At 44.5% G+C, this 256,497-nt stretch overlaps 1 protein-coding gene across 1 annotated transcript; it reads right to left on the bottom strand.

Moving 5' to 3' along the window:
- Positions 1-27,335: 27,335 nt before the first annotated feature.
- Positions 27,336-240,340, bottom strand: LOC126101591 (carboxypeptidase N subunit 2). The gene is made up of 10 exons (XM_049912270.1): positions 240,247-240,340; positions 229,008-229,158; positions 200,690-200,761; positions 180,988-181,059; positions 174,298-174,369; positions 144,505-144,698; positions 121,310-121,503; positions 86,470-86,729; positions 57,925-58,050; positions 27,336-30,116 (listed from the first exon to the last, which is right to left on the bottom strand). Exons 2-10 carry the CDS (start codon positions 229,061-229,063, stop codon positions 29,954-29,956), a joined length of 1,209 nt encoding a protein of 402 aa, XP_049768227.1. The 5' UTR covers positions 229,064-229,158; positions 240,247-240,340; the 3' UTR covers positions 27,336-29,953.
- Positions 240,341-256,497: the final 16,157 nt, after the last annotated feature.

Raw genomic sequence — 256,497 nt, 5'->3', positions numbered from 1 at the left:
CTTCCAAACTTTACAGAAGCTCTTCTGTCCCCGCAGTATCCTTTCTTTCAGGAGTGGTAGTTCTGCAAGGTTCGCAGAAGAGCTTCTGTAAAGTTTGGAAGGTAGGAGACGAGATACTGGCAGAAGTAAAGCTGTGAGTAACTGGGGTGAGTCGTGCTTCGGTAGCTCAGATGGTAGAGCACTTGCCCGCGAAAGGCAAAGGTCCCGAGTTCGAGTCTCGGTCGGGCACACAGTTTTAATCTGCCAGAAAGTTTCATATCAGCGCACACTCCGCTGCAGAGTGAAAATCTCATTCTGGAAACATCCCCCAGGCTGTGGCTAAGCCATGTCTCCGCAATATCCTTTCTTTCAGGAGTGCTAGTTCTGCGAGGTTCGCAGGAGAGCTTCTGTAAAGTTTGCAAGGTAGGAGACGAGATACTGGCAGAAGTAAAGCTGTGAGGACCGGGCGTGAGTCGTGCTTCGGTAGCTCAGATGGTAGAGCACTTGCCCGCGAAAGGCAAAGGTCCCGAGTTCGAGTCTCGGTCGGGCACACAGTTTTAATCTGCCAGAAAGTTTCATATCAGCGCACACTCCGCTGCAGAGTGAAAATCTCATTCTGGAAACATCCCCCAGGCTGTGGCTAAGCCATGTCTCCGCAATATCCTTTCTTTCAGGAGTGCTAGTTCTGCGAGGTTCGCAGGAGAGCTTCTGTAAAGTTTGGAAGGTAGGAGACGAGATACTGGCAGAAGTAAAGCTGTGAGGACCGGGCGTGAGTCGTGCTTCGGTAGCTCAGATGGTAGAGCACTTGCCCGTGAAAGGCAAAGGTCCCGAGTTCGAGTCTCGGTCGGGCACACAGTTTTAATCTGCCAGGAAGTTTCAAACGTAAAATCGACCGTCGTCTTTCGTGAATCCACCTCTAGCGTAGGCAGCGGCGCGAGGCCAGTTTCTGCGCGGACGTCAACGACAAAAACGACAGTAGAGTGGACGCGGCCTGCAGCTGTGTCGTGGCTGACATACCATTGGGTGCGACTGCTCGGGCGGCGACGACAGCTGAGCAGAAGACGGCGAACGCGAACAGGGCCCGTGGCTGCGCCATGTCTGCAGAGAAGCGGCTGGTCTGGACACTCTGGAGTCTTAATCACCGCTCCAGGGGCGCACTGGAGCGAAAGCCGCAGCTGGCGCCCTTATATCGGCCCGTCTCGACGCCGCGTCCTTCCCCGGGTCAGTCTCAAGCAGGCTACGTCAGCCTCTCTTCTACGAACCGGCGTGGATTAAGCTGACAAAGAAAGCTACAGGAAACTTCATCAGGCCCTCTGTTAGTATCTGGTAGCAACGACAGTTGACAGCGATAAGTGAAAAGGATTGATTAGGCTGCTGTGTTGGTGACAAGGCAAGGCGCTCAAATCGGTCATCAGCACACTTCCTTGTCAGATTTTTTTGCACCAACCCAATGCGCGCAAAATCGGTCATTAGCCACACTTCCTAGTCAGATTTCTTGCAATCGGCCATCCAAATGCTCTTGTGGAAGGAAGCTACAAAAAACTTCCTCAAGATTAAAAGGTTCCATCTGGTAACGAAGAAAACTGACGTGGATGACTGACAGGGCTTGCTGCTGGGATTTTGACAGGGCAAGATGGAAAGACTTGTGGAAGCTTGTCAGTCATTCTTCGAATCACACATCTAGATACCCTCGTGGAAGTGTCAACGGCGTTACGTAATTGGTTCGGCAACGTCTGGAAAAGTTAGATAAAACATGACGCGATGAACTTACTGCACAGGAAAGACTCAGACAGTCTGGAGCAAAGGGGACAGCGGTGATGTGGGTATGGGGCCACAAAGCAACTTACGTAGGAGAGCGTGCAAACGCTGCCAAGGAAGAGTGCAACACTTACATTGAAACGAGTTTCATTAAAGAGTTTCAGCACCCTGGATGCTAAAAAATAAGGGAACTGGTTCACTTTAAGTTGCAACAGAGGAAAAACCACAGTGGATACGACGAAACGATGAACCAACACGAAAAGGAAATATTAACTTGGGTCTTACGTCTTATTTTTATCATTTTGCTCCTTCATACACATTTTTAAAATGTTTCTAATATTATTATTCCAAGCCTAAAGCTTCTGAATCAGGAAAAAACCCTCCTGCTGGACCCACGATTGTCAGTGCGACTCTGCTGCCACGTCAAAGCAAGACGCAACAGTGGGTCGGTCAAGACAGAAATGCACAGAACGTCTGGTTGTTACGTCTTTATCGTAATGGAATTTTAAGCTCTGCAGAAAATAATAACGAACTGAAGAGGGTCCGACTTTTTGCAAAGAAGCTGTTTTTGTTTTGTTTAATTCCCAAAAGAGCTGTCATATAAAGCAAAATGAAGTCATCAATCCGTACTCTGCAACCGAACGTTATTCAACACTAACAAGGAGAGATTCTCAATTGTGGGATCGTCTTTTTGAAACCGTCTATAAGGGATGCAGGTTAAGGTCCAAGGTATCACATTCATCCTAGTCGGGCATCGTTTTGCGAATAATCGACGAAAAAAATATTTCGGAATTTCGCATGTTTCTCTATAGCTTCTAAATTAGCAATGTTACTTAGAATGTTGCAGTAGCGTAACGGTTATTGTGCAGTCTTCACGCGCTAACGGGATTGTGCCTTTTAATCTCATTAGGTGCTTCGAAATTTTTTTATTTTTAAATCTTTATTCAGATTTCTTTGATCGTTATTTTTATTAGTTAACTGGTTCAAAAGTATTTATTTTTATCTCTACTCCTTTGTCATGTCAATTTAATCAGCATATTAACTGTTTCAATTTCTCTCATTCCTTCTTCCTATCATTCTTTCTCCACTTGGAATGTTACGCATGTGAGTTTCATTATTTTTGTTTATCTTTCATAATATTAAACATTTCAAAATGCCGACTTATAATTTGTTATTTGTCATAATATTTAAATATTTGAAAACGTCGATTTATCGGTTACAAAAAAAGACGAAATAACCTATTCATTATCGACTGTGCGGTGGTGTCAAATTGTATGTTTCGTTACAAGACGTACGTTTTTTCTATGGCAGCCGTCACATAAACATTTAAAACTTCAATTCTTATTGCGTTATGCACAAAATAATGCAGATTAATATTTAAACGAAAGAAGATATTATAAGTAAAACGAGGAATAAAAATAATGAATGCAATAACATGGATAAGAATATGAAATAATAAAAGGGATGAAATAAAATCGAAATCAATAAATAACAATAATTAAATTTATGTACACAAAGATTTCAAGTGGAAAAAGAACGATAGAAGAAAAAATGAGATCTGATGAAACAGTTAACACGCTGATTAAAATGACGTAACGAGGGAACAGAAGTAAAAAAATTACTTTTAATCTATGTAACTGAATAAAATAACGATTAATGTCATTTCAATAATGATTAAAAATGAAAAATGTGTGTTTGTGTGTGTGTGTGTGTGTGTGAGAGAGAGAGAGAGAGAGAGAGAGAGAGAGAGAGAGGGAGAGAATTAATTACGATTTTTTTTTTTTGTGGATTACACGCACCAGGGTGAATTGGTGCAGAGGCGCTGGGGGGGGGGGGGGGGGGAGGACAGAGAGTGGGGGTGAACCTTAACCTACGTCACCGTATAAATTGTTTTAAAAAGTCAATCCCACAGCTTGTACCTGTAAGCAAACAATCACAGAGCACGCACAAAAACACGTGCGCTCACACACACACACATTTATAATTTATACAAAATGAAGACACGTGGGAATAAATTCAAGTTTTGCGGTCGCACAGTTCTACACAAAACGGTGAAACAAACGACAGAAACGTAAATTCTCCACTGAAACGTGTGTCTAAGCCACAGCAACAGAACAAGATGCAGAATTCGTCGACGAGCAGAAGAAAACTTAAGTTAAAAAGCTGTTAAAAATAAGCAACACAATTTATAAATAACAAACCACAGCAAAAAGTTCTCCCTTCGAAAGCCTCACAAGACTTTGACGATGTCCACGCGTTATTTTAAATATAAAAGCAACAACACAGACATAGTGCAGGCAAATATAAAAGGCGTACAGCTCTGGACAGGTCAAATACAGCAATGCTAAGCGTAAATAAGCGGCGTAATACGCCACTATTTTCGTGCCGTAACAACATGTGTCACAGATGACATGACGTATTAATTTAGATTCGTGACTGATTTCTATGGGCATATGCAGGGCACATGTAACTTAAAAAAAGGTTAAGTACATACGTAACCTAAGCAACAACGAAATCTCTTGTCAACATATTCCTAACGTATCTCAAATTCGTATGTATATGTTTTGAAAACAATACAAGAAGAAACCCACTGAGGATGCTACATCTGTGGTAAACATGTTCGGGTGTTAAACAAAAAAAAGTGTCCTTGCGAAAAGGTGGACTCTTTTTAATTAATTATTATTGTGTTCTTAATAATATCAACCACTGTCTAAAATGTCGAGATTTCATTCGTATGATGGAGGAAACTTCATATAGAACACAGGCCAAAATTTTCGTGTTACACTCCTAAATGTTAATTTCTGGTAGTAATATTACTACCTGCAATAATTTGTTAAGTTACTATCAGACATTTGTTCTACGAAAAAAGAGAAACCGCCACAAGTGTGCAGCAGGTTTAGTGCGCGGACCAAGGAGAGTTTCTGTTGCTGATGAGCGGTGAGTCACTCAGCGACTATCCTTTTGGTGACGCGTCACTAAAAGAAAAGGAAACACCTATTTCGTTCACACTTCTGTGACTATACACCACGAATAATTGTGAACGCATACTTTTTATTGAATCATGTATGAAGGCTTCCACTCGGCCGAACGTGGGAAGAACGATTGTTCTGTGCCGCAGCGCAGACTGTTACACATGTGCCTTATTTTGTCTTCACGATCCCTGAGGGAAAGACATGCAGGGAGCTGAAGAATGTTTCTTCCTGGACATATAGTATTCTCGAGGTTTTCTAAGCCGATCATCATAACAGGTACAGTATCCTTCTTGTGATGTCTCTCACTACACAAATAGACCTGTGACCATTTATGTCGCCATTCTCTGTATACAGTCAAAGTTCCCTGTTATACGAGGTGCATTCAAGTTCTAAGGCCTCCGATTTTTTTTCTAATTAACTACTCACCTGAAATCGATGAAACTGGCGTTACTTCTCGACGTAATCGCCCTGTAGACGTAAACATTTTTCACAACGCTGACGCCATGATTCCATGGCAGCGGCGAAGGCTTCTTTAGGAGTCTGTTTTGACCACTGGAAAATCGCTGAGGCAATAGCAGCACGGCTGGTGAATGTGCGGCCACGGAGAGTGTCTTTCATTGCTGGAAAAAGCCAAAAGTCACTAGGAGCCAGGTCAGGTGAGTAGGGAGCTTGAGGAATCACTTCAAAGTCGTTATCACGAAGAAACTGTTGCGTAACGTTAGCTCGATGTGCGGGTGCGTTGTCTTGGTGAAACAGCACACACGCAGCCCTTCCCGGACGTTTTTGTTGCAGTGCAGGAAGGAATTTGTTCTTCAAAACATTTTCGTAGGATGCACCTGTTACCGTAGTGCCCTTTGCAACGCAATGGGTAAGGATTACGCCCTCGCTATCCCAGAGCATGGACACCATCATTTTTTCAGCACTGGCGGTTACCCGAAATTTTTTTGGTGGCTGTGAATCTGTGTGCTTCCATTGAGCTGACTGGCGCTTTGTTTCTGGATTGAAAATTGGCATCCACGTCTCATCCATTGTCAACCGACGAAAAGAAAGTCCCATTCATGCTGTCGTTGCGCGTCAACATTGCTCGGCGACATGCCACACGGGCAGCCGTGTGGTCGTCCGTCAGCATTCGTGGCACCCACCTGGATGACACTTTTCGCATTTTCAGGTCGTCATGCAGGATTGTCTGCACAGAACCCACAGAAATGCCAACTCTGGAGGCGATCTGTTCAACAGTCATTCCGCGATCCCCCAAAACAATTCTCTCCACTTTCTCGATCGTGTCGTCAGACCGGCTTGTGCGAGCCCGAGGTTGTTTCGGTTTGTTGTCACACGATGTTCTGCCTTCATTAAACTGTCGCACCCACGAACGCACTTTCGACACATCCATAACTCCATCACCACATGTCTCCTTCAACTGTCGATGAATTTCAATTGGTTTCACACCACGCAAATTCAGAAAACGAATGATTGCACACTGTTCAAGTAAGGAAAACGTCGCCATTTTAAGTATTTAAAACAGTTCTCATTCTCGCCGCTGGCAGTAAAATTCCATCTGCCATACGATGCTGCCATCTCTGGGACGTATTGACAATGAATGCGGCCTCATTTTAAAACAATGCGCATGTTTCTATCTCTTTCCAGTGCAGAGAAAAAAAAATCGGAGGCCTTAGAACATGAATGCACCTCGTAAGTCATTGTATGGACCCCACTGGAGCAGTACTGAAGTACCGACTCTGCAAGAGTTGTGCATACTGGTGTGCCGCAGTTAATTCACTTGGCACGGTTGGGTAAAAGTGAGACTCCAGTTAGTTCCACCACTCACCATAAATGCCGCCCATCACCGGCCTCTATAATGCAAATTCAAACTGTTTTGTAGACAAGCTGCAGATTTTCCATATCTTATGAAATATAAATGAATCGTAGTTTGCTATTTTTTAACCTACAAATACGTGTGCATGATCGTTCCACCCCATATGTCTACAATCCGCAACCAGATAGTTACGGTTGCGTTAGCCAACTCCTTGAGATCCTTCTAATAAACACGCCGCCGCGTAACCGGCGGATTCAGCTGCGGTCAGCACTATTTAAGGGCAGCAGAGGTGGGTGTCGGCATTCGGTTCGACCGATTGGGCGTTCGGTCGCTGCCATCTCATCGTCATCAGTGAGTCTGTCCTTGAGGACTGACTGGTGGAGGGCGCTGCCCACTGCTGCACCGGCGACCCCCGGCGTCGTCACGAGCCGCCGTGTCTGCCGGGGGCGACCTGGGCCGGGCCTCGTGCCGCTGCCCTCCTACCGCCTGCACGGCCGCTGACCGTGCGCGGCGTCGCGTTCCCCGGACTGCGTGCATCAGCACGCCTCCCCCACATGAGTGGTGGGGCTGAGCTGCTGGCAAATGTATCGGAAGAACAAACAATAAAGAGGAAGATTGCTAAAAACAGCCACCTTCTTCTACTCAGCCACATCCTACAACCCCGACCACGTCACCCGCTCCGGTCACCCTGTTACAAATGGTGTCAGTCGGGCAACCTGCTCACCACACACTCCTGTAACAATTGGTGACAGTAGTGGTCTTCTCCCTGGATTTGGAGGAAATTGTGGCTGGTAATGAACGGGGATATGTGGCAGCTGAGAAGAGCAAGAATGGATCAGCAACTCCTGCAACATGACAAGTAAGTGCCAATTTTTCGTTTGGTGTTTTGTCTGAACCTGTAGCATAATCTGTCTTCCCTTCCTGTTCTTCTTTCTGGGCTTACTGTAGTCTCGATTCGATAGCTGGTAGTGATGGAGCGGTCTGTGTCAGCCGAGGTGGCTATTCATCAGCTAATTGAACGAGTGTCAGAATGAGAGATAGAGCTTGCTCGGTCTAAAGAAGCGAGCAAAGAAATAACCCCATAATGACCAATGAATACACGTTTATCATCTGCATTTCTTCTTGGTGTAGCAATTTTAATGGCCAGTAGTGTACTTACGTGTATCTATTGTAATATTCAATTATCTGAAAGTTCCAATGTATCCATTAAAAAACGAAAGTCCAAATAATCTATTTATACAGTCAGTGTGACAGTGTGAAACATGTAGTTTTTGTTTCCAGATGTGCAATTTTTTTGAATGGAATTCGTCATACGACATTTGAAACACAACCTAATACCTAAAGCACTACAGACAAAACAATGCAGTTCAAGATTTAAGTGAAAGAATGGTTTATAATTAAAACGAATTTCAAGTAAAATGAGAAATGGACACAAAGAACGCAATAATGTGGACGAAAAAATAGGCTGATAAAACAATAGAAATTAAATGTAAATTAATACATAAATTTAATTAAAAACACATAAACAAAGATTTCAAGTGGAAAAGAATGGTAGGAAGAAAATGAGAGCAAATGAAGAAGTTGATTTTATGATTAAAATTATATGACAAAGGAATGAAAATTATTTGTGAATCAACTAATTTATTAAAAATTCGATAAATATTCAAAAATAAAAAATAACATACTGCACCGGATGTGCCTCGTGATAACAGCGCCAGCGCGCCTTATCAGTCCCGATTGCGCAACCGGAAGCACTTGATTTTCCAGCAACACGGGCCTAGTAATATTAGGGCCCGTGTCGCCGCGCGGCTGCCTCGCTCAGCGGCCAAGTCCGCTTCAAGGTCACTCGCCTTATGCGGCTACGTACATTAACTGCACACAGCCAGAACCTCCTGCATGTGAGTCTATCCTTTGCACTACACCACGCAACCAGACCGTGTAGGACAACTTCTTTAACGTTATTGCCATCACGCAAAATTCCGATTTTCTTTTTTTCGTCAGTTACTCGCAAACGAGGACCCGCCATGGTGAATGGCTGCAGGTGTGTTACCTGGGATCTCAACCTGTGTCACCACCGTCTGCTTGATATCAAAAAGTCGATCCCACCGCTGGGGACCTCTGCCTGTTAGCTACAAAACTGTTCACTCCAGGTATTTCAAAATTGTACCCGAACAATTAAATCAGTTATTCCAAAAGTAATCTTTAGGTTTACATAGTATCTATTATTATAAAGTGGAGATTCATTAAGCTTCTTTTCATTCCCACAACAAAGACCGGTACTCAATCAATGTACCAAAGTGTTATATGATTTGAAATCTTTTATGAGTGTCTGTTAGGAAGTGAAAAGTAAGTATTTTATTCATAGTTCGTATTTACACAGTAATCATGTCGCTGAAAATATTGGTGGGCGTCGTTGACAGGCGACCCTAATTTTATTTACCATAATTTGTCGCACTCGTTCACGTAACACATCACCTGACAAAAAGTGAGAGAAGAAAATGAGATGAAGTTTCACTAGTTGAGAGGGAATATGATGTTATTTCAGTGATTACAAAACCGAATCAAATTTACTAAGAACCCTCTACGTCGGGCAACCGCAGCTAAAGAACTTGCACATAATGTGAAGACAAACAATTTAGAATCAGAGATATTAAACTGAATCGAAATCCGCAATAGCTGTTTATTGTGTTTATCCTTGTATGACGACCGGTTTCAACCCTGGAGGCTTATCTTCGGATCATATAAAACTAATACTCCATGTACCACGACTTCCAATGTGCAAGTGCGCAAAAGAACATGTCACTCCTCTGTGAAATGATGAATGAAATTTCAGATGGGAATCCGATCCGAACCGTGCGTGACCAGTAAAACATCTCCAGAACTCTGTCAAAAGACGAGCTCGGGTGGCACATGTATGAAACCGTTCGTCGTACGGGGATAAATGAAATAAACAGCTATTGCGGCTTTGGACTTTCACTCAGTTTAATATATGAGGGCAGTTCAATAAGTAATGCAACACATTTTTTTTCTCAGCCAATTTTGGTTGAAAAAACCGGAAATTTCTTGTGGAATATTTTCAAACATTCCCGCTTCGTCTCGTATAGTTTCATTGACTTCCGACAGGTGGCAGCGCTGTACAGAGCTGTTAAAATGGCGTCTGTAAAGGATGTACGTTGCAAACAACGGGCAGTGATCGAGTTTCTTTTGGCGGAAAACCAGGACATCTCAGATATTCATAGGCGCTTGCAGAATGTCTACGGTGATCTGGCAGTGGACAAAAGCACGGTGAGTCGTTGGGCAAAGCGTGTGTCATCATCGCCGCAAGGACCGAGCGAGGTGGCGCAGTGGTTAGCACATTGGACTCGCATTCGGGAGGACGACGGTTCAATCCCGTCTCCGGCCATCCTGATTTAGGTTTTCCGTGATTTCTCTAAATCGCTTCAGGCAAATGCCGGGATGGATCCTTTGAAAGGGCACGGCCGATTTCCTTCCCCATCCTTCCCTCACCCGAGCTTGCGCTCCGTCCCTAATGACCTCGGTGTCGACGGGACGTTAAACACTAATCTCCTCCCCCCCCCTCCCAATCGCCGCAAGGTCAAGCAAGACTGTCTGATCTCCCGCGTGCGGGCCGGCCGTGCACAGCTGTGACTCCTGCAATGGCGGAGCGTGCGAACACACTCGTTCGAGATGATCGACGGATCACCATCAAACAACTCAGTGCTCAACTTGACATCTCTGTTGGTAGTGCTGTCACAATTGTTCACCAGTTGGGATATTCAAAGGTTTGTTCCCGCTGGGACCCTCGTTGTCTAACCGAACACCATAAAGAGCAAAGGAGAACCATCTGTGCGGAATTGCTTGCTCGTCATGTGGCTGAGGGTGACAATTTCTTGTCAAAGATTGTTACAGGCGATGAAACATGTTTGGCCCAATGAAGGACGCAATCCGTGGGAGGCACTACGCGGATGATCAAGAAGTTATTGATGCAGTACGACGTTGGCTCCGACATCGACCAGTGGAATGGTACCGTGCAGGCATACAGGCCCTCATTTCAAGGTGGCGTAAGGCCGTAGCATTGAATGGAGATTACGTTGAAAAATAGTGTTGTGTAGCTAAAAGATTGGGGAATAACCTGGTGTATTTCAATGCTGAATAAAACAACCCCTGTTTCAGAAAAAAAATGTGTTGCATTACTTATTGAACTGCCCTCGTAGACTATCTTACCATCTCTGTTTCTAGGGTTTGATTTTCCTTCACTTTATGTAAAAACTCACAAAGGACTTGGCAGGACGAGCCCACTTATCAGTACGGCATTACACCCCCTCTGGCAGGGATGCGAGCACTGATTCGGTAGGGATGGGTGTCATTAACTGACCCTCGATAACCCAGACAGGCACTGGCTCTTGCATAGAGTTGACGTTCGAACAAGTTCAACACATTTTGTATTGGGGACAGAGCTGGGGCTCTGCCTGGTCACGGAAGTATCTCAACATCATGCGTACAGGTCACAGAAGCCAGTGCCACGTATTCATCACCCACAACCTATTGTAAAATAGCAGCACGATACTGTTAAACGAGAGGAAATGCATAAGGGTGCATGACATCCTTTATGTGCCACTGTGCTATCAGAGTTCCGTCAGCCATTACCAGTCATTACCCGATGTCATACCCGACGGCTCCTCACATCATGACGCCAGAAGTAACGTCGCTGTGGCTCCAAGACACTGCAACTTTTATGTCATCTCGTTGTCTCTGTGCGCTTGTACCAACAGAGCAAGGAGAGAATGTTGTTTGGTGGCCAGTATCCTCTTTGTATAACAAAAACTGCACGTATATGCAGGGCTATTACAAATGATTGAAGCGATTTCATAAATTCACTGTAGCTCATTTCATTGACATATGGTCACGACACACTACAGATACGTAGAAAAACTCATAAAGTTTTGTTCGGCTGAAGCCGCACTTCAGGTTTCTGCCGCCAGAGCGCTCGAGAGCGCATGAGACAAAATGGCGACAGGAGCCGAGAAAGCGTATGTCGTGCTTGAAATGCACTCACATCAGTCAGTCATAACAGTGCAACGACACTCCAGGACGAAGTTCAACAAAGATCTACCAACTGCTAACTCCATTCGGCGATGGTATGCGCAGATTAAAGCTTCTGGATACCTCTGTAAGGGGAAATCAACGGGTCGGCCTGCAGTGAGCGAAGAAACGGTTGAACGCGTGCGGACAAGTTTCACGCGTAGCCCGCGGAAGTCGACGAATAAAGCAAGCAGGGAGCTAAACGTACCACAGCCGACGGTTTGGAAAATCTTACGGAAAAGGCTAAAGCAGAAGCCTTACCGTTTACAATTGCTACAAGCCCTGACACCCGATGACAAAGACAAACGCTTTGAATTTTCACCGCGGTTGCAACAGCTCGTGTAATAGGATGCGTTCAGTGCGAAACTTGTTTTCAGTGATGGAGCAACATTGTTTCTTAATGGTGAAGTGAACAGACACAATGTGCGAATCTGTGCGGTAGGGAATCCTCACGCAATCGTGCAGCAAATTCGCAATTCACCAAAAGTTAATGTGTTTTGTGCAATCTCACGGTTTAAAGTTTACGGCCCCTTTTTCTTCTGCGAAAAAAACGTTACAGGACACGTGTATCAGGACATGCTGGAAAATTGGCTCATGCTACAACTGGAGACAGGATGTTGCTCCACCGCACTTCCATCACGATGTTCGGCATTGCTTAAACAGGAGATTGGAAAACCGATGGATCGGTCGTGGTGGAGATCACGATCAGCAACTCGTGTCATGCCCTCCACCCTCTCCCAACTTAACCCCGTGCGATTTCTTTCCGTGGGGTTATGTGAAAGATTCAGTGTTTAAACTCCTCTACCAAGAAACGCGCCAGAACTGCGAGCTCGCATCAACGATGCTTTCGAACTCATTGATGGGGACATGCTGCGCCGAGTGTGGGAGGAACTTGATTATCGGCTTGATGTCTGCCGAATCACTAAAGGGGCACATATCGAACATTTGTGAATGCCTAAAAAAACTTTTTGAGTTTTTGTATGTGTGTGCAAAGCATTGTGAAAATATCTCAAATAATAAAGTTATTCTAGGGCTGTGAAATCGCTTCAATCATTTGTAATAACCCTGTATATATGAGCTGGGTTCTTTATTCATAAGAATAGAAAATTACTTAACTCTAGACAGTCGTTGTGGTACAAGGTCTCTGTAATAGTCCACGTTAGCCTCACTGCTGGAGAAGTACAAGTCCGCTATGTATACTATTTTGATGGCTAGGTGCTGCCTGTCTCTGAGGTAGTGGCAGAGCTAACTGCCACTGCGATTTCCGCTGGGCTGCGACTGATGGCAGACTGGAACTCACATGTTGTGACAGACTGCGACAACCTGACCATCAGGTCTGCGGCGGTGATCTAAGTAGTGGCGGCCGAGAGGGTGTTGGCGGCGCGTTTCCTGCGAGTCTGTTTTTGGCCTCTGTCTAGCTTCTTGCAACCCCTTTGCCACCTGGTGTGCTGGCGCCAGCTTATGCCAGCACAGGAAGAATAGGACCTCTCCCCACGTCGCTACCATTCTTGTAAAGGTGGTCGTCCGAGGTAGTGCACAACCGCAATTCATCACTGAACACAATGGGATGCCGCACAGCAGCAGTCCTTGCTCTCCGGTCACAGCACCATTCCGAATGCAGCTATTTGTGATGCAGCGTTTATGGCAACCTACACGCAGGGCAGTAATTACCTAGGCCAGCTAATGTCCGACTAATTGTGTGGGATGACACAGAGTGTTCCAGGGGCTACATAATTCATTCTCGAATGGCGGGTGCAGAAGTGAATGTGTTATGACGTGCTTGGTGAACAATAGGCTGATCCTCACTCTCAGATTCCCACGCACTCCCACAAATGGCTGCTGACACATCCAAGTTCCCCACAAAACTCGATATCTACCACGTGACCAGAGAAGACTCACAATAAGGCCCCTTTCAAAATCTGTCGGCTGTTGGTAACACTGTCTCACACGAGAACGCGACGTCTCCTGGTGACAGACTGCGACAACCTGACCCTCAGGTCTGCGGCGGTGATCTAAATAGTGGCGGCCGAGAGGGCGTTGGCGGCGCGTTTCCTGCGAGTCTGTTTTTGGCCTCTGTCTAGCTTCTTGCAACCCCTTTGCCACCTGTTGTGCTGGCGCCAGCTTATGCCAGCACAGGAAGAATAGGACCTCTCCCCACGTCGCTACCATTCTTGTAAAGGTGGTCATCCGAGGTAGTGCACAACCGCAATTCGTCACTGAACACAATGGGATGCTGCACAGCAGCAGTCCTTGCTCTCCGGTCACAGCACCATTCCGAATGCAGCTATTTGTGATGCAGCGTTTATGGCAACCTACACGCAGGGCAGTAATTACCTAGGCCAGCTAATGTCCGACTAATTGTGTGGGATGACACAGAATGTTCCAGGGGCTACATAATTCATTCTCGAATGGCAGGTGCAGAAGTGAATGTGTTATGACGCGCTTGGTGAACAATAGGCTGATCCTCACTCTCAGATTCCCACGCACTCCCACAAATGGCTGCTGACACATCCAAGTTCCCCACAAAACTCGATACCCACCACGTGACCAGAGAAGACTCACAATAAGGCCCCTTTCAAAATCTGTCGGCTGTTGGTAACACTGTCTCACACGAGAACGCGACGTCTCCTTATCCTTCACAATGATCTCTCAACACATAATGCTGTTCACGCCACTTACATACCTGAACAGTGTAAGGTGTCAGGAAAATCCAACACCTTCCATGAAAACCCTGACATGATAAGCAAATCCAGTAGTATGTCACATAGCTCCCAATAAATCGTGACATTAAATTAACCAAAGAAATACGAGTAACAAGTGAGCAAATGGAATACCACAGACTAACACAAGAATGCCTAAATGCATGTCATACCTTCCCACCGTGAGACAGACACAGTTCCGAGGGGAGAAACGAGAGCAGAACCGTGTTAAGCTGGAAGGCCCTACGATAAGGGACGGACACCCACGTCGCCAGCTAACCGCTAGGACCACACCCCAGCCGCAAGTTTTAGCATGAGACTTTTTCGCGTCTCTGTTACGTCAGGACCACCCCCAGCCCATGTTAAAAGCTAGAGCCCTCCAGAAGAACAATATAGATCTTACGATAACACCAAAAGGACCACACCAGCTGCAAGTTTTAGCGTGAGACTTTTTCGCGTCTCTGTTACGTTGCAAACTTTAAAAACATTGCCCCACCATGAAAAGTATAACGTTTCTAATTGGATGGACAGAATTTTTGTAGGTTAACGTTGAGACCCTGATTGGTCAGATGAAAACACAGCCAGATAATTTTTTTCTAAACCAACTTCGGTAAATTGTAGTAAGGAGAAGTTAGGGGAGAGTTGCTTCCGAGACGGTGAGGTGAGCGGAGCTGTGCTGCCCGCCGCCCCCTGACAAAAGCCGACAAGGTAATGAACGCACGCGATGCCGCATAACACCGCATAAAGCTTCACTCAGAACTGCAGAAGTCTCATCTGTTACACCCCCTTTTTGCGTAATACTAGTGTCGATCATCAATTAAAGCTCATGGTGTTCACATTTGCCACTTGAAGTAAAAATCTGAAACGCGATGATTTTTCTGTTATATACGTAGTTATTGAGAAGCCACATCAGCCACTGTAATTTACGACAAGTTAGATAAGTAACTAAAGATAATTGAGGGTCACTGTAGACCATTTTGATAGTTTTCTCTTTTGTGAAACTTAATTTAAACCTAGATTATAGATGTGATATGCCATAGGTCATCCTTCGATCCATTGTAGAACTTGGAAACCCATTCAGGGAATATTCGTTCACATTTTTGTTGAACGCAGTTGGTTTTTACCATCCTGTATTAAAACATTTCCTTTTATCAATAGTACAATTTATAAACGATGTTTTGTGAGTAGAATAAAATTTCCAATTGTAAACTTAACTGCTTTTTCGACGTTATTTTACCAACTAACTAAAAATAGGAAAGCCTTGAACCCATTCCACTAAATTTAGTTAGTATTAAGATTCTTTTACAGGGAGTGCAGTGGAGCTGACGCTGAAATCATTAAGTATTTGGTTATATCATCGCTAGTCTCACTGAATTCTTCTGAACTCTACATGTCATGTGTGGTCTGGCGTCTCCTTACCAGCAACAGGTCCCCGGTTCAAACTAGTCAATTCCCTAAAAAAACACGCTCAGAGCGTCGTTGCGCGAAAGTGGTAGGGAGACACGATATAGAACAAACAGACACCACGCAGAATGTTTAGAACAGGCCTGGTAGAAACACTAAAAGTGAGCGTTCATTCAGATGGCCATTCTACCTGGCTTAGAGAACTGAAACTCTAACAACTTACATACCTGCCGATGGTGTGTACGTATAAGAAGTTCATATGTTTCAAATGGCTCTGAGCACTGTGGGACTTTACATCTGAGGTCGTCAGTCCCCTAGAACTTAGAACTACTTAAACTAACCTGAGGACAATACACACATCCATGCCCGAGGCAGGATTCGAACCTGCGACCGTAGCGGTCGCGCAGTTCCAGACTGAAGCGCCTATAACAGCTCGGCCACAACAGTTGGCGTGTAAGAAGTTACACTGGTCCTTGACCATGTCTTCCAGCTGTTTCATGTTCTTTTTTTTAACAGTTTACACGACATAAGCATACTGCACTAAGCTTGTCGTATCACCTTGGGACCTTCATAACTATTGCTATAACACTGTTTGTTTGCTTTTAATGCTGCACTATGTGATCAAAAGTATACGGACACCCTCAAAACCATACTTTTGTCATGTTTTCTGTATTGTGCTGCCACCTACTGCCAGGTACTCCATGTCAGTGACCTCAGTAGTCATTACGCATCATGAGAGAGCAGAACGGGGCACTTCGCGGAACTCACGGACTTTGAACGAGGCCAGGTGATTGGGTGTCACTTGAGTCATACGTCTGCACGCGAGATTTTCACACTCCTAAAACATCCCTAGGTCCACTGTTTCTGATGTAATAGTGAAATGGAAACGTGAAGGGGCACAACAGCACAAAAGCGTACAGGCTGACCTCTTTGCTGACTGAGGGACTGCTGACAGTTGAAGACGGTTGTTATGTGTGATAGGCAAGCGTCTACCCAGACCATCACACAGGAATTCCAAACTGCATCAGGATCCACTGCAAGTACTATGACAGGCGGGAGGTGACCAAACTTGGATATCATGGCCGAGTGGCTGCTCACAAGCCACACATCACGCCGGTATATGCCGAACGTCACCTTGCTTGGTCTAAGAAACACAAAAATCGGACGATTGTACAGTGGAAAAACATTATGTGGAGTAACGAATTACGGTACACAAAATGGCGATGCGATGGTAGTGTGTGGGTATGGTGAAAACCTGGAGGACCTTGTAACGCCGGAAATGCATATCCTCCTATTTCCATCTATTGTGCTATTATTTTCTTTCCTTGCTTTGTTACCTCAAGATATGTTTTCTGTCTCAAGATATGTTTTCTGTCTCTTTGTATATTGTAATTGTTTTACTATTTGTATATTTATATATTTATGTCGATGTATAATTGGTTTGTTTCGTAAATATTATTTGTATTTTTACGCTGGGTCTTGCCTAGGGAAAACTGCTATCGAACGATTACGTCGATAGGTCGTGTGACGAATCAAAGTGTGTAGGATCTTTGGTAGTGTTAACTCTGCCGCGTGGAGCGCGGGCTGAGCAGAAGGAGTGTGGCGGGAGTAGCGAGTGGAGCAGGTGTGTTGTGTGACGCTCCCGCGAGTTGCCGCGCTTTCGGGGTTTGGCAGCATGTAATTGCGCTCGACTTGCGATGATAGTTTCTGACATGGTGTCGCGGACGGGAAACATTAACTAGCGCACATCAAGAGCCCGTTTCGTCTGGTGACCGTGTCGAGAAGAAGGCGCGCCAACATCCAGCTTCTGCAACAGCGACGGCTGACAATGAGTGACTGTCGCCACCTCCTCGACCGACGGCTTCAAACCTTCAATCAACCGACAAGGAAGACTGGACGCACGTAAAGTTTTAGAACTGTATGGCAGACCTCAGCTTTTCAAACTGTTCCATTTTCGTCACTATAATTACAGCAACTTAGCATGAACGTTTGTTGCTCATTGTCCCAATTGCATTACCAAGCAGAGTCCCTTCCTTTTCCGAAATGAACCCGAGTGTCGTTGAAATTCAAACGCCAGCATTAAAGTAATATAGCTAACTCGTTTTCACTGCTTTAATTTCAAAATTCGGTTAAAGTATTTATAGCTGGCTACCATGTTTTAGCTTACCTGTGACTGCAGCTCAGCTTGGTACGTACTAAATTTTACTATTGTTAATTGTTCGGAATCATTTAATTCAAGTTCAAAGTTAAATCTCTTATTTCTAAATTGCGTAGATTCAAGTAGCTTTTGAAATGATTGTTGAGGTAGTCCAAGACTAACCGTATTTTACTGAATTTCGATGTGCTTCAGAAAGAAAGCTCACTATTAACTTCAGTCACTAAATTAACTTTCGATTTTCCGGTTTTATTAATTCTTTTGCTAAATTAAGTCGGGGTGTAGCGAAATTTATTACTTCTGACAAACTTTCAGTTTTCACACTACACGTGTCAACCTTCAGTTGCCTCGCTTCTAGTGATAATTATATGTGTAATAACCTTTCTTTTTCAGTTACTACAGTAATTGTCCTTAGGACTGGCGACCGTGATTTCCCCAAATCTCAAATACCTAATTACCGCTAGTTAATTGTTAACGTAACGGCTGCACATTTACTTTCTTTATTAACTTTACCCCTTTTCAAAATTAATTTCCACCAGTTTCATTAGCACATTTCCTTTCATTTAGATGTAACCCTTTCCTCCCTCTTTACCGACAGGTTAACTTCGGTGACGATTGCTTTTCCAAAACTCCGATTAGGTACACGCGGTTTCATTTTTCACTGTCATTAAGGTCGGTAAGTGAGGGGGAGGTTACAACCTCATCTGTCAGCGTGTGTAGTGTCAAGAGTAAAATTTGGAGGGGGTGGTGTTATGGTGTAGTCATGTTTTTCATGTAGGGGGCTTTCACCCCTTGTTGCTTTCCATGGCACTATCACACCACAGGCCTACATTGATGTTTTAAGCATCTCCTTGCTGCCCACTGTTAAAGAGCAATTCGGGTATGGCGATTTTATCTTTCGACACTATCGAGCGCCTGTTGATAATTCACGGCCTGTAGCAGAGTGGTTACACGACAATAACATCCCTGTAATGGACTGACCTGTACAGAGTCCTGACCTGAATCCTATAGGACACCTTTGGGATGTTTTGGAACGCCGACTTCGTGCCAGGCCTCACCGGCCAACATCGATCCCTCTTCTCAGTGCAGCACTCCGTAAAGAATGGGCTCCATTCCCAAAGAAACCTTCCAGCAGCTCATTTAACGTATGCCAAGATGGCTGTCTGGACCGGAAAATGACTCAGCCTGCACTAGGCTGCTGGAGAGAGGAAGGAGTACATTTCATTTATTTTGGAACAATTCATTTAGGAATGGATTTTAGATAGTACAGTTATCACATTGATACAAAAAACGTGCTCTGACATGCTTTTGGTCACGCCACAAAGCTCACAGATCTGTAAACTACTCGTAAATTACTGAAATAACGCTCTGCAGACATGCGACCAACTCCTAAATTACAGAAATAATTTCAGCACACAGCACACAGACATGCAAACTCTTCCTAAATAATGCAGCACACTGATGTGCAGACACGAAATCAACTCGTACACCGTCAAGATAACGCACAGCACAGCCCACAGTCCTGCTCACAAAATAATGCAACGGACACGCAAACAACGTACGCAGACCCTGCCGTCCACCCCCTGACCACTGGACCACACAGGGCGCTATTGCACACGCTCCTAGAAGTCGGGATGCAACACCAGCCCCCACAGCCACTAGCCATGCACAGGTGCCCTTTTTGGGGCCCTCAAGAATGAGGCGGCGGCATCCCTTTCGTACTTGACAGCTGAGAAATTCCTCTCGAAATACGTGATCACCTGGGCACCATTGCTGACGCGACTGGACAGGAGCAAAGACCTATATGCAGAGCACAGACGATCCTAGGACGCAAGCACGTCGACGCCGCCACAAACCACAGTCGGATGCAAGCCAGCGCAAGTCATTGCTCTCACGCTGCTGCTGCCTACAGCGAGCAGGTGGAAGTTGGGCCTATCTTTGGGTATACAGTTAGAGTTCTTCGAGTGTGATACTGATGTCACAGAACTCCAAGGCACACTCACGCCGGTCCCATACGTGATACGCCTGTGGGCAGCATGTGTGTTTACCATTGCAGATGCGATACCTGTGGATACTGACATCACAGGGTCCATTGTTCCTAGCGATCCTAACAAGACATGCGCACGTACGCAGTGTGGCTGATGCATCAATCAAATCGTTCGTCCTGCTGTCAATATACGTCTCAGAAACGTTAAATGTACTCACTGCTCAAAGCCTATGCATGCTGACGAAAACACCATTAATCATAAAAGCATTCTTGTTGTTTGGCAAGAGAGCACTCTCTAAGCACAGATGGGGGGAAATCATAACAATTATGCAAACAGAATTCGAAGCACTGTCTTACAGATAGAGAAAAAAATGGGCGAAATTTTCGGTATCCTACAGCTACAGGTCTGGAGATGTCATAATGTCACAGTGGCGGATGAGTGATGGCACCCCGCCAAAGATGGATGGTCTGCTTCAACTTGTCTTTGAACACTTGCTTTCTCAGAACTTTCCGTACATACCTTGCCTCCATCCTGTTCGAATCAGTTTGTAGACGCTCTTACCTCCCGGCTCAAAGGATGTCTTATGAATGAACAGAGCATTATCATTGTATTTTGTACAGATCACCATATTGCACCGGCAATTAAACCCTGCAAAGTGGCCTACAGATCGTCAAATATGGAAAGACTCTTACTCAATTACACTGCTGTCTGCTCTCCCACTGAGGACAGGGGCTTGAATATTAGAGCGTGAAACAGATCCATAACCCAACAATATATCACCGTGTACCATGCCGATGAAGTAAACATACAATTCGTTTCCTGCGCCATACAAAAACATCCCTTTTACATCATTCGTACATATACCGCAAAGACAGACAGCACCGTATACACTCCTTGCAGCACTAGATATTTCCCTGCGAGGTCGGCGTTCATCCACCCCTGATGTCTTACATACATTCTTACAATACACAAAACGCGACAGTAGTTACGCAAATGTTTTCACACGGTAACAGGTACTACAAAGAGTACATTTTAGCAGAAGCTAATGAAAATTTCTGTGTCTTCCATTAAATGCGAGAGTACGAAAAACTGATGATAGGAAAAATAATGTAGAATAAGAGCAATTTACTTCAGCATTTAAATCGGACAGTTCACACACGGATTCGTAAGTAGGAAAAATAGACACGAATCCACAGACAACCATGTCATGAAACCAGTTTCTATTTCATCTGAAACAAAAGCAAATATGGAATCATTTACCCCACCAACCATTGCGGATGAGAGCAAAAATTAAGCAGAATATGAACAACATATTTACGCTGTAATTCGAAGAGTAGAATATGCAGAAGATGGTAATAATCAGAACATAATTTCCACTTAATAATAGCCTTACGGTCGAAATTGCAGTATTGGGTTATACAAATAAATACACTTAACCACCAGACTACCAGATCCAACCATAAAGTATAAACGAAAAATATTATCGTCTCGTAATAGTACGTATTTACGCGCTGTGTGTCTCGTATTTAAAGTTCACTGCCACGTCACTGGGAGCGCTACTATCGTTACCTGTTTTCGTGTCGTGACACGGGCGTTGCACTTATGATATTTTGATGTCCTGTGGTTCGCGCCGAACGATAGAGAGGAAGCTTTTTGTGTTGTGGGTCGCAAATAGAACTTGTAATCTTCACGTACGGTTGCAATTGGTGTATTTCTTTCCACTACGTGGAGGAAAACGTCTACATGTCAAGCTTCTATTCTCTTCTTGTCTAAGCTATTTATCGTCCACTTTTCACTTCCATACATGGCTACAGAAACGAGTTCCTGACACTTAAATCTATACTCGATGTTAACAAATTTCTCTTCTTCAGAAACGCTTTCCTTGCCATTGCCAGTCTACGTTTTATATCCTCTCTACTTCGACCATCATCAGTTATTTTGCTCCCCAAATAGCAAAACTCCTTTACTACTTTAAGTGTCTCATTTCCTAACCTGATTCCCTCAGCATCACCCGACTTAATTCGACTACATTCCATTATCATCGTTTTCCTTTTGTTGATGTTCATCTTATACCCTCCTTTCAAGACACTGTCCAGTCCGTTCAACTGCTCTTCCAAGTCCATTGCTGTCTCTGACAGAATTACAATGTCATCGGCGAACCTCAAAGTTTTTATTTCTTCTCCGTGGATTTTAATACCTACTCCGAACTTTTCTTTTGTTTCCATTATTGCTTGCTCAATATAGAGGTTGAATAACATCGGGGATAGGCTACAACCCTGTCTCACTCCCTTCCCAACCACTGCTTCCCTTTCATACCCCTCGACTCTTATAACTGCCATCTGCTTTCTGTACAAATTGTAAATAGCCTGTCGCTCCCTGTATTTTACCACTGCCACCTTCAGAATTTGAAAGAGAGTATTCCAATCAACATTGTCAAAAGGTTTCTTTAAGTCTACAAATGCTAGAAACGTAGGTTTGCCTTTCCTAAATCTTCCTTCTAAGATAAGTCGTAGGGTCAGTATTGCCTCACGTGTTCCAACATTTCTACGGAATCCAAACTGATCTTCCCTGAGGTCGGCTTCTATCAGTTTTTCCATTCGTCTGTAAAGAATTCGCGTTAGTATTTTGCAGCTGTGACTTATTAAACTGACAGTTCGGTAATTTTCACATCTGTCAACACCTGCTTTCTTTGGGATTGGAATTATTATATTCTTCTTGAAGTCTGAGGGTATTTCGCCTGTCTCATACATCTTGCTGACCAGATGGTAGAGTTTTGTCAGGACTGGCTCTCCCAAAGCTGTCAGTAGTTCTAATGGAATGTTGTCTACTCCGGGGGCCTTGTTTCGACTCAGGTCTTTCAGTGCTTTGTCAAACCCTTCACGCAATATCATATCTCCCATTTCATCTTCATCTACATCCTCTTCCATTTCCATAATATTGTCCTCAAGTACATCGCCCTTGTACAGACCCTCTATATACTCCTTCCACCTTTCTGCTTTCCCTTCTTTGCTTAGAACTGGGTTTCCATCAAAGCTCTTGATATTCATGCAAGTGGTTCTCCTTTCTCCAAAGGTCTCTTTAATTTTCCTGTAGGCATTATCTATCTTACTCCTAGTGAGATAAGCCTCTTCATCCTTACATTTGTCCTCTAGCCATCCCTGCTTAGCCATTTTGCTCTTCCTGTCGATCTCATTTTTGAGACGTTTGTATTCCTTTTTGCCTGCTTCATTTACTGCATTTTTATATTTTCTCGTTTCATCAATTAAATTCAGTATTTCTTCTGTTACCCAAGGGTTTCTACTAGCCCTCGTCTTTTTACCTATTTGATCCTCTGGTGTCTTCACTATTTCATCCCTCGAAGCTACCCATTCTTCTACTACTGTATTTCTTTCCCCCACACCTGTCAATTGTTTCCTTTTGCTCTCCCTGAAACTCTGTACAATCTCTGGTTCTTTCAGCTTATCCAGGTCCCATCTCCTTAAATTCCCACCTTTTTGCAGTTTCTTTCCTATTTGGTATGGGTACCAAACATATTAGCAATATTCAAGAATGGGTAGTACAGTGTTTTGTAGGCAGTCTCCTTTGAAGGCTAATTGCTTTTTCCCAGTGTCCTATCAATGAACTGCTTTACCTATGACTCAGCCTATGTGATCATACAACTTCAAACAAAATGTTGGACTCAGGTGCTTGTGTAACTGGGTTTATTCCATGAGTCTATTACAATACCAACAGTTCAGTGGGAAGAAGCTGCTTATGATTAAATTTTGGTAAAGTCAGTCAGTGAATTTCCTGTACATAATAGCTAGATAACCCACATTAATCATCGTACACAGTTCAGAAAATAAATTTACGTTCGAGATGGTATTAGGAATATGTTCACGCTAAGTCTGATAGTAAGCAAATCTCACTTACTAGTATGTAACTGATCCACAAATCCTCCGTCATCAATTTTATTTTTCTCAGAGTAACACGTTGTGAGCAACGGTAGTATTTGACATTCTGCATGTTTCATGTAAATGTTCATGTGTGTGTGTGTGTGTGTGTGTGTGTGTGTGTGTGTGTGTGCATGTGATGTAAATGTTGTGTGTTCTGAGATTGTTTCCTGAACCACAGCGATGTATTGAATTTTAGGGCGATTTGTTTTGAGATCTGAGGAACATCAAAGTCACATATCTCTGGGGAATGATCTGGTCCCAAACATTTTAGTAGCTGATGTAATTCCATCAAATCAAGCACAATGGACGCCTTTTAAACTTGTTTAAGCTACTGATATATACCTCCGAAGAAAATCCTTCCAGGAATCCCAGACAGTCGGACTGTACGAATCATCTGTGTTAATCACCTAGTAACAGAGGCCGTGCCATGGAATACAAGAGACTATATTTTTTAAATTATCACCTGGGCACATATAATAATTACGCAGATGTACCTATGCACTCACTGTACATACTTACTTTGACATTAGTATACTATGCACTAAAACATGAAAGACTTTGAAATGTGTAACAGATGGTGATTTAAACATTGTACTTACAATTTCTGATGACAGTTTTTCCAAAGAGCTAAGAGAAAGTAGTAGCTGGTAGCATTATTGTAGTAAGACTTCCATTATGTGTTTCTTGCTCAGTGCTTACGAGTATCACCAAAGCTTAACTTAGCGACTACGTTATAGGAGCAATGTTGGTAGCAGTAGTAGTAGTACTAGTAGTATTAATAGTAGTGGTGGTTGTTGTTGTTGTTGTTGTTGTTCTTGTTGTGGTGGTTGTCTTCAGTCCGAGGACTAGACTGATGCAGGTCTCCATCCTACTCCATACCGACTACCTCAAGCTTACAATTCAGTGGTCTAGGAAAGGTGTTAGGGATTTTGAGAGTCATGTGCTGGATGCAGTGTGATTTTAAAATTCTTTATATTTGAGCGAAGCTTAGAAACTGTTTCAAGTTATATTAACATCTGATACTGGTAGCTATAGAAAATAACGTATCATTCCATAACAAGGCTTAGGCAAGAAAATCTTGTACCAGGTGTCAAACTTCCAACAGTTTGACAGAATATGACAGTTTTATAAAGCGAACTCTAAATCTCCATAAAACAGTGATACTTCCTTTGTACACAGCAAGCGCAAGGGAAAACCACATGGAACTTTCTTTTGTCTGACTATTACTGTATGAATTCTTACGACATACACTCATGGTAGAATGTTAGTCAATGTTACACTTACTCATTGTTTGGAAAACATTGGTTTTCACAAACCAAAAGTTAGATTTCTTTCTCATCACATTAGTCTATTTGCTCCGATGAGATCCTGATTGCAGTGTTAAACTTGTAATATAAAGTATAATGAGGTAAAAGCTCGAAGATGCTTTGCGCTGGCTCTCCGGTAAAATTTGGACTAAGTAAATGTCATTTTATATATCATGCCAGAGATATCTCACAAATGGGTTTATAGCTTCATTTGCAACGATACAGAAGATAAGAAAATACCTTTTAACCATGATCGAAAAATAATATTTATGTCTACTAGATTTAAGTGAAGATGAGACGGAAATATGCAGATTCATCACAATCCTGCAAAACTGCGTCCGCCTGTCTTGTTGATTATTTGATTCACATTGTTAACTTACTGTGGCGCCCCTATTGTTAACTTGCTGGGGCAAGCGGATATACTAGACCATTATCACGTTGCTGGTCACCCTTCTGTTTTAAGAAAGGTTGAAAGCTTCTTGCCAGTGGATACTGAGGCGTTTGATTGCTCTGACCAGTTGAGATGAGAACAGAATCGCTGAGAATGTACCGGTAACTCGACATTGCTTTGATTCCCCTCTATCTGCAACATGTTTCTAGTGCTGAAACAGAATTCGGCTCCTTTGGGTATCATGAAATGCCACAATCCTTCTGTTACCTGAACTCTGGAGACTTCGTTCAGTTACCGTGTTACGCTGTTAAACCACACGACATTCAATTACCGAAGTGTGCAGTAGTGTCTTCAAGTGGGTTCCTTGCTTTGCAATGAAGTACACATAAAACAAACGAAAAGTACCGTTTCACTGGTTACAATTTGTGTTCTTTTCTCTGCTAACAACTACGAATGAATACGACCGAGAACTGAACCAACATTTACTTACTACGATTATAGGTATATGTAGCTGGTCCAATACATGACACATGCTGAAAGATGCATCACAACAGCTCAGGTGCTAAGGGGTGCGAAAGACGCGTTAGGTATGTTCTTGAGGTATTTTCTGCAGGATATTCGTTCCCAAAACCAGCCGTGGTAACTGTCGCAGGGACAGTCGTGGACGCGACAGAAAGGCACGTCGAAAAAGGACAGTTTCTGTCATTGTTGTGGAGCAGACGTGGATATGTGCGAGGATCACGTGGCTAGCTGTTTTTTTATTCGAGTACACTGCCATTGGGGCTTTGAAGGAAGGATACGAATTTTTAATCGTCAGCTTGCTGAGATGGTCTTCGCTAGGCTGACCAGACAAACCAGTTTTGCCGGGACAGTCCCCGTTTTCACATAAAACTCCCGAATATACCATTCGGGACGCATAATTGAAACTGTTTTTAATCGGGAAACACAATGCGTGCAACAATATTTTTCATTTAATGAAATATTTGTGAAAAACAAGTTTCCTAGAAGTACTAGAACTTAAAGAAATATATATTTTCACAGCATATAGGCCTACTACATTTGGTCTAACTCGTCTTATGCCACGGGAGAGAGTAAGAGATATGTTGAAAAGAAAAGCACGTATCGTCTACTCCCACCTCTAGCTTGTCGACCTTCCGCTCTAAATGGCCCTCAAAACGAGTAAAAACAAAACCAAACGAGGTATAAAGGAGCATCACTTTAAACCATTTCTCCAGACGGGACTGCAGCTATATGGAAGATAATTTTCTGAACAATGTGAGCGATGCGGCGAACGTTACCAATACTTATTGAATATTGTTTGTCATGCACGCACCTTTGCCCTAACAGTCTGAAATTTTAAATTTTAATATGAAATGCATAATTTCCACCTGATTACTGACTGATAATATTACTTAGTTTTTAGAACTAACAAATTGTTCTTAAATACTTAGTAAGTGAGAAAATATTGCAGAAAATATTTCCGGGCTATTACAGTCAAAAGTATGTATTGATCTTTTTTTTTATTTCTGAAGAAAATAAATTTATTTATGTGTAGTATACGCATATTTTCCTTCCCAATTCACAAAATGAAGATACATTCTTGCCACGGGTTTTTCAGCTGCTTCATCGTAATAAGCCTGCTATCGATTTCAAACTATCATAACTGACAAGAAGGGTGAGCGTAAGTGTGGTAACGAGCTGAGGTATAAGCACAACCGTCTCTGCTTTTTCTCTCTGAAATCCGGTCAGCCTAGTCTTCCCACTGGGGTAATTGGTAGTCATTAGCGTCGCGTCACTTACAATCAGCAGCAGCTCATCGCTGCCGCCTTCCACCCTTTATGTCACGGGACGAAGTACAACCAAAATGGTGTGGACTGGTGGCAGGTCGCCTTGTGAGATTCACAGGGACATATGCTCTGATCGCGCAGCAGGTGGTCAACACGACTGTGGAACTACGGTAGATGACTGGCAGACTGCCTCTGATATTGCCACTGGTCTTGGGAAAAGTATACTACAGATCCGTTAGCTGTCTTATAAGTTAGCTACCAGTTTGCGGTGAAGGACTCTAGCATCATGCTTGGGAGGTGGATGGGATTCAGTCTAGCAGCTTGAAGGAACTCCATGGATCTTCATTTCATCGTCCTAGTCGCTTGTTATTGAATGATAATATGATTACTTTAATTCATGTAGTAAGTTTGTTCACGTTCTCGTTGATTACATTCTTCTCGGGCATCTTGATTCATACTTGGAATGGTAATTGTGTTGGCACCTTCTTAAAATTTTTGAGGACACCACTTTCCTTTGTAGAGAAATGTTGCTCTGAATGTTTTGCCTTTGCTCCACGATCTTGGTGAACTACATGGTTAATAACAGGGACTGAGCCCTACTGTAGCTATTTGCAGACTTACATGATCTCTTGTGGGAGTTCTCTCTTTGTTTTGCATAAATAATTATGATACTGTCGTCCAATTTGTGAAATTTTCCGCTCTCTCTTGATGCATGTTACGGATATATTGGCAATTGTATAATTCAGGGTTTCCCATAAGAAAGCTATGGACATAGATAAACTCTATGTTTTGTGAAACTAGTGTGTTCTTCACCTTTCATCAGTATTATCCGTTCACGCCTTTGGTGATGGTGTGCCGTATTATCTACAGTTCGTGGGCCAGTTCTTTACACATGCTGTGGTGCGGACGGAAAACCGTACCGCAAGAGAAGTTTAGAGCACAATGGTCCACTTACCGGCCCCAAGGCATGTGGTGAATGGCACAGCCGACCTGCAAACTGCCCCACACGTTGTGTAAACGAGTGCCAAGACTCCGGTAGCGACTGGTCAACGGAGAATAGTCTCAACCGAATGTGCACACCACTATTGCTAATGCAGGTGAATAGTTATACGCAATCTGATGAAGGAAAAATGTGTATGAAGACGATGAAACGGTAGCAGAGCACACAGTCTTAAGCAGTGATCAGTCGTGTACATGTATCAATGTTCCATGTGGAGCAATTGTCTTAAAAATGGGTTAAACACGTTATACCACATGTGCCTTTTACGACAAGCATTGGAAATAACAAATGCTGCCAACAGTAAATCCTGCATCAAACTCTTATGACTGCATTGCAATAAGGCAAAGCCACACCATATACTACACACGATATAGAAGCCTTTCCATTGCACAACACATAATGCTCTTCTCACTATCTTGGTATAAAATTTCTTGCTGAGTGGATCATTTGCGTCTTCCAGGAAGCTATGGACATAGATAGAAATGAACTGCAGAAACAGATCGAAACGACTTGGCAGACCGATTTTAGTCATTAATCAAACGCCTCTCTGACCTAAATTGCTGACATAAAGAAGGTATCATATTCAGCCTGAAACGGCACTGCAAACTTTCACCCTTTGCACTGCTTTTTCTCTTTCTACTGTAGATTTTAGGTCTGGTAACGTGATTCCCGTTGTTGTTGTTTGTTTGTATGTGTGTGTGTGTGCGTGTGTGTGTGTGGGGGGGAGTGTTATTTAGGACGTTCTTAATTTTGATATCTGTACTTCACGTTTTAATAATTTCCTTTTTATCTACACTCGTCTCACAAAATTTTAGTACTGACGCTAAAGAGCTTGCTGTCGCGCGACCAAACTGACATATTCATCAAACAAAACTCAGCAAACCGCCGTATGTCTGCAGAAGGTGCTATTTTGTTTAAACGAGCAGATCCTGCATCTCATTAATGCGATCTTCACTCCCCTATGCACACCACATGTAGAGAACTAGTTACATTGATGCACGCATAACGGTTTTTGTGGAGTGTTTACTTCGAAGACTTGAGTCATCAAATCTTCGATGTGTGCACAACAAAGAATCCACGGAATCGAGGTACTGATGGCTCCGATTATGCATGCATCGATGTATCTGATTCTCTATACATGGAGTGCTAATGAGATGCCGAAACTGGTCATGTAAATAAAATAACAACTTCTGAAAACATGCGGCTGTTTAGTGATTTTTTTTTTTTTTTTTGTAATATCTAGCCGCCAGCTGTCCCGTATCTGCTGCGTTGAATCGACGGGGACACTGACATGTCATCATCATCATCATCACCAAAATTCCAGTCTTAGTCTGATTCTTTATCAATATCAGTCAGATTTCTTATCTGTGATTTCTTTTTCTGGCACTTTTTTGAGGATGTTCAAGAATATAACAGACGACTTTGTAGATCAGTAGGAGCTGAGAGGACCCAAGTGCTGTGCGGCCGCCTGGACCACCAAGAGATGGACGGAAAGCCTGCTTCGTGGTACTGTCAGGTGGCTGGGACGCACAGAATGAGGCGCCCCACACACGCTGGCTGATGGCTCCACCGAGCGATGAGGAGGTGCCGTGTGCGGTGCTTTACGGAGATCCACTCCTGACGTCATCGGGCGATGGTGACGTAACGTGTGAGCAGCTCCTCGGAGGCCCGCTGGTGGCGCCATCAGGCGACGGGAATGCGAGGCGTTAGGCGGACCATGGACGCCCACTGGCCATCACACAGTTCCTCGAAGCCCAGCTCGTGCATATTGCGACCGCCCAGGTCCCCAGGCCCACGACAAGTTGGCCAAGCGTCCCACACCTGGGATGAGTGATCACGCAGCCACCTGCCACACACAGAAACGAGATTTGTGAGATTCATTTACACACTTGAGAGAGTATGTACACTGCCGGGAAAAAAAATGAGGACACCTGGAAAGATAACGTCGATTATAATCAGATGACAGCATATGCCATATGGGGGATAGTAAACGTACTGATAATGGTTTGATAGTAGGTGTACCGATAATGGTTTCAATGTCATCCGCCAACATATAGCTTAGTGACATAGGTAACATAGCGCCATCTGTGCTCACAGCTACAAGGCTAAGTGTGAGGCAAACGTGTGAAGCAACCAGACAGCCACACAACAGAGACACACTTGTGCTTCCTACAGGCAACTCAGCGAGATTGTAAGGGCTCAAATGGTGGCCTTCCGAGTGGCGAAAGTGTCCTGTTGGACAACTGCCACACAAGGTGCACGTACTGCGTCAGTTCTGCAATGATGCCGCTGTCAGCAGCCACGTGAGGGTCTGGATGTCCAAAGAGCACTGGCGCTCGCCAGTATCGTCCTATTTTAAGGGCGGCAGTCGCAGGTCGTTCAGCTTGTAAGTAGCCTGTTTACATGTTTGTATGTTGGCAGCGCTACAGACTGCATTAATGTCACTGGCAGCGCTCTGCGCCCTCGCTAAAAGACTCTGTGGCTGGAAGGACTTGCAGTTAGCAGTTAATAGTTAGCAGTGTCGGAGGTGGGCAATTAGCGAGCGGACGGTTTGGGCGTGTGTCCGCCATGGAGATTTAGTATTGCTTGGACATGGACTGTAAAATCATGATTGATGTATTTGCTAATGTTTGGACACTGGAATTATTGATGATTATATAATTTTTGGAACTGGATGTCACATGAATAAGGTAAAATCTGCTCTGCAACAAAATCTTTCCTATGCTAACCTCATGCCTATTAGTAGTTAAAACAACAGCTGATTCCTCAAACTGGGGGGCTATCAAGTACGGGGTCCCACAGGGTTCGGTCTTAGGGCCTTTACTGTTCTTGATGTACATTAATGACTTACCATTCCAATTTGATGAAGATGCAAAGTTAGTTCTTTTTTCTGATGATACAAGTATAGTAATAACATCCAAAAACCAAGAACTAAGTGATGTAATTGTTAATGATGTTTTTCACAAAATTATTAAGTGGTTATCAGCAAACGGACTCTATTTAAATTTTGATAAAACACAGTATATACAGTTCCATACAGTAAATGGCACAACTCCAGTAATAAATATAGACTTTGAACAGAAGTCTGTAGCTTAGGTAGAATTTTCAAAATTTCTAGGTGTGTCCATTGATGAGAGGTTAAACTGGAAGCAAAACATTGATGGTCTGCTGAAACGTCTGAGTTCAGCTACGTATGCTATTAGGGTTACTGCAAATTTCGTCGATAAGAATCTCAGTAAATTAGCTCACTATGCCCACTTTCATTCACTGCTTTCGTATGGCATCATATTCTGGGGTAATTCATCGTTGATTAGAAAAGTATTCATCGCTCAAACACGTGTAATCAGAATAATTGCTGGAGCCCACCCACGGTCATCCTGCAGACATCTATTTAAGGATCTAGGGATCCTCACAGTAACCTCACAGTATATATATTCACTTATGAAATAGTCCAACCCAGTTCAAAAGTAATAGCAGAGTGCATAGCTACAACACCAGGAGAAAGGATGATCTTCACTATGCAGGGTTAAATCTGACTTTGGCACAGAAAGGGGTAAATTATGCTGCCACAAAAGTCTTTGGTCACCTACCAAACAGCATCAAAAGTCTGACAGATAGTCAACCAACATCATCATCATCATCATCATCATCATTTAAGACTGATTATGCCTTTCAGCGTTCAGTCTGGAGCATAGCCCCCCTTATACAGTTCCTCCATGATCCCCTATTCAGTGCTAACATTGGTGCCTCTTCTGATGTTAAACCTATTACTTCAAAATCATTCTTCACCGAATCCAGGTACCTTCTCCTCGGTCTGCCCCGACTCCTCCTACCCTCTACTGCTGAATCCATGAGTCTCTTGGGTAACCTTGCTTCTCCCATGCGTGTAACATGACCCCACCATCTAAGCCTGTTCGCCCTGACTGCTACATCTATAGAGTTCATTCCCAGTTTTTCTTTGATTTCCTCATTGTGGACACCCTCCTGCCATTGTTCCCATCTACTAGTACCTGCAATCATCCTAGCTACTTTCATATCCGTAACCTCAACCTTGTTGATAAGGTAACCTGAATCCACCCAGCTTTCGCTCCCATACAACAAAGTTGGTCGAAAGATTGAACGGTGCACAGATAACTTAGTCTTGGTACTGACTTCCTTCTTGCAGAAGAGAGTAGATCGTAGCTGAGCGCTCACTGCATTAGCTTTGCTACACCTCGCTTCCAGTTCTTTCACTATGTTGCCATCCTGTGAGAATATGCATACTAAGTACTTGAAACCGTCCACCTGTTCTAACTTCGTTCCTCCTATTTGGCACTCAATCCGTTTATATTTCTTTCCCACTGACATTACTTTCGTTTTGGAGATGCTAATCTTCATACCATAGTCCTTACATTTCTGATCTAGCTCTGAAATATTACTTTGCAAACTTTCAATTTAAAAAGAAATGAAAAGAATTTCTAGATGACAACTCCTTCTACTCATTGGCTGAATTTTTAGATTTAAATTAAGGTAGGGGGAAAAAACAAAAAAAAAACAACTTAAACATTAGTGTCATGCAATATTTTGTGTAATGTAATATCTTGTACAGACATCTTTTATTAACCTGACACGTTCCACATCATTACGAAGTGTCTTATTCATGACCTATGGAACAAGTATTAATCTAATCTATACTAGTTAGAACCTTTTTATTTAGCTGGCTGTAGTTGCTGCTTGCTGTAGTTCATGTAATGAAGATTTTCTGTGAGGTAAGTGACTTACGGAATGTGTGGGTTATTGTTACGATTTATTCTAATTCAGGGCCAGTCTTTTGTGTTAATTATTTGCAGTCAGATTGCGTTGCGCTTGTATATTGTGGGCAATAAATGAATAGAATAAGTTTGAGTCGTATTTGTCACGGAATATTCTGTAGGTCAGTGTCGTAATGGTAAAAACAAGTAAAGAGACAGTACGTTCAGTTGCACTCAGCAGTTTAAGAAGGTTCAGTTGCATTCAGCAGTTTCAGAAGCGAAACAAAGAAGTTTCGCCTGTCGACCCTTAGCCGAGGATACTTCAATGGAATCTTCTGAATTTCTTGTAGTTTGAATAATTAGTTCATGATCAGAAATTAGTTATTCTTTACTGTTAGCGCGTAGTTGTATATCGCATTTCCTTTGTAGTACTATGTTGTTCTACTATACTGTAATGAGCAAAGCAGTTGTGGCACGCACGTGGATTTGCACTAAGTATTTCGTAGTCGCGTTTGCAACTAATTGATTATTTTCAGTGATATTTTAGTGTGTCTTCCTGTTTTTTGCTTTTCAAATTGTGTTTTTTCTGTGTTGTCGTGTGAAATACTATGGTAATCATGGCGTGTGAAAAGCGTAACACTAGCCTGGAAAGCAAATTGAGAAATGACAGTGAAGACGAGAGCAGCGTGTTAGCACCACCCTGTAATGAATTGACAAACGTCCAAGCCTTTGTGCATAAAACTGTCATAGACTTCTCTTCTGATGAATGATTAGGACTGAGGATAATTTTGCTTTACTGACCAACGGTATATTACTATTTGTGTGCATCTGATCTATTTGATATCATTAATATAAAAAATTTTAACGTCTTAGTATTGACCATTGCGTAAAACACTTTGTAAATTTTTTTGAGTGGAGCCGGAGGTCTATGTAAGTAGCCTGTTTATACACTCCTGGAAATGGAAAAAAGAACACATTGACACCGGTGTGTCAGACCCACCATACTTGCTACGGACACTGCGAGAGGGCTGTACAAGCAATGATCACACGCACGGCACAGCGGACACACCACGAACCGCGGTGTTGGCCGTCGAATGGCGCTAGCTGCGCAGCATTTGTGCACCGCCGCCGTCAGTGTCAGCCAGTTTGCCGTGGCATACGGAGCTCCATCGCAGTCTTTAACACTGGTAGCATGCCGCGACAGCGTGGACGTGAACCGTATGTGCAGTTGACGGACTTTGAGCGAGGGCGTATAGTGGGCATGCGGGAGGCCGGGTGGACGTACCGCCGAATTGCTCAACACGTGGGGCGTGAGGTCTCCACAGTACATCGATGTTGTCGCCAGTGGTCGGCGGAAGGTGCACGTGCCTGTCGACCTGGGACCGGACCGCAGCGACGCACGGATGCACGCCAAGACCGTAGGATCCTACGCAGTGCCGTAGGGGACCGCACCGCCACTTCCCAGCAAATTAGGGACACTGTTGCTCCTGGGGTATCGGCGAGGACCATTCGCAACCGTCTCCATGAAGCTGGGCTACGGTCCCGCACACCGTTAGGCCGTCTTCCGCTCACGCCCCAACATCGTGCAGCCCGCCTCCAGTGGTGTCGCGACAGGCGTGAATGGAGGGACGAATGGAGACGTGTCGTCTTCAGCGATGAGAGTCGCTTCTGCCTCGGTGCCAATGATGGTCGTATGCGTGTTTGGCGCCGTGCAGGTGAGCGCCACAATCAGGACTGCATACGACCGAGGCACACAGGGCCAACACCCGGCATCATGGTGTGGGGAGCGATCTCCTACACTGGCCGTACACCACTGGTGATCGTCGAGGGGACACTGAATAGTGCACGGTACATCCAAACCGTCATCGAACCCATCGTTCTACCATTCCTAGACCGGCAAGGGAACTTGCTGTTCCAACAGGACAATGCACGTCCGCATGTATCCCGTGCCACCCAACGTGCTCTAGAAGGTGTAAGTCAACTACCCTGGCCAGCAAGATCTCCGGATCTGTCCCCCATTGAGCATGTTTGGGACTGGATGAAGCGTCGTCTCACGCGGTCTGCACGTCCAGCACGAACGCTGGTCCAACTGAGGCGCCAGGTGGAAATGGCATGGCAAGCCGTTCCACAGGACTACATCCAGCATCTCTACGATCGTCTCCATGGGAGAATAGCAGCCTGCATTGCTGCGAAAGGTGGATATACACTGTACTAGTGCCGACATTGTGCATGCTCTGTTGCCTGTGTCTATGTGCCTGTGGTTCTGTCAGTGTGATCATGTGATGTATCTGACCCCAGGAATGTGTCAATAAAGTTTCCCCTTCCTGGGACAATGAATTCATGGTGTTCTTATTTCAATTTCCAGGAGTGTACATGAACAGGTCGGGTAGGCATGGAATAACGTATCCCAGGATAGTATTCGCCGTCTCTGTCCTGAATGTCATGGTCAGTGCCCACATTGCCGCCTGTGGAGGCTACATAACGTTGAAATATGGTGTTTCGGTATGGGTTGATACATGGTACCTCTGAAGCGCTTGTGCTGTTGATCTATAAATGTAATGGTTCAAATGGCTCTGAGCACTATGGGACTTAACATCTATGGTCATCAGTCCCCTAGAACTTAGAACTACTTAAACCTAACTAACCTAAGGACAGCACACAACACCCAGCCATCACGAGGCAGAGAAAATCCCTGACCCCGCCGGGAATCGAACCCGGGAACCCGGGCGTGGGAAGCGAGAACGCTACCGCACGACCACGAGATGCGGGCTATAAATGCAATCATTTCATGTTCTTTGTGGTCTTTGTTTTCGAAATATAACACTGTAACTACCATTCCCTATATCTAGAGTGTCATTCGTTTCTGTAACTGTTGCCGACTTACTTGTCTTTAATTGTTAATTCTGTGACTATATGTGCTGATGTACCGTAAGTCCTGTGTGTGTGTGTGTGTGTGTACCTGTTTATTTTTTAATTATTGTTTTTTTGCTATTTTTTACTGTTTACTATATTTATCCTTCTTTTTTATTTTTCGTTTATATACTTGCGAGAGAAATGGAATTTATGATCATCTATTGAGATTATTGTCTATTATATGATAAGTCAGTGTAAACAGTAAGTGGTTAGTCATATTCACTTGATCATTCAGTAGCAGCTAATTTTCAGATTTTGTTTTGTGTATATGGTAATTTTATAGTAAGTTTAGGATATGTGTGTTTATTCCAACTATTTTCATGTCGTCCTCTTTTGTATCAGGCTTTATGATGTGTCCTACTTTCGCCCACATGTCTTTAACAATTAGATATCTGCTTGAAACTACATCTGGATTTTTTATTTACGTAGGAAAAGTCTCGAATAACAACTTTGAAGAGCTCATTCACTTGCAAATGATCAATGCCTCAGCGTAGAACTGATGTCGCACTTAATAATTCCTACTTGCAATAATAGCTTTAAAGCACTTCGGAAGATTTTTCTGCACCCTACCATTTTACTGGAGAAATGCGTTCCAAAACGTGTTTTCAATGTACAGTGTGGTTCCAATACAATAATCATCATAAAGCTTGTTAGCTTGAAGGTGTAATTTCGTCAATGTACACACAGAATTTTCTGTTGATGTTGCAATAATATTCAGCACCAATTCCAGATATTTCAGTTTCAGTATGTGTAGATGTCAGCTTGTGCACGATTAGTGAGACTAAAACAAATAGTCTTCTATCATGATTCTTTCATTGGCCTGGACTGGGTAACTGGTAAATTGGAAAGAGTCAGAGAGGTCGTTTGAGTTTTTTAGCGAGGATTTGAGGGCAGATGCACCTGCAACACTGTTGTCTGTTTCTAATACAACTACTCCATATCACCAACATCCTTTTTGCGTTATTTTATCTCACGAAGTTTGCTTTTTCTACAAACTGTGGCCACTGTTTCATGATACTTTTACTGTCGCAGTTGTAACCCGGGCAAGAAAGGGTAGAAAGAATGAAAACCTGAAAGGACTATTGAAGCCGGGTGTCGGGAATGATACATAATAGCGGCAACTTTTCTACTGACTTTGGAACGTTGGTGTATTTGTTAAGTTACTTGCTGTAAGGTACGTAATCATTAACTGTTTCATTGATACCATGTCGAGATTAAGTAATTTCATACAGTAAATTTTACAAAATTGTACATAACATATATAAATGAGCATTTATTAGCGACATGAAAACTGAATTATTTCAAAAATCAGTGTTGTCTAGTAAAATAAACTGAGATGACAAACGTCATGGCACAGGGGTATAGACACATACAGATGGCGATGGTACTGCGTACACAAGACGTACTCTGGCGGAGCTGTCGTTTGTACTCAGATGGTTCGTGTGAAAAGGTGTCCAACGTCATTTGCGGGCGCACGGCGAGAACTGACAGACTCTGAACGCGGAATGGTAGTTGGAACTGGACGTATGAGATATTCCATTTCGGAAATCGTTAGAGATTCAATATTCCGAGATCGACAGTGCCAAAAAGAATGCCAACAATGCCAAATATCAGGCATTACCTATCACCACGGACAACGCAGTGGCCGACGGCTTTCACGTAACAAGCAGCGGCGTTTGCGTAGGATTGTCAGTGCTAACAGACAAGCAACACTACCTGCAATAACAGCAGAAGTCAATGTGGGACGTAGACGAACTTATTCGTCGGGCCAAGGCGGCGAAATTTCGCGTTGATGGGCCACGGCAGGAGACTAACGATGCGGATGTCTTGGTATCAACACGACGTCGCCTGCAGTGCCTCTTGTGGGCTCGTGGTCGTGTCGTTGGAACCTGGACGACTGGCCTGCTCAGATGAGTCTCGATTTCAGTTAATAAGAACTGGAGGTGGGGTTCTTCTGCGGCGCAAACCCCACGAAGCCACGGACCCAAGTTGTCAACAAGGCACTGTGCAAACTGGTGGTGGCCGTGCAAGCTGGTGATGGCTGGATAATGGTGTAGCCTTATTTTACGTGGAACAGACTGGATCATCTGGTCCAGATGAATCGGTCATTGACTGTAAATGGTTATGCTCGGTTACTTGGAGACCAGACCACTTTCAGCCATTCACGCACTACACGTTCCCAAACAACGATGGAATTTTTACGGGCGATGCGACTGGTTTGAGGAACACTCTGGACAATTCGAGCGAATGACTTGGCCACCCAGATCGCCCTACACGAAGTCCCATCAATTATTTGTGGAATACATTGGCGAGGTCAGTTCGTGCACGAAATCCTGCACCGTCAACACTTTCGCAATTATGGAGGGCTATCGATGCAGCACGGCTCGATATTTTGTCCAGGGGACGACCAGTGCCTTGTTGAGTGCACGCCGCGTCGGACTGCTACACTATGCGGTGCAAAAGGAGATCCGACACGACATTAGAAGGTATCCTACGACTTTTATCACCTCATTGTATGATATTATTGACACACGCGATTATTTCCATTCATTTTGGTTCGAACGGGTTCATTCGCTTTTGTTTCAATTTTTATTTTACTATTAAAGATTCCCCCCCCCCCCCCATGAACCATGGACCTTGCCATTGGTGGGGAGGCTTGCGTGCCTCAGCGATACAGATAGCCGTACCGTAGGTACAACCACAACGGAGGGGTATCTGTTGAGAGGCCAGACAAACGTGTGGTTCCTCAAGAGGGGCAGCAGCCTTTTCAGTAGTTGCAAGGGCAACAGTCTGGATGATTGACTGATCTGGCCTTGTAACAATAACCAAAACGGCCTTGCTGTGCTGGTACTGCGAACGGCTGAAAGCAAGGGGAAACTACGGCCGTAATTTTTCCCGAGGGCATGCAGCTTTACTGTATGATTAAATGATGATGACGTCCTCTTGGGTAAAATATTCCGGAGGTAAAATAGTCCCCCATTCGGATCTCCGGGCGGGGACTACTCAAGAGGATGTCGTTATCAGGAGAAAGAAAACTGGCGTTCTACGGATCGGAGCGTGGAATGTCAGATCCCTTAATCGGGCAGGTAGGTTAGAAAATTTAAAAAGGGAAATGGATAGGTTAAAGTTCGATATAGTGGGAATTAGTGAAGTTCGGTGGCAGGAGGAACAAGACTTCTGGTCAGGTGACTACAGGGTTATAAACACGAAGTCAAATAGGGGTAATGCAGGAGTAGGTTTAATAATGAATAGGAAAATAGGAATGCGGGTAAGCTACTACAAACAGCATAGTGAACGCATTATTGTGGCCAAGATAGATACGAAGCCCACGCCTACTACAGTAGTACAAGTTTATATGCCAACTAGCTCTGCAGATGACGAAGAAATTGAAGAAATGTATGATGAAATAAAAGAAATTATTCAGATAGTGAAGGGAGACGAAAATTTAATAGTCATGGGTGACTGGAATTCGAGTGTAGGAAAAGGGAGAGAAGGAAACGTAGTAGGTGAATATGGATTAGGGCTAAGAAATGAAAGAGGAAGCCGCCTGGTAGAATTTTGCACAGAGCACAACTTAATCATAGCTAACACTTGGTTTAAGAATCATGATAGAAGGCTGTATACATGGAAGAACCCTGGAGATACTAAAAGGTATCAGATAGATTATATAATGGTAAGACAGAGATTTAGGAACCAGGTTTTAAATTGTAAGACATTTCCAGGGGCAGATGTGGACTCTGACCACAATCTATTGGTTATGACCTGTAGATTAAAACTGAAGAAACTGCAAAAAGGTGGGAATTTAAGGAGATGGGACCTGGATAAACTGAAAGAACCAGAGGTTGTACAGAGTTTCAGGGAGAGCATAAGGGAACAATTGACAGGAATGGGGGAAAGAAATACAGTAGAAGAAGAATGGGTAGCTTTGAGGGATGAAGTAGTGAAGGCAGCAGAGGATCAAGTAGGTAAAAAGACGAGGGCTAGTAGAAATCCTTGGATAACAGAAGAAATATTGAATTTAATTGATGAAAGGAGAAAATATAAAAATGCAGAAAATGAAGCAGGCAGAAAGGAATACAAACGTCTCAATAATGAGATCCACAGGAAGTGCAAAATGGCTAAGCAGGGATGGCTAGAGGACAAATGTAAGGATGTAGAGGCTTATCTCACTAGGGGTATGATAGATACTGCCTACAGGAAAATTAAAGAGACCTTTGGAGATAAGAGAACCACTTGTATGAACATCAAGAGCTCAGATGGAAACCCAGTTCTAAGCAAAGAAGGGAAAGCAGAAAGGTGGAAGGAGTATATAGAGGGTCTATACAAGGGCGATGCACTTGAGGACAATATTATGGAAATGGAAGAGGAGGTAGATGAAGATGAAATGGGAGATACCATACTGCGTGAAGAGTTTGACAGAGCACTGAAAGACCTGAGTCGAAACAAGGCCCCCGGAGTAGACAACATTCCATTGGAACTACTGACGGCCTTGGGAGAGCCAGTCCTGACAAAACTCTACCATCTGGTGAGCAAGATGTATGAAACAGGCGAAATACCTTCAGACTTCAAGAAGAATATAATAATTCCAATCCCAAAGAAAGCAGGTGTTGACAGATGTGAAAATTACCGAACAATCAGTTTAATAAGCCACAGCTGCAAAATACTAACACGAATTCTTTACAGACGAATGGAAAAACTAGTAGATGCCGACCTCGGGGAAGATCAGTTTGGATTCCGTAGAAATACTGGAACACGTGAGGCAATACTGACCTTACGACTTATCTTAGAAGAAAGATAAAGGAAAGGCAAACCTACGTTTCTAGCATTTGTAGACTTAGAGAAAGCTTTTGACAATGTTGATTGGAATACTCTCTTTCAAATTCTGAAGGTGGCAGTGGTAAAATACAGGGAGCGAAATGCTATTTACAATTTGTACAGAAACCAGATGGCAGTTATAAGGGTCGAGGGGCAGGAAAGGGAAGCAATGGTTGGGAAGGGAGTAAGACAGGGTTGTAGCCTCTCCCAGATGTTATTCAATCTGTATATTGAGCAAGCAGTAAATGAAACAAAAGAAAAATTCGGAGTAGGTATTAAAATCCATGGAGAAGAAATAAAAACGTTGAGGTTCGCCGATGACATTGTAATTCTGTCAGAGACAGCAAAGGACTTGGAAGAGCAGTTGAACGGAATGGATGGTATCTTGAAGGGCGGATATAAGATGAACATCAACAAAAGCAAAACGAGGATAATGGAATGTAGTCGAATTAAGTCGGGTGATGCTGAGGGAATTAGATTAGGAAATGAGACACTTAAAATAGTAAAGGAGTTTTGCTATTTGGGGAGCAAAATAACTGATGATGGTCGAAGTAGAGAGGATATAAAATGTAGACTGGCAATGGCAAGGAAAGCGTTTCTGAAGAAGAGAAATTTGTTAACATCGAGTATAGATTTAAGTGTCAGGAAGTCATTTCTGAAAGTATTTGTATGGAGCGTAGCCATGTATGGAAGTGAAACATGGACGATAAATAGTTTGGACAAGAAGAGAATAGAAGCTTTCGAAATGTGGTGCTACAGAAGAATGCTGAAAATTATATGGGTAGATCACATAACTAATGAGGAAGTATTGAATAAGATAGGGGAGAAGAGAAGTTTGTGGCGCAACTTGACCAGAAGAAGGGATCGGTTGGTAGGACATGTTCTGAGGCATCAAGGGATCACCAATTTAGTATTGGAGGGCAGCGTGGAGGGTAAAAATCGTAGGGGGAGACCAAGAGATGAATACACTAAGCAGATTCAGAAGGATGTAGGTTGCAGTAGGTACTGGGAGATGAAGAAACTTGCACAGGATAGAGTAGCATGGAGAGCTGCATCAAACCAGTCTCAGGACTGAAGACCACAACAACAACATTAAAGGTTCCTGTAGTCATGTCCTAGTTCATGAGCCACGGGCAACGTATGACTGGCCAAGTAAGTGGTCCCGAAAGTCGGGATACCAGTTACTTTGGAATACGGCTGGGCATCTCGGACATATTCTGAGTCGTGGTCACCTTTGTGCTCATACGGCAAAGACTACCAAATCCACCGGTTAGTCCCTCAGCCGTTAGGGGTAAAACCCAATGGGACTCGGGGCAAGTAAGGCTAGCAACCTGCTTCCCTGGTACTCTAAATATGATGCTGGCAATAATCAGAGCAAAATGCCTCGGACCTTTGGAGGTGACGGAGTCCCACCTCTAACTGACAAACCAGGGACTCCTAAGATACGACTTGGCAAACAAATGGTAATGAGATGGGGAGCTATTAATATCAATGGGGGCTACTCTGGGAAGAAGGTAGAGCTGGCAGAGGCTGCAAGTAAGATGGGGCTGGACGTTTTAGCTGTTAGTGACATTCTGGTAAGGGGTGAGAAAGAAGAGGAAGTGGGAGAATACAAGGTCTACCTGTCAGGAGTCAAAGCAGGAATAGCACAATGGGGTGTAGGGCTTTACATCAGGAAAGAAATGGAACCCAGCGTAGTTGCAATAAGGTATGTAAACGAACGACTGATGTGGATAGATTTGACAGTGTCTAGCAAGAAAATTAGGATTGTGTCAGTATATTCGCATTGTGAAGGGACAGATCAAGGTAAGATGGATAGTTTTTATGAGGCACTCAGTGATGTAGTTGTTAGAGTAAAGGACAAGGACAGTGTTCTGCTCATGGGTGATTTTAACGCCAGGATTGGAAATCGAACAGAAGGGTATGAAAAGGTTATGGGTAAATTTGGAGAGGATATGGAGGCCAACAGGAATGGGAAACAACTCTTGGATTTCTGTGCCAGTATGGGCTTAGTAATCACAAACTCCTTTTTTAAACATAAGAACATTCACCGGTATACTTGGGAGGCCAGGGGAACCAGATCTGTCATTGACTATATAATAACAGATCAGGAATTCAGGAAGGCTGTGAGGAACACACGTGTATTCAGGAGATTCTTTGATGACACTGATCATTATTTAATCTGCAGTGAAATTGGGATTGTGAGGCCGAAAGTGCAGGATGTCAGGTCCATATGTAGGAGGATAAGAGTGGAGAAACTTCAGGATAAGGAAATCAGGCACAAGTACATAATAGCGATCTCAGAAAGGTACCAGTTAGTTGAATGTAGTCAATTACAGTCATTGGAAAAGGAATGGACAAGGTACAGGGACACAGTACTAGAAGTGGCTAAAGAATGTCTTGGAACAGTAGTGTGTAAAAGTAGGATGAAGCAAACAGCTTGGTGGAATGATACAGTCAAGGCAGCCTGTAAAAGGAAAAAGAAGGCGTATCAAAAATGGCTACATACCAGAACCCAGGTAGACAGAGAAAGTTATGTTGAAGAAAGAAACAAAGCCAAACAGATAATTGCAGCATCGAAGAAGAAATCGTGGGAAGACTTTGGAAACAGGTTGGAGACTATGGGTCAAGCTGCTGGAAAACCATTCTGGAGTGTAATTAGCAGTCTTCGAAAGGGAGGTAAGAAGGAAATGACAAGTATTTTGGACAGGTCAGGAAAACTGCTGGTGAATCCTGTGGATGCCTTGGGAAGATGGAGGGAATATTTTGAAGAGTTGCTCAATGTAGGTGAAAATGCGATCAGTAATGTTTCAGATTTCGAGGTAGAATGGGATAGGAATGATGATGGAAATAGGATCACATTTGAGGAAGTGGAAAAAATGGTCAATAGATTGCAGTGCAATAAAGCGGCTGGGGTGGATGAAATTAAGTCGGAACTCATCAAATACAGTGGAATGTCAGGTCTTAAATGGCTACACAGGATAATTGAAATGGCCTGGGGGTCGGGACAGGTTCCATCAGACTGGACAAAAGCAGTAATCACACCAATCTTTAAACATGGAAACAGAAAAGATTGTAACAACTACAGAGGTATCTCAGTCCTGAGACTGGTTTGATGCAGCTCTCCATGCTACTCTATCCTGTGCAAGCTTCTTCATCTGCCAGTACCCACTGCAACCTACATCCTTCTGAATCTGTTTAGTGTATTCATATCTTGGTCTCCCTCTACGATTTTTACCCTCCACGCTGCCCTCCAATACTAAATTGGTGATCCCTTGATGCCTCAGAATATGCCCTACCAACCGATCCCTTCTTCTAGTCAAGTGGTGCCACAAACTTCTCTTCTCCCCCATTCTATTCAGTACCTCCTCATTAGTTATGTGATCTACCCATCTAATCTTCAGCATTCTTCTGTAGCACCACATTTCGAAAGCTTCTATTCTCTTCTTGTCCAAACTAGTTATCGTCCATGTTTCACTTCCATACATGGCTACGCTCCATACAAATACTTTCAGAAACGACTCCCTGACACTTAAATCTTAAATCTAATTCCCTCAGCATCACCCGACTTAATTCGACTACATTCCATTATCCTCGTTTTTCTTTTGTTGATGTTCGTCTTATATCCTCCTTTCATGACACTGACCTTTCCGTTCAACTGCTCTTCCAAGTCCTTTGCTGTCTCTGACAGAATTACAATGTCATCGGCGAACCTCAAAGTTTTTATTTCTTCTCCATGTATGTTAATACCTACTCCGAATTTTTCTTTTGTTTCCTTCACTGCAGAAAAGATTGTAACAACTACAGAGGTACATCTTTAATCAGCGTTGTGGGTAAAATCTTCTCAGGTATTGTTGAAAGGAAAGTGCGAGTATTAGTTGAGGACCAACTGGATGAAAATCAGTGTGGGTTTAGGCCTCTGAGAGGTTTTCAGGACCAGATCTTTAGCTTACGGCAAATAATGGAGAAGTGTTATGAGTGGAACAGGGAATTGTATCTATGTTTTATAGATCTAGAAAAGGCATATGACCGGGTTCCTAGGAGGAAGTTATTGTCTGTTCTACAAGATTATGGAATAGGAGGCAAACTTTTGCAAGCAATTAAAGGTCTTTACATGGATAGTCAGGCAGCAGTTCGAGTTGATGGTAAATTGAGTTCATGGTTCAGAGTAGTTTCAGGGGTAAGACAAGGCTGCAACCTGTCTCCACTGTTGTTCATATTATTTATGGATCATATGTTGAAAACAATAGACTGGCTGGGTGAGATTAAGATATGTGAACACAAAATAAGCAGTCTTGCATATGCGGATGACTTAGTTGTGATGGCAGATTCGATTGAAAGTTTGCAAAGTAATATTTCAGAGCTAGATCAGAAATGTAAGGACTATGGTATGAAGATTAGCATCTCCAAAACGAAAGTAATGTCAGTGGGAAAGAAATATAAACGGATTGAGTGCCAAATAGGAGGAACGAAGTTAGAACAGGTGGACGGTTTCAAGTACTTAGTATGCATATTCTCACAGGATGGCAACATAGTGAAAGAACTGGAAGCGAGGTGTAGCAAAGCTAATGCAGTGAGCGCTCAGCTACGATCTACTCTCTTCTGCAAGAAGGAAGTCAGTACCAAGACTAAGTTATCTGTGCACCGTTCAATCTTTCGACCAACTTTGTTGTATGGGAGCGAAAGCTGGGTGGATTCAGGTTACCTTATCAACAAGGTTGAGGTTACGGATATGAAAGTAGCTAGGATGATTGCAGGTACTAGTAGATGGGAACAATGGCAGGAGGGTGTCCACAATGAGGAAATCAAAGAAAAACTGGGAATGAACTCTATAGATGTAGCAGTCAGGGCGAACAGGCTTAGATGGTGGGGTCATGTTACACGCATGGGAGAAGCAAGGTTACCCAAGAGACTCATGGATTCAGCAGTAGAGGGTAGGAGGAGTCGGGGCAGACCGAGGAGAAGGTACCTGGATTCGGTTAAGAATGATTTTGAAGTAATAGGTTTAACATCAGAAGAGGCACCAATGTTAGCACTGAATAGGGGATCATGGAGGAACTGTATAAGGGGGGCTATGCTCCAGACTGAACGCTGAAAGGCATAATCAGTCTTAAATGATGATGATGATGATGATTAAAGGTACCATTCGGTTTCGTAGTGTTGTTCATCGTATTTTTAACCATGATCTTCGCTGCATTCTGTATTTTCCAGTTTCTTCGGTTTCTTTGTTCGTCATGATTTCGGCTAATTTCATTCGCTCTCGTTCCCTTGTACTTTCTATTCTTCCTAGTTTGATACTTATGCTGTTTCATTGTAAAATATTACACAAAAGATTTAAATTGTACCTCTTGTTTACAGCAGATATATAATAGCATGATTAAAAAGCATAGCGTAACTTCACCGGTAGGGTCTATGGATGACGAATTGTGTGGTTCCGGAAACGTTTTAATTATTTAGTCGGTTCCACGTAGGTTGTGAACTACGCTGAATAAGAAACCAGCCATATAGTTTATATTATTGTAACAAGCTTTTCTAAGTGGTTCTTGTGGTTAAGTAAATCATTTTAAATTTTCATTTATTTAATACATTTTTCTAAAGAATCCATTACTGCGTTCCTCAACACATAATAAACCCCATTCCTAAAACATAACCTACGTGTTTAAGAAAGTACAACAATAATTGTGGAATGGACATTATGGACAGACCGTCGGTTGTAACAGCGACTAATACATCTTAGATACATACTGACAGAAAAAAATCGAGAAACCAAAAAATAATAAATGCACAGTAACGAAATTTCGATAATATATTTGTTTAGGTAACATGTTTCAATAATTAATATTGCAAGATGACAGGTTAGTTGCAAGCGTGAGATAAGTCGTTGCAAATGTCAGATGCTAGTACATAAACAACCGATGTAGCCGCCAGAATGTTGAATACAAGCATGCAATGGGCATGCTTTGTGTTTTACAGGTGCCGGATGTCAATTTGTGCAATGAAATTTCATGCCTGTTGCTCTTGGTCGGTCAATGTAGGGACAGTTCACGCTGGTTGTGGATGACAGTGGAGTTGTCGTCTCATACGTGCTCGATCTAGTGATCGAGCGTGCCTAGGCGACATGTCGATACTCTGTGGGGCATGTTGGACTACAATAGCGGTATGTCGGCGAGCGTTATCCTGTTGGAAAACACCGCCTAGTGTGCTTTTCATAAATAGCATGACAGGTCGAATCACCAGATTGACGTACAAATTTACAGTCAGGGTGCGTGGGATAACGACGAGAATGCTCCTGTTGTCGCATGAAATCGCGCTCCAGATCATAACTCCAGGTGTAGGTGCAGAGTGTCCAGCACACAGACAGGTTGAGTCCAGGACCTCAAATGACCTCCTTTTAGGCCAAACATACGGCCATCACTGGCACCGAGGTAGACCCGGATTTTATCAGAAAGCACAACCTACTCCCACGCTGCCCTCCGATGTGCTCTTGCTTGACGCCACTGAAGTCCCAAATGGCGGTGGTTTGGAGTCAGTGGAATTTACGCTGCACAGCTCGGAGCGATCCCCTTGAAGCGACCGATTTGTAACGGTTCGTTGTGTCACTGTGGTGCCGGCTGCTGCTAAAATTTGTAATGCAGATGCAGTACGGCGCTGCAGAGCCATACACGCCGAACACAACGGTTTCTCCCTCTCGGTACTGCCACGTGGCCGTCCGGAGCCCTGTCTTCTGTTTGCCATACATTCTCGTGAACACAGCTGCCAGCAGTCAAGTACAGCGGCTACATTACTGCCAAGTCTGTCTGCAACATTGCACAAGCAACATCGAGCTTCTTGTGGTCCTTTTACAAGACCTCGTTAAAACTCAGCGAGGTGTTGATAACGGCGCCTTCGTCGCCTTAAAGGCGTTCATGACTGACGTCAACTTGCCGCGTGAAGTCTCAGACGTAACTAACGGTTTTTTTTTCCTTTATTGATTTTCAATCCCCCCTGAAGGGGGCGGGCTGGCAGCAGCTTAATACGCTGCTCTACAGCCTACAGACTTTTTTAAAAACGGAAGAAGAAAAGAAACAAGAAAAACAGGCGATAAAACGGTGACTTAAAGTGTAAAATGGCGGGAAAATGCGGAAAGTTAAAACAGAATGCAAAGGGGTTGGCAATGTTAATAAAATACACAGGAATCAGACAAGTAACATAGTAGACACACAGTTAAAAATACATGGCGACAGTCTGGTTTCTGTTCGCAAGAGATAAAAAAAATCACACCCAGCGACAGTATGATGGCCGTTCGCAACACTTCCCAAAAGTCATACAACACGGAACACTCGCTGTAAAACACTCACTGTAAAACACTGCACGAAGATGGCGGCACAAAGATGACACTCCCGAGCCAAGGGCAGACGGGGTGAGGGGGACCTGGAGGAGGGGGAAAAACAAGGAGGGAGGAGAGGAAAAAACGAAAAAGGGGAGGGGGGAACCAACGAGGGAGAGGACTCATAAGGGGGAGAGGGGCAGGGCAGACGCGAGAGGGAATGGGAAAAGGCAGAGAAGGGAAATGCAAAAGGACTCGGGGGAGAGAAGGGGGCAGAGAGAGGGGAGGTGGGGAAAAAAGAGGATGGAAGGGGGGCAAAGGGAGCCCGGGAAAAGGACAGAGGAAAGGAGGGGGAGGATCAGAATTGATAGGAGGGATAAATGGAGGGAGAGAGGGCATCATCTGGGAGGGGGAGTTGATGGAAGCCACCTTGGGAAAGGAGATGAAGGATGTAGAGATGGAAGGTAGGGGGGGACACAACAGTGAAGACATGGCAGGGAGTGGGGATGGGAGAGGAGAGTAGCAACCAGGAGGTGAGGGGGATCAAGGTGGCGGGAGGTGTGGAGGATGCAGATATGTTCGAGGAATAGGAGCAGATGGGGGAAAGGGATGAGGTCATAGGGGATCCGCGTGGGGGACGGGAGGCGTATACGGAAGACAAGGAGGAGGAGTGATGCTCAAGGATCTGGAGGGACTTATAGAAGTTGGGGGGGGGGCAGATATCCAGGCTGGACTGGCATAACAGAGGATGGGACGGATTAAGGATTTGTAGGTGTGGAGGGTGGTAGAGGGGTGCAAGCCCCACGTCCGGCCAGAGAGGAGTTTGAGGAGTCGGAGGCGGTTTTGGGCTTTGGATTGGATGGAGCGTAGATGAGGGATCCAGGTGAGGTGACGGTCAATGGCGAGGCCAAGGTAGGTGAGGGTGGGGCGCAACTAACGCTCCTGACGGCGTGTATTTAAAGCAAACCTCATCTCCATCCTCCTAGTGGCGCTACTAGCGCCGCTCTTATAGGAATGGCGCCAAATCTGAAGAGACGTCATCTTTCAGATGTAGAAACACGCCTACCAACTTCCGTTTATGTCTCGCAACTCCTCCTTTGTGTTGTGATTCTTTTCCGTCAGTGTAGGTTCTAGTATGTAGCCCGAATATTTAATTTATTATTTTGCATACTGTCTACCAGTTTTGGTACAGGACATTTATGCGATAATTATTTGATACGTCTACTTGCGATACGTGCTTGACGACTGCATCTCAGGGCTTAGCCTGGCGATGGCACTGTGTGTCGAAACCGGTAGACCGAGGGCAAAATAATAAATAAAATATTGGGACTATAGACTAAAATATATTATTTCTGAAATGTAACTGGTAAATTTATTGTGGCCGCAGCTCGTGGTCTCGCGCTAGCGTTCTCGCTTCCCGAGCGCGGGGTCCCGGGTTCGATTCCCGGTGGGGTCAGGGATTGTCACCTGCCTCGAGATGACTGGGTGTTGTTGTGTCGTCTTTAATCATCATCATTCATCACCATTACGGTCAGAGGAAGGCAATGGCAAACCACCTCCACTAGGACCTTGCCTAGTACGGCGGTGCGGGTCTCCCGCATCGTTCCCCTACACTCCGTCAAGGAGTATGGGACTTCATCATCTTCATCATCAGATTTTTTTGTTGGATGGCTTGGCTACGGATGTTTTCGCAAGGAACTCAAAGTCGTTCTTAAACATTATGTGTGAGCACAAATATCGCAATGTGCCATTTTGTTGCTTTTTATTGGTGGATAACGCAATCAGCCGCAGGTGCTTTTAAACTGCTTTATGCCAATTGCATAAACGGTTTAGGGTACCATGTCCTCATTCGGATGGTTGGCATTTCAATTGCAATTGTGAAAAAGTATTTGCACTGCTTCTCGCTATGCGGCTCGGGTACAGGGAGCACTACTGCGTCCTAGACAAGTGGTCCAGCAAAGATAGAAAAAGCAACTACACTCCTGGAAATGGAAAAAAGAACACATTGACACCGGTGTGTCAGACCCACCATACTTGCTCCGGACACTGCGAGAGGGCTGTACAAGCAATGATCAGACGCACGGCACAGCGGACACACCAGGAACCGCGGTGTTGGCCGTCGAATGGCGCTAGCTGCGCAGCATTTGTGCAATGCCGCCGTCAGTGTCAGCCAGTTTGCCGTGGCATACGGAGCTCCATCGCAGTCTTTAACACTGATAGCATGCCGCGACAGCGTGGACGTGAACCGTATGTGCAGTTGACGGACTTTGAGCGAGGGCGTATAGTGGGCATGCGGGAGGCCGGGTGGACGTACCGCCGAATTGCTCAACACGTGGGGCGTGAAGTCTCCACAGTACATCGATGTTGTCGCCAGTGGTCGGCGGAAGGTGCACGTGCCCGTCGACCTGAGACCGGACCGCAGCGACGCACGGATGCACGCCAAGACCGTAGGATCCTACGCAGTGCTGTAGGGGACCGCACCGCCACTTCCCAGCAAATTAGGGACACTGTTGCTCCTGGGGTATCGGCGAGAACCATTCGCAACCGTCTCCATGAAGCTGGGCTACGGTCCCGCACACCGTTAGGCCGTCTTCCGCTCACGCCCCAACATCGTGCAGCCCGCCTCCAGTGGTGTCGCGACAGGCGTGAATGGAGGGACGAATGGAGACGTGTCGTCTTCAGCGATGAGAGTCGCTTCTGCCTCGGTGCCAATGATGGTCGTATGCGTGTTTGGCGCCGTGCAGGTGAGCGCCACAATCAGGACTGCATACGACCGAGGCACACAGGGCCAACACCCGGCATCATGGTGTGGGGAGCGATCTCCTACACTGGCCGTACACCACTGGTGATCGTCGAGGGGACACTGAATAGTGCACGGTACATCCAAACCGTCATCGAACCCATCGTTCTACCATTCCTAGACCGGCAAGGGAACTTGCTGTTCCAACAGGACAATGCACGTCCGCATGTATCCCGTGCCACCCAACGTGCTCTACAAGGTGTAAGTCAACTACCCTGGCCAGCAAGATCTCCGGATCTGTCCCCCATTGAGCATGTTTGGGACTGGATGAAGCGTCGTCTCACGCGGTCTGCACGTCCAGCACGAACGCTGGTCCAACTGAGGCGCCAGGTGGAAATGGCATGGCAAGCCGTTCCACAGGACTACATCGAGCATCTCTACGATCGTCTCCATGGGAGAATAGCAGCCTGCATTGCTGCAAAAGGTGGATATACACTGTACTAGTGCCGACATTGTGCATGCTCTGTTGCCTGTGTCTATGTGCCTGTGGTTCTGTCAGTGTGATCATGTGATGTATCTGACCCCAGCAATGTGTCAATAAAGTTTCCCCTTCCTGGGACAATGAATTCACGGTGTTCTTATTTCAATTTCCAGGAGTGTATTATGAGAAAAATTACCTCATCGGAAATGAATTATTGCATGGGAAAAGCAACATGGTGAACGCTCCTCTTTCTGACCCCAAAAATGTGTATCTAGCTCCTCAGCATATTAAATTGGACCTCGTAAAAACGTTGTGAAGCCAAAGGACAAGTCTTTACATGAATACGTGAATAACCTCAGACATCACTGTGGGACGTACTACGACGAACGCATCCGTCAGGATAGTGCGGCGAAACTTTTCGTTAATGGGCTGTGACAGCAGACGACCGACGCGCGTGCTTTTGCTAACAGCGCCTCTCCAGGGTTGGTGACCTTGTCATTTGACCCCCACACGACTAGGAAATTTACGGCCTTATCAGATGAGTCTCAATTTCAGTTGGTAAGAGTGTAGCGCCAAGTTGCCAAAAAGGCATCGTGCAAGGTGGTGGTGGCTTCATAGTGGTATGGGCTGTGTTTTCATGGGATGGACAGGGTCTCCTGGTTCAATTGAACGTATCAGTGACTGGCAGTGGTTATGTTCGGCTACTAGAAGACCATCTGGAACCATTCATGGGCTTCATGTTCCGAAACAAGAATTTTTATGAATGACAATGTGCCACGCCGCCAGGCCACAATTCTTCGAGACTAGTTTGAAGAACATTCTCAGTAATTGGAGCGAATCATGTATCCACCCAGAGCGGCTGACATGAAACCCAAAGAACATTTACGGGACATAATCGAGAGGTCATTTCGCGCCCAACTTCCTGCAACGGCAACAGTTCACGATTACCGACGGCACGGTATTTCTGCAGAGGACTTGCAAAGACTTGTCGAGTCCGTCCCAAAGTACAACTGCTGCACTTCGGCGTGCAAAAGGGGGTCCGACACGATATTATGAGGTGTCCCGTGACTTTTGTCGAACTCAGTGTGTAATACAAAGGCCGCCGTGAACATTTACAAAAACCATTACTACATGAAAACTGTGGCTGGCACAAGAATTCTGAAATAGGATCTACACTGAGGAGCGGATTACTATCTAGAATCACTGTATGTTGTTCTCGCAATTAAATTAATGATTTCTTTTGTTAATCAGCCGTTGGCCAAACAAATAAATGGGACAAAAGTTTTCGTCTTTAAACTGCCTGTACGTTCTGGAGTCGAAGTTTCCGTAAGAATCTGTAATTCTCCATATGTAAGTGCCTGAGGCGACAAAAGTCATGAGATAAATGTTGATGGTGTTAGGGCAGCAACCAGCCACAAATTTACTTTGAGTTCCTTTATTCAAAGGAAACCGTTACCGGTTTCGAATCGTTGCGATTCATCATCAGACGGTTTACATGCTTTCTTTCTGACATTTGGTGTGTTTTTATAGATTAATTGTCGTGAAACGTCGGTTTCGAGTGATTGTTTCCATAAAGTTCATCCAATCGATGTAAATGCATTTTCACTGCATCCTCGTTGTTGCACACGTAATAGTTCTCACTGTACACTTTAGATTTGTCGCTGAGATCATTCCAACCACGCACCACATGTTTTGGTACATACAAAGAGTTTACAAACATATGGGTGTCACAGATGCTATGATATATCGTAACATTTGACAATGATGTCCTATGTTTGGAATGGTTCATATATTCTTTTACAAAACTGTAATGTCTTTTACATTAGTACAGAGAGATTGATTCTTTTTTTTATTTTATTTTTTTAAATATCTGTTATTGCTAATTTAATTATAAAGTTTTTTATATATATTTAGAACTGTATAGGTAAAATAGCATGAGAATTATAGTAACATATAAATTTTCTACTTGATCTGCAGATAGGTGTATTAATATTATTTGCTTTGGAGGCTGAAAAGTAATGTTTGGAAATTTTTCAGGAAAGGGGTGTTAGCCAACTCTGTTTGTTCGTTAAGGATATAGTCTGGGGTGCTGTTTTTGTGTGTGTGTATTTCTAATTCTTCTAATATATTCATAGTGGCTCCTTTTTCTGTTAGATGCAAAATCTTTAAGTTGTCCTCAATATTTCCCACTGAATGGTTTTCTTCAGCAATATGGGCTGCAAATGCTGATTTGTTTAAGTTGCCAAGTCTTAGAGCGTCAATATGTTCTTTGTATCTAATTTCAAAACTTCTGCCTGTCTGTCCAATGTAGAATTTTGGGCATGTATCACATTTGAGTTTGTATATTCCTGATTTACGGTAGGGACTCTTGGAGGTGTTTACATCATGGATTACTTTTTGTTGTAATTATTTAAAAAGAAGAAAAATATCAGAATCAGCTTTTCCACAAATAATAAATATACTATTTTACCTATATAGTTCTAAATATATATAAAAAACTTTATAATTGAATTAGCAATAACAGATATTAAAAAAAATCAATCTCTCTGTACTAATGTAAAAGACATTACAGTTTTGTAAAAGAATATATGAACCTTTCCAAACATAGGACATCATTGTCAAATGTTACGATATATCATAGCATCTGTGACACCCATATGTTTGTAAACTCTTTGTATGTACCAAAACATGTGGTGCGTGGTTGGAATGATCTCAGCGACAAATCTAAAGTGTACAGTGAGAACTATTACGTGTGCAACAACGAGGATGCAGTGGAAATGCATTTACATCGATTGGATGAACGTTATGGAAACAATCACTCGAAACCGACGTTTCACGACAATTAATCTATAAAAACACACCAAATGTCAGAAAGAAAGCATGTAAACCGTCTGATGATGAATCGCAACGATTCGAAACCGGTGACGGTTTCCTTTGAATAAAGGAACTCAAAGTAAATTTGTGGCTGGTTGCTGCCCTAACACCATCAACATTTGTCTTCAAAAACAGCCACGGTCTCCAACATGTCATCATATGACAAAATTGAGTCATGAGATACGCCCTGAAACCGTGTCGGACCTCCTTTTGCCCGCCCTAGTGCAGCATCTGGACGTGGGATGGACTCTGCAAGTACCCTGCACAAACATCGAGCCACGCTGTCTCCACAGCAGTCTGTAACAGCGGAAGTGTTGCCGGTGCAGGACTTTGTGCACCAAGTGACCTCTCCATTATGTCCCACAAGTGATGGATGGCAGTCATGTCGAGCGGTCTGGGCGGCCAAATGATTCCCTCTGTCCAGAGTGTACTTCGAACCAGTCACCAACAACTGTGGTCCGCTGATGTGACATTATTGTTTGGGGACTGTCCTACAGCATACGTTCGTCGTTCGTCCCACACTGCTTTTTGCAGTTATTTCTTGCAGTGTTGCTTGTCTGTGAGCACTGACAACTCTGCTGCTCTCGGTCGTTAAGTGAAGACCGTCGGTCACTGCGTTGTCCGTGGTGAGAGGTAACGTGCCTGAAATGTGATGATCTCGGTACACTCTTGACGCGCCTAGTTCCAGCTACCGTTCCATATTCTAAGTCTGTTAGTTTCTTCCGTGCGACCATTATCATTTCTATTTTTCCACATTTATTTATCTATTTATACGTCTAGTTCCGTAGGACCAAATTGACGAGCAAATCTCCGAGGTCCTGGAATTTTTCAGTACAGGAAATTACAAAGTAAAAGTAGTAACAGATAAAATAAAATGTTTTATCAACCCGAAACAAAGTGAAGCCATAAGTTTGAGAAAAGGCAATCAGCAGTATAACATAAGAATCGCCTTAAGTCTTCAAGGAACTTCTCAGTAGAATAGAAGGAGCTACCCATGAGCAAACTCTTCAGTTTCGGTTTGGAAGCGCGTGGATTACTGCTAAGATTTTTGAATTCTTGTGGTAGCTTACTGAAAAAATTTCTCCACAAGAGTTAAGTAAGTGTGAAGCAAATGCAGATTGGATATCTGCCTAGTATTATTAACTGAGTGAAAGCTGCCAATTCTTGGGAATAAGCTGATATTGTTGACAAGAAACGACAGTAAAGAATTTATGTATTGAGAGGACAATGTCAAAATACCCAGACTACTGAACAGGGGTCGACAAGGGGTTCGCGAACTTGCACGACTTACTGCCCGAATTGCCCATTTCTCAGCCAAAAACATCCTTTTAAAATGAGAGGAAATACCCAAAATATAATACCATACGACATAAGCGAATGAAAATAAGCAAAGTAGACTAATTTTCGTCTCGAACGATGACTCATGTCAGATACTGCTCGAATAGTAAAAATGGCAGCATTAAGTCTTTGAACAAGATCGTGAACGTGGACTTCCTACAACAGTTTACTGTCTATCTGAACACCTAGAAATTAAATCTTTTCAGTTTCAGTAATCATATGCCCATTCTGTGAAAGTAAAACGTCGAGTTTTGTTGAATTGTCTGTTAGAAACAGTAAAAACTGAGTCTTACTGTGATTTAGCTTTAGTTTATTTTCTACAAGCCATGAACTTCAGCCATTAACTGTACTATTTGAAACAGAGCCAATGTTGCACACAACATCCTTTACTACGAAGTTAGTGTCATCAGCAAACAGAAATATTTTAGAATTACCCGCAATAAGTATATAAGTAAGGAACATGAACCACCTGTGTATACAAATGACAGCTGTGCCCACGCCCTGCCCTCTTATACCTTCTGTAAGCGATACCGCCTCCATGTGTACAAGTGCATACCGCTATCCCATGACTTCTGTAATCTCAATGTATACTGACAATTGATAGCGTTCTGTGCGTGGTTACAGAAAAACTGTGTTTGAAGTAGCCTATTATATAAAAGCAGCAGCTGAACAGTAGAAGACGTGGATCGGTGGCTTGTTTTCTCATGGTTATCACGTGTGAGGTAATCTAGAAATAATTACTAATGTCAACTGTTTAAAACTAGTCGTAATTGGTCGTTAGTGTACTGAAACGTCCCCTTAGAAAAATTAATGAATTACTGTGCTGATAATCCTCTTACGTTATTTGATTTTCAAACAGCTGAGCAAAACTGAACGTCTACAGACATTTCTCTCTTTACTTATTCAGATCATCAATAAACTGACATACAATATTTTTAGCGCAACGCAATCTGACTTTCAACAATCCCTACAAAAGAATGGCGCTAACTAACAATAACCTATACCTTTCATGAATCACTTATCTCACAAAAATCTTCGTTACTCGAACTACTGCGGTACGGCGAGTGCCAATACTGCCAGCTAAGTAAAAGATTCTAAGTACTGAAGACACTAACTACTGATAGGCATAGTCAGCAAATTAAAGAATTTGATAGAGAACAAACAATGTATTTAGCTTAATAGTGTTCAAAAGTCATTATACATACATATATATATATATATATATATATATATATATATATCAGTTCATGACATCCAGTCTTACAAATTAACTCTCTCTGGCGGACACACGTCCAGATCATCCGCTCTCAAAACTCCGCCATCTCACTCCCCATATCCACCACTGCTGGCGGCTCACCTCCAACTGCCCAACACTACAATAGCAAATTCCAACAATGCAAACCAGCCACAGACTGCACACAGCACAGTCAGTGATTTTCATACAGAGCGCTACGTGGCGTTACCAACATAAAAACGTAAACAGCCTACTTACAATACTTCATCGAAATAAACTTTGAGTGGCTACTCCTGCTTGTTAATGTATAAGATGACTCTTTCCCCATCTTCATGGTGGGGTTTATAGAACACAATGAGGCAATGACGAGTGAAAACATTTTCATGCACTTAACTAACTGCATCCTTCTGGAGTGACGTTTGAAATTTACTGACTTTAGTTTAAATATACAGGGTGATTCAAAAAGAATACCACAACTTTAAAAATGTGTATTTAATGAAAGAAACATAATATAACCTTCTGTTATACATCATTACAAAGAGTATTTAAAAAGGTTTTTTTTCACTCAAAAACAAGTTCAGAGATGTTCAATATGGCCCCCTCCAGACACTCGAGCAATATCAACCCGATACTCCAACTCGTTCCACACTCTCTGTAGCATATCAGGCGTAACAGTTTGGATAGCTGCTGTTATTTCTCGTTTCAAATCATCAATGGTGGCTGGGAGAGGTGGCCGAAACACCATATCCTTAACATACCCCCATAAGAAAAAATCGCAGGGGGTAAGATCAGGGCTTCTTGGACGCCAGTGATGAAGTGCTCTGTCACGGGCTGCCTGGCGGCCGATCCATCGCCTCGGGTAGTTGACGTTTATACCAACGTTTAATACACCACCTATCAGGAGGTTTAACACCATACTTCGTTCGAAATGCACGCTGAACAACTGTCGTCGATTCACCTCTGCCGTACTCAATAACACAAAAAGCTTTCTGTTGAGCGGTCGCCATCTTAGCATCAACTGACGCTGACGCCTAGTCAACAGCGCCTCAAGCGAACAGATGTGCAACTAAATGAAACTTTATAGCTCCCATAATTCGCCGACAGACAGTGCTTAGCTCTGCCTTTTGTCGTTGCAGAGTTTTAAATTCCTAAAGTTGTGGTATTCTTTTTGAATCACCCTGTATTTTTGTAAGGAGGAGAGTTAAGAGAGAGATGGTACTGACGTGGCGAGGTAGAGGGCGGAGCAGTCGCAGTGCCAGGGGTTCTTGGCCAGCTTGATGGCCACCAGGTCCGGCACGACGTCGAGCGCGCCCGCCGGGATGTACTGCAGCTTGTTGCTGTCGATCTGCCTGCAAGCGAACGACGTAGAATTTGACTTACGTGCTCGAAGTGGCACGAGGCTCTACTGAAACCAAGAAAACTGCACAAAGTGACCAACAGATGGCGCTTCATACGACACAAAATCAAAGCGTAACCAAATGGAACTATAAGGTTCCAGAGACAGTTTCAAGCCTCAGTCATCTATGATGTATACATGCACTCTGAAGCGACGAATGAAAATTTGTACCACCGCTGCTCACTTGGCGCAGGCACTGACCACTACGTTGCCCTGACACAGTGGCTTTGCATAGGAGCAAGGCCCGCCCTACTACGTCTCCCTCCTCAGTCCAGATTCCCTCAGCCCACTTGGTATTCCCCCTAAACTGGAACAGCGTTGCAGAGGCTCTCCAGCTATATTGGAATAGCATCGAACGAAATGCGGTGTCATGCCTGAAACCCAGGTATAGGTGCTTTAATCAAGTAACACCTTTTCAAGCCTCAAACATCCACGAAGTACGAAGGCAGTTCAATAAGTAATGCAACACATTTTTTTCTGAAACAGGGGTTGTTTTATTCAGCATTGAAATACACCAGGTTATTCCCCAATCTTTTAGCTACACAACACTATTTTTCAACGTAATCTCCATTCAATGCTACGGCCTTACGCCACCTTGAAATGAGCGCCCGTATGCCTGCACGGTACCATTCCACTGGTCGATGTCGGAGCCAACGTCGTACTGCATCAATAACTTCTTCATCATCCGCGTAGTGCCTCCCACGGATTGCGTCCTTCATTGGGCCAAACATATGGAAATCCGACGGTGCGAGATCGGGGCTGTGGGGTGCATGAGGAAGAACAGTCCACTGAAGTTTTGTGAGCTCCTCTCGGGTGTGAAGACTTGTGTGAGGTCTTGCGTTGTCATGAAGAAGGAAAAGTTCGTTCAGATTTTTGTGCCTACGAACACGCTGAAGTCGTTTCTTCAATTTCTGAAGAGTAGCACAATACACTTCAGAGTTGATCGTTTGACCATGGGGAAGGACATCGAACAGAATAACCCCTTCAACGTCCCAGAAGACTGTAACCGTGACTTTACCGGCTGAGGGTATGGCTTTAAACTTTTTCTTGGTAGGGGGGTGGGTGTGGCGCCACTCCATTGATTGCCGTTTTGTTTCAGATTCGAAGTGATGAACCCATGTTTCATCGCCTGTAACAATCTTTGACAAGAAATTGTCACCCTCAGCCAAATGACGAGCAAGCAATTCCGCACAGATGGTTCTCCTTTGCTCTTTATGGTGTTCGGTTAGACAACGAGGGACCCAGCGGGAACAAACCTTTGAATATCCCAACTGGTGAACAATTGTGACAGCACTACCAACAGAGATGTCAAGTTGAGCACTGAGTTGTTTGATGGTGATCCGTCGATCATCTCGAACGAGTGTGTTCGCACGCTCCGCCATTGCAGGAGTCACAGCTGTGCACGGCCGGCCCGCACGCGGGAGATCAGACAGTCTTGCTTGACCTTGCGGCGATGATGACACACGCTTTGCTCAACGACTCACCGTGCTTTTGTCCACTGCCAGATCACCGTAGACATTCTGCAAGCGCCTATGAATATCTGAGATGCCCTGGTTTTCCCCGGAAAGAAACTCGATCACTGCCCGTTGTTTGCAACGCACATCCGTTACAGACGCCATTTTAACAGCTCCATACAGCGCTGCCACCTGTCGGAAGTCAATGAAACTATACCAGACAAAGCGGGAATGTTTGAAAATATTCCACAAGAAATTTCCGGTTTTTTCAACCAAAATTGGCCGAGAAAAAAAATGTGTTCCATTACTTATTGAACTGCCCTCGTATATATGCAGATTCATCCGAGAAATGAAAATTTGTACCGAGGCTGGAATCTCAAGCCGGGTGTCTACTGACTATAAATCCGTTCAGCATAAGAATAAACCTGATGTAAACATTGCACCTTTGCTGGAACGTCATTGGATTTCCGTTTCACGTGGGACCGCAGCCAAGCTGTCTCGAGTACTGTCAAGTACGGTAACAACGGTACGTTTTCTGCTGTGCGTTACGCGCACATCGACGTAGCGATAATACGGGACAACAGAGTTACCGGCGCATCTAACTTGGACACGACTGGCCGGTCATCTAGCCTGCAGTGACGTGGCCAGGTGGAGTTCAAAAGTAGCAAGACACGAGTAGAGGAGCAATACAGCTTTGAATGTCATTTAATTTTTAAGCAGAATCAAATAATACACTGCAAATCTCCCGCAATACGCTTCCTACACGACTAGACGAAAACCGCAGCACGTTATCGTTTTTAGCTAACGTACTATTGTAATTAAAAACAAGAATGATGAAAATTCCTGACTTAACCACAGGGTAATTTTTCTGAATGAGCTGTGTGTAACGTAAGGATTTCACCGTATAGTTAAATATTGAAGCTACTGAAGGTATTACTTACAGTCAGTCTTCTGGTAATCTCATAGCTCCTTCCTTATCCGAATTCTAGAAAATTCATTTCAGTTCTGGAAGTGTCACCTGCTACCTTGATAACAAGCCTATCAACAACAGAATCCTCGGAGCCAACCAGGCGCAGCATTTCATCCTGTCTTATGACGAGCCGTTCTGCATCCCGCCAGCGTTCGGCAGTGACGTGTGAAAAAGCCGCGTGCGTTAGTTCCAGTACGATTAGCAGCTTTAACAGCCTTTGTTACCTCTCGGGCCAAATCCCGCATCTCGGCTCCAGATCAGTTCTGTTGCGTTCATACTGTAATGGTACAGTAGTAAATGTAAAAATGCAGCATTTGAATGATGCGCTCGATATTGTAAAAATCATAGTTTTTCATGTTTCTACGATACTTATGTACCTCTGTGCTGTAAAACAATGAACAGAGTCCAAATAAAGAGATTTATGTTTTTCATTTTTGCCTTAATAATTAAATTACGTTTTCTTAATTCAAACAACTTTTATGAACAGACTTTCATAAAATATCGATACTTAAGGATTTGTATTTGAAATGGAAACAGGAATTTCGCGTGCAATATGTAGTTAGACACAAGAAGACGAGGATTATTCATAAAAATGATAAGTTTTATAATTACGAGATGTAGGTATTTCAAACTGAACGAGAAAAAACAAACGACACTGGGAAGGTTTGAACCAACGCACTAATTACCTCATTCAGTACATTCCATTTTGCTCCCAACTGCGCTACACGCTTTTTTTTTTTAATCTCATTTTGTTCGTTTCCGTTCGTTGTATCTGCTCTGGGCGGACGTCGAAACACACGCGTTTCAGTTCGTTGTTGATCCATGAACTCAGTTACTTTTATTACAGAGAGCAGCTAGCCCTCTGACCGAACACCCTGAGCTACCGTGCCGAGTACGTTGGACGTGGATATTTATGTCAACTGCAGTATATACAGAGCTTCATAGTCGATTGTCACCGTATATTTATGAAAAACATTAAGAACAGCAGCCTATTTCTCGGCACTTTTTAACCGTGTTCCACGCGCGAGTTTCACTACGGAACAGAAAGTAGCCTCAGCCATTTTCATACTACACATTAACAGCGCAACAACCAGAGCACAACGCTGCAGAGGCTCTAACTGTACACGATTTTTGAAATGAAAACTACGTAGCTAAGGCGCGTTCAAGAAAAACCTTGATGACTATTAATACATTTGAATATCTCAAAGTTTCATTTAACGTAACTTAGTAATAAGATATCTAATACATAAGTAGCGTAACACCACCAGTGTACGTGTGCTGCGGCTTCTGACCACTCATCGCGTTTGTGTTTGTTTACATCAGGTTCATTGTTATGATGAACCGATTATAGGCAGATGCGTTAGCCACTACGCAACCCTGACACAGTGACTTTGCGTAACTGCAAGGACTACAGTAGCATGTGTAAGTAGGCTGTTTAGGTTTTCTTATTGGCAACGTTACGTAGCGCTCTGTATGAAAATCACTGGCTGTTCTGTGTGCAGTCTGTGGCTAGTTTGCATTGTTGTCTGCCATTGTAGTGTTGGGCAGCTGGATGTGAACAGCGCGTAGCGTTGCGCAGTTGGAGGTGAGCCGCCAGCAGTGGTGGATGTGGGGAGAGAAGTGGCGGAGTTTTGAAATTTGTAAGACTGGATGTCATGAACTGCTATGTATATTATGATTTTCCAACACTATTAAGGTACATACATTGTTTGTTCTCTATTAAAATCTTTCATTTGCTAACTATGCCTATCAGTAGTTAGTGCCTTCCGTAGTTTGAATCTTTTATTTAGCTGGCAGTAGTGGCGCTCGCTGTATTGCAGTAGTTTGATTAACCAAGATTTTTGTGAGGCAAGTGATTTGTGAAACGTATAGGTTAATGTTAGTCAGGGCCATTCTTTTGTAGGGATTTTTGAAAGTCAGATTGCGTTGCGCTAAAAATATTGTGTGTCAGTTTAAGGACAGTCATGTATAATTTTTCTAAGGGGACGTTTCATACATGGTGCCGTCCCTACCAAGTGGGCTGAGGCACGAGTGGCAATATGGACTGAGGAATGATGCGTGCTCGGGTAGTCCTTGCAGTTGTGCCAGTGTGGTGTGATGGTTAGCACATCCGCCTAGTGAGCAAGAGGCCCAATCCTTTTCAAAAAAAATTTCGTTCATCAGTTCAGTCTGCGATAGATCATCATAGATGTTTGGGACATGAAAAGGCCTCTATACTATCATCTGTTGAAAGCATCCGTGCCTGGATTTCAGGCAGGATCCTCCATTTCGTTCGATGCCGAGGTGCTATATTCCAATGCAGTTAGAGGGCCTCTGCATTGCCGGTCGGCTTTGGGGAAATACCAAGTGAGCTGAGGCGTGAATGGGAATCTGGACTGCTGGGGTAGGCCATGCGTTTCTACAAAGCCACTGTACCAGGACGGTACCATGGGCTCCCGCTCACTATGCTGACGTGCTCACTGCTACACTGCACAAATTTTCATTCGTCGCTTCAATCTGCACAAATACAATAGCTAGCATGAACAACTGATATCTAGCAAAGACGGTGTGTTTTATAATAAAGGCTCGCTAAGTCAGCCATCGCTTATCAACAATCCCTGTAGCCGAGGGACAAAGTTGTGAACAGCACTGTATGGTTTATCGGTAGGTATGGTGAAAAACTGACGTCGGATGCTGTGTTTTCGTATCCCCAACGAGGTCGTACGACCGCGGTAGACTCGATGCTTCAGGCAGCCACACAACCGATGACCACGCGGGACGGACTGAGGTCTGGGGACCTGCGAGGCCAAGCGTGGCGGGCGTGGGGGCTCAGGACGCGATCCTCACCAAACGATGTGCGCAAGAGGTCTCTCTCGGTTGCAGCAAGGCACGTGTTTCAATTTATTCTTCTCTGCCTACATTATACCGTGAGTTAGTGCATTTTCAAATGTTAGAGAACTTTTCAGTAATTTTGTATCTGCACCTAAAACTGCATCATTATCAAACCTTTCTGAAGTGCTTGGCAGAGGGCACTTTCCAAAGTAGTAGATATTGGGGTTTCTTCCCGATCTAGGCTCGTATGGAGCGCAGAAACAATGACTGTATAAATACCTTTGTGGACGCTGTAATTAATCTAATCTCGCCCTCACGAAACCTACGGGAGAGATACGTAGTAGGATGCAGTACATTATTATAGCTGCCTTTCTCCGCATACGTTCACTATCAAGTGTTAGCCCTACTTTGTACCGTCCCACACACTTGTGCAATATTCTTGGATGGGTGGCACGAGTGATTTGTGATCAACCTCCTTCGAAGACTAATTTCATTTCCCTAGAATTCTATCACCGAACTAAAGTCTGCCTCCTGTTTTACCTACAGCTGAGCCTATGTGATCTTTCCATTTCATATCCTTAGAAAGTACCTAGGAATTTGTATGAGTTGACCGATTTCAACTGTGACTCGTTGTTACTGTAATCACAGAATATTACTTTTGTCGTTTTATGAAATGCTTAGTTTTACGTTTCCGAAAATATGAAGTAAGTTATCTACCTTTGCACCACATTTAAATGTTATCAAGGTCGGACTAAATATAACTGTATCATTTCCGAAAACTCTGAGGATATTATTAATACTGTCCACAAGATAATTAACAAACAGCACGAACAGCTGGGGTCTTACCACACTACCGTGAACCACACCCGAATTTAATTCCATATCTGCCGATGATAAGATTCTACGCCCTCATTTATCAAAAATCCTCATTACAGCCACAAATTTTGCTTCATAAACCATACTATCGTTCTTCTGACAATAAGCTAATAAGTGTTCGATTCTGAGTCAAATGCTTCTCGGAAATCGAGACATACTCCATTGACTTGACTGACTTAGTCCATGGCTTCCATGACGGCAAGCGAGAAAAGTGCGAGTTCTGCTTCAAATGATCTATGTTTTCGGAAACCATGCTGATAGTCGCACGGCAAGCGTGCGACGGTTACGTAAAGTCTGATAAATAAGAATTTTGATGAATTTTAATTCAAGTTATCTGTTCATTTTAGCGATATAGTGAAGTAGTGGTGTAAGGCGTGGTCGCGTGATAAAAGGTGCTTTACTTCGCTCTCACTGAAGGACCTCTCGGTAATTACGCAGCCACTACTTTATGCTCCCAATAGCGGATGCTTTAATTGTATTCATACCTCGCAACTAGGGCCCGGTTTAATATATACAGAAATATTTTCGTTTTAAGTAATTTTCATTCTTTCTGTAGTTTTCTACATAATTCATGACATTTGGAGTCTGAAAATGTAACTTTCATTTCCCATATTTTCCCATATTTCAAAGATTAGTTTATATTTTTCATATTTAAAGTTTAGTCCATATCTTTGTATCAGAATTGCATAAATCAATATTTCCAACGCTACGTTATATGAAGCCGATCTTTTTAAGGCGTAACAGCAGTAAAGAATTCATTAAATAATGCTTCACAACGCGATTCCTGGCCCCGGGATGGACAAGCCGGAAACACAAATCACACCGTGCAAAGCACCCTAAGTCTTTCAGATAGCCTGCAAACCTTTAAGTGTCGCTTCCCACAGGTTATGGGAAGAGGGAACAAAGTAAACGCTATTCCGGACAGTGAAGCATTGAAATCATGTTTTCGGAGTGGGGGGGAGGGGGGGCGGTAGCAGTTTTTGACATGTTGTCCACTGCTGTGAACATACCGTTCCCTACCAGTCATCTCCTGTAGCGAAAATGTCTCACCAAGGTTACGAGCTTTCGTGAAAGCACATTTATAAACACGCTGTTGTCAAGTTTCTTTGTAATAATGAACACGATATTCAATTAAGGCAGCTAAAACGCACATTGTTTCGATGGCAAACGTTGTTGGTAACCTCGACGTCCGTGTAATCTACCAGTCGAAACGGGAGTGCAAGAGCTCACTAAGAAGTTTACAGACGATACGTTATAAACCATCTTCGTCGTAGATAATTACATGATTTCTGTTCCTCCACTTCTTCTATTTAATCATTCGAGTGGAATGCGCAACAGTAAGGCCTTACAATCAAGCGGGCTATTTCATGCCAGCGATGCGAACAGTAAGCCTGCAGCTTTAAACGTTTCCTCGCTGTTATACTCGAGTGTCTCGTTCAACACGCAACGTCTGACGCGCGCCTCCACAAGTAGTAGGCATAACTTCACGTCTGTGTCACTCACTGTTGACAACGACGAGGTTTGCCGCTAAGCGTCATTTCTTGTTTACGCATATACGTTCTTTCAAGCATAAAAATTGCGTATCACAGACTGTGTGCGTGTGGTTTTTTGTATGCACATAAAATGCCGAAGGACAAGGAACGGTTGTATTTCAGAGTGAAAAAATATACTGAAGATTTCCCAAACCAGTCTTTCAGTGCAGATTGTAAAGTACTGTTTTGTAATGCTTGTGAAAAATCCGTGTCGACTGAGCAACGGTTTCTAATATCACAGCACAATTCTACCACAAAACGTAAGTTAAATATTACAAGAAAGAAAGAATTCAAACAACAATTTTTTTCTGATGTAACAGCCAGTGGCTCCCAATGTTCTACTTCCTCGAAATATTTATGTTATGACGTGACGTGTTTGGACATACCTTTACGGACATTAAATAACCCAGTATTTAAAAATTATCCAAGCAAACATATTCCTAAGGAATATACACTTAGAAAAAACTATGTCAACAGCATTTACGAGGATTCTTTGGCGTCGATTCGAGACGTAATTCAGGATAGTCGTATATGGGTCGCAATCGACGAGACTACGGACACGCAAGGTCGGTGCGTTGGCGATGTAGTTATCCAGGTGATGGACTGGTTAATGTAACTGCCTAGTCAGTAGGAGATCCTGGGTTCGGATCCCGGTGCGGCGCACATTTTAACTCGTCGCTCGCCATTCCGCATAAAGTCCCGATGCAGCTGACATATCAGTTACCTCCCTTCTTTTCCTTTCTTCTCCCTTCAACCTTGAATGTACATAATATGTATCGCAGCCGCGGGTTCCACCTGGTGTTTGTTCTTTTGGGCATGTCCCAAATGAACAGATGCCACGCATTCATGCAGTTGATTCCTCGGTGTGCTGTGATTCCACAACCATCAGGGCAGATGCACATTTACATTCGAGCTCCAGCGGGAATCTAAAATTAGCAAGAGCGAAGGACATGAACGGACACTGTGGACAATTACTGGCGATAGGTGAGCATGGGGATCGGCTGAGGACCGTGCCAAGATAGTCCTCGCATTTGCAAGTAACACAGAGTCCGGGTGTCGATGTGATTAGCGCAGCTGCCCAGTAAGCAGGAGATCCCAGGTTCGAATCCGAGCCTGGCACATGTTTTCTCTGCCGGTCCAGATGCAGCTGATATCATCAGTTTCGTATCTTTCTTTCCTCTTTCTCCTCTCCACCTTCAATTTACACAATACTGTCACACTGCCTTGGGCGCTAGCAGTGCAAGACTCCAGGTACTGCCACCAGTGTTTCTCAGGGAATCCTCTCGGTTTTGGCCTCCAAATGAAGACACTGGCTTCACAGCCTGCGGTCAGTGCTGGGTATATGTGAACGTCGTCACGGTCTTCTCACTATGATGACTAACCAGAATGTCGCTTCAGGCTTGTACACGTCTGGACTGCTCGTTGGGTGTTTATCTGTGACCCTGATATTTCATTGGTCTTGTCTGGGATGTTTTGAACAGGGTTTCTCGGTTGTATGAGTTTCGGGCCAAAACGAAAAAGAAAACCGAGTGTCTCTTTATTTCATGTACACAGTGCAGTGCGACAGTTATCATTGTACACGTCTCCATATGTTCCACCAGATCTTCTGCTGTACAGTTTTAATAAAGGGCACAAAAACATATACACAACAGAAGCCAGCGGACCGTCCAGTCATATCCTCGCGCAACGTCTCTTCGTGACTGCAAAAAATACAAGTACCATATCTTTTCCTTTTTTATATACAGAAAGGAAGACTTTGAATGGAATATACACAGATGGAAAGAAAATCGCAACACAAAGAAGGAGTCGTGCGGCATAAACTACACTTTGTAGGCGTGTTTCTACATCTGAAACATCTACGTCTACATCCATACTCCGCAAGCCACCCGACGGTGTGAGGCGGAGGGTACCTTGAGTATCTCTATCGGTTCTCCCTTCTATTCCAGTCTCGTATCGTTCGTGGAAACAAAGATTGTCGGTATGCCTCTGTGTGGGCTCTAATCTCTCTCATTTTATCCTCATGGTCTCTTCACGAGATATACGTAGGAGGGAGCAATATACTGCTTGACTCCTCGGTGAAGGTATGTTCTCGAAACTTCAACAAAAGCCCGTACCGAGCTACTGAGCGTCTCTCCTGCAGAGTCTTCCACAGGAGTTTATCTATCATCTCCGTAACGCTTTCGCGATTACTAAATGATCCTGTAACGAAGCGTGCTGCTCTCCGTTGGATCTTCTCTATGTCTTCCATCAATCCTATCTGGTACGGATCCCACACTGCTGAGCAGTATTCGAGCAGTGGGCGAACAAGTGTAGTGTAACCTACTTCCTTTGTTTTCGGACTGCATTTCATTAGGATTCTTCCAATGAATCTCAGTCTGTCATCTGCTTTACCGACGATTTATGGAATTAACTGCTTCCAGTTGCTGCCCTTCTATATTGTAGCTGAATGATAAAGGATATTTCTTACTATGTATTCGCAGCACATTACACTTGTGTATATTGAGATTCAATTGTCTTTCCCTGCACCGTGCGTCATCAATTCGGTGCAGATCCTCCCGCATTTCAATACAATTTTCCATTGTTACAACCTCTCGATATACCACACCATCATCCGCAAAAAGTCTCAGTGAACTTCCGATGTTACCCACAAGGTCATTTATATATAATGTGAATAGCAACGCTCCTACGACAGTCCCCTGCGGCAACCTGAAATCACTCTTACTTCGGAAGAGTTCTCTCCATTGAGAATGACGTGCTGCGTTCTGTTATCTAGGAACTCTTCAATCCAATCACACAATTGGTCTGATAGTCCATATGCTCCTACTTTGTTCATTAAACGACTGTGTGGAACTGTATCGAACGCCTTGCGGAAGTCAAGAAACACGGCATCTACCTGTGAACCCGTGTCTGTGGCCCTCTGAGTCTCGTGGACGAATAGCGCGAGCTGGGTTTCACACGATCGTCTTTTTCGAAACCCGTGCTGATTCCTACAGAGTAGATTTCTAGTCTCCAGAAAAGTCATTATACTCGAACATAATACGTGTTCCAAAATTCTACAACTAAGATGATGTCTGTTCAAATCTCGCGCGAGTCGTCTAAGAGTGGCGCCGATAGCGCTACCATGAGGATGCAAGTCACGTTTGCTTTGTATACTCGCCGTAGCAGTCGTGGGCGTTAGTCGCCTCTGAGGTTGAACGTGTCGAGCTGATGGTGGCCGAGAAAGCCTTTAAAGCGACGAAGACGCCGTTACCAACACCTCTCTGAGTTTTATCGAAGTCGTGTAATGGGGCTACGAGAAGTTGGACATTCCTTCTGCGAAACTGCAGAAGACTCGGCAGGAATGTAGCCACCGTGCATGACTGCTGGCAGCGGTTGTCACGGGAATGTACGGTGGGCTATGTGGCTCCACCGAGAGGAACACCATCGTGTTGGTCGTGCGGCTATCGCGCATTGTACTGCATCTGCAGCAGCAATGCGCACCACAGTGAGAGAACAAACTCTAACAAACCGGTTACTTCAAGGACAGCTCCGAGCCAGATGTCCTGTAGCGTATATTCCACTGACCCCAAGCCGCCACCACCTGCGACGGCGTCAAGCGAAAGGTCACTGGAGGGCAGGCTGGAGGTCTGTTACGTTCCCTGTCGAGAGCTCGTTCCCCCTCGGTGCCAGTGACGAACGTGCGTTGGTCAGAAGTAGACCAGCTGAGGAGCCGCGCCAAAGCCGCCGATCTGACGTCGATCTGTTGTAGAATTTTAGAACATGTCTTTTGCTCGAGCATCATGTCGTTTTTGGAAACTCAGAATCTACTATGTAGGAATCAACATGGATTCCGGAAACAGCGATCGTGTGAGACCCAACTCGCTTTTTTTGTTCATGAGACCCAGAAAATATTAGATACAGGCTCCCAGGTAGATGCTATTTTTCTTGACTTCGGGAAGGCGTTCGATACAGTTCCGCACTGTCGCCTGATAAACAAAGTAAGAGCCTACGGAATATCAGACCAGCTGTGTGGCTGGATTGAAGAGTTTTTAGCAAACAGAACACAGCATGTTGTTATCAACGGAGAGACGTCTACAGACATTAAAGTAACCTCTGGCGTGCCACAGGGGAGTGTTATGGGACCATTGCTTTTCACAATATATATAAATGACCTAGTAGATAGTGTCGGAAGTTCCATGCGGCTTTTCGCGGATGATGCTGTAGTATACAGAGAAGTTGCAGCATTAGAAAATTGTAGCGAAATGCAGGAAGATCTGCAGCGGATAGGCACTTGGTGCAGGGAGTGGCAACTGACCCTTAACATAGACAAATGTAATGTATTGCGAATACATAGAAAGAAGGATCCTTTATTGTATGATTATATGATAGCGGAACAAACACTGGTAGTAGTTACGTCTGTAAAATATCTGGGAGTATGCGTGCGGAACGATTTGAAGTGGAATGATCATATAAAATTAATTGTTGGTAAGGCGGGTACCAGGTTGAGATTCATTGGGAGAGTCCTTAGAAAATGTGGTCCATCAACAAAGGAGGTGGCTTACAAAACACTCGTTCGACCTATACTTGAGTATTGCTCATCAGTGTGGGATCCGTACCAGATCGGGTTGACGGAGGAGATAGAGAAGATCCAAAGAAGAGCGGCGCGTTTCGTCACAGGGTTATTTGGTAACGCTGCAGACCCTGCAAGAGAGGCGCTCTGCATCGCGGTGTAGCTTGCTCGCCAGGTTTCGAGAGGGTGCGTTTCTGGATGAGGTATCGAATATATGCTTCCCCCTACTTATACCTCCCGAGGAGATCACGAATGTAAAATTAGAGAGATTAGAGCGCGCACAGAGGCTTTCAGACAGTCGTTCTTCCCGCGAACCATACGCGACTGGAACAGGAAAGGGAGGTAATGACAGTGGCACGTAAAGTGCCCTCCGCCAAACACCGTTGGGTGGCTTGCGGAGTATAAATGTAGATGTAGATGTAGATGCACTGCAGCTGCACCTGCAGCTGCGGTCTGGAGTGCCGTTTCGTGTCGAGTTGGAGCACCTCGCGGTTATCCCGTGCACCCTGACTGCAAAATTGTAAGTCAGTCTGGTGAATCGACCAGTTCTGCTGCCATTCGTGTACAGCATTACAGGGGGGCGTTTTCCAACAGGATAACGGCTGTTATAACCCAACATGCTCCGCAAAGTGTCGCAGTTTGCTTCGGCCTGTCTCTAGACGAGCACGTATAGGATATCAACTCCAGCGTCATCCGCAAACAGCATTAACCGTCCCTGTACTGACCGAGCAAGTGCAGTAGGCACTGAACTCGCATACCACAAACTGACATCCGGCACCTGTATACACGTAACACAGTGCAGACAAGACTGCACGCTTGTATTCAACGCTCTGGTGGCTACACCGATTATTAGTGTACCAGCATTTCACATTTGCAATTGCTTATCGTGTGCTTAGATTAACCTGTGATCTTGCAGTGTTAATCACTTACATATCTCACTTAGGCAAATGTATTTCTGAAATTTCATTTCTCTACATTACTTATTTTTTTGTGTTTCGATTTTTTTCGTCAATATATTCGAAAATCATTATTATTAACAAGCTTCGCTAGCTATGAAAGCTTTTAACTGTTGATTTTAAAGTGCCTTACGAGAAAGTTCTGCCTTAGCACTTAATTTTCCATTTCCTCGCTCATAGAATTTCCGTATCTTTTCTGATGTTGTCAAAGAATATTAAGCGAGGTGTTCTGAGAAATATTTGTCCTTTATGAGTTCCGTAAACAGTTGGAGGATTATCCTTCCGTCCGGATAGTGATGGGTGTATCCATACAAACCAAGTAACCTATATTTAATTTTGAATATAATGTCTGGCTCCCCATATAAACTACAGACTTCTGCGTTTTTCGACATTTACCTGTCGTTTTATCTTGGATTCCTCAAAACAACTTTCTCAAAATTTACCTCTCAAAGATTTTTAGTTTCACCTTCTCAAATTTTATTGACGTCTAACTTTCACAGGCGTAAATATTACAGCATTATAATCTTGCTGAGGTTAAAAGCTCCTCTTTATATTTTTTCTGAGTCTGCAAAACACAGTGTGTAAGAAACAGAAACATATAGTGTTTTGCAGAAGGCAGTTTTTAAATACCCAAAAAATGCGAGAACGGATGTAATAAGAATTTCGTAAATGTGAATCTTTGAATTTATTGAGATTAGTCTGATTTTCCGTTATGTCCAACACTGCTGCATATGCCAGCACGTCAAACCTGTGTTCCCGTTTCTCCCCCCCAAGAAGTGGACTGCCGGTTCCTCATTGGGCGCCTCCGCAGGTGACACACCACATGTAGAGAAACTGGGAAACGTTTTCCACGGAGGACCATAACCAGCAGGTGCTGCTATGCAGATATATTTAGACTCTTCAAAATCTACAGGAAGAAAACTTGGAAAACATGTTACCTGGCACTCCTGCTTAGGGGCTGACCATAGAGATAATGATCCAGTCAGGGACTCATTTTATGGTAAATCTTAATTGCTATGGACCTGAAAAACAATGTAACTCGATAAATCAGAAATCTGACAGCCAAGCGAGTTAAGGGTAGCATTTAGGGTACATATGAAATCTGTATAAAGCTACACTGAAGAGCCAAAGAATCTGGTACACATCGCGTATCTCCCCCCCCCCCCCCACCCCGCGAGCAAGCAAGCAGAAGTGCCGCAACACCACGTGACATGAAATCGACTAATGTCTGAAGTAATGCTGGAGGGAACTGACATCATCAATTCTCCAGGGCTGTCCATAAATCCGTAAGAGTATGATGGCATGGATTTCCATTCTGAACAACACGTTGCAACGTATCCCAGATTGTTGTTGTTGTTGTTGTTGTTGTGGTCTTCAGTCCTGAGACTGGTTTGATGCAGCTCTCCATGCTACTCTATCCTGTGCAAGCTTCTTCGTCTCTCAGTACCTACTGCAGCCTACATCCTTCTGAATCTGCTTAGTGTATACATCTCTTGGTCTCCCTCTACGATTTTTACCCTCTACGCTTCCCTCCAATACTAAATTGGTGATCCCTTGATGCCTCAGAACATGTCCTACCAACCGATCCCTTCTTCTAGTCAAGTTGTGCCACAAACTTCTCTTCTCCCCAATCCTATTCAATACCTCCTCATTAGTTATGAGATCTACCCATCTAATCTTCAGCATTCTTCTGTAGCACCACATTTCGAAAGCTTCTATTCTCTTCTTGTCCAAACTAGTTATCGTCCATGTTTCACTTCCATACATGGCTACGCTCTATACAAATACTTTCAGAAACGACTTCCTGACACTTAAATCTATACTCGATGTTAACAAATTTCTCTTCTTCAGAAATGCTTTCCTTGCCATTGCCAGTCTACATTTTATATCCTCTCTACTTCGACCATCATCAGTTATTTTGCTCCCCAAATAGGAAAACTCCTTTACTACTTTAAGTGTCTCATTTCCTAATCTAATTCCCTCGGCATCACCAGACCTAATTGGACAACATTCTATTATCCTCGTTTTGCTTTTGTTGATGTTCATCTTATATCCTCCTTTCAAGACACTATCCATTCCGTTCAACTGCACTTCCAAGTCCTTTGCTGTCTCTGATAGAATTACAATGTCATCGCCGAACCTCAAAGTTTTCATTTCTTCTCCTGGATTTTAATACCTACTCCGAATCTTTCTTTTGTTTCCTTCACTGCACTCTTATAACTGCCATCTGGTTTCTGTACAAATTGTAAACAGCCTTTCGCTCCCTGTATTTTACTCCTGCCACCTTCAGAATTTGAAAGAGAGTATTCCAGTCAACATTGTCAAAAGCTTTCTCTAAGTCTACCAATGCTAGAAACGGAGGTTTGCCTTTCCTTAATCAAACTTCTAAGTTACATCGTAGGATCAGTTTTGCCTCACGTGTTCCAACATTTCTACGGAATCCAAACTGATCTACCCCGAGGTCGGCTTCTACCAGTTTTTTCCATTCGTCTGTAAAGAATTTGTGTTAGTATTTTGCAGCCGTGACTTATTAAACGGATAGTTCGGTAATTTTCACATCTGTCAGCACCTGCTTTCTTTGGGAATAGAATTATTATATTGTTCTTGAAGTGTTAGGGTATTTCGCCTGTCTCATACATCTTGCTCACCAGATGGTAGAGTTTTGTCAGGACTGGCTCTCCTAAGGCCGTCAGTGGTTCTAATGGAATGTTGTCTACTCCCGGGGCCTTGTTTCGACTCACGTCTTTCAGTGCTCTGTCGAACTCTTCACGCAATATCATATCTCCCATTTCATCTTCATCTACATCCTCTTCCATTTCCATAATATTGTCCTCAAGTACGTCGCCCTTGTATAGACCCTCTGTATACTCCTTCCACCTTTCTGCTTTCCCTTCTTTGCTTAGAACTGGGTTTCCATTTGAGCTCTTGATATTCTTACCAGTGGTTCTCTTTTCTCCAAAGGTCTCTTTAATTTTCCTGTAGGCAGTATCTATCTTACCCCTAGTGAGATAAGCCTCTACATCCTTACATTTGTCCTCTAGCCATCCCTGTTTAGCTATTTTGCACTTCCTGTCGATCTCATTTTTGAGACGTTTGTATTCCTTTTTGCCTGCTTCATTTACTACATTTTTATATTTTCTCCTTTCATCAATTAAATTCAATATTTCTTCTGTTACCCAAGGATTTCTACTAGCCGTCGTCTTTTTACCTACTTGATCCTCTGCTGCCTCCACTACTTCATCTCTCAAAGCTACCCATTCTTCTCCTACTGTATTTCTTTTCCCCATTCTTGTCAATTGTTCCCTTATGGTCTCCCTGAAACTTTGTACAACCTCTGGTTCTTTCAGTTTATCCAGGTCCCATGTCCTTAAATTCCCACCTTTTTGCAGCTTCTTCAGTTTTAATCTACAGTTCATAACCAATAGATTGTGGTCAGAGTCCACATCTGCCCCTGGAAATGTCTTACAATTTAAAACCTGGTTCCTAAATCTCTGTCTTACCATTACATAATCTATCTGAAACCTGTCAGTATCTCCAGGCTTCTTCCGTGTATACAACCTTCTTTTATGATTTTGGAACCAAGTGTTAGCTATGATTAAGTTGTGCTCTGTGCAAAATTCTACCACGCGGTTTCCTGTTTCATTTCTTAGCCCCAATCCATATTCACATACTACGTTTCCTACTCTCCCTTTTCCTACTACCGAATTCCAGTCACCCATGACTATTAAATTTTCGTCCCCCTTCACTATCTGAATAATTTCTTTCATCTCATCATACATTTCTTCCATTTCTTCGTCATCTGCAGAGCTAGTTGGCATATAAACTTGTACTACTGTAGTAGGTGTGGGCTTCGTGTCTATCTTGGCCACAATAATGCGTTCACTATGCTGTTTGTAGTAGCTTACACGCACTCCTATTTTGTTATTCATTATTAAACCGACTCCATCATTAGCCCTATTCGATTTTGCATTTATAACCCTGCATTCGCCTGACCAAAAGTCTTGTTTCTCCTGCCAGCGAACTTCACTAATTCCTACTATATCTAACTTTAACCTATCCTTTTCCCTTTTTAATTTTCTAGCCTACCTGCTCGATTAAGGGATCTGACATTCCACGCTCCTATCCGTAGAACGCCAGTTTTTTTTCTCCTGATAACGACGTCCTCCTGAATAGTCCCCGGCCGGAGATCCGAATGGGGGACTATTTTACCTCCGTAATATTTTACCCAAGAGGACGTCATCATCATTTAACCATGCAGTAAAGCTACATGTCCTCGGGAAAAATTACGGCTGTAGTTTCCCCTTGCTTTCAACTATTCGCAGTACCAGCACAGCAATGCCTTTTTGGTTAGTGTTACAAGGCCAGGTCAGTCAATCATTCAGACTGTTGCCCCTGCAACCACTGAAAAGGCTGCTGCCCCTCTTCAGGAACCACACGTTTGTCTGGCCTCTCAACAGATACCCGTCCGTTGTGGTTGCACCTATGGTACGGCTATCTGTATCGCTGAGGCACGCAAGCATCCCCACCAACGGCAAGGTCCGTGGTTCTTGAGGGGGCGTATCCCAGATATGCTCAATAATGTTGGAATTTGGTGGCCATCGGAAGTATTTAAACTGAGAAGAGTGTTCCTGGAGCCACTCTGTAGTAATTCGGGTCTTGTGTGGTGTCGCATTGTGCTGTTGGAAATCCCCAAGTTCGTCGAAATGCACAATAGACATGAATGGATGCAGAGGAACAGACAGGATGCTTACGTATGCTCACCTGTCAGAGTCGTACCTAAACGTATCAGGGGTCCCATATCACTTCAACTGATCACGCGCCACACCTTTACAGAGCCTCCACCCTGCTGACATGCAGGGTCCATGGATTCATGAGGTTGTCTCCATACCCGTAGACGTCCATCCGCTCGATACACTTTGAAACGAGACTCGTCCGACTAGGCAACACGTTTCCAGTCATCAACAGTCCGCTGTCGGTGTTGACGTGCCCGGGTGAGGTGTAATGCTCTGTGTCGTGCAGTCATCTAGGCTACACGAGTGGCCCTTCGGCTCTGAAAGCCCATGTCGATGATGTTTCGCTGAATGGTTCGCACGCTGACACTTTTTGATGTCCCAGCAGTCAAATGTGTAGCAATACGGAACGGTTACACTTCTGTCACACTGAACGATTCTCTTCAGTCGTTGTTGTTCCCATTCTTGCAAGATCTTTTCCCGGCCATAGCCATGTCGGAAATTTTATGTTTTACCGGATTCCTGATATTCACAGTACACTAGTGAAATGGTCGTACGGGGAAATCCCCACTTCATCGCTATCTCTGAGATGCTGTGTCCCATCGCTCGTTCGCCGACTATAAAAACCACCTTCAAACTCACTTAAGTCTTGATAACCTGCTATTGTAGCAACAGTGACAGATCTAACAACTGCGCCAGACACTTGTCTTATAGAGGCATTTCCGACCGCAGCGCCGTATTTTGCCTGTTGTATTTGAATACGCATGCCTATACCAGTTTCTTTGGCGCTTCAGTGTAGTATGATATGAACTGTAACTGACGAAGTCTCCAGGTACACAGTACGTAATTCCGTAAATAATGTTCATATCGTTCCACATTTAGAGTTTTATTGAGCGCAACGAGGCGGTCACATGCTGACTACGAAAAAGATCCCCGGCCCGTGGCACCGCCTACTTCATTCTTCACTTTGGTGTTGCAAAAATTGGACGTTCACCACACCCAAACCCTTAAACCTGATTGTCCCAGGATAGAGCGTGATTCATCACTCCAAATCATTCGTTTCCAGTCACCCAGTGTCCATTGTCGGCGTTTCTTACACCACCTCAGGAATCTCTTAACACTGATTACAGAAACGTGTGGCTTACGAGGAACTGCTCGACCCTTGCAGCCCATTATTCTTAACTCTCTACGCACAGCCAGTGTGTCAGTTGGACTCCCGGTAGCACTTTGGAACTCTCGAGTGATTGCTTCCACTGATTTCATGTCTTTACAATCCCCCTCCCTCCTCCCCGTAGTACTCGACGATCCCTGTCCTTCGGTACACAAGGTCCGCTTGGCCTTGTTTTAGCTGTGCTGGTTCTTTCGCCAACTTCCCAGCCGCGTTGAATCGGGCAGCTTCAGAAGAGTTTAAATGTCCCTCATGGATCTGTTCCTCAAGTGACACCCAGTGACTACTTGACGTTGGAACATAACGAGTTCTGCTGACCGACAAATTCTGCCTTTGCAGTTATACTCGCGGCTGCGCCACTCGTGACATGTAGCGGTCAACTCCGTCGTACAGATGGGTGTCCGGAAAGGCTACTTTTGATCAGATAGTCTATACGGATTTTGCATCTCCTCGGTATAATTTTGTGAGCAATGCCTTAGACCAACTAACAAGGGCCTGTTTTTGAGCTTCGGTCAAATTGTGCGGAATCCTTCGGGAGGAAGTCTTTTTCACCGCTAAATCTTCGTGCAAAATCGGACGTACTGCCCACTTCGATAAGCATCTGTCTCACGGTACGACACATGCAGATGCTCTCTTGTCATGTTACGCACGAAATCGATGCTTTTTTTTAACAACTGATTCTGTTCGATCTCGCGAAAGCCACCTGTGACGGAAGAACGACCACGACGAATGACAACTGCACGTAGTGAGTGACATATTACCCAAAGCTGGGCCAGCTGATCCGTGGCAGTGACACGGAATTAAACATTAACGAAAGTCATAAAAGAGTTAAACGACAAAATTGTTGACATGAAATTTCCATACCTTCAGAACATTGTTTTGTTGAATCGCGCACTACACGCAAACTGTTCGCTCTGTTTCTCCGTTGCCGTTATTGTATCAAACACAGATAATTAATTTTAAAACAGCAATATTATGATAAATATCAATCGTGAAAACTTAAAAGGTAACTCTCGTGGACGAGAGCAGTAACTTTCTTGCTAGTAAATAAACTGTTGGCAATTAAAACTGCAACATCATGAATGCGGCATGCACCGAGCGTCATATTAGTAAGAATTGCGGTACAGAGACGCACACATACATTAAAGCAAAACCATACCAAGTAGGTAGAAGTAACGGCATCTGCATTCTTTACGCACACTCTCGAACACTGAAAATAGTGCATCGAGAGGGAAGAAAGGTACAAAGGCGAACTTTGCAGACAAGCACTGTGAGATCCGATGTGCAAATTATCCAAACTTGGCACCCGTCTGCATGCCCATACACCTTGCAGTGGACGTCTCATACATGTGAGGTCATTTCTCGACTCGAGGAGGGCGTTAGGATGTTCAGGAAGCCAGGTCGACGTGTTAGACGACATTTCTCACAGTTAAGACTCTTTGAGAGTCATCGGCATGAGAACAGCACTCTGGTCGGCACGCCGTGTGTTTCTCCAGGTCGATCACTGGGACTGCTCCAACAATGTTGGGAGAAGGGGACATGAGATGGCATGCACGTGCAACGTGCTGGGTGGAGCGACCAGGAGGGGAGAGGGGCCAGAGGATCGAAGGATCGCGCCGCAAAGTGATCAGGGGTCCTACAGCACGATACAAGCAGATGTGCGGGTCCCAGTTGTTCCACAAACCATTTCCACGTGCCTTGCGAACGTGAATTTGCAGTCCAAGCGCCCTTGTCGTGTGCTGTCTTTAACAACGAGACACCAGCGACTCCACCTACCAGTGGCGCCAAGCCAGATCGAAGTATGCTGCCACAGATTGGCAAGACGTCTGCTTTAGTGATTAATCTCGATTCGTTTTGGGAACGTATGATAACCGTATGCAGGTGTGGAGGCAGTCTGGAGGACGGTACAGTTCCAGCCACGCTGCGAGTTGAAACATCGCCAGCACAGCCGGCGGTAATGGTCTGACGGGCCATGGCCTACGATGAGTGGTCCCCTCTAAACGTGGTACGTGGAACCTTAACGGGCCAGCGTTACATTGACGATATTTGTCAGTCCTATGTGGGACCTTGCCTTCGGGGTCTACCAGCGGCACTTTTGCAGCAAGATAATCGTCGTCGACATACAGCTCGAGTTGTTCAAGCCTTCCTACTTAATGTTCCCACCCCCCGTGGCCGGCTTTCTCCCTGGACTTGTCCCCTGCAGAGCATGTGTGGGACCAGATGGAACGCCGGTTGTCACTCTGTACATGTCTTGAAGGTGTTCAAGATCTGCGGGCCGGTATGCTTCTGACATCTAATCAACTCGATGCCGGACCATGTTGCGGCATGTACTGCAGTAAGAGGTACTCCATGCACTATCGATGGGCCACTGTACTTGTCTACTTGTACTGATTGCATCTGTTTAAATGTCTTTGCCGCGCGGGATTAGCCGAGCGGTCTGAGGCGCTGCAGTCATGGACTGTGCGGCTGGTCCCGGCGGAGGTTCGAGTCCTCCCTCGGGCACAGGTGTGTGTGTTTTTCCTTAGGATACTTTAGGTTAAGTAGCGTGTAAGCTTAGGGACTGATGACCTTAGTAGTTAAGTCCCATAAGAACAAAAATAAATGTCTTTCTTTTAGGGCAAAATGAATCTCTCATCTGTATCATTATGTCCAATAAATTGCATTTCGATCTGATGCTGTCCTCTTGATATAAGGAAAGATTATGTAGCGTGTTTCCCATTTACAACTCGCATTTGAATGATAGCTGTTTATGATAGGATACCGTTATGCCTCGCGTAAGAAGGGGTAACGTCTACTGTGTCTGAATTTGATGGTGGCAGAATCGTAGTAGAGCCAGACTGTGAATCATCGTCTTGCGATATCGCTGCTTCTGTTGGTCGGGATCCGACAGTTGTTATGCGAATGCGGAATCGATGGGTTTGGGAGCGCTATTGTCAGTGCCACGTAGGACCTTGACGGCGTATCGTGGGTAGTTGGCTTCAGAAAATGGTCTTGTATTCAGCAAGACACGCATCCACATGGACAGTGCGGCGCCGTCTTGACAAGCACGGACTGGCAGCATGGTGACCACTGCCGCAATTTTTGCGCCACGATTACTTTTCACAGGAGTGGTCCGACGATTTCTTTTCCGTCGGCACTGGTTGTGCATACAGCATCAAAAAGGATCTATCTGCACGTGGAGTATCCAAGGAGAGCAGACGTTGTCAAATTCCATTCGTCACGGTCATACTGGACCGCCACTTGGTGTGACACTACGGAGTGCCATTGGTTACAACAATTCGAATAGCCGGTAATTTGCACAGCAACGATTACGTTTCTGACGTATTATGGCCCTTCGCCATTGAGCTGTGCCCCGACCTATCTGTAGCACGTTTTTGAGACAAAGATACTGGTGTACGGAACTGGCCATCGAGAGGGCGCGCTTGTGCTGGAAAGGGGCGATTTGACAGTACGGCGCTGGACGAAGCGGAGGGAGATGTACACTGAAGCGGTGCGGTGTTAGACCGTGGCCTTCTGGCTTCCAAGGCTCCTGGGTTCGATAGAAGACGTCGCGGTCACACAAGACGCGGGGCGTGAAGAGTGTAATGCTGGTTGGGACGTCTGGTTGGAACGCAGCCGAGCAGACGGAATGGTCTGGTCTGCTGCAGTAAGATCGGCTGTTGGAAGTGTCACGTGTTGCAATTACGTCTGCTAATGGTGCTTAATCTTCATTTGGGTCCATCTCTTCGAACTCTTGAGCAATAAATAAATTGCAGAAAGTGTACCAACCTTATCATACCTTCGAGATGTCTGAGATGCTACCTTTCAGCACGATAGCGCAAGACAGCATGTTGACACCATGGGATGACGCACCATATGATCATTGTTCACTTCGACTCCATGACAAGCCGTGTTAGAACCCTTGTTGCTGTTGTGAGTTGTCGAGTCTGCACAGGATACTGTGGTCAATGTGCAGTGACCACTTTTCCAACGAAGTGCCAGGCATAAGGTGAGGGTTTGCCCACTTAAGGCCGATTGCCGATGCGCTGCGATAGCAGAATCGTGACCCATGACCTGCAGTTCTTCTCAAACAACTTTACAGAAACTACTTGGCAAAAAATCATTTTTGCGTTACTTATAGCTTCATATGTCACCTTCATGATGATGTGCCCATCATTTCGTTAACGGTCATTGTTACTGAGATATTTCCATTTAAGTAAGACAATGCGCAAAATTCTAAAAAGATTTCAACGGAAATTAGGGGGCGCTACGATTTTGTGTTTGATGCATATTACATAATATGTTGCTGCATATGAAATTCAGACAACGTATTGAATTTTTGTTTGGACTTGGCTGCAGGCCTCTATCTGTCACCAATCTCGAGAGAACTGATCTGATGTAGCACACACATTTGTGACTGTAGATGCCAGCGGCAAGCTGGAATGAAACATGCACAACATTCCTCATATTTCATAAACCATTTCAGACTTCCAAATGACTTTTGACAAATGATAGCACACAAGGAGGAGACTATTTTTCCGTATTGTTATTATGCAAAACTTCATTATCTACCCTGTTATTTCACTCACTACAGACTTGTCCGATGGAAGAATTTAATATGTAATGGCTAACGATAACTGATGAAATGAGAAATTATGCGCATTTTGGAACAGCAAGTGATCAACAAGTGAAGACATTGCACGCTTATTTTAGTACCGAGAATGTGCTTTTTTTATTAGTTATTGATGTTAATTTTAGTGAGTTCCTCACTTGATAAACTTAATTCTCTCGCAGTTGCGTCTACAGAGTTTCTACATCTACATCTACGTAGCTACTCTGTAAGTCGCCGTACGGTGTGTGGTGTAGAGTACCCTGTGCCACTACTTGTCATTCCCTTTCCTGTTCCACTCGCAAATAGAGCCAGGGAAATTCCACTATCTATATTCCTCCCTATGAGCCCTAATTTGTAGTGTCTTATATTTGTGGTCCTTACATGCAATATTCACTCCTGGAAATTGAAATAAGAACACCGTGAATTCATTGTCCCAGGAAGGGGAAACTTTATTGACACATTCCTGGGGTCAGATACATCACATGATCACACTGACAGAACCACAGGCACATAGACACAGGCAACAGAGCATGCACAATGTCGGCACTAGTACAGTGTATATCCACCTGTCGCAGCAATGCAGGCTGCTATTCTCCCATGGAGACGATCGTAGAGATGCTGGATGTAGTCCTGTGGAACAGCTTGCCATGCCATTTCCACCTGGCGCCTCAGTTGGACCAGCGTTCGTGCTGGACGTGCAGACCGCGTGAGACGACGCTTCATCCAGTCCCAAACATGCTCAATGGGGGACAGATCCGGAGATCTTGCTGGCCAGGGTAGTTGACTTACACCTTCTAGAGCACGTTGGGTGGCACGGGATACATGCGGACGTGCATTGTCCTGTTGGAACAGCAAGTTCCCTTGCCGGTCTAGGAATGGTAGAACGATGGGTTCGATGTCGGTTTGGATGTACCGTGCACTATTCAGTGTCCCCTCGACGATCACCAGTGGTGTACGGCCAGTGTAGGAGATCGCTCCCCACACCATAATGCCGGGTGTTGGCCCTGCGTGCCTCGGTCGTATGCAGTCCTGATTGTGGCGCTCACCTGCACGGCGCCAAACACGCATACGACCATCATTGGCACCAAGGCAGAAGCGACTCTCATCGCTGAAGACGACACGTCTCCATTCGTCCCTCCATTCACGCCTGTAGCGACACCACTGGAAGCGGGCTGCACGATTTTGGGGCGTGAGCGGAAGACGGCCTAACGGTGTGCGGGACCGTAGCCCAGCTTCATCGAGACGGTTGCGAATGGTCCTTGCCGATACCCCAGGGGCAACAGTGTCCCTAATTTGCTGGGAAGTGGCGGTGCGGTCCCCTACGGCACTGCGTAGGATCCTACGGTCTTGGCGTGCATCCGTGCGTCGCTGCGGTCCGGTCCCAGGTCGACGGCCACGTGCACCTTCCGCCGGCCACTGGCGACAACATCGATGTACTGTGGAGACCTCACGCCGCACGTGTTGAGCAATTCGGCAGTACGTCCACCCGGCCTCCCGCATGCCCACTATACGCCCTCGCTCAAAGTCCGTCAACTGCACATACGGTTCACGTCCACGCTGTCGCGGCATGCTACCAGTGTTAAAGACTGCGATGGAGCTCCGTATGCCACGGCAAACTGGCTGACACTGACGGCGGCGGTGCACAAATGCTGCGCAGCTAGCGCCATTCGACGGCCAACACCGCGGTTCCTGGTGTGTTCGCTGTGCCGTGCGTGTGATCATTGCTTGTACAGCCCTCTCGCAGTGTCCGGAGCAAGTATGGTGGGTCTGACACACCGGTGTCAATGTGTTCTTTTTTCCATTTCCAGGAGTGTATATCATCCTACTATATTGTGTAAGTACACTGATGGCCATTGAAATTGCTACACCAAGATGAAATGCAGATGATAAATGGGTAAACATTGGACAAATATGTTATACGAGAATTGACATGTGATTACATGTTCACGCAATTTGGGTGCATAGATCCTGAGAAATCAGTACCCAGAAGAACCACCTCTGGCCGTGATAACGGCCTCGATACGCCTGGGCATTGAGTCAAACAGAGCTTGGATGGCGTGTACAGGTACAGCTGCCCATGCAGCTTCAACACAATACCACAGTTCATCAAGAGTAGTGACTGGCGTATTGTGACGAGCCAGTTGCTCGGCCACCATTGACCAGACGTTTTCAGGTGGTGAGAGATCTGGAGAATGTCCTGGCCAGGGCAGCAGTCGAACATTTTCTGTATCCATAAAGGCCCGTACAGGACCTGCAACATGCGGTCGTGCATTATCCTGCTGAAATGTAGGGTTTCGCAGGGATCGAATGAAGGGTATAGCCACGGGTCGTAACACATCTGCGATGTAACTTCCACTGTTCAAAGCGCCGTCAATGCGAACAAGAGGTGACCGAGACGTGTAACCAACGGCACCCCATACCATCACACCGAGTGATACGCCAATATGGCGATGACGAATACACGCTTCCAATGTGCGTTCACTGCGATGTCGCCAAACACGGATGCGACCATCATGATGCTGTGAACAGAACCTGGATTCACCCGAAAAAACGTTTTGCCATTAGTGCTCCCAGGTTCGTCACTGAGTAGACCATGGCAGGCGCTCCTGTCTGTGATGGAGCGTGAAGGGTAACCACAGCCATGGCCTCCTAGCTGATAGTCCACGCTGCTCCAAATGTTGTCGAACTGTTCGTGCAGATGGTTGTTGTCTTGCAAACGTCCCCATCTGTTCACTCAGGGATCGAGACATGGCTGCACGATCCGTTACAGCCATGCGGATAAGATGGCTGCCATCTCGACTGCTAGTGATACGAGGCCGTTGGGATCCAGCACGGCATTCCGTATTACCCTCCTGAACCCACCGATTCCATATTCTGCTAACAGTCATTCGATCTCGATCAGCGCGAGCAGCAATGTCGCGATACGATAAACCGCAATCGCGATAGGCTACAATCCGACCTTTATCAAAGTCGGAAACGTGATGGTACGCATTTCTCCTCCTTACACGAGGCATCACAACAACGTTTCACCAGGCAACGCCGGTCAACTGGCGTTTGTGTACGAGAAATCGGTTGGAAACTTTCCTCATGTCAGTACTTTGTAGGTGTCGCCACCGGCGCTAACCTTGTGTGAATGCTCTGAAAAGCTAATCATTTGCATATCACAGCATCTTCTTCCTGTCGGTTAAATTTCGCGTCTGTAGCACGTCATCTTCGCGGTGTAGCAATTTTAACGGCCAGCAGTGCAGAACGAGTCGAATGCCCCTATTCGACATGCTGTATAAATTAATCTGCCAAATATATGATACTGGAGAGCTGCCTGAGGACTTCATAAAGTGTATTATTGTTCCATTACCAAAGAAAATGCCAGCAAAATCGTGTGCACAATACAGAATCCTCAGCCTAACATCACATGCATCAAAAATTTTGACGACCATCCTCCTCAGAAGAATTGAAGGGAACGTGGAATGCATGCTCACAGAAGACCAGTTTGGCTTTAGAAGAGGGAGAGGTACGCGAGAAGCCATTATGGCCCTAAGGCTCATAATAGAAAAAAGAATGGAAAAAGGAAAGGACACCTACATAGCATTTATTGACCTCGAAAAAGCCTTTGATAAGGTTGAATGGAAAAAGCTATTCCAGATATTGAGGGAAACTGGAGCTAAGTATAAGGACAGGAGAACGATATGGAACATATACAAAGAAGAGGTGGCAATAGTGAGATGTGGGGAACATCAACAACAAGCAAAAATTAAACAGGGTGTGAGACAGGGATGTGCACTGTCCCCTGTCCTCTTTAATATGTACATACAGAAAGCAATGGACGAGGTCAGAGAAAAGTTAGGACAAGCTAATGGAATCAGGATCCAGGGAAAAATAGTTGATATGCTGCGTTTTGCGGATGACATTGCTGTCCTAGCGGAAAATGAGGAAGAATTACAAGTAGTGTTGGAGGAAATGGAAAACACTCTTGCTACACAGTACAACATGAAAATTAATAAGTCAAAAACAAAAATCTTAGTTGCAAGCAAAGAAAATAATCAAGCAATTACGAATATAAGGCTGAATGGAGAGAAGCTGAAAGAAATACAAGACTTTGTCTACTTGGGAAGCAGAATAACATCAGATGGTCGTAGTAGGAAAGATGTAATAAGTAGAATAAATCAGGCAAAGATTGCATTCTATAAAAGGAAAGGACTCCTCACATCAAATATGGTAAGTCTGTCGTTAAGGAAGCGGTTAATAAAGACTTTTGTTGGGAGTGTGCTTCTCTACGGCAGCGAAACCTGGACACTTGGAGAGGACGAAAGAAGAAGGATTGAAGGATTCGAAATGTGGTGTCTGCGAAGGATGTTAAAAATTCCATGGACGGCCAGGATGACAAATGAAGAAGTCCTGCAGAGAGCGGAGGAAGTTCCAGTTCTTTGGAAGACGGTCAAGAAGAGGAGAGATATATGGATGGGACACATTCTGAGACATGAAAGTCTTCTCCACACTATAACGGAAGGCCTTGTGGAGGGCAAAAGGGCAAGAGGCAGACCTAGAAGAAAGTACATAAGCCAGATAATGCAGGACCTAGGATGCAGAAGTTTCACGGAATTGAAGAGGCTGGCCGACAATCGCACTGAATGGAGAGCTGCTGCAAATCAATCTTAGGATTGGCAACTTAAGAAGAAGCAGCCTTAACGGCCGGGCAGGCCAGCAGCGCGGTACAGTTAGGGTTGTGTGTACTGACAGCTTGAGCAGGCTGGGCGAGTGCGCCAGCAGGCGGCCGTCGAAGCCGCGCAGCAGGTTGTTGTTGAGCAGCAGCGTGGTGAGGTTGTGCAGGCCGCGCAGCGCGCCCGCCGACAGCTGCTCCAGCGTGTTGGCGAACAGGAAGAGCTTCTGCAGCGCCGGCAGCTGCGCGAAGGCGCCGTCGGGCAGCCGCGACAGCAGGTTCTGGCCCAGGTGCAGCTCGCGCAGGCACCACAGGCCGCGCAGCTCCTCGCCGCTCAGCTGCAACACCCGCACCCACGCCCACACTCTGCTGACACCGTACAGGAACTTACTGGGCGACAGTTGTCCACCTGTATCAAATAAACGTGGCAGGGGTAAAATACAGGCAGCGAAAGGCTATTTACAAACATGATCGATATGGAGCCGAAGGCTCATTCGTGTACCCTTAATGACTGCACGACACAAAGCTTTACGCCTCGTTTGGACCCGTCACCAACGACAATGGACTGTTCATGATTGGAAACGTGTTTCCTGGTCGGACGAGTCTTGCTTCAAATTGTGTCGAGCGGATGGACATTTACGGGTATGGAGGCAACCTCAACAATCCGTGGCCCCTGCACGTCAGCAGGGGACAGTTCAAGCTAGTGGAGGGTCTGTAATGTTGGGGGGCGTGTGCAGTTGGAGTGATACGGGATCCCTGATACATCTAGATGAGCCAAAGGCTCATTTGTGTACCCTTAATGACTGCACGACACAAAGCTTTACGTCTCGTTTGGACCCGTCACCAACGACAATGGACTGTTCATGATTGGAAACGTGTTTCCTGGTTGGACGAGTCTTGCTTCAAATTGTGTCGAGCGGATGGACATTTACGGGTATGGAGGCAACCTCAACAATCCATGGCCCCTGCACGTCAGCTGGGGACAGTTCAAGCTAGTGGAGGGTCTGTAATGTTGAGGGGCGTGTGCAGTTGGAGTGATACGGGACCCCTGATACATGTAGATGAGCCGAAGGCTCATTCGTGTACCCTTAATGACTACACGACACAAAGCTTTACGCCTCGTTTGGACCCGTCACCAACGACAATGGACTGTTCATGATTGGAAACGTGTTTCCTGGTTGGCCGAGTCTTGCTTCAAATTGTGTCGAGCGGATGGACATTTACGGGTATGGAGGCAACCTCAACAATCCGTGGCCCCTGCACGTCAGCAGGGGACAGTTCAAGCTGGTGGAGGGTCTGTAATGTTGAGGGGCGTGTGCAGTTGGAGTGATACGGGATCCCTGATACATCTAGATGAGCCAAAGGCTCATTCGTGTACCCTTAATGACTGCACGACACAAAGCTTTACGCCTCGTTTGGACCCGTCACCAACGACAATGGACTGTTCATGATTGGAAACGTGTTTCCTGGTCGGCCGAGTCTTGCTTCAAATTGTGTCGAGCGGATGGACATTTACGGGTATGGAGGCAACCTTAACAATCCATGGCCCCTGCACGTCAGCAGGGGACACTTCAAGCTAGTGGAGGGTCTGTAATGTTGAGGGGCGTGTGCAGTTGGAGTGATACGGGACCCCTGATACATCTAGATGAGCCGAAGGCTCATTCGTGTACCCTTAATGACTGCACGACACAAAGCTTTACGCCTCGTTTGGACCCGTCACCAACGACAATGGACTGTTCATGATTGGAAACGTGTTTCCTGGTCGGACGAGTCTTGCTTCAAATTGTGTCGAGCGGATGGACATTTACGGGTATGGAGGCAACCTCAACAATCCATGGCCCCTGCACGTCAGCAGGGGACAGTTCAAGCTAGTGGAGGGTCTGTAATGTTGAGGGGCGTGTGCAGTTGGAGTGATACGGGACCCCTGATACTTCTAGATCCGACTGTGACAGGTCACACGTACACAAGCATCCTCTCTGATCACCCGCATCCACTCATGTCCATTGTGCTTTCCACGGACTTGGGCAATTCCAGCAGGACAGTGCGACACCCCACACGTCCAGAATTGCTCTAGAGTGGCTCCCGGCAACACTGTTCTGAGTTAACACTTCCGCTAGCCATCAAACTTCCCAGAAATGAACTGTTCAGAAAAGATCTCCGCCCGCTCGTACTCTTACGGATTTATGGACAGCCCTGAATGATTCGTGGTGTGAGTTCCCTCCAGCAATATTTCAGACATTTCAGACATTGCGACACTTCTTAGAGCTCGCGGGGGCTCTACGCGATGTCAGGCAGATGTACCATTTTCTTTCGCTCTTCAATGTCGTTCAGATATTCCCCCTCCATGACTAAACCCTAACATGTTTCCTTGATATTCTTAACCTCTTTCTAGTACTAGTTTTACCTTTCATTTTTTCGCTGCTTGTAAGAGAGTTCCCGGACTCTTTAGGATGTTCGCAGGCACTTATCCATTGTCTTCTCTCAGTCAAGCTGTTAGAGATGTCTAGACAAAACTAGCAGACTTAAGCATCTCTTGAACCTATTGCCTTATTTGGCAAATCTGACCCTTTCAAAGTAATAATTGTCTAGATGTATAGCCGCATCATGTTCTCAAATAAAACAATTGTCACTAGATGGGTAAACGCTATATTTATCCTTTCAGTGACACTTATTTGAGGATATGACCCGGCTGTATACCCAGAATACTTTCATAAGCTGCGGTGTAACCACCTCGTTGTGTGTTTTCAACAAAAAATAATTCAAAGTAAATTCCTTTATGAAATATTAATTTTTTCAATGCTACCTGAAACAAATGTTCTTGAACTTTGGTGGGTGTGTAAGTCAGTTTGTTCAAAATAATAAACGTCGACCAGATCCTATGATCATTGTGTTGCATCGCTGCAGCTGACGCTTCCTGTATGTTTCTTAAGCGAAAATGTACCAGAGAACACTCCGTTCTCAAAAAACGTGAAAAGTCACTTCTGGTGTACAATTTACCAGGGTATTACGTCACAGAGTGCTGCCCAAGATCTTACATCATACTAGACCAGCCAAACGATTTCTCGCTGGTTTTATGTACTCTTGCTAAGAACTGACGTTGTGTTGCCTTCAGTTAATTCACTAATTACAATTACTAAAATTCTTGATGATTACAAAAACTCTTATCATCCAGTGGTAACAATTAAAATGCAAGGGACGTGAGACAAAAACAATTACATATCTCTTATTTTCATGGAAAAATATGTGAAATGAATAAAAGTGCTTATTAATTTTTGTTAATTACTCTGAAACTACATCATCCCAACCATTTTTATCATGTTTCCTGTTTTAAATATGAGTAAATTATTTTTTAGTGGGAACAGAATTTCAATGTGTAATACAGCAGCCATTTAGGTTGCTGCTTTCATTGTTAATCTGGTTTCGTATTATGAATTACAGTAATTACGAGGTAATTAGATGTTGTTATGTTAGCCAATAGCATAGCAACCTGACAGTATGCCGAACAGAGTCGTTACGTGATTCAGCCATTGCAACCACAGTACATTTGGTATCTCTTTTGTTACACGATTGTTCGTAAATGAAAAGCCCTGATTATAATCGAACGAATTGACAATACACGGCCCTACCATGGACGTAATATTAGTAAGTACTTTGACAAGAAGTTGCAGAAAATTACGTTACAGAGCTCAGAAGGCGAAATTACTTATATTGGGCCCAACTAATGACATAACAGTTGATCATGCAGTCCAAATTAGCTTCGAAATTTTATGAAAATTGAGCTGTTACGTTTCAAAGCCTACGCAATTATACTGTGCCCTTAACCAAACACTACCACCGTGTTCTTAACCAAACACCCCCATAGCCATCCACGACACTGCGACCTGCTGAACGGCACGTTGTCGGATTCAGAGTATGAGAAACTTCCAAATTGTGCTTCCACAGAGGATCAATAAATATGGTTGTATTAAAACATAGTATTCCATTCTCTCAGTTAAGGCAAGTGATTTTCAATGAGCATGAATTTCACCAACTGAACTACAGTTTCGTGCAAAAATGAAACAGAACTCGTCTTATAACGTATCACTCGCCTGATAAAAGTTATGTGTCGGCTGTAGCCTAACATTTAGCCACAATTTCCGCGATAGATAAGTTATCCATTATCTGATATAGAAGTCGATTCAAAGTAAAGTATTCGTGTAAACAAATATCTACGCTGCGATACGATGCAGCTGTGTCGTTTGCTGCGCGAATCATCGTCGCTAATCAAAAAAACTTGTCACACCACTTCGATTTGACGATTAAACCTCGAGAGCATAGTCACACACGGCTGCATTTATGGTTTCTAAAATAAAAAGAACTACCATTAACAGCCAGGAACAAAAGCTGAAAAGTTTGTAAGAAAGAAAGAAAACCCTCTAGTTAACATTTCTCTCGTCTAGGATGATTGTACAAAAGTTGCTGTCCAGGAAGAGAAACGAAAAGTGTTATTTATAGACAAGCGTAAAAACGAAAATATTAAGAACTAGCTCGTGATTAAATAAATTATAACTCTCTTTATATCAGAGGCTACCTGGCGAATTGATATGAATTCCTCAGCGTTTAATGTTGTGAGAATTAATTAAAACAAGACTCCGTTGATTTTGCTAGGTTTAATGAGCTGAGAATAGTGTATAGATAGTGGAGGCACAAAGTTCATGGAGAGATTTAAACCGTTTCATTTTAGGATGTACTTAATACGCACCACAGAAAAATACATTGTGGATAAACCATGCAGAAAATGTGGGTTCCTCGGACAATAACTATTAAAATCGTAAGTATTCTTCTGAAGTCAGAACGATCTCTAAATTAATAGTTCCTAACTCGACACCTACCAGGAAGAGACATAAAAGTCTATAACGGAGATTTGTAGATTTACATATGCTTAACGTTTAACCGTAGTCACTAATGTTAAAACGGTCTCGTAAACTGTTGTCTCATTTCTGACACAAAGTAAACAAGAAAATGTATAATACGTTTCTTGAAGATGCTGATTTAAATTGAGGCCAGTCTATGTTCAGAAAAAAGACAACAACAAAACACGAAGGACGAAACAGTCATCAAGGAAAACACTTGCTGAGTTAGAATACCCAGTAAAATTGCTGCACATTTATTAAGATATATGAAACATACATGAGAAATTGTTTACATATTTGAAGTGGTGTTTCGGCATTAAGAATGTTGTATGAAATGCAGCTTTTATGTTGCTTCTAAAAATCTTACAAACAAGAAAAAGCCTTGAGATTCTGAAATAAATTTGGATAATTCGAATTTAAGTGAATAATGTGGATATAGGAAATGGACGCAGAGCACAATCAAAGATCACAAAAAAGAGAGCTGCTTGCTGTGAAGATAGTATATAGCTAATACAGACAAATAAACGGAAGCTGACACAGATTTGAAAGTAGATCACTTGCAGCAGATGCAGTAGTATGCAAACTAAACGATGAAGCTTTCAAATGAAGCGACAAAAATGACGCAGATAAAGTCATAAGAAAAGACAAGTGGAAAGACTATTACAAAAAACTGTTGACGAAGAGAATAAAGGACAATATAACGCAATAGTTGTGGGAAGAAAATCAGGAAGAAACAGATGAAAATAATGTAAATACAACAGAGATGAAGGTGAAAAAAAGTCTTAACTTATTTGTTTATGTTTTCATTATTCTTCTGACTGGTTTGACGTGGCACACCACGACTTCCTCTCCCGTTCCAGCACTTCGGCTGAGAGTACCTCCTACACTCAACGTTCTCAATTATTTTTTGCATCTACTGCAATCTCTGTCTCCCCCTACAGCTTTTACCCCCTACCACACCCTCTAGTACTTCGGGAGTTATTGGCCGATGTATTTAACACACGTCCTGTCATCTTGTGCCTTCTTCTAGTCAATATCTTCCAAATACTCCTTTCCTCAGCCATCCTATACAGAACTTCTTCACTTCCTACCAGTCCTCTTAATATTCAACATCCTTCTGCAACGCTTCATTTCAAACACGCCGATTCTTGTGTGTGTGTGTACTTGTTTTTCTGGGTATTTGCGTGTACATAGCATTGCATGCAGGTGAATCGTGGACTATATTACTATATATATTTTTCCCATGATTCACCTGCATGCAATGCTACGTACGCGTGCGTACATACCCAGAAACGTCTTCCTTAAATTAAGGCCTATGTTTGAAACTAATAGAAGTATTTAACGAAGAATTTCCTCGTTGTCTGTGCTAGTCTGCCTCTTACGTCCTCGCTTTGTCCACCAATAGTAATGAGTAGTATTAAGCAGTTGCAGCACTCTCTGTGCGTTCGATTCCTGCTAAGTTTTCAAGCAACTCGATACCTGAAAAATAAAGTTAGCACCTAAATCCGGACAGAATACTCTTCCACGTGACGTTTTCAGACGACATTCTCGCGTGGCCTACATACATAATCTGTAAACTAAAAGTAACTCGGAGCATGTTTCGGTTGCCACTTAAATAATAACTCGAACGAATTTAATGTTTCCAGAATGTCTGACCACTGATTTAATTTATCATATGTCAGCAACATACTGAGTTAGCCCTGAATATGGCTACTGCATAAATCGAACACTGTGATAGACTTGACACCAGCACTGTCGTGTGAACCAGGGCACGATTGAGCCACTCTCGTGCCGAATTGGCCAACACGTATCTGTCGCCATGTGGAGAATCCGTGCCACGCAAGTCCATCTTCGGTACCACATCACATGGTAGAACATGCTCGTCGCCCTAAACAGCCTTGCTGTTGTGTCGGAACGTCTGACTTCTGTCACGTTCATGCCCTATAGGAGCCTCAACCAGTCTATCACGGCAGGTACTGAGTGCTTAAAATTACTTGATGGGTCACAATTCACACACTGGAACCGAATTCATACACTCGGATCTCTTAGTGTCACGCGCATCATATAGTTTCAAATCCCCGTCCCGCCAACCAATTTAGATTTCTCCCGTGAAGATTAAGGTGAATGTCACGTTAGTACCTGAAAAAAGACATGAGTTCTTTCCTATACTCCTCCCTTTCAACTCAAATATTCGCCCCCACCCTCACCCAAATCCAGAGCATCCTAGCTTGTGATCCGTCTCGAATGTTCTCATTGTCGATAGGGAGTTACGCCCTAACATTTCTTCCTTCCGCGACAATAAAGAGTACATACAGGGTGTTTCAAAAATGACCGGTATATTTGAAACGTCAATAAAAACTAAACGAGCAGCGATAGAAATACACTGTTTACTGCAATATGCTTGAGACAACAGTACATTTTCAGGCGGACAAACTTTCGAAATTACAGTAGTTACAATTTTCAACAACAGATGGCGCTGCAAGTGATGTGAAAGAGATAGAAGACAACGCAGTCTGTGGGTGCGCCATTCTGTACGTCGTCTTTCTGCTGTAAGCATGTGCTGTTCACAACGTGCAAGTGTGCTGTAGACAACATGGTTTATTCCTTAGAAGAGAGGATTTTTCTGGTGTTGGAATTCCACCGCCTAGAACACAGTGTTGTTGCAACAAGACGAAGTTTTCAACGGAGGTTTAATGTAACCAAAGGACCGAAATAAAGGATCTGTTTGAAAAATTTCAACGGACTGGGAACGTGACGGATGAACGTGTTGGAAAGGTAGGGCGACTGCGTACGGCAACCACGCAGGGCAACGCGCAGCTAGTGCAGCAGGTGATCCAACAGCGGCTTCGGGTTTCCGTTCGCCGTGTTGCAGCTGCGGTCCAAATGACGCCAACGTCCACGTATCGTCTCATGCGCCAGAGTTTACACCTCTCTCCATACAAAATTCAAATGCGGCAACCCCTCAGCGCCGCTACCATTGCTGCACGAGAGACATTCGCTAACGATATAGTGCACAGGATTGATGACGGCGATATGCATGTGGGCAGCATTTGGTTTACTGACGAAGCTTATTTTTACCTGGACAGCTTCGTCAATAAACAGAACTGGCGCATATGGGGAACCGAAAAGCCCCATGTTGCAGTCCCATCGTCCCTGCATCCTCAAAAAGTACTGGTCTGGGCCGCCATTTCTTCCAAAGGAATCATTGGCCCATTTTTCAGATCCGAAACGATTACTGCATCACGCTGTCGGGACATTCTTCGTGAATTTGTGGCGGTACAAACTGCCTTAGACGACACTGCGAACACCTCGTGGTTTATGCAAGATGGTGCCCGACCACATCGCACGGCCGACGTCTTTAATTTCCTGAATGAATATTTCGATGATCGTGTGATTGCTTTGGGCTATCCGAAACATACAGGAGGTGGCGTGGATTGGCCTCACTATTCGCCAGACATGAACCCCTGTGACTTCTTTCTGTGGAGACACTTGAAAGACCAGGTGTACCGCCAGAATCCAGAAACAATTGAACAGCTGAAGCAGTACATCTCATCTGCATGTGAAGCCATTCCGCCAGACACGTTGTCAAAGGTTTCGGGTAATTTCATTCAGAGACTACGCCATATTATTGCTACGCATGGTGGATATGTGGACAATATCGTACTATAGAGTTTCCCAGACCGCAGCGCCATCTGTTGTTGAAAATTGTAACTACTGTAATTTCGAAAGTTTGTCTGACTGAAAATGTACTGTTGTCCCAAGCATATTGCAACAAACGGTGTATTTCTATCGCTGCTCGTTTAGTTTTTATTGCCGTTTCAAATATACCGGTCATTTTTGAAACACCCTGTAAGTCGCACTATAGTTTCAACACTTAAGTGCGCCTTTCTGATAGGCAAAACTGAAAGTCGTTTCGATTAGTCAGCGTACCGAAAGCGATAACCACTGTGACTCAGCAAGCAGCGTTGCCACACGCATGCAGATGACAGCTTGTTTCTTCTCTGACACTGTAACGAAAGCGCATGACTCTAACTCCTGCCAGGACAACATTTTTTTCCCTAACTGTTACCATTCTGACCTGTTCAGAATACTTTCCTGTCACGACCTGTTCTTTCTTTGAGGTATAAATGGAACTACGAAGACGAACAGCCAAGGAACATGTTCAGATATCTACAGGCAAGAACTTCAGAAAGAGAACGAAGGGCCTCTTAAGGCGTTATTGAAATGTAGAGGTCAACAAAACAGCTAACATCCATAAGAGATAATCCTCAAGAGTTTTATTTTCAGTTTAGCACAATAGTGAACTCTTTCATAAGTGATCGCGACATAGTTTACGCAACACTGTTCGAAAGAACGTGGGACGATATATTGCGCAGAGTTTATTATACTGCAATTGTGCAGAGGGTGCGAAATATTTCTGGCATCTGTGTAATCACAGTAGTCATTTCAATGCAAGCTAAATGTGAGCCATTAACGAGAAATTTGCTGAGAAATCTGCCGAGAGACTGTGTGAAACATTCTGAACACTTACAGCTAAGTTTTCAGCGCATTTCAGTATAAGGAAGTGCAGTCAGAAAGACGTTTCTCTCCGAAAAATAATGTATAGTTGAGTTATTGACAAAAAGATGTTCTTCAGCGTGATTATTAGTCATTTTCGAAACGTTTTGTGGAAGATAAATTGTGAACTCTCACTTCAAGTGATGACATTTGGTAGTAGAGAACACAGATATCAGGTTGCAATCTGACTTCCACGGACGATAAAATTTCCTCTATCTAAAATATTTAGTCACAAAGAATTAAAATCTAAATAAACTGAAACATGCCCAAGTAAATCGAAATTAATCGTTGGTACAAATCAGAACAACAAATTTGACAATTTAAGTTTTAGACTGTACCCACATTAGTCATAAGAAAAGACAAATGGCAAGACTATTACAGAAAACTGTGGATGATAAGGTTATAGGACAATATAACGCAAATCTTGTGGGAAGAAAAGTAGAAAGAAGCAGACGAAAATAAGTAAATATAATAGAGATGAAAGTGTAAAAAGTATTAACTTATTCTTTTATGTTACAACAGCAGAGTTACAAATATTCCTGGCAGTTCGACGTAATTTTTAAGACAAACCATAATGAACAGTTAGTAGTTGGCGTTTGTAAATCCGCACTTCACATGTAGAATCATTCATAATATACCATGCTAACTGATCCACCACTTGCAAACAAAATTACAATAGGAGAACAGGAAATCAAAATTGTTGATAAATTTAAGTATTTAGGCGAAATAATAACATACAATCTAAATGAGAAGCCATCATGGCAAAATAGAATAAAAAAACTGAACTATGCAAATTACATTACCAAAACTACATACAACAAAAAAAAGCCTATCTATAGATGCAAAATTAAAACACTATAATACAGTTACACAACCAGAAATAACGTATGCAGCTGAAACTATCTTCAAAACAACTAATACAGCAGAAATTGACAGACTACTAAAAATAGAAAGAAGAATAATTAGGACATGTATAAATAAACAGTATAAAATAAATGGACATTGGAGAATAGCATCAAATCAAACAGTATATAAGAAAATAGAACCAGTCATGAGCACAATCAGGAAGAAACGCATCTCATTCTTTGGACATCTGATAAGAACTCCAGAAAACAGAATTAGTAAAAAAATAATACAAAAAATGTGGAATAGCAAGAGCGACATTAAATGGATCACAGAAATTAAGGACGATATAAAAGAACTTCAAATTACAGTAGATGACCTAAAAAACAAGACAGAGAAAATCAGAATACTGCAAGACCCGCAAACCAGACTACAAATGAAAATCAATAAAAGGAGTACAGGAAGAGTTGTCTCAGATGAAGAAAGAAAGAAAATATCTGAAAGAATGAAGAAATATTGGGCAGACAGAAGAGCAAAACACCTTTCATATAAGAATAGCCTCTAATAATTATATTACCTAAATATATTAAGTTATTTTCGAACCAAATTGTATCCATTTGTAACAACTTGTTTAGAACTTTGTATTTTTGACTACAGTGGTCCAATGAAGGCCATAAAATAAATAATAATAATAATACCACGTAAACGAAGTTTACTCTCTGTTCTATTCTTCATGTTTGTTTCTCTGGGTGGAGCTAGTATAAGTGGTCACTGATGTTCTTGGTTAAATGAAACATCAAATTAATTTGAGACATAATGTCAACACAGTCATTTTGAGTTAAACAGATTCTGCAAATTCGAGATTGTTCAAGTGTGAACGTTGTGATGTATTCGTATGAGGCGAGGCCAAGAACACAGCAGAGCAAGCATGTCGCAGGACAAGATATCCCATGCATCTTCACAAGCGTCACTGTACGTGGGCTACACGGTAACTAAACTCTGTTGGGCTGTAAACACAACGAAGAGCCAAAGAAACTGGCATAGGCATGCGTATTCAAATACAGAGATATGTAAAGAGGCAGAACAAGTGTCTGGCGCAGGTGTTACATCAGTTACTGCGGCCACAATGGCAGGTTATCGAGATTTAAGTGAGCTTGAACGTGGTGTTATAGTCGGCGCACGAGCGATGGAACAAAGCATCTCCGAGGTAGCGATGAAGTGGGGACCATCTTGTACGACCATTACACGAGTGTACTGTGAATATCACGAATCCGGTAAGACGTAATATGCCCGACGTCGCTGTGGCAGGAGAAAGATCTTACAAGAACGGGATCAACGACGACTGAAGAGAATCGTTCAATGTGACATAAGTTCAATCGCTCCGCAAATTGCTATAGATCTCAATGCTGGGCCATCAACAACGAAACGTCATCGATATGGGCTTTCGGAGCCGAAGGCCTACTCGTGTACCCTTGATGACTGCACGACACAAAGCTTTACGCCTCGCCTGGGCCCGTCACCAACGCCCCTGGACTGTTGATGACCGGAAACATGTTGCCTGGTCGGACGAGTCTCGTTTCGCATTGTATCGAGCATATGGACGTATACGGGTGTGGAGTCAACCTCATGAATCGATGAACCCTGCATGTCAGCAGGGGACTGTTCAAGCTGGTGGACGCTCTGTAATATTGAGGGGCGTGTGCAGTTGGAGTGATATGGGGCCCCTGATACTTCTAGATACGACTGTGACAGGTGACATGTACTTAAGCATCCTGTCTGATCAGTTGGTTCCATTCATGTACGTTGTGCATTCCGACGGACTTGAACAATTCCAGCAGGACAAACCCAACATGTCCACGATTGCTACAGAGTTGCTCCAGGAACCGTCTTCTGAGTTTAAATACTTCTGCTGGCCATCAGACTTCCCAGACATGAACATTATTGAGCATACCTGGGATGCCCTGCAACGTGCTGTTCATAAAAAATCTCCACCCGCTCGTAATCTTAAGGATTTATGGACAGCCGTGAAGGATTCATGGTGTCAGTTCCCTTCAGCACTACTTCAGACATAGTCGAGTGGATGCTACGTCGTGTTGCGGCACTTCTGCGTGCTCGCTGGGACCCTACACGATATTAGGCAGGTGTACCAGTTTCTTTGGGTCTTCGGTGTATAATAACAGAATACTTAAACGGCAAGGAGCTACTCTTTTGTATTACTTCTCTACATAATCAACGATCAGATTTTAGCGTTTATTATTCCGGAAAGGGTTGACTAGTTTCCTCTGCTTCAAATTCTACCACCTGAGACTGCAGCCAATCTGTGACAGCGTCTTCAAGTCCTTTGTCAGAGTCAAAGCGTTGGGAGCCAAGCCATTTTTTTTTCATGAGCATGAAGAGGCGGAAATGTTTAGGAGTGAAATCTGGGCTGTAGGACAGACGTAACAGCGCGTGTGTTTTGCCAGTAGAGTGTGGCCGAACTTTGTTTCGCAAAAGCATGACTCAGCTAGCAGAGAGTTGCTTTTTATGAACCATTTCACTCACATTCCTTTATGCCTGACAGTATGCTTCAGAACTGATTCTTGTTCCGCATTCCATAAAATTAAGAAATAAAATTGCAGTAGAGTAAAAAAAAAAAATTAGTAGCGTTAACGTTTATGGCTTCTAGAGTTTGTCACGACTTTTTGTTTGTTTTTTGGGCTGTTAGGTTTGACCCCACACGATTGACTGTTTTGTCTGCACGTTAGCATTAGGGACTCAAATCTCATCATCGGTCACGATTTTAGATGAAGGTTCAGACAAGCAGTCATCCGTTGAGGATTGTAAAAGGCGTTTTAGAACCCAACGCGCAAAGAATATAAGATTGCCTCCGATTGATGAGTGACTGAAGACACTTTTCAAACAATAGTTTCATTAACAAAACGAAAATGTCCTTGGATGAATATCGAGATAGCTACATATAACAGAAATATCACTCCAGTCTTGTTCCTGTGATGTGCCTACAGGACGAATCCCAGAGCCGTGGTGGGCAGTTCGTGGTCTACATCTACATCTACATTTATACTCTGCAAGCCACCCAACGGTGTGTGGCGGAGGGCACTTTACGTGCCACTGTCATTACCTCCCTTTCCTGTTCCAGCCGCGTATGGTTCGCTGGAAGAACGACTGCCGGAAAGCCTCCGTGCGCGCTCGAATCTCTAATTTTACATTCGTGATCTCCTCGGGAGGTATAAGTAGGGGGAAGCAATATATTCGATACCTCATCCAGAAACGCGGCCGGCCGGTGTGGCTGTGCAGTTCTAGGCGCTTCAGTCTGGAACCGAGCGACCGCTACGGTCGCAGATTCGAATCCTGCCTCGGGCATGGATGTGTGTGATGTCCATAGGTTAGTTAGGTTTAAGTAGTTGTAAGTTCTAGGGGACTGATGACTTCAGCAGTTAAGTTCCATAGTGCTCAGAGCCATTTGAACCAGAAACGCAGCCTTTCGAAACCTGGACAGCAAGCTACACCGCGATGCAGAGCGCCTCTCTTGCAGAGTCTGCCACTTGAGTTTGCTAAACGTCTCCGTAACGCTATCACGCTTACCAAATAATCCTGTGACGAAACGCGCCGCTCTTCTTTGGATCTTCTCTATCTCCTCTGTCAACCCGACCTGGTACGGATCCCACACTGATGATGAATACTCAAGTATAGGTCGGACTAGTGTTTTGTAAGCCACCTCCTTTGTTGATGGACTACATTTTCTAAGGACTCTCCCAATGAATCTCAACGTGGTTCAAAAAATGGTTCAAATGGCTCTGAGCAGTAAGGGACTTAACATCTGAGGTCATGAGTCCCCTAGAACTTAGAACTACTTAAACCTAACTAACCTAAGGACATCACACACATCCATGTCCGAGGCAGGATTCGAACCTGCGATCGTAGCGGTCGCGCGGTTCCAGACTGAAGCGCCTAGAACCGCTCGGCCACTTCGGCCGGCAATGTCAACGTGGCACCCGCCTTACCAACAATTAATTTTATATGATCGTTCCACTTCACTTGGTTCACACGCATACTCCTAGATATTTTACAGAAGTAACTGCTACCAGTGATTGTTCCGCTGTCATATAATCATTCAATGAAGGATCCTTCTTTCTGTATATTCGCAATACATTACATTTGTCTATGTTAAGGGCCAGTTGCCACTCCCTGCACCAGGTGCCTATCCGCTGCAAATCTTCCTGCATTCCGCTGGAGTTTTCTAATGCTGCAACTCCTCTGTATACTACAGCATCATCCGCGAAAAGCCGCATGGAACTTCCGACACTATCTACTAGGTTATTTATATATATTGTGAAAATCAATGGTCCCATAACACTCCCCTGTGGCACGCCACAGGTTACTTTAACCTCTGTGGACGTCTCTCCATTGAGAACAACGTGCTGTGTTCTGTTTGCTAAAAAGTCTTCAATCCAGCCACACAGCTGGTCTGATATTCCGTAGGCTCTTACTTTGTTTATGAGGCGACAGTGCGCAACTGTATCAAACGCCTTCCGGAAGTCTAGTGGCTACCACTGCTGTCTCTCGATCGCGGGGTCCCGGGTTCGATTCCTGGCCAGGTTGGGGATTTTCTCTGCCCGGGGTCTGGGTGTTTGTGTTCTCCTCATCATTTCATCATCATCATCATTTGTGTCAGTGGTTAGATTTGGCTGTGAAAAAAAGTTTGACTGTGTAACAACTGGGACTTTGTAAGGGCGCTGAAGACCGCGCAGTTGAGCGCCCCACTAACCAAACATCATCATCATCATCCTCATCATCATCGCAGAGTCGTGGTAGGCGCCAGCGTGATGACCTGGCACGCTATTGGGCCGGTACCGCCGGCGTGGGACGTCTGACGCACTGCTGGTGAAGACCACTATGAGCAGGACTGCATCGCCCGGCGTGCAGCGCTGAGACGAAACCACTGGTGGCGCCGAACTGCAGCGCTGGAGAAGAACTGCTGGTGCGGCCGGACGGAACCGCCCGTACTGCCAACTTGAGCCGTACAGCGTAGCTGAATCAGCCGCGGTGTTTCCTCTGAAGGTTTCCTGTGTCCCTCGCCTGGTGTAGTGTCAACCCTAGTGGGTTTCGCCTGAAATTCGCTCGGTAAGTTGCGTCCAGGTGCATCTCGGGTTTAGTTTGTCTTCATTTTTGCACGTTCCATTGGACGTCGTCCTCTTCTGACTTAGAACGGTCCGGCGGTGACCTCAACAGTCGGACGTCGACGGATATCCTCGTGCGCTGCGAGGGCACTTCAGCTGGCTCAGAAAGATATTTCCAGCAAAATACTAAAAGCTTGTTCTCAACAGATAAGTAAGATTCTCAGCCACCTGTGTAATAGCTCTGTGGAACCGGGCATTTTCCCTGATAGACTGAAATATGCTATTGTTATACCTTTGCATAAAAAAGGGGATAGATCTGATGTCAACAATTACCGTCCAATCTCCCTTCTAACAGCTTTATCCAAAATTTTTGAGAAAGTAATGTATTCAAGAGTAGCTTCACATATCTGTAACAATGAAGTACTAACAAAATGTCAGTTTGGTTTCCAGAAAGATTTTTCAACAGAAAATGCCATATATGCTTTCACCAATCAAATTTTGAATGATCTGAATAACCGAACACCACCCATTGGGATTTTTTGTGATCTCTCAAAGGCTTTTGATTGTGTAAATCATGAAATTCTGCTAGACAAGCTCAAGTATTGTGGCATGAGTGGGACAGTGCACAAATGGTTTAATTCGTACCTAACTGGAAGAGTGCAGAAAGTTGAAATAAGCAGTTCTCATAATATGCAAAGATCAGCGCATTCCTTAAACTGGGGAACTATCAATAATGTGGTTCCACAAGGGTCGGTCTTGGGTCCTTTGTTGTTCTTAATATATATTAATGACTTGCCATTCTATATTCATGAAGAGGCAAAGTTAGTTCTCTTTGCTGATGATACAAGTATAATAATCACGTCCGCAACTCGTGGTCGTGCGGTAGCGTTCTCACTTCCCACGCCCGGGTTCCCGGGTTCGATTCCCGGCGGGGTCAGGGATTTTCTCTGCCTCGTGATGACTGGGTGTTGTGTGATGTCCTTAGGTTAGTTAGGTTTAAGTAGTTCTAAGTTCTAGGGGACTGATGACCGTATATGTTAAGTCCCAAAGTGCTCAGAGTCATTTTTTATGGTAATCACACCTCACAAACAAGAATTAACTGACATCTCGTGGAAATCGGGTTTTCTGCCGGATATCAGCGTCTTCCAAACACGATATTTCGACGTCATTACTTGAAGTCTTCATCAGGTGTGACCTGAGAATTAACTGATGAAATTGTCAATAACGTCTTTCAGAAAATTACTGAGTGGTTCCTTGTAAACGGACTCTCACTGAATTTTGATAAGACACAGTACATACAGTTCGGTACAGTAAATGGTATGACGCCATTAATAAATATAGACCTTAATCAGAAGCATATAGCTAAGGTAGAATATTCCAAATTTTTAGGTGTGGCCATTGATGAGAGATTAAATTGGAAGAAACACATTGATGATCTGCTGAAACGTCTGAGTTCAGCTACTTATGCAATACGGGTCATTGCAAATTTTGGTGATAAACATCTTAGTAAATTAGCTTACTATGCCTGTTTTCACTCATTGCTTGCGTATGGCATCATATTTTGGGGTAATTCATCACTGAAGAATAAAGTATTTATTGCACAAAAGCGTGTAATCAGAATAATAGCTGGAGTCCACCCAAGATCATCCTGCAGACATTTATTTAAGGATCTAGGGATATTCACAGTAGCTTCACAGTATATATACGCTCTTATGAAATTTGTTATTAACAACCAAACCCAATTCAAAAGTAATAGCAGTGTGCATAACTACAATACTGGGAGAAAGGATGATCTTCACTATTCAAGATTAAATCTAACTTTGGCACAGAAAGGGGTGAATTATACTGCCACTGAAGTCTTTGGTCACTTACCAAACAGTATCAAAAGTCTGACAGATAACCAACAAGTATTTAAGAAGAAATTAAAAGAATTTCTGAATGACAACTTCTTCTACTCCATAGAGGAATTTTTAGATATAAATTAAGAAAAAAAAACAAAAAAAAACAAACAAAAAACTATTAAAACATTTTAAAAGAATGAAAAATAAAAAAGGTTGTTAATATTAACTTAATTATGTTGTTAAATTAACTTAATTATGTCATGTATTGGAAAATTTGACTCGTTCCACATCTTTACGAAATATCGTATTCATGATCCATGGAACTAGTATTAATCCAATCTAATCTAGTCCAGTGCCCTGCCGACAGCGCTGCCTGCTGTGGAGGCGACGCGTGACTCCGCGGTGGACAGCCGGGGCCGTACAGGGGAAGTGCGCCTCCGCTTCCACGAGAGCCTCTGTTCGCGTCCTGCTGGCGGGGTGGCTCTGGTGGGACGAGGAAGCGGCGACCGGGCAGTCACGACAGAAGATGAGGTCCGCTTCAGTCATCATCACATGCAAAATGCTCGAAGAAATGTACGAAGTAGAAATAGCACGAAAAGACGGTATTAACGAATATTTTTGTATGCTTTCTACACACGTTCGTTGCTGACTATGGACGGTCCCTACTCCTGTCGTGAACAACTGTCGTTCCATTCTTAAACAAACGACGCTACTAACGCACACCTTCCTACATCATACATATGCAGCACAAATTTGACGATGGACGTAAACAACTTCGAGAGATGCCAATACAAAATAGCGCAGTGCAGTAATTAATTGGAGCATCGTTTACTGTATTTTAAAGGCAACAATTCTGCAAAAATCCATATAAACTTCAGTTGAAACTTCGGAGCTGAGAGGCCGTGGTCGATGTATAAAATTTCCCCTGACGTTTCGTCTCCACCTGCGGGAGACATCTTCTGAGGCCGTCCGGCCTACTGCCACTGAGGCTGCTGGTACTCTCGCATCTATAGAGCGCATAGAGGGCACCACCATGCCAACGGTATGCCTATCTTTGGAAGGCGTCATCATTCTCGATTAAGAGTAATCGATTGTCATTCTGCTGGCGCAACGTCGACATCCATATTTTGTCCAATTTTAAAACTTCGTCTTTTCTATTGACATTGTTATGGCGTTTGTGAATTTCTATTGCTTCTCTATACATGCGCGCATGATAATGGGATGTTCGTGCTAGAACGCTTGTCTCATTAAATTTAATTTCGTGATACCCATCTCGAAAAAGGTGCTCAGCTACGGCCGATTTTTCGATGTGTCCTAAGCGACAGTTTCTTTTATGTTCGGCTAAGCGGGTATTTACACTTCTTTTCGTTCTTCCAATATATACTTGCCCACAACTGCTTGGAATTTTGTATACCCAAGGTGTTGGTAGGGGATGTCGGGCGTCTTTGGCATCGAAACAATCTTCAGACCCACCAAGAAATGTTTACGGTCGTTACACCAAGCGAGGCGTCATTAAGCATTTACCGGTGCGATGTGTGGCTTATAAGCAGCCTCTCGACCACGAAATGCAAGTTTTCTCACCTCCCGCCCACCTGTCACAGTACTTGCAGTGGATCCTGATACAGTTTGCAATTCCTGTGTGATGGTATGGATAGACGTCTGCCTATTACGCATTACGACCCTCTTCAACTGTCAGCGGTCTCTGTCAGTCAACAGACGAGGTCGGCCTGTACGCTTTTGTGCTGTACGTGTCCCTTCACGTTTCCATTTCACTATCACACCGGAAACAATGGACCTAGGGATGTTTAGCAGTGTGGAAATCTCGCGTACAGACATATGACACAAGTGACAGCCTATACCCTGACCACGTTCGATGTCCGTAAGTTCTGCAGAGCGGTCCATTCGGCTCTGTCACGATGTCTAATGACCACTGAGGTCGCTGATATGGAGTACGTGGCAATAGGTGTCAGCACAATGCACCTAATATGTTTTTAGGGGTGTCCGGATACTTCTGATCACATAGTGTACATTCCCCCTGGTGCAAACGGTAGGCGAGCACGACGAAACAGCGTTCGGTCGTGTTAGATTCGCATTCGCAGGTGCTCGCTCGTATTCCACTGCTTAAGAGCTTTACAGCGAATCATCAAAGGAAGTCCGTGTCGTAGAAGCACAGAGAGTATCGGAAATTGGAAATTTGTGGAAAGTTTCTGTGGGAGCCGCGCGAACCGTGTCAAGGCGCCTGGAACCACGCTGCAGCCTCGATCGGCGCAGAGAGTATTCGCTGCTATTCTGCGCACGAAGTATTTCTCTTACTGACGAGGGCCCTGGAGCAGTCGGAATAGACTACGACGTTGGTGACGAAAGCATACAGATGCCACAGGCGCTAGTGGTATTCAAGAGAACGTCAGCCCAGAAATACTAACGCAAAGAAATATACTTGCTAAAAAATTACTGAAGCACTCATTTTCCATCTTACAAATTGAAAAGATGTAAGATTCATTACTTGCTTCCATCAGGAGGCAACAGAGTGAAGAAGCACAAGTTTTTGTGCTTCTTTTTAATAAAATTGGTTACTACAATAGATTTTCTTGAATGTAAACATGTACGAATATGTATTTATTACCTTGACTATTGTAAAAATAAAAATATACGAAATGCCTTATGACTCTTAAGGCTTATGTTCAAGATACTTGTAGTTTCATCACTGTTATTTTAGTATGTTTTGATGCAGTCTCTGAGTAAATGGAAATCGTTTTCCCTTGATTAAATAACCGGCTTCCATCAAACTAGATTTTAGCAGGTAGCCAATATGACCGGGCACATGTATATTACACTAATGGCTGTATGAAACCCCTTGGCCTGCTCCCAATCTGAGTTCTGCTTCTTCTTATTACAAAGAACTAAATTCACGATAGTTCTTCGATAAACAAAGTCGTTCAGATATACATTGGGTTTCAGAGGAATAATAAACATTTTAGGAGGTGATAGCAAAGACTCTTTACAATAAAATATTCCCTGTAACAATGTGAAATTTTTGTTGATTACAAACAACTGTTAGAATGTAACCCGTGAAAATACATACAGAAGGCTTTAAGTAAAGGCAAATGATTAAATTCAAAGTTCATTTTCACACATTCTACTTCCGGGTTCAATGCACTTTCGAATTCTCTTGACGAGACGACGTGTAGGTCTAGTGAGGTCGTCTTGGAGTTCTTTTCTGAGTGAAGCACCATTCATAATCCGAGCGATCAATTCGTCCCTTGTGTTTAATTTTTCTTTGGAGACTCGGCTTTGATCCACCCATACAAGCGAAGATTTAAAACAGTGAAGTCAGGGGACCTTGGTGGCCAAGAAACCTAACCATTTCTGCTGATCCATCTTCCGCGAACACATTTTCAGAGAACCGTTCTGGAAACTGTCCACAAAGGCATGTAAGTTTTCGTCGGATCACTGATGTGGGATACAAGAGCTATTGATATCGTAACGGTATGAAGTGGCTTCGTCAGCAAACGGTATTAATGGGATTACTCGGAGATTTGCGGGTAGCCAATTCTTGTACGTCAGACACCGATATGCGTAGGAATTCCGCTTGTTGAAGCACTACTGTCTACTTAATGAATAATGTCTCTTGTTTCACCCAACTTTTTCAAGTGCAAGTTCGGAAGAAATGGGACTACAGGACGCAATACCAGTTCACGCAGTTCAGTAAAACCAGCTCTTGAATCTGGTACTTTGCAGTTAGGACATCGTCAACAAAAATCTCTAAAAACAGCAGCAGAGTCTGCAACCACAAAGCCCGCATACTAATACCAAAATCGGCATTGTCAGCGTTTGTAGATACGTGTGGCGTGATTAAATGGTACAGTATAGTTGGTCAACAAATCAAACTCACACTTGAATAATACAGTTACGTAAACTCAAGCACGACTTCACAGCTTGTAGATGAAAACAAAAATTAGAGTTGATATATAAACTCGTAACAACTGAGTGCCAACACCCTATATGAAGTCATATCTCTGTAACCAGCGGTATCTCTGCAGTCAATAAAAAATTTTACATCTAGGATATGGAATGTTTTATTCGTATTAGTCTATGCTACTACCTCCTAAAATTGCATTAACTCACTGTTCTGATGGTTATTGGTTAAATATTTTACGCGTAATGAATGAAGAAACACAAACCACTATTCGTGAAAGACACTTCACTAGTGCTTGTTTCTCCATACATAACGACCGAAAATATTAAATATTCCTCCTGAAACGGCCTGCGTACTGAAACTTCCTGGCAGATTAAAACTGTGTGCCCGACCGAGTCTCGAACTCGGGAACTTTGCCTCTCGCGGGCAAGTGCTCTACCATCTGAGCTACCGAAGCACGACTCACGACCGGTACTCACAGCTTTACTTCTGCCAGTACCTCGTCTCCTACTTTCCAAACTTTACAGAAGCTCTCCTGCGAACCTTGCAGAACTAGCACTCCCGAAAGAAAGGATACTGCGGAGACATGGCTCAGCCACAGCCTGGGGGATGTTTCCAGTATGAGATTTTCACTCTGCAGCGGAGTGTGCGCTGATATGAAACTTCCTGTCAGATTAAAACTGTGTGCCGGACCGAGACTCGAACTCGGGACCTTTGCCTTTCGCGGGCTCAGTTGGTAGAGCACTTGCCCGCGAAAGGCAAAAGGTCCCGAGTTCGAGTCTCGGTCGGGCACACAGTTTTAATCTGCCAGGAAGTTTCATAGCAGCGCACACTCCGCTGCAGAGTGAAAATCTCATTCTGCCCTGCGGTCTGTTTATTTCGACTTGTAACGGTAAGATTATGGGACTTAAGAAGGCGGACTTTGTTCAACAATCACGCGTTCCTCTGAGCCACACATGCTAAGGTGGCTGAAGTCATGGGACAGCTATATGCACATAACACAGGTAGTGGTAGTATCGGCAACGTATAAAAGGGCACTGCATTGGCGCAGCTATCATTTGTAGTCGGGTGAGTCATGTGGAAAGGCTTCCCAGTTTATTATGGTCGCACTACTTTAATTAACAGACTCTGAAAGCGGAAAGTTAGTTGGAGTCAGAAGCATAGAACATTCAATCGCGGAAACGTTAGAGGATTCAATATTCCGAGATCCACAGCTTCAATACTGAGCCGAGAGTACCATATTTCGTGCATCGCCTCTCACCACGGACAACTTATTGGCTGACGGACTTCACTTGACAACCGACAGCAATGGCGTCTGCACAGAGTTGTCGGTACTAACAGACGAGCAACACAGCGTGAAACAACCGCAGACATTAATGTGGGACCTGTGATGGACGTATGCGTTAGGACGGTGCAGCGAAATTTGTTGCTAATGGGCCATGGCAGGGGACGACCGACGCGTGTGCCTTTGCTAACAGCACGACATCGCATTCAGACCTTCTACACTCCTGGAAATGGAAAAAAGAACACATTGACACCGGTGTGTCAGACCCACCATACTTGCTCCGGACACTGCGAGAGGGCTGTACAAGCAATGATCACACGCACGGCACAGCGGACACACCAGGAACCGCGGTGTTGGCCGTCGAAGGGCGCTAGCTGCGCAGCATTTGTGCACCGCCGCCGTCAGTGTCAGCCAGTTTGCCGTGGCATACGGAGCTCCATCGCAGTCTTTAACACTGGTAGCATGCCGCGACAGCGTGGACGTGAACCGTATGTGCAGTTGACGGACTTTGAGCGAGGGCGTATAGTGGGCATGCGGGAGGCCGGGTGGACGTACCGCCGAATTGCTCAACACGTGAGGCGTGAGGTCTCCACAGTACATCGATGTTGTCGCCAGTGGTCGGCGGAAGGTGCACGTGCCCGTCGACCTGGGACCGGACCGCAGCGACGCATGGATGCACGCCAAGACCGTAGGATCCTACGCAGTGCCGTAGGGGACCGCACCGCCACTTCCCAGCAAATTAGGGACACTGTTGCTCCTGGGGTATCGGCGAGGACCATTCGCAACCGTCTCCATGAAGCTGGGCTACGGTCCCGCACACCGTTAGGCCGTCTTCCGCTCACGCCCCAACATCGTGCAGTCCGCCTCCAGTGGTGTCGCGACAGGCGTGAATGGAGGGACGAATGGAGACGTGTCGTCTTCAGCGATGAGAGTCGCTTCTGCCTCGGTGCCAATGATGGTCGTATGCGTGTTTGGCGCCGTGCAGGTGAGCGCCACAATCAGGACTGCATACGACCGAGGCACACAGGGCCAACACCCGGCATCATGGTGTGGGGAGCGATCTCCTACACTGGCCGTACACCACTGGTGATCGTCGAGGGGACACTGAATAGTGCACGGTACATCCAAACCGTCATCGAACCCATCGTTCTACCATTCATAGACCGGCAAGGGAACTTGCTGTTCCAACAGGACAATGCACGTCCGCATGTATCCCGTGCCACCCAACGTGCTCTACAAGGTGTAAGTCAACTACCCTGGCCAGCAAGATCTCCGGATCTGTCCCCCATTGAGCATGTTTGGGACTGGATGAAGCGTCGTCTCACGCGGTCTGCACGTCCAGCACGAACGCTGGTCCAACTGAGGCGCCAGGTGGAAATGGCATGGCAAGCCGTTCCACAGGACTACATCCAGCATCTCTACGATCGTCTCCATGGGAGAATAGCAGCCTGCATTGCTGCGAAAGGTGGATATACACTGTACTAGTGCCGACATTGTGCATGCTCTGTTGCCTGTGTCTATGTGCCTGTGGTTCTGTCAGTGTGATCATGTGATGTATCTGACCCCAGGAATGTGTCAATAAATTTTCCCCTTCCTGGGACAATGAATTCACGGTGTTCTTATTTCAATTTCCAGGAGTGTATCATGACACCCGTAATAACGAGTAGATCCACTTTTTGAGCGCAATGCAGCAGCAGTTCCGCGTGGAATGGACTCGACAAGACTTTGGTAGACTTCCCGTCTTATGTGTCACCAGATGACTGGGCACGAACCGCGCAGTTCCCCTAAGCTGCAGGTCGTCGGTTTGTAGGCGCAGAGCTGACGCATGGTGGCGTACCAGACGTCTTCCATCGGGTACAGATCAGGGGAATTTGTTTACCAAGATATCAATGTGAGTATACTAGCATGTTCCTCAAACTGCTGTAACACGACTCCGACCTTGCGACACTGACAGTTATCCTCCTGGAAGATGCCACCATTATGAGGGAAGACATACGGTATGAAGTGATGCAGGTGGCCCGCAATAATGTTCACGTACTTCACGTCTGTCATGGTGCTTTCAATTACTGCCACAGGTCTTATGGAAGCCCGGGTAAATTCCCCCTTGGCGTAATACTGCCCGCACCGTCCATTGCGGAGACTAGCTGTAGGAGTCAGCATGGGTTTCGAAAAAGACGGTCGTGTGAAACACAGCTCGCGCTATTCGTCCACGAGACTCAGAGGGCCATAGACATGGGTTCACAGGTAGATGCCGTGTTTCTTGACTTCCGAAAGGCGTTTGATACAGTTCCCCACAGTCGTTTAATGAACAAAGCAAGAGCATATGGACTATCAGACCAATTGTGTGATTGGATTGAAGAGGTTCTAGATAACAGAACGCAGCATGTCATTCTCAATGGAGAGAAGTCTTCCGAAGTAAGAGTGATTTCAGGTGTGCCGCAAGGGAGTGTGTAGGACCGTTGCTATTCACAATATACATAAATGACCTTGTGGATGACATCGGAAGTTCACTGAGGCTTTTTGCAGATGATGCTGTGGTGTATCGAGAGGTTGTAACAATGGAAAATTGTACTGAAATGCGGGAGGATCTGCAGCGAATTGACTCATGGTGCGTGGAATGGCAATTGAATCTCAATGTAGAGAAGTGTAATATGCTGCGAATACATAGAAAGAAAGATCCCTTATCATTTAGCTACAAAATAGCAGGTCAGCAACTGGAAGCAGTTAATTCCATAAATTATCTGGGAGTACGCATTAGGAGTGATCTAAAGTGGAATGATCATATAAAGTTGATCGTCGGTAAAGCAGATGCCAGACTGAGATTCATTGGAAGAATCCTAAGGAAATGCAATCCGAAAACAAAGGAAGTAGGTTACAGTACGCTTGTTCGCCCACTGATTGAATACTGCTCGCCAGTGTGGGATCCGTACCAGATATGGTTGATAGAAGAGAGAGAGAAGATCCAACGGAGAGCAGCGCGCTTCGTTACAGGATTATTTAGTAATCCCGAAAGCGTTACGGAGATCATAGATAAATTCCAGTGGAAAACTCTGCAAGAGAGACGCCCAGTAGTTCGGTACGGGCTTTTGTCAAAGTTTCGAGAACATACCTTCACCGAAGAGTCAAGCAGTATATTGCTCCCTCCTACGTATATCTCGCGAAGAGACCACGAGGATAAAATCAGAGAGATTAGAGCCCACACAGAGGCATACCGACAATCCTTCTTTCCACGAACAATATGAGACTGGAATAGAAGGGAGAACCGATAGAGGTACTCAAGGTACTCTCCGCCACACACCGTCAGGTGGCTTGCAGAGTATGGCTGTAGATGTAGATGTAGATGCGTGGTATATTTTCCGGGCAGCTGTTCGGTTGGATGTTAGGGTAACCGGACACGACCATCTTCCTTGCATAACAAGAATCTGGATTCATCCGAGGAAGCGGTACGTTTCCATTGATCCACAGTCGAACTGAAATGATGCCGTAACCTTTGAAATCGTAACTGACGGTTTCATTGTGTGATGTTTCATTGTGTCAACATAGGAACACGTGCGGCGTTCTCTGCTGCGGCGCCCTACGTTCAACAATGCGTGCTGAAGTTTGTTCTCCGACGTAGGCGTACTTGCGCCTGCAGCAGAAGTGTGCTGTGTCACGAGATCTGCCACAGATCGCTGCCGCCTATCGTGCTTTACAGAGCAGACAAAGTATCCGGCATCCACGTTCTGTAGCTTGTCGCCTATTCGTGGTTTCACCATCCTTCAACCAACTACCCCATAAGAACAGTAACTTGGCATAATATATATCTATCTAAACTGGGGAAAACAAACTGTTACAGCGCGTAGGAAGTCTCTCTCTTGCCTAAGTACAATCCACAGATTTAGAAAAATATTTAGTTCCAAAATAAAACAAATACTAGTCCAACCTCCAATCCTGGCGAATCTTCACTGCTGCGATACAGCTCAATGTGGGAACAAATAGTGAAAACTGCAACAGAACCGAGGTGGCCACGAATGCTTATGTAGGGTGCATATGTGACATTTGGTTGTTTGGTGACGTCCTGTGCTGGGCTGGTGTGAATGCGACCACATAGGCGACGTGATTTTCAGTCGGAGTACTTTCCTCATCGGCTTGTTAGTAACTGGTGCCTTTTCGCTGCATATCAGATATCTGAAGTCATTCCACAGTTGCAATAGTATATCTGATAAGTTCAGCATCTTGGGGGTACCTATTCGTTAACACTAAATCTGTCTCCATCTCCTTCTTCGTGTCAGCTGTGCAACTCCGGAACAAACTGCCCAGTAACCTTACCCAAGGCGATTCTGCCTTCCAAACAATGCCTTCTATCATCGTAGTAGCTTCCCTCTCGACATCACACAGTTGTTTTCCTTCAGTCCAACGGTGAATCAACCTTTTGCGCCATAATGTCATTCCTGCCCTGTTTCTGTGTTCTGTCTTCCATCTGATCCGCTAACCTTAGCTCAGTATTTATTGCTCTAGCTCTGCACAGTCGATTTCTCCTCCACATTGTTTCTTCTGAAGTGCTGACACACATTTATGTTAGATGTCATTACGCATATTCGTCATACGTAAGCCTAACAAGGAAGTCACTTAACCGAGTGTTAGACTGACATTTCTGCAGTACCATATTCTTTACTATGTCTATTATGGTTATTTTTATGTACCAATCAGGTACTATACGTACGGTAATGACTTCTTTACATGCATCAACTCATACTTAAAGACGAGGGCTATTTTTTTCCAAGTTTTGATCGGTTGCGAAATGGAAACCACAGCGAAAACAAAACTTTTTATTTGCAACTTTTAACTACATCTTGGAGCTACACTCCTGGAAATTGAAATAAGAACACCGTGAATTCATTGTCCCAGGAAGGGGAAACTTTATTGACACATTCCTGGGGTCAGATACATCACATGATCACTCTGACAGAACCACAGGCACATAGACACTGGCAACAGAGCATGCACAATGTCGGCACTAGTACAGTGTATATCCACCTTTCGCAGCAATGCAGGCTGCTATTCTCCCATGGAGACGATCGTAGAGATGCTGGATGTAGTCCTGTGGAACGGCTTGCCATGCCATTTCCACCTGGCGCCTCAGTTGGACCAGCGTTCGTGCTGGACGTGCAGACCGCGTGAGACGACGCTTCATCCAGTCCCAAACATGCTCAATGGGGGACAGATCCGGAGATCTTGCTGGCCAGAGTAGTTGACTTACACCTTCTAGAGCACGTTGGGTGGCACGGGATACATGCGGACGTGCATTGTCCTGTTGGAACAGCAAGTTCCCTTGCCGGTCTAGGAATGGTAGAACGATGGGTTCGATGACGGTTTGAATGTACCGTGCACTATTCAGTGTCCCCTCGACGATCACCAGTGGTGTACGGCCGGTGTAGGAGATCGCTCCCCACACCATGATGCCGGGTGTTGGCCCTGTGTGCCTCGGTCGTATGCAGTCCTGACTGTGGCGTTCACCTGCACGGTGCCAAACACGCATACGACCATCATTGGCACCAAGGCAGAAGCGACTCTCATCGCTGAAGACGACACGTCTCCATTCGTCCCTCCATTCACGCCTGTCGCGACACCACTGGAGGCGGGCTGCACGATGTTGGGGCGTGAGCGGAAGACGGCCTAACGGTGTGCGGGACCGTAGCCCAGCTTCATGGAGACGGTTGCGAATGGTCCTCGCCGATACCCCAGGAGCAACAGTGCTGGGAAGTGGCGGTGCGGTCCCCTACGGCACTGCGTAGGATCCTACGGTCTTGGCGTGCATCCGTGCGTCGCTGCGGTCCGGTCCCAGGTCGACGGGCACGTGCACCTTCCGCCGACCACTGGCGACAACATCGATGTACTGTGGAGACCTCACGCCCCACGTGTTGAGCAATTCGGCGGTACGTCCACCCGGCCTCCCGCATGCCCACTATACGCCCTCGCTCAAAGTCCGTCAACTGCACATACGGTTCACGTCCACGCTGTCGCGGCATACTACCAGTGTTAAAGACTGCGATGGAGCTCCGTATGCCACGGCAAACTGGCTGACACTGACGGCGGCGGTGCACAAATGCTGCGCAGCTAGCGCCATTCGACGGCCAACACCGCTGTTCCTGGTGTGTCCGCTGTGCCGTGCGTGTGATCATTGCTTGTACAGCCCTCTCGCAGTGTCCGGAGCAAGTATGGTGGGTCTGACACACCGGTTTCAATGTGTTCTTTTTTCCATTTCCAGGAGTGTATTTCTCTACATAGTCGCCACTCCGACTTTGACATTCGCCGTAGCGTAGTACCAACTTTGCAGTACCCTCGACGTAGAACGCAGCCGCCAGAGCTTTTTGCCAATTCTCTACGCTATCTGTAGCTCGCTGTTAGCTCCAAAATGCTGTCCTCACAACCAGCCTTTTACGTGAGCGAACAGGTGAAAATCAGAGGTAGCCTAGTCCGGCCTGTATGATCGGCGATCAAACACTTCCCATGGAAAACGCCGCAAGGGCGCCTTTGCTGCCAGTGCATGGGCGGCCGAACATTCTCCTGAAGAAGGAAACGCATGACTGTTACGTTATGTGGGCTGCGTGCAATCAGATGGAACCCTTCAGCATGCTCCGTCGGGTTTTCACTGTCGTTTTAATTTCGCGACCGATCGGAGGAAGAAAAAAAAATAGTTCTCCTATTAGGCACAGTGTGCTTAGAATCACTTGCGGACGATTCTGCATCGTCCCACGTGGGAAAAAAGATCACTTTAATCTTTTGTGTTTCCTCTGATTTCTTTTATCACGACGGTCAAGTCGCCCTCTGTAAGTTAGAGTCAAAAATTATTTAGTTTTTCGAATGAGGAAGGAAGTGATTGAAATTTCGTGGAAAGATGCCTACTTCCATCATCATCATTATTATTATTATTATAATTATTATTATTATTATTGGTTCAAATGGCTCTGAGCACTACGCGACTTAACTTCTGAGGTCATCAGTCGCCTAGAACTTAGAACTAATTAAACCTAACTAATCTAAGGACATCACACACATCCTTGCCCGAGGCAGGATTCGAACCTGCGACCGTAGCGGTCGGTCGGTTCCAGACTGTAGCGCCTAGAACCGCACGGCCACTCCGGCCGGCCATTATTATTATTATTGTTGTTGTTGTTATCGTGCTTTGCTCATGTACTCGACATATTGTAATATTAGCAAACTAAGGATATCTGGTTCGATGTAAGAGAAGACCTAAGTGCCGTAATATTGCTAGCTAAAATAAAGACATAAAAAAAAAATAAATATAGGAGCAGAAAAAACGGAAGCACGGATACGAATTTAAACGCCGTAAATGCAGCAGACATTAGAAAACGAAACACGCCGCGCGGTCTAGGCCGTCTTGCCACGGTCCGCGCGGCTGCCCCCGTCGGAGGTTCGAGTCCTCCCTCAGGCATGGGTGTGTGTGTGCTGTCCTTAGCGTAAGTGATATTTAAAGTTGCATTAAATAGCGTGTAAGGTTAGGGACCGATGACTTCAGCAGTTTGGTCCCATGGGACCTTACCACAAATTTTTTTCCGAAATTAGACATATTTAAAGACTCCCAACAATGAGGTTTTAGACATAAGATTATGAGAGAAATCGGAAAAGGTCAAAAGCTAAGCTGTTGGGTAGTATAGCCAGACAATATGGGGGCAAAAAAGAAAAGAAAAAGTATCAAGTGGACTGACGAAAGGAAAACAGTGCACGGAGAAAGATAGAAGTTATACGGTCTTGTGTATTGTTGAAAAACTTCCACATCTGCATTTACAGTCTGGAAGATCCAGCATGTTTTTGACAGTACTATATCACTCAAATGATCCACATTTAACCTAAGTTACAGTGATGTGATCCGATACTATCTCCGTTTAAGTAGATTTAGGAAATAAAAGAAATATATAAAACACGAAAGTAAAACAATGTTAAGATAAGGATTTAAAACAAGTAATTGCCAATCCTTCATGTCTTTTTTTATTTTACTTCATTAATTTACGTAAACATAAAGAAGACGAAATTCAGTTCTCCATCACACCGGTTTAACAAAGATTAAATATCCATCATTGGAGTCGCATAGTACTGTCATAAACATACTAAATTTTCAAAATGCATGTGCAAATGTGGAAGTTCTTCACCAACGCAGAAACTAATGTTACGTGATCAAGCGCAGATAATATGTTACAATACTTCACTTTCTCTCGTTTCTGTAGCATTTCTCTCATTAATCGAACGTGAAACTTTTTTTTGTTAAAACTAATAACAGCGCCGTTCTGTTACTCTTAAGTGAAAAAATGAAGCAAATGTAATGACCATTGTGTTGTACACTCCTTGAAAATGGAGTTGTAGCTCCGAATCGCGTTGGACAGAAATCAGCAGATAAAAATGTTGCGTCTGAGGACGGACTATTGTTAATAAAATACACGGGTGCCGAAAATTAAAGAAACAAACCGCTTTTTTCCCGTCCTATGTCTAGTTCACGATATAACAACACAACCTGACAATGAAATGTACGTACGGCCGTCCTCTGCGCGGAAGATGGCATTCCGGTAAACGGGCAGCCATGACAACGATGACTCCAGGGCGCCTGTGAAACGAGGTAGTGTTCGTACGGTGGGTAGTCCCACATCCACAATCGCTGGGCACACAGCCATAGAAGGTGCAGTATGGCACAGCGAAGATGCTTGCCAGACTCTCTGCGATACAGGGTCGTAGCAAGAAAGGAAGCAGGACAGTCGCAAACTGATGTGACCCGATGGCTTAATGTGAATCGTTCTGTTGTTTCTCCAATTTGGCGACAATTTATGTGGGATGCTACCCACTCGTTTAATGTAAGGTGCGTAGGAAGCTGTTTTCTCGGATAACTAGACAACAATTCAAGCAAATCTTATAAATGGAGTTTATTACAAGAAGTTAAATTGACAATACTTAACTTAGCGGACATGTAAATAACGAATGTCCTTCGATATACACAATTTGCACGCAATCATATCACACAGGTTCATAAATCACGGGTATAGTGTTTATATGCCGGCTCGTCTTCCAGTGCTCCGCGGCTATGCCGAGCGGCGCTTATATTCTCTTCGTATGGGGGCCGCTACGGTCGTCGTGCAGTCATAGTCAGCGTACTATTGGCTGACGTCGCCTCACAGTCCTCTCTGCTGTTACACTCCAGGCCGACGTGCCGGCACTTGATGTTACGCCGGAACAGTTTTCTTCTTCTTCTTTTGCTAGCGCCTTTGTCCCGCATTTTGTGCAGCGTCGGCAGGGTTAACGTCGGATTCGGCTTGGTTAATTTTAAGAGGTGGTCGGATGCCCTACCTGTCGCCACCCCAAACCCCCTGGGACGGAATCAGTGTACCCCAGCTGTCTGCGCCTAGTGTAAACCGTGAAATAGTGCGAACGTTTTTCAAATGTCTGCGAGGCGTTAACTGAGGCGGGACTTGGGGACCCGCCTGGTATTCACCTAGTGAGATGTTGAAAACCGCCTAAAAACCGCATCTAGGCCGGCCGGCGCACCGGTCCTAGTCGTTAATCCTCCGGGCGGTTTGGGTCCGGGGCCGGCGCGCCTACCCGAGTCCAGGTAGCAGCGCGTTTGTGCTCTCGGCTACCCTGGCGGGTCCTACGGCGGAACAGTTTATAGAGAGCGAAAGTGTAGCCAGAAAACCAGCGCAGGGCCGAGCACGGGCGACTTCAGAAGAGAGGACCATTATTTGGCTGTGAGGTACCTCCTTAGAACTGCACAGCAAGTGGCACGTCAGCTCGCAGCATCTACTGGACGTGTTGTATCGAGGCAAACGGTGTGCAGAAGGCTTCCGCAGAGTTGCATTCATTGTTGGAGAACTGCCGTATGTATTACCTCTGACGCGTCTTCACAGATAGGAACGTCTAGAGTGGAGTCGTGAACATGCCATCTGGATGGTCGAATAGTGGGCCAATTTGTGTTCACATATGAGTCGCGATATACACTCCTGGAAATTGAAATAAGAACACCGTGAATTCATTGTCCCAGGAAGGGGAAACTTTATTGACACATTCCTGGGGTCAGATACATCACATGATCACACTGACAGAACCACAGGCACATAGACACAGGCAACAGAGCATGCACAATGTCGGCACTAGTACAGTGTATATCCACCTTTCGCAGCAATGCAGCTGCTATTCGCCCATGGAGACGATCGTAGAGATGCTGGATGTAGTCCTGTGGAACGGCTTGCCATGCCATTTCCACCTGGCGCCTCAGTTGGACCAGCGTTCGTGCTGGACGTGCAGACCGCGTGAGACGACGCTTCATCCAGTCCCAAACATGCTCAATGGGGGGCAGATCCGGAGATCTTGCTGGCCAGGGTAGTTGACTTACACCTTCTAGAGCACGTTGGGTGGCACGGGATACATGCGGACGTGCATTGTCCTGTTGGAACAGCAAGTTCCCTTGCCGGTCTAGGAATGGTAGAACGATGGGTTCGATGACGGTTTGGATGTACCGTGCACTATTCAGTGTCCCCTCGACGATCACCAGTGGTGTACGGCCAGTGTAGGAGATCGCTCCCCACACCATGATGCCGGGTGTTGGCCCTGTGTGCCTCGGTCGTATGCAGTCCTGATTGTGGCACTCACCTGCACGGCGCCAGACACTCATACGACCATCATTGGCACCAAGGCAGAAGCGACTCTCATCGCTGAAGACGACACGTCTCCATTCGTCCCTCCATTCACGCCTGTCGCGACACCACTGGAGGCGGGCTGCACGATGTTGGGGCGTGAGCGGAAGACGGCCTAACGGTGTGCGGGACCGTAGCCCAGCTTCATGGAGACGGTTGCGAATGGTCCTCGCCGATACCCCAGGAGCAACAGTGTCCCTAATTTGCTGGGAAGTGGCGGTGCGGTCCCCTACGGCACTGCGTAGGATCCTACGGTCTTGGCGTGCATCCGTGCGTCGCTGCGGTCCGGTCCCAGGTCGACGGGCACGTGCACCTTCCGCTGACCACTGGCGACAACATCGATGTACTGTGGAGACCTCACGCCCCACGTGTTGAGCAATTCGGCGGTACGTCCACCCGGCCTCCCGCATGCCCACTATACGCCCTCGCTCAAAGTCCGTCAACTGCACATACGGTTCACGTCCACGCTGTCGCGGCATGCTACCAGTGTTAAAGACTGCGATGGAGCTCCGTATGCCACGGCAAACTGGCTGACACTGACGGCGGCGGTGCACAAATGCTGCGCAGCTAGCGCCATTCGACGGCCAACACCGCGGTTCCTGGTGTGTCCGCTGTGCCGTGCGTGTGATCATTGCTTGTACAGCCCTCTCGCAGTGTCCGGAGCAAGTATGGTGGGTCTGACACACCGGTGTCAAGGTGTTCTTTTTTCCATTTCCAGGAGTGTATTCTGGAGGGAACGTGGGACTTGATTTCGGGAGCCAAACACTGTGGAAAGAGCCCAACATCGAGGAGGATCCCTAATGGTGCGGGCTGGGATTATTTTTAGCATTCTAACCCCTCTTCACGAAATTGTATGGGTGAATCGACAAGGTTCAAGTGCTGTCAGGTATCGCGACAAGATCTTTGGACCTGAATGTCGGTTGCTGCGAGGTGCTGTGGTCCCAGACTTGGTACTGATGTAGATTGATGCTCAACCTAATAGAGCACTGACGGTTAACGTTTTCTTCGAAACGGAAGATATTGCACACACGGCGTATCCTCCTCGCTCTCCCGATTTGAATCCCATTGTGCACGTCTGGGATGCACTAGGGAGACGGATTGCATCGCGTCCGTATCCACCAAGCACTGTCCAAGACTTCTAAATCTACGTGATTACTCTGCTATTCACAATAAAGTGCCTGGCAGAGGGTTCAGTGAACCACCTTCGTGCTGTCTCTCTACCGTTCCACTCTCGAACGGCACGCGGGAAAAACGAGCACTTAAATATAGCCGTGCGGGCCCTGATTTCTCTTATTTTATCGTGACGATCATTTCTCCCTATGTAGGTGGGTGCCAACAGAATGTTTTCGCTATCGGAGGAGCAGTCTGCTGAAAGAATTGGCGTTATTGACTCAGTATGACGAGATCGTTCACAGCATGTCCCGTCGTTGTTAGGCCTGCATTGGTGCCAGAGGTGGTCACATCCGATACTGCGTACATTAACCAGTAGTCGGAATGTGTGTGCAAATCCGGTAAGTTGGATAAACGGAAGAAAATTTTTGTCTACCGTTATGCACGTTGCAGTTGTTTACGTTTTGTACTCTTTACGTTGCTTCTACTTTACTGTCACCTGTTTATACTGTTCTGTGGCAAAATAAGGGCGACCTCGCAACATTTGCTTTAATTTTGGACATGAGTGTACACCCCTAACCTAGAAATTACATTCACGGGCAGCCCACGACTCGGTTAAGGCTAACAGTAGACACTAGACGGAGCAGATGAACGTGTACAGGTGTCGGTGGTTGTACTCACGGCGGTGATGCTGTTGGAGGTGAGGTCTAGCACGGTGAGGTTGTGCAGGCCGGCGAGCAGCCGCGGCCCGAGCCGCGCCAGCCGGTTGCGCCGCAGCGCCAGCGACTCGAGCGCCGACAGGCCGGACAGCAGCTGCTGCGGCACCTCGGACAGGCGGTTGTCCGACAGCCGCAGCCGGCGCAGCGACGACAGGCCTGCAACCGCAGTCCCCGTCTGCACACGCCGCTGGCCCGCTCACAGGGGAAACGCGACGCCTAGCTTGACTTCGCTTTCTCACTCAATTCTGTTCAGAGCAGCGTTTCTTAGGCGGAGTAATGTTTTGGCTTTCCATAACCTTTGTAAGGAGTGTGTCAGAACTATCCATTACATTGAAAACAATATAGCCAACTATCCATTACACTGAAAACAATATAGCCAACTATCCATTACACTGAAACCAATATAGCCAACTATCCATTACATTGAAAACAATATAGCCAACTATCCATTACACTGAAACCAATATAGCCAACTATCCATTACACTGAAAACAATATAGCCAACTATCCATTACATTGAAAACAATATAGCCAACTATCCATTACACTGAAACCAATATAGCCAACTATCCATTACATTGAAAACAATATAGCCAACTATCCATTACACTGAAACCAATATAGCCAACTATCCATTACACTGAAAACAATATAGCCAACTATACATTACATTGAAAACAATATAGCCAACTATCCATTACACTGAAACCAATATAGCCAACTATCCATTACACTGAAAACAATATAGCCAACTATCCATTACATTGAAAACAATATAGCCAACTATCCATTACATTGAAGACAATATAGCCAACTATCCATTACACTGAAAACAATATAGCCAACTATCCATTACACTGAAAACAATATAGCCAACTATCCATTACATTGAAAACAATATAGCCAACTATCCATTACATTGAAAACAATATAGCCAACTATCCATTACACTGAAAACAATATAGCCAACTATCCATTACACTGAAAACAATATAGCCAAATATCCATTACATTGAAAACAATATAGCCAACTATCCATTACACTGAAAACAATATAGCCAACTGTCCATTACACTGAAAACAATATAGCCAACTTAACACTATGCGTTGTGTGAAATTGGAAATAAATAAGCACTCAGACATCGATAGTAACACTCTGTGGAGGAAACATGGCAGCGCGATTCTAAACATTATTGAGAGACGGGGTCTCTCTGCGAAAGTGGAAGTACACTACTGGCCATTAAAATTACTGCACCAAGAAGAAATGCAGGTGATAAACGGGTATTCATTCGACGAATATATTGCAGTAGAACTGACAACCGATTACATTTTCACACAATTTGGGTGCATAGATCCTGAGAAATCAGTACCCAGAACAACCGCCTCTGGCCGTGATAATGGCCTTGATACGCCTGGTCATTGAGTCAAACAGAGCTTGGATGGCGTGCTCAGGTACAGCTGCCCATGCAGCTTCAACACGATACCACAGTTCATCAAGAGTAGTGACTGCCGTATTGTGACGAGCCAGTTGCTCGGCCACCATTGACCAGACGTTTTCAGTTGGTGAGAGATCTGAAGAATGTGCTGGCCAGGGCAGCAGTCGAACATTTTCTGTATCCAGAAAGGCCCGTACAAGATCTGAAACATGCGGTCTTCCATTATCCTGCTGAAATGTAGGGTTTCGCAGGGATCGAATGGTGCTAGAGCCACGGGTCGTAACACATCTGAAATGTAACGTCCACTGTTCAAAGTGCCGTCAATGCGAACAAGAGGTGACCGAGACGTCTAACCAATGGCACTCCATACCATCACGTCGGGTGATACGCCAGTATCACACGCTTGCAATGTGCGTTCACCGCGATGTCGCCAAACATGGATGCGACCATCATGATGCTGTAAACAGAACCTGGATGCATCCGAAAAAATTACGTTTTGCCATTCGTGCACCCAGGTTCGTCGTTGACTACACCGTCGCAGGCGCTCCTGTCTGTGATGCAGCGTCGAGGGTAACTGCTGTCATGGTCTCCGAGCTGATAGTCCACGCTGCTCCAAACGTAGTCGAACTGTTCGTGCAGATGGTTGTTGCCTTGCAAACGCCCCCATCTATTGACTCAGGGATCGAGTGGCTGTACGATCCGTTACAGCCATGCGGGTAAGATGCCTGTCACCTCGACTGCTGGTCATACGAGGCCGTTGGGATCCAGCACGGCGTTCCGCATTACCCTCCTGAACCCACCGATTGCATATTCTGCTAACAGTCATTGGATCTCGACCAACGCGAGCAGCAATGTCACGATACGATATACCGCAATCGCGATAGGCTACAATCCGACCTTTATCAAAGTCGGAAACGTGATGGTACGCATTTCTTCTCCTTACACGAGGCATCACAATAACGTTTCACGAGGCAACGCAGGTCAACTGCTGTTTGTGTATGACAAATCGCTTGGAGACTTTCCTCGTGTCAGCACGTTGCAGGTGTCGCCACCGGCTCCAACCTCGTGTGAATGCTCTGAAAAGATAATCATTTGCACATCACAGCATCTTCTTCCTGTGGGTTAAATTTGGCATCTGTAGCACGTCATCTTCGTGGTGTAGCAATTTTAATGGCCAGTAGTATAGTAGTGTCGGTCGAGAGCTCGGAGACAGAAGATGTGTCACGCTGCCCTCACGTCAGTGATGGCAGACCTCACCACATTCAAGGCCTGATTTCATTTATATAGCCAGGGGAGATTGAGATGGCTAACTACACTTGAAGATGCAGTTCTAGGTAAAATCCGCAAGCACAGCGCAAAAGCAATTTCAGGGTTAGACTCGTGATTCTTAGTCCGAGTTTGCAGTAATCCCATGTTTTGCTTCAGTTAAAGAAGCCTGCTTATCCTCAAAATAATTATAATTATTCTCCACATCTAGTTCAAAAATGGCTCTGAGCACTATGGGACTTAACAGCGGAGGTCATCAGTCCCCTTGAACTTAGAACTACTCAAACCTAACTAACCCAAGGACATCACACACATCTATGCCCATACATCTAGTTAATAAATATTCTGTGGTTATTAAATGTTAATATAACTTCGAAATTGAAATGATTTGTTAATCCGGCACTCAGCCATTATTGATACTTGTGCCATCATTGTGAGGCATTTTGCCATTATTAATACTTCGTCATGATGATATCTGAAGTTTTTAAATAAAGTTAATTTCCTTTCAAGTTATTTAGTAGTTAACAAGACCCAAGCGAACTCCTTTTTATTAAACTCATTCTCAGGAACAATAAGCTTTAGCCACTGCTGCTGCATGCGGCTGCGAATTGCTGTAAACCACATGGAAAAAGGCAGTCATCTAAAGGGGTGAGTGCAAAACGTAGGGCCAAAACGGAGACACTGACACACCACAACGTGTCATGCACTCTAATCAGTAAATTCTGTTGCACAAGCCAGATTCTGTATCACTTGTAAATTCTCATTCAAATACGCAGTCAGATAGCTTATCCAAACGTTAGTTTTAAGTTTTTCATGTAACGATCTCTTGAGGGCCTAAATGGCAGTGAAACTGGCACTCATACAACATGCACACAGTGTTATGCAGGATAGATTCCGTTTACCGATAGCTCAGGTTACTTATCAAGTCCATTTTCACAGGCGAACATAGGCTACATTTGTTGTAGGTAAGTTACAGCCTTGTTTACACTTCGTTGATGTGATGTCCACCGTGTTGCACGATCCGAATCGTAACTGTCCAAGGTTTTGGGCTGACAGATCGATAGGATTTTACCCATCTTTTTATGATCAATTGATAAGCATTTGTGGGGAATACCAAAGTTGGATGGAGCGTGGGTAGATATTTGGATGAGGAGGAAGCCATCCTAGGGTAGTCTGTGCAGCGGCGCACAGTGGTTAGCCTATCAGACTAGTGAGCTGGAGACCCGGGTTCGAATCCCATCCTCGGTGCAAATTTTCGTTCGTCATTTCAGTCTGTATATATCCATCATAGATATTTGAGACTTAGAAAGGTCTCTGAAACCAGATAGTTATATTTGATTAAAACATACACTCCTGGAAATTGAAATAAGAACACCGTGAATTCATTGTCCCAGGAAGGGGAAACTTTATTGACACATTCCTGGGGTCAGATACATCACATGATCACACTGACAGAACCACAGGCACATAGACACAGGCAACAGAGCATGCACAATGTCGGCACTAGTACAGTGTATATCCACCTTTCGCAGCAATGCAGGCTGCTATTCTCCCATGGAGACGATCGTAGAGATGCTGGATGTAGTCCTGTGGAACGGCTTGCCATGCCATTTCCACCTGGCGCCTCAGTTGGACCAGCGTTCGTGCTGGACGTGCAGACCGCGTGAGACGACGCTTCATCCAGTCCCACACATGCTCAATGGGGGACAGATCCGGAGATCTTGCTGGCCAGGGTAGTTGACTTACACCTTCTAGAGCACGTTGGGTGGCACGGGATACATGCGGACGTGCATTGTCCTGTTGGAACAGCAAGTTCCCTTGCCGGTCTAGGAATGGTAGAACGATGGGTTCGATGACGGTTTGGATGTACCGTGCACTATTCAGTGTCCCCTCGACGATCACCAGTGGTGTACGGCCAGTGTAGGAGATCGCTCCCCACACCATGATGCCGGGTGTTGGCCCTGTGTGCCTCGGACGTATGCAGTCCTGACTGTGGCGCTCACCTGCACGGTGCCAAACACGCATACGACCATCATTGGCACCAAGGCAGAAGCGACTCTCATCGCTGAAGACGACACGTCTCCATTCGTCCCTCCATTCACGCCTGTCGCGACACCACTGGAGGCGGGCTGCACGATGTTGGGGCGTGAGCGGAAGACGGCCTAACGGTGTGCGGGACCGTAGCCCAGCTTCATGGAGACGGTTGCGAATGGTCCTCGCCGATACCCCAGGAGCAACAGTGTCCCTAATTTGCTGGGAAGTGGCGGTGCGGTCCCCTACGGCACTGCGTAGGATCCTACGGTCTCGGCGTGCATCCGTGCGTCGCTGCGGTCCGGTGCCAGGTCGACGGGCACGTGCACCTTCCGCCGACCACTGGCGACAACATCGATGTACTGTGGAGACCTCACGCCCCACGTGTTGAGCAATTCGGCGGTACGTCCACCCGGCCTCCCGCATGCCCACTATACGCTCTCGCTCAAAGTTCGTCAACTGCACATACGGTTCACGTCCACGCTGTCGCGGCACGCTACCAGTGTTAAAGACTGCGATGGAGCTCCGTATGCCACGGCAAACTGGCTGACACTGACGGCGGCGGTGCACAAATGCTGCGCAGCTAGCGACATTCGACGGCCAACACCGCGGTTCCTGGTGTGTCCGCTGTGCCGTGCGTGTGATCATTGCTTGTACAGCCCTCTCGCAGTGTCCGGAGCAAGTATGGTGGGTCTGACACACCGGTGTCAATGTGTTCTTTTTTCCATTTCCAGGAGTGTAGATTCCTCGAGGTATGAAAGATATCTCAAGAGGAAAGTTATACTGTAGTATAACTGCTGTCGGTAACTCTAAAACTGGAAATATTCCAGTCACCTGTTCCCATAATCTCTACATCAGGGTTTGCCACGCCGTGCCGAACTTGGCGCGTGCAGGGTGTGCCGGCCGCGGGCTGTCCCCAACTCCTGGCCCGCCTCGACTCACGCTCTGTCCTTCTCGGAAGTACCGGAGGAGCGCCACACTTCACTGAGTGCTGCGGTGTGGCATTTCTCGATCGGCACAGATCGCAGAACTGTTTACCCCTCGCTATTTGCTCATCGTCGGCCGCTGTGGCCCATCGGTTCTAGGCACTTTAGTCCGGAACCGCGCTGCTACTGCGGTCGCAGGTTCGAAACCTGCCTCGGGCATGGACATGTGTGATGTCCTTAGCTTAATTACATTTAAGTAGTTCTAAGTCTTAGGGAACTGATGATTAGATTAGATTAGATTAGATTAGATTAATACTAGTTCCATGGATCATGAATACGATATTTCGTAATGATGTGGAACGAGTCGAATTTTCTAATACATGACATAATTAGGTTAATTTAACAACATACTTAAGTTAATATAACAACTTTATTTTTTGTGTTTTTGTTTTTATTTATTTTTTATTTTTATTTTTATTTTTTTATTTTTTAAATATTTTTTTCTTTTTTTCTTAATTTATAGCTAAAAATTCCTCTATGGAGTAGAAGGAGTTGTCATTCAGAAATTCTTTTAATTTCTTCTTAAATACTTGTTGGTTATCTGTCAGACTTTTGATACTATTTGGTAAGTGACCAAAGACTTTAGTGCCAGTATAATTCACCCCTTTCTGTGCCAAAGTTAGATTTAATCTTGAATAGTGAAGATCATCCTTTCTCCTAGTATTGTAGTTATGCACACTGCTATTACTTTTGAATTGGGTTTGTTTGTTAATAACAAATTTCATAAGAGAGTATATATACTGAGTAGCTACTGTGAATATCCCTAGATCCTTAAATAAATGTCTGCAGGATGATCTTGGGTGGACTCCAGCTATTACCATCAAATTGAATGAAAACTTTACGAACAAAATTCAGAAGTTAGGGAACTGATGACCTCAGATGTTAAGTCCCATAGCGCTCAGAGCCATTAGAACCACTTTATTTGTTCGTCGTGTGAAGGACATTCACAGGTCCACTGGCTATTTGCACAAAAAGAGGCAGTCTACAGCTCGATCGTCACATCCATTTAAAAATGAATCGGAATGACAAAAGAGAGAGATGAGAATCCTCAGTATTTATTATGCAGTCGCTTAATCGACGGATACTGCAAATTTGCTATGAAGCGACATTATAATACTACGCAGAAAGAATTTTAAAGATTTAGGTGGCACTGAAAGAGCAAAAAATTACGAAGATTGACATACGGGGTTCATTGTTTTGTACATCAAGAAGCAAGCAAGGAGCACGTGAAGAAATTGGTGGTACGAATAGTAAAGGTTTTGAAGTCGCGCGCATTGTTCCACTGTCAGCTGAACTGAAGTAAGAGCATGGAGACTACATAAACTACTGCAAAGTACATTGGTTTACTCAGGGTGCATGCCAGGCACGATGTTTCGATTTAAATCTCACTGCTGTTGAATTCCCCAGCAGCATTCTTTTTGCAGTGCCCTTTCAACGTCAGTGGTGAAGCGACAGGTCGTACTCTATTTTTTTAGGCCCTTCTTGCTTCACGGTTGCATTTGTCGTATCACTGGATTTATTTACGAATTCCAGACGGGAGATCTTCCGCTATGCATCCGAACAGTCCAACGTTCAGTTTGTCCAGAAGACACTTTCCAGTGTGACTACCCTCCAAGGTATTTCCGGCGTGTTTCCTACCTACCTGTGTGTCAGTTTCCCTTCCCACACTAAACATCCATTTGATCAGAGAAACGGTGTCAGTCTCACTCTCCACGGAGACTCTTAAAAATGTAAGTGTCGAAAATGTAATGGATGACACCTCTTCTTGCTGCGGTATAACTCTTTACGTTTAGTTTAATGGTTCTATGTGCGATTTACATTCTAATTTTTGTCGTCAGGTATCATCTACTGTCTATTAGGCGTTCATCTGATCAATTTCATCTCTGCTGACGGTCTCATTTTCAATTTTATTGGCGTAAATGAACGGATGGGTATCTGTTGAGAGGCCAGACAAACGTGTGGTTCCTGAAGAGCGGCAGCAGCCTTTTCAGTAGTTGCAGGGGCAACAGTCTGGATGATTGACTGACCTGCCCTTGCAACATTAACCAAAACGGCCTTGCCGTGCTGGTACTGCGAACGGCTGAAAGCAAGGGGAAACTATGGCCGTAATTTTTCCCGAGGGCATGCAGCTTTACTGTATGGGTAAATGATGATGGCGTCCTCTTGGGTAAAATATTCCAGAGGTAAAACAGTCCCCCATTCGTATCTCCGGGCGGGGACTACTCAAGAGGATGTCGTTATCAGGAGAAAGAAAACAGGCGTACTACGGATCGGAGCGTGGAATGTCAGATCCCTTAATCGGGCAGGTAGATTAGAAAATTTAAAAAGGGAAAAGGATAGGTTAAAGTAAGATATAGTGGGAATTAGTGAAGTTCGGTGGCAGCAGGGACAAGACTTTTGGTCAGGTGAATACAGGGTTATAAACACAAAATCAAATAGTGGTAATGCAGGAGTAGGTTTAATAATGAATAAAAAATAGGAGTGCGGGTAAGCTACTACAAACAGCATAGTGAACGCATTATTGTGGCCAAGATAGACACGCAGCCCACACCTACTACAGTAGTACAAGTTTATATGCCAACTAGCTCTGCAGATGATGAAGAAATTGAAGAAATGTGTGATGAGATAAAAGAAATTATTCAGGTAGTGAAGGGAGACAAAATTTAATAATCATTGATGACTGGAATTCGACAGTAGGAAAAGGGAGAGAAGGAAACATAGTAGGTGAATATGGATTGGGGCTAAGAAATGAAAGAGGAAGGCGCCTGGTAGAATTTTGCGCAGAGCATAACTTAATCATAGCTAACACTTGGTTTAAGAATCATGAAAGAAGGTTGTATACATGGAAGAATCCTGGAGATACTAGAAGGTATCAGATTATATAATGGTAAGACAGAGATTTAGGAACCAGATTTTAAATTGTAAGACATTTCCAGGGGCAGATGTGGACTCTGACCACAATCTATTGGTTATGAACTGTAGATTAAAACTGAAGAAACTGCAAAAAGGTGGGAATTTAAGGAGATGGGACCTGGATAAACTGAAAGAACCAGAGGTTGTACAAAGTTTCAGGGACAGCATAAGGGAACAATTGACAGGAATGGGGGAAAGAAGTACAGTAGAAGAAGAATGGGTAGCTCTGAGGGATGAAGTAGTGAAGGCAGCAGAGGATCAAGTAGGTAAAAAGACGAGGGCTAGTAGAACTCCTTGGGTAAATAATAAATATTGAACTTAATTGACGAAAGGAGAAAATATAAAAATGCAGTAAATGAAGCAGGCAAAAAGGAATACAAACGTCTCAAAAATCAGATCGACAGGAAGTGCAAAATGGCTAAGCAGGGATGGCTAGAGGATAAATGTAAGGATGTAGAGGCTTATCTCACTAGGTGTAAGATAGATACTGCCTACAGGAAAATTAAAGAGACCTTTGGAGAAAAGAGAACCACTTGCATGAATATCAAGAGCTCAGATAGAAACCCAGTTCTAAGCAAAGAAGGGAAAGGAGAAAGGTGGAAGGAGTATATAGAGGCTCTATACAAGGGCAATGTACTTGAAGACAATATTATGGAAATGGAAGACGATGTAGATGAAGATGAAATGGGAGATATGATACTGCGTGAAGAGTTTGACAGAGCACTGAAAGACCTGAGTCGAAACAAGGCCCCTGGAGTAGACAACATTCCATTAGAACTACTGATGGCCTTGGGAGAGCCAGACATGACAAAACTCTACCATTTGGTGAGCAAGACGTATGAGACAGACGAAATATCCTCAGACTTCAAGAAGAATATAGTAATTCCAATCCCAAAGAAAGCAGGTGTTGACAGATGTGAAAATTATCGACCTATCAGTTTAGTAAGTCACAGCTGCAAAATACTAACGCGTATTCTTTACATACGAATGGAAAAACTAGTAGAAGCCGACCTCGGGGAAGATCAGTTTGGATTCCGTAGAAATTTTGGAACTCGTGAGGCAGTACTGACATTACGACTTATCTTAGAAGAAAGATTAAGGAAAGGCAAACCTCCGTTTCTAGCATTTGTAGACTTAGAGAAAGCTTTTGACAATGTTGACTGGAATACTCTCTTTCAAACTCTAAAGGTGGCATGGGTAAAATACAGGGAGCGAAAGGCTATTTACAATTTGTACAGAAAGCAGATGGCAGTTATAAGAGTCGAGGGACATGAAAGGGAAGCAGTGGTTGGGAAGGGAGTGAGACACGGTTGTAGCCTCTCCACGATGTTATTCAATGTGTATATTGAGCAAGAAATAAAGGAAACAAAAGAAAAATTCGGAGTAGGTATTGAAATCCATGGAGAAGAAATAAAAACTTTGAGGTTCGCCGATGACATTGTAGTTCTATCAGAGACAGCAAAGGACTTGGAAGAGCAATTGAACGGAATGGACAGTGTCTTGAAAGGAGGATATAAGATGAACATCAACGAAAGCAAAACAAGGATAATGGAATGTAGTCGAATTAAGTCGGGTGATGCTGAGGAAATTAGATTAGGAAATGAGATACTTAAAGTAGTAAAGGAGTTTTTTTGCTATTTGGGGAGCAAAATAACTGATGATGGTCGAAGTAGAGAAAATATAAAATGTAGACTGGCAATGGCAAGGAAAGCGTTTCTGAAGAAGAGAAATTTGTTAACATCGAGTATAGATTTAAGTGTCAGGAAGTCGCTTCTGAAAGTATTTGTATGGAGTGTAGCCATGTATGGAAGTGAAACGTGGACGATAAATAGTTTGGACAAGAAGAGAATAGAAGCTTTCGAAATGTGGTGCTACAGGAGAATGCTGAAGATTAGATGGGTAGATCACATAACTAATGATGAAGTCTTGAATAGAATTGGGGAGAAGAGGAGTATGTGGCACAACTTGACCAGAAGAAGGGATCGGTTTGTAGGACATGTGTTGAGGCATCAAGGGATCACCAATTTAGTATTGGAGGGCAGCGTGGAGCGTAAAAATCGTAGAGGGAGACCAAGAGATGAATACACTAAGCAGATTCAGAAGGATGTGGGTTGCAGTAAGTACTGGGAGATGAAGAAGCTTGCACAGGATAGGGTAGCATGGAGAGCTGCATCAAACCAGTCTCAGGACTGAAGACCACAATAACAACAACAACAACTGTTGAATTTATGAAGGGAAAGACAGTGCAGGAATATCCGAAATAGATTGCACACCTCACATTTTAAGTGGACTTGATTGCACACGGCCCACAGTGAGACATTGCAAGAACAGAAAAAATTCTTTCTAATTTTATGGTTCAAAATGGGCTCTGAGCACTATGGGACTTAACTTCTCTGCCTCTGACGAACTTTCGCTAGTGCACAAATGACATTTACCTTTGCCTCCATGAGCTTCCTTTGCTCCAGCGTTCTGCATGATAGTTCGTTCGAGAATACCCTCCATTGTCTAAACCACGCCTTGCCCTTGCATCAGTGTGTGGTTTCGTGAGCTGTAGTCCAACTTTTTGAAGAGGAAGTCGTAACTTACTAGGTTTTTCCTTACTCTAATGCTGAAAGTTGAGTAGAAGTAATGTATAATTATTTACCGCTGTTATGGGCACAGAAGTACAAAAACTAGGCAGCGGCCATCTTGTTTGAATGTTTCTTCACCATTTGATGGAGTGTGTCAGCGCTGTCCTTCGACTCAGTGGGGGAAATTACGAACGAGCCGCATGTAAATGTAACAACAAAGATCATAAACGAAACAAATGTTGAGTATTATTTAATTATTTTTGCTGCGCAGAGACATTATGGAATTTTTATCTGTTAGAGACTCTCGGCATATTCGGACAGGCGCAGTCAACGTCACAGATTTTCGCACTCAGGTTGCCACATAACCACGGATTATTTAGTTTCGTAATTGAAAAAAAAAACATGTTTCACACACATATGTTGATAAAAATATTGAAGCACCTTTGCAACGTCTTGATGGAGACGTGGAAACTCTAGCTGGAGAAAGCAACATAGACGTCCTGGATAGTTTTAACGTAAAAGCTTTTGTCTTCAACGGGAATTACCTTGCAGGTCAAATTAGTTATATTGGTACATACACAGGGGCGCTTTCAACTGAAACGGCAAACGGTCTCTTAAACAGGTCTAAAACAGTAGTAAGATTGTCAGCGTCCTCAAAACATTTAGAAAACTATACTCGTAATTCTACCAAGGCTACGATGAGTCCTTGAAACCTCATGTTTTCTTTAATTCAACTTAAACAACTGGACCGTGTTTATCAGAATGTGTCCCTTCTACAACGCGATATTGTTTTTAAATGAATCTCCATCAAATTAGCCGGCCGGAGTGGCCAGCGGTTCTAGGCGCTACAGTCTGGAACCGCACGACCGCTACAGTCGCAGGTTCGAATCCTGCCTCGGGCATGGATGTGTGTGATGTCCTTAGGTTCGTTAAGTTCTAGGTGACTGATGATCTCATAAGTTAACTCTCATAGTGCTCAGAGCCATTTTGAAGCATAAAATCAGAAAGAAGTTTTTCTGGTCTTGCAATGTCTCACTGTGGGCCGTGTGCAATCAAGTCCACTTAAAATGTGAGGTGTGCAATCTATTTCGGATGTTCCTGCACTGTCTTTCCCTTCATAAATTCAACAGTTGTTGTTGTTTTTATTGTGGTCTTCGGATAGTATTACTTTCAGTACCTCCTGTCACTCCTATTTGGTTGTTGTTGTTGTGGTCTTCAGTCCTGAGACTGGTTTGATGCAGCTCTCCATGCTACCCTATCCTGCGCAAGCTTCTTCATCTCCCAGTACCTACTGCAACCCACATCCTTCTGTACTTGCTTAGTGTATTCATCTCTTGGTCTCCCTCTACGATTTTTACCCTCCACGCTGCCCTCCAATGCTAAATTTGTGATCCCTTGATGTCTCAGAACATGTGACGTATCTGCATTAACTGTCTGTCTGATGTTGAGGTTCTGCTGTGTCCAGGAAGATCCCCGGTAGGGCACGTGTGGAAGGAGATCAGATGACAACTACGTCCTGGAGTCAGTACCCAGGACCCTTTACAACAGTTGTTGTCTTGCATGACTCACGATAAGATGCAACGTCTCTATGACACCCTTCCCGAGCGAATCAGTGCGTGCATCCATTTATTAGTAAATTTAACTCGATGTTGCAATCACGTAGGTAACATCACATTCCCTTGCAATCCATGAAGTTTCACCTCGTTTCCTCCTCCCCTTCTGGGTGCCCCATGGTCAGACGGTCAATAAAGACTTGCATCGAGACGTACTAAGACAGTTGAGGGAGGACAAGAGAAGTTGCCCGAGGAAGTGGCATACGAAAGTCTTGGTACCCCATCAATACAATGCACGACCTAATACGGTCTTCATTTTTCAGGCATTATGATAGTTGGTACTCATACTCTGAAGTCTCCAGACGTAGCTCGTGCGAATTCTCCCTCAATTTGAAAATCAACCTGAAAGAGCGGAGATTTGATACAGTGAAAGATGCTGAAGCGGAATCGCAAACGGTACTGAACAATATATCAAAGAGACACTTCCAGGATGCATTTCAGAAGCGGCAGAAACGTTCGGATTGGTCTACTCGTTCCGAAGGAGACTACTTTGACGTTGATGGTGCAGAGAAGATGTAGGAAAGATGTAATCATTTCAATTACTGTGTTTTCGAACCTTTTCTTATTACCTCGTGTTTTATGGAAAATCGTTCATACTGAAAATAGGAAGTTGACCAAGAACGGAAGTCTGCGCTATCTGCAAGTTTATAGCTGTCGGAAAGTTTCATATTTGTGCACTGTTTGTTGATTTTTGGAGAGTATCCCTCTCGTTCCAGTTCCTTACATACGAAAGGGGTCAGCGATGACTTTTACTACTAATCCCTTTAAACTCCGACTGAACAAAACGTACACTGATGAGCCAGAACATTATGAGCACCGACCTACTATCGATATAAACCCGCCAAGGCGACAGCACCGTCACCTGGCGAGGAGTGACTGCTACTCAGACACACGAACGGTGCGTGCAGCATCCGTGTGTAAAACGGGGAAGGCGCGCGATCTATCTGAGTTGGACCGAGGACAGATTCTGATGGCCCGGGGGTTTAGCACGAGCTTTTCTGGAACTGCAGGAGCTGTCAAGTGTTCGAGGAGTGCTGTGGTGAGCGTCTTCACCACTTGGTGAAACCACGTCCAGACGTCGTGCAGTTGGGTGGCCACCCTTCATTATAGAAGTCAGATCTCGTAGGCTGGACAGAGTTGTAAATCAGTACAGGCAGCGAACTGTGCCAGAACGAACATCAGACTTTAGTGCTGGGCAGAGCGCAAGTGTGTCTGAGCACACATTGCACAGAACACTCATTACGATGGGACCCCGCTGCCGACGACACATCCATCTTCCCATGTTACCACCACCACATCGCCAACTACGACTGTAATGGACATACTGGACGTTGGCGCAGTGGCGGAGCGTTGCATCATCTGATGAATCTCGACACATCCTTCATCACGCCGCTGGGAGGGCGCAAACCCGTGGTCTTAAGGGGAAAGGTCCTCGACACCAATCCTGCGGGACGGAGACAAGCTGACGGCGGCTCCGTTATGCTCTGTGGAACATTCACGTGGGCGTCCACGAGTCCAGTGGAGCTCGTCCGAGGCACCATGACGGCCAAGGAGTATCCTTCTGACCGCGTACACCTGTTCACGACGATCATGTTTCCCGACTGCAATGTCATTTTTCAACAAGATAATGCTCCATGTCGTAAGAGCAGGGGTGTGATGGAGTGGTCCGAGGAACACAGTGCGATTTCTAAGTGATATGCTGTCACACCCCCAACTCCAGCCCCACCCCAATTCGCCAGATGTGAAACCGATCGAACACATCTGAGATGTGTTTGAACGTGGTGTCAGAGGTCAGAATCAGGTGACCTGTGTGTGCAGATGTGGTGCCAACTCACTCCAGCGACTTACCGAGGCCCCACTGCTTCCACGCCACGATGCGTCGCCGCTGTTATCCGTGCCAAAGTTAGCTATTAGGTAGTTGGTCATAGTGTTCTGACTGATTAGTGTATAGCGTGGTGGTGAGAATGAACTGTTTTTATTCAGTTACAAATATTTTGATGCACTCAATTCACTACCTAGCTTTGCAAGTGTCTAAAAAGGAAATAACAACGTATGTTCGAGTGCAGCAAGCGACTGTGAATCTTACAAAAAAATTAAATGTAATGATGTAGGTTACTGCATCTTTATACACATCCATTCAGTATTCCTTAAAACACAGATAGTAAGAAAGTCAGCCGATACAGGGTAGTCCATCGATCGTGACCGGGCCAAATATCTCACGAAATAAGCATCAAACGGAAAAGCTACAAAGAACGAAACTCGTGTAGCTTGAAGGTGGAAACCAGATGGCGCTAGGGTTGGCCCGCTAGATGGCGCTGCCATAGGTCAAACGGATATCAACTGCGTTTTTTATTTAAATAGGAACCCCCATTTTTATTACATATTCGTGTAGTACGTAAAGAAATATGAATGTTTTAGTTGGACCACTTTTTTTCGCTTTGTGATAGATGGCGCTGTAATAGTCACAAACATGTGGCTCACAATTTTAGACGAACAGTTGGTAACAGGTAGGTTTTTTTAAAATTAAAATACAGAACGTAGGTACTTTCTAACATTTCATTTTCCGTTGTTCCAATGTGATACATATACCTTTGTGAACTTATCATTTCTGACAACGGATGCTGTTACAGCGTGATTACCTGTAAATACCACATTAATGCAATAAACGCTCAAAATGATGTCCGTCAACCTCAATGAATTTGGCAATACGTGTAATGACATTCCTCTCATCAGCGAGTAGTTCGCCTTCCGTAATGTTCGCACATGCACTGACAATGCGCTGACACATGTTGTCAGGCATTGTCGGTGGATCACGATAGCAAATATCCTTCAACTTTCCCCACACAAAGAAATCCGGGGACGTCAGATACGGTGAACGTGCGGGCCATGGTATGGTGCTTCGACGACCAATCCACCTGTCATGAAATATGCTATTCAATATCGCTTCAACCGCACGCGAGCTATGTGCCGGACATCCATCATGTTGGAAGTACATCGCCATTCTGTCATGCAGTGAAACATCTTGTAGTAACATCGGTAGAACATTACGTAGGAAATCGGCATACATTGCACCACTTAGACTGCCATCGATAAAATGGGGGCCAGTTATCCTTCCTCCCATAATGCAGTACCATACATTAACCCGCCAAAGTCTCTGATGTTCCACTTCTCGAAGCCATCGTGGATTTTCCGTTGCCCAATAGTCCATATTATGGCGTTTGGCGTTACCGCAGTTGGTGAATGACGCTTCGTCACTAAATAGAACGCGTGCAAAAAATCTGTCATCGTCCCGTAATTTCTCTTGTGCCCAGTGGCAGAACTGTACACGACGTTCAAAGTCGTCGCCATGCAATTCCTGGTGCATAGAAATATGGTACGGGTGCAATCGATATTGATGTAGCATTCTCAACACCGACGTTTTGAGATTCCCGATTCTGGCGCAATTTGTCCGCTACTGATGTGCGGATTAGCCGCGACAGTAGCTAAAACACCTACTTGGGCATCATCATTTATTGCAGGTCGTGGTTGACGTTTCACATGTGGTTGAACACTTCCTGTTTCCTTAAATAACGTAACTGTCCGGCGAACGGTCCGGACACTTGGATGATGTCGTCCAGGATACCGAGCAGCATACATAGCACACGCCCGTTGGGCATTTTGATCACAATAGCCAAACATCAACACGATATCGACCTTTTCAGCAATTGGTAAACGTCCATTTTAACACGTATAATGTATCACGAAGCAAATACCGTCCGCACTGGCGGAATGTTACGTGATACCACGTACTTATACGTTTGTGACTATTACAGCGCCATGTCACAAAACTAAAAAGTGGTCCAACTAAAACATTCATATTTCTTTACGTACTATACGAATATGTAATAAAAATGGGGGTTGCTATTTTTAAAAAAAAACGCAGTTGATATCCGTTTGACCTATGGCAGTGCCATCTAGCGGGCCAACCCTAGCGCCATCTAGTTTTCCCCTTCAAGATAGATGAGTTTCGTCCTTTGCAGTTTTTTCGTTTGACGCTTATTTCGTGAGATATTTGGCCCGGTCACGATCAATGGACCACTCTGTATATACCTCAGCAAAAGGCGACAGAACTGAATGGCAGCGCCTTGAATTGTTCGCTTGCACAAGACAGCGAGCAGTATTTTCTGAAATACTTTTTTTATTTCCATAGACTAGTTTTTGAGCCTTTTGAGGCTCGCCTTTAAATGGGTCACACAGTAGTTACGTTTTTATCGTAGCGCGGTGCTGGGTATTGGTTTGTAATTGCATGGGTGGTCATGTAGCTACGAGGGTGAGCTGAAACGTAATGCCTCCGAATTTTTTATTTGTAAGCGTTTAAAGCGTTTCAAATAAAATAAACGTTAATAAAATTCTACTTGCTTACTCTTCACATCTACATATTTATTTCCCATCACAGTCACCCTGCCGACGAACTCATTTCTCCCAACGAGAGACCAGTTTGTTGATACCGTCACTGTAGAATGTTTGAGTTCATTGACGGTGCCACAACTTCGCTATCAAAGTGAAGTCCTGGAAGATGTTCTTTAAATTTTGGAAAAGGACGAAAAGCGGGTAGGGTCAAGTTACGATAATTTCCAAGTATGATTGCCTATCGAAGTCGCGGGGTCCAAACGATACATATCGAACGTACGATCGTAAATCGATCATGCGACTCCGGTGGCGGGTGTTCAAATGGTTCAAATGGCTCTGAGCACTATGGGACTCAACATCTTAGGTCATAAGTCCCCTAGAACTTAGAACTACTTAAACCTAACTAACCGAAGGACATCACACAAACCCATGCCCGAGGCAGGATTCGAACCTGCGACCGTAGCAGTCCCGCGGTTCCGGACTGCAGCGCCAGAACCGCTAGACCACCGCGGCCGGCCGGTGGCGGGTGTTGTGATCACTTATTTATGATCTTAATTTTTATCTGTTTTCCGTCGTTCCCTTAGTTGATCTACATTACATACCTCAGCGAATTGTTTGTGAGTTTCTAGGGAAACCCAGACGATTTATGTCATTAGTGAGTGGGATATCTGGTGTTTTTGACGTTTCTTCGGCGGATTCTCTCACATGTTTATCCAGCGTAGAAAATTGTTCGACTTTTTGTCGCAAATATGGAGTACAACGGGACGAGGAAAGAAGGGATTGTGTAGACTGTGGTGGTGCGAAGTGTGTAAAACTCGGTAAGAACAGTTCCGATGCTGAACTACCGTTACGGTTTCAATGCGGACAGTGCGGAAAACTGACGAGTATCAGGAAGAATACATGGTTCGGCTCTTCCAAATTATCCATCCAGACCACCATAATGGACTTTCACATGGCGACAACACCGACGACGATTGAGGTAAGTTGTCTGTTTTGCAATTACAAGTATTTTTGTAATGCTCTTGTTTTGTCGTTGCTGCAGTGACCACTGGAAAAATACTCACAACACCCGCCACCGGAGTGGCATAATCGATTTACGATCGCACGTTCGTTATTTATTGTTTGGACCCCGCGACTTGGAAATTACCCAAGTTGGGACTGTATGGAGGATGACCGATGACTGAACCTATGGTGTCGGATAGTTGCAGAGGTCGCAGCGGTAATGTGTGGTCTGACATGTTCATGCTGAAGGACAGGGTGCTCCATGTGTGGACGAACTGTTTGAAATCGAAAACTGCTGACAGAACGCTGTTTCTCACGCACCGACATACCTACACTCCTGGAAATGGAAAAAAGAACACATTGACACCGGTGTGTCAGACCCACCATACTTGCTCCGGACACTGCGAGAGGGCTGTACAAGCAATGATCACACGCACGGCACAGCGGACACACCAGGAACCGCGGTGTTGGCCGTCGAATGGCGCTAGCTGCGCAGTATTTGTGCACCGCCGCCGTCAGTGTCAGCCAGTTTGCCGTGGCATACGGAGCTCCATCGCAGTCTTTAACACTGGTAGCGTGCCGCGACAGCGTGGACGTGAACCGTATGTGCAGTTGACGGACTTTGAGCGAGGGCGTATAGTGGGCATGCGGGAGGCCGGGTGGACGTACCGCCGAATTGCTCAACACGTGGGGCGTGAGGTCTCCACAGTACATCGATGTTGTCGCCAGTGGTCGGCGGAAGGTGCACGTGCCCGTCGACCTGGGACCGGACCGCAGCGACGCACGGATGCACGCCAAGACCGTAGGATCCTACGCAGTGCCGTAGGGGACCGCACCGCCACTTCCCAGCAAATTAGGGACACTGTTGCTCCTGGAGTATCGGCGAGGACCATTCGCAACCGTCACCATGAAGCTGGGCTACGGTCCCGCACACCGTTAGGCCGTCTTCCGCTCACGCCCCAACATCGTGCAGCCCGCCTCCAGTGGTGTCGCGACAGGCGTGAATGGAGGGACGAATGGAGACGTGTCGTCTTCAGCGATGAGAGTCGCTTCTGCCTCGGTGCCAATGATGGTCGTATGCGTGTTTGGCGCCGTGCAGGTGAGCGCCACAATCAGGACTGCATACGACCGAGGCACACAGGGCCAACACCCGGCATCATGGTGTGGGGAGCGATCTCCTACACTGGCCGTACACCACTGGTGATCGTCGAGGGGACACTGAATAGTGCACGGTACATCCAAACCGTCATCGAACCCATCGTTCCACCATTCCTAGACCGGCAAGGGAACTTGCTGTTCCAACAGGACAATGCACGTCCGCATGTATCCCGTGCCACCCAACGTGCTCTAGAAGGTGTAAGTCAACTACCCTGGCCAGCAAGATCTCCGGATCTGTCCCCCATTGAGCATGTTTGGGACTGGATGAAGCGTCGTCTCACGCGGTCTGCACGTCCAGCACGAACGCTGGTCCAACTGAGGCGCCAGGTGGAAATGGCATGGCAAGCCGTTCCACAGGACTACATCCAGCATCTCTACGATCGTCTCCATGGGAGAGTAGCAGCCTGCATTGCTGCGAAAGGTGGATATACACTGTACTAGTGCCGACATTGTGCATGCTCTGTTGCCTGTGTCTATGTGCCTGTGGTTCTGTCAGTGTGATCATGTGATGTATCTGACCCCAGGAATGTGTCAATAAAGTTTCCCCTTCCTGGGACAATGAATTCACGGTGTTCTTATTTCAATTTCCAGGAGTGTATGTTACACACCTCCATGTTACACTCTACAATTCAGAGCCCTTTAGCGGAAGAGGTCTGCAAACACGTACAGTGTACATGAGGAATAAAGACGTAGACTGTTAATAACGTTTGTTTTACTTAAATGCTTTAAGGGATTTGACATAAAATGTTCGGATGCACTACAGTTCAGTAAGCCCTTGTAGTATCCACCTGGCAGCTTCCACTGTAATTGCCTGTTGGCCAAAGGCTGCTCCCGTTTCATTACAAATATAGATCCTGATGGTCAACATAAACCCACCAGCACACAGTATGTGATGTACAACCAACTGAGTAACAAAACCCATTATTTCCAGAATGAGATTTTCACTCTGCAGCGGAGTGTGCGCTGATATGAAACTTCCTGGTAGATTAAAACTGTATGCCGGAACTAGACTCGAACTCGGCACCTTTGCCTTTCGCGGGCAAGTGCTCTACCAACTGAGCTACGCAAGCACGACTCAGCCCCGTCCTCACAGCTTTACTTCTGCCAGTACCTCGTCTCCTACCTTACAACCTTTACAGAAGCTCTCCTGCGAACTGTGCAGAACTACCACTCCTGAAAGAAAGGATACTGCGGAAACATGGCGCAGCCACAGCCTGGGGAATGTGAAAATCTCATTCTGGAATCATCCCCCAGGCTGTGGCTTAGCCGTGTCTCCGCAATATCCTTTCTTTCAGGAGTGGTAGTTCTGCAAGGTTCGCAGGAGAGCTTCTGTAAAGTTTGGAAAGTAGGAGACGAGGTACTGGCAGAAGTACAGCTGTGAGGACGGGGTGTGAATCGTGCTTGGGTAGCTCATTTGGTAGAGCACTTGCCCGCGAGGAGGCAAAGGTCCCGAGTTCGATTCTCGGTCCGGCACACAGTTTTAATCTGCCAGGAAGTTTCAAAACCCAATATGTTGTCTTCGACAGAAGATTATCATAAGGAGGGCCCCAGGGGAGTGTGACAGGGCCGCTGTTGCTCTGTGTGTACATAAATGATTAGGCGGACAGGGCGGGCAGTAATCTGCGGTTATTTTCGGATGATGCCGTGGCGTACGGTAAGGTGTCGAAATTGAGTAACTGTAGGAAGATACAAGGCGACGTAGACAAATTTCCAGTTTGTGTGATGAATGGCAGGTAGCCCTAAATGTGGGAAAATGTAAGATAGTGTGAATAAGTAGGAAGAACAAACCTGTAATATTCAGATACAGTATTAGTAGTGTCCTGCTCGGCACAGTCAAGTCGTTTAAGTATCTGGGCGTAAAGTTGCAAAGTGATATGACGTGGAACGGGCATGTGAGCACTGTGGTAGAGAAGCCGAATGGTCGACTTCGGTTTATTGGGAGAATGATAGGAAAAAGTGGTTCACCTGTGAAGGAGATCGCATATAGGATGCCGGGGCCAACTATTCGTGAGTACTGCTCCAGTGTTTGGGATCCGTACCAGGTCGGATTGAGGGAGGACATCGAAGCAATTCGTTGGCGGTCTGCGATATTTGTTACCGGTAGCTTCGGACAACGTGTAAGCGCTGAGGAGGTGTTTCGGGAACTCAAATGGGAATCCCTGTAGGGAAGGCGAGGGACACAACTGAGAAAATTTAGAGAATCGGCACGTGAAGCTGGCTGCCGAACGATGCTGCTGGCACCGACATACACTGCGCGTAAGGACCACGAAGACGAGATTCGAAAAATTAGGGCTCATACGGCGGCGTACAGACGGTCGGTTTGCCCCCGCTCTGTTTGCCAGTGGAACACGAGAGGGAATGACTAGTAGTTGTACAGGGTAATCTCTGCCTCGCGCCGTATAGTGTACGTAGATGTAGATGTACCGTCCGCCACCCAGCACAAGTTGGCTTGCGGAGTACGTTCTTAGATGACTGCTACTGTTGTCTGTCATTGTCACTGACATTGTCACAGCTGGAGACTGGCGGATTTGTGGTGACTGCCTGTATTTCCATTTGAAGTTAAAAGTGGTTAATGTGTGACCAACAGGCGCTTGCATTGGAAGCTGCCGTCCACAGAGCCATGTGCTAGTACACAGAAACACACTACGAAACTAAAGGTGAAGAATCTGCGTGCTCCGTCTGATGAAGAGTCTGACAAAGTGTGAAAAGTGTTTGTGGAAGTGGGCGAACAAAGTGACTGGTCGCAGATTTCCGCACTTATTTTCTACTCATAGTCAAGAATATCCGTGAGTTTAATTTCGCTGCGATGATGACAGGGTTGTAGCCTATCCCCGATGTTATTCAATCTGTATATTGAGCAAGCAGTAAAGGAAACAAAAGAAAAATTCGGAGTAGGTATTAAAATTCATGGAGAAGAAGTAAAAACTTTGAGGTTCGCCGATGACATTGTAATTCTGTCACAGACAGCAAAGGACTTGGAAGAACAGTTGAATGGAATGGACAGTGTCTTGAAAGGAGGATATAAGATGAACATCAACAAAAGTAAAACGAGGATAATGGAATGTAGTCGAATTAAGTCTGGTGATGCTGAGGGAATTAGATTAGGAAATAAGACACTTAAAGTAGTAAAGGAGTTTTGCTATTTGGGGAGTAAAATAACTGATGATGGTCGGAGTAGAGAGGATATAAAATATAGACTGACAATGGCAAGGAAATCGTTTCTGAAGAAGAGAAATTTGTTAACATCGAGTGTAGATTTAAGTGTCAGGAAGTCGTTTCTGAAAGTATTTGTATGGAGTGTAGCCATGTATGGAAGTGAAACATGGACGATAACTAGTATGGACAAGAAGAGAATAGAAGCTTTCGAAATGTGGTGCTACAGAAGAATGCTGAAGATAAGGTGGGTAGATCACGTAACTAATGAGGAGGTATTGAATAGGATTGGGGAGAAGAAAAGTTTGTGGCACAACTTGACTAGAAGAAGGGATCAGTTGGTAGGACATGTTCTGAGGCATCGAGGGATCACAAATTTAGCATTGGAGGGCAGCGTGGAGGGTAAAAATCGTAGAGGGAGACCAAGAGATCAATACACTAAACAGATTCAGAAGGATGTAGGTTGCAGTAGGTACTGGGAGATGAAGAAGCTTGCACAGGATAGAGTAGCATGGAGAGCTGCATCAAACCAGTCTCAGGAGTGAAGACCACAACAACAACAACAGCGATGATACGAAACCGTCTTGTAAGATCGTACTAGCACGGGGAAAGATTGTGAGCAGTGAGAAGGGCTCGGTACCTTGCAGGAGCAGCGGCGGCAGCTGCTCGAGGCTGTTGGCGGACAGGTCCAGCTCCTCGAGGCGCGCCAGCCCGTGCAGCAGCGCCTCCGGCAGCGTGACCAGCCGGTTGCCGCTGAGGTGCAGCAGCGTCAGCTGGCTGCAGAAGCGCACCAGCTTCTCCGGCAGCGACAGCAGCTGGTTCCACGACAGGTCCCTGGAACGCCGGTCCCACCAACACCCGCGCTGCACGCAGTGGCCGACATTGTGTATTGTGGGAAGAATGAACATTTCTAGCTGCACACTTGTGAGTCGAACAGAAACACGCAGGTCTAGTTGGGCGCTGTGTGTGCTGAGCTGGGAGACAGAGATCTAGTTCCACTCTGCATATGTGTAATGTGCTGCGAATACACAGAAAGATAGATCCTTTATCATTTAGTTACAAAATAGCAGGTCAGCAACTGGAAGCAGTTAATACCACAAATTATCTGGGAGCACGCATTAGGAGTGATTTAAAATAGAATGATCATATAATGTTGATCGTCGGTAAAGCAGATGCCAGACTGAGATTCATTGGAAGAATCCTAAGGAAATGCAATCCGAAAACAAAGGAAGTAGGTTACAGTACGCTTGTTCGCCCACTGCTTGAATACTGCTCAACAGTGTGGGATCCGTACCAGACAGGGTTGATAGAAGATATAGAGAAGATCCAACGGAGAGCAGCGCACTTCGTTACAGGATCATTTAGTAATCGCGAAAGCGTTACGGACATGATAGATAAACTCCAGTGGAAGACTCTGCAGGAGAGACGCTCAGTAGCTCGGTACGGGCTTTTGTCAAAGTTTCGAGAACATACCTGCACCGAAGAGTAGAGCAGTATATTGCTCCCTCCTACGTATATCTCGCGAAGAGACCATGAGAATAAAATCAGAGAGATTAGAGCCCACACAGAGGCATACCAACAATCCTTCTTTCCACGAACAATACGAGACTGGAATAGAAGGGAGAACCGATAGAGGTACTCAAGGTACCCTCCGCCACACACCGTCAGCTAGTTTGCGGAGTATGGATGTAGATGTAGATGTAGATATGTTAGCCAAAAGAAGTTGTAAGTAGGCTGTTTAGGTTTTTATATTGGTAACGCCACGTAGCGCTCTGTATGAAAATCACTGGCTGTGCTGTGTGCAGTTTGTGGCTGCTTTGCATTGTTGTTGGCCATTGTAGTGTAGGGCAGCTGGATGTTAATAGCGCGTAGCGTTGCGCAGTTAGAGGTGAGCCGCCAGCAGTGGTGGATGTGGGGAGAGAAATGGCGGAAATTTGTAAGACTGGATGTCATGAACTGGTATATATATTATGACTTTTGAACACTATTAAGGTAAATACATTGTTTGTTCTCTATCAAAATCTTTCATTTGCTAACTATGCCAATCACTAGTTAGTGCCTTCAGTAGTTTGAATCTTTTATTTAGCTGGCAGTAGTGGCGCTCGCCGTATTGCAGTAGTTCGAGTAACGAAGATTTTTGTGAGGTAAGTGATTTGTGAAAGGTATAGGTTAATGTTAGTCAGGGCCATTCTTTTGTAGGGATTTTTGAAAGTCAGATTGCGTTGCGCTAAAAAAATATTGTGTGTCAGTTTAGTGTTGATCAGAATAGGTAAAGAGCGAAATGAATGAGTATGTTCAGTTTTGCTCAGCTGTTTGAAAATCAAATAACGTAAGGGATTTACCAGCACAGTAATTCATTAAATTTTTCTAAGGTGACGTTTCAAAGTCTACCATTACCAAAGATAGGCCATAATTTGGGGAAGAAATTACTGAAAACGTACGTTTGCAGCACTGCATTCTATGTAAGTGAATAAAGAACTGTCGCAAAATCGAAAGCATCGGGACACCTGACTGAAAATGACTTACACGTTCGTGGCTCCCGCTATTAGTAATGCTGACATTCAATATGGTGTTGACTAGCTTCCACTTTCGCAGGCGTACGTTCAGTCAGGTGCTGGAAGGTTTCGTGGGGAATGGCAGCCCATTCTTTACCGAGTGCTGCACTGAGGAGAGGTATCGATATCGATCGGTGAGGCCAGGCACGAAGTCGGCGTTCTAAAACATCCCAAAGGTGTTCTACAGGATTCAGGTCAGGACTCTGTGAAGACCAGTTCATCACAAGGATGCTATTGTCGTGTAACCACTCCACCACAGGCAATCCATTATGAACAGGTGCTCGATCGTGTTGAAAGATGCAATCGCCATACCCGAATTGCTTTTCAACAGTGGGAGAGGGGGGGGGGGTCAAGAAGGTGCTTAAAACATCAGTGTAGGCCTGCGCTTTGATAGTGCCACGCAACACAACAAGGGGTGCAAGCCCCCTCCATGAAAAACACGACCACATCATAACACCACCGCCTCCGAATGTTACTGTTGGCACTACACACGCTGGCACATGACGTTCACCGGGCATTCGCCATACCCACAACCTGCTATCAGATCGCCTCGTTGGGTACCGTCATTCGTCACTCCACACAATGTTTTTCCACTATTTAGTCGTCCACTGTTTAGGCTCCTTACACCAAGCGAGGCGTCGTTTGGCATTTGCCGGCGTGATGTGTGGCTTATGACGAGCCGCTCGGCCATGAAATCCAAGTTTTCTCACCTCCCTCCTACCTGTCATAGTACTTGCAGTGGATCCTGGTGCAGTTTGGAATTCCTGTGTGATGGTATGGATAGACGTCTGCCTGTTACACATTACGACACTCTTCAACGGTCGGCGGTCTCTGTCAGTCAACAGACGAGGTCGGCCTGTACGCTTTTGTGCTGTACGTGGCCCCTCAAGTTTCCACTTCACTATCTCATCGGAAACAGTGGACTTAGCGATATTTAGGAGTGTGGAAATCTGGCGTACAGACGTGCGACACAAGTGACACCCAATCACCTGACCACGTTCGAAGTCGGTGAGTTCCGCGGAGCGCCCCATTCTGCTCTCTCACGATGTCTAATGACTACTGAGGTCGCTGATATGGAGTACCTGGCCGCAGGTGGCAGCACAATGCACCTAATATGAAAAACGTATGTTTTAGGGCAGGGCTTAACAACTGGCCGGTTTTGAGCGCGAGTACTCGCGTCTGCTCAGGCACGTGCCCGCGAGCAGGTGCAAGGTCGTGGAGTAGGGAGGGAGGTGGGGGAGGGGAAATGCGCGCGCACGTATGAATAGGACCGCAGCGTGCCTATTGAATTCGCGCCGACTGTGTAACGTTTAAAGTACTACGAGCAGCTCTAACAGTCACTTCGCTGGTTAAGAATCATGTCAAGTCGCCGTTGTGTAACCCGAACCATGCTTTCGCAGTTCAACCCCCATTGGGAGGAATTGTATCTGTTTACAGAAAAAGATGGTGTTGCAAAATGTTTAGTATGTCACAAAACGCTGAATTCTTTTAGGAAATTTAATTTGCAGCGACATTATATGTCGTACCACGCGAAAGACTACGGAAGTGGAAAATGTGATGGACCAGATCGTGCACAGGAAGTTATTAAACTTAAAAGGAAGCTATCCGATGACGATCTGGATGACGAAGAAAAATCAACTGATGCAGCTCTCAGAGTGAGCTACAAAATTGCTTTGTTTTTAGCAAAACCCCTGCGCCCCTTTACTGATGGCGATTTAATAAAAGATGTTTGGTAGTTGCAGCGGAACATTTGTGTCCATCTCAAGTTGAACAGTTTCGGATTGTGCCATTGTCTGACATGACCATTATGCGTCACATACAGGACATGGCAGACGACGTCCAGAGCCAGCTTGCAAATATCTATAAAGATTTTATGGCGTATTCTCCAGCTCTGGACGAAAGTGTTGATATCACTGGAACAGCGCAGCTTTCCATATTTATTAGAGGTGTTAATAGAGATCTTCAGGTGAGGAAGGAGCTCCTCGATGTAGTAGCCATGAAGAACACTACAACCGGAGGTGATATTTTAAGTAGTGTTGAAGAAAGTGTTGGAAATATAGGACTGCCGTGGAATTCTTTAGTTTCAGTGTCTACAGACGGTGCACCAGCGATGACAGGGAAAAAATTAGGTTTCGGTTCGCTGTTGATGGAGAAAATGCAAAAACTGACCGTGCCGAATGAAATAAGGGGCGTTCACTGTGTGATCCACCAGGAAAACTTATGTGCAAAGAGTATCACTCTAAAAAATGTGATGAGTGTTGTTGTTCGTACAACCAATTATGTAAGGAAGCATGGGCTACAACACAGACAATTTAAAAGCTTTCTTGAGGATGTAGAAAGGCAGTACGGTAGCCTGCCTTATTACAGCGAGGTCCGCTGGCTTAGTCGTGGAGAATTATTAAATCGAATTTTTGCCTATTAGATGAGATAAATATGTTCATGGAAATAAATAACATGTGTGTTCCTGAACTGAAAGAGCCTTCATGGAAATGTGATCTCGTGTTCTTAGCAGATTTAACTAGCCACCTGAATGCTTTGAACATTTCACTACAAGGTAAAGATTGTAAGCTAGGCTGTTTATGTTTCTTATTGGCAACGTTACGTAGCGCTCTGTATGAAAATCACTTTCTGTGCTGTGTGCAGTCTGTGGCTAGTTTGCATTGTTGTCTGCCATTGTAGAGGGGCAGCTGGATGTTAACAGCGCGTAGCGTTGGGCAGTTGGAGGTGAGCCGCCAGCAGTGGTGGATGTGGGGAGAGAGATGGCGGAAGTTTTGAAATTGAACTGCTATATATATATTATGATTATTAAGGTAAATACAGTGTTGGTTCTCTATTAAAATCTTTCATTTGCTAACTATCCCTATCAGTAGTTAGTGACTTCCGTAGTTTGAATCTTTTATTTAGCTGGCAGTAGTGGCGCTCGCTGTATTGCAGTAGTTCGAGTAATGAAGATTTTTGTGAGGTAAGTTATTTGTGAAAGGTATAGTTGAACGTTACTCAGGGCCATTCTTTTGCAGGGATCTTTGATAGTCAGATTGCGTTGCGCTAAAAATATTGTATGTCAGTTTAACCACAGTCTTGTATAAATTGTTCAAAGGGGACGTTTCATATGTCGACCCTTAGCCTAGGATACCTCACTGGAATCTTCTGATTTTTTTTCTTGTAGTTGTGTAATTAGTGTAGATTTTGTTTACTGCTATTGCGTAATTGTAGAGAGAATCTCCTTTGTAGTTGCAGTTTTCCATTGTTGCACAGTAAAACAGTTGTGGCATGCATGTAGATTTGCACCAAGTATTTCGCAGCTGCAATTAACTAGATATTATTTTCAGTGCTATGTTAATGTGTTCTCTTATTTTTGCTCTTCAAATTGTGTTTTTCTGTGTTATCGTGTGAAATATTGTCACAATAATGGCGTGTGAAAAACGTAACACTAGGCTCCAAAGTAAACTGAGATATAATAGTGACGACGAGCGTAGCTTATCAGCACCAATGTGTAGTGAATTAACAGACATTCCAAGTAGTAATTTGGTAATTGTGCATAGGGAAACGGAGCGGACGGCAAATAATGGTGTAGACAGTGAAACAGGTAGTAAACAGGGAAGCATTATCGATCGATCGGTCGGCAACAGCTCGCCTCAGGAATCCTAAATGACAGAACACAATACTGCAAATACTGTAGACTTCGGTTTTGGGTCCTCACCGTTTTCTCAAATGAGTCAAGACACATTTTCTGCTTGTCAAAATGTGAATGTTGCCGGTGAAAATGCACTGCCAAAAAGCATAGAGAAACAGATTCCAGACACTAATACATTACTATTGCAATTAATGCAACAAATGGAACAAAATCAGAGACAGATGGGACAAAATCTTCAAAAGTTAGACACAATGGAACAAAATCTTAAAAAGTTAGACACAGTGGAACAAAATCTTCAAAAGTTAGACACCACACTTGAACAAACACGTGAAGATTTAACTACTGAATTACATAACATTGAATCGAAATGTCAAAAGGTCTGTAATGACGTAAAAACACAAATTTGTGAGCATTTTCAACCTATTTTTTCGCGGCATGAAAATGGATTACAGAATCACGAAGCAGCCATAAAAGAACTGCAAACCATTGTTCATGAAAATCATGAGACCTTGTGGGCTAAAATTGACTCAGCTGCATCTACCGATTCGGTTACGCAACTGGCAAAAACTCAGGAAAACTTAAAGGACACAGTAGATACGATTTCAACACAAATGGACACTCTGAAACTTGGTTCAGAAAACACACTGAGGAAATAAGTACACTATCAAAGAAAGTAGCCGAACTTTCGGATCAGTTCACTAACTTATCTGCAAAGGTAGATGATGATCTGAATGACACAAGACCCGTAGCCTTTACTGACACAGAAGAGTATGAACAAATAAGAAAATTCAAACAAAATCAAAATCAAATCAATACACAGTATAAAAGAGAAATCCGGGAAGTACAAAATCAGTTGACGCAGGTGATACAAGAATTACATATTTCAGAGGACACTCGCGCTCCAACACGGGAAGAGGGACATAGAAATACGGAACAGCCACAAAATAATAACACAGGGCATTTCGGAAGTTATGAAAGAAATTGGCAATGTGCACCGAATTTTGAGATGGAACCGCCGACACGACGTAACAATGACCGACATGCTACTCGCCGACACGATGATTTTGACTATAAGCTGTTCATTACTACACGTAAATTCAAAACGTTTAAGAATTCTGCCAACGACATTCATCCACAAGCGTGGCTCCATCAATTCTCTCATTGTTTTCCTCCCAACTGGTCATTGGAGCACAGATTAGAATTTATGTGTGGTTACTTGGAGAATGAACCAGCTGTAAGAATGCGATCGGTCATTCACAATTGTCACAGTGAAGGAGAATTTTACCATGCCTTCCTCTCACCATACTGGTCACAAGCTACACAAGACCGAGTAAAACATAGCATCATGATGATGAAACACTTTGAACAATCTGAATTTTCCAGTGTTGTCAAATATTTTGAAGACATGTTGCACAAGAATCAGTACCTTTCAAACCCATACAGCCCCTCAGACCTCATCCGCATTTGCTTGATCAAATTACCTGAACATTTACGGCATATTATTTTGGCAGGACGTTGCAAAGACGACATTGAAGCTTTTCAGGGACTCTTACAAGAATTAGAAATTGACACAGACAGTCGCGGGATGCGAAAACAGGAAAACAATCACTACAGATCACATCCGTCACAACTCCGCGATGACAGAAATAATACACGACAAGGCTCTTCTTATAACATAAATCGTGACCAAAACAGACACCACCCGTATGAAAACCGTTGGCAGAGTAGTAATAATTACAGGGAAAGATCACCTCTCCGCGGTAATGACTATCACAGAGACAATCAGAGAAACAGACAATATGGGAACCAAAATAATTATTATCAAGGGAGACAAAATAACTTTAGACGCAACGGTCCAGCACGCAGTTACGACTCAGGGAGAAATTCTCCACCACGTGACAGACAAGAAAGAAACTATGTAAACTACCGACAAAACGACAGACGTGAATTTCATCAGAACTGGCGGGTTTCTAACAGAGCTGGGCCCTCTGGACAATGTGAATTTGTGAAAGTTAGGTCTCCTAATCCCAATAACGATGCGCGCCAACAAAGAAACAGACAATGACTCACACCGCAGGCAGCCACTTGTGCCCGCTGGCTCAGGGAAAAATAACGTTGAATTCTTTACGGACGAATACCGCGTGATAATTGCATTCAAGTTGAAACTCTGCGTACTGAGAAGAGCAAAGGGTTACACCACATTTCACATGTAAAACCGTTTATTGAAAGATAATCTGCCTTTTAACTTTGTCTTTGCTGTATAACTTTTCACTTTACATTGCTAGTTTGCTTTGTCAGACTTAAGAAACTGTTAACATGCAACAATGTTTGAAGTTAAATATCCAGTCAAGAACCAAGAGAACTTATTTAAACAGAAATTACGAATGCATTGTTATTGCGAACAGACAACACAGTGTTGTTGTGTGTGTACATTCTTGCTTGTTAGTTGCACGATTACGTAACGACTATATGGCTCAAATACTTAGAACATTTACCAGTACTGCTAATGAGATTTTAATGCAACATTTTGGTGTACTTGAAAATACATTCTGAATTAATGTACTTTCTGAGAGATACCAGACGACACAGTGGTTAGTTTACGTGACAGCTACACGATTATATCACGACGTTACTAATATGTGACACAATTTACATTGTTGCTTTTGCGGAGTATCTGTTTTATATCTGCATGGTTTTTCTGAATTCTTCTGGAAAGCAAAACATGTTTTAGTAGTAACTTTTGTGGTATAGCTACAATGAGACAGCCTCTTTCGTAGCACAACAATACGTTACAGCACAGTACGTTCTTCACCACAACAATAAGCGTAATAACTAAGATATCTATACGCAAAGCATTTCACTTTTGTTTATCATGAGGTAAGTACATTGTCTTCTGCAGAACTTAGCTTTCGGAGGATGATAACTACGACACTTCCACAGAGATTATCTTACAACAAGATGCACCTTTAGCGCTGCAGGACACGTATTTGAGTGATGAATTTTGTACTTAAAACATTTATTTTTAAAGATTTTTGAATTACAAAGAAAGTTTTCCGTGATACATTTCATTCCATTGCTGTAATCTGTAACACCTGAGGGTATAATTACATTAATCCTCAGGGGGGTACACGCCTACTTTGTGTACCATGTGTTTGGCAAGCACAAGGAGCCCTAGCTAATATGGTATTTGCTTATACAACTTTACACATCGGTACCATATTTCTCTAAAACATAAATTACACAGCTATCTGATCATTTAACTGAGAGATAAACATGTTTTTTACTACGTCAGTGACACATGTTTACGCAATTACACAGCTGGATGATTTCACACTTACGAAATTGTATTTTGTCTGTACTGTGTGAACTCTTCATATTTTTTCGGAACCATTGTGATACTATGAGAGCTTTCAATGATATATTTGGTATGGGATCACGATTTTTAAAGTACGTTTGAGGCAGATGACACTATTGAAATGAGCAGAGAATATTTTTTATGGTTTGAAATTATTGCAGAAAGCTACGACTTTTTTGAGATTTGACTGAGGTGTTACGATGTTATTTTTACGACGACGATGTGTATTATGCTGTTGAGGTATGTTTATGTCAATAAGATGATGCTACCATATATGAGGAATGTGATTACGTGTTTATATGTATATGAATAATGAATAGAAGTTAGGGACTCTTGACTTGTGAAAAAGGATGTTGGAAACCAAGAATCGTACTTTAAGAGTTAAGAAATGTGTGTAAATGCGTGAATGTATCACAATGCTGGCGAAAATTTTTTGGACACTGTTATATTCATAGGATTTTGTTTCTACACATTTGCAACACAAATTCTTGACCTGTGAAATATTTTTATATGAGACTGTCACTGTAGCGGAAACTGCTGTCGTAAATAAGAAAGTTAAGTGACCACCTGCACATAATGCGTCGTGGGCACCCAGGTGTGTCAGACGCCTGGAGAACAAGCCATTAGTGTGAGTGTCTCGTCAGAAGCACAGGTAGAAAAAAAGAAAGGGGAGGCCATTGTCCACGCTACTGACATTTCCTTGTTGAAAGCATACTGTGGAGCTCGTAATTTATGATATTTACTGAAATGCCTAATGAAACGATGAGAAACATTTCACGGCTATTGTCTTGCTAGTTGAGAAAAATGCCATATGGCTTGCTTTATGTATTTATTTACACATTTTGTTGAATATCAAGTTTCTAGCTGCACTGCAGCATTGGTTAAAATAAAATTTAATATATGTACTAATATAGTTATTTTATGCCTACAGATCCAGTCAATAAGAAATTTATGATTTACTTCCAAGAAAACGAGGGCACATAAATAGACATTTCCCTTCACAGGAATTGCATAAATAATTTCTTTACGATTTGCTAACTTGTCTGCTAGTGTAAGTTCTCGTGATGCATCACTCTAGTGTTAAGATGTGACATAGGTATTAGACATGGCCATTTTAGTGTAATATTTTTTCTGCTTGAGCTTTGTCATGTATAGATATAAGTTTTATATTTTTTATATTTTTTATATTTGCTGCTGCTGTTTGCCAGGCATAGTGTTACTGAATTTGACTTTGTGTTACTCTTCTAAGCTAGTTTTTCTTGTTTCCTGCACAGTGCCTTATATTAGTTGTAATTTATGCTGCTTGCTTTGCCATTTCTATTGTTTGTCATTGATGTTTGTATTAATTGTTTTATGTGATGCTGCATTGCCTCGTCCCTTAGTTTAGCATCTGAGCTCAGTAGATTTAAGTTAGCTTAAGAGGGGGTAGACTATATAAGAAACTAACTATGATGAATTGGACGAAATGCATTAAGAAGCTATAAGATAATGGTTTGGCTAAAAAAAAAAGTTGTGTACAGTGGAGAAAAACTATTTTGAAAGAGGATGTGAACAGAATACAGAAAGCAGGCTTAGATAGTACTTTTGGGAATAATGATGAACAAAGGGAGATCTCCATGCAAAATACTGCAGTAAAACAAACCCTGTCCTTTCCTTTCGTGTCATCCCTCTATATGTTGTGTACCCTTGTGTATTTGTGTTTTTCCTGTCTTTATGTGTTTAGCTGATGAGAGCTATGTTGTAGACATTTTCTAATACTCTGTTATTTACTTTGTAAAGATGTTTAGACATTATTTATACTGTTTGGTTGCTCACATGTGAAGGTGATGTTTCAAACGTTCTTCTGATCTTTTATGTATTTACTTATGTCATAATTCCTGTAACACTGATGTATATGTTATTTCGATTCTTTTGTAAAGCCCATACTACTACAACGTTATCTGTATTGTTATGTTTTTAATTATGTATTTTGTACCTTTGTCATTGTATTCTTATGTTATAAAATTGTAATTGACAGCAGTTCATCAAATTAAGTAACTTGTAAGTTCCATTTCACTGCACACATTTCTGTTGGTCGTAGTATATGGACATTAGTGTTTGCACGTGTGTTAATAATTCAGCAAGGGACTGGATAACAGCATTGCTGGTTCTAAGGACAATTCAAAAAAACTTTGTGAGTGCACGAGTGGTGGTTTATGGACTTGCTATATTATCCGCAAGACTCTTCACTGGTGATTGTGCACCCGCACAGTCACAACAGATGGCTGCTGGTCATCTCTACCAGGACTACAGTGGGCCTGTCCACACTTTCTACAAGGACTGCAGTGGGTCTGCACCTCTGGTGGCCCGCCAATACCGTCACCTCTACCAGGACTACAGTGGGCCTGTCCACAATTTCTACAAGGACTGCAGTGAGTCTACACCTTTGATGACTCACCAATACCACAATCTCTACCAGGACTACAGTGGGTCTACTCTGTGATGACCTACCTACCAATCTTCTTCAAAACGTCGAATGACTCTGCTGTGGGTTTGCTCTGTTGTGGCCCATTACCTCTCAGCATGTCAAGTGTCAGCACTGTCTTTCCGTTGGAAGGACAACACTAATTCTTCAAGACTGCATGGAAATCCACTACTTCTGTGAGCAATTTCTTTTACTAATGAGACTTGGTGAAAAAAAAAACTGTAATTCCTATTATGATGAATGGTCAGGACTATCTTTATGGACTGTGAGAAAATTTTAGCTTTTGACCAACATTGTATCAATAAGTGTGTGCATTTGATTTCTTTGTTATTGTAATTATGAAAAATATTATCAAATCATTATTGGCCACTGCCCAAAACAATTTGTAAAATTTTTTGTGGGGAGCATGGGGGCTATGTAAGTAGGCTGTTCATGTTTTCTTATTGGCAACGTTACGTAGCTCTCTGTATGAAAATCACTGGCTGTGCTGTGTGCAGTCTGTGGCTATTTTGCATTGTTGTCTGCCATTGTAGTGTTGGGCAGCTGGATGTTAACGGCGGGTAGCGTTGCGCAGTTGGAGGTGAGCCGCCAGCAGTGGTGGATGTGGGGAGAGAAATGGCGGAGACTTGAAATTTGTAAGACTGGATGGCATATATATTATGATTATTAAGGTAAATACATTGTTTGTTCTCTATTTAAATCTTTCATTTGCTAACTATGCCTATCAGTAGTTAGTGCCTTCAGTAGTTTGAATCTTTTATTTAGCTGGCAGTAGTGGCGCTCGCTGTATTGCAGTAGTTCGAGTAATGAAGATTTTTGTGAGGTAAGTTATTTGTGAAAGGTATAGTTTAATGTTACTCAGGGCCATTCTTTTGCAGGGATCTTTGATAGTCAGATTGCGTTGCGCTAAAAATATTGTATGTCAGTTTAACCAGTCTTGTATAAATTGTTCAAAGGGGACGTTTCAAGATCTGCTAATTACTCATTTCATAGATCGAATACGAGCTTTTAAAATGAAATTGACACTTCGGGTGAGTCAGCTGGAAACAGGAAATCTAGCTCATTTTCCTAAATTATCATGATGTTCACAAAGACTGTGAACGTTTTTCACATAGTTTAGTTGCCCTTAAGGAAGAATTTGATCAACGCTTTCAAGATCTGACAGCACTAGACAGTGATTCTGATCTGTTCTCCTCTCCATATTCAGCGAATATTGAAGAGATTCGTCCTGAGCTGCAACTAGAAATTATTGACCTGCAGTGTGACAGAGAATACAGAGACAAATTTCAGAACAAGAAAAGCATTTTGGAATTTTACAGACACTTCCCTCAGGATAGATTTCCTCATTTGCACAAACTGGCGGCTACAATAATATCAATGTTCGGTTCCATGTATGTTTGTGAATAACTGTTCTCTGCAATGAAATGTAACAAGATGTGCCTGAGAAACACATTGTCTGATCGAAATTTAAACTGCACGCTGCGCCTACGATGCACAAGAACAATTACTCCGAACATAGACGCAATTGTAAAGGGCAAAAAGTACAAGATAACAGAGAATCCCACAGTTCAGTGACACCTTTTATTGTGTAACAGTTGACAAATTAATACGAATGTAGAAGCATACACTAAGCTAATAAAATTATGTGGCACGTGTACATTCTCCTTTATTTGTTTTATTTGTCACAGCAGTAATTCGTGAGTGATATCCCTGCAGGTGGCCGCGGATTTACGTTGACTGGCGGCAGCTGTTGTGTGCCCCACGTGACTCTCCCCACTCTCCGCTCTGGTCCGGTAGTGGGGGTAGCGTGCTCGCGCTCGCTGCTCCGTGCTCGCGCCTTGCTGCTCACAGTTTGCTCCGCGAGCACGTATGTTGTGAAGCCCTGTTTTACGGGGTATCCGGATACGTTTGATCACATAGTGTATGTGGTGCTTTAAAAGGATGTTGAAAATTAAGTAGCCTGATAAGATAAGGAAATTCGGAGTTCTCTGTGGAGTCAGCGAGAAGAGGAACATGTGGAAAACGCTGACAACAAGCAAGGACAGTATGACAGCACATTTGCTAAAAAATGAAAGTTGCACTTTCGTGGAACTAGAGGGAGCTGTAAAGGGTAAAAGCTGTAGCAGAATATAGGTATTGGGATATATGCAACAAATAGTGGAAATGAAGTGATTGGCACAGGAGAGAGTTGTGTCGGGCTGTTTCGAACCAGTCGGAAGACTGACGAAAAGAAAAGGTATGTTGGGCAGGACGATATTGGTAGTGGTGGTCAGTGCACGTGTCGTTCAGGGAGGTATAAGTCTCTCCGGAGTGCGCTAAGGTGGAACAAACACACTGTACCTAGGTGGACAGTGTGCGTCCTGTTCTGGGAGACAACGGTCTCGGCAGACGCTGTGTGTGCTGGGTAGGGAGACACAGGTCTAGGTGAACACTGTGAGTGCCGGGCTGGGCGACACAAGCCGTGCTGGCTGCTACACAGTACACCCAGGGACTGTGTTCAGGGGCACCAGGACTCAAAATGTGCGTGCTGAGAGGTTGTAGTGCCGGTGATTCACTCGTCACAGTCGTCGGCGATCAGACAGCGGCCTGGTGCGCTCTCTATTTTGAACCTGTGCGCAGTAAATGTGCTGGTTTTACAGGTGAGCAGAACATTCGTTCTAGTATGCAACTATGCCCCACCGACGAGTATGTACTCCTGCTGCACAACTTCCGCCGTTTGAAGAGGGTTTAATTATGGCCCTGTGGGAAGCTGGACAGGGTTGTGCGCGTACTGGGGACAGTGTGTCAGCAGAGTGACGCCAGCCCGGGTCTAAACGTCCACGTGTTACAGACGCGTGTCAAGATCGGCGCATTGTGAGAGCATGAGTGGCCGACCAACACCACCAAGGGAACAGAACTGTGCGTCTGGTCAGGCTACTACTGGCACGGTGAGGTCGCCAGGCACGGCTCTTCTGGTGCCGTGAAGGAGTCGACTGGACTGGAGAGTGGAATGGCACTTTGTTGTTTTCACCGAAGGCAGGAGGTTCTGTTTGGATGCACGTGAGCGACGGATTTATGTAGGGCGTAGACTTCGTGAGAGGCCTACTCCGGAGTTTATTCGCCCACCATACCCAGGTCTCACGCAAGCCAGGCATCATGGTGTGTGTGTGTGTGTGTGTGTGTGTGTGTGTGTGTGTGTGTGTGTGTGTATTGGTGGGGGGAGGGGTGGGGTATGTGGGGGCGTTACAGCTCGCGGTCACATCTGCTGTTTCTACATGGTAAAGTAACCAGAGCCCGCTACATTTAACAGGTTGTTAGCCCCATGACACTGACGTTTCTTCGACAGGAAGGTGACGTGAATTTTGAGAAGGACAATGCACCTCCGTCCACATACGGTGCTATGACGCAACGTGCTTTTCATGGTGTACAACAACTGCCCTGGCCTTGGCAACTGAACACGTATGGGACATGCTGAAGCGGGAACTTACCCGTTTCCAGATAATGCAGGAACCATTGCCGAACAGCAACAAAAGCTGGATGGTTATTGGGACAGTCTATCACAGGATGCCATTGAGTACCTTTAAGATCGTCTGTATCCGAGAACACGCCCCTGCTTTGCCGCTAGAGGGGTGGAACAACGTACATTACATCGACATATATGATTAATTTCGTCTGAATTCATTATACACTCCTACCTGTCACTTATCAATAAAATTACCTTATTCTTGAGGGAGATTCGTTTTTTCCCGGCAGTGTAGATAGGGAGACGTAGGTCTAACTCCATATATTGTGTTTTTCTAATGGAGAGTCAGGCTTTGTTAAACATCGTGTGTGCTGCTCAGAGAGACACAGGTTACTGGAAAGAATGACATTCTTGCCGTACTCGTTACGTCACTGACCTTAAAATGGTTTCTTTATTTGTTTATTTTCCGACACAACAGTATATAATGTCAACGAGAAATAACTGGTTTGAGCTGTCACCAGCCCTCTTCAGGTCTACAAGGTAGACAATAACGAAAATAAGTTAAAAGCTTATAAATGAATCAATGCAGATGACATCAAAATCATAGGCGTAAAATACACTGATGTCATACCGTAGGAAGGAACCAGTAGTTCAAATCATGGACATATAAGTGAAAACCGTCATGTATATAAAAGCTAATCCCCTGGTAAGTAACTATTCTACATGTTGTTGTCGTGGTCTTCGCTCCGAACACTAGTTTGATGTAAGTGTCCATGCTAGTGTATCCTGTTTTTTTATTTTAGCCATCCAGTTCCGTGGCAGAAATTGAGGGACAAATCTCCAAGGAAATGGGGCGGCTCGGTACACGATATTAACATCATAGAAGTAATAGCAAATAAAATAAAATTATATTACTCCTACGCAGACGACCAAATGTTGAGTATATACTGGCATAATCAACGGTATAACATAGGAACTAGCTTTTTTTTTTCAGGAATTCCCCAACAGAATAGGAATGAGCCATTACTCAATTCTTCAGTTTAGACTTGAAAGTGCAAGGACTTCTGCTACGAATTTTTAATTCTGTTAGTACAGTGCGCAAGCGAATTACAAGATCACTCTTATGAAACCGCGTCATTTTTTCTTACTGCGTCGGAGAAGTTGGAAATTTGAGTCAAACGCGCCTACAAACTTCCCTGCAAAGACAAAAAAGCGTGGCGCCCTGCAATGTCTTCCTGGGGCTCTGCGACGTTTCAGACAGAAGGGTACCGACACGAGCGGAAAAAGGGTGAGAGCGCAGAAGTTCACGTGAGACGTGAAGCAGGTTCATGGTGTCTCGTTGGCACCAAGACTCAGCACAGTTCTGCCCGACGACCACTGTAAACGTGTCACATGATGGGGAGCTCGTTACAGCCTGCCCCCTTAAGCACATCTTATTCATTCTCTTGACCCCCTGCGATGCAGATCAGAACTGAAATACCTCGCGTCAGAATCGAGAGGTTTCCCTATGAGTGGCCGACGAATCCAGTCCAGAGTCACCGCCGCTCAGAATCTGCAACAGAGAGGCCTCACAAGGTGGCACGAAGGGTGCCGGTGAAACCACCCTTCCCTTGGGGCGTTTACACACATTTCGCGGTCGAAAACAAAAGATTGCAGTGCGATATGCAACAGGGCGACTTTCTTGACAGCCTTTGACGCTGCCGACACCCCCAGACGATTCACTCCTTGTCTAAGGACATTGTGGGGCTGCAACCCCTTCGAAAGTGATCCAACCCCGTTGGTGTGTAGCGCGACCGCAAATTTGGCTCCAGTATAATGGGTGGAACCAGTAAAGATACAGGGTGTCCAGAAAAGGACTCCCTGATTTCAAAATTAAATATCTCGAAAACAAAGATCGATAGAGGAATGCAGTAAACGGTATGTTTATTGTGAAAGCTGTAAGAAGTTTATACAGCAGTTTGAAATGATAGTTACAAAAGCTGCTAACAGATGGCGCTGTAATCGCCATACGTAATGCCTAGTGTAAATAGTGATCCGAAGCCCAGAGCGATCAGTTCCACTATTGAAACGTGAAAGGAGGTTAGCGTACCGAAGGAAGAGATTAAAACCATGTACTCCATTGAAACCGCAGTCACGCCTGAAAATATCGCCACAGCTTCTGGAATTATTCAGCGAAATCCAATGTCATCCGTCCATAGAATTGCATCTGAGACTGGTTTGAAGCGTTCCAGCACGCGGAAAATACTGAGAAAGAGCTTACACATGTTTCCATTCAAAATTCAAACGCACCAGGCCATACCCGTACGAGCTGTGCAACAAAGGGTTGCCATTGCTAATCAGATGCTCACAATGATTGATAGTGATGATGATGATGATGTTTGGTTTGTGGGGCGCTCAACTGCGTGGTTATCAGCGCCCGTACAATTATCCAATCTTTGCTCAGTCCAATTTCGCCACTTTCCTGGATGATGATGAAATGATGAGGACAACACAAACACCCAGTCATCTCGAGGCAGGTGAAAATCCCTGACCCCGCCGGGAATCGAACCCGGGACCCCGTGCTCGGGAAGCGAGAACGCTACCGCGAGACCACGAGCGGCGGACAATGTTTGATAGTGAAGGATTTGATGTTGGCTGCATCTGGTTTACAGATGAAGCACACTTACACCTGAATGGATACGTGAATAAGCAGAAGTGGCGATTTTGGGGTTCCGAAAAGCCATATTGGTGTGAAACGAAACCCCTGTATTCTCCTAAAGTTACTGTGTGGGCTGCAGTATGCAGCAGAGGCATTATTGGCCCTTTTTTCCTTCGAGAAACGGTCACTGGTGCACGTTACGTTGCAATTTTGGAACAATTTGTCGCCACACAGCAAGCGTTAGAGGATCGACCAGGTACTGAGTGGTTTATGCAAGATGGAGCCCGACCACATCGGACCGAACAAGTGTTTCGCTTTTCTGAGGAATACTTCGGGAATCGAGTCATTGCTTTGGAATATCCCAAATTTACAGGTGCAGGCATGGATTGGCCTCCATATTCGCCGGATTTGACTCCCTGTGACTTTTTTTTTGTGGGGCACAGTGAAAGACATGGTCTACTCGAAGTATCCCGCCACGCTGGACGAGCTCGAATCGGCGATGTCTGTGGCATGTGAATCCATTTCGGTTGAGACACTACGAAATGTGATGGCGAATTTCGTTCTTCGTTTGAGCCACCTCTGTAGTGCCAATGGTGAACATTTTGAAAACACTGTGATGTGATTCTTTGCAAAGATTGTTTTCATACGATTATTTCACTTATGTATGCTGATATGAGCTGTACAGCGTACAGCGCCATCTGTTAGCAGCTTTTGTAACTATTATTTCAAACTGCTGTATAAACTTCTTACAGCTTTCACAATAAACATACCGTTTACTGCATTCCTCTATTGATCTTTGTTTTCGAGATATTTAATTTTGAAATCAGGGAGACCTTTTCTGGACACCCTGTAGTTCCAAAATCGTTCGACGAAATTCGAAAGTGATCCGAAGCAGCAAATAGTGTTAACGCTTTTTCATTTCACCCCTCCTATTTCATGCCCTCCTGTCGTGTGATCATAGTGGGTTGTGACATTCACATGTGCATAAACAAAATGCCGAAGTGTCTCTCTAAGACCTGCCGCTAGTTCGAAAACAGCCTCAGTTTCACCTGTGCGCCTGTGTCGAACACTTTAAAAATCTGCCTGTACAGGAAGAACCACTGATTCCTAGGCGCCTGTGGGCAGGCTATCCCTTCAGCAGCCCTCAGATTCAGTCAGGGCTAGAGCGGCAGTGTAGTGCCTATCAGCTGCAGCGCGGTGTCTAGGAACCTGTCAACGGATGTCCCTCTACCGGCATATTTTTAAAATGCTCAACAAAAGTAGATGGGTGACCAGGGTGTTGGCAACCTGGGGAAGGGCGTCTCAGAGGGACCCTTTGCCATTTTATTCATACACATGTCAATGTCGCACACTCCCGTGATCAGCCACAGGAAGGAACGAAACAGGAGGGCTGGAAAATCATAAGCAACCTCTACTGCTTCGGATCGTGTTCAAATTTCGTCGAATAATTTTGAATGGCCCTAGTGGTTCCACCCTGTATACCAGAGCAAAAATTGCTGTCGTGTTACATTCAAAAGGGGTCACATGACATTGAGCTGGGTTGCACCTCCACTACGTCCTCAGAAAAGGGCTGAACCGTTTGTGGGGTGTTGGCAGTGTTAAAGATTGTCAAGAACATCATTCTGCTGACACCTTAACTTTTCCCGGCGAATCAAACGTTCAAATAACTTACAGGTTTGCAGCCGGGTGACTTCGTCGAACACCGCCGATATTTCGACAGGAGCACACCCTGCCATTCTCAAGGCACAAATGCAAGGAAGAAAAAAATGTGCAAGCAAACTTAATACCTCGGTTCACAGAGGAGCAACAAGGAAGACACCAGGCAAAGAACAAGTGTCAACACAACCAAAGATAACCAACATCAGAAATATCGATAGTTACTATTGATCAACAGGTGAGATAGCACTAATTCTGTCCCTCTGTTTTTTGATGAATGACAGAGCCGGATTCCAAGCAGCATTTAAACAAAATCCACCATCTCTGTTAATAAGGTTGCTTGATAGTCTGATTTCAGCAGCTCGTGTTGGTTATCTTTCGTTGTGTTGACACTTGTTCTCTGTGTGGTGTCTTCCTTGTTTCTCCTCTGTGAACCGAGGTATTAAATTTGCTTGCACATTTTTTCTTCCTTGCATTTGTGCCTTGAGAATGGCAGGATGTGCTCCTGTCGAAATATCGGCGGTGTTGGACGACGTCATCCGGCGGCAAACCCGTAAGTTATTTGAACATCACTCTGTTGCACATCATACTGCAATCTGTTGTTTACAAGCGCAAAAAGCGTATAAATGAACGCCCCAAGGGAGGGTTGGTTACAAGGCCGCCCTTTATACCACCTCCTGAGGCCTTTTATTCTATATTCTGAGCGGCAGTTCGTCTGCAATGTTTTCCTCGGCCACCCACAAGAAAACCGCGTGATTTCGACGCTGGGCGTTGCGGTTCTGACCTCCGTCACAGAGGAGTCAGGAAATGGGGTGAGATGAGGAAAAGCCGGGGGTGTCACGACCCCCCTGAGACGACCACAGTGGCGTTGCGAAACTCTGTGGTGAAATTTGGTACCAGTGTGACATCATTACCCCGTACTACACCTCACAGGAACTCCCGATCTGTGGCCCTTCTTACGCATCTGTTGAACCTGGTTGTTTGAAACACCGCCGAGCTCGAGGTGGACGTCGCGAGGCGCCATGCTTTTTCACCATCACAGTGGAAGGTTCGTAGGCACCTTTGAGCCAAGTTCACACTTCTGGGTCGCAACAGGGTGTTTCAAAAAAGGTTACCCATAATTCTTTTGCAAACTGTACTTTATTGAAAAAGGATACAGCAGAATACTGCACACAAGGCTGCACAAGAGTCACAGAGGTGCGATCCAAATGCAGATTAGATTTCTGCTCAGCGTCACCTGAGTGAAAGCTGATACTTCTTAGCAGTAAGCTTATATTGCTAACAACAAACGACATTAAAGAAAATATCTGTTGAGAGGCCGAACTCCGGAACGGGAACTTCTCAGAGTTGAGACTGATCACATGACAATAACATCAATATATATAATCCCCTTCCCACGGGCAGTATTGTAATGGGCAACTTCAACAGTCACCATACACGCTGGGGATACAATGAATCTAATGAAGACGGACTCAAGGTGGAGACATGGGCAGATGCTGAATCACTCTGTCTCATACACGACGCCAAACTCCCCCCATCTTTCAACAGCGGCAGGTGGCAAAGGGGATACAACCCTGACCTCGTCTTCGTCAGCCACAACTTGGTAACTGAGTGCGTGAAAGGTGTCCTGCGTCCTATTCCACACTCCCAACATAGACCCATCAAACTCACAGTTACTTCAGCAGTGGTGCCAGTGCGGATTCCATTTCGACGAAGATTTAATTTCAAGAGGGCAAACTGGGAAGGTTTCGCAATTGGAATCGACGAAAAGCTGCAAACTCTAGAACCAACACCCAGCAACTACGATAAGTTCATAGAAATCGTCCAGAATGTATCAAGAAAGTCTATCCCTAGGGGCTACAGAACGGAGTTTGTACCGGGCCTAACAAAAGACGGCCGGCAACTATACGATGCATATAAGGAAAAGTATGAGGAGAACCATTCTCTGAAGAAACTCTTGAACTTGCAAATGCACTTACCGACCAGCTAATCGAGAAGCGCCGACAAGAATGGCAACATCTAATTGAAAGTGTAGACATGAAACATTCTAGCCGGATTGCCTGGAAGACAATTAAGAAGCTAAATAATGACCCTAAGCAGCAAACGGAAGCACCAAGAGTAACAGCCAACCAAATAACGCACCAACTCGTTCTTAATGGGAAAACGAAGACTCCAGCAAAAACCATGCCAATAAGAAGTGGCGAAAGTGACACGAACTACTACAGACGTCCATTTACCATCGAAGAGCTAGAGTCCGCACTTAAATCTCTGAAACCTGGCAAAGCAGCAGGGCTAGACGACCTTAGGAATGAACAGATCCTTAAATTTGGCGAGTACACGAAAAACTGGCTGCTCCTACTTTTCAATATCTGTATCCGGCTAAACAACATCCCGAAAATCAGGAGAACGGGCAAGGTCATAGCCATTCCAAAACCCGGCAAACCATTGGACGAGCCAAAGAATTTCAGACCGGTGACATTACTTTGCTGCTTGTACAAGGTGTTCGAGCGCATGCTGCTGAATCGACTTGTGCCTAATATTGAACATCAGATAATTCCGGAACAGGCGGGGTTTCGCCCTGGGAAAACTTGCACTGGACAGTACCCAGTTCATAGAGCATGGGTACTAGAACCGTCTAATTACTGGAGCCGTACTTGTCGACCTCTCATCCGCATTCGACACTGTAAATCACAAACTGCTGCTCACTAAAATATACGCTATGACTAATGATTTCGGGCTGATACAAACTATATCAACTCTTCTCAGAAACAGACGGTTCATCGTAAACCTAGGAGGGAAGCGAAGCCGATGGCGTATCCAGAAAAATGGACTACCCCAAGGCAGTGTCCTCGCACCCACTCTTTTCGACATATATGTGAATGATCAACCAGTTGCACCAGGGACTAGGAGCTTTGCTTACGCGGACGATCTTGCAATAGCCGTGCAGGGTCGGAACTTTAACGACATAGAAATTAGCCTTACGAATGCCCTCAACGGTCTAACGCCATACTACGAAGCCAACTGCCTACGCCCGAACGCAGCAAAAACATTACCCTGCCTATTCCATCTTCGTAACCGAGACGCCAAACATACGCTAAACATCACGTGGAACAACCAACGGATCGCGTTCAGCAGCACTCCTTGTTATTTAGGCGTCACCCTTGATCGCACACTTACTTACAGACATCATGCAGACAGGGTCAGGGGCAAAACATCAACAAGAAACAACCTCCTGAGTAAGCTCACCTCCACAAAATGGGGTGCCGACCCACATACTTTACGTACGTCGGCACCTGCACTCTGCTACTCGGTTGCTGAATACGCTGCCCCAGTTTGGGAAAGATCAGCGCATGCGAAACGAGTGGATCCTCTGCTGAACGATGCCTGTCGCGTAATCACGGGATGCCTGAGACCCACCCCGGTTAGCCAACTGTATTTTCTTAGTGACACAGCTCCACCCAACATCAGACGAGCTATAGCAAGCGAAGCAGAGCGCCTCAGGCAGCTGCGCGACCAGCGCCATCCTCTCTTCGGACAAAACCCTCCACACACACGTCTAAAATCGAGACGGAGTTTCCTCACCTGAGTTCAACCGCTCGAAACCTAAAAAGCAAATTCCAGATTGTCAAAATGGCAAGCAACACTGCCTACGGGAGACCAGGCACCTCTAATCTCACCCAACGAACAATTGGCCTCTGGAAAAGAACTAAAGTGGCCATTATGGAGAACCCTCAACCGCCTACGAACTGGAGTGGGCAGATGCAACGTAAACACGTGTAGGCGGGACGGACACGTGCCAGTGCGGACAGACCCAAACAATGGACCACCTCCTGGAATGCAGCAACATGGGGGAAGGGTGCAGGAAAGAAGATCTGTCAAGCGCTACGGCAGTGGCAGTTAAATGCGCTGAATTTTGGAGGGACGTGATATGATATATATACTATGTTTGTCTTTATACTGTAATGGGACTCCCCATTTTCTGTTTGTTTTATTTATACATATGTGTATTGTATTTGTATTTGTCTGTATATGTAATATGTGGGTTGTCTATGGCTTGGACACAATTAAATAAATAAATAAAATCGTTAACAGCAAACTACATTAAAGAAAATATCTGTTGAGAGGCCGGACTCCGGAACAGGAACTGACAAGAGGTTCTCGATCTTACACCGTATGTTTCTCGAACTGCTCATTTCTGAGCCAAGAAGAAGTCCTTTGTAAATTGAAAAAGCTACTTCAGATTATAATGGAGCATATCACAAGCGAATGAAAATAAGCAAAGTAGACTAGCACTTATTACAGATACTCTTCCAGTCGTAAATACGGCAGCATCCAGTTTTTGGACAAGATCTCGACCGTGGGCTTTCCACGATGGCTTATCATCTATCTGAACACCTAGTAAAATGTCCGCCTCGATAGCTGAGTTGTCAGCGTGACGGATTGCCGTCCTACGGGCCCGGGTTCGATTCCCGGCTGTGTCGGGGATTTTCTCTGCTCTGGGACTGTCTTCATCATCATTTCATCCCCCTCCGGCGGCCGGACCTGCCCTGCAAGGGGCCTACCGGCCAATGACGCCAAACGCTCATTTCCACTTTACCTAAAAAAATGAACAAATCATGCTCATGCTCAATAACGATATTCACATTCGTGTAGTCAAAATGTCCTGTAGATGCCTTTTCATTCCCTGCCTAAGTACCGCAATCTACATTCGTTTGAAGCTGTTTACCGTATTCAAGCCTTGGTCTCCCTCTTCAATTTCCCCACCCCCCACACACAAACATAATTCCTTCCATTAGCAAATTGGCAATTATTTGATAGCTCAGAATCCAATCCTTCCTCTTCGTCAAGTTACGCCATAGATTTCTTTTTTGTCCAGTTTGATTCAGTACGACCTCATTCGTTACTCGACCTACCCATGAAACCTTCAGCATTCTTTCATAGCTTCACTTTGCAAAAGCATCTGTTCTGTTTTTGTCTGAAATGCTTATCGTCCACGTTTCCCTTGCATAGAAAGCTACACGCCAGGCAAATACTTTAAGAAAAGACTTTCTAAAAAATTTATACAATGCTGGAAACAATGCAATACCCTGAGCGACGAGATAACCTCATTGACAAGTGAGCTGGCATATAAGAGCATATAATAACAAATTCAGACCAAATGAAACTAATACCACAATAAAGGCTACCCGAAACAGTCGCATCGCATCAATACACATTGTACCTCCCTAGCGTCTGGCTGTAACGCTGGTGTGTGTTCTCGCATGCAAGCGATCGTAAACGTTCCGAATGTCATTCTGTACCCTGCGATCTGCTATCCCAAGCGTCCTGCGTCTTCTGTTCCAATCGGGCAATGGGTCTTGCAGGTTCAGGAGAACGAGTAAGTTGCCGCTTCAGCAAGTCCCACACGTGGCGACAGATGTAGTGACCTTATCGGCCAGGGCGGTTGCTGTACACAACACGAGCACGTTGCACCGCAGTAGTCATATGTGGACGTACACTGTCCTGCTGAAAAAACAGTTCACCTTCCTATCAAAGAAATGGCAGTAGCATGGCAATAACAGCTTGTGAAATTTAGTAGGCACTGGTAACTGTACCCTGCAGAAACACCAATGTTGGCCCCCAACAACTTGAAGCCTACGGCGGAATCTGTGTGTAGTGGGCGAATGCACTTTGGAATTGGCGTCTCACGAGGTCCTCGTTGGTCCATCACTCGCATACAGGCAGCACCTAGTCTCATCACTGAGGAGAATAGAACGCCGTTCCACTCTCCAGTCAACAGTTTGATGACACCAGAGCAGCCGTGGTTGGTGGTGTCAGGGTGTCACCAGTAGCTTGGCCAGAGGCACCCGCCATCTTACTCCTGCTGCAATCAGACGGTTCCCAATGGCCGCCTGATGGTACTTGGATGGCCACCGCTACACCACTACAACGTGCTGATCTTGACTTGAAGTGCGCCTGTGCTAAGTGAACGTCCAGAACCTGGTCTACAGGTGTGGGCACGTTCCAAAGACCGCTTTTAATGCAGCGACACACCACCGATACACTCCGTTGATAAGTGCATCCAACTTCGCGCAAGCCAACAGTCCGACCCCATTCAAATGTCTGAAGCTATTCAACAGGAGTACGAAGTCTTCGGTGGGGCTCGGTTGTACGCAAGAAGAAATGTCGCAAACTCTGTTCGCCTCTAAACTCATCACAGTCAGTGCCTGCAGCGTCGGAACAGAGGGAGCAGAGGCAGCCGTAGTGAGGGCCACCCGATCGCCGATGACCGTCTCAGCCGAATCACAGTCCCTCATTACAAACACATTGTACTCTGGTGCCACTGAACACAGTGCTTGAGTGTGTTGCATGTTTCCCGGCAGTATATTAAATACTAACACTCTTCTTCAAAAATGCTTTTCTATGTCTATACTTCATATTTTGCTGCCCATATAGCAAAAATCATCCACTACCTTTAGACTCTAATTTCCTAATATAGTTCACTCGGGATCGCCAGATATAATTCGACTAAATTCCCTTCCCCGTGTTTCATTTTTGTCGATGTCCACCTCATAATCTCTTTCCAAGATGTTGTTTACTACATTCAACTGCCCTTCGAAGTCCTTTGCCGTCTCTGACAAAATTAAAATCAGTGGCGAATTGTAAAAGTTGTTTCCTACTTCGCCACTAACTTTAAACAGAAGTCGGTCATTAATTCAAAATACGCTTGATCGCTTGTTGCAGAGACAGCAGAGTAACGCAGCACCTCATACATGTAACGGAAAGTATTACGAATGAATGGCGTAGCACAGAAAATATGCAGTTGAAAACGAGAATCGCCATGTGCAAAATACACTCGTGTCCAAAATTAAACCAACAAACCGCAATTGCCCAGTTCTGTGTCTAATTCACGATATAATCATACAGACTTTCAACAGATGTCCGTACGATAGTGTTCTGCAAGGAAGGTACCATTCCGGTCAACAGACACCCACACCAACTGTGGTGTCGGAGCACCTATCAAAAGAAATAGTGTTTTCCGGGTAGACCCTAATCAAATGCTTCAAATGGCTCTGAGCACTATGGGACTCAACTGCTGAGGTCATTAGTCCCCTAGAACTTAGAACTAGTTAAACCTAACTAACCTAAGGACATCACAAACATCCATGCCCGAGGCAGGATTCGAACCTGCGACCGTAGCGGTCTTGCGGTTCCAGACTGCAGCGCCTTTAACCGCACGGCCACTTCGGCCGGCTAGACCCTAATCCACAACTGCTGTATGGACACCACAGACGGTGCACTATGTCACAGAGAAGACGCCTACCAGACTCTCTATGGTGGAGGGTCATAGGAAGAATGGAAGCAGGACAGTCGCAAAATGATGTGGTCCAATGGCTTCATGTGAATCGTTCTGCTGTTCTCGGACGTCGCAGCAGTTTACAGAGACCGGAACTGTATCCCGATGACCAGGGCATGGCCGACCATTTGTGACATCAGGAAGAGGGGACCGAACGGTATCTTCTTAGTACTGCACGGCAACTGGCATCTGACCCAGCAGCATCCACTGGACGTGTCGCATCGAGACAAACGGTGTACAGAAGGCTTTGGCAGAGTGGCCTTTGCTGTCGGAGATGTGCTGCACTATGACGCGTCTTCATAGAAGGGAACGTCTAGAATGGAGTCGTCAACATATTACCTGAACAGTCGAACAGTGAGCCAATGTTCTTTTCACAGGCGAGTCCCGGTTTGGACTGGAGACTGATTCTCGACGGAATTCGCATTTGGAGGGACGTGGAACTCGATTTCGGGGCCCAAATACTGTGGAAAGAGGCCGATGTTGAGGACATCCATAATGGTATGGGGCAGGCATTAAGTTAATCACATGAACACATCTTCACTAAATTGTACGGGTAGATCGGCAATGTTCAACTGCTATCAGGTATCGTGACGAGATGTTGTAGAGCCAGATTTCGCATTGATGGACGATAGACCTCGGGGGTGGTTGATGTTTCCTTGGAAACGGAAGATATTGTACCGATGCCGTGGCCTCCCGATTTGAATCCCACAGACCCTGTCTGGGATGCAGGGATGGACGGGTTGCATCACGTCAGCGTCCGCCAGTCACTCTCCAACACTTCAGCTCTGGAGGAGGAACGGGCGTTATTGCGTCAACGTGAGATTGACGACATCATTCACGGCGTGCACCGTCGTTGTCGTGCCTGCATTGCTCCCATGCCGAGTGCATTAGCCAGCTGTCAGAATATGTGTGCAAATCTGTTACGTTGGAAAGCGCGAAGAACATTTTTGTCTACCGTTCTACACGTTGTAGTTGTTGACATCTCAGTGTTCTTTAAATTGCTTCTACTTTACTATCACCTGTGTAAACCGTTCGGTGGCAAAATAAATGCAGCCTTGCAAAATTTGTTGCTTTAATTTTGGACACCAGTGTATAAATAAAAAGGAAGTCGTGACTGCCAGCAGAAAGTTATTTCACTAACAAAAGCAATACTTATAACAATGTTAATAATGTAAGAACAATAATTAAATAGATACTGTTTTGAAAATGGCTGTTATTCAGTAACTGTATACTACTTCCAATATAAGATTAAACAGCCAACCGGTTGCACATAAACTTTAGGCACATTGGCCTATGTTTCGACACCTACTAGACGTGTCTTCATCAGAATGGACAGTTGCTAAATCGTAAAACGACATTGGTAAAAGGGAATAGTCAGAATTTAAAGCAGCTATGGTCAACTCAAAAGTAAAACAAAACGTTGTAGCTTTTGCCACGTGTACCCAGCTAGGAACAACATCAGACTGTTCGTTCTGATATAGAAACCCCTAGTAGGAGTGGAAACGTAGGTCAGTGTACCTAACGTTCATGTGCAACCGGTTGGCAGTTTAATCTTATACTGAAATTAAATATATGAAATAAGATAAAATCTTACATTCGTGCCAACTACATACACTACTGGCCATTAAAAGTGCTACACCAATAAGAAATGCAGATGATAAACGGGTATTCATTGGACAAATATATTATACCAGAACTGAAAGTGATTACATTTTCACGCAATTTGGGTGCATAGATCCAGAGAAATCAGTACCCAGAACAACCACCTCTGCCCGTAATAGCGGCCTTGATATGCCTAGGCATTGAGTCAAACAGAGCTTGGATGGCGTGTACAGGTACAGGTGCCCATACAGCTTCAATACGATACCACAGTTCATCAAGAGTAGTGACTGGCGCATTGTGAGGAGCCAATTGCTCGGCGACCATTTACCAGACGTTTTCAATTGGTGAGAGATCTGGAGAATGTGCTGGCCAGAGCAGCAGTCGAACATTTTCTGTATCCAGAAAGGCGCGTACAGGACCTGCAACATGCGATCGTGCATTATCCAGCTGAAATGTAGGGTTTCGCAGGGATCGAATGAAAGGTAGAACCACGGGTCATAACACATCTGAAATGTAACGTCCACTGTTCAAAGTGCCGTCAATGCGAACAAAATGCGACCATCATGATGCTGTAAACAGAACCTGGATTCATCCGAAAAAATGACGTTATGCCATTCGTGCACCCAGGTTCGTCGTTGAGTACACCATCGCAGGCGCTCCTGTCTGTGATGCAGCATCAAGGGTAACCGCAGTCATGGTCTCCCAGCTGATAGTCCACGCTGCTGCAAACGTCGTCGAACTGTTCGTGCAGATGTTTGTTGTCTTGCAAACGTCCCCATCTGTTGACTCAGGGATCGAGACGTGGCTGCACGATCTGTTACAGCCATGCGGATAAGATACCTGTCATCTCGACTGCTAGTGATACGAGGCCGTTGGGATCCAACACGGCGTTCCGTATTACCCTCATGAACCCACCGATTTCATATTCTGCTAACAGTCATTGGATCTCGACCAACGCGGGCAGCAATGTCGCGATACGATAAACCACAATCGCGATAGGCTACAATCCGACCTTTATGAAAGTCGGAAACGTGATGGTACGCATTTCTCCTCCTTACACGAGGCATCACAACAACGTTTCACCAGGCAACGCCGGTCAACTGCTGTTTGTGTATGAGAAATCGGTTGGAAACTTTCCTCGTGTCACCACGTTGCAGGTGTCGCCACCGGCGCCTACCTTGTGTGAATGCTCTGGAAAGCTAATCATTTGCATACCGCAGTATCTTCTTCCTGTCGGTTAAATTTTGCGTCTGTAGCACGTCATCTTCGTGGTGTAGCAATTTTAATGGCCAGTAGTGTAATAAGACTTCGTTTCTAAACTTAAACTTTACTGTCCTTGAATTCTATCCTGGCCTCGGTGAAACTGGAAGAACAGCTCCCCGTGTACCTGAATTACAGATTTCTCTTTATAAATGGAAATTAATGATTTTGTGCGATTCAGGAGAAGTCGCGTCACTGCTTCACCTGGGGTGGCCAGTTCTTTTGTTTCGTCATACGCAGTATAAATGAAAATTTTGTAGCACACACAAGTTATTGCGCACTAACTGAGTCATGCTATACCAGCGACATATAGCATATCAAACCCAGTTATAACAGTTATGCGGGAGATAGAAGGAGAATGAAAACAACTGACAAACATATGTGTTCAGTGTATTGCGTAACCTGAATCTCTGCATTTTGTTGTAGGAGCGGACAGGAGTCCACTTGGGCCTGCGCCTCCGTGCAGAAACGACTGCCTGAGAGGTACTTACAGAGTCTCCAGGTGGACGAGCTTGCTGAACAGTCTCTCGGAGAGCTCCACCAGGCGGTTCCTGTTCAGCCTCCTGTCACAAGGCGAGAGAGAGCGTGTTAGTGCCTCGTGCTGTGACGCACGCTATGAAGAAGAGCAAACAGCTTGCGCCCTCTGCAGCGAGTTAATATCAGACGCTTGTAGCTCAGCCTTCCATTAGGCCTCCACAAATTTATATTTATGGACAACAGATTACAGGACCTTAGGAATCAAAGACAGTTTCTTGGAGTTGGAAGAGGGGTGAAATTAGAACGTATTGGAAATAATGGAGTTTTCAGAAGTGTGGCAGGAAAGCGGAGTCAGTGCAGAATTAAAATCTTGATACACGTTTACGTACATGTCAATAAAGGGGAGATATTCGGATACAGACTTAAGTTTAAAAACAGTATTAAAGATATTCATTAAATCTCAAACAAAATAGCAAGATTTCTTTAGGAATAAACCAAGTCTATTTGCTTTTAGGAAGCTTTAATTGTCGGGTGCTATTAATAGTGTTCCATAGATTTCGTGTTTGTTTTGAATACAGTCAGAGAGAGTCCCTTTAGTCAGCCATAGTCAGTGTCAGTGTCGTCGTAACTGCCGCATGCTTCACGTCTGCTGTGCAGCGAGCTACCTTAATTTAAGTATTAACTGTATTTTTCTTACTTGTCACTTCTTCCGTGTGTATTTGCTTTTAGGAAGCTTAAATTGTCGGGTGCTATTAATAGTGTTCAATAGATTTCGTGTTTGTTTTGAATATAGTCAGAGAGAGACCCTTTAGTCAACCATAGTGCCAGTAGTGCTAGTGTTTGTTTTCAATACAGTCCAGAGACAGGTAGTGCAATTTTCATTGTTTTCTACGAGAAGTGGCTAGCAACCCCAGTTTAGTGAATAAACAGCCGCCTTTAGTGAATTAGCAGTCTAGTTAAAGGTTGAACAACTCTCTTCAGTAAATTGATTCCTTAGAATGGATAGGATGTGTGACTGCTGTGTACGGACGCAGGAGGAGCTGGCCACTGTTCGCGAACAGCTGAGCGTGTTGATGGCCGCGGTCAGCCGTCTTCAGGCTGCTGCCTCGGAGTGTAGCGGCAGTGGGGAGTCTGGTGCGTCGCAGGGTACACCCCAGGTGTTACATGCTTCACACACTGTCCCTGCTGTCGAGACATCTTCGCGGGTACCGGGCGCGGTTGGGCCACCCTCTCCCCAAGGGGAGTGGCGGGTTCAGCAGCGTTCGCGGCGCACGAGGCGGAGGGTCAATGTGGAGGCTGGCCGTGTGGCATCGCCCGCTCTGCCTGTGAGTGGACATGTGGCTGCTCCTCCAGCAAGGTCCGAGCAGGCACACGGGGGGAGGGGTTTATTAGTTATTGGGAGCTCCAACGTTAGGCGGGTGATGGAGCCCCTTAGGGAAATAGCGGAAAGGTCGGGGAAGAAGGCCAGTGTTCACTCTGTCTGCTTGCCGGGGGGCCTCATCCGAGATGTGGAGGAGGCCCTACCGGCGGCGATAGAGAGCACTGGGTGCACCCGACTGCAAATTGTTGCTCATGTCGGCACCAATGACTCCTGCCGTCTGGGTTCAGAGGTCATCCTCAGTTCGTACAGGCGGTTGGCGGAATTGGTGAAGGCGGAAAGCCTCGCTCGCGGGGTGGAATCAGAGCTAACAATTTGTAGTATCGTTCCCAGAACCGATCGCGGTCCTCTGGTTTGGAGCCGAGTGGAAGGCTTAAACCAGAGACTCAGACGATTCTGCGGAGATCTGGGGTGCAAATTTCTCGACCTCCGCTATCGGGTGGAGAAATGTAGGGTCCCCCTGAATAGGTCAGGCGTGCACTACACGCCGGAAGCGGCTACAAGGGTAGCGGAGTACGTGTGGAGTGCACATGGGGGTTTTTTAGGTTAGAGAATCCCCTCCCTAGGCCTGACAAGACGCCTCCTGAGACGCGGCAAGGTAGGAGTAGGCAAAATGCAACAGGGAATAACAATATTAATGTGCTAATAGTAAACTGCAGGAGCGTCTATAGAAAGGTCCCAGAACTGCTCTCATTAATAAACGGTCACAATGCCCATATAGTACTAGGGACAGAAAGTTGGCTGAAACCAGACGTAAACAGTAATGAAATCCTAAACTCAGATTGGAATGTATACCGTAGAGACAGGCTGAACAGTGAAGGGGGAGGCGTGTTTATAGCGATAAGAAGTGCAATAGTATCGAAGGAAATTGACGGAGATCCGAAATGTGAAATGATTTGGGTGAAGGTCACGGTTAAAGCAGGCTCAGACATGGTAATTGGATGTCTCTATAGGTCCCCTGGCTCAACAGCTGTTGTGGCTGAGCACCTGAAGGATAATTTGGAAAATATTTCGAGTAGATTTCCCCACCATGTTATAGTTCTGGGTGGAGATTTTAATTTGCCAGATATAGACTGGGAGACTCAAACGTTCATAACGGGTGGCAGGGACAAAGAATCCTGTGAAATTTTTTTAAGTGCTTTATCTGAAAACTACCTTGAGCAGTTAAACAGAGAACCGACTCGTGGGGATAACATATTAGACCTTCTGGTGACAAACAGACCCGAACTATTTGAAAAAGTTAACGCAGAACAGGGAATCAGCGATCATAAAGCGGTTACGGCATCGATGATTTCAGCCGTAAATAGGAATATTAAAAAGGGTAGGAAGATTTTTCTGTTTAGAAAAAGTGACAAAAAGCAGATTTCAGAGTACCTGTTGGCTCAACACAAAAGTTTTGTCTCAAGTACAGATAGTGTTGAGGATCAGTGGACAAAGTTCAAAACCGTCGTACATTATGCGTTAGATGAGTATGTGCCAAGCAAGATCGTAAGAGATGGAAAAGATCCACAGTGGTACAACAACCGAGTTAGAAAGCTGCTGCGGAAGCAAAGGGAACTTCACAGCAAACATAAACGTAGCCAAAGCCTTGCAGACAAACAAAAATTACGCGAAGCGAAATGTAGTGTGAGGAGGGCTATGCGAGAGGCGTTCAATGAATTCGAAAGTAAAGTTCTATGTACTGACTTGGCAGAAAATCCTAAGAAATTTTGGTCTTACATCAAAGCGGTAGGTGGATCAAAACAAAATGTCCAGACACTCTGTGACCGAGATGGTACTGAAACAGAGGATGACAGACTAAAGGCCGAAATACTAAATGTCTTTTTCCAAAGTTGTTTCACACAGGAAGATTGCACTGTAGTTCCTTCTCTAGATTGTCGCACAGATGACAAAATGGTAGATATCGAAATAGACGACAGAGGGATAGAGAAACAATTAAAATCGCTCAAAAGAGGAAAGGCCTCTGGACCTGATGGGATACCAGTTCAATTTTACACAGAGTACGCGAAGGAACTTGCCCCCCTTCTTGCAGCGGTGTACCGTAGGTCTCTAGAAGAGCGAGAAGAGCGTAGCGTTCCAAAGGATTGGAAAAGGGCACAGGTCATCCCCGTTTTCAAGGAGGGACGTCGAACAGATGTGCAGAACTATAGACCTATATCTCTAACGTCGATCAGTTGTAGAATTTTGGAACACGTATTGTGTTCGAGTATAATGACTTTTCTGGAGACTAGAAATCTACTCTGTAGGAATCAGCATGCGTTTCGAAAAAGACGGTCATGTGAAACCCAGCTCGCGCTATTCGTCCACGAGACTCAGAGGGCCATAGACACGGGTTCACAGGTAGATGCCGTGTTTCTTGACTTCCGCAAGGCGTTCGATACAGTTCCCCACAGTCGTTTAATGAACAAAGTAAGAGCATATGGACTATCAGACCAATTGTGTGATTGGATTGAGGAGTTCCTGGATAACAGGACGCAGCATGTTATTCTCAATGGAGAGAAGTCTTCCGAAGTAAGAGTGATTTCAGGTGTGCCGCAGGGGAGTATCATAGGACCGTTGCTATTCACAATATACATAAATGACCTGGTGGATGACATCGGAAGTTCACTGAGGCTTTTTGCAGATGATGCTGTGGTGTACCGAGAGGTTGTAACAATGGAAAATTGTACTGAAATACAGAAGGATCTGCAGCGAATTGACGCATGGTGCAGGGAATGGCAATTGAATCTCAATGTAGACAAGTGTAATGTGCTGCGAATATACAGAAAGATAGATCCTTTATCATTTAGCTACAAAATAGCAGATCAGCAACTGGAAGCAGTTAATACCATAAATTATCTGGGAGTACGCATTAGGAGTGATTTAAAATGGAATGATCATATAATGTTGATCGTCGGTAAAGCAGATGCCAGACTGAGATTCATTGGAAGAATCCTAAGGAAATGCAATCCGAAAACAAAGGAAGTAGGTTACAGTACGCTTGTTCGCCCACTGCTTGAATACTGCTCAGCAGTGTGGGATCCGTACCAGATAGGGTTGATAGAAGAGATAGAGAAGATCCAACGGAGAGCAGCGCGCTTCGTTACAGGATCATTTAGTAATCGCGAAAGCGTTACGGAGATGATAGATAAACTCCAGTGGAAGACTCTGCAGGAGAGACGCTCAGTAGCTCGGTACGGGCTTTTATTGAAGTTTCGAGAACATACCTTCACCGAAGAGTCAAGCAGTATATTGCTCCCTCCTACGTATATCTCGCGAAGAGACCATGAGGATAAAATCAGAGAGATTAGAGCCCACACAGAGGCATACCGACAATCCTTCTTTCCACGAACACTACGAGACTGGAATAGAAGGGAGAACCGATAGAGGTACTGAAGGTACCCTCCGCCACACACCGTCAGGTGGCTTGCGGAGTATGGATGTAGATGTAGATGTCTACGTTACAAAATGTTCACATTCTGATAGAGAGAACGAATATCTTCACAAATATTTCCACACACTAATAAATGCCAACGAATTCCACTGCACGGTAGTGACAGGAAATTTTATACTCAAGTACGCCAAGAGTTAGAGAAAAATTGTTCAGTGGGAAACTACAGATTTGATACTAGAAATGACAGGGCTCAAGCATTAGAAGAGTCTGTCGACAACAGTATGTTTGTTGGCAACACGTTATTGCATATGAAACCAATGTAAAATGGACTTGGTAAGAGTCACAACTAATTAAGAATATTTTTTAATTAATGAAGAATTATGTAACATATTAAACCACTGCAGAATTTCAGTTTATAATATACGTATAAGATACAGACTGTGGAAAAAAACAAAAACTTATAAGTCAGGAAGCCATAACCATAGATAATGACATTTTATTTAGCATTATGGATGTATGCTAGAACAAATTAAGCAACGAGTTTAGCATCTTAGAAAGTGAAGGGTACACAGGTACAGACGAAAGAAATATTATTTTAAAAAGATATTTAAGGAAACAGTTAAATCTGTTACAAGTAATAAAAAAGAAAGGAAACAAAACACAACATCTCAAATGCAAGAAGAAAAGTATTAAAGGGAAGGCGATATTTTGAAGCCAACAGTAACAGCAACACAAAGAATGTGCTGAATAAATTTTTCCCGAAATGACTTGAAGAGAATGTGAGAGGATAGAATAAAATTTCATGATAAAAACAATTTCTTAATACAGAAAATGAAAGTTATTTGAGACAAGCACGGCATATGGCGCAATAATTATTAAAAGACAGGTAATTGTGCAAGCTTTCCAAAGTATCTTTAAATATTTGCACAGTTCATTAGATGAATTACAGACACATGCAGAAAATAAATTTATTTGTGTTTATTGAAAGAGTTATATCTACTATGAAACTGATACGGTTTGTTTACATACTTGCTTGCCATAAGTGACAATTTGGTAAGTAAAATATGTTTTTATTATGTTGCATTACGTAAAGCATATTTAAAACACGTTGTTTCATGTAATTTTATTTACTGGTTTATGTTACCTATCACATGTTGATATTAAATGTATTCACTCTCTTTAAAATGGGGCACAGCCCCATGTTTGGTTTCAACTGTTACGAAGTGTAAGCTTTCACGAAATTTGCAGTAGTTGTGTGCTTCAACTGAATGGGTTCTCAATATTGTCCTGCTTAAGAGCAGAAGGCTGATGAAATGCAAGCGCGGTTCAAGGTGTTCTCAATTTTTTATCGAAGCAGAGTGACTAAAAAAATTTTTTTTACTGACCCGAACGTACACTTCGTGTTACATTTGCTTCTAAGTGTCACGTGTTCAGTAAATCAGATTATTTTAAGTGGTAACTTATGATTGGCGTCTCCACTTTCCTTCTTTATCCACGTCCTCTGCAACTTCTGACCAGTTTTCTCTGCATGTCGCAGTGGTGATACCTTGCATACCCAACGGCTACGTCCGACCAAGCAACATTCACTAGAATTGATCGGTCGGGCAGCCCCACGCAATTGGGATTCACCCGTCAATCGGCCATATTCAGCCATACTGCTTGTGTGAAGTACTGTCACCAAAAAAAAAAAGTCTGTCTCGAGATTATTGGATCGTCATCGGTTCTCTTCGGCTGGCCAGCTGACGGGCAAATACGATTCCACTGGACGACATGCCTACTTTACTCCAATATTCCCCACTCGAATTCAATAACAGGAAATGCTCACATTGTGTCTGGCCTAGGCCTATCTTGTTTCACGGAATGATTTGTCTGGTTACATCCAATAATTTAAGTATGCAAACAGAATTTACGATTTCACTTCTAAAGGCTATACTTGAATATGGCAACACTTACATGTGACGGACGCTGTGCAGAGACTCGAAGATGGCAGGCGGCAGGTGGTCTACGCTGTTGTCGAACAGGTCTCTGCAAAACAAGTAGGTCATTTCACGTGGCTAGTATTGCACACGCCAGAAAAGGGAAGAATACAAAGACAGAAGACGAGCTTCCTATAAGGAGATCGTTGTAGAAAGGTATCACCACTGGTGATAGAGGGCTGCCCATAGCCACCCCTTCCGTTTGTTCGTAAAATTGACCCCCATATAGGCAGCCCTCTATCACCAGTAGTGGCCAACCTATTTATGGAAAGGTTTGAAGAGGAGGCACTCTCTTCAGCCACATATCAGCCCAAGTGCTTTTTTCGGTATGTGGATGATACCTTTGTCATCTGGGCCCATGGTAGAGAGAAGTTAGATGAGTTCCTGCTACATCTGAACTCTTGCCATCCGAACATTCAGTTCACAATGGAAATGGAGAAGGATGGACTACTTCCGTTCTTGGATGTTCTGGTGAAGAGAAAGGCAGATGGCACATTTGGACACAGCGTGTACCGCAAACCTATGCACACTGAGTTATACCTACAAGCCAGCAGTTGCCACCATCCGGCACAGAAGAATGGAGTGCTCAAAACACTGGTCCACAGAGCACAAACTCTGTCAGATCCTGATAGTCTGGCCACAGAAATAGAACACTTACAATCAGTGAAACTTCCTGGCAGATTAAAACTGTGTGCCCGACCGAGACTCGAACTCGGGACCTTTGCCTTTCGCGGGCAAGTGCTCTACCAACTGAGCTACCGAAGCACGACTCACGCCCGGTACTCACAGCTTTACTTCTGCCAGTACCTCGTCTCCTACCTTCCAAACTTTACAGAAGCTCTCCTGCGAACCTAGCAGAACTAGCACTCCTGAAAGAAAGGATATTGCGGAGACATGGCTTAGCCACAGCCTGGGGGATGTTTCCAGAATGAGTTGGTAGAGCACTTGCCCGCGAAAGGCAAAGGTCCCGAGTTCGAGTCTCGGTCGGGCACACAGTTTTAATCTGCCAGGAAGTTTCATATCAGCGCACACTCCGCTGCAGAGTGAAAATCTCATTCTGGAAACATCCCCCAGGCTGTGGCTAAGCCATGTCTCCGCAATATCCTTTCTTTCAGGAGTGCTAGTTCTGCTAGGTTCGCAGGAGAGCTTCTGTAAAGTTTGGAAGGTAGGAGACGAGGTACTGGCAGAAGTAAAGCTGTGAGTACCGGGCGTGAGTCGTGCTTCGGTAGCTCAGTTGGTAGAGCACTTGCCCGCGAAAGGCAAAGGTCCCGAGTTCGAGTCTCGGTCGGGCACACAGTTTTAATCTGCCAGGAAGTTTCATATCAGCGCACACTCCGCTGCAGAGTGAAAATCTCATTCACTTACAATCAGTGTTCAGCAGGAATGGGTACTCCTCTAGAGATATCCAGAGGGCACTTCAACCTGCTAACTGGCCAAAGGATCAAGAAGAAGAACCAGAAGAGGCAAAGAAGATGGCATACCTGCCATATGCCGGACCTATCTCTGCCAAGATCAGCAGGATTCTCCAGAAATATGACATCAAGAGCATATTTTGCCCACCCACCACAATTGGGGCTATGCTGCGGAATGTAAAAGATGACCTGGGGCTACGCAAGCCAGGTATTTACAACATACCATGCCAGTGTGGGATGTCATACATTGGCCAGACCACCAGAACTGTGAACATCAGGTGTAAAGAACACCAGAGACATACCAGACTCAGGCAGGCAACTAAATCAGCCATAGCAGAGCATTGTCTGGAACTTGGTCATTCAATGGATTACAATTACACCAAGATTGTGACACAGACCTCAAGATTTTGGGACTGTGTCATTAAAGAAGCCATTGAGATTAAGGTCACAGACAATCTAATCAACCGTGACTCGGGATACCAAATCAGCACTGCTTGGAATCCAGCGCTTGAGCTTGTGAAAACTGAACGCAGGATTCTCCGGGATTCTACAAGAAATAGAAGTGGAGACCGAGAGAACAGCCGTGAGACAAGGTGTCTGACATTGGAGACCAGATCTGACACACCCCAGATCATGAACTCGACTTCAGAAGACGGCCAGGACGGGCGCGGACGGCGGAGGGAACACCGGCGACCAGAGAGGGACAATGTAGCCGCGCCTGGCGGGCGCGGACCTCAGACGGAACACATGACGCGGCGCGGACCGATTAGGGAGCGCCCAGCACGAAACAGAAGTGGAAATCATAGTAACAGTCAGGAGATAGAGTACCCAACATCTCAGACCAGATCTGACACACCTCAGATGATAACCACATCCGTTGAGGACGGCCAGAACGGGCGCCGACGGCAGTCGGAACATCTGCGACTGGAGGGGTCCGTTGAAGCCGAGTCTGGCGGGCGCGGACCACAGATGGAACACTCGACCCGGCGCGGACCGATTAGGGAACGCCCAGCTCCTCCCAGGCATAAATACTGGACTCGATCGACCCATGGACCAGTCTCAGGTAGCACCTGAAGAAGACAGCGAGGCACGCTGTTGAAATATCGTGCGAGACGACGCGAACATCCGGCTGGATTCCCGAATATCCAAGATGTCATGACATTACTTGTTTGGAGACTCTTGTACAGAGACAGACAATGCATTACTGTAAGGAGACCCTTGTACTGAGACAGATGATGGCATTGTTGGTTGGAAGACCCTTGAACATGACTTTGCTAGTTAGGGTCCCCTTTTACAGAGACCCTGTATAGAGACAGATTGCTGTAAGGAGACTTCTTTACAGAGACAGGGGATAGCAATTACGTAAAGAGATCCTTGTACAGAGACAGAGAATTGCACTGCTATAAGGAGACCGTAGATGACATCACTTGTTTGGAGTCCTTTGTACAGAGACAGACAGTGGCATTGCTGTAAGGAGACCGTAGTATGAAAGTGGAAATAGCATTGCTGGTTGGTAGACCCTTGTACATGGCATTGCCGGTTATGGTAGCCATTTTTAGAGACAGAGGATTACTGTAAGAAGACCTTGTACAGAGACAGAATGCTGTAAGGAGGCCTTTCTACAGAGATAGAGGATGTAATTGATGTAAGGACACACTTGCACAGAGAGACAGGCGGTGACATTGCTATGTAGTAGACCCCCGTACCGAGAGAGAAAAAAATGTTCAAATGTGTGTGGAATGTTATGGGACTTAACTGCTAAGGTCGTCAGTCCCTAACCTTACACACTACTTAACCTAAATTATCCTAAGGACAAAGACACACACCCATGCCCGAAGGAAAACTCGAACCTCCGCCGGGACCAGCCGCACAGTCCATGACTGCAGCGCCTCTGACCGCTCGACCCAGAGACAGGATAGCGTTGCTGGTTGAGAGACCACTGTACAGACGCAAAGGATGGACTGCTGAGTAGGGGACTCTTACAGAGACAGATGATGGCGTCGCTGTAGGGAGGCCCTTGTACAGAGACAGAGGATGGCATTACTGTTTAGGAGACCCTTGTACAGAGACAGAGGACGGCATTACTGTTTAGGAGACCCTTGTACAGAGACAGAGGATGGCATTACTGTTTAGGAGACCCTTGTACAGAGACAGAGGATGGCATTACTGTTTAGGAGACCCTTGTACAGAGACAGAGGATGCCATTACTGTTTAGGAGACCCTTGTACAGAGACAGAGGATGGCATTACTGTTTAGGATTTAGGAGACCCTTGTACAGAGACAGAGGATGGCATTACTGTTTAGGAGACCCTCGTACAGAGACAGAGGATGACATTACTGTTTAGGAGACCCTTGTACAGAGACAGAGGATGGCATTACTGTTTAGGAGACCCTTGTACAGAGACAGAGGATGGCATTACTGTTTAGGAGACCCTTGTGCAGAGACAGAGGATGGCATTACTGTTAAGGAGACCCTTGTACAGAGACAGAGGATGGCATTACTGTTTAGGAGACCCTTGTACAGAGACAGAGGATGACATTACTGTTTAGGAGACCCTTGTACAGAGACAGAGGATGGCATTACTGTTAAGGAGACCCTTGTACAGAGACAGAGGATGGCATTACTGTTTAGGAGACCCTTGTACAGAGACAGAGGATGACATTACTGTTTAGGAGACCCTTGTACAGAGACAGAGGATGGCATTACTGTTAAGGAGACCCTTGTACAGAGACAGAGGATGGCATTACTGTTTAGGAGACCCTTGTACGGAGACAGAGGATGACATTACTGTTTAGGAGACCCTTGTACAGAGACAGAGGATGGCATTACTGGTTAGGAGACCCTTGTACAGAGACAGAGGATGGCATTACTGTTTAGGATTTAGGAGACCCTTGTACAGAGACAGAGGATGGCATTACTGTTTAGGATTTAGGAGACCCTTGTACAGAGACAGAGGATGGCATTACTGTTTAGGAGACCCTTGTACAGAGACAGAGGATGACATTACTGTTTAGGAGACCCTTGTACAGAGACAGAGGATGGCATTACTGTTTAGGAGACCCTTGTACAGAGACAGAGGATGGCATTACTGGTTAGGAGACCCTTGTACAGAGCCAGAGGATGGCATTACTGTTTAGGAGACCCTCGTACAGAGACAGAGGATGGCATTACTGTTTAGGAGACCCTCGTACGGAGACAGAGGATGGCATTACTGGTTAGGAGACCCTTGTACAGAGACAGAGGATGGCATTACTGGTTAGGAGACCCTTGTACAGAGACAGAGGATGGCATTACTGTTTAGGAGACCCTTGTACAGAGACAGAGGATGGCATTACTGTTTAGGAGACCCTTGTACAGAGACAGAGGATGACATTACTGTCTAGGAGACCCTTGTACAGAGACAGAGGATGGCATTACTGTTTAGGATTTAGGAGACCCTTGTACAGAGACAGAGGATGGCATTACTGTTTAGGAGACCCTTGTACAGAGACAGAGGATGGCATTACTGGTTAGGAGACCCTTGTACAGAGCCAGAGGATGGCATTACTGTTTAGGAGACCCTCGTACAGAGACAGAGGATGGCATTACTGGTTAGGAGACCCTTGTACAGAGACAGAGGATGGCATTACTGTTTAGGAGACCCTTGTACAGAGACAGAGGATGGCATTACTGTTTAGGAGACCCTTGTACAGAGACAGAGGATGGCATTACTGTTTAGGAGACCCTTGTACAGAGACAGAGGATGGCATTACTGTTTAGGAGACCCTTGTACAGAGACAGAGGATGGCATTACTGTTTAGGAGACCCTTGTACAGAGACAGAGGATGGCATTACTGTTTAGGAGACCCTTGTACAGAGACAGAGGATGGCATTACTGTTTAGGAGACCCTTGTACAGAGACAGAGGATGACATTACTGTTTAGGAGACCCTTGTACAGAGACAGAGGATGGCATTACTGTTAAGGAGACCCTTGTACAGAGACAGGGGATGACATTACTGTTTAGGAGACCCTTGTACAGAGACAGAGGATGGCATTACTGTTTAGGAGACCCTTGTACAGAGACAGAGGATGGCATTACTGTTTAGGAGACCCTTGTACAGAGACAGAGGATGACATTACTGTTTAGGAGACCCTTGTACGGAGACAGAGGATGACATTACTGTTTAGGAGACCCTTGTACAGAGACAGAGGATGGCATTACTGGTTAGGAGACCCTTGTACAGAGACAGAGGATGGCATTACTGTTTAGGATTTAGGAGACCCTTGTACAGAGACAGAGGATGGCATTACTGTTTAGGATTTAGGAGACCCTTGTACAGAGACAGAGGATGGCATTACTGTTTAGGAGACCCTTGTACAGAGACAGAGGATGACATTACTGTTTAGGAGACCCTTGTACAGAGACAGAGGATGGCATTACTGTTTAGGAGACCCTTGTACAGAGACAGAGGATGGCATTACTGGTTAGGAGACCCTTGTACAGAGCCAGAGGATGGCATTACTGTTTAGGAGACCCTCGTACAGAGACAGAGGATGGCATTACTGTTTAGGAGACCCTCGTACGGAGACAGAGGATGGCATTACTGGTTAGGAGACCCTTGTACAGAGACAGAGGATGGCATTACTGTTAAGGAGACCCTTGTACAGAGACAGAGGATGGCATTACTGTTAAGGAGACCCTTGTACAGAGACAGAGGATGACATTACTGTTTAGGAGACCCTTGTACAGAGACAGAGGATGGCATTACTGGTTAGGAGACCCTTGTACAGAGACAGAGGATGGCATTACTGTTTAGGATTTAGGAGACCCTTGTACAGAGACAGAGGATGGCATTACTGTTTAGGATTTAGGAGACCCTTGTACAGAGACAGAGGATGGCATTACTGTTTAGGAGACCCTTGTACAGAGACAGAGGATGACATTACTGTTTAGGAGACCCTTGTACAGAGACAGAGGATGGCATTACTGTTTAGGAGACCCTTGTACAGAGACAGAGGATGGCATTACTGGTTAGGAGACCCTTGTACAGAGCCAGAGGATGGCATTACTGTTTAGGAGACCCTTGTACAGAGACAGAGGATGGCATTACTGTTTAGGAGACCCTTGTACAGAGACAGAGGATGGCATTACTGGTTAGGAGACCCTTGTACAGAGACAGAGGATGGCATTACTGTTAAGGAGACCCTTGTACAGAGACAGAGGATGGCATTACTGTTTAGGAGACCCTTGTACAGAGACAGAGGATGACATTACTGTTTAGGAGACCCTTGTACAGAGACAGAGGATGGCATTACTGTTTAGGAGACCCTTGTACAGAGACAGAGGATGACATTACTGTTTAGGAGACCCTTGTACGGAGACAGAGGATGACATTACTGTTTAGGAGACCCTTGTACAGAGACAGAGGATGGCATTACTGGTTAGGAGACCCTTGTACAGAGACAGAGGATGGCATTACTGTTTAGGATTTAGGAGACCCTTGTACAGAGACAGAGGATGGCATTACTGTTTAGGATTTAGGAGACCCTTGTACAGAGACAGAGGATGGCATTACTGTTTAGGAGACCCTTGTACAGAGACAGAGGATGACATTACTGTTTAGGAGACCCTTGTACAGAGACAGAGGATGGCATTACTGTTTAGGAGACCCTTGTACAGAGACAGAGGATGGCATTACTGGTTAGGAGACCCTTGTACAGAGCCAGAGGATGGCATTACTGTTTAGGAGACCCTCGTACAGAGACAGAGGATGGCATTACTGTTTAGGAGACCCTTGTACAGAGACAGAGGATGGCATTACTGGTTAGGAGACCCTTGTACAGAGACAGAGGATGGCATTACTGTTAAGGAGACCCTTGTACAGAGACAGAGGATGGCATTACTGTTAAGGAGACCCTTGTACAGAGACAGAGGATGACATTACTGTTTAGGAGACCCTTGTACAGAGACAGAGGATGGCATTACTGGTTAGGAGACCCTTGTACAGAGACAGAGGATGGCATTACTGTTTAGGATTTAGGAGACCCTTGTACAGAGACAGAGGATGGCATTACTGTTTAGGATTTAGGAGACCCTTGTACAGAGACAGAGGATGGCATTACTGTTTAGGATTTAGGAGACCCTTGTACAGAGACAGAGGATGGCATTACTGTTTAGGAGACCCTTGTACAGAGACAGAGGATGACATTACTGTTTAGGAGACCCTTGTACAGAGACAGAGGATGGCATTACTGTTTAGGAGACCCTTGTACAGAGACAGAGGATGGCATTACTGGTTAGGAGACCCTTGTACAGAGCCAGAGGATGGCATTACTGTTTAGGAGACCCTTGTACAGAGACAGAGGATGGCATTACTGTTTAGGAGACCCTTGTACAGAGACAGAGGATGGCATTACTGGTTAGGAGACCCTTGTACAGAGACAGAGGATGGCATTACTGTTAAGGAGACCCTTGTACAGAGACAGAGGATGGCATTACTGTTAAGGAGACCCTTGTACAGAGACAGAGGATGACATTACTGTTTAGGAGACCCTTGTACAGAGACAGAGGATGGCATTACTGTTTAGGAGACCCTTGTACAGAGACAGAGGATGACATTACTGTTTAGGAGACCCTTGTACGGAGACAGAGGATGACATTACTGTTTAGGAGACCCTTGTACAGAGACAGAGGATGGCATTACTGGTTAGGAGACCCTTGTACAGAGACAGAGGATGGCATTACTGTTTAGGATTTAGGAGACCCTTGTACAGAGACAGAGGATGGCATTACTGTTTAGGATTTAGGAGACCCTTGTACAGAGACAGAGGATGGCATTACTGTTTAGGAGACCCTTGTACAGAGACAGAGGATGACATTACTGTTTAGGAGACCCTTGTACAGAGACAGAGGATGGCATTACTGTTTAGGAGACCCTTGTACAGAGACAGAGGATGGCATTACTGGTTAGGAGACCCTTGTACAGAGCCAGAGGATGGCATTACTGTTTAGGAGACCCTCGTACAGAGACAGAGGATGGCATTACTGTTTAGGAGACCCTTGTACAGAGACAGAGGATGGCATTACTGGTTAGGAGACCCTTGTACAGAGACAGAGGATGGCATTACTGTTAAGGAGACCCTTGTACAGAGACAGAGGATGGCATTACTGTTAAGGAGACCCTTGTACAGAGACAGAGGATGACATTACTGTTTAGGAGACCCTTGTACAGAGACAGAGGATGGCATTACTGGTTAGGAGACCCTTGTACAGAGACAGAGGATGGCATTACTGTTTAGGATTTAGGAGACCCTTGTACAGAGACAGAGGATGGCATTACTGTTTAGGATTTAGGAGACCCTTGTACAGAGACAGAGGATGGCATTACTGTTTAGGAGACCCTTGTACAGAGACAGAGGATGACATTACTGTTTAGGAGACCCTTGTACAGAGACAGAGGATGGCATTACTGTTTAGGAGACCCTTGTACAGAGACAGAGGATGGCATTACTGGTTAGGAGACCCTTGTACAGAGCCAGAGGATGGCATTACTGTTTAGGAGACCCTTGTACAGAGACAGAGGATGGCATTACTGTTTAGGAGACCCTTGTACAGAGACAGAGGATGGCATTACTGTTTAGGAGACCCTTGTACAGAGACAGAGGATGGCATTACTGTTTAGGAGACCCTTGTACAGAGACAGAGGATGGCATTACTGTTTAGGAGACCCTTGTACAGAGACAGAGGATGGCATTACTGTTTAGGAGACCCTTGTACAGAGACAGAGGATGACATTACTGTTTAGGAGACCCTTGTACAGAGACAGAGGATGGCATTACTGTTAAGGAGACCCTTGTACAGAGACAGAGGATGGCATTACTGTTTAGGAGACCCTTGTACAGAGACAGAGGATGACATTACTGTTTAGGAGACCCTTGTACAGAGACAGAGGATGGCATTACTGTTAAGGAGACCCTTGTACAGAGACAGAGGATGGCATTACTGTTTAGGAGACCCTTGTACGGAGACAGAGGATGACATTACTGTTTAGGAGACCCTTGTACAGAGACAGAGGATGGCATTACTGGTTAGGAGACCCTTGTACAGAGACAGAGGATGGCATTACTGTTTAGGATTTAGGAGACCCTTGTACAGAGACAGAGGATGGCATTACTGTTTAGGATTTAGGAGACCCTTGTACAGAGACAGAGGATGGCATTACTGTTTAGGAGACCCTTGTACAGAGACAGAGGATGACATTACTGTTTAGGAGACCCTTGTACAGAGACAGAGGATGGCATTACTGTTTAGGAGACCCTTGTACAGAGACAGAGGATGGCATTACTGGTTAGGAGACCCTTGTACAGAGCCAGAGGATGGCATTACTGTTTAGGAGACCCTCGTACAGAGACAGAGGATGGCATTACTGTTTAGGAGACCCTCGTACGGAGACAGAGGATGGCATTACTGGTTAGGAGACCCTTGTACAGAGACAGAGGATGGCATTACTGGTTAGGAGACCCTTGTACAGAGACAGAGGATGGCATTACTGTTTAGGAGACCCTTGTACAGAGACAGAGGATGGCATTACTGTTTAGGAGACCCTTGTACAGAGACAGAGGATGACATTACTGTCTAGGAGACCCTTGTACAGAGACAGAGGATGGCATTACTGTTTAGGATTTAGGAGACCCTTGTACAGAGACAGAGGATGGCATTACTGTTTAGGAGACCCTTGTACAGAGACAGAGGATGGCATTACTGGTTAGGAGACCCTTGTACAGAGCCAGAGGATGGCATTACTGTTTAGGAGACCCTCGTACAGAGACAGAGGATGGCATTACTGGTTAGGAGACCCTTGTACAGAGACAGAGGATGGCATTACTGTTTAGGAGACCCTTGTACAGAGACAGAGGATGGCATTACTGTTTAGGAGACCCTTGTACAGAGACAGAGGATGGCATTACTGTTTAGGAGACCCTTGTACAGAGACAGAGGATGGCATTACTGTTTAGGAGACCCTTGTACAGAGACAGAGGATGGCATTACTGTTTAGGAGACCCTTGTACAGAGACAGAGGATGGCATTACTGTTTAGGAGACCCTTGTACAGAGACAGAGGATGGCATTACTGTTTAGGAGACCCTTGTACAGAGACAGAGGATGACATTACTGTTTAGGAGACCCTTGTACAGAGACAGAGGATGGCATTACTGTTTAGGAGACCCTTGTACAGAGACAGGGGATGACATTACTGTTTAGGAGACCCTTGTACAGAGACAGAGGATGGCATTACTGTTTAGGAGACCCTTGTACAGAGACAGAGGATGGCATTACTGTTTAGGAGACCCTTGTACAGAGACAGAGGATGGCATTACTGTTTAGGAGACCCTTGTACAGAGACAGAGGATGACATTACTGTTTAGGAGACCCTTGTACAGAGACAGAGGATGGCATTACTGTTTAGGAGACCCTTGTACAGAGACAGGGGATGACATTACTGTTTAGGAGACCCTTGTACAGAGACAGAGGATGGCATTACTGTTTAGGAGACCCTTGTACAGAGACAGAGGATGGCATTACTGTTTAGGAGACCCTTGTACAGAGACAGAGGATGGCATTACTGTTTAGGAGACCCTTGTACAGAGACAGAGGATGGCATTACTGTTTAGGAGACCCTTGTACAGAGACAGAGGATGGCATTACTGTTTAGGAGACCCTTGTACAGAGACAGAGGATGGCATTACTGTTTAGGAGACCCTTGTACAGAGACAGAGGATGGCATTACTGTTTAGGAGACCCTTGTACAGAGACAGAGGATGGCATTACTGTTTAGGAGACCCTTGTACAGAGACAGAGGATGGCATTACTGTTTAGGAGACCCTTGTACAGAGACAGAGGATGGCATTACTGTTTAGGAGACCCTTGTACAGAGACAGAGGATGGCATTACTGTTTAGGAGACCCTTGTACAGAGACAGAGGATGGCATTACTGTTTAGGAGACCCTTGTACAGAGACAGAGGATGACATTACTGTTTAGGAGACCCTTGTACAGAGACAGAGGATGGCATTACTGTTTAGGAGACCCTTGTACAGAGACAGGGGATGACATTACTGTTTAGGAGACCCTTGTACAGAGACAGAGGATGGCATTACTGTTTAGGAGACCCTTGTACAGAGACAGAGGATGGCATTACTGTTTAGGAGACCCTTGTACAGAGACAGAGGATGGCATTACTGTTTAGGAGACCCTTGTACAGAGACAGAGGATGGCATTACTGTTTAGGAGACCCTTGTACAGAGACAGAGGATGGCATTACTGTTTAGGAGACCCTTGTACAGAGACAGAGGATGGCATTACTGTTTAGGAGACCCTTGTACAGAGACAGAGGATGGCATTACTGTTTAGGAGACCCTTGTACAGAGACAGAGGATGGCATTACTGTTTAGGAGACCCTTGTACAGAGACAGAGGATGGCATTACTGTTTAGGAGACCCTTGTACAGAGACAGAGGATGGCATTACTGTTTAGGAGACCCTTGTACAGAGACAGAGGATGGCATTACTGTTTAGGAGACCCTTGTACAGAGACAGAGGATGGCATTACTGTTTAGGAGACCCTTGTACAGAGACAGGGGATGACATTACTGTTTAGGAGACCCTTGTACAGAGACAGAGGATGGCATTACTGTTTAGGATTTAGGAGACCCTTGTACAGAGACAGAGGATGGCATTACTGGTTAGGAGACCCTTGTACAGAGACAGAGGATGGCATTACTGTTTAGGAGACCCTTGTACAGAGACAGAGGATGGCATTACTGTTTAGGAGACCCTTGTACAGAGACAGGGGATGACATTACTGTTTAGGAGACCCTTGTACAGAGCCAGAGGATGGCATTACTGTTTAGGATTTAGGAGACCCTTGTACAGAGACAGAGGATGGCATTACTGGTTAGGAGACCCTTGTACAGAGCCAGAGGATGGCATTACTGTTTAGGATTTAGGAGACCCTTGTACAGAGACAGGGGATGACATTACTGTTTAGGAGACCCTTGTACAGAGACAGAGGATGGCATTACTGTTTAGGATTTAGGAGACCCTTGTACAGAGACAGAGGATGGCATTACTGGTTAGGAGACCCTTGTACAGAGACAGAGGATGGCATTACTGTTTAGTAGACCCTCGTACAGAGACAGAGGATGGCATTACTGTTTAGGAGACCCTCGTACAGAGACAGAGGATGGCATTACTGGTTAGGAGACCCTTGTACAGAGACAGAGGATGGCATTACTGTTTAGGAGACCCTTGTACAGAGACAGAGGATGGCATTACTGGTTAGGAGACCCTTGTACAGAGGCAGGTGATGACACTGCTCTGGTGGGGATGCCCTCGTAGAGAGATTTTATCACTGTGGTTTATCTCCAGCGGGCTTGCACGCACAAATCATTATAAAATGACTGATTGTACAGAGGGGTCGCTATGCAATTGGAGCCGAACGTTAGCACAACAAAAGGAACCTCTACACAATATTGCATCCAGTAAGAGTGACGAAGTTAACAACAGTTTGTTTCTTCATCTACATTTAGTAATTCATAGTTCGGAATACTTGAAGTTCTAACAACCCTAGCACAACAAAGGTCAAAAATTAATTATGATTGTGGTGTTGCTCACGCTGCTAAATACTGCATTTTCGGGCAACAACGAAGTTATTATGTGGCAGGTGTCATTAGAGTACAGTTAATAAAGTCATTTCATGAAATAATGGATAAACTAGGCACTCATATTTTCGTGTTTCCCACGCTGGTCTCGTTGTGAATTCATGACTCTATCGTCGAAAATCTAGGTAGTGATGATTCCAAGCTCGAATGAAAAGAGGCCTAGGTGTTATTCTGCGATATTCAAAGGTTTTATAGATGTGTTTCACAAACCATTCTTCAAGATTAAACCTCTGAAAGTTAGCACAATGGTGATGTAAAAAAGTAATCAGCACTCCGAATTTAAGTTACACTTCTTTTTTATTACTTTTGTTGCAGTATCACGTAACACACAAAACATCACATTATAAAACATACTTGAAAATATCTTCCTCACTGTTAAAGTTCACATTTTATAAACTGACTACAATTTGTGTCTTTTCAACATGACGACCAAGACTTGACTCTCCAATAACCGCTTACGCGCCCAAAAATCAGGGTTACAAGTACGTCAAAGATTATAGTGACAAAAGAAAGAATTCACATAAGAATAATATCATTGCAATATAAACATATCGATGTATCAAAGTACCTCTACATTAATGAAATCAAATCTGAATGTTGTCTCAAAAATATGTTAACTACTTTACAGAAACGCAGTAGAATATTGCTGGTATCGAGAGGTTGAGGTGAGGTGCCGTAATGGTTACGTAATTCAAGTACCATTACAAAGTGTTGTATGTGAAACAATAAGAGCAAAGGATTGTAGAATTTCTTGATACGAGGGGCGTTCGTTAAGTAATGCAACACATATTTTTTTCTGGAAGCAGGTTGGTCTTAGTCAGGACTCCAATACAAGATAGTACTGCCCACTCTCTTAGCTTCAACGCTCAGTTTCTTCTGCTCACCTTACTGGGAGGGCCCTCACGCCCGCACGGTACCACTCACTCTACCGGCCGACTTCGGAGCCAGCGTTTTGCTGCGTCAGTAACCTTCAATCATCCACGTGATACTTCCATTGGTGTGCATCCTTCATTGGGACAAACTGATGGAAGCCGGGAGGTACGTGATCCGGGCTCTGGGAAGGACGAGGGAGAACAGCCCGATGAACTTTTGTGAGTTCCTCTCGGGTGCGCAGACTTGTGGCAGGCCTCGCGTTGTTATGGGGACGTTCGTTTGCATTTTGTGGTGACGAACACGCTCTTGTCGCACAATACCTCGAAATTTTTCATTTTGTTCATTGGCATTATACGTAGAAATTAGAAATTCTTATACACTACGTTCTATTGTACTAATACTAAATAACGTCATTCACTTTTCTCAATTCCACAATTAGGCTCACTCATAAAATCTCTTCAAGTCTTTACGCGGATGCAATCCACCTGTTTTATAGTCTCCACTTCCATCTCGTAACAAATAACTCCTGGCATGTGGGATGTCGATTATTTGGAATGGACCCGCGTACAAACGTTGCCACTTTTTGTTAATCTTCATTACAGATGACGACTTTACATGCTTCTTCAACAGGACCTTATCGTAAATTTTATAAACACATACTCTAGATAACTTCTCATCATATTTTCGTTTTCTTAACTCTGCTTTTTTATTTAAAGCCACTTGGACGTGTTCAATGACATCTGCATAGTCCATCTTATTACCTAAGATACGTGGTAAACCTTTAATCCAGTTACAACTAGGTTGTCGATGAAACATAACTTCAACTGGAGAAAAACCAGTCGAGGAATGAGGCATTTCATTATGTATCGCTTCAGAACCTTTCACATAATTAATCCAATTACAATGGTTCTTTTCAAGATACATTCTCATGAACCGGTTAAGGTCACGAAACAGTGTCTCTACGGGTGAAGATTCGGCATCATATCTGGACACACAAATATGTTTAATGTTAAGTTCTTCCATGCACTTACTCCATGTTTTACTAGTATAATAGGATGCATTATCAATTAATATGGCTAAGGGTTTACCCACATTAGGAATAAAATCCTTAATCAATTTTGTTAACATAGGTCGAGCAGTTGCTGTTCTTGACGGATACATTCTGACATACTTAGTGAAACAATCATAAAAAGCTACAGTGTACTTAAATCTATCCTTCGACGTGGGCAATGCACCCACTGCGTCACATGATACCAATTCCAACGGTCGAGAAGGTATGACTGGGTGTAGCAAAATCTTCGTGGAATAATTGAGAGGCTTAAACTTTTGACACAGCTTACATCGTCGTAGGATTTCACGAATTTTTCGTTTCACATTAAACACGAAGCAATGTTGTTTCAGAACATCTGTGCATTCATCCGCACTGAAATGGCCCCATGTAAAATGAGTATACCATGCAAGATCATTTAGAACACCTTCCGGATCGTTGAACCATGGTGGGGGGGGACATCAACCAGGAGGATAACCCCTTCAGCGTCCCAGAAGACCGTCACCATGAGCACCTCGAATGAAAGTGTTCGCGCGTTCCAACGCTGCGGGAGTCATCCGAAATTGTACTGAACGCTTTCCCAGAAAATTATTTTGAACTATTAGTTCATGAGACCACTCAAAGTTGCGAAAGCATACTTGACCTCTTAGCAACAAATAATCCTCGGCAAATACGGAGTATCATGACGAATACAGGGATTAGCGACCACAAGGTACTTGCTGCTAGGCTTCATACCGTAACACCCACAACCATAAAAAAGAAACGCAAAGTACATCTATTTAAAAAAAAAGCTGTTAAAAATGCTCTCAACGCCTTTTTAAGAGACAGTGTCCACTCCTTCCGATCTGATCACGTAAGCGTAGAAAAGATGTGGAATTATTTCAAAGAGATAGTATGGACGGCAATTGAGAGATATATACCACACAAATTAATAAGTGATGGTACTGACGCCCCATGCTACACAAAACGGGTCAGATCGCTGTTGCCGAAGCAACTAAAAAAGCATGCCAAATTTAAAAGAACGCAAAATCCCCAAGATTGGCAAAGTTTTGCAGTACTTCGAATATAACGCGTGCTTCAGTGCTAGATGCTTTTAATAATTTCCGCAACGAAACTCTGTCTCGGAGTCTGGCAGAAAACCCGAAGAGATTCTTGTCATACATAAAGCAACACGTAATCAATACCTTCACTGCGCGATAACAACGGTGAAGTCACTGATGGTGCCACTGAAGCAGAAACTCCTTCACCAGAGAAGACGAAGTAAATATTCCTGAATTCCAGTTAAGAACTACTGCCAACATGAGAAACATAAAATCAGATATCCTCGGTGTAGCAAAGCAGCTTAAATCACTTAAGAAAGGCAAGGCCTCCGGTCCAGATTGTATACCAGTCAGGTTCCTCTCAGAGTATGCTGATACAATAGCTCCATATTTAGCAATTATATACAACCGCTTGCTCACAGAAAGACCCGTACCTAAAGACTGGAATACTGCTCAAGTGACACCAATACCAAAAAGAGGAAGTAGGAATAATCTGCTGCATTACAGGCCCATATTACTAACGTCGATTTGCAGTAGGGTTTTGAAACATATTCTGTATTCGAACATTATGAAGTACCTCGAAGAAAACGATTTATTGATACGTAGTCAGCACGGATTAAGAAAATATCGTACTTGCGAAACACAACTATCTCCTTATATTCATGAAGTAAAGAGTGCTATCGACAGGGGATGTCAAATTGATTCCATATTTTTAGATTTCCACAAGGCTTTCGAATCCGTTCCTCACAAGCGTCTTCTAACCAAACTGCGGGGCTATGGAATATCACCTCAGTTGTGCGACTGGATTCGTGATTTCCTGTCAGAAAGGTCACAGTTCGTAGTAATAGACGTAAAGTGACCGAGTAAAACAGAAGTAATATCCGTCGTTCCCCAAGGAACGACATAGTAGACAATCTGAGTAGCACTATTAGATTAATTGCAGATATTGCTGTCATTTACTGTCTCGTAAAGTCATCAGATGACCAAAACGAATTGCAAAATGATTTAGATAAGATATATGTATGGTGCGAAAAGTGGCAATTGACCCTGAATAAGGAAAAGTGTGAAGTTATTGGCATGAGTAGTAAAAGAAATCAGCTAAATTTTGATTACGCAGCAAGTCACACAAACCTGAAGGCTGTAAATTCAGCTACACTCCTGGAAATTGAAATAAGAACACCGTGAATTCATTGTCCCAGGAAGGGGAAACTTTATTGACACATTCCTGGGGTCAGATACATCACATGATCACACTAACAGAACCACAGGCACATAGACACAGGCAACAGAGCATGCACAATGTCGGCACTAGTACAGTGTATATCCACCTTTCGCAGCAATGCAGGCTGCTATTCTCCCATGGAGACGATCGTAGAGATGCTGGATGTAGTCCTGTGGAACGGCTTGCCATGCCATTTCCACCTGGCGCCTCAGTTGGACCAGCGTTCGTGCTGGACGTGCAGACCGCGTGAGACGACGCTTCATCCAGTCCCAAACATGCTCAATGGGGGACACATCCGGAGATCTTGCTGGCCAGGGTAGTTGACTTACACCTTCTAGAGCACGTTGGGTGGCACGGGATACATGCGGACGTGCATTGTCCTGTTGGAACAGCAAGTTCCCTTGCCGGTCTAGGAATGGTAGAACGATGGGTTCGATGACGGTTTGGATGTACCGTGCACTATTCAGTGTCCCCTCGACGATCACCAGTGGTGTACGGCCAGTGTAGGAGATCGCTCCCCACACCATGATGCCGGGTGTTGGCCCTGTGTGCCTCGGTCGTATGCAGTCCTGATTGTGGCGCTCACCTGCACGGCGCCAAACACGCATACGACCATCATTGGCACCAAGGCAGAAGCGACTCTCATCGCTGAAGACGACACGTCTCCATTCGTCCCTCCATTCACGCCTGTCGCGACACCACTGGAGGCGGGCTGCACGATGTTGGGGCGTGAGCGGAAGACGGCCTAACGGTGTGCGGGACCGTAGCCCAGCTTCATGGAGACGGTTGCGAATGGTCCTCGCCGATACCCCAGGAGCAACAGTGTCCCTAATTTGCTGGGAAGTGGCGGTGCGGTCCCCTACGGCACTGCGTAGGATCCTACGGACTTGGCGTGCATCCGTGCGTCGCTGCGGTCCGGTCCCAGGTCGACGGACACGTGCACCTTCCGCCGACCACTGGCGACAACATCGATGTACTGTGGAGACCTCACGCCCCACGTGTTGAGCAATTCGGCGGTACGTCCACCCGGCCTCCCGCATGCCCACTATACGCCCTCGCTCAAAGTCCGTCAACTGCACATACGGTTCACGTCCACGCTGTCGCGGCATGCTACCAGTGTTAAAGACTGCGATGGAGCTCCGTATGCCACGGCAAACTGGCTGACACTGACGGCGGCGGTGCACAAATGCTGCGCAGCTAGCGCCATTCGACGGCCAACACCGCGGTTCCTGGTGTGTCCGCTGTGCCGTGCGTGTGACCATTGCTTGTACAGCCCTCTCGCAGTGTCCGGAGCAAGTATGGTGGGTCTGACACACCGGTGTCAATGTGTTCTTTTTTCCATTTCCAGGAGTGTAAATACTTAGGGATTACAGTTACAAATAAAGTAAATTGGAACGATCACATAAATAATATTGTCGATAGAGCAAACCAAAGACTGCGATTCACTGGCAGAACACAGAACGAAGGTGCAACAGGTCTACTAAAGAGACTGCTTACACCACTCTTGTCTGCCCTATTCTGGAGTATTGCTGTGCGGTATGGGATCCGCATCACTTACGGTTGACTGATGATATCGAAATAGTTCAAAGTAGACAGGCTCGTTTTGTATTATCGCGAAATACGGGAGACAGTGTCACAGACATGATACGTGAATTGGAGTGGCAATCGATAAAAGAAAGGCGTTTTACGTTGTGACGGGATCTTCTCATGAAATTTCAATCACCAGTTTCGTCCTTCGATTGCGAAAACGTTCTGTTGGCACCCACCTACACAGGGAGAAATGTTCATCACGATAAAATAAGAGAAATCAGGGCTTACAGAGAAAAATTTAAGTACTCGTTTTTCCCGCTCGCCGTCCGAGAGTGGAATGGTAGAGAGACAGCTTGAAGGTGGTTCATTGAACCCTCTGCCAGGCACTTTATTTTGAATAGCAGGGTAATCACATAGATGTAGATGTCACAACGGCCGGTCAGTAGGCGGCATATCGGACAGGTTTAGGCGACCTTGTTGCGTTGGTGACAGACACGTCGCCAAACGACTCGCCGTGCTTTTGTTCACCGCCAGGTCTCCGTAGGCCTCCTGCAAGCTCCTGTTAATATTTGCGATACTCTGATTTTCGCTCAAAAGAAACTCAATAACAACTCTCTGCTTGGAGCGTACCTACGTTACAGACACTATTTTGAAGGCTCCTCATAGCACCAGCACCTATCGAAACTTCGTGGAACTGTTGGGGCCGAGGCGAGAATATTCCACGATGTCCCACAACAGATTACGCATTTTTTCAACCGAAACTGGGCGAAAAAAATGTATTGCATTATTTATTGAGCACCCCTCGCACACAGTCAACACTCTCCACTGTCCCTGAAATGAAATTTGCTACTCACAGTTCGACGAGACGGCTGAGGTCCTTGAAGGCGTCCTTGTGGAGCGCTGGCAGCGCATTCACGCCCAGGTCTCTGTAACACGACATCAAGGCAACAGCCAGCATTAGCGCGCGCCACCTCAGAAGCTGTCACATCTGGAAACACGTTATTCAAAAAATGGCTCTGAGCACTGTGGGACTAAACACCTGTGGTCATCAGTCCCCTAGAAACTTAGAACTACTTAAACCTAACTAACCTAAGGATATCACATACACCCATGCCCGAGGCAGGATTCGAACCTGCGACCGTAGCGGTCACGCGGTTCCAGACTGAAGCGCCTAGAACCGCACGGCCAAACCAGCCGGCACGGCAGAAAAGCAACTGGAATCACTCAACAGAGGAAAGTCCACTGGACCTGACGGGATACCAATTCGATTCTACACAGAGTACGCGAAAGAACTTGCCCCCCTTCTAACAGCCGTGTACCGCAAGTCTCTAGAGGAACGGAAGGTTCCAAATGATTGGAAAAGAGCACAGGTAGTCCCAGTCTTCAAGAAGGGTCGTCGAGCAGATGCGCAAAACTATAGACCTATATCTCTGACGTCGATCTGTTGTAGAATTTTAGAACATGTTTTTTGCTCGCATATCGTCTCGTTTATCGAAACCCAGAATCTACTCTGTAGGAATCAACATGGATTCCGGAAACAGCGATCGTGTGAGACCCAACTCGCTTTATTTGTTCATGAGACCCAGAAAATATTAGATACAGGCTCCCAGGTAGATGCTATTTTTCTTGACTTCCGGAAGGCGTTCGATACAGTTCCGCACTGTCGCCTGATAAACACAGTAAGAGCCTACGGAATATCAGACCAGCTGTGTGGCTGGATTGAAGAGTTTTTAGCAAACAGAACACAGCATGTTGTTATCAATGGAGAGACGTCTACAGACGTTAAAGTAACCTCTGGCGTGCCACAGGGGAGTGTTATGGGACCATTGCTTTTCACAACATATATAAATGACCTAGTAGATAGCGTCGGAAGTTCCATGCGGCTTTTCGCGGATGATGCTGTAGTATACAGAGAACTTGCAGCATTAGAAAATTGTAGCGAAATGCAGGAAGATCTGCAGCGGATAGGCACTTGGTGCAGGGAGTGGCAACTGACCCTTAACATAGACAAATGTAATGTATTGCGAATACATAGAAAGAAGGATCCTTTATTGTATGATTATATGATAGCGGAACAAACACTGGTAGCAGTTACTTCTGTAAAATATCTGGGAGTATGCGTGCGGAACGATTTGAAGTGGAATGATCATATAAAATTAATTGTTGGTAAGGCGGGTACCAGGTTGAGATTCATTGGGAGAGTTCTTAGAAAATGTAGTCCATCAACAAAAGAGGTGGCTTACAAAACACTCGTTCGACCTATACTTGAGTATTGCTCATCAGTGTGGGATCCGTACCAGATCGGGTTGACGGAGGAGATAGAGAAGATCCAAAGAAGAGCGGCGCGTTTCGTCACAGGGTTATTTGGTAACCGTGATAGCGTCACGGAGATGTTTAACAAACTCAAGTGGCAGACTCTGCAAGAGAGGCGCTCTGCATCGCGGTGTAGCTTGCTCGCCAGGTTTCGAGAGGGTGCGTTTCTGGATGAGGTATCGAATATATTGCTTCCCCCTACTTATACCTCCCGAGGAGATCACGAATGTAAAATTAGAGAGATTAGAGCGCGCACGGAGGCTTTCAGACAGTCGTTCTTCCCGCGAACCATACGCGACTGGAACAGGAAAGGGAGGTAGTGACAGTGGCACGTAAAGTGCCCTCCGCCACACACCGTTGGGTGGCTTGCGGAGTATAAATGTAGATGTACATGTTATACAGTTCGCAAGTTTATTCCCTAATATTATTACGTATAACATCTACATCTACATCTATACTCTGCAAACCAGCATGAGGTGCATGCCAGAGGGTAGATCCCAATGCACCAGTTATTAGGGTTTCTTCCTATTCCATTCAAGTATGGGGCGCGGGAAGAATGACTGAATGCCTCTGTGTGTGAAGTAATTATTCTAATATCTCTATGTGAGCGACACGTAGGGAATTGTAGTATATTCCTAGACGGTTCGTGAAACTTTGTTAACAGACTTTCTCGGAACAGCTTACGTCTGTCCTCAAGAGTCTTCCAGTACAGCTCCTTCAGTATCTCTGCGACACTCTCCCACGGATTGAACAAACCTGTGACTATTCCTGCTGCCCTCCTCTGCAAGCGTTCAATACTCCCTGTTAGTCCTACTTGGCACGGGTCCCACACACTTGAGCAATATTCTACGATGGATGACACAAGTGGTTTTTAAGCAGTCTCATTTGTAGACTGACTGCGCCTCCCCAGCATTCCAGCAATAAACCCGAAACCTACCAGCTCCATTACCCACGACTCATCTTGTGTGATCATTCCATTCCATATCCCTACAGATTGTGAAACGTCCCCTTAGAACAATTATACACGACTGTGCTTAAACTGACACACAATATTTTTAGCGCAACGCAATCTGACTTTCAGATATCCCTACAAAAGAATGGCCCTGACCATCATAAACCTATACCTTTCACAAATCACTTACCTCACAAAAATCTTCGTTACTCGAACTACTGTAATACGGCGAGCGCCACTACTGCCAGCTAAATAACAGATTCAAACTACGGAAGTCACTAACTACTGATAGGGATAGTTAGCAAATGAAAGATTTTAATAGAGAACAAACACTGTATTTACCTTAATAATCATAATATATATAGCAGTTCAATTTCAAAACTTCCGCCATCTCTCTCCCCACATCCACCACTGCTGGCGGCTCACCTCCAACTGCCCAACGCTACGCGCTGTTAACATCCAGCTGCCCCTCTACAATGGCAGACAACAATGCAAACTAGCCACAGACTGCACACAGCACAGCCAGTGATTTTCATACAGAGCGCTACGTGGCGTTGCCAATATAAAAATCTAAACAGCCTACTTACATAGCCCCCATGCTCCCCACAAAAAATTTTACAAATTGTTTTGGGTAGTGGCCAATACAGATTTGATAAAATTTTTCATAATTACAATAACAAAAAAATTAAATGCACACACTTATTGATACAATGTTGGTCAAAAGCTAAAATTTTCTCACAGTCCATAAAGACAGTCCTGATCATTCATCATAATAGTAATTACAGTTTTTTTCACAAAGTCTCATTAGTAAAAGAAATTGCACACAGAAGTAGTGGATTTCCATGCAGTCTTGAAGAAGTAGTGTTGTCCTTCCAACGGAAAGACAGTGCTGACTCTTGACATGCAGACAGGTAATGGGCCACAACAGAGCAAACCCACAGCAGAGTCAGTCGAAGTTTTGAAGAATATAGGTAGGTAGGTCATCACAGAGCAGACCCACTGTAGTCCTGGTAGAGATTGTGGTATTGGTGGGCCACCAGAGGTGCAGACCCACTGCAGTCCTTGTAGAAATTGTGGAGAGGCCCACTGTAGTCCTGGTAGAGATTGTGGTATTGGTGGGCCACCAGAGATGCAGACCCACTGTAGTCCTTGTAGAGATGGCCAGCAGCCATCTGTTGTGACTGTGCGGGTGCACAATCACCATTGAAGAGTCTTGCAGTTAATATAGCAAGTCCATAATCACCACTTGTGCACTCACAAAGTTTTTGGAATTGTCCTTAGAACCAGCAATGCTGTTATCCAGTCCCTTGCTGAATTATTAACACACGTGAAAACACTAACAGTCCCAACTTCTCACATATTGTCCATATACTATGACCAACAGAAACGTGTGCAGTGAAATGGAACTTACAAGTTACTTAATTTGATGAACTGGTGTCAATTACACTATTATAACATGAGAATACAATGACAAAGGTACAAAATACATCATTAAAGAACATAACAATACAGATAACATTTGTAGTAATACAGGCTTTACAGAAGAATAGAAATAAACATATACATCAATGTTACAGGAATTATGACATAAGTAAATACATAAAAGATCAGAATAAGTTTTGAAACATCAACTTTACACATGAGCATTATAACAAAACAGAATAAATAATGTCTAAGCATATTTACAAGGTAAATAACATATTATTAATGCCAATTATATTTGAGGATAACAGTATTGCTCATCATAGTGAATGTAGCTTAGTATTAGAAAAATTCTACAACATAAGTCTTATCAGATAAACATATAAATACAGGAAGAACATAAATACACAAGGGTACACAAACATATAGCGGAATAATACAAGGAAAGGACAGGGTTTGTTTTACTGCAGTATTTTGCAAACAAAACTTTCTTTACTTCTCGGAGATCTCTCTTCGTTCTTCATTATTTCCAAAAGTCCTATCGATACCTGCTTTCTGTACTTTTCTCGTATAGCCTCTCAGCGCATTTCTTCAAATTCATCGCAACTCATTCTCTTATAGGCTACCCCTCTTAAGCTACTTTGAATCTACTGAGCTCAGATGATAAACTAAGGGACGAGGCAATGCAGCAGCACAAAACAATTAACACAAACATCAATGACAAAAAATTTAAATAGGCAAAGCAATTGCAATATTACAACTAATATAAGGCACTGTGCAGCAAACAAGAAAAATAAATCAGTAGTAGAACTAGCTTAACAGAGTAATACAAAGTGAAATTCAGTAGCACTATGCCTGGCAAACAGCAGCAGCAAATGACATAGCTCAAGCAGAAAAAAACATTACACTGAAGACAATAATGCAAACAAGGGAAATGTATATTCACATCTTAATGTCTATGTAATTAAAGTGGTGCAGCACAAAAACTAATTCTACAAAAAATTACCAAGTACTTGAAAAGAAAATTATATATGCAGTTATTGTTATCAGTCCCTTCTTATTGTTTTTTCCATTCCAAGAGCTCCTTTTTCGAAGAATGTGGATCATAAAATAATTATTTAATAGATCTGTTGACAGAAAGTGTTCACATTAGCAAATGCATCTAAGTTTATTTTATAAAACTAATGCTGCAACACAGCTGGAAACCAGATATTAAACAAAATGAGCAATCTCTCAACTACAAAGACAATAGATGTAAAATGTTTCTCATCATTTCATTAGGCATTTTAGTAAATATCATAAATTACGAGCTCCACAGTATGTGTTCAACAAGGAAATGTCAATAAAGAGGATAATGGCCTCCCCTTTCTTTTTTTTTACCTGTGCCTCTGAAAAGGCCCTCACTAATGGCTTTTTTTTCAGGCGTCTGACACAGCTGGGTGCCCACGACGCATTACGTGCAGATGGTCACTTAACTTTCTTACGGAAATATTTACGACAGCAGTTTCCGCTACAGTGACAGTCTCATATACAAAATTTCACGGGTCGAGAATTTGCGTTGCAAATGTGTAGAAACAAAATCTTATGTATATAGCAGTGTCCAGAAAATTTTCGCCGGCATTGTGATACATTCACGCATTTACACACATTTCATAACTCTTAAAGTACGATTCTTGGTTTCCAACATCCTTTTTCACAAACCTGAGTCCCTAACCACTACTCATTATTCCTTACCTTATTACACATATACATATTCGTTGACACTTCTTCAATATTTCATCATAATAAATTCCTCATATAGCATCAGCTTATTGATCATAAACATACCTCAACAGCAAAATACACATCATCGTCGTAATAATAACATCATAACACCTCAGTCAAATCTCAAAATCGTCGTAGCTTCCTCCAATAATATCAAAACCTAAAGAAAATTCTCTGCTCATACCAGATACATCATTCAAAGCTCTCATAGTATCACAATGGTTCCGAAAAAATATGAACAGTTCACAAAGTACAGACAAAATACAATTTCGTAAGTGTGAAGTTATCCAACGGTGTAATTACATAAACATCTGTCACTGCCGTAGTAAAAAAGTTTGTCTCTCTCAGTTAAATGATCAGATAGCTATGTAATTTATGTGTTAGAGGAATATGGTACCGATGTGTAAAGTTATATAAGCAAATACCATATTAGCTAGGGCTCCTTGTGCTTGCCAAACACATGATACACAAAGTAAACGTGTACCCCCCTGAGGATAAATGTAATTATCCCCTCAGGTGTTACAGATTACAAGAATGGAATGAAATGTATTACGGAAAACCTTTGTATCATTGTACTTCAAATATCTTTAAAAATAAATGACTTAAGTACAAAATTAATCACTCAAATGCGTGTCCTGTAGCACTAAATATGCGTCTTGTTGTAAGATAATCTCTGTGGAAGTGTCGTAGTTACCGTCCTCCGAAAGCTAAGTTCTGCAGAAGCCAATGTACTTACCTCATGATAAACAAAAGTGAAATGCATTGCGTATAGATATCTTAGTTATTACGCTTATTGCCGTGATGAAGAAAGTACTGTGCTGTAACGTATTGTTGTGCTACTGAAAAGGCTGTCTCCTTGTAGCTATAGCACAAAAGTTACTACTAAAACATGTTTTACTTTACAGAAGAATTCAGAAAAAACTGTGCAGATATAAAACAGATACACCGCAAAAGCAACATTGTAAATTGTCACTCATTAGCAGAGTCGTGATAAAATCGTGTAGCTGTCACACAAACCAACCACTGTGTCATCTGGCATTTCACAGAAAGCACCTCAAATCCAGAATCCACTCTCAAGCAAACCAAAATGTTGCATGAAAATCTCATTAGCAGTGCCGGTATATGTTCCAAGTATGTGACCATCATAGTCGTTACGCGATCATGGAACTAACAAGTAAGAATGTACACACACAATAACACTGTGTCATCTGTTCACAATAACAATGCATTCATAATTTCTGTTTAAATAAGTTCTCTTGGTTCTTGACTGGATATTTAACTTCAAACATTGTTGCATGTCAACAGATTCTAAGTCTGACAAAGCATATTAGTAATGTAAATTGAAAAGTTATATGGCAAAGACAAAGTTAAAAGCCAGATTATCTGTCAATAAACGGTTTTACATGTGAATGTGGTACAATCTTTTACTCTTCAAAGTACTCAGAGTTTCAGCTTGAACGCAATTATCATGCAGTATACGTCCGTAAAGAATACTGGAATTTTGCTCAAGGTTAGCGTCAATGTTATTTTTCCCTGAGCCAGCGGGCGCACGTGGCTGCCTGCGGTGCGAGTCATTGTCTGTTTCTTTGTTGGCGCGTGTCGTTATTGGGATTTGGAGACCTAACTTCCACAAATTCACCGTGACGGGAGGGCCCTGCCCTGTTTAAAGCTCGCCAGTTCTGATGGAATTCAGATTTGTCGTTTTGTTGGTAGTTCCTGTAGATTGTTTCTTGTCGGTTAAGTGGTGGAGAATTTCTCCCTGAATTATCACTGCATGGTGGACCGTTGCATCTGAAGTTATTCTGTCTCCCGTGATAATAATTATTTTGGTTCCCATATTGTCTGTTTCTCTGATTGTCTCTGTGATAGTCATTACCGCGGAAAAGCGATCTTTCTCTATAACTATTATTCTGCCAACGGTTGTTATACGGATGGTGTCTGTTTTGGTCACGATTTACGTTATAAGAACAGCCTTGTCGTGTCCAGTTATTATTTCTTTCGTCGCGGAATTGTGACGGATGTGACCTGTAGTGATTGTTTTCCCGTTTTCGCACCCCGCAACTGTCTGTGTCAATTTCCAGTTCTTGTAACAGTCCCTGAAAAGCTTCAATGTCGTCTTTGCAACGTCCTGCCAAAATAATATGCCGTAAATGTTCAGGTAATTTGATTAAGCAAATGCGTATGAGTTCTGAGGGGCTGTATGAGTTTGACTGGTACTGATTCTTGTGCAACATGTCTTCAAAATATTTCACAAGACTGGAAAATTCAGATTGTTCGAAATGTTTCATCATTATGATGCTATGTTTTACTCGGTCTTGTGTAACTTGAGACCAATATGCTGAGAGGAAGGCATGATAAAAATCTCCTTCACTGTGACAATCGTGAATGACCGATCGCATTCTTCCAGCTGGTTCATTCTCCAAGTAGCCACACATAAATTCTAACCTGTGCTCCAATGACCAGTTGGGAGGAAAACAATGAGAGAATTGATGGAGGCACGCTTGTGGATGAATGTCGTTGGCAGAATTCTTAAACGTTTTGAATTTACGTGTAGTAATGAACAGCTTATAGTCAAAATCATCGTGTCGGCGAGTAGCATATCGGTCATTGTTACGTCGTGTCGGCGGTTCCATCTCAAAATTCGGTGTACCTTGCCAATTTCTTTCATAATTTCCGAAGTGCCCTGAGTTATAATTTTGTGGCTGTTCCGTATTTCTATGTCCCTCTTCCAGTATTGGAGCGCAAGTGGCCTCTGAAATACGTAATTCTTGTATTACCTGTGGCAGCTGATCTTGTACTTCCCGGATTTCTCTTTGGTGTTGTGTATTAATTTGATTATGATTTTGTTTGAATTTCCTAATTTGTTCGCACTCTTCTGTGTCATTAAAGACTACTGGTTTTGTGTCATTCAGATTATCATCTACCTTCGTACATAAATTATTTAGCTGAGCCGAAAGTTCAACTACTTTCTCTGATAATGAACTAATTCCCTTCATGTGTCTTTCTACTGTGTCCTTTAAGTTTTCCTGAGCTTTTGCAAGTTGCGTAACCGAATCGGTAGATGCAACTGAGTCCATTTTAGCTTGCAAGGTCTCATGATTTTCATGAACAATAATTTGCAGTTCTTTTATGGCTGCTTCGTGATTCTGTAATGCATTTTCATGACGCGAAAAAATAGGTTGAAAATGCTCACAAATTTGTGTTTTTACGTCGTTACAGACTTTTTGACATTTCGATACGATTTTATGTAACTCAGTAGTCAAATCTTCACGTGTTTGTTCAAGCGTGGTGTGAAGATTTTGTTCCATTGCGTCTAACTGTTGCTGTGTTTGTCTCTGGTGTTGTTCCATTGTGTCTAACTTTTGAAGCTTTTGCTGTGTTTGTCTCTGATTTTGTTCCATTGTGTCTAACTTTTGAAGCTTTTGCTGCGTTTGTCTCTGATTTTGTTCCATTGTGTCTAACTTTTGAAGCTGTTGTCCAATTTGTTGCATTAATTGTAATAACAATGCACTGGTGTCTGAAACATGTTCCTCAGTGCTTTTCGCAGTGAATTTGCACTGGCAACATTCACATTTTGACAAGCGGAAAATGTGTCTTGACTCATTTGAGAAAACGGTGAGAACCCAAAACCTGAGTCTACAGTATTTGCAATATTGTGTTCTGTCATTCCTGATTCCTGAGGCGAGCTGTTGCCGACCGATCGATCGATAATGCTTCCCTGTTTACTACCTGTTTCACTGTCTACACCATTATTTGACGCCCGCTCCATCTCCCTATGCACAGTTACCAAATTACTACTTTGAATATTAGTTAATTCATTGCATGGTGGCGTTAACACACTGCTTTCGTCTTCACTGTCATTTCTCAGTTTACTTTGGAGCCTAGTATTACGTTTTTCACACGCCATAATTGTCACAATATTTCACACGATAACACAGAAAAACACAATTTGAAGAGCAAAACTAGGGGAACACATTAACATAGCACTGAAAATAATATCTAGTTAATTGCAAGCGTAGCTGCGAAATACTTGGTGCAAATCTACATGCATGCCACAACTGTTTTACTGTACAACAATGAAAGTCTGCAACTACAAAGGAGATTCTCTCTATAATTACGCGCTAGCAATAAACAAAATCTACACTAATTACACAAACTACAACAAAAAATCAGAAGATTCCAGTGAGGTATCCTGGCAGGGTCGCCATATGAAACGTCCCCTTAGAACAATTATACACGACTGTGCTTTAACTGACACACAATATTTTTAGCGCAATGCAATCTGACTTTCAAAAATCCCTACAAAAAAATGGCCCTGACTAACATTAACCTATACCTTTCACAAATCACTTACCTCACAAAAATCTTCATTACTCGAACTACTGTAATACGGCGAGCGCCACTACTGCCAGCTAAATAACAGATTCAAACTACGGAAGGCACTAACTACTAGTAGGCATAGTTAGCAAATGAAAGATTTTAATAGAGAACAAACAATGTATTTACCTTAATAGACATAATATATCAGTTCATAATATCCAGTATAACAAATTTCAAAACTCCGCCATCTCTCTCCCCACATCTACCACTGCTGGCGGCTCACCTCCAACTGCGCAATGCTACGCGCTGTTCACATCCAGCTGCCGCTGCCCAACACTACAATGGCAGACAACAATGCAAACTAGCCGCAGACTGCACACAGCACAGCCAGTGATTTTCATACAGAGCGCTACGTGGCGTTGCCAATATAAAAATCTAAACAGCCTACTTACAATTGTTACACCCACACTTCCCGCTTTTACCTGAAGGGTGTGTTTTTGAAGATATAAAGGCTAGGAAGTTTCGCTCTTTAGAAATTTCTGGAACATTCCAGAACATTTGAAGATATAGAAGAACATTCCAGAACATCAGGGAGTATTCGGGAACATTCCACAACTTTCCAGAATGTTCCGGAATTTTCCACAATGATCCGGTGTACTCTGGAATGTTCGGGAACAATCATTCGGGTAGATTCCAGAATGTTCGGGAACGTCCCGGAACATCCAAGATCATTGTGGAACATTCTAGAACACTCTCGAATGTTTTGGAATGATCTGGAACGTTGTGGTCCATTAGAGGCCTTTTTGACTTTTTTCTGGAATTCGCCACTGGTGGGGCTATCCATTGGTAGGAGTATATAAAGCAAGACCCATCCTGGGTTAGATAGTCGTTTCTTATCAGTGACGAAGGGACGAACCGAAAATGTAGTGTAGTGAGTGAATAAAAACAAACAGTGAAGTGTGAGCAGTCAAAGTGATACAGTGACTGAATATAAGTCGAAAATAAAGTGTGAAAATTGCGTAAAGTAGCTCTGAGCACTATGGGGTAATAATTACTGACAGTAATGGAATCCCAGCTTTATCCAAGAGGGCCACAGTCAACACTGGAGTGCCTCAAGGCTCAGTATTGGGGCCCTTACGTTTTCTTATATTTATACATGACCTCCCACACTGCACCGCACCAGTGAACAAGTTCACCCTATTCGCTGACGATACTTCTCTTCTAGTTGACAAAGCAACAGGGAACAACTGGAAAACATCTGCGAGCAATGCATTTGATGACATTCTGAAATAGTTAAACTGTCATGGACTCTCTCTTAATATAAAAAAACACACTATGCACTCTTTCATATGGCACATAAAGAATTGGGAGATATAAATATAGAATTTAATGGACAACAAATAAAGCAAGTTGGCTCAGCTAAGTTCCTGGGTGTGTACACAGATTGCAAACTTAATTGGTCCAATTGTACCCTAGATCTAGAAAAAAGGCTACATTCTGCAACATTTGCCTTACACATAATTGCATCAACCACACATAAGGAGGCCATAGGAGCTGCTTACGTTGGGTATTTCAATGCACTTTTGTCTTATGGAATCATCTTTTGGGGCAACCAGCCCTTGACAAAAAAAAGTTTTTATTGTTCTGAAGATAGCTATATGCATCAAGATTGGTGTGCAACCCAGGCACTCATGCAGGAATCTGTCTAAAAAAACTACAGGTATTTACAATCATACATCAGCACATATACTCCCTTGTACGTTTCATTAATAAAAACCACTCTCTCTTCAAGACCAATAGTAAATATCATGGTCACAACACAAGGTCAAAAGAGAGCTTTCATAGTAACGAGTCAAACTATAGCCTTGTACAGAAAGGAGTAAACTATACATGAATCAAAATTTACAATGATCTACCGAGTGTCATCAAAAGTCTTGCTCGTGAAACACCAAAGTTTAAGAGAAAACTGAAGAAATAGCTAATGCAAAAGTCATTCTATTCAATTAGTGAATTTTTAGTGCATAGGAGCAAGTTTTTATTATACAACTAGGTTAGCCATTCAATGTAAGCATAAATGTAAACTACTTGTTACTGTAGTGTCATATTGTTGCTCAAATACTTTGATATTGTTGATCTGAATGTTTACACATAAGTGATAATTCTGATGTATGTAATATGTTTTTATTTCTTCTAGTGTTCCATGTTGTCACTATGAGTCTTGTCATGAATTAACCATATTGTGTGCTGCTGTATTGTTAACATTGTAAAAATACTGACTCGTTCCATATCCTTGCAACTCCATTGCTATCAGGATCAATGCAGCTCACAATAAAATAAAATAAAATAAAATAACTGTTTACAAACTACGAAAACAAGGTGGCGGACGGTTGAACAATTGAATGTGTTCTGGGTGAGATATTGAATCTTTGTGAGATTTATCTGCCATTTTATGTGTGAGTGTATGTATGTGTGTGACTTGGTGAAAGGGTGTGGGTTTCTATTTAATTACTATCTTCCTTTCTTTTCTGGATATTTTTTTAATAATTTGGCTTTGTGTGGTGGAGGAGGAGGGGTTTGGGTGTTTGTCGGTTGGTGTTGTCTGATAGGTCTTTGAGGGTAGAGAACAGAGTTCTGTTGCAAAGAGCTATGTATTCATTTATTATTTGTTTTCGTCCAAGTACAGCTTTTTGTATTTGATAGTTATTAGTTTTCGTGGGGAACTGTTGCTGCGTTTCAGAATTTTCAAGTCAGTGTTTATGTCTGTTACGCCCCATAGGATGTTCAGTAAAGGTAGAATGGCAGTTGTTACTTTTAAAGCTCTTCCGTGTTCTGTGTGTCTGGTATTAAAGTTTCTGCTTGTCTCTCCTATATATATTGATTTACAGACCTAGCATGTCACTTGGTGAATACCAATTGTGCTTCGTTTGTTTACCCTTGTATCGGTTGCCCTTAGTTTTTTCCGTTTTGAATTATTAGTCCTGCAGGCTGTTTTAAGCCCTTGTTTTTTGAGTATGTTACCTATCCGTGGCATGCAAGTTTGTATTAGTGAGAGTTCACCACTCGTTGTGTCTGTGTTTGTATGTTGGTGACAGGCCGTTTGTTTTTCTGTGATAAGTGTCCCTTTATTTTTATTTTGTGATTCAGTTTCTCTATAATTTTTGTATCATATCCATTCTCTACAGGTATTTGTCTGATTATCTGTAATTCACTTTTGTAGTTGTGTTCACCGAGTGGAGTTCTGTTCAGTCTATGCAGCACGTATTGGAAACTGGCTAGTTTGTACACAGTCGGATGATTAGCGTATTTGTGTCTGGCTGTTCTCGTGGCGGTGGCTTTCACGAGTATGGAGAATTGGTGTTGATTGGTGTGTATGTGAAGGAAATTTAAGATTTTATCATTTTCTGTTTCTATGGTGAATTTTATTTTTGGGTGAAATGTGTTCTCGTCATTTTGGAGTTGACGGATGCAACTGGGTGTTTCATCTAGAAGACATATGATGTCATCAACACAGTGATGTGAGTACACTATCCTGTATTGTTTGGATTTACTATGCTCCAAACATTTTGTTTTCATTGTGATTCAGGAAGATGCTGTCTAAGAGTCCACTGATTTGTGGTGACATGGGAAGCCAATCTTATTGCGAGTAGAACTGGTATTCAAAAAAGAAGCAGTATTGTTCTGTGGTTAGTTTTAGAATGGTAACTGTTTCTTTCATGGGGGGGTTTGGGAATGCCTTTCTGTTTTTTTAATTGTTGTTTGATTATGTTGGTGGTTTAAGTGATGGTGATGTTTGTGTACATAAATGTGATGTCGAGTGATGTGAGTGTGGCTGTTATGGACATGTTAATGTCTTTGACATTTTGTATCAACTCTTCAGTGCTGTGTATGCTTCTTTTGTTTGTGTATGTGTAATGTTTGTGTAAGGATGTGTGTATTTCTGTGGCTAGGCGATATATGGGTGCACTTCTGAAATTTACAACTGTGCATATCGGAATATCTTTCTTGTCGAGCTTTAGTAGGCTGTTCATTGTTGGTGCCTTGGAGTTCTTTTGTTTTAGCTTTTTCACTTTCTGTTTTGTGAACACTTTTTTTCATAAGTGTCTGCGTATTTTTCTGGTATCTTTGTGTGGAGGTACTGGTTAGGTTTGTTGTGTTATTGTCTTCAAGAAAATGTAAGGTTTTGTCTTTGTAGTCCTTCTGTTTTATTACTCCCATGGAGTTGCCCTTGTCTGATATCGTGACAAGAGCTCCAATGTTTTTAAGTTTGTTCATTCTTCTCTAAGTTTCATTCTTCACTTTTTGTTCCCAGTCGTAAAATTTCGAAGTAAATAATTATTCTGCATTACATTCTGTATGATTTCAGGTGACGAACTGGGGAAGAAAACAACTGCAACAAAGCCGCAGCATGTGTTAACAAGGAATATATACAAAACTGTCTAGTTTTTTATTTGTAAATACTGTCTCAAAAATTCAAGTGATAAAGAGCATTTTTCCTGTTTAATAGAAAGAAAATAAGAATCTACTGATGATGTTGGAACCTCAGAGAAAAATGTTGGGAAGTATAAGAAAAAATAAAATTCTGATTTTCTCGAGGCAGCGTCTGTCAAACAACAAATCTATTTGTAGTTAATCATGGACAAAAGAGTTTCAATCTCAAGGTGATTAGGTAATGAGGTATCTCGAACAGAATTACCTTCTCCAAGCCAACCAGCATGAATTACCAAAAAATTGATCATGTGAAACTCAAATCGCACTTTTCTTCCATGACATCATGAAATCATGGATAGAAGGAGAGTTTTCGGAGATGACGAAATTATCTGTTATGAAGTACTGCCTGAAAATATTCGCAGGAATATTCTGTCAGATCTCGATAAGATTTCAAAGTGATCTAAAGTTTGTCAACTTGGTTTTAATGTTCATAAAAGAAGAATTGGGGAATTCACTATAACAAAAAATGTTGTATCCTATGACTACAATAGTAAAAGTCACAATTAAAATATATCGACTCATACAAACACGTGGGTGTAACAGTTTGTAAGGATACGAAATGGGAAGATCACATAGGCTTTGGTTTATTGGTAGAATAGTGTTACGCCACAGAGTAGAAAAGGAGAAGAAATTAAAAATTTTTCATAAGTTCACGCTAGCACAACCACAAACAACAACACGCACAAATGGTGGCAGAGCTAAGCAGCAAAAATCAACACTGCACGTCGGTCGCAGTCGTGACCACACATTGCAACATCAATCCCAACAGCGAGGCACAAGTTACACACATTTAATACACTCCTAGAAATTGAAATAAGAACACCGTGAATTCATTGTTCCAGGAAGGGGAAACTTTATTGACACATTCCTGGGGTCAGATACATCACATGATCACACTGACAGAACCACAGGCACATAGACACAGGCAACAGAGCATGCACAATGTTGGCACTAGTACAGTGTATATCCACCTTTCGCAGCAATGCAGGCTGCTATTCTCCCATGGAGACGATCGTAGAGATGCTGGATGTAGTCCTGTGGAACGGCTTGCCATGCCATTTCCACCTGGCGCCTCAGTTGGACCAGCGTTCGTGCTGGACGTGCAGACCGCGTGAGACGACGCTTCATCCAGTCCCAAACATGCTCAATGGGGGACAGATCCGGAGATCTTGCTGGCCAGGGTAGTTGACTTACACCTTCTAGAGCACGTTGGGTGGCACGGGATACATGCGGACGTGCATTGTCCTGTTGGAACAGCAAGTTCCCTTGCCGATCTAGGAATGGTAGAACGATGGGTTCGATGACGGTTTGGACGTACCGTGCACTATTCAGTGTCCCCTCGACGATCACCAGTGGTGTACGGCCAGTGTAGGAGATCGCTCCCCACACCATGATGCCGGGTGTTGGCCCTGTGTGCCTCGGTCGTATGCAGTCCTGATTGTGGCGCTCACCTGCACTGCGCCAAACACGCATACGACCATCATTGGCACCAAGGCAGAAGCGACTCTCATCGCTGAAGACGACACGTCTCCATTCGCCCCTCCATTCACGCCTGTCGCGACACCACTGGAGGCGGGCTGCACGATGTTGGGGCGTGAGCGGAAGACGGCCTAACGGTGTGCGGGACCGTAGCCCAGCTTCATGGAGACGGTTGCGAATTGTCCTCGCCGATACCCCAGGAGCAACAGTGTCCCTAATTTGCTGGGAAGTGGCGGTGCGGTCCCCTACGGCACTGCGTAGGATCCTACGGTCTTGGCGTGCATCCGTGCGTCGCTGCGGTCCGGTCCCAGGTCGACGGGCACGTGCACCTTCCGCCGACCACTGGCGACAACATCGATGTACTGTGGAGACCTCACGCCCCACGTGTTGAGCAATTCGGCGGTACGTCCACCCGGCCTCCCGCATGCCCACTATACGCCTTCGCTCAAAGTCCGTCAACTGCACATACGGTTCACGTCCACGCTGTCGCGGCATGCTACCAGTGTTAAAGACTGCGATGGAGCTCCGTATGCCACGGCAAACGGGCTGACACTGACGGCGGCGGTGCACAAATGCTGCGCAGCTAGCGCCATTCGACGGCCAACACCGCGGTTCCTGGTGTGTCCGCTGTGCCGTGCGTGTGATCATTGCTTGTACAGCCCTCTCGCAGTGTTCGGAGCAAGTATGGTGGGTATGACACACCGGTGTCAATGTGTTCTTTTTTCCATTTCCAGGAGTGTAGAATGACCACTGAGGAAGAGAGAGAGAGAGAGAGAGAGAGAGACAGACAGACAGAGATGTAATTGTGAGCTCTTGTTACGTGGAGCACCAAGCTGTATCTCGGATGCAGTAAAACCTATCAAAGACTCGACAGTGCAGTTAACAGCCTGTAGCGAATCGTTAGGCAATCACAGTGGAACGATGGTCGCTGCCTCCCGCCCCTCTCCATAAATACCACAGTTCTCCAGCTCTGAGTCCAGTTGGTCCTCAGGATTGACGGCGCTTTTACCGGAGCAATCATTTGAATGATTATTACGTTATGGTGACATCGATGTATTAGTTGCTCCAGCACTTTTCGTGAACACGCTGACTGCCATTCCTGAGACGGCAGTATCCAAGTAATAGTAACCGCAACCTGCCACACAGGGGACTTGGCACTGGCTGCCTATGACATCGCTGGTGGGGAGACCGAAGGTCTTCCAGTTCCAGTACATCTCGTGGGCTTGTCGCACTAACATCGCCATCACTGTTGACTAAGAGCGCCACTCGCTGCCTCTGTTCCTGATCATCGCTCCAGGCACTTCCAGGCTCCAGGGGCCAACGGGTCCAGTAGAGCCAAGATCATCATGTGACTACATAATTTCCGACAGTGCAGTGCATCCTGATGGGCCAATGCGAGTCACCGTCCTCTTGTAGGATCGAGGATGCTCTAACGCAGCGTGGGGCATAATTCAACCACAGAGCTTCGCCTGCCAGTCGGCAACACACAATACTTCGCCGTATTGCTTGACCCGCAGACCTGCCAGCTGAACCAACGATAGGAGTCAACGGAATTCCTCCGTGTCACTGTGAATAAATATTAACTTGCTAACCAGGTTTTATTAGCACCCGAAAGACGCTCTACAGGTTCCACAGTACCATCCTGACAACGCAGAGGTGCCTATGTTCGGCACCTGTACAATAGCGAGGAAAGACGTTGAACCTACAATTGCTTACAAAACACCCCTGTGACGCAACTTAGCATACTGCTCAAGTGCGTGGGATTCGTACCAAATAGGACTAACAGGGGACTTCGAATGTATGCTAAGAAGAGCAGCACAAATGGTCAGAAGTTTCCAGAATGAGATTTTCACTCTGCAGCGGAGTGTGCGCTGATATGAAACTTCCTGGCAGATTAAAACTGTGTGCCCGACCGAGACTCGAACTCGGGACCTTTGCCTTTCGCGGGCAAGTGCTCTACCAACTGAGCACTTGCCCGCGAAAGGCAAAGGTCCCGAGTTCGAGTCTCGGTCGGGCACACAGTTTTAATCTGCCAGGAAGTTTCATATCAGCGCACACTCCGCTGCAGAGTGAAAATCTCATTCTGGAAACATCCCCCAGGCTGTGGCTAAGCCATGTCTCCGCAATATCCTTTCTTTCAGGAGTGCTAGTTCTGCAAGTTTCGCAGGAGAGCTTCTGTAAAGTTTGGAAGGTAGGAGACGAGGTACTGGCAGAAGTGAAGCTGTGAGTACCGGGCGTGAGTCGTGCTTCGGTAGCTCAGTTGGTAGAGCACTTGCCCGCGAAAGGCAAAGGTCCCGAGTTCGAGTCTCGGTCGGGCACACAGTTTTAATCTGCCAGGAAGTTTCAGGTCAGAAGTTTGTTTGACCCGAGGGTGGGTGTCACAGAGATTCTGAACAAACGAAATTGGCAGGCACTTGAAGACAGACGCTACCTATCCTGGGAAAACCTGCTTACAAAGTTTCAAGAACGAGCTGCAGATTATGAATCTAGGCAATATGCTACAACAGAGTACATATCGTTCCAATAGGAGTCGCGAGGAAAAAATTAGATACATACAGCGTGCACACAATGGTTTAAACAGTCACTCTTCCCACACTCCATAAGTGAATGGACTGGAAAGAAGCTCCGGTACTGGCACAACGGTCAGCGGGGAAGACCAGGGCAGGTTTACGCAACGGGGCACGTTTACTCGGAGCACGTTTCTCGGGAACCATTCTCTCTAGAGCGCTACCGACCGTCGAAGACTAGTACTGCTATTTAGTTAGGACTCTCACGAACTTTGCGGCACCAGTTGAGTAAACATTTCAGTGCGAAGAACATACGAGGGACATTTCATAAATAATGCACTCTAATTTTTTTACTTACATGTTTTCTTTTTTTCAATATCTCTCCCTGCGGTCCTCCAGTGTAGACTCCCTGCTTGTCTTTGACTGAATCTCTGGATCTCGGAAGCTTTATTATTCCACTCAGGATACCACTTCTGTTCACCTGTCGAATGTCTCGGGTAACGGCGATAGAAAGCTCTTCCAGAGAAAGATAACGACGTCCACGTATATGGGGGGCTGGTGAGAGGATGTGAAACACTTCCCACCTGTATTCACGCAGTTCCAGGGCTACAACATTGCCGATATGCGGGCGAGCACTGTCGCGGAATGGCCCAGCTTCCAGCAACTGAGGTTGTGTTTTGTGCATTTTTATTTGCAGGTTTTGCACGAAGTTACGATAATACACAGCTGTGACACTTGTTCCAAAGGGCCTCTGTCTATCTTGATGATATGTTTCTTTGGTGATCATCAGAAAAAATCATCATTTGCTTGAGCTTTGATCGAGCGCGGCGAAATTTTTTTGACGTGGAGAATTTGCAGCTCTCCATTCATGGCACTGTGATTTCATCTCCGGTCCAAAGTTTCTAGTCCACGCTTCATCAACGGCGACAATTCAACATAAGAATCCTTGACCTTTACGTTCCAATGGTTGTCTGAACAAGTTTGCCATGTCCAGGTGTTTCTGCTTCTCTTCACCAGTCAAACGGTGTCGAACCCATCTCGTAGAAATTTGTCTCTTCTTAAGATCATTTGTCAGAATGCGGAATACTGATGCTGAAGAAATTTCCGTGTCTTTAGGAGGGTTCCTCAAAAGTCGCACTGCGACCTTCTTCAAGAGCATCTGCCACAAGTTACACACGTCGTTCATCTGTTGACGTTTTTGCCCTCCCGGGTCTTGAACTGTCGTCTACGCTCCTACTATTACCACGAAAATGATAAACCCAACGTGAAACTGTACTACGTCCGCCGTAAATTTACCACAAACTTCACTTAACGTACTGTGGATTTCTGTCGGGTTTTTGAGGCGTAAAATTTCGATCGTCATGTACGATCTCTGGTCCTCAACAGTCACAGTACTTGAGACACGTGCAGGGTCCATTTCTACCTCTCGCCAATTTTATGTTAGAGTACACAGCGAAAAAACAAATACACGGGCGCCTTCCTCAACCTTGCAATCACATCAGACGTAATTTTCATTGTTGTTGTATCAAAGCATCCACAGCAGGTGCATTATTTATGAAATGTGCTCCGTATTTGCGTTTTTGTGCGAGGTGAGTAAATTTTGCTATTCAAACATCGAAGCTCCTAGGAAACACATCTTTCAAAGTTGAGAAGAAATAAATATTCGTTCGGCTTCAGGAGATTATTCTACTCTACAAGGTCCATTTGCATAATTTGAAAGCCTGAAAGTTACTGCAGTAGTTAAGTCCTTCACGTCATGAACGGGTAGACGAATCAAGTTGAAATGCATGTCACATAGTAAGGTCTATCGTCCCTTAGTTCTGTATAAAACTTAAGGTTGTAAGCCAATTCAGTCAGAAGATACGACCGTTTATGTCATACACACTGAAGCACCAAAGAAACTGGTGTAAGCACGGCTATTCAAATACAGGCAAAATACGGCACTGCGGTCGGCAACACCTATACAAAACAACAAGTGTCTGGCGCAGTTGTTAGATCGGCTACTGCTGCTACAATGACAGGTTATCAAGATTTAAGTAAGTTTGAACGTGGTGTTTATAGTCGGCGCGCGAGCGATGGGACACAGCATCTCCGAGGCAGCGACGAAGTTTTATGCAGACACTGTGGACTAGTACCAAGAAGCTTCTTTGTACTAGTTTTATGTAGACACTGCGAACTACATGTAGGCATCTAAGAGCTCTTATTGTGTTAAAGGATTCAGTATTGTATTACCTATTGTACCTGTATATATATTTTTAGGTGTATTCCATTGTGTTGTATGCACTTGATGATTGACCCTCGCAAATAATGCGATAAACAAAACCTTCTGAAGAAGGGCACTCAGTACCGGTCAAGAAATTAAATTTCTTTTATGCGACTGGTTGCTTATTATTTTATTACATAACATTGTTGTGTTTTACCATGTTAGTTGGAGTAAGTAAGACTGTAATTTTTTATTGCCAATAAACATGTTTTGAAAAGTTTTGTTTTGTACTTTGTTTAGCCTCTACTGTGTTCTTTGATATTCGTACACCTGGTCCCATAGTGCGTAAACTTGCCTCACACCTGGAGCACCTTTAAGCACTCGACATGAGACTATATAAAATTATTTTGCGCTCGTACATGTAACGTTGACTTAGAATACATACGCGCATCTATACCGGGTGACACAGAATAACGGGAATGTTTAGAATGAGTAGTGGCAGCCATGGGCAGGTGGCAGCACTGTGGGTTCGTGACAGCGAGTAAGCAGTCCGCCATTTCAGAAATCATTTAACAGTGGAACGGAAAACAGCATGCGTTAGCCATAAAAATGTTTTAAAAACAGTGATAGTTTGATAGCGGCGCACAGGGAGTTTCGACGTTTTTATACACTCCTGGAAATTGAAATAAGGACACCGTGAATTCATTGTCCCAGGAAGGGGAAACTTTATTGACACATTCCTGGGGTCAGATACATCACATGATCACACTGACAGAACCACAGGCACATAGACACAGGCAACAGAGCATGCACAATGTCGGCACTAGTACAGTGTATATCCACCTTTCGCAGCAATGCAGGCTGCTATTCTCCCATGGAGACGATCGTAGAGATGCTGGATGTAGTCCTGTGGAACGGCTTGCCATGCCATTTCCACCTGGCGCCTCAGTTGGACCAGCGTTCGTGCTGGACGTGCAGACCGCGTGAGACGACGCTTCATCCAGTCCCAAACATGCTCAATGGGGGACAGATCCGGAGATCTTGCTGGCCAGGGTAGTTGACTTACACCTTCTAGAGCACGTTGGGTGGCACGGGATACATGCGGACGTGCATTGTCCTGTTGGAACAGCAAGTTCCCTTGCCGGTCTAGGAATGGTAGAACGATGGGTTCGATGACGGTTTGGATGTACCGTGCACTAGGAGATCGCTCCCCACACCATGATGCCGGGTGTTGGCCCTGTGTGCCTCGGTCGTATGCAGTCCTGATTGTGGCGCTCACCTGCACGGCGCCAAACACGCATACGACCATCATTGGCACCAAGGCAGAAGCGACTCTCATCGCTGAAGACGACACGTCTCCATTCGTCCCTCCATTCACGCCTGTCGCGACACCACTGGAGGCGGGCTGCACGATGTTGGGGCGTGAGCGGAAGACGGCCTAACGGTGTGCGGGACCGTAGCCCAGCTTCATGGAGACGGTTGCGAATGGTCCTCGCCGATACCCCAGGAGCAACAGTGTCCCTAATTTGCTGGGAAGTGGCGGTGCGGTCCCCTACGGCACTGCGTAGGATCCTACGGTCTTGGCGTGCATCCGTGCGTCGCTGCGGTCCGGTCCCAGGTCGACGGGCACGTGCACCTTCCGCCGACCACTGGCGACAACATCGATGTACTGTGGAGACCTCACGCCCCACGTGTTGAGCAATTCGGCGGTACGTCCACCCGGCCTCCCGCATGCCCACTATACGCCCTCGCTCAAAGTCCGTCAACTGCACATACGGTTCACGTCCACGCTGTCGCGGCATGCTACCAGTGTTAAAGACTGCGATGGAGCTCCGTATGCCACGGCAAACTGGCTGACACTGACGGCGGCGATGCACAAATGCTGCGCAGCTAGCGCCATTCGACGGCCAACACCGCGGTTCCTGGTATGTCCGCTGTGCCGTGCGTGTGATCATTGCTTGTACAGCCCTCTCGCAGTGTCCGGAGCAAGTATGGTGGGTCTGACACACCGGTGTCAATGTGTTCTTTTTTCCATTTCCAGGAGTGTAATTTAGGACGTCATGATGCCCTTCCGTCGAAACACGCAATAAAATCTTGGATTTATAACTTTCAATAGACTGGATCTGCCGTCAAGAAGAAACGAACAGGACGACCAAGAAGTGTGCTTGTCCAGCGAACATTGATGTTGTACGCGAGTCTGTCTTACCCCCTACGAGCCCAAGGCGAACAATTCGTAAGGGAGCAGCAGTGGTTGGAATGTCCCGAGAGAGTGTTCGCAGAATTCTTCATCTTGATTTAAAATTTCATCCGTAGAAACTACAAATGGTGGAACAACTGAAGGAGAACGGTTACCGTTTACGATTAGGATTCTGTCAACAAATGGTAACAAAAATAATGACGATGAATTTGTAAACACGTTGTGGATGTCAGATGAGGCACATTTTCATGTCACAGGTTATGTGAATAACAGAGCTATCGTTGCTGGGCAAACACAAATCCTAATTACGTTCACGAGCGCCCTTTACGCGCCAGTAAAGTGACAGTACGGGGTGTGGAGTTTCATCGCAGGGGATCATCGGGCCGTATTTTTTCGCAAATCAACAGGGAAACACAACAGTGAATGCCGACTGTTACGTGGAGATGTTACGAATTTTCGTTACACCTGAATTGAACAACTTTCCAAACGATAATGTTGGAAGCTGAAGAAGTGAATTGAAATTTGTGCTGCGGTTGGGGCTCGTTTATCGTAGATAAATTAGAGACTTAAATGTCTCAGCGAAAATTTAATTTAAGCTCTATACGATCACACCTAATACAGCACTTTACCCATGACGTCCAATGCAAGGGTTCTATTCCAGTGTCGGAGAGCCCTGGTAATAGTGACAATATAAGGCGAGATGTGAATTAGTGTTTGTCTTGGGGAGGTACTTGGGTTGGATAGTTCGTGCAGCTATGTTTACGTTAATGCTTTGGTGGTGTAATAGTCAGCATATTTGCCTAATATCCGAGAAGACCCGGGTTCGAGTCCCAGCCACAGCGTAGATTTTAACTGGTTGGATAGTTCGTGCAGCTATGTTTACGTTAATGCTTTGGTGGTGTAATAGTCAGCATATTTGCCTAATATCCGAGAAGACCCGGGTTCGAGTCCCAGCCACAGCGTAGATTTTAACTCACATGTTCAACTTTCAAAGTTATCGTAGATAAATTAGAGACTTAATGTCTTAAGCCGTCGGCACACGGGCCGTGCATCCGAGCGTTGAGCGTGCCGAGTTTCTGACGTCATAGCGTGGAGTAGCACGCTCGGCAGTCTTTCCGAACGTGCAGAGCAGTATCTGGCATGTCAGATATTCTGAGCGTGCGTCTGAGCGTTAACCAATGAGATGGCACAGCGCCACCTACGTTACAAGCACGCCGTCTCCCTTCAGTACAGAGTTGTGAGGCGCCATATTGGCATTCGTTTCAAGCCTCCATATGTATATATATGCCGCTTCTGAGCACCAGCAAATTGAGAATCACTGGAAAACCCGTTTTTAGTTGTGTGATTCGATCCAATAAAATAATGTGAAACATCATATTCGAAGCCAAAGAATTATTTAACTTGCGTATTATGAGAGTAGGCTGTTTGAAGGCAGCGACACACTGAAGATCCACCCAAAACGCATTGTTCTTGGTACAATTTGTTATAATTAAATTTCTATTAGTAACATAATTACCTGCGATTAAGGTTTTTAGTAACGGTGAGATACTATGATTAGACCTGGAAGCAGTGATGTTGGTTTAGCGTAATGAATAGCGTCACTGACCTACACTGAGTTGTTTTGTTGGGGCGGTGGTTCGCGTCCTGACAGAGCCAATTTCTTTTTTTTTTCCTGCCATTCGCGTTTTTATTAGGTTCTGATACTGTATTATTAGTTTAATATAAATATAGACTATAATATTTGATGTTATGTATATACAAGTTAACCTTATTTTGAGGGGTGACTATGCTCGATTGGCTTAATCTAAAGGACAGCTTGCGCTACTTGTATAAAGATATTTTGCCCCTTCTTCTTTTACGGCTCGTAATTGACATGTTGCTAAGATTCTGATACTGGGTAGGAACAGTGATCAAGTAAGACTGACCTTGGTGTTTTACTAAAATGTGGGAATGATGAAATAATGTTTATGTTATGCGGAGAATTGTTCCAGATTTGTAACGCAGTGTTTGTAATGGAACTTTTATAAGCCTGTGTCCTTATTGATTGGACATGGTACTTTCCTTTTCGTGGACGATGGAGGAAGCGTGCGTTTTAATAGAGCCAACGTGGGAATTTTACCCGCGCCCGTTGAGTAAACAGTGTGATTTACGAACTAGAAACATCCCTCGACTGTCGCTGGAGTGCGATGTGATCGCGTGTACCACGTTGGAGCCCACGTACCGTGTGCACAAGGCGCATCTTCCTGAGCGTTCAGCAGCACGTTGAACTCGGCACGCTCAACGTTAACGTTCGACAGCACGGTCCGTGTGCCGAGGGCTTTAGGGAAAATTTAACGTTGAAGAAGGCTGGTTTCAATAGAAGGGAGCGACATCACACACTGCACGGCAATCACTGGCATATGTGCGAGAATTGTTTGGGAACCGTGTGATCTCACGATTCGGTGACATTCCCTGGCGCCCTAGATCGCCAGAGTTATCCCTTCGTGGTTTTTTTTTTTTTTTTTTTTTTTTTTTTTTGTGGGGCTACGACTCGACCGAGAACCCTGGATGAGTTAGAACAGAGAATTGGGGTGCAATTCACGGTACCCCAGCTGAGATGTCGCATCGGTCAATGAGGAATCTCGACAGCAAATTTCACGAATGTATTCGTACAGGAGGACGCCACTTAAACGACGTAATTTTTTGAAAAAATGATAAATGCCATCAGTGTTTGTTAAATGGCAAAATTTTAAGGTGTAAGGAGTAAGGGGTCCGTAGGCCCTTACTATAACTTTGCACTCGGAACAGGTCGATAGGGCGAACAATCGATTGTGACATGTTGCGAGAGCGAGTGTCGAGATGCGCTAGAGTGATTGGCGAGAATGGTGTGTCTGGGGGGGACATTATTGGAATACAGGGTTTTTAACCGAGAAGGGTGTCACCATCGCCGTGGTTAGACCCCTAAATTATAAATAAATACCGGGAAAGTGATGAAGTATCTTTATAAAACTGATCAGTGACGTTCCTAGTGCCAATATTTAGTTTCGCGTCTACCGGGCCGGCCTAACCTTGGATTGCAGTGTCGGATGCAGAGATGGATTAGCGTGTGACGATAATGGCAAATGAAGGAAGCCTGTACTGAGATTAGGCGTAATTAGATATGTGCGACGAAGCCATTGGCTGACTCCTTTTTGTGTTTTGAGAAGAATATAAGTTCGTAATTAGTAAAACTGTCTGATTTGATCCATTATAAATGGTTTTTGAAAGCCTGCGACTGTAGATATAATAGGTTTGTTTATAAGTAAATAAATCTTCTGCTACCAGTCACGATTTTTTCTTTATTTTACTATTCGCACGACGCGTTTCGAGAAATAATTCCCATTTTCAAGTGCGTTTTTTATGTGTGTTAAGCCATTTCTTTTGATGTTGTCAGTGTGTGTGAGTCTGCTTCATTTTGTTGACTTTTACTGTAATACATAAGAAACGCGATTTTTAGTTGGGTATCAATTTTTTCTGTGAGGTTAGTGGATAAATTGTTCTCAAACTTTAGTGACTAACCTCACAGAAAGAATTGATACCCAACTAAAAAATCGCGTTTCTTATGTATTACAGTAAAAGTCAACAAAATGAAGCGACTCACACACACTGACAACATCAAAAGAAATGGCTTAACAGACATAAAAAACGCACTTGAAAATGGGAATTATTTCTCGAAACGCGTCGTGCAAATAGTAAAATAAAGAAAAAATCGTGAGTGGTAGCAGAAGATTTATTAATTTATAAACAAACCTAGTAAAACTGTGTTCGTGTTCCTTATTACCATACATCCAGTATTATACACTCCTGGAAATGGAAAAAAAGAACACATTGACACCGGTGTGTCAGACCCACCATACTTGCTCTGGACACTGCGAGAGGGCTGTACAAGCAATGATCACACGCACGGCACAGCGGACACACCAGGAACCGCGGTGTTGGCCGTCGAATGGCGCTAGCTGCGCAGCATTTGTGCACCGCCGCCGTCAGTGTCAGCCAGTTTGCCGTGGCATACGGAGCTCCATCGCAGTCTTTAACACTGGTAGCATGCCGCGACAGCGTGGACGTGAACCGTATGTGCAGTTGACGGACTTTGAGCGAGGGTGTATAGTGGGCATGCGCGAGGCCGGGTGGACGTACCGCCGAATTGCTCAACACGTGGGGCGTGAGGTCTCCACAGTACATCGATGTCGTCGCCAGTGGTCGGCGGAAGGTGCACGTGCCCGTCGACCTGGGACCGGACCGCAGCGACGCACGGATGCACGCCAAGACCGTAGGATCCTACGCAGTGCCGTAGGGGACCGCACCGCCACTTCCCAGCAAATTAGGGACACTGTTGCTCCTGGGGTATCGGCGAGGACCATTCGCAACCGTCTCCATGAAGCTGGGCTACGGTCCCGCACACCGTTAGGCCGTCTTCCGCTCACGCCCCAACATCGTGCAGCCCGCCTCCAGTGGTGTCGCGACAGGCGTGAATGGAGGGACGAATGGAGACGTGTCGTCTTCAGCGATGAGAGTCGCTTCTGCCTCGGTGCCAATGATGGTCGTATGCGTGTTTGGCGCCGTGCAGGTGAACGCCACAATCAGGACTGCATACGACCGAGGCACACAGGGCCAACACCCGGCATCATGGTGTGGGGAGCGATCTCCTACACTGGCCGTACACCACTGGTGATCGTCGAGGGGACACTGAATAGTGCACGGTACATCCAAACCGTCATCGAACCCATCGTTCTACCATTCCTAGACCGGCAAGGGAACTTGCTGTTCCAACAGGACAATGCACGTCCGCATGTATCCCGTGCCACCCAACGTGCTCTAGAAGGTGTAAGTCAACTACCCTGGCCAGCAAGATCTCCGGATCTGTCCCCCATTGAGCATGTTTGGGACTGGATGAAGCGTCGTCTCACGCGGTCTGCACGTCCAGCACGAACGCTGGTCCAAGTGAGGCGCCAGGTGGAAATGGCATGGCAAGCCGTTCCACAGGACTACATCCAGCATCTCTACGATCGTCTCCATGGGAGAATAGCAGCCTGCATTGCTGCGAAAGGTGGATATACACTGTACTAGTGCCGACATTGTGCATGCTCTGTTGCCTGTGTCTATGTGCCTGTGGTTCTGTCAGTGTGATCATGTGATGTATCTGACCCCAGGAATGTGTCAATAAAGTTTCCCCTTCCTGGGACAATGAATTCACGGTGTTCTTATTTCAATTTCCAGGAGTGTAGTATTGAAAGAGGAAGAAGTGGAAAGTAACAACTTCCTTAGCAGTCAATTCCGATTACCAGCCCCATTAGGTTCGCGGTCATTTTAATAATAAATATTGGGCTGCTATTCGATCAGATCAGGTCGGGATAAAAACGGAGGTGTTGCAAAGGTTTCAGCTACTACGAATGTAATTTCTTTCCTCGATTACTTTTACTGGACTGTGGAGATGCTGCCGTTTCTCTGTGTCACCCCGCACTGCGACGAGCGCGTCCCGCAGAGCGCGCACGCAGACAAACAGACTCACATGGCGCGGGCGTCGGTCGGCACCAGCTGCAGCGCCGGCAGCTCCCGCAGCTGCATCCGCCAGCAGCTGAGGCTCAGCGTCTCCGGGCGGCAGCGGCACGGGCCCTCGGTGCAGCGCGACCACCGCTCCGGGCCCGAGGACACCTCCCACACTGTAACAAACACTCACCACTCACCACTCACAGCTGACGTCAAGTCGCGGCCAGCCTTCACCTGTCCCCCCCCCCCCCCCCCACGAAACCAATCAGCGTTTGTGCGCGTACAGCTGGTAGAGGAATTTCACGCCCCACAGCTTTCGCGAGCGTGAAAGACTCAGTAAGATACACTATGTGATCAAAAGTATCCGGACACCTGGCAGAAAATGGCTTAAAAGTCCGTGCCGCCCCACTTCGGTACCGCTCGAATTCAATGTGGTATCGGCCAACCTTTAGCGATGACAGCTTCCACTCTCGCAGGCATACGTTCAGTCAGCTTTTTGGGGAATGGCAGCCCATTCTTCACGGAGTGCTGCACTGAGGAGAGGTATCGATGTCGATTGCTGAGGCGTGGCACGACGTCGGCGTTCCAAAACATCCCAAAGGTGTTCTATAGGATTCAGGTCAGGACTCTGCGCAGGCCAGTCCATTACAGGGAAGTTATTGCCCTGTAAGAACTCCGCCACAGGCAGTGCATTTTGAACAGGTGCTCGATCGTGTTAATAGATGCAATCGCCATCCCAGAATTTCTCTTCAACAGTGGGAAGCAAGATGGTGCTTAAAACATTAATGTAGGCCTCTTCTGTGGTAGCAAGCCCCGTCCATGAAAAACACGGCCACACAGTTACACCACCACCTCCGAATTTTACTGTTGGCACTACACACGCTGGCAGATGACGTTCACCGGGCATGCGCCACACCCACACCCTGCCATCGGATCGACACATTGTGTACCGTGATTCGTCACTCCACACAATGTTTTTCCATTTTTCAATCTCCACATCGGAAACAGCGGACCTAGGGATGTTTAGGACTGTCGAGATCTCGCGCACACACCTGTCACACAAGTGACACCCAACCACCTCGCCACGTTCGAAGTCCTTGAATTCCGCGGAGCGGTCCATTCTCCTCTTTCTCGATGTCTAATGGCTACTGAGGTCGCTGGTATGGAGTACCCGGCAGTAGGTGGCAGCACAATCCGCCTAATAAGAAAAACGTATCTTCCTGGGGGTGTCCGGATACTTTTGACCACATAGTGTTCGCCAGATATTTTCCTTTCTGGAGAGAAACGTCGCCAATCAGATACAAGGCACCTATCCAAATCACAACAGAAACTTGCAGTTGAACCAAGTAGTTGGCGGTCTCCCTGAGAAGATTAATATACCTAAACGTCAGTAGAAATTTTCACTCACCGATTCAATCTATATACATAAAATGGTATCTGTATGAGACCAGTCCCCCCACCCATGAACTATGGACCTTGCAGTTGGTGGGGAGGCTTGTGTGCCTCAGCGATACACATAGCCGTACCGTAGGTGCAACCACAACGGAGGGGTATCTGTTGAGAGGCCAGACAAACGTGTGGTTCCTGAAGAGGGGCAGCAGCCTTTTCAGTAGTTGCAGGGGCAACAGCCTGGACCATTGACTGATCTGGCCTTGTAACACTAACCAAAACGGCCTTGCTGTGCTGCTACTGCGAACGGCTTAAAGCAAGGGGAAACTACAACTGTACTTTTTCCCGAGGGCATGCAGCTTTACTGTATGGTTAAATGATGATGGCGTCCTCTTGGGTAAAATATTCCGGAGGTAAAATGGTCCCCCATTCGGATCTCCGGGCGGGGACTACTCAGGAGGACGTCGTTATCAGGAGAAAGAATACTGGCGTTCTACGGATCGGAGCGTCGAATGTCAGATCCCTTAATCGGGCAGGTGGGTTAGTAAATTTAAAAAGCGAAATGGATAGGTTAAAGTTAGATATAGTGGGAATTAGTGAAGTTCGGTGGCAGCAGGAACAAGACTTTTGGTCAGGTAAATACAGGGTTATGAATACAAAATCAAATAGGGGTAATGCAGGAGTAGGTTTACTAATGAATAAAAAAAATAGGAGTGCAGATAAGCTACTACAAACAGAATAGTGAACGCATTATTGTGGCCAAGATAGACATGAAGCCCACGCCTACTACAGTAGTACAAGTTTATATGCCAACTACCTCTGCAGACGATGAAGAAATTGATGGAATGTATGATGAGATAAGAAATTATTCAGGTAGTGAAGGGAGACGAATTTAATAGTTACGGGTGACTGGAATTCGAGAGTAGGGAAAGGAATAGAAGGAAACATAGTAAGAAATGAAAGAGGAAGCCGCCTGGTAGAATTTTGCACAGAGCATAACTTAATCATAGCTAACACTTGGTTCAAAAATCATAAAAGAAGGTTGTATACATGGAAGAATCCTGGAGACACTAGAAGATATCAGATAATGTAATGGTAAGACAGAGATTTAGGAACCAGGTTTTAAATTGTAAGACATTTCCAGGGGCAGATGTGGACTCGACCACAATCTATTGGTTATGAACTGTAGATTAAAACTGAAGAAACTGCAAAAAGGTGGGAATTTAAGGAGATGGGACCTGGATAAACTGAAAGAACCAGATGTTGTACAGAGTTTCAGGGAGAGCATAAGGGAACAATTGACAGGAATGGGGGAAAGAAATACAGTATAAGAAGAATGGGTGGCTCTGAGGGATGAAGTAGTGAAGGCAGCAGAGGATCAAGTAGGTAAAAAGACGAGGGCTAGTAGCAATCCTTCGGTAACAGAAGAAATATTGAATTTAATTGATGAAAGGAGAAAATATAAAAATGCAGTAAATGAAGCAGGCAAAAAGGAATACAAACGTCTCAAAAATGAGATCGACAGGAAGTGCAAAATGGCTAAGCAGGGATGGCTAGAGGACAAATGTAAAGATGTAGAGGCTTATCTCACTAGGGGTAAGATAGATACTGCCTACAGGAAAATTAAACAGACCTTTGGAGATAAGAGAACCACTTGTATGAACATCAAGAGCTCAGATGGAAACCCAGTTCTAAGCAAAGACGGGAAAGCAGAAAGGTGGAAGGAGTATATAGAGGGTCTATACAAGGGCGATGCACTTGAGGACAATATTATGGAAATGGAAGAGGATGTAGATGAAGATGAAATGGGAGATACGATACTGCGTGAAGAGTTTGACAGAGCACTGAAAGACCTGAGTCGAAACAAGGCCCCCGGAGTAGACAACATTCCATTCGAACTACTGACGGCCTTGGGAGAGCCAGTCCTGACAAAAGTCTACCATCTGGTGAGCAAGATGTATGAAACAGGCGAAATACCCTCAGACTTCAAGAAGAATATAATAATTCCAATCCCAAAGAAAGCAGGTGTTGACAGATGTGAAAATTACCGAACAATCAGTTTAATAAGCCACAGCTGCAAAGTACTGACACGAATTCTTTACAGACGAATGGAAAAACTAGTAGAAGCCGCCCTCGGGGAAGATCAGTTTGGATTCCGTAGAAATACTGGAACACGTGAGGCAATACTGACCTTACGACTTATCTTAGAAGAAAGATTAAGGAAAGGCAAACCTACGTTTCTAGCATTTGTAGACTTAGAGAAAGCTTTTGACAATGTTGACTGGAATACTCTCTTTCAAATTCTAAAGGTGGCAGGGGTAAAATACAGGGAGCGAAAGGTTATTTACAATTTGTACAGAAACCAGATGGCAGTTATAAGAGTCAAGGGGCATGAAAGGGAAGCAGTGGTTGGGAAGGGAGTGAGACAGGGTTGTAGTCTCTCCCCGATGTTAATCAATCTGTATATTGAGCAAGCAGTGAACGAAACAAAAGAAAAATTCGGAGTAGGTATTGAAATCCATGGAGAAGAAATAAAAACTTTGAGGTTCGCCGATGACATTGTAATTCTGTCAGAGAGAGCAAAGGACTTAGAAGAGCAGTTGAACGGAATGGACAGTGTCTTGAAAGGAGGGTATAAGATGAACATCAACAAAAGCAAAACGAGGATAATGGAATGTAGTCGAATTAAGTCGGGTGACGCTGAGGGAAGTAGATTAGGAAATGAGACACTTAAAGTACTAAAGGAGTTTTGCTATTTGGGGAGCAAAATAATTGATTATGGTCGAAGTAGAGAAGATATAAAATGTAGACTGGCAACGGCAAGGAAAGCGTTTCTGAAGAAGAGAAATTTGTTAACATCGAGTATAGATTTAAGTGTCAGGAAGTCGTTTCTGAAAGTATTTGTATGGAGTGTAGCCATGTATGGAAGTGAAACGTGGACTATAAATAGTTTGGACAAGAAGAGAATAGAAGCTTTCGAAATGTGGTGTTACAGAATAATGCTAAAGATTAGATGGGTAGATTACATAACTAATGAGGAGGTATTGAATAGAATGGGGAGAAGAGGAGTTTATGGCACAACTTGACAAGAAGAAGGGACCACTTGGTAGGACATGTTCTGAGGCATCAAGGGATCACAAATTTAGCATTGGAGAGAGATTCAGAAGGACGTAGGTTGCAGTAAATATTGGGAGATGAAGAAGCTGCATCAAACCAGTCTCAGGACTGAAGACCACAACAACAACAACAACAACAAGATACACTATGTGATCAAAAGTATCCGATCATCTGGGTTAAAATTCCGAGGCTCCCTCCATCGGTAATGCTGGAATTCAATATGGTGTCGGCCCATATGGTGTCGGCCCACCCTTAGCCTTGATGACAGCTTCCACTCTCGCAGGCATACGTTCAGTCAGGTGCTGGAAGGTTTCTTGGGGAATGGCAGCCCATTCTTCACGGAGTGCTGCACTGAGGACAGGTATCGATGTCGGTCGGTGAGGCCTGGCACAAAGTCGGCGTTCCAAAACATTCCAAAGGTGTTCTACAGGATTCAGGTCAGGACTCTGTGCAGATCAGTCTGTTACAGGGATGTTCTTATCGTGTAAACACTCCGCCACATGCAGTGATATGAACAGGTGCTCGATCGTGTTGGAACATGCAATCGCCATCCCTATATTGCTCTTTAACAGTGGGAAGCAAGATGGTGCTTAAAACATCAATGTAGGCCTCTTCTGTGGTAGCAAGCCCCCTCCATGAAAAACACGGGCACACCGTTACACCACCACCTCCGAATTTAATTGTTGCCACTACACACGCTGGCAGATGACGTACACCGGGCATTCGCCACACCCACACCCTGCCATCGTATCGCCGCGTTGTGTACCGTGATTCGTCACTCCACACAACGTTTTTCCTCTGTTCAGTCGTCCAATATTTACGCTCCTTGCATCAAGCAAGACGTCGTTTGGCATTTACTGGCGTCATGTGTGGCTTATGAGTAGCCGCTCGACCATGAAATTCAAGTTTTCTCACTTCCCGCCTAACTGTCGTAGTTCTTGCAATGGGTACTAACGCAGTTTGGAATTCATGTGTGATGGTCTGGATAGATTTCTGCCTATTACGCATTACGACCCTCTTCGACTGTCGGCGGTCTCTGTCAGTTAACAGACGAGGTCGGCCTGTACGCTTTTGTGCTGCACGCGTCCCTCCACATTTCCACTTCACTATCACATCGGAAACAGTTGACCTGGGGATGTTTAGGAGTGTGGAAATCTCGCTACAGACGTATGACACAAGTGACACCCAATCACCTGACCACGTTCGAAGTCGGTGAGTTCTGCGGAGCGTCCCATTCTGCTCTCTCACGATGTCTAATGACTACTGAGGTCGCTTATATGGAGTACCTGGCAGTAGGTGGCAGCACAGTGCACCTAATATGAAAAACGTATCTTTTTGGGTGTGTCCAGATACTTTTGATCACGTAGTGTACTTCAGATTTTCTTTTTACTTTCTGGAGAGAAACGTTGCCAATCAGTTGCAAGAGTCCTATCCAAATCACAAGAGAAACTTACGCCACTTGCAGCTGAACCAAGTATTTGGCGGTCTCCCTGAGAAAATCACCAAAGCCTGAGCAGAAATATCCACTCACCACAATAAAGTCTCTGAAATTGTGCCATTTCATTTGTATAAGTACATGAACCTGGATTTCCGGCTGGACCCCCCCTTTAGGTTTGACGCTGAGATGCTATTCCAGAACATGCAGAGCGTCGGAAATTCTGTTCGAGTATACGGAAGAATTTAAAGTAGACTGCGGCGGCAGCGTGAATTTGGATCGAGTGGGCTAGCATGCAAGCGTAACCCGTGAAGTTGTGTGAACCGCTGTGCCAAAGCGGCTAACGCACCTGCCTAGTAAGCAGAAGACACGGGTTCGACTCCCAGCCTCGTTCAAAAAAATTTCACTCGCCGCTTCAGTCTATATACATAAAACATACACAAGGATTGAAAAGAAAATTGAGGATCTAATAGATGACGGTCGGAATGAAATTTTCACTCTGCAGCGGAGTGTGCGCAGATATGAAACTTCCTAGCAGATTAAAACTGTTTGTTCGACCGGGACTCTAACTCGGGACCTTTGCCTTCCGCAGGAAAGTGCTCTACTGGTAGAGCACTTGCCCGCGAAAGGTAAAGATCCCGAGTTTTAATCTGCTAGAAAGTTTCAGATGACGATGAGTTTGGCTTTAGCAGAGGTAAAGCCACCAAAAGCAGTTCTGACGATGCAACTGATAATGGCAGGATTGATGAAAAATGAAGACACGCTCATAGCATTCGTCAACGTGGAAAAACCATTCGACAATGTAAAATGTTGCAAGATATTCGAATTTTTCAGAAAAATAGGTGTAAGCTATAGGTAAAGATGGGTAATATTCGATATGTGCAACAACCAGGAGGGAGCAATAAGACTTAATGACAAAAAACGAAGTGGTCGGATTAAAAAGAATGTAACACAGGGATGTACTATTCTTCAATCTATGCATCCAAGAAGCAATGGCGGAAATAAAAGAAGGTTCAAAAGTGAAGTCAAAATTGTAGGTGAAAGGATATCAGTGATACGATTTGTTGACGGTATTGGTATCCTTAGTGAAAGTGGAGAAGAATTACAGGAGCTGTTGAATGGAATTAATAGTCTAATGAGTGAAAAATAGGTATTGACAGAAAATCGAAGAAAAACGAAAGTAACGGGAAGTTGCAAAAATGTGAACTGCGAAAAACTTAACATCAGGATTGGTGATGAAGAAGTAGATGAAGTGCAGAAAATGTGATACCTAGGCACACGATAACCCATGACGGACGGAGCAAGGGGGACATAAGAAGCAGATTATCGCTGGCAAATAAAGCATTCCCGGCCAAGAGAAGTCTGCTAGTATCAAACTTAGACCTTAATTTGAGGAAGAAATTTCTGAGAACGTACTCTGTAGCACAACATTGCATGGTAGTGAAAAAATATCAGCTGCTCTTTTCAGACCTTGCCTTACCTCTAGTCAGTTCCAGTGGGAAGACGAGTTTTATGAGCAGGTTGAAGGTGTGGCCATGGGTAACCCATTGAGTCCTACGATTGCTAACTTTTACATGGAAGATTTCGAACAATTAGCTTTGGAAAAAGCGAGTAAGACACCATGTCGATGGTATCGATACGCGGATGATACATTTGTTGTTTGGTCACATGGCAAAAAAGCTTTAGAGGAATTCTTTTGTTATTTAAAAAATATAAATCAAAAAATCCAGTTTACCATGGAAATGGAAAAAGACAATGCAACATCCTTCTTGGGTGTTTTCGTCATGAGGCAGACTGATGGCAGCTTGAAACATAAAGTCTTTCGGAAGGTTACACATACCGACAGATACTTGCAGAAGGATTCCATCCATCATCCACAACAGAAAAGAGGTGTAATTAAAAGTATAGTGGACAGAGCTAAAAGGAATTGCACGCCGGAACACCTGGACGCCGAATTAAAACATTTAAAGCAGGCTTTTGAGAAGAATGGGTACTCTAGTAAGGAAATAAATAGAGTTTTGCGACCGAATAACAGGAGGCCTAAGGACAAGGCTAGGACACAGCGATGGAAGAACACGGTTTCTCTACCCTTCATCAAGAAAGTGACGGATCAGATCAGTAAGATTCTAAGGAAACATGACGTTCTACCGACTTTCAGTCCAACTAAGAAAATAGACCAAGCGCCGCGCGGGATTAGCCGAGCGGTCTCAGGCGCTGCAGTCATAGACAGTGTGCCTAGTCCCGGCGGAGGTTCGAGTCCTCCCACGGGCATGGGTATGTGTGTTTGTCCTTAGGATAATTTAGGTTAAGTAGTGTGTTAGCTTAGGGACTGACGACCTTAGCAGTTAAGTCAAAAATGGTTCAAATGGTTCAAATGGTTCAAATGGCTCTGAGCACTATGGGACTCAACTGCTGAGGTCATTAGTCCCCTAGAACTTAGAACTAGTTAAACCTAACTAACCTAAGGACATCACAAACATCCATGCCCGAGGCAGGATTCGAACCTGCGACCGTAGCGGTCTTGCGGTTCCAGACTGCAGCGCCTTTAACCGCACGGCCACTTCGGCCGGCTAAAAATGGTTCAAATGGCTCTGAGCACTATGGGACTCAACATCTTAGGTCATAAGTCCCCTAGAACTTAGAACTACTTAAACCTAACTAACCTAAGGACATCACACACCCATGCCCGAGGTAGGATTCGAACCTGCGACCGTAGCAGCCTCGCGGTTCCGGACTGCAGCGCCAGAACCGCACGGCCACCGCGGCCGGCGCAGTTAAGTCCCATAAGATTTCACACACATTTGAACATTTGAACAAAATAGGCCAAGCACTTTGTTCCGTTAAGAATAAACGTCCCCCTCTGGCTGCAAGTGGTGTAATAAGATTCCGTGTACGTGTGGCAAGATCTACATTGGAACTACAAACAGAAGTGTGAATACACGGTTGAAGGAACATAAAAGTCCTTGCCGACTCGGGAAAACAGACAAATCAGCCGTGGCGGAACATTTCCGGAAAGCTTTTGACACCGTTCCTCACAAGCGACTTCTAATCAAGCTGCGGGCCTATGGACTATCGTCTCAGTTGTGCGACTGGATTCGTGATTTCCTGTCAGGAAGGACGCAGTTCGTAGTAATAGACGGCAAATCATCGAGTGAAACTGAAGTGATATCAGGTGTTCCCAAGGGAAGCGTCCTGGGACTTCTGCTGTTTCTGATCTATATAAATGACCTGGGTGACAATCTGAGCAGTTCTCTTAGGTTGTTCGCAGATGATGCTGTAATTTACCGTCTGGTAAGGTCATCCGAAGACCGGTATCAGTCGCAAAGCGATTTAGAGAAGATTGTTGTATGGTGTGGCAGATGGCAGTTGATGCTAAATAACGAAAAGTGTGAGGTGATCCACATGAGTTCCAAAAGAAATCCGTTGGAATTCGATTACTCGATAAATAGTACAATTCTCAAGGCTGTCAATTCAACTAAGTACCTGGGTGTTAAAATTACGAACAACTTCAGCTGGAATGACCACATAGATAATATTGTGGGGAAGGCGAGCCAAAGGTTGCGTTTCATTGGCAGGACACTTAGAAGATGCAACAAGTCCACTAAAGAGACAGCTTACACTACACTCGTTCGTCCTCTGTTAGAAATTTGCTGCGCGGTGTGGGATCCTTACCAGGTGGGTTTGACGGAGGGCATCGAAACGGTGCAAAAAAGGGCAGCTCGTTTTGTATTATCACGTAATAGGGGAGAGAGTGTGGCAGATATGATACGCGAGTTGGGATGGAAGTCATTAAAGCAAAGACGTTTTTCGTCGCGGCGAGATCTATTTACGAAATTTCAGTCACCAACTTTCTCTTCCGAATGCGAAAATATTTTGTTGAGCCCAACCTACATAGGTAGGAATGATCATCAAAATAAAATAAGAGAAATCAGAGCTCGAACAGAAAGGTTTAGGTGTTGGTTTTTCCCGCGCGCTGTTCGGGAGTGGAATGGTAGAGAGATAGTATGATTGTGGTTCGTTGAACCCTCTGCCAAGCACTTAAATGTGAATTGCAGAGTAATCATGTAGATGTAGATGTAGATGTAGATGTAGATGTAGATGCTCTTCAATCAGGTGATCACGTAGTGAAATTTTCGGAAACTGAAGTTTTATGTACTATAACGAACTATTATCCACGGCTATATAGAGAAGCCATAGAAATATGTAAACATGGGGATAATTTTAACAGAAAATAAGAAGCCACGAAACTCGGCGATATATGGAGTGTGGCGCTACAGAATGGATGAGAAGTTTTTATCTTTGACGTACTATAATCGATAGTTAAAAAATTTTATCTTTGACTATGTTTATCTCTGCTATCACGTGAAATCCAGACCACGCGCACTTTCCGCGGTATTTAGGCCGCTCTTCGACTCGTCAGTCGGCACAACCAGGAGCACCTCTGAAGATGTCCAACGTAGCCTCGGACGAAACGTCAGGGACTGAAGAGTTCCACGGACCACGGCCGTACAACCCGGAAAAATTCTGAGCAGCAGAACCGAAGCATTTGATACGTGGTGTTGCAGAAGAATGTTGAAAATTAGGTGGACTGCTGAGGTGAGGAACGAGGAGGTTCTCCGCAGGATCGGCGTGGAAAGGAATATGCGGAAAACACTGACGAGGAGAAGGGACAGGATGACAGCACACCTGTTAAGACACCGGGGAATAACTTGCACGGTTGTAGAGGGCGCTGTAGAGAGTAGAAACCGTAGAGGAAGAGAGAGAGACTGTAGTACATGCAAGCGATAATTGTGGACGTAGGTTGCAAGTGTTACTCCGAGTCGAAGAGGCTGTTGGCACAGGAGAGGAATTTGCTGCTTGTCACATCATACCAATCAGAAGACTGATTCTGGAATGAAATTTTGACTCTACAGCGGAGTGTGCGCTGATATCAAACTTCCTGGCAGATTAAAACTGTGTGCCGGACCGAGACTCGAACTCGGGACCTTTGCCTTTCGCGGGCAAGTACTCTAACAAGTGAGCTAAGCAAGCACGACTAACGCCCCGTCCTCACAGCTTTAGACGAGGTACTGGCAGAAGTAAAGCTGTGAGGACGTGGCGTGAGTCGTTCTTGGATAGCTCAGTTGTTAGAGCACTTGCCCGCGAAAGGCAAAGGTCCCGAGTTCGAGTCTCGGTCCGGCACACAGTTTTAATCTGCCAGGAAGTTTCAGAAGACTGACGACTCAAAGAAAAAAAGAACCGCTGATGACCACGCTGACGAGCGCGCTAAATCCAACACCTGTCGGCAGTGAATTGGTAACGACTGGGAGGGAGCACGCACCTGGCTGCTCGACTGACTTGAGGCGGCGCTCGAGGCTGGCAATCCTGGCGACGAGCCGCGCCGCCTCCGACGCTGACGACGACGACGACGACGCCGACGCCGCCGCCGACGCCGCTAGCAGCAGCAGCAGCAGCAGCAGTGGCACGAGGCTCCGGCGGGCGAGGCGGCAGCAGCTGGCCATGGCGGCGGCGGGCACCGACTGGAGCCGTTCCCGGCTTCCTGATTACCGCGGCCACTGCGCACCACCACTCCGCCGCCCGCTGATTGACAGCGCCACGAGTGGCCAGCGGCCGTTCTGCGTTTGCGGGTGGCCCAGTTCTGTCGTGTCAGTGCTTTCTGTCCAAGGCTTGCCCCCTGCAGCTGTAGCCATCTGGAGACCGTGTCTGCGAGAAGCAACGTTAGCTGCAGGGCAGGGCCGGTTTCGAGGCGTGTGAGACCAGCTGCACAGAGCACGGCTGTCCCACTTGCAGTACCCGTCACAAGTCCTCCTGACGCTCCTCATTAGCCAATTTCTATACTGTAATTGTTCTATTACAGAACGAAACTGTTTTTGTACAGTGAAAGCTGTATTCATTATTTTTCTGAACAAATACAATGAGCTGACAAATGACACGGAATACCTCCCAATATCGTGTTTCAACACCTTTTGCGCGGCTTCGCGCAGCAACTCGACCTAGAACGGCCTGCACGAGTCGTTGGAAGTCCCGAGCGGATCTGTTGAATCACGCCGCCTCTGCAGCCGTCCATAGTTTGTAGTGTAACGACGTAAGTTTTGTATAAATGATTTTCTTTTGACATATGACCATGTGCAGGCTTCGTCACCAACGTCAGTTACAAAACACTTCAAAATTATTTAAACTCTTCTTAAAGTTGTCTCTGAATGGTTCTTGAACGAAACTGTAATTAAAACATCATCATTTGAGTCGTATACGCAGAATTACGTCACTCAGTCCAATTGGTTTGTGCAAACTTTTTTCAATTTAGATGTCGTTTGTTTCTTCTCAGAAATTACATTAATGCAAGTTATCTGCTTTAATAAATATTGAAGCCACGTGGAATAAACTTTTAAGACTCAAACTCGCGATGAATGTTGTCAAAAATTAATAATCTTGTCAAATAAATCAGTAATCCTTCTTCCTTAATACAATTCTTCATAAATAAATTCTCGGAACACGTATTTAAACTTTTATAGTATACCCTAGTTTATTATCTTCATATATACTACATATAGACGTGAACCTGAGACTTGACAAGATAGGACTGAACATTTACAACATGATTAAACTTTCTATGACGTCATAGTTTTAGAAACATTACAAATTCTTATTTTTTCAATTTTTTAGAAGCACGACGCAACAACTCGGTTTCATCTTCTGTTGCTCTTTGGCTGTCGACCCGCGACGTATATTGGCCAGCAATTTTCTCTCTGGCCCCGGCAGTGAAGATGCTGTCTCCGTTCGTTGCGCCGCCCTCTCCGTACATGAAACATAAAAATAAATACAAAACTTTAGATAATTCACAAACATTACAAATATTACAAATTACACAAACAAAATACTAAATTAAACTTACATTCACCTGCAAACTGGGCTGGCACTGGCGGATGGGTGACGCTTCAATTTCGCGTCCCACTACAACTTCTGCATCTACATCTACATCCACACTCCGCAAGCCACGTGACGGAGTGTGGTGGAGGGCACCCTGAGTACCTCTATCGGTTCTCCCTTCCATTCCAGTCTCGTATCGTTCGTGGAAAGAAGGATTGTCAGTACGCCTCTGTGTGGCCTCTAATCTCTCTGATTTTATCCTCGTTGTCTCTTCGCGAGATATACGTAGGAGAGAGCAATATACTGAAACTTCCTGCCAGATTAAAACTGTGTGCCCGACTGAGACTCGAACTCGCGACCTTTGCGTTTCGTGGGCAAGTGCTCTACCATCTGAGCTACCGAAGCACGACTCACGGCCGCTACTCACAGCTTTACTTCTGCAAGTACCTCGTCTCCTACCTTCCAAACTTTACAGAAGCTCTCCTGCGAACTTTGCAATATCCTTTCTTTCAGCAGTACTAGTTCTGCAAGGTTCGCAGGAGAGCTCCTGTAAAGTTTGGAAGGTAGGAGGCCAGATACTGGCAGAAGTAAAGCTGTGAGTACCGGGCGTGAGTCGTGCTTCGATAGCTCAGTTGGTAGAGCACTTGCCCGCGAAAGGCAAAGGTCCCGAGCTCGAGTCTCGGTCGGGCACACAGTTTTAATCTGCCAAGAAGTTTCATATCAGCGCACACTCCGCTGCAGAGTGAAAATCTCATTCTGGAAACATCCCCTAGGCTGTGGCTAAGCCATGTCTCCGCAATATCCTTTCTTTCAGGAGTGCTAGTTTTGCAAGGTTCGCAGGAGAGATTCTGTAAAGTTTGGAAGGTAGGAGACGAGGTACTGGCAGAAATAAAGCTGTGAGTACCGGGCGTGAGTCGTGCTTCGCTAGCTCAGATGGTAGAGCACTTGCCCGCGAAAGGCAAAGGTCCCGAGTTCGAGTCTCGGTCGGGCACACAGTTTTAATCTGCCAGGAAGTTTCATATCAGCGCACACTCCGCTGCAGAGTGAAAATCTCATTCTGGGAGCAATATACTGCTTGACTCTTCGCTGAAGGTATGTTCTCGAGACTTTAACAAAAGCCCGTACCGAGCTACTGAGCGTCTCTCCTGCAGAGTCTTCCACTGGAGTTTATCTATCATCTCCGTAACGCTTTCGCGATTACTAAATGATCCCGTAATGAAGCGCGCTGCTCTCCGTTGGATCTTCTCTCTCTCTTCTATCTACCGTATCTCGTACGGATCCCACACCGGTGGGCAGTATTCAAGCAGTGGGCGAACAAGTGTACTGTAATCTACTTCCTCTGTTTTCGGATTGCATTTCCTTAGGATTCTTCCAGTGAATCTCAGTCTGGCATCTGCTTTATCGACGATTAATTTTATATGGTCACTCCATTTTAAATCACTCCTAAGGCCTACTCCCAGATAATTTATGCAATTAAGTGCTTCCAGTTGCTGTGTTGTAGCTACATGATAAGGGATCTTTATTTCTATGTATTCGCAGGACATTACACTTGTCTAAATTGAGATTCAATTGCCATTCCTTGCACCATGCGTCAATTCGTTGCAGATCCTCCTGTGTTTCAGTACAATTTTCCATTGTTACAAACTCTCGATATACTACAGCATCAACAGCAAAAACCTCAGTGAACTTCCGATCTTATCCACAAGGTCATTTATGTATATTGTGAATAGCACTACGACACTCCCTTGCGGCACACCTGAAATAACTCTTACTTCGGAAGACTTCTCTCCATTGAGAATGACATGCTGCGTTCTGTTGTCTAGGAACTCTTCAATCCAATCATACAATTGGTGTGATAGGCCGTATGCTCTTACTTTGTTCATTAAACGACTGTGGGGAACTGTATCGGACGCCTTGCGGAAGTCAAGAAACACGGCATCTACCTGGGAACCTGTGTCTATGGCCCTCTGTGTCTCGTGGACGAATAGCGCGAGCTGGGTTTCACACGATCGTCTTTTTCGAAACGCGTGCTGATTCCTACAGAGCAGATTTCTAGTCTCCAGAAAAGTCATTATACTCGAACATAATACGTGTTCCAAAATTCTACAACTGATCGACGTTAGAGATATAGGTCTATAGTTCTGCACATCTTTTCGACGTCCCATCTTGAAAACGGGGATGACCTGTGTCCTTTTCCAATCCTTTGGAACGCTACGCTCTTCTAGAGACCTACGGTACACCGCTGCAAGAAGGGGGGCAAGTTCCTTCGCGTACTCTGTGTAAAATCGAACTGGTATCCGATCAGGTCCAGCGGCCTTTCTTCTTTTCAGCGATTTTAATTGTTTTTCTGTCTCTCTGTCATGTATTTCGATATCTACCATTTTGTCATCTGTGCGACGATCTAGAGAAGGAACTACACTGCAGTCTCTTCCTCGGTGTGAAACAGCGAAAGTGTTGCCAGTGTAGGATTTTGTGCACGGACTAACCTCTCGACTATGTCCCATAAATGTCCGATGGGGTTCATATCGGGCGACATGAGTGGTCAAATCATTCGCTCGAATTGCCCAGAATGTTCTTCAATCACGAACAATTGTAATCCGGTGATATGGCGCATTGATATCCGTGAAACCTCCATCGTTCTTTGGGGGCATTAAGTCCACGAATGGTTGCAAATGGACTACAAGTAGCCGAACATAACCGTATCTAGTCAATGATCGGTTCGCTCGGACCACAGGATCCAGTCTATTCCGTGTGAACACAGCCCACACCATTATGAAGCCACCACCAGCTTGGTGATAACCTGAGTCCATAGCTCGTGGGGTGTGCGCCACATTCGAACCCTACCATCAGCTCTTGTCAACTGAAATCGGGGTACATCTGACCAGGCTACGGTTTCCTAGTCGCCTAGGGTCCAACCGATACGGTCACGTGCCCGGGAGAGGCGCTGCAGGCGATGATGTGCTGACAGTAACAGCAGTCGTGTCTGTCTGTAACCTCCCCCTCACTTATCGACCTTAATGACAGTGAAAAATTAAACCGCGTGTACCCAATGGAAATTTGGGAAAAGCAATCGTCACCGAAGTTAATCTGTCGGTAAAGAGGGAGAAAGGGTTACATCTGAATGAAAGGAAAAATGCTAATGAAACAGGTGGAAATTAATTTTGAAAAGGGGTTAAGTTAATAAAGAAAGTAAATGTGCGGCCATTACGTTAACAATTAACTAGCGGTAATTAGATATTTGAGATTTGGGGGAAATTACGGTCGCCAGTCCTAAGGACAATTACTATAGTAACTGAAAAAAGAAAGGTTATTACACATGTAATTAGCACTAGAAGCGTGACAACTGAAGGTTGACACGTGTAGTGTGAAAACTGAGAGTTTTTCAGAAGTAATAAATTTCGCTACACTCTGACTTAATTTAGCAAAAGAATTAATAAAACCGGAAAATCGAAAGTTCATTTAGTGACTGAAGTTAATAGTGAGCTTTCTTTCTGAAGCACATCGAAATTCAGTAAAATACGGTTAGTCTTGGACTACCTCAACAATCATTTCAAAAGCTACTTGAATCTACGCAATTTAGAAATAAGAGATTTAACTTTGAACTTTAATTAAATGACTCTGAACAATTAACAATAGTAAAATTTAGTACGTACCAAGCTGAGCTGCACTCACAGGTAAGCTAAAATATGGTAACAAAACTCGCACTCTTAATTTGTGCTTGTGTAATCTAAATATTGTAGCCAGCTATGAACACCTTAACTGAACTTTGAAATTAAAGCAGTGAAATGATGTTACTTTAATGCTGGCGTCTGAATTTCAACGACACTCGGGTTGATTCCGGAAAAGGAAGGGACCCTGCTTCTCAATGCAATTGGGACAATGAGCAACAAAGGTTCATGCTACGTTGCTGTAATTTGGTGACACAAATTTTAAAAGCTGAGGTCTGCCATACAGTTCTAAAACTTTACGTGCTACCAGTCTTCCTTGTTGGTTGATTGAAGGTTTAAAGCCGTCGGTCGAGCAGGTGACGACAGTCACTCATTGTCGGCCATCGCTGTTGCAGAAGCTGGATGTTGGCGCGCCTTCTTCTCGACACGGTCACCAGGCGAAACGGGCTCTTGATGTGCGCCAGCTAATGCTTCCCGTCCGCGACACCATGTCAGAAACTATCATCGCAAGTCGAGCGCAATTACATGCTGCCAAACCCCAAAAGCGCGGCAACTCGCGGGAGATTCACACAACACACCTGCTCCACTGCACCACCCCAGCCAGACTCCCCCTGCCCACGCTCCACGCGACAGCGTTAACACTACCAAAGATCCTAAGCACTCTGGTTCTCCACACGACCTATCGACATATTCGTTCGATAGCATAGTTTTCCCTAGGGCAGACCCAGCGTATAAATACAAATAATATTCACAAAACAAATCAATTATACATCGACATAAATGCATAAATAATTACAAATAGTAAAACAATTACAATATACAAAGACACACAAATGTTATATCTTCAGGTAACAAAATAAGGACAAAAATTTGCAGTGCAATAGATGGATATAGTAGGATATGCATTTCCGGCGTTATATGTCGTCTGCTGCCACAGCCCATTAACACCAAATTTCGCCGCACTGTCCTAAGGGATACGTTCTTCGTACGTCCCGAACTGATTTCTGCGGTTGTTTTACGGAGTGTCCTGAAACTGTGCAGCTCGGGATATTGAACTCCCTAACTATTTCCGAATGGAAATGGCGCAGGTGTCTAACTCCACTACCATCCCTCGTTCAAAGTCTGTTAATTCCCATCATACGGCCATAATCACTTCGGAATTCTGTTACACGAATCATCTGAGTACAAGTGACAGCTTCGCTAGTACAGTACGCTTTTGCACCTACTGTGTGCGATTCTGCCGTCATCTATATACCTGCTTACCGCTAGCGCATAACGCCTCAGTGTATTCCTCTCTCCTATCGTATCAAATTTCAGAGCAAAACTGTTTTTGTACACTCAAAGCTCTACTCATTACTTCCCTGAACAAATACTGAACCTCAACTGTTGGGAACTGCGAGACAGAGGCACTTTGGTGCAACCAGTAAGTTCGCTCTTTGTGAACATTGTCGTTTGTACCAAGATCTTCTTCGAGTGCAATGTTTCTGACGCTATCCAGTGTAACTTAAGAGCTTGTGAGTTTACGTTCAGTTACGTGTCTTGTGTCTGATCGATTATTCTTAATACACTATAGCTAAAAAATAAAGTAATTAAACTTTCAACTGTGACCTGGGAGTAGCAATATGGTTTTGTCGAAATCAGAGGAAAACTCATGTGTTTATTGTGTAGCAGTAGTGTTCTGTTCCCAAGAAAACTAATCTAAAACGCCATTTTTTGACAAATCACCCAAACTTTAATAGTGACTTTCCTGCTAATCACCCGCGAGGGTCAGCCGCGCGGTCTGGGGCGCCCTGTCACGGTCCGTGCGACTCCCCCCGTCGGACGTTCGAGTCCTCCCTCGGGAATGGGTGTGTGTGATGTCCATAGCGTAAGTTAGTTTACGTTAGATTGAGTAGTGTGCAGGCTTAAGTTACGTTGTGCAAGACGCGACAGTTGGCTGCGACTGCGACGCTGCCCCCTCCTCTTTCCCCACCCTGGCAGACGGCGACACGGCCGCAAGACGACTGGAGTCGTCGCTGTTTCCCAAGCTCCGGTCGGCGGCGGCGGATTCAAATACATAAGAAAAATAAGAATTCCGATTTTCTTGCTGTAAATAATACTGTATGTTAATGCAACAAAGTTACATCGGCTCCCAGAGTTAGTTTTTCGATACAGATTCTCCTTTTACTTTAAAAAATTGAAAAGTATCTCTTCCGGTTTTGCGTGTTTTTTTCGCTGTATATTACTTCTCTATCAGTTGTGAGGAAAGTAAAAGGCACAAAAAATTGATGTTCGCGTATCTTACAGTTTCACATCACAGCTTTATAATGAGGTGTCTACTTTTCCGATATTCGTCACAGTTATCCCGATACTTAATTTACAAGTAACCTACTGCATAAAATTTGAATTGTGTACAGTGAAAAATGTGGTCGCTGGCTACTTTACGTATGGTTTACGTTAGGTCATACATCGTTGCCGATGAAAAGAAGCTAACATATCGAAATTATTTTTAAAGTTGAGATCAGAATGATATCGAACTCCGTTACCGAGATTTGGGCTCATATATCTCCGGGAGCGTCGCGACTAGCCGCCAGTTCTGTCGACGCGCAACGAGAATCGTGTGGTCGTCACACGATAGAGAATGCATTTGTTTTGTTTCGCTGACACATTTGGACCTAATGAAACCATTTTAAGTCATATTTCTCCGGTATGAGTTACTAATATTTCTCCATATGCTCTTGACAATTTCATTTAAAATGCCACGAAATGTAGGTTTCTTAAACCCAAGTGATCAAGCAGAACCCATTTTCGTGGTTTTGCTGAGGCATCTGAACCTGTTCCAAGCTTTCTTTCTCGTTTATTTCTCTGATACGAGTCCCGAATATTCCTCCATCTGTTTTTGCACATTTCACCTAAAATTCCAATGAAAGATAAGTTTATTAACAATAAGCGCACGCTTGCACAATTGCATTGTTTCAAGTTCTTGACAACAAGATAGGATTACACCTTAAACATCTCTAGAATTTTCATTCTGACCGTCTACAGTATACACTGGCAGAAATGTGGAAGAAATAATGTCCGTGCTTGTTCACAAAATTTCCCCAAATTATACTTGTCAGTTTCTCCCATGTAGAAACTTTTGGAACAAGCTAAGGCAACTTTCATAGCCGACTGAGTCTTTATTCCCATCCAAATGAACTTCCATATTCTTATATTCTGACAGCATACATCGTTATGGATGACATGAACATTTAATCTTGCCAAGCTGCACTCAAAAGATGACACCAGGATTTGCAAAAGACGAATTTCAATTGTGAACTGTGTCAGACCAGAAGGGCCTTGTAAAACAGTAGTGCACTTTTGGCACAAGTTTTTTGAGCACCATCTTCTACCAATGAATTGAAGTGAATGTGACAAATTACTTATTGCAGCATACTGTTTGTGCAATCTGTTGAGAAACGCCATCCTCAAAAACGAGCATCCATTGATTACAGAAAGCTGTACAACAATCTAGTGGTGGTTTTTCACAACTAGAAGGTATCGTCAAGACACCAATCTACCGTTTACTTTCAAAGTGAAGGTGTTGTAAAATGTAACTTTCTCGTTGTACTTTAGATTGTTCATTTTATAATGTACTTGCCGTTTTCAATTTTTATCGTCACAAAAAAGAGTAATGCGAAAATTGACCTTCAAGTTCATTTTCATCATTCTAATTCTACATCTGCATGGATTATACAGATTTTCATAACAGGCCCGAAAAATTTGCATTAATGGGAAAATATTATATATTTCACTCACCTGCCAGTTTCAACTGTGCACCAATTTCTTCGCAAATTCTGTCTCTGAACATAGTGTCTCTATATTTAGGGTTCTTCAAATCGTAAAGGCAAGGATGTCGTGAGACCAGCTCACAGAGCATCACATCCTGTGAGTGGCTCATTTCAGTTTTCCTTGACTGGCTCGACATCTTTGTGGCAACCGTACGTCTTTGTGTCGTGCGACTCCCGTCGCAACACTGCTCACTGGTGCAGTGCTGCGGCAGCTGCCGCAGCAGTCGCGCGTCGCATCCCAAACTCGAACTGCGCATGCGCGAGCAAGCAACTTCTGACGTGACGTAGCGACCCGTCGCAGTCGCTAGTGTGCGTCGCGTCTTGGACAACGTACCTTTAGGGACCGATGACCTCTGCAGTTTGGTCGCATAAGCCCTTACCACAAATTTCCAATTTTTCCTGCTAATTCTGAATTACGAAAAGATGAAGTTACAGATTTAAATTCTAAATAACATGAGAACGAAGTACGCTTACAAAAGCTAGCTAAGCAAAATAATAACGTGACAACGTCTCTTCTGTTGTAGTGGAAACAAAAAAACTTTCAGTAACGGAAAGTAGTTACAGAAGGTGTCGGTGCTTTGGAATCCCTATTCCATGCTCACAGGTAAATCTGCACTGTCGTTGTCAGTAAAAGGACTTCAACTGTCCTACCAAAGAGTTGATAGATATACTGAACAGATTTCTAAAAGTTTAGAATCTGACACACACACAGAGGTGACAGAAGTAATGGGATACCGATAAGCACTTATACAGACGTCAGTAGTGTTGAGTACACAAGATACAAGAGGCGCAGCTATCATTTGTACTCGTGTAATTCATATGGAAAGGTTTCCTACGTGACTATGAATTAACAGACTTTGAACACGGTGTGACATTGCAGCTAGACGCGTGCGACATTCTCTTTTGTAAATCATTTTGCAGTTCAGTTTTTCTATATCCACAGAGTCAAGAGTGTGCCGAAAATACCAAATTTCGTGCTTTGGCTCTCACCACGGACAACGCAGTGGCCGACGGCCTTCACTTAACGACCGAGAGCAGCGGCGATTGCGTAGGGTTGACAGTGCTAACAGACAAGCAGCACTGCGTGAAATAACCGCAGAAGCCAATGTGGGACGTACGAAGAACGTGTTTGTTATGACAGTGAGGCGAAATTTGGCGCTAATGGGCTGTGTCAGCAGACGACCAGTGCGAGAGCCGGAAAGCCGTGGTTGGTCACATGAGTCCCGACATCACTTGGTCGCAGCTGATGGTAGGTTTCGAGTGTGGCGCAGTGCCAACACAGTCATTGATCCAAGTTGTCAACAAGGTACTGCGCGAGCTGGAGGTGGCTCCCATAATGGTATGGGCTGTGTTCTGGGTCCTCTGGTCCAAGTGAACCGTTCATTGAGTGGAAATTGTTACGTCGCGTTACTTGTTCCCAAACAGTGATGAAATTTTTATGGATGTCACCAGTTTGAAGAACATTCTGGACAATTCGAGCGAACGATTTGACCACCAGATCGCCTGACGTGGTGAATGCTATCGATCGTCGAAGGAGCATAATCGAGACGTCACAATGCGCGCAAAATCCTGCGCCGGCAGTACTTTCGGAATTGTGGACGGGTAGAGAGGCAGCACGCGTCATTGTTTCTGCAGGGGACTTGCACAGTCCATGCCGCGTCGACTTGCTGCACGACGCCGGGCGAAACGAGCTCCAGCACGATATTAGGAGGTGTCACGTGACATTTCTCACCTGAACAAATAACAAATCCATTTAGTTGGGAATTGGAGACAGAATCAGTTTGATCTCAACAAAGCTTTGCCACAAACAGTGAGTCCACTGTTTCTGAACATTATTGTTTGTACCGATAGCTTCTTCCTTTGCTATGTTTTTAGTGCTATCCAGTAGAGTTGGGCAACACGGTTCTTTTTCCCGATTCGATTCCTACGATTCAATGTCACATTGCGAATCGATTCCTACGATTCGTTCACGATTCATTCTAGTCTGCGGTGGCATGATTCTTCCGGAATGCAAAAAGTTCTATATCTTACTCACAGATGGCAGGACTTGTCTGAAATTGTCAATGGGGTTAGAATCGAAGTGTGTCATGATAAGATATGCCAGAAATAGTTTATTTATGAATGCATATGACGTTACAAGTGTGATTCTCGATTTATACGTGTAATGCCTTAATTGATGAAAAGTCTCGTTTGATTTGATTGCATCTATTGTTTTATTTCAGTATGCCAGGAAAGATGAGTCGATTTGTGTGAAAGGTGGTGCAAAATTACGTGGCATGTCAGTTTGGTTGTGTGGCTTGAACGTATCTAACTACAGACGTCTGTTTTATAGTAACAAAATCTAGCAGTGAGGCAGACGTGGTTTGGCTCATATCATCCTATGTTTTTCTGTGCTACGATGTCTTTCCATGTCCACATCACCCTTGTAATTCATAACGCAGCTGACAGCCCTCCCACACAGCAAATTTAGCTTAACTTTCATTTCTTCTAAATACAAAGCATAGGTATTTTGCTTTTAATTTGTCTGAGAACTTGCCGCTGTCACTACTATTTACGTGAGAAGACGACATACTTCTAAACAGTAGGATTCAATCGTATACAGCGACATTACTTCACTAAAATGTAATATGAATCTGAACACGATAACATTCTAAAACTCGAACTTGAAATTATTAATTAAAAAGCTTTTGTTTAAAGACAGTATTACACGGCGATCCGCCAAGAAAGGTATTGGTTAGAGAGCCTATATTCTCTCTATATAGGCTCTGTAATATTGGTCTAGTGCGACAGCCATTTAGTGCCAGCACTGGTGGAACTAACAGAATTAGCAAAATGGAAGCATAGCGTACTAAGAATCGATGAATGGTTGGAACTTGGAATCGTCACGACTCGGGAAAAAATGGTTCAAATGGCTCTCAGCACTATGCGACTTAACTGCTGAGGTCATCAGTCGCCTAGAACTTAATACTAATTACACCTAACTAACCTAAGGACATCACACACATCCATGCCCGAGGCAGGATTCGAACCTGCGACCGTAGCGGTCACGCGGTTCCAGACTGAAGCGCCTAGAACCGTTCGGCCACACCGGCCGGCCCGACTCGGAAACACGCAATCGTTCTTACGATTCTTTTGAACGACGATTCGTCCGTATCACAATTCGATTCTTACGATTCATTATTTAGAGTCGTTCAAATGAACGATTCATTCACGAATCGCCACATCTCTCCTATCCAGCATAATTTCGGAGCTTGTAAGTGTAGGTTCAGTTGCGTCTCGTCTGTCTGATCGATTATTCTCAATTCAATATGGCCAAAAGACCAGAACTTACAGTTTTAACAGTGATTGCAAAGAGCAGCATTGTTTCCTCGAATTCGAGGGAAAGCTTTTGTATTTATCGCGTAATAGTGGTGTGCCTCCCGAGAAACATAATATAGAACGTCACTTTAGTAGTAATTCTGAATTACGAAAATATAAAGGTAGAGGCTTAAAATGTAAATTAACATTATAACAACGTGTGTTGCTAAAGTCAGCTCAGCAAAATACACTGCAACAAATTTAAAGAATAATTTTCTCGGAACCCTGTAATTGTCTCTCATTACGACGCATAGGTTTCCAATTTGGTTCAAAGGTAACTCCAACCTCCATCTTTAATGGTGCAAAAGTGTGGCACCCAGCGACGTCACCCTCGGATTCGGCGACGCTTAAACACAAAAAAAAAGGCCACAGCTCAGAAGTTCATGTGTAAGTAGGCTGTTTAGGTTTTTATATTGGTAACGCCACGTAGCGCTCTATATGAAAATCGCTGACTGTGCTGTGTGAAGGCTGTGGTTGGTTTGCATTGTTGGAGTATATGCTATTGTAGTGTTGGGCAGTTGGCTGTTAACAGCGCGTAGCGTCGCGCAGTTGGAGGTGAGCCGCCGGGAGTGGTGGATGTGGTGAGAGAGATGGCGGAGTTTTGAGAGCGGATGATCTGGACGTGTGTCCATCAGAGAGAGTAAATTTGTAAGACTGGATGTCATGAACTGCTATATATTATGACCTTTGAACACTATTAAGGTAAATACATTGTTTGTTCTCTATCAAAATCTTTCATTTGCTGACTATGCCTATCAGTATTTAGTGCCTTCAGTGGTTTGAATATTTTATTTAGCTGGCAGTATTGGCGCTCGCTGTATTGCAGTAGCTCCAGTAACGAAGATTTTTGTGAGGTAAGTGATTTGTAAAAGGTATAGGTTAATGTTAGTCGGGGCCATTCTTTTCTAGGGATTTTTGAAAGTCAGATTGCGTTGCGCTAAAAACATTGTGTGCCAGTTTAGTGTTGATCAGAATAAGTAAAGAGTGAAATGTCTGAGTACGTTGAAATAACGTAAGGGGTTAACCAGCATAGTAATTCATAAATTTTTCTAAGAAGACGTTTCACATGCGAGTTGCAAGGCTTGGTTAATGTTGTTACACTGGCACCGAATCTCGCCACAATTCTGCCCAACGCCACTGCGGACACTATGGGAAAGTCGTCAAACCCTCTGTCACTCAGTTTCACTCCTTCTTTTGACGCCTCTGCGACGGAGTACAGAACCGCAACGCCTAGCGTCCAAATCACGATGTCCTCCTACGAGTGGCGGGCGAAAAACTTTCAGACACCGCCGCTCAGAATCCACACCAAAGGTCTCAAGGGTGGCACAGAGGGCGTCCTCTAGGGCGTTGATTCCCACACATTCCGCGGTCGAAAGTAACAGTTCGCAGTGCAATAGGGAACAGGATGACGTTCGTGACGAAGTTCCACACTCCTGCCACCCCGTGGGCGTTTCAACTCTACGAGCACCCTGGTGCTGCAGCCACGCTGGACGTGACGCCGCTTTGGAGTGTGGCGTCGGCACAATTTTTGCTCCCGTATACAAAGAGGAAACAGTACGGACCGTCAAAGCAATTGGACAGAACTCGAACGTGATCCGAAGCGGCAAAGAGTGTTTACGCTTTTGCAGCCTGAACTGAGGTGAAATTTGGTGCCAATGTGACATCATTAACCCAGCTTAAAAACAGCTCACACGAACTCCTGAGCTGTGGCCTCTTATCGGTGTCGACACCTCGGTGTTTGAAAAGTCGCCGAGCCCGAAGGTGGTGTCACAGTTCGCTGCACTTCGCCACCGCTACAGAGGAAGCCCGTAGGCACCTTTGAGCCAAATTTCAAACTTATGCGTCGTAATGGAGGACAATTACGAGATTTCGATAAAATGATCCTTTACGTTTGTAGCGCAATATAGTAACGTGAAAACAATCTCTGACGAAGTCTGTTACGTTTTAGCGAAAAGGAAAAAAAAATCTTTCATCGACGGGAACATAATTAAAGAAACAATTATCATTGCCGCTCAATCTCTGTTCGATGGTCACAAAGATAAATTTGCACTTACGATTTCTATAGAAAGACTTCAGTTGACTCACCGCACTGTTGCTTGACGTGTAGAACAAATGGCTCTGAGCACTATGGGACTCAACATCTTAGGTCATAAGTCCCCTAGAACTTAGAACTACTTAAACCTAACTAACCTAAGGACATCACACACACCCATGCCCGAGGCAGGATTCGAACCTGCGACCGTAGCAGTCCCGCGGTTCCAGACTGCAGCGCCAGAACCGCTAGACCACCGCGGCCGGCTGACGTGTAGAACAGATTGATAAAAATTTAGAATCTCAATTACATCAGGGCCTGCAATCGTGTGAATATTTTACGCTTCATCTTGATGAAAGCACTGATATTTCCGATATTAGACAGCTGTGTTCGTATATTACAATGGTCTTTCATGATTTTATGGTTAAGAAGGAGTTTCTAAAAGTGTTGCCACTTCATGAACATACTAGGGGAGAAGAAATATTTAATGCATTCCTAAAATCTGTGAAAGGCAGCAACTTCCCACTCCATAAATTTTTTGGTATAATGATTGGAAAGAACAATAGGTGGGGTCCCACAAGGTTCCATTTTGGGGCTCTTACTTTTCCTTGTGTATATCAATGACCTTTCATCAGTAACATTACCAGATGCCAAGTTTGTTTTGTTTGCCGATGATACAAACATTGCAATAAATAGCAAATCAAGTGTAGTCTTAGAAAGATCAGCCAATAAAATATTTGTGGACATTAATCACTGGTTCCTAGCCAATTCTTTGTCACTAAACTTTGAAAAAACACACTACATGCAGTTCAGAACTTGTAAGGGGTGTCCCAAGAGTATATGTCTAACATATGATGACAAGAAGATAGAAGAAGTGGACAGTGTTAAATTCTTGGGATTACAGCTTGATAATAAATTCAACTGGGTGGAGCACACCACAGAACTGCTGAAGCGTCATAACAAATCTCTGTTTGCAATGCGAATTTTGTCAGACATAGGGGATATAAAAATGAAAAAGCTGGCATACTATGCTTACTTTCATTCCATAATGCCATATGGGATTATTTTTTGGGGTAATTCATCAAGCCAAGCTAAAGTTTTCCGGGCACAAAAACGTGCAGTAAGAATTATACGTGGTGTGAACTCAAGAACATCCTGCAGAAGCCTGTTTAGGGAACTAGGGATACTAACTACAGCTTCCCAATATATTTATTCCTTAATGAAATTTGTCATTAAAAATATATCACTTTTTCAAACCAACAGCTCAATTCGTGGAATCAATACTAGAAATAAGAATAATCTTCACAAGGATTTAAAGTCACTTAGTCTTGTACAAAAAGGTGTGCATTATTCAGGAACACACATTTTCAATAACTTGCCAGCAGCCATATAAAGCTTAACAACCAATGAAATTCAGTTTAAGAGAAGCCTAAAGGATTTATTGGTGGCCAACTCCTTCTACTCCATTGATGAATTTCTTAGTAAAACCAACTGATTTGTATATAAGTACAACATAACTTCTGCACAATTTCAGTGCAGTAATGTGTTCACTGAAAATTTGTGTGTCTGTGTGTGTGTGTGGTTGTGTGTAAGTATAATCTAACTTCTGCACCATTTCAGTGCAGTAATGTGTTCATTGTAAATAAATATTTCAGTAGTTGTATTACATGTTTATTACCTTATAAATAAATAAAAAACTTTTTTATTTTAAATTCAGTGCATTAGTATTTGCAAAATGACTCTTAGTGTTCATTAAAATATGACGATCATTCCACTTGGGACCTGTGGAATGGTACATTAGCTTATTTGTTTTAGTTGTAAATATTTGTCATGTATTG

Source organism: Schistocerca cancellata, chromosome 9, assembly GCF_023864275.1.
Source record: "Schistocerca cancellata isolate TAMUIC-IGC-003103 chromosome 9, iqSchCanc2.1, whole genome shotgun sequence".
NCBI lineage: Eukaryota > Metazoa > Arthropoda > Insecta > Orthoptera > Acrididae > Schistocerca > Schistocerca cancellata.
Note: the sequence above shows the minus strand (reverse complement) of the source record. Positions and strands in the feature narration are given on the sequence as shown.

What these genes read in the sequence shown, in the direction of transcription:
- LOC126101591 (XM_049912270.1), bottom strand. Translation starts at nt 229,063, where the DNA reads ATGCAGCTGCGGGAGCTGCCGGCGCTGCAGCTGGTGCCGACCGACGCC. An exon ending in CTCAGCCGTCTCGTCGAACT is followed by an intron (nt 181,060 to 200,689) that starts GTGAGTAGCAAA and finishes CTTGTTTTGCAG; the next exon opens with AGACCTGTTCGACAACAGCG. An exon ending in TCGCCCAGCCTGCTCAAGCT is followed by an intron (nt 58,051 to 86,469) that starts GTCAGTACACAC and finishes GTTCGCTTGCAG; the next exon opens with GCAGATCGACAGCAACAAGC.